Here is a 287,026-nt window from a genome sequence, read left to right as displayed (position 1 = left end):
TGTATTATTAAAACAAAATTGCCCTTCTGAGTAGACATTTAGCAAACTGGCAGATTCATAACTCCGGTGTGCAGAGGGATGAATGCACCAATAGCCACAGCAAAAAGGAGCCTTGAGGACATACCTCCCATTTCCAAACCTTATTTCATTAGTGGAAACTTCTGGAGTGCTGCTTCATGCCCTAGAAGTAGAACTCTGTGCGAGCTTGAGGGTGGAAGCTTAGACACAAAGAAGCGTCTGGAGGAGGACCATACATTCTTCAACGATGCTCTTCGGGAACTTGGTGATAACTGCGTGGTATTTGGTGATGTCACGTGTGTTATCTCATCTCATCCTCACAACACCCCTGAGAGGTAAGTACTCTCATTTTCTTTATTTGATAAAATATGAAACTGAGATTCAGAAAGATGAAGTGGCTTTTCCCAAGGGGCAGAATCAGGACTTGAATTTTGGTCTTTTCACTCCCAATCCTATGTGCATCTTCCCCTACTTGCCATGATGAAATTCTGGAAAGTTCTGGTCTAGAGCAGTGCTTCTCAATTTTGGTTGCATACTGAAAGCCCCTGGGGTTGTCTACAAACCCTGATGTCTGGTTGCCAACACTAGAGATTCGGACTTAATTGGTCTGGGGTACAATCTGGACAATGGGGGTTTTGTTTGTTTGACTGTTTTTTTAAAGTAATCTCCACAAGATCAAGAGTCTTGTGCTCTACACTCTACTGGCTAAACCAACCAGGTCCCCCTGGACAATGTTGTGTTGTTGTTGTTGTTGTTTTAAGATCCCTAATGATTCTAAAGTTTAGTCCAAATTGAGAACAACTATGGGGAAATTATATTAAATTACAGCTTCCCTGAGCTCCAAACTAAGCTTACTGAATTAGAGTTCACAGATGAGTTGGGGTCATTGTGTGATTTTACAATCTTCCCAGGTTGTTCTAGGAAGTAGCCAGATCTTGGGCCTCGTGGGGTGGATAATTCCTGAAGATCCCGGCGCTGGTCCTACCTCTGTCCTTGTTCATGTTCTTATAGGGAACTGATTTATCTTCACAACCTCTCAGTTGTTTCTTTATCCAAAAATGAGGCTGTTGATATTCGTCCCATCAATATCTTTGGAATGTCCAGAGGAAAAGCTATGGATGGCCTAAAAGTGATAACACATCCTACACTTGCCAAGTATTATTATTATTGCTCCTCACTGGTGTGCCTGGCTTTTATCTCTCAGACCAAGTGCCCTCTGGAGCGGCCACTTCCGTAGGAGGAGGAATCTGGTCTTCCCTTCCTTCTTTCTCTTTCGTCCTCTTTGCAAGTCACCAGGAGGCACCGTATGGCTGAGAAAAAGGGTCAGAGCAGATTCTCTTTCCCATCAGAGGAAATGATACAGGGAGGAAGTGTGCTCCCGCAGGGGAGCATAGTCCCAACTGCAGGCCCTTGTCAGAGATACAGATGTAACTAGGGGACTGGGACACCGGCCAATGTGCTCTCCCAGCTCTCCAATTCACAAATGAGACTGCCTGTTACCAGTAACATCCCATTCAGCCCAGAGTGAGCAGCTTCTCCAGCAGGGCTGGGCCCAGGCTTTGTGCGTCTAGCTCTATGTTAGCACTGACTGGGGGGCGGGAGGACACACGGAATGGAGGAGACGCCTTCCCAGTTCAGATCCAACTTCTCGTTCCAATAGCTCACGGCTCTGCAAATTTTCGGGAGGATGGCAGGAGGGGACCAATGGCTGTCCTCAAGGTTTTAACCCTTTCAAGCCTAGGGAAGAGTCTGCCAAGGAACAATGCCTGGGGTCCACCCCCACGGGTTGGGACGTAAGTGTTTGCAGAGGGCACCCTGTCGTGATCTCCAGGGAGGTGGCAGTGGGCAGCTGGTGTTGAGGCTGCCAGGAGGAGAGGGCAGTCTCGGAGGGGCCAGTCTGGGCTGCTGGTCCTTACTCTCCCCTGGGCGCCCTTGGGCAGCCTGACTGCCCACCCACTGCCATCCTGACCTTAGGGGAGCAGCCCTCCTCCCTTAAAGCTCTGTGCCAACTGCCTCAAGTTACAAGACAGATCCAGCCATGAGCTTTAAAAAAATTTTTATTTAAATTGAATTTAGTTAACATATCCTGTATTATTAGTTCAGGGGTAGAATTTAGTGATTCATCAGTTGTATACAACACCCAGTGCTCATTCCATCACGTGCCCTCCCTAACGCCCATCACCCAGGTACCCCATTACCCCCACCCCCTTCCCCTCTAGTGACCCTCAGTGTGTTTTCTAGAGTTAAGAGTCATGGTTTGCTCCCCTCTGCTTTCATCTTATTTTATTTTTCCTTCCCTTCCTCTATGTGTTACTCTGTTTTGTTTCTTAAATTCCACATGAGTGAGATCGTATGGTATTTGTCTTTCTCTGACTGACTGATTTCACTTACTTAGCATGATACCTCTAGTTCCATCCATGTTGTTGCAAATGGTAGGATTTTATTCTTTTACATTGCTGAGTAATATTCCATTTTATATATATATATATATATATATATATATATATATATATATATAAAACATCTCTTTTATCCATTCATCTATTGATGGACATCTGGGCTCTTTCCATAGTTTGGCTATTGTGGGCGTTGCTGCTATGAACACTGGGGGACATGTGCCCCTTCGAATCACTATGTTTGTATCCTTTAGATAAATACCTGGTAGTGCAGGGGTGCCTGTGTGACTCAGTCAGTTAAGCATCTGCCTTTGGCCCAGGTTATGGTCTCAGGGTCCTGGGATCAAGCCCTGAGTCAGGCTTCCTGCTCAGTGGGGAACCTGCTTCTCCCTCTCCCTCTTCCCTTTCCCCTGCTTGTGCTCATTCTCTCAAATAAATAAAATCTTAAAAAAACAAAAACAAAAAACAAAAAACAACCTAGTAGTGTAATTGCTGGGTCATAGGGCAGCTCTATTTCTAACTCTTTGAGGAAGCTCCACACTGTTTCTCAGAGTGGCTGCACAAGCCGGTGCAGCCGTGCACGAGGGCTCCCTTTCTCTGCATCCTCGTCAACGTTTGTTTCCTTCTGACTTGTTGATTTTAGCCATTCTGACTGGTGTGAGGTGGTATCTCATTGCAGTGTTGATTTGTTATTTCCCTGATGACAAGTAATGTTGAGCATTTTTTCATGTGTTTGTTGTTAGCCATGATTTTTTTAAAAATCTTGCCTGAATTTTAAGGGAGAACCAAAAGAAAATGACCAAGAAAATGAAAAGAAATGAAAATGAAAGAGATAAATGAAAGAATGATAAAAAACATAAATGAAAGATAAATGTCTGTCAAAGATAGCACTTGCCAGCAGCCTGCTCTCACCAGAAATCCTCCTGACCACAGCTCCCCACAGTCCATCATTGCCAAGAGAGTGTTTTCCAGAACGTAAATAGGTATTTCAGCATGTGTGCACGGGTGCACACGTGCGCACACACACTCACAGAACAGTAGATTAGACAAATATATATATATGACCATTTTTAAAAAATTATCCCTCAGAAAAGAAAGAATTGTTATATATTCTAGTTCTTACACAGTCATATATATATTACTGGGCTCTCTTATAATTGTTTTATTTTTCTTTAATTTTTAAAAAATTTTTTTATAATTGTTTTGTTTTTAACAACAGTATGCTACTTAGGATAGACCTGTTAACTGAATCAATGCTGGTTTGAGATGTCTAATTGATAGAGGTTACCTGACAAAATCATTGAATAGAAGGCAAGTAAATTTAACAAAACTTAGTAATTATTCCTGGGATTATAATGTTACAATTTTAATTGTTTTAAGAAATATGTTTTAAAGATAATGTAACATAACAATCACAAATATATACCTGCAGGGTGAATATTTTTAAAAAGCAACATCCTGGTGTTACCAGTAACATCCCATTCAGCCCAGAGTACTCATTATACAAATGAGTACTTGAAACTGGCAATAACATTTACTGTTTCAGAGGATATGCATTTAAAAGGTGCTGTGCCTCGGGACGCCTGGGTGGCTCAGTGGTTGACATCTGCCTTTGGCTCCGGGCGTGACCCCGGGGTCCTGGGATCGAGTCCCACATCGGGCTTCCTGCAAGGAGCCTGCTTCTCCCTCTGCCTGAGTCTCTGCCTCTCTCTCTGGATCTCTCATGAATAAATAAATAAAATCTAAAATTAAATAAATAAATAAAAGGTGCTGTGCCTCAAACTAGTGAGAAGATAAGTGCTCTAGAAAACTGTTAGATGACAGTAAAGCAATCCTAGAAATAAGGAAAACATTGGTGCCTTGCTCATAAAGTGTAAGAAAAAAAGTTATGAAATTTGAGATCAAGAAAGCAAACTTCTAACTATATTATTTTCCTACAATGTCATTAAGAATACCGATGGTCATCTACATTTATAAACGAAGTATTGTAGGTAAGCATTTTACTGTTTCACTCATTTCCAAAGCTGACATATGTATGCACCCCCAACTCTTTTTAAAAACTTTTTTTTAATGGGGAAAATTAAGGAATCACCCATGATGAAGCATGAATAGGAGAAGGGTTGATTCTCACAGTATTTGTAGAGCCCTAAATGCCTCATAGGCATTGTGACTTCCTAAAGTGGGAAACAAATACATCGTGGTGCATTTCCCATTCTTATTTGACCCTGGAAACTGTATCCACAGGAGAGAAGAATTCTACAGAACGCGTATTGGGAAACACTGCTCTTGCCCAGAAGGATCCAACCCACCTCAAAACCCCTTTAGCAGCCTCCTTTCCTTTGATCTTGAGCAGAGAGCCTCCAATCTTACCCCCACCACACTGAAGCACTTGCCTGGGAAGTTAGTACCTTTAGCCTAAGAGAAACTTGTCGCTTTGTTCTTCTCTGGGTCCTGCCACTCCCTGGGGTTCCAACTTTACTGAATGATTGACATGACCAATGAGCTCGCGGTCCAGGTGTGATCCTAAGCCCTGAAACAGAGACTACTCTGGTCATTTTCAAAGTCAGCAGTATGATAGTGCCCTACCAGGCACCACCCAAACCATCCACCCCAAATCGGAGCACTTTCCATTATAATGGGTAATAATATAAATTGTGACTACAATGCAGTGAGCATACCTTGGCCTGTGGTCCTGATGCCAAAATGAATATAATGATTACCGGTGATATGAATGACCGGGTACGGAGCATGTGCTGCGTGGCAAGCTCTGTACCAAGTTCCTAACCTTTAATTCTCACACAACGATGCCCACAAGATTGGTACTGTCACCTCCATTTTACAATTAACTAAACTAGGGCTCAAAGTCAAAATAACTTGTCCTAAATCACATAACTAGTAAGGGACCAGTCCAATTACTTAGCCCTCCGTGACACTGAATTTCTCAATCTTCAATTCTTCAGTTTATTCCAAGCTGTTTGCAGTCAAAGGCAGCCCAGCTGCATATTCCAGAGTTACACCTGGAACTCTAAAGGGAATGGTTTTTGTACAGTAGCTCCAGCTGGTGGCAGACCAAAGGAAATAAAATGGATTTGTAAAAGGCTTATCTAATATTTACCCAGAACTTCAAAAAGTCCAACAATTGACTAGAAATGGTTTGTATAAACATCTTTATTGTTATATTACTTTTAAAACTAATCATTCTATTATATTTGATGACTTTTCTATGAAAAAAAAATCCTAGGAATTGTTTCCCCAAAGAGAAGCTATTGCTATGGTAGGAGAAAAACAAGCTGGCCTGGGTCTGAATCTCAGCTTCCCCATGATTTTTGGTAAGATACTTAAGCACTTCTTGTCTAAAAAAAGCGGATAATTATATCCTCCTTTTAGAGCTGTCATGAGATATAGTCAGGTAATGCCATTTGTAAAGACAGGCACATAGTATTTGTCCAGCAAATTATAGTTCTCCTCTCCCCTGGGGGGGGAAAAATTGGAAAGGGTCCATCTATTCTTCTGTCCTTTAGCACTTCAGCGTGGGTACCGTGGGCAAGTTTCCACTAGGAGGTGATCACACGGTGCTCAAAGTCATATTCTATTTTCAAGTGGCTCAGGTTTGGCTGGAAAAGGTAACACTAACTATAAGGGAGTTCTAAATCCTGTCAGGGCCTCACCTTGGGCTACGACGTCACAACTTCCCACCTGTGAAAAGGCAGGTATATGCACCACGGAGCTTCAGTGATGAAAGCTGTAGGCCATAGGATAGTCTATATCTACTTCGTGCGCTTTGGTCAGTGTGCACGCTGGTAGCTCCCCGGCCCCCAGGAAAGCTTCCTAGCCAGAGAACCCTTTAATTCAACGAACGATTGTGGGTACTAATTGCATACTCTATTAAAGCCATATAATACAGATTGAGGATTTGGTATAAGTCATAATTAAAGCTGTTAAATCTTCATACAATGACATATGTGGGAACACTAATATTTTATTTTCTCTTCATATTTTGATCACAAATTATTAATAAAGTGTTTGTATCAGCACTGTTTCAGATTTATGTGTTTTTTTAAAAATATAACTAAATCTTTCCTACTTTACAGATGGAGGGGATTATTAAAAAAAAAAATCAAATGCAGTGGAGTTTGTCAACGTGGGAGACCTGACTATAATTTTGGAAAGTTTAAATGTTTCAAAATGTAAATGCTGTAAACTGGAACAGATAGCACAGGTATGCTTACATCCTGATGGTACGACTCACTAGCTTCAATTACTTGTCAGTAAAATGAGGACCATTTTATATAATTTGTGGAATTGATACAAAGACTAGATAAAACGGCCTGTATAAAGAACCTACCGTGAGACCCAGCATGGCGTAGACCCTCAACAGATATTACTTCTTTTTTGCTTTTTCCTGTGTGAAGATGGGCTTCGCTAGCAGATTCTGATTCCATAGAAGTGGTTTAAATATTCTTTGGGGACAGAGAAAGCAGCTTTTAGCAGGCAGCTTTAAACCCTCAGAAACCTCGAGTGAACACTAACCAAAAATAAAATAAATTAAAAGTCAGTGTGAAAATTATAAACATAGACATATTCAGTTATTTTTTGTAAAGCTTGTAGAAAACATTTAAAATATGTAAATGAAAAAGAAGGAGGTGAGGAGCTGTCATAACTCAGACAACAATTCTGTGGCTTTGAAGAGTTTATGCTCATCTTTATGCCTTGGTTCATCCACCTTCCTCACAGGGATAAAATAGAGAAAACAAAGAATATACCAAAAGGCTCAAGGCTCTTCCCCTCAAAACTCACTTTTATGACATAAAAGCAGCTATTTGTAAGGCAATGCTTAGGATTCCTATTGGTATATAATTAGAATGAATTACATTCTCTTGTCTTCCATTTATTGAAAATCGGGGGAAATCAAATTTTGCATGATGGCCATTTGGATAGAAATGCCTGGTCACTGAAAGACTTATAATGTTACCTTTATTTCAGCCAAATTCAACCTATATCCCAATGGAAATGATATAAATAAGATGCATAATAACTGAATGAACTACCCAAAAGAAAATTCCCTTATATTGATCGATTTCCAGTCATTTTCTTGGGGCTTGGAACTGGGTCTTCAACTCACCGGGACCAGCAGTCTTCCTACCTTTGACACACAAAATAGGCTATACCAGGTAGCTAGCTAATAAAAGCAATAAGGAAATAAGGATAACCATAGCCTGTGTTTGTGAGATAAAGCACTTTCATAGCCATGATCTCATTTGACCATCAGTCATTCTGCGGCATGTGGCAATCCAGGTCTTTCTCACTAGCCCCATTTTACTTACAAGGAAAGGACATCAGCTCTCTACGGGGATGGGGTGGTATGTAAGAAGTTCAAGTTTTTAGCAAAAGTGGGAAGTGGCTAATATATGATAGCAGTTCCATCCACCTGCATGTCATCTTTATAGGTTCCTGGGCTTAACCCCGAGATGCTTTGCAGCTAGTTACTAGAATATAAGTAATGTGATTCATTCTGACACCATTTAAACTTCAAGTTCTACTCAGATGCAACGACAGAGGAGAATGTGCCACCAAGCTGGTTTATTTGGGTGAATATAAGAGCAGATTACCCAAAGCTTAAAAAAAAAAAAAAAAAAACCCGAAATGGGCTGTCTTCCTTACCCCACCCTTAGGGAGTGTTGGCTAGAAGAACTTGCCCATTGTATTAGGTAGCAGGAAAGGGGAAAAACAAAGGAAGGCAACCCTAAGTCAAAATCAACAACCTTTGTAAATTCCAGCCATGGACTCTTTGCCTAAAGGGGATGAGGGAGGAACTGAGTTTCCACCCTTTTAATGCAGAAATGACAATTGTTGATAGAAAAAAGGAAAATATTTTCCTCTCCTCCCTCCCCAGGAACAGCATCATTAAAAAACAACACAATGGTGCCACTCCAAACCCCCATGTCCTAATTAGAAAGCAAAAAATGACATGCTTTAAAAAAAATTACATGTTTCAGATAAAAAATAACAACAAAGTAGAGTGTCTCCAACCTTGGGTGTAATGTGATTACACACGGTAATTAACAATGACTTTGTAACCGGCCCTGTTGGCTCTGTTCAGATGCCAAGGATGGGAGTCCAGTGGATCGCCAGTTATGGGTGTAGATCACTAATCTAAAGGCCTTGAAACTTCTGAGGGATGAGCAATGACTTGAAGGAAAGGAACAAGGCTTTTGAGACTGAAAACCAGCCAGACACCTGGGTTGCTTTCTTGGTGCCAAAAGTCATCCCTCTGGTCCACAGACCTTTGGGACAGAACCAAACTCAAGCCCAGCATATGTAGAGACCCAGCCCAGCACTTAACTCCCTGGCAGCCTGAGATGAGCCCTGAGGACATCTGTCCCAGCCAGGAAAGGAGGAGTGCCAGAAAGTCTGAATTCAGCCTGCCGTCCTGTGTTTGCTAGGACTTGCAGCATCAGTATCGACAGAGAGAATTTTGATGCTGGATGGCAAATTCCTGTAGACTTGGCTTTGTACAAGGCCAAATAGAAAGATCTTCTTAATAAAGGACTTGCATGATGGATTATGGTCCCACGGTGATCAAACCATTTCAGCCATTCCCACACAGAGGGATCACATCACCATCGATGGAAGCGGGCCAGCCCGAGGCCAAATGAAAAAGTAGGGCAAATCTGTCCTTGGCATGCTCAAGGCTGGGTCCCTACCCGCCTTCCTTCTTTCAACATGCTCCACCTTCCCTGCCTTCTCCCTATTTTCCACCCCAGCAAGGCCCAAACGCTCCTTCCTGCCTCTGGCTATCCAAGGATCCCTCTCAGTAAACCAGTTATCTGAAGCAAGGCCTTACCCAACCCCAACATTGTTTGAGTCTTAATTACGGGACAGATAAAATACCATATATAAGAAAGACGAATATATAAAAAATGCTCCTGAGCCTTGATGAGAAGAGCCTTATAATTGACTCAACAACATGTACTGAGTCTCCTCCTGCGAGCAGGAGGTAGTGGTGCATAGCTGGGCAGGCAAGAAAATATGGAGATGAGAATACGCATTCACGTCCTCCAGAAGTCCCTGGGACTCGAGAAGGCTTAAGAAAAAAGAGAGGTAGAACCATGTAATGGAAAGAACCAGAATGTCTTGCCCAGTCACTGCAAAAGCTTCTAATTGCTCTCCCTGCTTCTGCTTCTGTTCCCTGGAATAATAAAAACAACAATAACGATAATACATTATATTATAATAAAAATCTATTCACCACTCAAGAGCCAGAGTTTTCTTTTCTTTTATTTTAATTTTTATTTATTTGTGATAGTCACAGAGAGAGAGAGAGAATGAGGCAGAGACACAGGCAGAGGGAGAAGCAGGCTCCATGCACCGGGAGCCCGATGTGGGATTCGATCCCGGGTCTCCAGGATCGCGCCCTGGGCCAAAGGCGGGCGCCAAACCGCTGCGCCACCCAGGGATCCCCAGAGTTTTCTTTTTAATGCATAAATTAGATCATGCCACTTCTATCTTAAAACTTCCCAAATGCCAGCCAGGGCACAGGCCATAGAACCCAAACTCCTTCATCGTGACGGGCAAGCGCTGGCTGGCTGAACTCTGGACAGACACCTTGGTCCTTCTCTGTTCTTCAGATGCTCCTGCCTCAGGGCTTTTAGCTTTGTAGGGCCCTCTGACCCTAATGCTCTTCTAGAGTTTGTGTGGCTGGCCTCATTTCATCATCCAGGACTTAGTTTAAGTGCCCCTTTCCTGAGGTGCTTCTACTGACAAGTCTGTCTCAGGAGCACTCCCCCAGTCCCTCCACGGCTTCTTTCTTTTCTCCATGACACATGTCACTAGCTAAAACTGTCTTTATCTATTTATTTTTTTTAATTTGTCTAACAGAAAATTCAAACTTAAGAAATCCCAATTGGTCTATGATCTGCCATCTTGAAACCTGCTCCATTGACTGACATCCTTGTCTCTCCAGAAAAGCAGCTCCACTCTTCCAGTTCTTACGGTGGCACCGGATCAAAACCCCGGAGCACCCTGGACTCCTTGTTTTCTTTTTTTTTTTTAATTTATGATAGTCACACAGAGAGAGAGAGAGAGGCAGAGACACAGGCAGAAGGAGAAGCAGGCTCCATGCACCGGGAGCCCGACGTGGGATTCGATCCCGGGTCTCCAGGATTGCGCCCTGGGCCAAAGGCAGGCGCCAAACCGCTGCGCCACTCAGGGATCCCTCCTTGTTTTCTTGATAATCCATCTGGAAATCCTATTCATTCCATCCTCAAAATATAACCACTTGCTATATTTCTTACAGTATAACCGCCCCACTATCTCCTCTCTGTCACCTGCAGCAGCCCTCCCACCCGGGCTCTCTGCTTCCTCTTCTCTCCCACTTAGTCTCTTTTCAACCTAGCAGCCAGAGTAACCTTTTAAAAAATAAGTTCAAGTCAAGGTGTTTCCCACCTCAGAACTTGGCGGTGACTCCTTTCTCGCTCAGTGAAAGCCAATGTCCACCATGTAGAGCCAAGCTGTAGAAAACAGTAGCCACTAACCACGTGTGGCTACTGAGCACTTAAAATGTGGCTACGTCAAACTGAGATGTGCTCTAAGAGTAAAATGCACTCGAGGTTTCAAAGACTTGGTATGAAAAAAGAATGGAAAACATCAATGATTTTATATTGATTATACACTAAAGTGTTACTATTTTGGATATATTGAGAAAACCAAAATGTATTTTTTTTCCAAAATGTATTCTTAAAAATAATCTATTTCTTTTTACTCTTCATAATGTGGCTACTAGAAAATTCAAAATTACCTCTATGACTCATATTTGTGGTTCACATCATATTCCTCTTGGACAGTGCTGTTATTGATACTATGTAGTTTTAACACTGGGCAAGATCATCTGGGGAGGGGTGTAGACAGAGCACAGAAGAGTCTTTAGATAGAATTCTGGGGACCCTGCAGAATTAGGAGGTCAGGCAGGTAAAGAAGAACCATTAAAGAAGACAGGGGCACCTGGGTGGCTCAGTCAGTTGAGTCTTAATTATGCAACCCTTAATTTCGGCTCAGGTCATGATCTCAGGGTCACAGGCTTGAGCCTCACCTTGGGCTCAGTGCTCAGTGCAGAGTCAGCTTGAGATTCTCTCTCCCTCTCCCTCTACTCCTCCCCCTGCTCACACTCTGTCATGAAATAAGTAAATAAATAAAATCTTCAAACAACAACAACAAAGAAGAAGAAGACCACAAATGTCCACTGAGTTCAGAGAAGGCTTGAGAGGTGATACACCAGAAGCCAAATGCAGATGTTTCAATGAGGAAATAATCAATTGTTTCAAGTGAGATAGGGACTGAGAACTGACCATTTGCTTTGACAAAAGGGAAATCATTGGAGACACTGGCCGTTTTGGTGCAACGGTGTAGATAAAACTCCAGTTATAGTGGTTCATGGGAGAGCGTGGGAAGCAGACACGGAGACTACAAATATGAACAAATCTTTTTTTTTTTTAATTTTTATTTATTTATGGTAGTCACAGAGAGAGAGAGGCAGAGACACAGGCAGAGGGAGAAGCAGGCTCCATGCACCGGGAGCCCGATGTGGGATTCGATCCCGGGTCTCCAGGATCGCGCCCTGGGCCAAAGGCAGGCGCCAAACCGCTGCGCCACCCAGGGATCCCTATGAACAAATCTTTAAAGGAGTTTTGCTATAGAGACGATAAGAAAAATGGAAAAGTATTTGGAGGGAAGCTTGGCATCGAGGGGAGTATTTTACTATGAGAAATATAGCATGTTTGTGTGCCGATGGAAATAAATGGACAATGAAGAAGAGAGCCTCTCTAAAATTGCTAGAGTAAAATTGCTTGAGTAATCTCCTTGAGGAGATGTGGGGTGCTGGGACCTACTGCCCAAGAGGAGAGATGTGCCTTCGATGGGAATATGAACAGTTGCTCATGCAAGATGGAACACAGATACAGATACCAGTAGGTTGGTAGGAGTGATGGAAGCAATATGTGGAAGGTCGCTTCTGGTTGCTTCCATTTTCTCGGTGAAAGGGAATTAAGGTCATCAGCTGAAGATGATGAAGGAGGAAAAGGACTAAAAGTTGGAGGACACAGAAGATATGAAATAAGAGTTAACAGATTAGGGAAAGAGAATTGGTGGGTCTGCTCAAGTTTAGTGCTTCATGAGTTTAAAATAAGGCCACGCAGTAAAGTTGGGTATTTTCCTTCGGACAAGTTTAGGAATCAGAAAACAGGCACAGAGCAGGAAGAGAGTTGCCAATTACCAGGACTGGGGTTTTGCCAGAGGAAGACAAAGAAATGAGAGGAGCTCCAGAGAGTAAAGGGTGTGCAAAGCGAGTGACTGTTAGGATCGACTATAAAGTCTAGGATGGATAAAGAGGTAAGTAAGGACGTGTGGGGTATGAAGACGGTGAAAAGATGGTAAGACACAGGCAGTGTCTGGTGGGAGATGTCGCACTGGGACGATATGAGGTGTGGTCCTAGAGTGGAAATGCTTAAGATTATGGAAGGGTAGCCGCCACTGACAAGGACCAGGTCTAGAGTAGGGGGTGAGGGGCCCATTTGTGGGGATGAGTAGCTGAAGTTGAGAAAGAAGGAGATCATTAGAGAAGAAGAGGTCAAGGAAATCGGGAGGCCAGAAGATTGGAATGGTCGTCAATATGCAGATTGAAATCGCCCAGAATTATGACAGGCACATTATCGGAAAGAGTGAGGTTGTGCTCAGAGTTTAAATTTTCAAGAGGTGTGGGGAGTGACCCCATGTCAACAGAGGACGCAGTCCTAAGGGGCTGCTGATAGTAAGGTCGTAAGCTTCATGCCCAAGTGCCCTACGAGAAAACAGAACTTGATCTGGGAGGCGCAACGGAAACCAAAGAGACAGCCCCTCCTCCCAGGCCCAGAATTCTGTTCTAAATCCACATTCCGAATATAGGTTTTTGATGTCACAAAAGTCATACCCTGTCCCCAAAGAAGCTAGTGTGACTAGAGGCTTCATGCTTCAGCTCGAAGGAAATACTAAATGCTGAGACCAGAGGCGTCGCATACCACCAGTGTGGGAAAGAGATTTTGGAAAAGGGTCTTTAAACTGTCCCTGGGCATTGTCCCACATGTGCAGCTGTTCCTGTGTAGAACCTTCTTCACATCAACAGCAACAATAAAAGCACAAAAAAGTCAGCGTATGGACAAACGTTTATTAATGATTAAAAAAATAAAATTTTACCTGATACTCTGAATGAGGAATGTTCAGGTCAAGCTAATTGAAAACTGGTGGATGAGTCAGTGGCTAAAATCCGTAGAAGTGCTCTTAATGATTTTTACAATTGTTTCCTTAATAATGGAATCTTAATAAGCGGGTCGATGTTAAATTAATAACATGCAGGCATTCTGAAAAGCATATTGAAACATGATTTTAGTCCATTCACTCAAGGCTTAAAGCCATACCCTGGGTTTTTTGATTCCTGGTAGGATATCATCTATCAGAAGGAAATTTTTGAGCTAGAAAATGAAGTTTGAGACGTAAAATTAATAAGGAAAAGTGTAGTTTTTACAACATGCGCGCAGAGGCAACGTAGGCCCAGAGTACAATCCTTTGGCCATTCATGGACTTCACTTCATTCAACGAATGATCACGGAGTATAGGAAATATGCCAGATACTTTGCTACCTAATGGAGGGTCAGAGAAGAATAAAATACCATTCTCACCCCTTCCAGTGAGCCTGAGGGTAAGAGGGTTCACCTAAGGGTTCACTACCTGATTGGCGAAAAAGAAACACCTCTGCTAACACAACACACTATTGATACTTGTCTAAAGTGCGGTGCAGAGAATAGGACAATTGAAGTGGATTTGAAGAGTCAGCAGAAATTTGCTCCACCGAGAGGAAGAGCATCCCAACCAGAAAGAAGAGCAGCCAAGTGTGGGATATCTGGGAAGCCTGCGCACTGCTGTGGGGCAGGGCCGTAGGAGCTTGAGAGGAAGCAGTGGGAAGTGAAATGACTAATTACAGAAGCATCTAAATTCTTTCCCCCACTTCCGGCCAGTGTTGCCCCCTTTCTCACCACCCTTCTCCCCCAACGTCCAGTCAACCCAAATACAGTCCTCTTCCACAGGAAACCCCAGTACAAGTTGTGTTGTGACGTCTGAAAACGCTACTGCAGATTTGGAGGCCACAGGGAAGGATCTCCCAGCATAGGATTCAACGATGCACCCGTCTCTCACCCCCGGGCCCTCCTCACTATCCATCCCGCAGCAGTCCACACCGTCACCAGCACACCTAGTCCAGTTGTGTAGAATTTCTCCTCTCTTCTCTGAAGTTCTGGTGCTTTCCAACAATCATAGCTTAATGACAGACAACCCTCAAATATGAGGAATTTTCTTATTATACGCTTATTATACACTTCAATAATTGAAGCTCTTTCCTTGGATTATATTTCTCTCTTTTTTTTAAAAAAAAAGATGTATTTATTTGAGATTGGAGAGGGGCATGCAGGTGAGCTGGGGCAGAGGGAGAGAGAGAGAAATTCAAGTGGACTCTGAGCTTGATCCCATGACCTGAGCTGAAACCAAGAGTCAGATGCTCAGCCGACTGTGCCACCCAGGTGCCCCCTTCCTCAGATTATATTTGTAAAATATAGTTCTAATCCTAGCTCTTCAATTTTTACAGTCCTTCAGGGGCTCACTCTAGCCCAAAGAATAAATCCAAGCATCTGGGAGCCACCACAGTCCACCTCAACCTAAGTGTTAAGCGCCCTTTCCTTCCATGCTTTCCCCATCCCCGGTGTACACTCTGTACCCCACCGAGGCCCTCCTCACTTCCTAGACAGGGCATTCATTTCCTCCTGCATGGCTTTGCTCACCTGGCCCTCTCGCTGGCATTCCCACCCCCACTCACCCACTCGCTAAATCCTGATCATCCCTGTAAAAAATGTTTCCCCCTTGCTAAGGTTTATCAGCCTTGGCGCTCTTGGCCTTTTGTCGGATAATTCTTTGTGGGGGCAGGTGGGGAGCTGTCCTGGGCAAGGTGACATGTTTAGCGGCATCCCTGGCTTCTACTCTCTAGATGCCAGTCGCAACCCTCACCCCCCAACCCACCATTTGACAATTAAGAATGTTTCCAGACGTTGTCAAATGTTGCCTGGACTTCAAAACCGCCCCTGGTTGAGAACCACTGCCTTGTAGAGCTTTCTCTGGTGACCACCAACGAGAACTCTATTCCACAGAGCTTTGCCCTCTGTTAAAATCCTTGCAGCTAAAGAAACAACAAGAGCAGCGACTACAATAACAATCAGCACCATCTCTGCTTTGATTCTGTGACTGCTTATATGTCTGTTCCCTTCGGTGGGTCTGTGAGCTCTTTGAAAGCTGAGTGTCTTCCCGGTACCTCTAGGACCCGCACGTGCCCTGGTACAGGGGGTAAGCAGGACAAATTCGCTGCCCTGAGGCGGTGAGACAGCTGCCAGCGTCTGTCCTCTCGCCAGCCATTTGATGACCACATCACCTGCGAGACTGAGAAGCTCATGATTCTAAGGCTGTTTTGCAAGGTTCCGTTCATACCTGGCAAGTGATAAGAAGCAAAAAGAACAATGGATCCTGGAAGGTTTGTTTTGGGTTTTTTTGTTGTTGTTTTTGTTTTTTATTTTTTATTTTTATTTTTTTTTAAAGATTTTATTTATTTATTCATGAGAGACACACACACACAGAGAGGCAGAGATGCAGGCAGAGGGAGGAGCAGACTTCATGCCGGGAGCCCGACGTGGGACCCGATCCGGGTCTCCAGGATCACGCCCTGGGCCAAAGGCAGGCGCTAAACCACTGAGCCACTGGGGCTGCCCCTTGTTGTTGTTTGTTTTTTAAATATTTACATTTTGGGATGGTTTGGAGTTGAGTAAATTTGAATTTTCAGATTTGGTTTCCGTTAAAGGAATGTGGTTCATTTCAATGAATATTTTAGTTTGAGTCAGTTTGTACACAACATCGTTTTGTTTCTTAAGTCTGAAATGCAACTATGAAGTGGGGAGTCTACACTGTAAACCATAGCCCTTCATAGATGCTGGCAGACAGCATTGTGGATTGATTCATTTATATAGGTCTCATTTGCCCAGATCACGTGAGGGTACTGGAGGGTAGGAGCCCAGCTGGCGTTCCCCGCGTCTCCACAGCACCTGCTGGGTAAGTACTTGTAGGCAACTGGCTGAGACTTTCCAAAGGAGGAACAACCTACTGACCCGGAATGCTGTAAGAACCGAGTTTTGAAGTAGATTCTAGAAGCTGTGGTAAAGTATGGCAAAGATTCCTGGGAGATTATGTCAGCGTGCATGTCCCTCTTCCTCCCCAGGGACAGGGTTGAGATTTTGTAGCTGGGCCCTTTGTCAACCGAAATAAAAGCCTCGATTTCCCAATCCGATTGCCGCAAGCTGGAGCCACGTAAATGAGTTCTGAGCAATGACATACAGCTCAGAATATTATGTGAGACTTCTCTGAAATCTGCTTAGAAGATGCTAACTTGGGGCGCCCGGGTGGCTCAGTCTCTTACGTGTCTGCCTTCGGCTCAGGTCATGATCTCAGGGTCCTGGGATCGAGCCCCACTTCAGGCTCCCTGCTCAGCGGGGAGTCGGGTTCCCCCTCTGCCCCTCCCTCCCTCTTGTGCTTGCTCAGCCTCTCGCTCTCTCACTCTCTCTTTCTCTGAAATTAAAAAAAAAAAAAAAAAAAAAGATACTGACCTGACTAGACAGGCTGATTGTTATGTTTGTGCAAAAATATATTCCTTTTTTCTGGCCTGCAACTCACATGTGATAACTGGAACTCCTGCAGCCGTCTTAAATCATGAGTAAACTTGCTGATCAAAGCCCCGTCCTAGGACACCGGTTCTACATCCCAGAGGCCAGGATCCCGAATGAAACTGTGGAGCCTTCGCACTTGCCCCAAGTTGCCTATCCCTGGCTTTCCTTTACTTTCCTTAAATGCACTATTACTTTGGACGTCCATGCTTTTATGAAGCTGCACGTGATGTTAACTGGTACATAAATATTCCACTGTAATTCAACGATATTTCTGAATGACTAATATGTGCTAGGTCGGTAGTTCTCAACGAAGAGCACATCCCCAAAACCTTCATAATTCCCAGAAAATGAAAATACTCATTTCACACTCAAGGCTTTCTGAATCAAAATTTACATGGTGGGCCTCTGGTATGAAGAATTAATTAAATATATATATATATATATATATATATATATACACACACTATTAAATACATGAACTAATTATATAAATTAGATGTATGAGTATATAGTCCTGTATAATACATAGTTATGTATAATACACAGAGTTAGATTTAATATATATTTTATGTAATGTATATGTAACGTATTTTTATTTCTGTAAGCTTGGTAGTAATTCCTGATTTTAATAATCCGAATTTTCATTATTTCCTGGCCAGTTTAGCTAAAGGTTTGTCCACTTTGTTGGTCTTTTCAAGAAGCCCAGTTTTAGTTTCACTAATTTTCATACTTGTTTTTTATTTCTATTCTTTTTTTCTCTGCTATCCTGGTTTTTGCTCTTCCAATTCTATTTCTCACTCTAAACTTTATTTTGTCCCCTTCTTTCTACTTGCTTTGGGTTTAATTTACTCCTCTTTTTTGAGTGTCTTAAAGTTTAGGTTATTGATTTGAGGTCTTTCTCCTTTTTAGGCACTTACAGCTATAAATTTCCCTCTAAACACTGCTTTAGCCGCATCATGAATGTACTTTTAAAGCCCTGTAGAGTGGAGGATTCTGGTGTAGACTTGGTGGGCAAATGCCGTACTTCTTTGCCATCATAAGATTTTCGGGTTTTACCTGTGTGCACCTGTATACGTGTGTGGTTTTTTCCATTCTCCAATGTAGTTGCTAAACTGTCGAGTAGACAAAGCTTTTCTTCTAAAGCAAAATGCCTCGGCCGGGGTTTGGTTGGATTTGCAGAAAGACTCTTGCTTATAGCTCAAAGATTCCTTTCACAGCCTAATGCAAATAGCAAGGGCATGTTTGTTTTACTTGATTTTCTCTGTAAAGTGGAGATTTCCTAGGCTATATGGGCCCTCCTTAAAGGGCCCTTTCTGTTGGAAGTTTCCTTCTCTGCCTGTATTTCTACTGAGCGTATTTTTGGCAGCCCTGACGCAATGTTTATGTCCTGTAAGTAGAGGTCAGCTGGTAGTGAAAACTTCCTGTGCTACCGCAAGTCCTTTCCCTTGGCCTGGGTGCTTTGTTATTTGCCATGCTTTGTCCACAATTTGGCAGCACCATTACCCACTCTACGTGACAAATGACATCATTGCTATAATGAGAATTCCAAGCAGCACCACTGGATCAAAGCCCATCTGTGTGCCTGCTCCCACACTTGACAAAACAAATTCCAAATTCATTCAGCATGCCGGTGCCATTTAGTCACTGTGACATATCCCAAATTTTGGACTCTGTGCAAAAACCAATCTGTGCCCACAAAATTAATCATGGAACACATTTTATGACGTTTGACAACAACTTAAAAGGTTCTCATCTCTGGCAGGTGGCTCTGCCAATCTGCAAGTATGTGCATGACAAATTCTGAACAATATATTATGTGGCTGAAAATATATCATGCAGGATGCACACCCTGGAGAGAACCAGAATGAGTCCAAACAATCCTGAGGTCTGTCTCAGGGATATATAAGCCAGACTGCTGTCTTGTGAAGGAAGGCTGATGGCCCCAGGTACACACAGAAAGCCAAAGAAAAGGCAACAGCTCGTGTGCCAGTAAATGCTGAGAACATTGGCACAATCGCCTGTGTTGGCAGGACCAAGAGTTTGAGATGGCTAATTTAAGCGACAAGATCCTGGCAAACAGATTTATTTAGGGCAAGGGTGCGTCAGAAAGATGCCAGAAAAATACATCAATCTGTGCCTTTACATGTACTGTAGAGTGATGATGAGACAGTTGACATTAAAAAAGTAAACCCTTACACTTTAATATAATCTGCAGCTCATCCTCACAACAAGCAGGGTTTTACTTTAGATCCCGGGCACTCCAAGATGGGGTTCTGTGTTCTCATCTGAGCTCCTCGATCAAGAACATTTTTCTTCAACAGGTGTTCTTGAAGAGATTTCCCCATATGGCTGTGTTGAATCGATCACACTCGTGTGTTTATATATTGTTTAGTTTATTTAAACATGTAGGCTATTTCGCATTTGACAATATCATTGGCTTCAAGTAAAGGAAGCCACTTGTCTAAAATCTTACTTTACTGAGGAGTATATTACAGGAATTCTGTTTTTTTAAAAAAAAAAAAATAAAGAAAATGGGGACTTTAGTTGTCCCGACTGAACTCTTTACTTAAGAGCAGGATCTCACCCTGTCCTAAGACGCAAGTGTTTTGCATATCTAGCCTGTACGGTGGTGCAGGGTGCAACCCGCAATAAAGCAGTAAAATGTGGGGGGGGGAAAAAACATAGTAAAACATTCCACTTGGTGTGTCTGGCTTCCTCATATTACTTTGCATGTTCCATTTCCCATCTCTAGACATCCTCCTACCACCCATTTTCCCCACACGCTCCCTCCTTCTCTGACTTGATGCTTAGTACCCGGTGTCTGCAGTGTCTTGGGTTAGGAAAGCTTCCATAACCTGGCGGCCTACTTAGGACTTTTATTCCTCATATGATGATAAAACGTGCATAATTTAGCTTTCGCTTGGATTTGTTTCCGCTCCGAGTTGCTGTTCTGATTTGACTCTACCATTCCATGTCTGAGGCAGGAAATGGTATGAGGAAGCAACAGGTAAAGAGGAGTCCTTCTGCAGGAAGAGCAATTCTTGGCTAGGAAGTGAGTCCTAATAACCTGGTGAGCCGGTAACCTGATAGAGGCATAAAACTCAAAAGCAGCTCTGCCTCATCTGTGCTCACAATTGCCTCCTTTGAGACGCAGGGCAGTAATCACTCCTCTTCCTCCGGAAAGTGAAGGAAGGAGCTGGACTTTGGCGTCTCTCACCTCCCAGGATCAGGGATTTGTGAGTTAGGAGTGTCATTTTAGGGACTCTCTCCTTATACAAAAACCGATTCTTTAATTTTGTGCATTGGATACAAATGGATTGTTAATGGACTCATATTTTTCCTGTTCAGTAGCTCCCAAAAGTTTTTTTCTTCCTTTCCTATGCTTAAATAATTAATGATCTGTAACTGTTCTGATTCCCAATTCTTAGATCGTGACTTTTCAGTCTTTTCGTTTTCTCTGAAAATTTTTAGGATTTTCTTTCTTTTTTTTTTTAATTTTTATTTATTTATGATAGTCACACAGAGAGAGAGAGAGAGGCAGAGACCTAGGCAGAGGGAGAAGCAGGCTCCATGCACCGGGAGCCCGACATGGGATTCGATCCCGGGTCTCCAGGATCGCGCCCTGGGCCAAAGGCAGGCGCCAAACTGCTGCACCACCCAGGGATCCCAGGATTTTCTATTTATCCCTGGAATTCTGAAATTTTATGATGATTATTATGTTCGGAAATTACCAAGGATGGGGAGCCTGGGTGGCTCCATCAGTTAAGCATGGACTCTTAGTTTTAGGTCAGGTCATGAGCTCTGGGTCCTGAGATCAAGCCCTTGAGTAGTCATTGTCATTGGGCTGTCCACTCAGCAGGGAGTTCACTTCCCCCATCTACCCCTCCATGCACTCTCTCTCTAATACATATTTTTTTTTTTTTAAAAAGGGAAATTACCAAGGACAAGGAAAGGATCACTCAAAAGGAGCAAACAGTCCACAGTCCCAACTACTGAGAATTGTTCCTGTTCCTACCGGTCAAGCTACAGCCACCTAATTCATGAGACATGGTATAAAGGACTTAGAAGGGCACTGACGCAGTAGTGGGGCGTGATCAGCCGTACAGAAAAGGCTCAGCTGGTTCCACCTAACAAAGCTTAAAAATTAATCCTCAAAGGACAGAATTGTTTTCAAGTTTCCTATCTGTACTTCAAAACAAACCTCAAAAATACTCATAGAGATACAAAAATATCCGGCACCCGAAAAGTAAATTTCACAATGCCTGGCCTATATCTCACTCACATATATGTATATATCTCACTGGTCAGGCCAGAAACAGGAAATTACGGGTCGAAACGAAGAGAAAAATCAATCTATAGAAACAGTGCCGGAAATAGCACAGATGAGAGAATTAGAATAAAACCATTAAGATCGTCATTATAATCGCATTCTGTAGGTTCAAGACGCTGTGGGAAAGATCGAACATGGTAAGAAAGGAACATGCAAAATGTCAAAACGCACGCGCACACACACACACACGTAAATCTAATCATTACGGATAAAAACTATAACTCTGAAATGAAAACTGAACCATTGGGATCAAGAGAATATTAGATGCTGAAAAGAGAAAACTTTGAAAAAACAAAATGAATACAGTGCCAGCGAGCTGTGAGACAGGGTTGGACAGTGGGGTGTACCTGAGAGTCAGGTCACTGAGGGGAGGGCTGGAGGCTGGAGGAAAAGGAAGTATCTGAAGAAAGAAGGGCCATGTCTGCATTTGTCTCGTGCTGAGCGGCCTTCCCAGGAGCAAGGCGCCTGGTGCACACTAGACATAAGGTGTTTGTGGCCGAACAAGGAGTAAAAGACGAGCACGTGCGTGGTGCTGCAGGGCTGGGGGCCAGCAGGGATGGAGGGGAACACGCTGGGGAACTGCCAGCTGGGCCCAGTGGTGCCTCCCGAGCAGCCAGGGAGGGGGAGGCAGGTGCAGCTGGAGGGGTGCAGGGCTGGGGACCAGCAGGGATGGAGGGGAACACGCTGGGGAACCCCCAGCTGGGCCCAGTGGTACTTCCAGAGCAGCCGGGAGGTGGGTTCACTGGGAAGGGGTGCAGGCCTGGGGGACCAGCAGGGCCCGAGGGGAACACGGGGAGAACCCCCAGCTGGGCCCAGTGGTGCCTCCCGAGCAGCCGGGGAGGGGGAGGCAGGTGCAGCTGGAGGGGTGCAGGTCTGGGGACCAGCAGGGATGGAGGAGAACACGCTGGGGAACCCCCAGCTGGGCCCAGTGGTGCCTCCTGAGCAGCCCGGGATGGGGAGGCAGGTGCAGCGGGAGGGGTGCAGGGCCGGGGACCAGCAGGGCCCGAGGGGAACACGCTGGGGAACCCCCAGCTGGACCCAGTGGTGCCTCCCGAGCAGCCAGGGAGGGGGAGGCGGGTGCAGCGGGAGGGGTGCAGGGCTGGGGACCAGCAGGGCCCGAGGGGAACACGCTGGGGAACCCCCAGCTGGACCCAGTGGTGCCTCCCGAGCAGCCGGGGAGGGGGAGGCAGGTGCAGCGGGAGGGGTGCAGGGCTGGGGACCAGCAGGGATGGAGGAGAACACGCTGGGGAACCCCCAGCTGGGCCCAGTGGTGCCTCCTGAGCAGCCAGGGAGGGGGAGGCGGGTGCAGCGGGAGGGGTGCAGGGCCGGGGACCAGCAGGGCCCGAGGGGAACACGCTGGGGAACCCCCAGCTGGGCCCAGTGGTGCCTCCCGAGCAGCCAGGGAGGGGGAGGCGGGTGCAGCGGGAGGGGTGCAGGGCTGGGGACCAGCAGGGCCCGAGGGGAACACGCTGGGGAACCCCCAGCTGGACCCAGTGGTGCCTCCCGAGCAGCCGGGGAGGGGGAGGCAGGTGCAGCGGGAGGGGTGCAGGGCTGGGGACCAGCAGGGCCCGAGGGGAACACGCTGGGGAACCCCCAGCTGGACCCAGTGGTGCCTCCCGAGCAGCCGGGGAGGGGGAGGCAGGTGCAGCTGGAGGGGTGCAGGGCCGGGGACCAGCAGGGATGGAGGAGAACACGCTGGGGAACCCCCAGCTGGGCCCAGTGGTGCCTCCTGAGCAGCCCGGGATGGGGAGGCAGGTGCAGCGGGAGGGGTGCAGGGCCGGGGACCAGCAGGGCCCGAGGGGAACACGCTGGGGAACCCCCAGCTGGACCCAGTGGTGCCTCCCGAGCAGCCAGGGAGGGGGAGGCGGGTGCAGCGGGAGGGGTGCAGGGCTGGGGACCAGCAGGGCCCGAGGGGAACACGCTGGGGAACCCCCAGCTGGACCCAGTGGTGCCTCCCGAGCAGCCGGGGAGGGGGAGGCAGGTGCAGCGGGAGGGGTGCAGGGCTGGGGACCAGCAGGGATGGAGGAGAACACGCTGGGGAACCCCCAGCTGGGCCCAGTGGTGCCTCCTGAGCAGCCAGGGAGGGGGAGGCGGGTGCAGCGGGAGGGGTGCAGGGCCGGGGACCAGCAGGGCCCGAGGGGAACACGCTGGGGAACCCCCAGCTGGGCCCAGTGGTGCCTCCCGAGCAGCCAGGGAGGGGGAGGCGGGTGCAGCGGGAGGGGTGCAGGGCTGGGGACCAGCAGGGCCCGAGGGGAACACGCTGGGGAACCCCCAGCTGGACCCAGTGGTGCCTCCCGAGCAGCCGGGGAGGGGGAGGCAGGTGCAGCGGGAGGGGTGCAGGGCTGGGGACCAGCAGGGCCCGAGGGGAACACGCTGGGGAACCCCCAGCTGGACCCAGTGGTGCCTCCCGAGCAGCCGGGGAGGGGGAGGCAGGTGCAGCTGGAGGGGTGCAGGGCCGGGGACCAGCAGGGATGGAGGAGAACACGCTGGGGAACCCCCAGCTGGGCCCAGTGGTGCCTCCTGAGCAGCCCGGGATGGGGAGGCAGGTGCAGCGGGAGGGGTGCAGGGCCGGGGACCAGCAGGGCCCGAGGGGAACACGCTGGGGAACCCCCAGCTGGACCCAGTGGTGCCTCCCGAGCAGCCAGGGAGGGGGAGGCGGGTGCAGCGGGAGGGGTGCAGGGCTGGGGACCAGCAGGGCCCGAGGGGAACACGCTGGGGAACCCCCAGCTGGACCCAGTGGTGCCTCCCGAGCAGCCGGGGAGGGGGAGGCAGGTGCAGCGGGAGGGGTGCAGGGCTGGGGACCAGCAGGGATGGAGGAGAACACGCTGGGGAACCCCCAGCTGGGCCCAGTGGTGCCTCCTGAGCAGCCAGGGAGGGGGAGGCGGGTGCAGCGGGAGGGGTGCAGGGCCGGGGACCAGCAGGGCCCGAGGGGAACACGCTGGGGAACCCCCAGCTGGGCCCAGTGGTGCCTCCCGAGCAGCCAGGGAGGGGGAGGCGGGTGCAGCGGGAGGGGTGCAGGGCTGGGGACCAGCAGGGCCCGAGGGGAACACGCTGGGGAACCCCCAGCTGGACCCAGTGGTGCCTCCCGAGCAGCCGGGGAGGGGGAGGCAGGTGCAGCGGGAGGGGTGCAGGGCTGGGGACCAGCAGGGCCCGAGGGGAACACGCTGGGGAACCCCCAGCTGGACCCAGTGGTGCCTCCCGAGCAGCCGGGGAGGGGGAGGCAGGTGCAGCTGGAGGGGTGCAGGGCCGGGGACCAGCAGGGATGGAGGAGAACACGCTGGGGAACCCCCAGCTGGGCCCAGTGGTGCCTCCTGAGCAGCCCGGGATGGGGAGGCAGGTGCAGCGGGAGGGGTGCAGGGCCGGGGACCAGCAGGGCCCGAGGGGAACACGCTGGGGAACCCCCAGCTGGACCCAGTGGTGCCTCCCGAGCAGCCAGGGAGGGGGAGGCGGGTGCAGCGGGAGGGGTGCAGGGCTGGGGACCAGCAGGGCCCGAGGGGAACACGCTGGGGAACCCCCAGCTGGACCCAGTGGTGCCTCCCGAGCAGCCGGGGAGGGGGAGGCAGGTGCAGCGGGAGGGGTGCAGGGCTGGGGACCAGCAGGGATGGAGGAGAACACGCTGGGGAACCCCCAGCTGGGCCCAGTGGTGCCTCCTGAGCAGCCAGGGAGGGGGAGGCGGGTGCAGCGGGAGGGGTGCAGGGCCGGGGACCAGCAGGGCCCGAGGGGAACACGCTGGGGAACCCCCAGCTGGGCCCAGTGGTGCCTCCCGAGCAGCCAGGGAGGGGGAGGCGGGTGCAGCGGGAGGGGTGCAGGGCTGGGGACCAGCAGGGCCCGAGGGGAACACGCTGGGGAACCCCCAGCTGGACCCAGTGGTGCCTCCCGAGCAGCCGGGGAGGGGGAGGCAGGTGCAGCGGGAGGGGTGCAGGGCTGGGGACCAGCAGGGCCCGAGGGGAACACGCTGGGGAACCCCCAGCTGGACCCAGTGGTGCCTCCCGAGCAGCCGGGGAGGGGGAGGCAGGTGCAGCTGGAGGGGTGCAGGGCCGGGGACCAGCAGGGATGGAGGAGAACACGCTGGGGAACCCCCAGCTGGGCCCAGTGGTGCCTCCTGAGCAGCCCGGGAGGGGGAGGCAGGTGCAGCGGGAGGGGTGCAGGGCCGGGGACCAGCAGGGCCCGAGGGGAACACGCTGGGGAACCCCCAGCTGGGCCCAGTGGTGCCTCCCGAGCAGCCGGGGAGCGGGAGGCGCGGTGGGTGCAGCGGGAGGGCTGCAGGGCCGGGCGCGGCAGTGGGCGGCGCCCCGCCGCTGGAGGTCGCTCTGGGGGCGGAGGCGGCCGGGCTCCCAGGGCTCGGAGCCTGCGGGTCTCCGGGGGCGGGAAGCGGCGCGGGAGGGGCCGCTGCAGGTTCCCGACGCGGAGCTCCGGGGAGGAGCTGGGGAGGACTTGGGGGCCGGCGCGGGACTCGAACCCGGGGCCCCGGAGTCACGACCGGGAACCACGCAGGTGCCCCGGGCCAGGTCCTTAAGACCGCGTGTGTGCAATCGGCGCCGCGGAGCGGAGGGGACCCAGGGCGGCCCCCAGCGAGCCCCCCGCCCCCGCCGGAGCACCGCGCCGACTCTCGCGATGCGGCCAGGCCCCGCCCCCGGCGGCCGCTAAGCCCCGCCCCCGCCGCGCCCCGTGTCGTCATTTCCTGTGGGTCGCGGGCAAAGGGAGAAGATGGCGGCGCTGGGGGAGCCCGTGCGGCTGGAGCGGGGTGAGTGCGGCCGAGGCCCCGCGCCCCGGATCCCGGCTGCCCGTCGCCGAAGGTCGCCGCGCCCGGCCGCTGGGGGAGGGGGCGCCTGCGGTCCCCCGGGCGGGGCCCCGCGCGCTCCTCGGCGCCCGCCCCGCCGGCAGCGGCCGTGCCCGGGGCGCAGCCCACCCGCCCTCGCCGCCCTCGCCGCCCTCGCCGCCCTCGCCGCCCACGCGCTCCCACGCGCTCCCGGGGCGGCGTCCGGAGCCGGGTCCCCCCGAGGCGAGCGCCGCGCCGGCCCCGCGGGCGGTTACGTAACGCGGCGGACGCGGCAGGTGCGGTCGCGGCCTCGACTCGGGAGCCGGGCGCTGCTGCTCCGCGGTGCGCCTCGCCGCCGGCCTCGCTGCGGGGTGCAGGGGGCTCGGCGGTGGAGCATCTGCCCGCGGCCCAGGGCGTGACCCCGGGTCCCGGGTTCGAGTCCTGCGTGGGGCCTGCTGCTGCCTCTGCCTCCCTCTCTGTGTGTTCTCATGAGTAAATAAATAAAATCTTTAAAAAATACGTATCCATGAGAATACACAGAGAGGGAGGCAGAGACGCAGGCGGAGGGAGCAGCAGGCCTGACGCGGGACTCGACCCCTTGACCCGGGGTCACGCCCTGGGCCGCGGGCAGATGCTCCACCGCCCCCCCGCCCCGGGCGCCCGAGTCACAGCATCCTTTCTGACCCAGGAGGAAGGTCCTCTGGGGAGACTTTCTCGGTCAGCCCCGAGACCGTGACCACCTCCTCCTCCTCCTCCTCCTCCTCCTGAGCGCAGCGGCGCTGTGCTCTGCAGATGGGAGCAGGTGTGTTCTCCGTTAGCAGGAGTAGGTGTTCTCCTTTTTGAGAGCCGGTGGTGGTGGTGGGATTCCGACACGCCGGCTGGCGGTCTTTTGTATTTGCAAGCGCAGCACGGACTGTGAGACGGCACCTCTGGCACTTACCCTATAGGGGGGTGGTCGCGGCTTTGGTTTGTTTTGTTTTGTTTTGTTTTGCTTTTTTGTTTTTTTGCTTTTTTGCTTTTTCAGAGTCCTTGTCGGGTCTATGACAGAAGGCTCAGCAGCTTAGTAGGATGAATTCCTAGTGGCTGCCATGTAGCCGGACAAGAAAGAGGACACCCACTGTCGCTTCCCTAGAGTTCTGGTTAACAAACACTGCCAGCAGCGCTCAGTGTAAAATTAGTGCCTCACGATCAGGGTCCTGAGCGTCTTCTAAAATAGTCAAAACCTGATTCAGTTGGAGGACATGTGAACACGTAACGAGGTACACTTGAGGTTCAGCAAAGAGTTGTTTCGTCTCCATCTCTTGTTGATTGGAAATATTTATATAGCCTACATGTTGTGACTTTGTAGATTAAAGTAATCCATGAGCCAACAGTCGGGTTCACCAGTCATTTGAATTGTGGGAAATCAGAATGGGGAAAGTCTGATTCCGTTGCATGTGATCAACATCAGTTGAAGCTTTTATTAGCTGAAATCGGGAAAGCTACTGCTTGTTTCACTACATTTATTCCTACTTTTGCAGCTGCATACACAAAGAAGGCCGTATTAATTCTATGAAGAAAAAGTTCCAGGCTTGCGGTATTAGTATAAAGTTTAGAGCTTTTTCCTTTTAAAAGGAGGCAAAGGGGATCCCTGGGTGGTGCAGCGGTTTGGCGCCTGCCTTTGGCCCAGGGCACGATCCTGGAGACCCGGGATCGAATCCCACATCGGGCTCCCGGTGCATGGAGCCTGCTTCTCCCTCTGCCTGTGTCTCTGCTTCTCTCTCTCTCTGTGACTATCATAAATAAATAAAAATTAAAAAAAAATAAATTAAAAAAAATAAATAAAAGGAGGCAAAGAATAATAGGTACTCTAGCCTCCTGGGGTACAAAAACACAGTTTAAAAAAAAAATAGAGGCAGTTATAACAGTGTTTTAACATGACTGACTCTTTTTTTTTGTTGTTTTAATAAAAGATGTTATTTACGTACTTGAGAGAGGGGGATGGAGCCAGGAGGGGGGCAGAGAGAAAGGGAGCAGCAGACTTCCCAGTGCCCGAGGCTCGTCCCAGGACCCTGAGATCATGACCTGAGCCAAAGGCAGACGCTCAACCAACTGAGCCACCCAGGCGCCCCAACATGACTCTGAATCTTAAAAAATGTATTGATTTATAAAACACACTTCCCCTGGGAATTTCCGAACGTGTTTTACCATTGTTTTAACTGTGTTCCTGCCACTAACTGCATCTGTTGTTGAATGGTTCATATCCACACGTAAATTGTGGTTTTCTTTCAGAAATGAACAAGGATTTCCCTAGCACACAGTGTTTGTGCTACTCAGTGCTTTGATTACTGATAATGATAGATAAATTTTTAGTGACTAATGAGCTCCAGATAGAACCATCAGCATTTTGAAGCAATCCAATGTTCGTGTGTCTGTCACATTTGAACCCCTGTCCTTTTCTGTAACATTTAGTATTTTATATTCAGTTTTCCTTCATCTCAAAGATAATTTTTTCCAGATCTTATATGTATGCAACATAAGGCTCCTAATTACATAAAATTTAGCATTCTCAGATTTTGCACTCCCTCCCTCGTATGTGTATTCACATACCCCCTCAAACATGCAAGCTCATACTCTTAGGCTTTTTTTCCCTCTGTATTCTACATTTTCCTGGTTAATCCCTGAGTACTGAATCCTGTTACAAGGCATTTAACGAATCTTCAGAGAAAATGATCAGTGTGTGTCTGTTTGACTTTAGATATTTGTAGAGCAATAGAGTTGTTGGAAAAACTGCAAAGAAGTGGAGAGGTGCCACCACAGAAACTGCAGGCCTTACAAAGAGTCCTTCAAAGTGAATTCTGCAATGCTGTGAGAGAGGTGAGTAAATAGGGTTAAATTTACTAAACACTTGAGTTAATTGCATGTAAGATCATACTCTGAAATTTGGTCAGAAGTTTTTAGGAAACAAACTTTAGAAAATTTTAGAACCTCCCCCTCTCATTTTTTGGAAAAAAAATTTATTGAAGTATAATAAACCTACAATGCTGTATGAATTTCAGGCATACAGTATATTCCACGATTCTGTTCGTCATTCAGTGCTCACCACAATAAGTCTAGTCATCCTCTGTCCCCAAACGTGTTATGACAATATGAAAACTGTATACCCTATGCTATACGTTTCATGCCTGTGACTTTTTTTTTTTTGACTTATTTATTTTTTAACTGGAATTTTGTACCTCTTCATTTTTTGGGATTTTTTTTAGAGAGATATTTTACCAAGATGGCATAACTTTGCCTAAAACTTGAACACTGATTAACTTGACTTAGACCTCAAATGTGGTATATTCTGAAATTTTAAAGCATGATGATATCTCTGGGTTTTACAGGTATATGAACACGTCTATGAGACTGTGGACATCAGTAGCAGTCCCGAAGTGAGAGCTAATGCAACTGCAAAGGTAGTTTTTTGTTTTTTGTTTTTTTTCCAGCTAGTAAAAATGAGAAAATGTATCATAAATGAGAGGTTTAAAATATGTAATTCTTAGATATTTGATAGGCTTCTTTTGAAAGCTGATAACATGGATTATCCTTCACATCACACTAGACTATCTCAAGTACAGAGAAGACATTTTTATTGGCTTTACAACAAATATTTTATCATACAGTTTCGATAATGCATTAAACATACACTTGCACACAAATAATACACATGTTAATACATAACTTCTATATATAGTATACATACTGTATCATTAATTATGTAACTTTTCATCAAAATTCTGAAATATATTATTATCCTCATTTTCTTGATGAGGAAGCATTACATTAGGTTATTTTTCTCCACACAGACAGCATATGGTAGACAGCGTACACTCCCGGGCTGCTCTTTGTTTTTCTCCTTTACCTCAACTCTGCAAATACGGGGTAATGTCATAGGTTAGGTTACCTCTTCAGAGCTGCCTGCATATGACAGGTTTCAGTGTGCTTTTCTGTGCCAGTGTTCTAGAACCTCCTATATTTCTAGCATCAATGTGTCTCATGTCTTGTTAGAATAACTTAGTTTCAGCAGTAGGTGACTTAAACTAGAACTAGTCATTAGCAGGTAATTTTGCCTTGATAGTTACTGGTCCATAAAAGGAAGTATTGGATTCTCTGTTGAATATAAACACTTAAACATGTGGATATAGTTTGGAAGAGTATAAAAAGACCTAGAAACTTGGCTTGAAATTCCTTAGTTTTATGACCTTCACAGCTTACTGAATTTCTTGTTCTATAATCTAAAGGCTTCTTTCAGAGCTTGGTACCTAGTAGTATTCAACACATCTTGATTTCCTTCTTGTCCTACTCCCCATTTTTGCTCATGCACCCTGATCTATCGTGAAAAATGGTACCAGATTACTTAATTACCTTTAAAAGCAGAATGAAGCCAAATAACCTAACTTTGTGTTAGGATTAGTGTACATTAGCCTAAATTTCAAGTTTTAAAGACGAGTTAAAGTAGGGTTTTAGTCATAACTGGGTAGTTCACTAAAGCAACAGAAAAATTCACATTGGTCACGTGTACCTGTCTTTTTCTCGATACTGAATTATTTATTTATTTAGCATATAGTACAGATGATACAGCCGCCCAAATGACTGCCTAAGAACACCTATCTCCTTATAGGTTACTGTGTAGGTAGGTTGTGTCTTGTACAGAAGCTCCTTCCTAAAGGAGCCAGGCGCAGGGCTGCTGGCTGCAGGAGGAGTTTTCTCATCTCATCTGCCAAGCGAGCCTGCTTGCCAATTGCTGCACAGCAGTTCTGGACACTGGGTGGGCTGAGTGACCTAACCAATCTTAACACCTCCTACATAGACACCCAGGGTATGCTTTCCAGTCATCGTTTCTAAAATCCCCTGCGCTCGGCTTTACCTTCTCCTCCAGACTGCCAGTCAATTTGTGAGCATGCAGACATCAAAAGTGAGGTAGTTTTTAAAAAGAGACAAAAGAACTGAAACAAAGATCACATTTTAAAAATATGTAAAATTTTCTTTGAGGCTACTGTGGCTGCGTTTGCTGCCAGCGAAGGACATTCTCATCCTCGAGTTGTTGAGCTACCAAAAACAGAAGAAGGCCTTGGATTCAATATTATGGGAGGCAAAGAACAAAACTCTCCAATCTATATATCTCGAATAATTCCGGGTGGAATTGCTGATAGACATGGGGGCCTCAAGCGAGGAGATCAACTCCTTTCTGTTAACGGAGTGGTATGGATGACTTTTATTCCTATTTGTAGTAACTCAGTGTAACCACTTGGGGGTGTATTTGAGTTATGGAAACAGAAGATAATGGGGGTGGGGGGGGACCAAAGAACCCTAGTTTAGAAATCCCTTGGGGAAATCCTGGGCAGTAGTATTTAGTACGGTGATAACTTTTTAAAGCATTTTAAGTGTGTTTTTCTGCTTTTCCAATGTAAATTAGCAATTCTTAGTGTGATTTTTATGAAGTAATTAAGCTCTTTAGTAGTTAATACATTAAATTAGAAGTCTGCCCTGATTTTAGTCTTACAGAATAGCAGTTGGCTAATTTACTTCTGACTTCGTGAAATAATCGGGCAAATAGATTGGTATTCAGAGTAATTATTTGAAACTTAAAAACCAGTTTCTGGGCTATAAACAGAATATGATTTACTTTTATGTTTATTTTTTAAGATTTTATTCATTTATTCATGAGAGACACAGAGAGGCAGAGACACAGGAAGAGGGAGGAGTAGGCTCCACGCAGGGAGCCTGATGCGGGACTAGATCCCAGGACCCCAGGGTCACGCCCTGGGCCAAAGGCAGACGGGCAGATGCTCAACCGCTGAGCCACCCAGGCGTCCCAAACAGAAGATAATTAGCAGAGGATTTCACATCCATTAAAATGATAAAGCCAGATTATGTCATAGGTTTGTAGTGTTTGAGATGATACAGCATTAAAACATTTTTACTTACATGTATTTTAAACATTTCTGTGTTTTGAGTTACTTAACAAAACCTGGGATATTAATTGTGTGTGTGTTCATGTCTATTTTTTTTCCTAGAGCGTTGAAGGAGAACATCATGAAAAAGCTGTAGAACTGCTGAAAGCAGCTCAGGGAAAGGTTAAATTAGTAGTACGATATACACCCAAGGTCCTAGAAGAAATGGAGTCACGCTTTGAAAAAATGAGATCAGCAAAACGCAGGCAACAGACCTAATGCAATTCAAAACTGTATATTCCATTTTGCTTTTAGCTAGAAAAGTTTTACTTGTGACCTACTGATGGCCGCAATGCCAATGATTGTAAAAAAGAAACAGAAACTTCCCGTGAAATCCTCCTTGCCATTTTATAAACACCTCTTTTAACATTGTTTATGGTTCCAGAGATGCATACACTTTTTTCTGACAAAAAGTGAAAGGTGATGAGGGCAATTCTGTCCTGCTGTTTTTACAGGCCTTTTTCAAATGCAGATTTTGTCATAAAGTTGTTATAGATTTTTAAAAATGCTTTTTTAATATTAAAAAGTACTTTTACATTCTTAATCTTTTTTTAGGAAAAAAAGTTTTCTTCATTTGGCTGCTTATTTAAAAGTAACAGTTCTCCAGCTCTTTTTTTGCTTACTCTATTTTTTTTAACGTGTAAAATTTCTTTACGGTTTTCCAAGAAATGAAACATAACAGTCTCAGCTACAGCAGCAGTTCACTACACTATCAGTGTTAACACCACTGCTGCATTTTGTACTTCGAACACTCATAATATATATAATCAGTGGTAAATCATAACACAGAAGAGTGGAAATTTTTTACTTTTATTTAAACATAACGTATAATGAATATTCATTTATACTGATTTATAAAAGTTTTTAAACACTGAAACAATCATTGCTAAAATATATATTCTTTCATAATATTTGAGCAGTGAGGCAAGAGGATGTAATTTGGTTGTTGGCATTACTGATTATATCTCTATTTATGTTCAACAATAGATCATAAATTATAGATGCAAAAACAGGTTCAGGCTTCATCTTTTGCAGATTTTTTTTAATGCTATTCATTTTTATTTAAATATATTTCTTATATTTTGGTTTTTGCATTCCTAGAGATGAGCCAGTTAGTTTGTGCCGGGAAATAGCAGAAGCAAAGACGAAATACTACCTTTAACCTCACTAGCCTCAAGAGTTACACACTCTTAACTAGCTCACTTAGAGAATTGACTTTAAATAGGAAGAAGATAGAAGGATATGCTTAAGATAATATAGAAATTATGAGGTGATATATTCCTAAGAGTCTGCACACTCTTAAGTCCAAATGAGTAGGAACTCATTCATACCGAGATGGTTGAATGTAGAGATGTGATCTTTGATTCAAAGGATGGGAATTCTGAGAGATACTTTGATTTGTCCACTGGATGTCACTCTTTTACTGAAAGGCAGCTACTAGCGTAGGACCGTGACTGAGGTCTTTTTTAAAGGTGGAAATTACGAGTTAGAGGTCACTTTCAGGTCCCAACTTATAGGAACATTTGTATGGTTTATAAGAATTTTAAGTGACAGATGCTAAAAAGAAGATAATGGGTTGAAATGCATAAGGAATTTATCCTAATTACCCTGTAAAAAGTGGGCATTCTGTAACATTCCTTCAGGAAGAATAGCAATGTATACCTTTTTCTGCATGTGTGTGAGCACTGTGAGTCTTACAAGATTATTCCAGTTTTCAATGATTTTCAGAATAAAAGTCAATCAGCATTGTTATTTATCATTTAGGTATTGAACACTGGATTGCATGGTTGAATGTGTCTTTAGTCCACTACAAAACGTGCTTGTATTGATAGGATCATGTTGTTAAATTGTGTATTTTCAAAATTAATTGATGTTTTAAAACGTTGAGACCAAAGTAGTGTAGAAGAATTATGGACTTATTTTAATTTAATTGTAAAGTTATTAGAGGTATTTGTTGTAGAGCTTTACATTATTAAAGAGAGAGATCGGTGCATATAAAAACAGTAATATTAGTATGCTCGTATTCTTGCATTACAGGGTAAGTAAATCCTGAAAAATCTTATTTTAGTATAGCTACAGCTGTAGTAGCTTTTAAGGGCGTGTCAACATTTCATTATAAATTATAGCTTCCTGGTTCAGTATCTCCGCTGTTTCAGAACTTTCAGCCAAGTTCAATCTTTTGGTGTTGAAACTTAGTAAGTTGAGTAAGCTAATTTTTTTTTCTTCTGCAGTAATCCACAATCTGTTCGTTGTGTGGGTTGGCACTTATTTATAATTCTTAAAATAAGGATAGCTTAAAGGAGCCAAATACAGTAGTTTTGCTTGCTACTGTTGAGCATGAGTAGCAGTAGTTTGTTTTTGTTAATGCAGTTTTCACAGTGTATCCCAGAATTTTAAATCTTGACCATAGAAAAATACATTCAGTGGCAAAGATGTACAGTAGTGGTCTTACTTAGCGAGAGAGAGTGAAGGGGATTGTCATCTTAATAAATAAATAGTCTGATTCATGAACGTAACTAGGCACATTATAAGTATAAAATAAGCTTTTGATTTGTAAATTATAAACTACCCAGTTTCCATCTGTTTTCTTGGTATTTCAAAATGGGTGGATTCAGTGGTTTCTCAATCTTCACTGCACATTAGAAAACCCCGCAGAGCTTTAAAAAAACTCTATTACAGGAGTCCCATTCCATAGCAGGTAAGTTCAGAATCTCCCAGGGTGGGACCAGATACTTACTTTTTTAAGCTTTCCAGGTGGTTCTAAAGGACATGTAGGGTAGAGAACCACTTGCTTTCCCCTTTATAAAATGCTCTAATTACACTGGACTCTATCTGGAAGTATCAGAACAGAATAGTTCAATTTATAGCTACTGTTTAGTAGCTGCAGATGCAATAATTGATTATCTTCCTTAGTACTTTCTTGAGGAATAAAAGATACTTGGCATTCCTTATTTGGGAAGTAATTATAGTTTATCTTTTTTTCTTTAATTGGCCAGTAGTTTAATGTCTGTCATCTTTCTGCCCCCTTGGCCTTTAAAATTTAACAAAAATAAATTTATTAATTGAGAAAGCCTATTTAAAAACTGCAGATGAGAAATGCTGTCATTGATAATTATGTACTGTCTTCATAGGGCCACTTTATCCATTAGTATACTAGATTATAATGGCCTAGTTCTTTGGGATTTGGTAATCAGATGTGTTTTTAAAAAATCATTGTCTTCCTCTACTAAATTTTTTAGTTGTTTTGCTCAGTACTTAATACTTAAGTAGTTTGGCTCAAGTACTTTGTTTACAATTTACATGGATATTATAGCATTTAATGGCTGTGGCTTATCTGAAAAGAATGTCAGCATGACTTGGTGTAGACTTAAAAAGAATACATGTTGTGAATATTTTATAATGTGGAATGATCACTGAAATATCAAGGACTCTGGTAATTGTATTTCTTGAATAAATGTATGTTTATGAATTTTCTAACTTTTGTTGTCTCCTAACAATCTGGTTTTACACTTTCTGTTGTCCAGAATTTCACTAATAGCGTTTCTCCAACGTTTGTTGCAGTTCTTTGATGATGAAATAGTGGAGAAAACCAAATTGCTTGCTCATTAACTTTCCAAGAACTTCCAGACTAACTTGTATCTGGACATAGTTTTTAAAAATATCAGCAACAGTATGCTTCTACTTTAATTCTTTGGTTTGAGGCAAAGAAATATACTCCAACTAGATTTAACACTTTTTCGATAGATGACTTCATTTACCAATTTAATTCTGATTCTGAGGTTTATTTAAAATAAACTTGTATTATGTTCTTGTTTGTTGGATTTGGGGAAGAAATGGTATAACTACACAATAAATGTGTTTCTGAAAGCTCTGTATAAAATGACTTCTAAATAAGGTAAAAAGCATAATGTATGATGGTTGCCAGAGTGAAACTTTGAACTCCCGTATTTTGTCTTTCATAAAATATAACTACAGAAAAAAATTCTCGTGTGTTATTTTGAGAGAGGCAGCATGGCATGATCGGCCACACAGCGCTGGGGGCTGGCTGCCCTAGTGGGAATCCTAGACCCACCGTCGCCCTGTAATCTGACGGGAGTTGCTTCTCTGTGCCTCGGTTCCCTCGTCTGTCGCGGGCAGCAGTGCCTGTAGCGGTGAGGTCACGATCTGTGAAGCCCTTAGAACGGCGATCGCTGCGTGTGTTGGCTATTGTTTGCGTGTAAAAGCTTCAGGGAAGTTATTAGCCAAAGGAAGACTGTGGCCACGTAATTAAAACGAGCAAGTTCTTTCTTTTGATGCCTAGGAGTCCGTCCTATCCTTTAAGTAATGCTTAAAAACAAGGAATAGGAATAAAAGTTTTGTAAGGAATAAGATTCCTAAGGAATTGTCACATTTCTGTCCACTCGTATCAAAGAAACTAACGGAATTCTAAGTGCAGTTTTAGGGGTGGAGGACTGGGGCCACACTCTGAATGAAAACCATACCAAGTGCAAGTAGGGGATTTGTTCCATCAGAAAGGAATTGGTAAGGACGATAGGACCTGGCTCGAGAGACCGCGGGGCTGCTGGAAAGGGAGCCCGACGAGCAAATAAATGCATCCTGCAAAAGGCATCATGAATTCTCAAAATGCACGGAGAGGTCCCGAGCCGCAGGGGGGTAGGGTAGTGAGGGGCGCTTGCGGTTCGCTTCCACTTCCTTAGGAGTATTAGCCCCGCACCCGTTCTGGTTCTGCAGTTCAGGGTCATTGTGATTTTAATGAAGTAGCGACCAGTTTTTGTTTGTTTGTTTTGGTGCACTTCTTTATTGCGTGGCAGATAGGCTCCACCTGAGGGAATTTTTAAGATTGTAAGGTAAGCCAAAGGTACATTCCTACAGATTCGTTTAGTGAATATTCTTTGATTTTAGATTTTCTTTAAAAAGGGCAGCATGCTTCTATACGGACTGTGAGAGCTCGCCTGGTTCTCGTCAACTGCAGAAGTGCATTTCCCCCGAGCGCCCTGGGTTCCCTGCCGTCCAGGGGCGTTTGCTCAGCCCGAGCCAGCGGTGCTGCTCCGTCCCGACGGCTGACCCTTGTGCTCGGGAGACGCTCTGCACACCTTGCGATGCCCCTGCTCCCCCGCAGCCGCCCCTCCTCCCGCCCCCCGCTCCCCCTGCAGCCGCCTCCCCCCCCCGGCCGAGGCCGCGCTCTCCGCCCCCCCCACCCCGCCCGGGAGAGCGCGCCGCCGCTGGGCCAGGGAACCTCGAGCCTCAGAGAGTGCTTGGGCGCCCAATAACGTTTGAACCGTCGTTCAAATCATTTTTAAAATGTGCAAACGTTGGGAGAATGGGAGTTGTGTCATAAATGTTTTCGTTTTTAAAAAGATTTTTGAGAGAGACATAATGAGAGCGCCAGTGCCCCACTTGTGCTCTTGCTCAAATAAAATTTATGTTTTTATTTTTTAAAGATTCTATGTATTCATGAGACACCCAGAGAGGGAGGCAGAGACCCAGGCAGAGGGAGAAGCAGGCGCCCTGCGGGGACCCCGATGCGGGACTCGATCCCGGGACCCCGGGGCCGCGGACTGGGGCTCAGCCGCGGAGCGCCCCGGGCGCCCCAGATAAAATATTCTTTAAAAATAAATGTTATAGAGGCCGGAGGGCGGCACTGGCACAACCCCCCACCCCCCACCCCCCACCCCCGCGCGGAGCCGCAGGGGTACATGCCCCGTCGTTTTCCTCGCAGCCTTTCACGTTTGGCCACAAGAGGGCGCCCGCGGGCTGTCTTTCCCGCTTCGCAGCCCCGGCGCTCCACGCCCCGCCCGGCCGAGGCCCCGTGGGACCCGGCGGGCGGGCGGGCGGCTGCACCCCTGCACGCGGTCCCGGGCGCGCCCCCTGCCGGCGGCCCCCGCGGCCTGCAGCCCGGCGGGCCCACCCCGCCCCGCCCCGGCCCGCCCCGGCCGGGTCTGCCGCCGCTGGCCCAGCCCGACGCTGCCACCGGGGCTGGGGCCGGAGCCGCACCGAAAGGCCCTCCGAGCCTGCGCTGCGTCCCGGAGGGTGGCAGCGGGAGGGCCGCGGGGGAGGAGGGCCGCGGGGGAGGAGGGCCGCAGGGGCAGAGGGGGGAGGAGGGCCGCGGGGGGAGAAGGGCCGCGTGGGGAGGGCCGCAGAGGGGAGGAGGGTTGAGGGAGGAGGAGGGCCGCGGGGGGGGGGAGGAGGGCCGCGGGGGGAGGAGGGCCGTGGGAGGAGGGCCGCGGGAGAAGGAAGGCCATTGGAGGAGGAGGGCCGCGGGGGGAGGGCCGCAGGGGGAGGAGGGGGGAGGAGGGCCGCGTGGGGAGGAGGGCTGCGGGGGAGGAGGGCCGCGGGTTGGAGGAGGGCCGCGAGGGGAGGGCCACGAGGGGAGGGAGGAGGGCCCCTGGGAGGAGGGCCGCGGGAGGAGAACCACAGCAGCCGCAAGGGTGCTGCGCACCTTCTGCGATCACATAACAGCTTCTGTACAATCTTTTCTTTAAATGCAAAATCAAATGTATTTTATAAAATTCAAAACTTTGTCACTGAGGAAACTCAAACACTGCCTGGAAGGAAACCAGCCCTCCCTCAGCGTTACCCGCAGCCGAGCCTAGGTGGCCGCGGCTGGGCAGAGCGGGGCAGGGCCTGCGGGGCGCAGGGGCTGGTGTCATCTTAGGCCTCCGACTCCCAACCGCATCAGTCGACTGGGCAGTATCTTTGGCTTTCGGCCTCTTCCTTATCTTCCCCGGAGCCCAGACAGGATGTTTGATGGAGAGAAAAGTCCTTTCAGAGAGGACGGGCACGTTCTGTAAATAAACCAAAGACCTTCTGAGGCCTTGCGATTACCTCGCTTCGTGGGACAGTAAATGTGTGAAGAATTTTGTCTTTTCCCTACAAATTAAAAACACAGAGTAACCCGACTATAGAGCCACTGGCCCAGGGACGCGCCCCGCTCACTGGCTGACTGTCCCCCACGTGCCGGCCTTCTCCCTCCTGCACGTCGGGGTTTTACACACGTGCTGCACGTGTCCTTGTACTTCTGAGCACTTCCCAGCATCCAGGAGGATGTAACCACACGGCCTGGTGCTTTCTGGAGGTCCACGGCCCGTGGATGGCCTGGGCTGCTGGTGGGCATGAATGTGCTGCTCCTCGACGGATCCCAGAGTGACACAGACGCTGTGGCCCATTCTGCAGCCTCAGGCAGGTGGTTGAACAAGCCTTTAGGTCCTTTCTAGCCCTAAGTTTTCTAGATTCCATAAATTAAGGTGGACTAGAAGGCGCCTGAAGGGAGGCAGGCCTCGTCAGAGGCTCTTCGGCCGTGGACACGCACCTCGGACCACAGGGAGGCCAAGTGACCGACAGCCCCGCTGGGCTGGACCCGGACAGTGACCAGCACAGCAGCTGGAGACTCAGGAGACAAGGACTCTACGTGGTGAGTGTCCCCCAGACGGGGATGGAAGCGCCCTTCTGACGGAGACTCACCCACCCTCTCGCCCTTCCTTCTCTCCCGGCCTGGAGTCAAACCTGTGTCTCGACCCTCGTCCCACGGCTCCTCGCGTCTCACTCTGCCGTCCCCTCCCCATTTTCCTCAGAAGCATCGCCCTCCATACCCTCCCAGCTCCCCCAGTAGGCCGAGCCATCCTGCCGTCGGGTTTGCTCCCCAGGGAGCCAGCGGGCACAATCTTCTAGCAGAGCGTCGGACACTGGGGTGGGAGACGACCTCGGCATCGGGGACTTTGAGGTACTGAGAGTCCGGGCCCACCCCAGGCCTAGGACATCAGAACCAGTGCACGGGCCAGTTTTAGACATCTTCCTCCAGTGGTTGACGGTGGACTGCCCTGCATTAACCTAAACTCTTTATTCCCTAGCAGAGCAGTCTCAGGAGTAGGAAGGTGGTAAAAATTGCTTGGACAAAAAAAAAAAAAAAAAAAAAAAAATTCCAGAAAATGTTAGAAATCTTCGCAAGTTTGTGTTATTCTGAAATAAAAGGAGCAAACTGGCCAAGTGACGATAATATGTTTCTCTGTCACCTCAGGGCACCTGGCAGGTTCAGTGGGTAGAACATGTGACTCTTGATCACCGGGGCATGCGTTCGAACCCCGCACTGGCTGTAGAGCTCACTGGAAAGTGTGTGTGTGTGTGTGTGTGTGTGTGTGTGTCCATCACCTCAAGGTCCTCCATTCACTCTTTCATATTGAAATTTTTTAACTTTCCTCATTGTCTTCTATGAACTGAATTAATATATTTTAACACTAACATGAAGCTAAAGAGAGATTAATAAATAGTAGTAAGAGTTTGCCGCCCAGGCTCCCAGAGCAGTATTTTTGGCATCTTCCTAACGCCCAACACCACTGACCCAGTCTCCATTGCTTTCTTTGCTCCTTTCTCAGGTAATCTGGAAAATTACAGACAGTTGGTAGTTTGCCTGGGTTTTAAAAAGCGTGGTCTCTGCACCTAACTCTGGGAAACGAACAAGGGGTGGTGGAAAGGGAGGTGGGCGGAGGGTGGGGGTGACTGGGTGATGGGCACTGAGGGGGGCACTCGGCGGGATGAGCACTGGGAGTTACGCTATATGTTGGCAAATTGAACTCCAATACATAAAAGTTAAAAAAATTTAAAAATAAAAATAAAATTTCAATGAGCTTGCTTAAAAATAAAATAAATTGGGGATATATAAAAAAAAAAGCATGGTCTCTGATTTTTTGGTTTGTTTCAAAAAAGATTTTAAAGGCATTTGGGGGATTTGAGGATTGTTCAAGTTTTCATCGTGCTCGCCCCTCCTTGGTGTGAGGAGGTTGTCGTAACTGTCACCGGACAAAAAGAAAGGCCTTGGAATTACCCACAGAGGGCCTGTCCTCGTGGACACAGTCGTCGGCGTGCAAGGCGGGAGCAGGATGTGCAGCACGTCCTGTCTTCTCTCCCCACCCCCATAGCTTCTCCTGCCGCCTCCTTTTCTCGATTCCTTCCCAAGTCCGTTCCTGCAGACAAAGAAGAGCGTTCCAGGCTATTTCGGGAGCCAGGTACGACCTGGCCCAGGGCTGGTCCTCTGTGTGCGCTTATTTTGTGAGCTGCACACATTTTGCACGTAGTTCTTTGACGTGGCTGTCTCGTGCTATGGTCTTCCTCAGGTGTGCAAAGTTTTATTGGGAATCCTGAGAGAGTAAAAAGGAACCCAAGTCAGTGACAGAACTTTATCAACACTTTGGCCCTAACAAATCCTCAGTGTGACTAGGTTATAATCTTTCTAGACTTCCTTTCTGATTTTTTTTTTTTTTACCTTTACCGTTGCACGGGTCACAGTGCCTGGCTTCTGTAACGCTTTTCCCCTCCGTCTAGGTCGGGCCCAGTACTTTATGCGCTCAGGCCTTGGGAGCCACAGGCGGTTCCGTCATTCAGGAGCTGTTCCCTTGAGTGTCACTCTCCTCTTGGGAGAGATCAGGATGAGAAAATCAGGTTTGCAAGGATTAGGTATGAATAGGCAAATATTTCTGATATTTACCTAAATGTGTGGAAATGTGGGGTCAATATGGGTCTTCAGAACTATTGAAAAGGGTCTCTGACCCCCCGCGATGTCCAACCAGGTCTGGAATCTAAGGACTCTTTGGTGACGTCTTGAAAAGGGCTGGTTTCCAGAAGCCTCGCTGCCTGTCCTCACATCCCAAGGGCTCTCAGTTCTGCACAAATAGCAGTAGACGAAGTGGGCCCAGAAGCCCAAATTTGGCCACAAGTGCAACTGAAGTGATTACTTTTAATATGTCAACAATTTTGGGGCGCCTGGGTGGCTCAGCGGTTAAGCATCTGCCTTGGGCTCAGGTTGTGACCCCGGGGTCAAGTCCCACATCGGGCTCCCCACAGGGAGCCTGCTTCTCCCCCTGCCTGTGTCTCTGCCTCTCTCTGTGTGTCTCTCATGAATGAATAAATAAAATCTTAAAAAAAAAAGTAAAAAATTTCACATTGTTATTTTTTGTGTTTCAAACTGATTGTTGTTGTTTTAAATTATCCCTAAAAAATAGGTCGTATCCACAATAGGACCACTCTAGGGACACTGAGTCATGGAAGAGAAGGACAAGTGGGTGAAAGTGCCTATTTAAGACCAGGATGGAAAGCCCGCAAGCCTCTGAACCAGCGTGGGAGCTCTGCTAGCCCCAAATGCAAATGTGGAGGACTCACAGCATAGAGACAGCAGCCCTTGAGGACTCCAATGTTAGCTATAAACCGGATTGCTGATGGGTGTGATAGTCTTTCTTTATTCCCTGAATCTCTCATGTTTGGAAATGTTTATGTACATGTACACATCGATACCCATTTATACATATATATATGCAAATCAATATGTCTTTAATAAACATGTTCAGCTTATAACTTGGAGTGGCAGGCTTGGCACTCATGCTTTTATAAAGTCAACAGCCATTTTTCATGCGATTGCCTCAGGTCAAAAATTTTGGGGGTGCCTTTTGGATGCAAAATAAGATAAACCTGAGTGCCCAGGACTCTTTGTGGACCATTCATTCCAGAAAGGGGAGCATTTTTTTTTTTTTTTTTTTGCCTTGCAATGGGCTCTTCTGAGCTCATTCTGCAATATAAGCTTCAGTATGAGCTCACCACAGAGCCCAGAAATTTGCAAGTGCTTGATCTTAACTTGGAGGAAAAGATGATCACCTTTGAGGTGTGTCCCTGTGAATTTCACATAATCCTGCAAATAGTTTTCCAAAATAATCAGACTTCGATAGGCACTTAGCACCTATAAAACAGGGCTGGGAAACTATGGCCCATGAGCCAGAACTAGTCCAACATCTATTTTTGCCCAAAAAGTCTTATAGGAACACAGCCAGATCTATTTGTTTATATGTCATTTACGGCTGCTTTTATGCTACACTGGCAGAGTTGAATAGTTGTGACAGAGACCATATGGCTGGCAAAGCCCAAAGTATTAACTATCTGGCCCTAAAAATGAAAACAAATATGAACAACCCAATAGAAAACAAACAGGCAAAGGAAATGAATAGGCAATGCAAATGCACAGGAGAGTGCCCTGGAATGTCCAATAACTAGATGAAAAGATGGAGCTGTAATCAGAGAAATTAAACTTTAAACTACACTGAGATTGCATTTCATATGCACCAGATTTGCGAACATTTAGGTCGTGCAACATCAGCTGTTGGTAGGGCATAGAGAAATGGGAATTTTTATTCTCTGCCGTGGGAAGCACAAGTCAGTGCAATCACTTTTGAAAGCAATTTCACAATATCCAATAATGGTGAGTGCACATAATTCACTCCTAGACACACACGCACGCACGCACACATACATGTGTAGCAAGGAAAGGCACGTTAGAGAAGCTGTCACATGCTTCGTGTACAAGGGGACTTGTACACGAATATTCATGGTAGCATTGTTAGAAAAAGTAGAAATGAGTTTAATATTAATAACAGAATGGATAAATACGGGGTGCATCCTTAAAATAGATGCTATGTAATAACGATGAATTAACGACGATGAGATATTTCATGAACACGTATTTCATAAAGCTACCAGGTTGAGTTGACTTGGGAAGTCAACAAAGATTGGAGAGAGGTACAAAGGGAGCTTCGCGTACGTTTGTGGCATTTTTGTATCTTAAGCTGATGGCTGTGAACTCAGATTTTTGTTTTTCCTATAAGTTGGAAATAAGTCATAAAAATGAAATTCTGTATGTTTGAGGCCTTTAATCATTACGGCATAGAGGAGACCCCCCAAGACCTCCCGGTTTTTATTTCCACAGCAGCCCGTGGCCCAGCAGCCAGAGCCTCTTGCAGACACTTATGCAGCCTGGTGAGGAGGTGAGTGGGACCAAAGTCTGGCTTGTCCACTACTCTGTCACCTTGTTGTGCCCGTTGCCCAAGAGCCCCTAGGTGAGCATCGCTCAAAAAGGGGGCCTTTCCCCTGCCCACGCGTGCCCTGTGGAGTGTGCAGAAGCTCTGCAGCCAGGCCGCACGTGCTCTCGCTTAGCCTGTGGGGCTACGCACGCCCTCACCCACCGCAGGGAGGAAGGGGGAAGGGGAGCCTGTCTGGAAACAGAGACTCTGCTGCCTGTTTGCTTGCTAACACATGTTGGCTCATCCTCGTATCTTTCTAGGTCCTTACGGTTCCAGAGCTGATCATTTTTCTCTAGTTATCTGGGTATAGGCTCTAAAAAATTAATTTGTTTTGCTCTCTTAGGACATCTTATCCAAAAAGTGAAGATTAATTGGCCAATTTATCTTCAGTGTAAAGCACATATAGGAACTGTAAGAGATAGTAACGTGCTAACAGCAAGGCCATTGCTGTGGATATTTTGTCTTCTTGGACAAGCTGCAAATTGGAACCCTCTTTTCTTACCTTCTTCACCTGATAGACAATAGGAACTCATCCTTCAGTACAATCTACATCTCTCTTTTCTCCAAAATCTGAATCTCTCCTTTCACCTAAGTTTCCAGCCCTAATATCTCATTCCTTGGAAGCAAAGGACAAATGTGGTTTATGGACTACCCATATCACTTTCACGCGATGTGCATCAAAATGCTGATTTCTGGGCTCCCCCCAAGCCTATTACATCACTTTGCATTTTTAATCAAGCTTTGCATGTGACTCTCAAGCTTCTGGAAGTCTAAAAACCACTACTTTAGATGAGAGAAAAGTTATTTGGGGCAAAAAAAAAAATCACCCTAATATATAATTCTCATTTTAAAGCAGCATAGGAAAGTGGTATCTTGGCAGGAGAAATTCTGTCCTCTTTCATTGTTGTTATAAAGGAGCGGTCTTAAAAGAATCAAAGAAACCAAATTTACAATGTTTTCTCACTTCACTTTCTCATGGCCGTTGCTAGAAAATAATAGAAACGATTTAGGTGATGGGCGCCAATTTAGGGAAGGCTCCGAGGGCACAAGACAAGGAGCCGGGAGACCGGGAGTCGTCCTGTGATGGTCTTGGGCAGAGCACAGGACTTGAGGGCTTCAGATTTCTCATCTATGAAACCAGGGGCTTGTCCATATATCTTTAAGTTCTCTTTCAGACACACAATCAGAGGAAACATGTCATTCTTAAAAACTGTAAGTCCAAGCACGTTTGTATTTATCCACTCTCTAGCGTATAAATCACTTTATTGTATGTTAGTCATGGACCCAACGGGGCATTGTTTTTTGAAGATAAACTCTCAAATGCAAAGCTGATTGGCAGTGTTCCGTTTCAAACTTCTTAGGTCTGTTTCAACTTATTTCCATTTTCTTTAATTTTACCTAGGTGAGGTGAGTGGTAAACTTCACGGTAGCATCTTCAACCCCACCTGCCTTAAAGCATTCAGGAAAACCATCTTCGACGTAGATAATAAAACAACCCAAAAGGCGCAGTGGAAAGGGAGAGGGGAGGCGCCCATAAGACAGTATTGGGTGCGAATAATGACTTCCACGGGGTTGCGAAGCCACAGAAGTCCACAAGGGGAGGGGATGCTGACCATTACCCGCCCCCAAAGTTGCTGCTGACTTCTCAGTGTTTTCTCCCTTTGCAAAAAGTGTGCAGTGTTTGGAAACATCAGCCCCGTGGCCTCTTAGGAGATTCCTGCGTTTGAGGGTTTTAAGGTCCCTGAGAAGGACTCTGGGTGGAGAGCACCCGAACTCCGTGTCCTGGGTGGTTCACTGCTTGCTAAGACCTAGCTCCCCGGTGCCTCTCCACGGAGGTGCACAGAGCTCAGGTGCAGGGAGGGGCCTGGATGCGCGGGCTGCGCTGCTTTGCTGCGGGGCAGAGCCGGAGCCTCGGAGCAAGCCCGCGTGCGTGTCCCAAGAAGGGAGGCTTGTCCCCTCCTCCTCGAGACCTTCTTCCCCTTTGCACAGCTCGCAGGGTCCGCGCCCTCCGGGCCGCGCAGGTCGCCGCTGTAGGGGCTGCCGCCGTGCCCCGGGGCCGGGCCGGGCCGGAGCCCCCCCATTCCCCCCATCCCCCCCGCCCCGCCCGGGCCGGCCTCGCGGAGGAGCGTCCCGGGGCCCCGCTGTCACTCACGCGCGGGGACCCGCCCCCGCGGCCCTGCCCCGGCCCTGCCCGCCGATGAGCGCGGCGCCCGCCGGCCAATGGCGCTCCGCGGGCCCGGGCGCTCGGCACCGACCTGGGTGATTTGCATAACCCGGCGGCCCGGGGCCCGCGGCGCGCAGCCCTGCACCGAGCGGGACGCCAGGCGGCGGGGGCGGCGGCGGCGGCGGCGGCGGCGGCGGGGAGCGAGCCCGGGGGTCTGCGCGGGAGCCGGGCGGGGGGCGGGGCGGGGCGGGGCGGGATGGCTGCGGGCGGCGCCGCGCGGCGCTGAGGGGCCCGGGGGCCGGGCCGGGGCGGGAGCCATGGCCGAGCGCGGCGCCCGCGGCTGCGCACGGCCGGGCCGGCTGGCCTGAGCCGCGGGAGGAGCGGGGCTGCGTCTGCGCTTCCATGGGGCGGCGGGGGGGGGCCGCACGCCGGAGCGCCGCGTCCCTGCGCTGCTGCCGCGGGCCGCTGAGCCCGCCGACCACACGCCCGCCCCGGCCCGAGCCCGGGCTGCAGCCGCCGCCGGAGCCCCAGTCCCCGCCGAGCCCGGGCTGCACCCGGAGCCGCAGCCGGAGCCGCAGCCAGAGCCGCAGCCCGAGCTGCACCCGGAGCGCGAGCTGCACCCGGAGCCGCAGCCGGAGCCGGAGCCGCAGCCGCAGCCGCAGCCGCAGCCGGAGCGCGAGCTGCACCCGGAGCCGCAGCCAGAGCCGGAGCCGCAGCCCGAGCTGCACCCGGAGCGTGAGCCGCAGCCCGAGCCGGAGCCCGCCCGGCCGCCCCGCCGCCGCGATGCCGGGCCCGCTGGGGCTGCTGTGCCTCCTCGCCCTGGGGCTGCGCGGCGCGGCCGAGCCCAGCGGAGCGGCGCCCCCCCTCTGCGCGGCGCCCTGCAGCTGCGACGGCGACCGTCGGGTGGACTGCTCGGGGAAGGGGCTGACGGCCGTGCCCGAGGGCCTGAGCGCCTTCACCCAAGCGCTGTGAGTGCGGGGACGGGGTGCGGGAGGCCGGGGCTGCAGGGACGGGGCGCTGCGGGCGGGGGCGGGGGCGGGGCCACCCGCGTGGGGGCTGCTGGGCGGCGCCCCCGCCTGCCCGGGAGGAGGAAGCCGGAGCCCCCCGCGAGCCCCCCGCGAGCCCCCCGCCGCGGGCTCACAGACCCGGCCGCGGGGGGACACCTGCCCCCGCCAGGGCGAGCCCCGCCCGGTGGCCCCGGGCCGCCCCCTCGGGCCAGGGCGCAGGGGCCTCCACCGCGGGGGGCGGCCCAGACCCCGCTCCTGCGCCCCCCGCCCCCCCAGGCCCGAGGTCCAGAAGCGGGAGGAGCCCGAGCAGGTGGGGGCGGCCTCGGCGGAGCCACCCAGAGGGAAGCAGCGCTGGGGGCCGCGGGCGGGCAGGTGCGGGCCGGGCGCTGTGGGCCGCGGAGCCCTCGCCGCGGGAGCGGAGGCTTCCGAAGGGTCCTGGGTGCAGGGACCTCCCCACCCCCCCAGCCGAGGCGGGGACCCCCGGAGCAGCCGGCCGCCCGGGTCCTTGCGGTGCCGCCCGGGTCCTTGCGGTGCGGCCCGGGCCTCGCTGCGCCTCCCGGCGGCTGCGCCGAGGCCTCCCTCTGCTGCGCTGCAGCCCGGCCCGCGACTCTGCCTCACCCTCGGCCTCCAGCTCCCCCCCTTCATTTTTCCTGCCTCCCCTGTCACTTAGGGGCTTCAAGTCCTTCTCCTCCCGTAGAGTGAAATTGACTTTTTACCAAAGAAAATCGCTTTTGCGGCAAAGAGCAACTTACCCCCCCCCCCCCCCAGAAGGTACATTGCAAGTGGGCAGGTGGGACTGGGAGTGGGGAAAAGCGAGGCAGGGAGGACGGGGTAGGGGAGACCGGGCTGTTTCTTCCTGTCTCCTGAAGCTTAAGGAATTCATGCAGGAAGAGGTGCCTCTACCTGACGTCCCTCAAGCCTCTCGAGTCCTAGAAAAGCATGTTTTTACTGTCGTGACCAGGAGTAGAGACCTTGTCTAGCCGATTCCTCCGGTTTTGATGAGGAGACTTGTCCAGTGATTAAAAGGGCTCTTTTACACCCATACCTAAAACCACGGTGAAATAACCACACGTCGATGACCGCGCGCTCCTGTCTGCAGAGCATCTTTAGGATGCACTGGGGGTAGTACAGGGCCACGGTGTCCGCTGGGCGCCTAACAGAACTCAGTGTTGGAGGCTTGGGAAACCCGTGGTCGGCGCCCTGCAGGTTAGAGTGCCCGCTGCCGGGAGCAGGTGTGCTCTCTGTGACCTGCAGCTGCAGCGAGCGGACATCCCCATGATCCTTACTGCATCTCAGCACTCTTCATTCTCAAGAGCATATATTATGGGACTGCCCCACCTAAAGGGCGTTTCAAGGGCAGTGGGTTTGCATTTTGAGAAAGCAGCTAGTTTGCTGAATCTTCCAAAGCCGAGATGAGGCCGGGCAGAGGCCGTGGGTGTGCACCCTCCGATTGCTTTGGGATCACCTGGGATCTTGTTCCAAGTACTTCTGACCTGCTGCCCCATTATAGCTTTAGTGAGCCACAGTGACACACCAAGGGGCTAGACCCATGGTCCCGGACTTTTGTTCGCCGATTCCTAATTTCCGGAGCCTGCGCACCCGTGCCTGTTACACGGAAGAAGACTACAGACACAGATACACGTCAAAAAAGATGAGGCTGATGAATCAAAGTTCTTTTATTTGCTTCTCTTGGCTCAGTGGTAGATGGGGTTTCTTCAACTCCCCTGGGGATGTCTGCATCCCACCTTGGAGACCCTGGGACCGAGCAAGAGCACAGATTTGCTTTTGCTCAGCTTGGGGTCCACGGGGCCTGGTACACAGGAGGCCCTTGAAAACGTTGCAGTGAAGAGAGAATAACTGGAGGCCACACCGAAGGCAGACTCGGGGCTTGGAATTCAGACGCCATTCCCACACAGGATTGCCAAATCCAGCATTCTCAGCATTTAGTCTTTTGTCCAGATTTGAGAAAGCCCCAGAGAGAGGATACTGCTGCTCCTCCTGTAGGCTCGTTTAAACTTGTTCAGTCCAACAGTGTCTGTTTCCTGCTGAAAGCTGCTTTATCCGAGTCTGGGGGCAGAGTCAGACGTAATCCCCAGCATTGTTGACGGGATTCCCGTGTTCACACTGGTGGCTGCACCTGTACTGATTATTTATATTTTGCAAGAGCAGTTCTCAGTCCTGTGTCACAATACGCTGGCTTGTCACAGTCCACCCTGGGGTGTTTTAAGGGAAGTAATCTCACTGGTATTAAAATTCCAAAGTTTATTTTATCAGAGAGATTCAAGGTTATTCCTATAGTAATGGTAACAGGTCACTCTTGGTCACCTGCACGCCCAGAGTCTTGAGAGAAAGAGATGAGGCGCGGGGAGAGGATTGTGCACGCGTGGCCCCTGGTGTGTGTGTTGCTGCCTCGCCGTGGGGTGCCGTGGATCCGGAGCACAGGTCTCCACACCCTGGAGTATGTCTCATGACCAGTTTTACAATTATTACAGGCTGTGCCTGTGGCTTCATGGAGACCATGGTGGGTCTGAGCCGTGGTCATGGTCCTTACCAGCCACGAAGTAATTTTGTGGCCTCGGGCAAGTTATTGTCCCTTTTATTGGGGGGGGCGGAGGGGAGCGTTAACGATTTTCTCGTCTGAAAAATGAAGTAGTTGGATTCACAAGATTATATCTAAGGCCGCCTGCCTGTAGCTTCCAGAAGTTCTATGATTTTGATGATTCTTAATAATTTTAGGATGGCAAGGTGACGATCGTGTCACGATCCTCTCGTCAAAGATCCCAGGAGCACAGAATTTCGTTCTGGGTGAGGTTGCACAAGCCTCTTCATTACCACTCACTTGGAGGAGGAGTTCTTTGTGTTTAGAAGTGTGTGTTAGGAAATTTGCCATGGAGACTTGTTGCAGAATGCATGACTAGCTAAGGCGCTTCCTAGGGTAGAAAGCCCCGCTTGTTTCCTGTGGGTATGGCTTAACGCTCGGAAAAGAAAATCATTCTGTTTCAGTAATTTGGACACTGTACAGAAAGTTACTCAACGTCCTCACTTCCATGTAATTAGTCATGATCTCTCCCACCTTCACCGCGCGTGGGTCCCGTGCACTGGGGCGGGTGGCCGAGCCCTCTGTAAAGAACTGAGGGTCGCCCGAGAGGCTCCGAGGTCTTTTTTAAAAAATGATCTCTTCTGTTTTCTTCTTTTGGAAGCAGCATCTCAGATTCTTCCTCAAGATGTATTTTTTTCACTACCCCAGACACGTTTTTCTTCCCTTCATAGTATCATTTGCCAGCATTTTCCTCTGCTTCCTTCACCCTCTGCTGTATTCTCTGGCCGGTCAGTCATCAGTGGCTAAGGGTCTGCACCAGTTTTTGGGGATACGATTTTGACATCTCTTGATTTCTGAATTAGAATCTTCAAGTTTCAATGTCAGTGTGTAGTGTGTCTTTCTAGAGATCATTAATATCACAGACAAGTGCATTTTGTGCTAAGTTAGGCCAATATTTGAATAGCTTTACATTTATTTATTTATTTATTTATTTATTTATTTATTTATTTATTTATTTATTTATTTATAAGGATTTTATTTATTTATTCATGAGAGACCCAAAGAGAGAGAGAGAGAGAGAGAACGAGGCAGAGACACAGGCAGAGGGAGAAGCAGGCTCCATGCAGGGAGCCCGACATGGGACTCGATCCTGGGACTCCAGGATCACGCCCTGGGCCGAAGGCAGGCGCCAAACCGCTGAGCCACCCAGGCATCCCATATCTTTACGTTTAGATCCTTTATTCTGCAAGCCAGCTGAACTACTGGCTGGGTTCTCTTTAAATACAAAGGAAAGAGCGTTCTGCTGGGACTTGGAGAGCTGATTTCCTGACCTGTCAATAAATCACACAAGTGACCTTGAGTGGGTGACATGCTTAACCCCTCGGGGTCTGGGTTTCTTCACCTGTACCACAAGGAAGTAAACAACTCTAACTGCCAAGAGTTTCCTTTCTCTTGAATTAGATTTTTTTTTTCTTCTACATTTCTTGCATCCTCTCGGTTGCTTAAGGGAAGCATAGTCTGAATTATGGAATGTGTCACCCACCCAGGAGACTTCTCCAGCCGTCCAGCTCTACTGGAATATTTCCATTGAATGGGGAGCTCACTGCCTCACAAGGCAGCAGTGTGCCGGGTGTGATCTGAACAAAACCCAGGACTTGAACCCATAAATCTCTTATTCGAGGCTCCTTAAGATTTCGCAATAACCGCTAATGTTTTATGATTTCCAATCGAATTAAATGCTAGTGACAGTTACGGTATCACAAGCATTTAGTGTCCAGGCCCTTGGCTCTTACCTTTAGAATTGTAAGGTAACGTTTGACAGCTTAATCTCTTAGGGAAGATCAAAGTTTTGTACTGGTAGGTGGATCCAGGCAAGTTTAGGCATTTTCTTGGCCTCTTTTAGTCTCTCTCTCTCAAATTCTTATTTTAGTCATCTTTAAAATAGTGAAAGTACCAACAGCTACAAGTTTGGATTTTGCTTTCTGGTCTCCGTGTTTGTGCCTATCCTTTCATTCCCACTTTTTCTTATCAATAAATGATGGATATTGGGTTAGATGATGGCAAATGTCCCTCACTGCTTTGAGTTTCTCTGAACCTGTGTAAACGGTTAAGCAGGTAAGGTTCTAGAATCCTTTGGTGATTTATTGAAATTTTTTCCTAAGACTGGCTGTCACTGTTTCTCTATAAAAAATATACAAATTTCCATAAAAGTGCACTATTTGTTGGTGTACTTGGGTTAAAAGTTAAACCCTGCCAGATGTGCCTTTCACTCTAAAAAATGTGACTATTATAACCCAGTGTTCTTGATAAGACAGCTTTGCTCTTTTAATTTTCTAAGCTAGATCTCAAGGTTTTGGCTTTAGGAAGGTGTTAGCCAGCTCGCCTTAACTGTCTCGGGCAGCTTAGGGTTTTGGCAATGCCAGCAGCTTTTCTTATATATGAAAGACTATGGATGACTTTTTCCTTTCCCTCCCTAGCTTTGTTAAGTGAACTGTAGTTTTCTTTTCAGAGCTTCGTTTTTAAGTTCTGCCGGAGAATAAAAGGAAAATACTAGGGCATTTAGCAAATCAGTACTCTTACAGGAAGAGTGTCCGATTTATCTGCCTTTCTAGGCGTTCCTTTTGTGTTGAATTCTTGATGGTCAAACTGAAGGCCACGTAGCACCTTTATGGTCTGAAATTGGGTGAGTTCCAAAATGAGTTTAGAAATCAGTCTTAGCAAGAGACAGATCATGATTTTATAGTTCATAGACATTTAATAACCTCAATTTCTGAAGACTTTAGCAAGTTAGTACTCAAATACCCCTTTTAAATGGCAAGACGTAATTATGTAGTAGTGTACGCTGGATTCACTCCCTCCACAGATACTTGTTCCTTTTTTTTTTTTTTAATTAATTTATTTATTAGATCGAGAGAGAGCTGGGTGAGGGGTAGAGAGAGACGCAGACTCCCTCCCCGTGCGGGCTCTGTCCCAGGACCCCAGGATCATGACCTGAGCCAAAGGTACCTGCCACCCAGGTGTGTGCCCCCAACCAAGTATTTGTTCTTAAACACTGCATATGGCTGGCATTGTTTTTTTAGCAAGGTTCTTAAAGTGTCGCGAGGTGTGTTGTGTCATGTACAAGCAGTTAAAACTCTGAATGTTTGGCTTGGTTGTTTATACCCTCTAAAGCTTGTTTTGATACCATTATATATTTTAATTGCCGAACACGGTAGGCAAGTCCTCTGGCTCTGCACTAAGCCGGCAGCAAGGTTTGGCATTGGGCATCTCTTTTTTGAGATGCAAGTGGTCGAGGTTCAGGACTGCCCTTCCAACAGTCCAGGTCCAAGAAGCGAACATCTTTAAAAAATGTATTTTTCTGGTTTTCCCAGCTTTTCTGTACCGAAAGGCCATACAGGGAAAGCATTGAATCACCCCCCTCTCCTCCCTGTGGCAACATGTTGGCCCATAAGAATATAAGAATAGCCTTGTATGGAAATATAAACCATAGATATTTTGGGAGGCAGCTGGGCCATTTAGATCCCAGGCTGGTCTGATGTCTGTTCGAGTGAGAAACGTGTGTGTGTGTGGGGGGGTGGGGGGGTGGGGGGAGGCATATCTAATATATTTCAACTTATTTAATGATGCTTTATCCTTTATATTTAATTTGTATTTGAGTATTAGGAATCAAGAGAAATGAAAGGTTATATAAGCCCCTTTAGCTAGTTTTTTCTTTTCCTCTATTTTTACAATGGAATGTAGCCTTTTTTTTTTCTTTTAACAGAGTCTTACATATAAACATAAAGTTGACCATTGAACGAATGGAAATCTTAGTGTACGCTGACAACAAAATATTTTTGATGCTTGAATCAGATTTCAGAACCTCACACAGAAAATTCAGGAATTAAAATTTCCCCAGTCCTGTACATTTTTAAGGTTTTATTTGGGGAAATTTTCCCTCTGAGAAGAGGGACATAAATTTGGCTGGGGGATGGTAACTTTATCTTGGAGCTGTACTAGGCGGGGCCAAGGAATGAGCCCAGTTTACTTGGGTCCCACTTCCCCATTCCCCCTCAGGCTGTGAAGTTCCTACAGGTCGTTCCTAGTGTGAGCTGCAGGCGGTGACTTAGTACATGTGGGTGACATCAAAGCCTCCCTGAACTTGATTACAACTGCTTTCCTAGGGAGATAGGTGGATGTGCCAATTCTCACTTTCATCATGGTTCTTGTTATTTGTAAAGATTTACTTTTTATTTGTGTGTGAGAGAGAGAGAGAGAGCTCAAGCACAGGGTGGGGGCTGGGGGTGTGTGGAGCACAGAGAAGGGAAGAGAGAGAGAGAGAGAGAGAGAGAGAGAGAATGAATGTCAAGGAGAGATTCGCAAGCAGAGTACCCGATGGGGGGCTGGATCTCACAACCCTGTGACCCCAAAATCATGACCGAGATCATGACCGGAGCCAAAATCAAGAGTTTGATGCTTAACCGACTGAGTCACTCAGGTGCCCCATGATTCCCGTTTTAAAGGTGCAGGCTAGGGCGTTTGCTTCCAAGTGGGCTATCTTTACTCAGAAACTCTAGGGATTGGGCTGTGTTGTTGATTGACTTCTGGGTTTTCCCCATTTTCCTAAGAGAAAATGTCAAGAGGGCCTTGGAGAAACCATGTGGGTTATCCAAGAAGGGCTTGGCAGACAGGATTTGCCCAGGAGAGAGGAGCCCGGTGGCCACCGCTCTGTTCCTAGAGCGTCACCCTGCTTGTGTGGGAGCCATCCCGGAGGGCTGCTTCTCTGTGGGGGAATTCTCCGGAAAAGGTCACGTGCTCTTCTTGAGTAATTTATACTGGAGGATCTCTGTTCTGAAGTCGGCCAACTCTTGGGGGACCAGCCTGGCCCAGTTGGCCAACCGTGCGACCCTTGACCTCAGGGTGGGGAGTTTAAGCCCCATGTTGGGCATAGAGTTTGCTTAAAAAAATAAAAAATGAAGCCTGCCAAGCCTTTTTGGAGTTGGAGGGAGAGAGAACTATGTCGACTGACCTTTCAGTTTCTTGATGTTCTTGAGGACTGTTCATACGTTCTGGTGTTTTCGGCACTTGATTCACGTAGTCTTTGCATTTTCCAAAGTGATAATTGCCCTTTGATCCTCTGCAGGTTCTCCTTTCTTCACATAAATGGAAGCATACACAGAATTCTTACAAAATATGATCAAAATGAAGAGAATGGGGCCCCTGGGTGGCTCAGTAGACTGGGCGTCTGCCTTCGGCTCAGGTCACGATCCGGGCCTGGGATCCAGTCCCACGTCAGGCTCCATGCTCAGTGGGGAGCCCGCTTCTCCCTCTGTCCCTCCTCCTTGCTTGTGCTCGCCCGCTCTCTCAAATAAATACAACTTAAAAAAAAAAAATTAAGGGACTATCAAGTAAATTTAATCCACTTCAAATACCTTAGTATCATGTTTTCAGAACTAGACATTGTGTTTTTGCTGATATTTAGCAGTTTCTCACGATCTCAGTTTTTATCCTTTCTGTGCTGCTTCTACTAGTTCATCTCATTTGATTAGTTTTTTTTTTTTTTTAAATCTTAACATTTTTCCTATCTTTGTAACAAAGAAAGATTTTCTTGTTGGCCTTCTGTTCTTTTCAAGGTCACTTTGAGTCCATGGTCACGTAATCCAGCTTTTTCTGTCGCTATTCTCGAGTCTTTTTTTTTATAGGCCTATCTTTAGGAGCAGGCCTTCCAAAATGGTCTTGTTTTTGAGAGTCCGGCCCAAAGACTCAAGACCCCCTGAGTTCCCAAATCAGTGTGGGCACCACACTGTAATGTAAGCACTTTGAACATTGGCTTTTCCATCTGCAAAAAGAGGTGACTTACTTGTCCCTGAGGGTCACACCTAGGAAACCGCAGCATGACCCGTTTGAGTGACAGCAAGGACCCAACTGGTGGTCATTTCTTTCGGGAGTGATTAAGCAGTTGTGTGTGTGTGTGAAGCCTGTTTCTCTGGTTCCTGGAATGTATGCCAGGTCCAAAGCCTGTTGTCGACTTGACAAGTGAGCCCTTGTGCTAATAGCAAACAGTCTACTTAGCTGGCAGATTTTTTTCATTCAGAAACCCATGAAAGAGTAGTATATACACTCTCGCCAAAATACCTTCTCAGAGGAGGGGCTATTCCCCTTTTACCAGGAAAGCCCGGGGGTGGGGGGGCAGTTACAGTTTCTGCGGAGGAGGGAGCTCAGGGGAAATTGTGTTTGCTCTCTGCATCCTGCATCTCTGCGGTTGGCCGTGTCTTCCTGAGGCGGCTGGTCAAGGGCAAGGGTGCTGCCCTGACAGGGCACACGGCGGGTCTGCCCAGAGCAAACAGGCGTGCGACCTTAGGCAGCGGCAGGGTGATCTTTAAGAATGTCTTATTTTGTTTGGGGATGGAGAGGCGCAGAGGGAGACGGGGAGAGAATCCCAAGCAGACTCCGTGCTGAGCCTGAGGAGGGGCTCGATCTCAGGACCCAGAGATCACCGCCTGAGCCAAAGCCAAGGGTCGGGTGCTCGACCGGTGGATCCACCCAGGCTCCCCGTCAGTGTGATCTTAAGGTACGAATTCTCTCCTTCCAGCCTTTGGAACAGTGGGGATTCTCATTAAGCCTCATGCCAACGACTGCCTGCCCTACTTTCTCGGAGCCTTCCCCATTTTGGGGATGTAAGATTGACTCTCGTGATTGACAGTTTAGGCGCGTTCTTGTTTCTCCATATCACTTCATTTCTAGAAATATTCAGATTATGAGACAACTTTTTAAGTACTTTAAAAATGGTGTTTTAGGGCAGCCCGAATGACTCAGTGGTTTAGTGCTGCCTTTAGCCCAGGGCCTGATCCTGGAGACCCAGGATCGAGTCCCACGTTGGGCTCCCGGTGCATGGAGCCTGCTTCTCCCTCTGCCTTGTCTCTGCCTCTCTCTCTCTCTCTCTCTGTGTGTGTGTGTCTCTCACAAATAAATAAATTTAAAAAAGAAGATATTTTATTGGATATTTAGATACCTCTGTCTTTTTTTTTTTTTTTTTGCATTTGAGATTAATGCTCAAGTTTTGTGGATAATTTGGGAACTGAAGTCCATTCTTTAAGATCTTCTGTATTTTTAAGAAGTTACACAGCATTCTTGCTAATAAGCACAGTCAGATCATTCCCAGGAACTTTAAGAACTTTCCTGGGCTTTGACCGAGACCTGATTTGAGAGCGAACGATAAAGCCCCAACGGCGGCTCCAGCGGGTAGCGGTGCTCACGGCCGCTTTAGATGGGCCGAGTGTCTCCAATACAGTTGTGCATTTTCTACCCTGGGTCTCTCTTTCTTTAAACAAAAAAAAAATGTTTGAGATGTTTTTCCCATTACCATCTTGACATCTGCCTGGTTACACATGAATAGCTTGACCCAGGCCCGCCGCGGGGAGACTGCCGTGGCCTTGCTTTCAATAGCCGTGTCACTGACAAAGAAAACATATGGAATATTTCATTCCTGTCCTTCGCGAACAGTCTGGGGCCGTGAGGGCGTGCAGCAGAAGGCTTCGTGCTTCACGGCAGCCTGGCACGTCGTGTGCTCCCCGCGGGATGTGCTGCCAGCCGGCCGACTGTGCTTTCCAAAGCCCTGTTGCATTCTAGAAAGGCGAATCTTGTGTTTCGGATAAATCAGTTTCTAACACCAGCGTGAATGAAGGTTGTGTGAGCTGGTTCCGTGGTGGGTTTCCGACTCGATCACGGATTTCCCCGGGGGAACTTGCGTGGCCGCGGGTGAGTGTGAGTGCAGGACATGTGGATGCTGTGTCCGCGATGGATGCGCGTGCTGGGCACGCGGGCTCGGTTCCCAGTGGAGCGGGCCTCGAGGACCGTCTGCCTCCGCGTGTGCCTTCTTGTCAGCTCCAGCCCAAAGGAGCACTTTCTAGTAACCACGCTCGGCGGCCCCCGGGGCTTCTGCGCCTAGGACCGGCCTTCCACCGGGCACTCTGTTGGGCGTTGGCAGCTCTGCCTTGTGGCATCTGGGTCCAGGGCGCAGAGGCCTGGTGTGGGCCCGCAGGTGTGGCAGGAGAGGCCGAGAACGTGAAAAACAGGGGTGAATCCACTGTTGTCTTTTTCAGGTCTTCTTTGTTAAAGGAGTTTGCCCTTGGCACCACCCTGGCCAAGGTGGCATTCCGGAAGGAGGAAAAACTAAAGCCTGTGACGTCTCAGGATGAGAAGATGCATGACTTTGGTGGAGATAATGCCATATATATCGTCAGGGTCCTTTCCAACCAAGTTACCCCAGCCTGAAATTCTAGTTTCATTGTTTCTCAGACATGTGGGCTGGTTTTGACAGGAGTTGATTTACCGAAAAGGAAATGGGCTCCTGTATTATCCCAGATAGAGCCAAATACTTAAATGTCAACGTGCATCTTATCTAGAAGGTATTTCTGATGGTTCTTGGTGTCATTACTGAACATTAGCTGTAAAAACAATGTGCTAAGAGCAATCATTGCCTTTCACATTTTCTTATTAAGTGTAATTCCTTTAGTTCTTGATCATCGTAGTCTTGATTTATCTTTACATTTTATTTGTCTCTAGGAAGGTTACATTTTCAAAACCTTAGGTTTCATGGCTCTTCACAAGTGAGTCTTTTTGAGGTCCTCCCTTTTAGTGCCTTCCTGTTTTTATCATAAAAAATTAGTTTGATCATCGGTGTTTCATCTTCCTTCTTTGACTATTTAACTCACTTTTCATAACTTTGAATTCATAGGAAAAGTCTCCCAAATCTCTCAATTTTAAAATGCACTCTCTTTTTTTTTTTAAGATTTTATTTATTTATTCATGAGAGACACACAGAGAGAGAGAGGCAGAGACACAGGCAGAGGGAGAAGCAGGCTCCATGCAGGGAGCCTGATACGGGACTCGATCCCAGGACCCCGGGGTCACCCCGTGGGGTGAAGGCAGATGCTCAACCGCTGAGCCACCCAGGGGCCCCAGTATATACCCTTTTTTAGTGTACAGCTCTGCTAATATTGAAGCGCACAAAGTAACGTAAGCACTATCACAGTCAAGATCTGGAACATTTTCATTCCTCCTCTCCATCCATGTCCTTGTCATCCTCCCCTCGCCTAGCCCTTGGCAGCTGGTGAACTGTTTTCTACCTTGGGTCTCTTACATTGTTTTGCATTTATCAGAACGTCCTATAGATTGAGTGAAACAGGATGTAGTCTTGTGTGTCTGGCTTCCTTTCCTTACCATGGTGCTTTTAAGATTGCACCGTGTGGGACATATGCTATTATGTAATAGTCCTTTTCATCGCTGAGCAGCATTCCATGATACAGCCGTGCCACAATTTATTTGCCCATTCCCCATTTGAGAAACACTTGCTTTGTTTTCTAGTTTTTGGCAATTATTATTTTTAAAAATATTTAATTAATTAATTTATTTATTCATGAGAGACACAGGCAGAGGGAGAAGCTCCCCTGCAGGGAGCCCGACGTGGGACTCGATCCCAGGACCCTGGGGTCACACCCTGGGCTGAAGGCAGATGCTCAACCACTGAGCCACCCAGGCGTCCCTAGTTTTGGGCAATTATAAATAAAGCCAATATTAATATTCACATAGAGATTTCGTGTGAACATAGGTTTTTGTTTCACTTTTGTAAATACCTAGGAGTGAGATCCTGGGTCAGAGGGTAAGTGTATGTTAATAAAATGTTGGCCTAGGTGTTGATGACTTAGAGCTGGAGCAAGGTTTGATATTACTAATTACTTACGGTTTCAACCTATTGTTAGTGTGATATGTATGAAATAATAGCAAAAGGTGTTAAAAACCGAATTTGTTTAAATGCCTGTAAGTTTTAAAGGAGTAGAATTATTATTGTAATTTTTTAAAGTAAGCTCTCCTCCCGACGTGGGGCTTGAGCTCAAAACTCCAAGACCAGGCACCGACCTAGCCAGCCAGGTGCCCCGGAGGAGAATCCTTGGCTCCCTTCTTGGTATCCGACAGCTGCTGTGCTTCCCCCGGTGGAGGCCTTGCGGAGAAATGCCCCCGACGTGGAGCGCTGTGCTCATGGTGACGAAAGTTTGCATTTTTTAGCATGTCCATGTTTGGAAAAGTCTGACTCAAAAAATGGGAATTTGGTGAGGAATTGCTGGGCTTCCTTGTGTATCGGGCGTGTTCCACGTGTGAAGTATAATTTCCGGGGTGATCATTCCAGGCCCCTGGCGTGGATCCCGCCTGAGAGCTGCGTATACGGAGATGTGAAAGGGCTCAGTGACGTGCTCCAGCGTCCCACAGCTCGTGGGTGGGAGTTTGTGGAGCTCAGGTGTTGGCTTTTTGTTTGTGCCTCCTGCAGTTTGCTTGGCTAGTTGACAAGTTTACTAGGAGAGGGGAAGGTAAAAAGAGAAGCAAAATGGGGCGAAGCTACAGGTTTTCACAGGGGGGAAGGATCAGATCGGAAGGAAGGGAAAGCATCCAGCAAAAGCATCCACGTGTGTATGGATAGTGGGAGACGGAGTTGATTTAGGAGAAGCTTACAAAAAATACTATTTACTGCATAAAATTACCTTTTACTCAGGGCAGAATTTTTTTTTTTTTTTTTGAAAAGTACATCTCCATCTCTGCTTTTTGTACTTATTCGTTTAAAAGCTTTCGCATTTTCTCTGTTGATGGTGTTTTTCTATGTCAGCAAAATAAATAGCAGTTGTGTGCATTTTGGCTTACCTTTTCTTTCTTCTGTGGCGTCCGCTTACATGGCCTATGAGGATCCATTAGCATGCTCACTTTTCTGCTTCTTAAAGCACAAATTTCTGAATATGCTGCTTTGAACCAAAACCCTGGAGTAAATGAAAAAGTGAAGTGTGCACTATGATGGTTTCCATATAGTGCTCCCCTGCACTCACTGGAATTTCCTGCCTCTCCTGTTGAAGATGTTTTTATAGGGAAGTCAGCATAAAAGTGAATCACCCATGAGCCTTTTTCCCCCCGAGGCATTTCATTTAGTCAACTTGGTATTAATTTAGTTGGTACTCTTTAGTTGACTTGAACACTGTGTTTGTTGATTGTGTGAGCTGATGTTTATTAAGCTGTTAATATTTTACAGACTGGATGGGCTCCTCTTTGGATCTCTGTGCCCTTTTCTTTACCAGCAGGGCTGCTCATGATGGACTCTGTGGCCACAGTTTTGACTTTGAATGGGGTGACGGCCAGCCCCACGCCGGACAGTTATTTGGTGACTCTAAAGGTTTTCTCTTGGAAGCATTTTTTCCCTTTTTCATTCCATTCACAGTGTGGTCTTGGTCTTCCTTGTGGTCTGTCTTTCCGTTCAGATAAACCGTCATTGTCATCTTGTTATTAACTTCGATGCTAATAATAATAAATGCTATTGAGTTACCAGGTATTCTATGGGAAGTGCTTTACATGCTATCTGTTGAATGCTTTTAAGAAATGTTTTTATTTTTGTTTTTATGGATATTCTTAATGGCCCTCTAAAGCACACGCTGTTGCTCGCTCCATTTTAGAGATGAAGAAACTGCAGGAGAGAGGGCACACAGGTCACGAACAGGGTTTTGTAGATGAGGTATTATTGGATCTCAGTTTTTCAGAGCGGGATTATGCGGTCAAGTGGGTTGTATGCTAGTGTTCTTTGGTGTTCCTTCTGGATGTAGGCATCCATCCGTCTTGTGTGTCAAGGATATCATGAACTGCCCATTTTACAGATGACGAATTAGGTCTGGAGAAGTTAGGTGTGGTTTAGTTCTCAGCCTGAAGTGTTCTCAGCCCCTGGGAATATAGACGTGCACCCTTCCAAATCTTACGGGTCATCGCTACAGTGGTGCTAACGCGCTTCTGTGTGTGATGGGCCACTCAGCAAAGAGGCGAGGTCTTTCTTTCGATTTAGGAAACAAAAAGTCCATCTCTTCCCCAATCCCAGGACATACATTTACATGTTTATAGGCTCCATACCTATTTATTACTTGCTAAACCTTTCAGTTACGTAAATCGTCACACCAAATGCTTGCATATGTTTTTCAGACTCTCCCTCCTCAGTCTACTTCTTTTAAGACTAATCGAGAACAGGAGCCCCTGGGTGGCTCAGTTGGTTGAGCGTCTGCCTTTGGCTCAGGTCATGATCCTGGGGTCCTGGGACCAAGAGCCAGGGTGTCAGGCTCCCTGCTCCCCTGGCAGTCTGATTCTCCCTCTGCCCCTCCCCCTGCTTGTGCGTGCTGCTTGCTCTCGCAAGTAAATAAAATCTTTTTTTTTTTTTTTTAAATTTTTATTTATTTATGATAGTCACAGAGAGAGAGAGAGGCAGAGACACAGGCAGAGGGAGAAGCAGGCTCCATGCACCGGGAGCCCGATGTGGGATTCGATCCTGGGTCTCCAGGATCGCGCCCTAGGCCAAAGGCAGGCGCCAAACCGCTGCGCCACCCAGGGATCCCTAAATAAAATCTTTAAAAAAAAAAAAAAGACCAGTTGAAGACAGTTGATCTCATTTAAATTCTTTGTGTAACAGAGCAGAAGTCCACTTATATTTAATTGTATGACTTACCTAGAACTTGGTAACCCTCCGGGGTATGTTAAAACAAAGTACAAAATTAACAAAATAAAGCACATTAACACGAAAGACGGTCTTTTCTTTGAATATATAAACCTTTAGCATTTACTTTTTATTTGTAAAGATTTTATTTATTTATTCATGAGCGACAGAGAGAGAGAGAGAGAGAGAGAGAGGCAGAGACCGAGGCAGAGGGAGAAGCAGGCTCCATGCAGGAAGCCTGATGCGGACTGGATCCCAGGTCCCCGGGGGTCACACCCTGAGCCAAAGGCAGATGCTTAATCACTGAGCCCCTCAGGTGGCCCTAAACATTTAACATTTAAAAAGACTTTTGACTTGAGTTGCTTGTGGCTTGCACTTGGCAAATGTAAAATTTTCTGTGCTCTTTCCTTGTGTTTTTGTACGGTCTTTCATGGGTCCAGTACTTTGTTGAAATTGTAGGAGATGGTTGTTTTGTGGAGGTGAATTAAAAGGTTTCATACAAGTAATTTTACCAGTTCAACACTGTTTTTTGAGACCCACTATTTGTGTAATGGCTCATGAGATCAGTGGTCTTTCAACTTTAAAATGGTAATTATTGAGATAAGTCAATATTCAAAAAATTAATTAATTTAACCTTGACTGAGTGCTTCATGTGTTAGGAACTGTTCTTGGTGCTGGAGACAGTGATGAGACCGCACACCTGCCCTCATGTAATTTACCTAGCTTGGGATGGGATAGTGGTGGTGGACCGTTAAGGGATAAATACGATAAACCTGAGGTCAGGTAGTATTAAGTACTGTGAAAAAAATAACGGGGGGTGAAGGGGACTCGCTATTTAAGTAGGGCCGTCAGAGAAGGCTTGAACGGGATGATTAAGATAATTACTGATTAAGATGCCATTTATTGGAATGTGAACCATCTTAAGCAATGGCAAAACAAGACATAAAAGTTCCTCCTCACCCCATCGTGATGATTAAAACACAAAAAGAATAAAATCGATATGCCATCATCAACTGGTATATCAATGCCATGGAATAGTACACAGCGGTAAAAGATGAGATTATTGCGACATGCCATGGATAGATTGCAAGGATCTTATGGGTAGATTACAAGGCTCTTGGGGGTAGATTGCAAGGATCTTATGGGTAGATTACAAGGCTCTTGGGGGTAGATTGCAAGGATCTTATGGGTAGATTACAAGGCTCTTGGGGGGTAGATTGCAAGGATCTTATGGGTAGATTACAAGGCTTTTGGGGGTAGATTGCAAGGCTCTTGGGGATGGATTGCAAAGATCTTATGGATAGATTACAAGGCTCTTGGGGGGTAGATTGCAAGGATCTTATGGGTAGATTGCAAGGATCTTAGGAGTAGATTGCAAGGATATTGTGGGTAGATTGCAAGGCCCTTGGGGGTAGATTGCAAGGCTCTTGGGGATGGATTGCAAGGATTTTATGGATAGATTACAAGGCTCTTGGGGGTAGATTGCAAGGATCTTATGGGTAGATTGCAAGGATCTTATGGGTAGATTACAAGGCTCTTAGGAGTAGATTGCAAGGATATTGTGGGTAGATTGCAAGGCCCTTGGGGGTAGATTGCAAGGCTCTTGGGGATGGATTGCAAGGATCTTATGGATAGATTACAAGGCTCTTGGGGGTAGATTGCAAGGATTTTATGGGTAGATTACAAGGATTTTATGGGTAGATTACAAGGCTCTTGGGGGTAGATTACAAGGCTCTTGGGGGTAGATTGCAAGGATCTTATGGGTAGATTGCAAGGATCTTATGGGTAGATTACAAGGCTCTTCGGGGTAGATTGCAAGGATTTTATGGGTAGATTACAAGGATTTTATGGGTAGATTACAAGGCTCTTGGGGGTAGATTACAAGGCTCTTGGGGGTAGATTGCAAGGATCTTATGGGTAGATTGCAAGGATCTTATGGGTAGATTACAAGGCTCTTGGGGGTAGATTGCAAGGATCTTATGGGTAGATTGCAAGGCTCTTGGGGGTAGATTACAAGGCTCTTGGGGGTGGATTGCAAAGATCTTACGCTGAGTGGAAAAGTCAATCTCAGTAGGTTGCATATGCTGGATGTTTTCATTTAAAACACTATAGAAATGACAAAATTCTATAAATGGAGAAAGGTCAGGGGTTGCTAGGGTTAGAGGTGGGAGGGCAGCGGTGTGACCTAAAGCGGGAGCAGGAGGGAGTGGTGCAGGAGCAATGGCAAAGGCGTGTCTCTGTTTCATTTTGCTTCATTTTTATGTAGGTACAGTAGATCTGCAGCCTACAGCAAGGAACGGAGGGGGGGACAACATGTTCCCTGAGAGTATTTTTTTTTTTTTTTTTTTGATTTTACGGCAGCACATGATGGGAAGTTCTATTTCCTTTTCCAAGTGGAAGTTTGTGGAATTGAAAGTGTCTGTTTTCTTCGAGGAATCGAAAACATTCTGCCGGGAGGAATTGGAGGCATTCATTCCACCCAGGGCTTCATTTCAGGTAGAGCCATATGCCCGCGTTGCCGTTGTGGCAGTGGAGCGGTTCCTTGTGATTATAGTGGTGACCGCGTGAATCCGTACGTGTGATTAAGAAATGAGTGCACGTAAAAAGTGGTGAAATCTGAGTAGGGTCAGTAGTTAATAGTGAACCAAAGTAAATTTCCTGGTTTAGCTAATGTATTATGCTTATGTAAGATGCTGCCGTTCGGAAAAGCTGGCTCAAAGATGCACAGGAACTCTATACTGGTTTTGTAAATTTTGATGAGTCTGAAGGCGTTTAAAAACAGCAACAGGGTGCCTGGGTGGCTCAGTCGGTTAAGCATCTACCTTTGGCTCAAGTCATGATCTCAGGGCCCTGGGAGCAGCTGAGTCAGGATCTCAGCTCAGTGGGGAGTCCGCTTCTCCCCCCCTCCCCCACTTGTGCACATGTGCTCGCCCTCTCTCTCTCAGATAAAATCTTTAAAAATAACAATAACAACAACAGATACACCAAATCAATTTAGGTCTTGAGAAATCTTTGTCTTGGCCTCACTCATTTTTTTTTTTTAAAGATTTTATTTATTTATTCATGAGAGACACAGAGAGAGGCAGAGGCATAGGCAGAGGGAGAAGCAGGCTCCCTGTGGGGAGCCCGACCTGGGACTCGATCCTGGGACCTGAAGGCAGATGCTCAACCACTGAGCCCCCCAGGGGCCCCCGGCCTCACTCCTTAAATAACAGGGGAAAACGGAGTCTCTGAGGTGAGATGATAAACTGAGGTTGCAGAATAAAAAGTCTGAATCTAGATTTTTTATATGTTTATTTTTAAGTTTTGTCAGTGAACAGACATGCAGTACTGGCTTCAGGGGTGGAACTCAGGGATTCGTCACTAACCTACAGCAGCCAGCGCTCATCACAAGTGCCCTCCTTAACACCCACCCCATCTAGCCCACCCCCACCCACCTCCCGCCGTGAACCCTCAGTTTGTTCTCTATCCTTAAGAGTCTCTTATGGCTTGTTTCCTTCTCTCCTTTTTTTTTTCTTTTCCCCCTTTCCATATGTTCATCTGTTTTCTGAAATTCCACATATGAGTGAAATCATATGGTATTTGTCTTTCTCTGACTGACTTATTTCACTTAGCATAATACCCTCTAGTTCCATCTACGTTGTTGCAAATGGCAAGTGAATCCAGACTTTTTGGCTTTTAGGTCAACATTATTTTGCTCCCTTAGAACACAGCCAGTTTTAATTGCTATTGAGCAGTTGTTGGGACATTATGCATGTGCCATCTTTCTCCCCAGCTTCCTTAAGTCCCCTCCGTGTGTGTGTGTGTGTGTGTGTGTGTGTGTGTGAGAGAATTCTCTTCTATGACCTGCAGCTTAGAAAAGTGTAAGATAAGATAGAAAGTATGCATTGGGTTTATCATTTAAGTGGTTTTAGCCATATATTGGAGTAAAGCCCCGATGCCTGTCCCATTGAGGGATTTGGTTTCGGAGCACTTGGTATAGTCCAAGTAGCATGGGGATGATGTTGGATCTCTGCCTGTGAATTAGTAGCTGAGTGGTGTTTTACTTCTGATGATTCAGTATATTTGCCTTAATTGCTGGATTAACCAATTTCTTGCCTCCCACAAAAAGCACACACATTTGTGTAAAGAGAGGGTACATGAATGAAGTTTTAGGGACTAATTTTTGTGGTATTTAAGCAACAATAGTCTAGATTACCCACAACCTTAATTTCCTTTCATGAGTCCTATAGATGGGCTTTGTCACCATTTACACTTGATTACTTCATTGTTAACCCCAGTGATGTGATTTAGCGTGCAAAGACTTAATTATTCCTTTCTGGCCTAGTGAGAAATTTCCTTCCAATAATTGCCTCCACTGTCCTTTAGCCTCTTAAGCATTTAGTTTGTTTGGAACAACATGGTTGCTCAGAAAGCATTTCCATGCCCAGCAGTGCCTGGAGCTGTCTCTGAGCCATAATTTATACCTTTGACGTAATGGCTTAGGTCTCCGTTCTCGCGCAGTGTGACTGGGGGATGCTCTTCGTTAGAGCAGGGGGGTGATACGTGGGCCTGAGGTTGCAGGAAGCCAACCAAGCTCATGACTGAACGACACTGAAGAGTTCTCTTGCGGTCTCTCTTTCTCAATTTAACATTTCCTTATTTTAACTGAGCACTTATGCCAACTTTGGAAATAACATTAGATTCTAAAAAAAAAAAAACAAAAAAAAGCTTTAGTGTTTGAAAGAAATGTTTTTGCAAGGCAGCCCCACGCAGTCCTGGTGTAGAAGGGATCACTGTCCCTGTCCACGTGAGCATCAGGCCTGCTGGATGAAATGGAAAGGTCTAAGCAGGGTTGGCAAAGACGGGTCTTCGTTTCCCTTTGGTTTTTGCTATAGGCGTTGCATCTGGAGCCCTACAGCAAGGAGTGGAGATGAGAGGACAAGTTTCCGTGAGAGTATTTTTTATTTCACGGCAACAACATTACGGGAAATTCTGTTTCATTTTCCAAGTAGAGGTTTGTGGAATTGAAAGTGTCTATTTTCTGCAAGGAATTGAAAACCCTCTGCCAGGAGAAGTTGAAAGTATTAATTCTGCCCAGGGCCTTATGTCAAGTAGAGTAAAATTCCCATGTCTCTATAGGCAGTTTGAGGCTCCTTTTAAAATCCCTGGGGGTGCGGAGGGGGACAGCATAGTTTCAGCACCTTACTCCTAAAGCCTCTGTCACCCAGCTTTAAAATTCTATCCCTTTGCATTCCTTAAACAATATTAACCGCTCCACGTTTCCCAGAGAAGTTCTAGAACAACAATGGCATCATAGGGTAATTGGATATTCTATAATAAAAATACTTACGTGCCCTTCTGTTGTTGGAGGTACAGCTGATTCATTAGAAAGTAAACTATCAGATTCATCACACTAATTAGAAATGTTTCTACAGGAGGTGTCTTATGTAGTAGCCAGGTTCCACCTTTTCATTTCCATGCTTTATAAGACGTTTTTGGCTTAAATGACCAGTTTTTAGGAAAACAACTCATTGTGTTAACATAAGAAATAAAGGAGCGCTTGAGAGATGTAGGTAACGAAACGGTTGTAATTGTTGAAAAATTGTTCGGGATGCACAACAGAAACCATCGAAGCCCTTCCGTAATGTATTACCTGCCATAGTTTTAGAGTTTAAAATACTCAGCATAATCCAGAGATTTGCCCTTTGATATCTGTAAAGACTATCTCCAGTAATAGCATTTCGCTCATAAATGACACTTTCAAAATTTCACACAATGATGGAAATAGATTTCTGTTAAACTCTATTCTGATACAATAATAAATTCAATATTATCCTTTTTAAAGTCTCAGCGATGGTTTGAAGATTCAGTATATTTAAGTAGGCATTGATTATTTTACAGACAGCTAATTAAATATTTGGACACTGTTAAGAGGATGGATGCCACTTTCTTGGATGAGGATAATCAGACTCTTGACATAGATCGATTTGTTGTTACAGCGTAGTTAACCTACAGTCATTAGATATTGCCACCTAGGTGAGATAGCCTCCCTCCGTTTGTTAAATGGAAATGGAAAAATAAGAAAAATAATAAGAAAAGCAAAAATAAGAAAATAAGAAAAACTAAGAAAATAAGAAAAGCAACCGAAATTTATCATGGTGGGGTTTCTTGGTTTTGTTTGAATTTGAAATATCCATGAGAGACGGCAAAGGATGCTTGTTGGTGATCTAGTCTGGTGAGAGGAGGTAAGAGGCCGTGCGTCCCTGCTTGTCTTCGGGGGGCTTGCTCCAGTTGTTGGCTTAAGGAGACCATTTCTGTTGGTCTGTGGCTACTCGCCCCTAAAGAGAATGGGATGCAGTAAATCTGTCTTGATGTTGGCAAATGCAAGTAGATGTAGATTAAGAATCTCATGAAATAAGTGTTTTATGACAAAAGGATTTGGGTCATGAACAAGTGTGTAGCAAAATCATTTTGGTTCCATGACATTCTTTTTAACTAAAGAATAACTGAAACTCTGGATAATTTATTTTAAATCAGTAAGGGTTTTTAAAATCAGTAGTGATTTCGTTGAAGTCAGTCTTAACTGACTAAACTTGCAACATTAACTAAATTAAATTAACTAAGTTTGCAACATTTTAAACAAGTGATTTCTGTACTTCATGATAAAATCTTTGAAAAGAGCATAATGGAAACAATGATTTTGCTACACATTTGTTCATGACCCAGATTTTAAAATTTCATGCGTAAGTAGTTTAGATTCTTACAGTGCTCCCCAGACAGCAATAACTGTTCTCCCAGAACCAGAGGGCATGGACCTGTAACCATCGCTTGCGCTATATTAACATGGAGCAGTAGTAAGCGTTACAGGGTTCATCGAGGTCTATAAAATATAACATCCTTAAACTCTTACTTCCTTTAGCTAAATGAGCCACATTGGTTGTCATAGTCTTTAAAATATTTGATGGTTTAGGGATCCCTGGGTGGCGCAGCGGTTTAGCGCCTGCCTTTGGCCCAGGGCGCGATCCTGGAGACCCGGGATTGAATCCCATATCGGGCTCCTGGTGCATGGAGCCTGCTTCTCCCTCTGCCTATGTCTCCGCCTCTCTCTCTCTCTCTCTCTCTCTCTGTGTGACTATCATAAATAAATAAAAATTAAAAAAAATAAAATATTTGATGGTTTAATATACTGTTGAGAAAATGCACGTTGTGAAACACAATCAGCCATGGATGTAATGGTCCTATATTTCTAGTGCCGCATGCTCAGAATTGCTGGTAAGCTTTTTGAGGGCGGGAATCAGATCTCATCCAACATGTCTTTAGCTATTCCCTTGCCTATATTTGTGCTTGGCATGAAACATGCCTTTTTTTTTTTTTTTTAAGAGAGCAAGAGAGGGGGGTTGGGAGGGGCAGAGGGAGAGGTAGAAGCAGACTCCCTGCTGAGCCCTGAGTCTGTGAGATCAGGACCTGAGCTGAAAGCAGATGCCTAACCGCCTAACCGGCTGAGCCGCCCAGCACCCAGAAGGAGACAGATTCTGGAGCAGGCTCCCTGCTGAGTGCGGAGACCCAAGCGGGGCTCCGTGTCACGACCCTGAGATCAGGACCTGAGCTGAAATCAAGAGTCAGATGCTTAACTGGGTCACCCAGGCACCCCTCGCATGAAGCATACTCTTCAATGTCACCTAAATTGAAGGATGTGGAAAGATTACCTTTGGGGATTGTATTTTACTCATGACTTTTTATTAAAACTAAACTCGCTTAGCAGAAGTTGTTACCATGAACATGGAGTACCTGTTATCCCTCCAGCTGTGCTCCCTTGTTCACTGGGGGAGAAAAGATACAGATTCTGCTTCCATTTTTTTTTTAAAGATTTTATTTATTTATTCATGATAGACATAGAGAGAGAGAGGTAGAGACACAGGCAGAGGGAGAAGCAGGCTCCATGCAGGGAGCCCGACGTGAGACTCCATCCCAGGACTCCAGGATCACGCCCTGGGCCGAGAGCAGGCGCTAAACCGCTGAGCTCCCCCAGCGATCCCTCTGCTTCCATTTTTAAACATGGGTCATACCGTCCTTTTTTTTTTTTTTTTTTTTTTTTTTAAGATTTATGTATTTGAGAGAGAGTGTGCACGTGCTTGCACAGCTTGGGGGAGGGGCAGGAGGAGAGAAACCCAAGTAGACTCTTTGCTGAGTGTGTGGAGCCGTAGGCCTGGCTCGATCTCAGGACGCTGTGATCGTGACCTCAGCGAAATCAGGAATTAGACGCTTAGCTGACCGAGCCACCCAGGCGCCCCAACACTGGTCACACTCTCGATATGCACCTGGCGTCGGGCAAAGAGCTTTACGATTACATTGTGGCCGGATCGTCACATCAGCTGTACTCTTTATCCTCATTTTAAGCTGACAACTGTACGTGGCAGGCCGCATGTTTTATGGTCTGTAAGCAGGGCGGGAACCCCAGTGGCCTTACTGCAGAGCCCGTGATCCTGCAGTCCACCACGCTGGCTCCCACGGACCGTGCTGATGTGCTGTGCTGGGGAAGACGGCCCTAGACCCACCCACGGGGCGGCCTGCCGGGGGGCGGGGTGAACAAAGCCCGTGGGAGCAAAGAGGAAAGGGACTGCAGTGCTGTGGGGAGCTGGGAGGCTTCGCAGCAGAGGTGACATTTGAGCTGGGTCATTCAGTCTTCTGCGGGGCAGCTGCCCTGGCCGCCTCGTTTGAAATAAGCACATTTACAAGAGAATAGTAGAGCACATTCCACTTGATGGATTGGATTGACAGTTTGGAAGTAACTCCCCAGAATGATGGCTTTGTTAGGTATTTATTCTCCGAGAACCCTACCTGCCACTCCCCTTTGGTGAATTGTGGCAAGAAAGCTGTCACATTAAGCCGTCACTCAGGATATTTGCAAGAGGGGGAGGGAGGAACAAATTATGGGCAGAACTAGATATTTTCAGAACGGCCTAAAACCCGGAAAGATTGTATTTCAGAGCATTTGAAAGCGAACACAACAGCCTTTTTTAAGTCGTGCAAAAAAGAAGATTGAATAATGAAAACTTAATTAGGCTATGGATATTTTTAAAGCTAGACATTCTGATTCTTATCCACCGTAATTATGTGAAGCTTTGGGAAGGGCCAGGATGGGGGGCGGGGGCGGTGGGATCTTGGAGGCAGAAATCAGTTCTAGAACTGTACAAAGTTTTTAGAGATTGTCTAAACGGAAAATGCTTGATCTTTTTCTACGATTTTTAAGGAATGTGTACGAAGTAGGTTCAGTCATGACTCGCGTTACCCCTCGTCCCTGTTGTCTAGTTGTTTGCTCAAAAACTTGTCTCCCGCGTTGTGCGGTTTCTTTGAATGTGTGTGTGTGTGTTAAGCTATTGAGGGGCTTGAGAGACCCGTCGAGGTCTTTCTAAATTATGTCCGCTAACAGTTTTATTTCTGGGGAGATGGTTGTGTGACGCTTCTTGGAGTTGGCACTCCTCTCCTCCCCCACCCCGCTTTCCCCACCTCCCTTCCGCACAAGCCCTTATTCACCCTCCGCTCCCCAAGCCCGAAATGGAAAGAACTTGCTTTGTTACTGATGATAATATTTAAGCTCTAAAATTTTAACAGTATTTCAGTTGCAAATAAATGGAAATTGTGTATTCTGTTTAATGTGTTTCAGAAAATCCCTGCTATTTTTTTTTTCTTTAAATACAAGAAAACAGGCGTGTAATGCCTCATTGAAAAAAGCCTGTAGGGGTGCTTTGTGCAGGTCTTAATTAAGGGCTTTGAAAGACCAAACAAAAGGAAAAAGGAAAATGCTACAGGGTTATTGTTATTCCACCCCATTGGCTCAGCTAGCTGACCATCCATTGGAGCATTTTGTCCATTTTGAAACTGAATGACACTTTTGTTCGTGATTAACAGAGGTGAAAGAAGCCAATTATTGGGCCGTCTTTTTCCATAGAGCAGCTGCTGTTGGATTTAACTGCAGGCAAATATGGCCTTTTACTACCACAAGGATGTTGTGATGACAGTTTATTTTTATAGAACTATGTGGTGGAAAACAAAATCTGTCTGACTCCTGTTATGAATATGCCCTGGAATTTATCATGAAAGGGTGATTTTAATGTTCTCGCTGCGCCACAGTTCTCTTTTCCACGATAACGTCTATGTGTGTGTGTGCGTGTAATACACATCTGCACACATGCTTAGACGGCTTTTTATGTCTGAGATCACAATGTGATGGTCATCGACGTGTTAGTATGCACATCTGTAAGCTGCTTCAGCGTTTCCCCCACTGCTCGTTCAAGTTGCGGCGTAATTAGTAGAAGACAGAGTGCTGTTGCCTGGGTCTCCAGGTTTTGATGCGTGGACTGTTTAGGTGGGACAGATGGGTCTCAGAGACACCTACCCCTTCCTGCAGACTTCTGGCCTCTCCCCCTCTGTGGTAGGAATGTAACGGGAGAGGAACTCTGGCGTTGGATGAATGTGTAGTAACGGGGTGTAGCTGGGGGAGGGCCCCAGGGGCTCTCAGATCCACCCTACTCTGATATGCTCCTAGTGTGGGGCAGGGGGTGGGCTTTTGGGGTCCCAGGGGTCAGCCAGGACTTTCCCTCTGTAAGACTCCACGTTTTGCTTTTTATGCTGGTGCCGTGGACAAAGCACCCTGTCCAGTCTCCTTGGGCAAGTTTCTTCTCCTTCTTCAGCCTATCCCCTTAGTTGGTGTTTAAAATGCCCGTCTTTCCTAGCGATTGTGAGGATTCAATGACTGAGTGTGTGTGTGTGTGTGTGTGTCTAGCACCGTGCCGTGCATGCGGAAAACGTGTGATGTGCGTGAATTCCCTTCCTCTTTTGCAAGGTGGCTCCTAATTCCTACATCTGAAGCCAAGGGGGGCAAGAATCTAAGAACTTGGCTTCTTACCCAATTAGTTTTGTTCTTACCAGATTTCCAAGTAGCAGAGGGCTGAGGTTCCAGGGATAATTTAATGAGATTAAATGGTTTCCCCCTGCAGCCTTCTCTTCCTCTTTGGCCTAGGACGCAACCATCATGACCCCGCCGTGCATCGTGGAGCATCTGCCAACAGCCTGCAATATTGACTTGGTCTTTGAGAGCCGTTGTCACAGGTCACAGTTCAGGTCTTCTCAGGCCTGGCTCTGTCTTGCTCCGTAATCCTGGGAAAGCTCAACTTCTGCGTTTCTTTATGGGCAGCATAGCAGTAATAACACTGAACTCGTTACCTGCTCTCAGGTATGTTTTGAAAGATGATGACGTCATAGGCAGTTTTTAAAGGACTTTATAGAAGCCACTGCATTAAAATGGAGAGGTGAGGTCCGCAAAATACGTGTTTGTGACTCACTACGTAAGTGAGTTGTGTAGCTGCATGGGATTCAGTTTCAGCTGAGCACGGCGTTTACTGAGGTTCAGTTTGTTAGCTCCTGGAGTCTGCAGAAGCATTTTCATCCCCCGGGGAAAGTGAGTCATTTTGCTAGGATTGTAGACTTCCCGGAAGACGTGGTGTTGGAGCTGGTTTGTGCCTCTTATCTCCTGACTTGACTTCTCATTCCTCCTCTCCATGCCAAATCCGTGCCCCATGTTCTCCAAAACTCTCCTTGGGCTGATGCTCTCTCCTACCCCCACAGCCTCTTCACTGGTTCTTCCTTGAGGACACTGCTTCCCTGCAGCCTTTGGGTTATGTGTTGCTCATTTTCTCATGCCATTAAAATCTTAGCATTGGAGTTTTTGCCACTCCTCACCGCTGCCTGTAGGTCCCTAAGCTCCCCTCTTCTCGTACAACCTCTGTCCCTCCTGCGGTGTGCGACCCCTCACTAGTACTGTCATCTACTGGCTTCTCTGTTGGTCCCCGGCAGGAAAGACTTGGGGGCACCTGGGTGGCTCAGTTGGTTACGCGTCCCACTCTTGATTTCAGCCCAGGTCACGATCTTGGAGTCCTGGGATGGAGCCCCGTGTCAGGCTCCTCATTGAGCAGGGAATCTGCTTGGAGACTCTCTCTTACTCTTTCCCCCCTCTCTATTTAATAAGAGAGGTCAATCAGCCAATCAATCTTTAAAAGGAAAAAGAAAAGAATTAGGTCCTAGCTCACGGTCTTCTCATTTCTGCTGCCCCTACAGGACCATGAGTTGTATTATTTACCCCACATGGGTAATCTTCTCGATGCTCTCCCTCTCGGTTCATTTCTCTCTGTTGTGCTGGGGAGCCTGTGTGTCTCCACCGTGCTGGGGGGCTTGTGTGTCTCCATCGTGCTGGGGAGCCTGTGTGTCTCCATCGTGCTGGGGGGCCTGTGTGTCTCCATCCGTGCTGGGGAGCCTGTGTGTCTCCATCGTGCTGGGGAGCCTGTGTGTCTCTGTCGTGCTGGGGAGCCTGTGTCTCTCTGTTGTGCTGGGGAGGCTGTGTGTCTCTATCGTGCTGGGGGGCCTGTGTGTCTCCATCGTGCTGGGGGGCCTGTGTGTCTCCATCGTGCTGGGGGGCCTGTGTGTCTCCATCGTGCTGGGGGGCCTGTGTGTCTCCGTTGTGCTGGGGGGCCTGTGTGTCTCCATCGTGCTGGGGAGCCTGTGTGTCTCCATCATGCTGGGGAGCCTGTTTCTCTCCATTGTGCTGGGGAGCCTGTGTGTCTCCATCATGCTGGGGAGCCTGTTTCTCTCCGTTGTGCTGGGGAGCCCTGCTTAGTCATCTTTGCTACTTTTTTGGTGAAGTACCCAGTTGGTCCCAAGCTGAGTACTTACCACCCACGCCGCAGGGGAATACAAGGCGACTCATCGTTTGAGGAGGTACTTACTGTTAGAGAAGTGCTTTGTTGGGGAATGAGCTTCCCATGATGATGCTGTGTGGTCTTACTCAGATCGTGGAGCCTTCTGGGCTTCTGGCTGCCTCCTCTAGATAATGACACTGCTTGGCTATGTGATACCCATTTTTTTTCTAGCCCTACACATTACATAATACTAAAACTAATTTGTTCTAATTCTCCATTTCCTTAGTTATGTCACTTTAGACAAGTCAGGTGATCTGGGCCTTGGTTTCCTCACTTTTAAAAAGGGACGCTGCCTAGCTCTTCCTGCTTCACAAGGTCGTGGAGAAATACAAGCAATAGCAGGAGGATAAAACTGCTTTTTTGTAAGGTCTATAGGCAGTTGGGTCCCTGTAATGTGTATTTGAATCACCAGGAGAAGGGCTAAGTATAACTCAGATAGCCACCCTCTGCCCAGGTTTTTGATTCAGTAGACCTGGGGTAGGGCCTGATAACATGCACTTCTAATAAATTCCTAGGCAAGGGGATCCCTGGGTGGCCCAGCGGTTTAGTGCCTGCCTTCACCCCAGGGCATGATCCTGGAGTCCTGGGATCGAGTCCCACATCGGGCTCCCTGCATGGAGCCTGCTTCTCCCTCTGCCTCTCTCTCTCTCTCTCTCTGTGTGTGTGTGTGTGTGTCTCTCTCATGAATAAATAAATAAAATCTTTAAAAAAAATAAAATTCATAGGCGATACTATGCTGCCCATCCTGAGAGCCCACTTTGAGAACCACTGCTTTCAGGAGTCCTAGGTTTGTGAAAGATTGCCTCATCACCCTCTCGCACAGCTTTATGTAGTACTTCTTAGTTAAAAATCAGGAGAAGCCTAAAGTTCTTTGTGGGATCAAGGACACATTAATTGGAATTCAGACTCTTTCTGAGTGTCTTGGGCTGCTTGTCCTGTAGGTAAGTATGTCAAGCTACATTTCTCCAAGAATTAACTCCTAGAAATGACTGAGTTTGGGCCAAATATTCACTGTCCCCTGTTAATACCAGAATCTTTTCCATGAATACAGGATTGCAAAAATCCTAAAACTCTTTTTTCTGGAAGAAGGTACCACAGAGAAAACTCCAAATGTTATGTGGGATTATCTCTATCAGGTTTCACAGACTGGAGTCAGGTGGCTTTTAGAGTGGGTTTGGAGTGGTGTGCCTGGCAGGCGTAGTCGGTAGAGCATGTGAGTCTTGGTCTTGGGGTTGTACGTTCAAGCCCCATGTCGGGGGCAGAGAGTACTTTAAAATTTTTAAAAAGATTTATTTATTTGAGAGAGAAAGAACTAGTGAAAACGACAACGAGCAGGAGGAAGCAGAGGGAGAAGCAGGCTCCCTGCTCAGCTCGATGCCAGGCCTGACTGAGCTAAAGGCAGATGCTTAACCAGCTGAACCACCAGGGTACCCCGAGATTGATTTTATTTAATTTTTTTTTTTTTTTTCATTATTTAATTTTTTTAACTTAAAATCTTTATTTATGTATTTAATTTTTTTTAAATATTATTTTTTAAAAGAATGGATTTAGGGAATGGTCATCTGCTGGGCATGCAGATGTATTTCTTTGTACGCTCTTCACACCCCTTCACCCTGGTTAAGATGCATTGTAGAAATTGTTCCTCAAGGAAAATAGGTGACTATTCAGATTTTTAAAAAATTTTTGTTTATCTATTTATATATATTTTTACTATTCAGATTTTTTAAAAAAATCATTCCCTAGGGTTTCTTTAAGAGTACTCTGATTTGGGATCCCTGGGTGGCGCAGCGGTTTGGCGCCTGCCTTTGGCCTGGGGCGCAATCCTGGAGACCCGGGATCGAATCCCACGTCGGGCTCCCTGCATGGAGCCTGCTTCTCCCTCTGCCTGTGTCTCTGCCTCTCTGTCTCTCTCTGTGTGACTATCATGAATAAATAAATGAAATCTTTTTTTTTTAAAAAAAAAAGAGTTCTCTGATTTTAAAAGTATTGGTTCGCTACCTGCTTCATGAAAGGGCCAGGGTATAGGAAAGAAGGAGAGCAGAGAGAGGTAGACAGAGGAAGACTTCAGAAACTGGTGGTCAGAATGCACTTGAAGGAACGTAAAATGGTGCAGCTACTATGCTAGTTCCTCAAAAATTTTAAAACGAACCATATGATCCAGCAGTTCTCCTGCAAATGTACCCCAAAGATTTGAAAGCAGAGCCCTGAAGAGATATTTGCACATGTATTCATGGGAGCCTTATTCACAATAGTCAGAAGCAGAAGCCACCCAAGTGCCCATCGATCCAGATGGATAAACCAAATGTGGCGTGTACGCACAGTGGGATCGCATCCAGCCTCAAATCCTGGCACGTATTCTTGCGTGGATGAACTCTGAGGACTTTCTGTTCAGTGAAGCAAGCCAGTCACAAAAGGACAAATTCTGGATGGTTCCATTCATATGAGGGTGCCTAGAGGAGTCAGATTCCCAGCGCCGGTAGGACGGTGGTTGTCAGGGGCTGGGGGTGGTAGGTAGTAGGGAACGGAGGATTATTATCGAAGGAGTACGGAGTTTCAGTTTGGAAAGGTGAAAAAAAGTTTTGTGGATGGATGGTGGTGGCGGTTGCACGGCAGCGGGAATTTGCTTCGTGCCACTCTACGGCATGCTTAGAAACGGTTAAAATGATGCCATGTATGGTACATACAACATCTTTACCATGAAAACGTCAGGATTTGGCTGCCAGAGCCTTTCAGCCTTAGCCTTGGCATTTTGCACTAGGTGATCTTTATCGTGGGAGTCTGTATTATGGGAGTTCTCCCGAGAAACAGAACCCAGGAGGATATGACTTTATGAGAGACTGACTCTTCTCTAGAGGCTGAGAAGTCCCAAGAGACGCAGTTGCCAAGCTAGAGATGCAGGAGAGCTAACAGCATAGGTCCAGTCTGAGTCTGCATTCCGGGGCAGGAGGAGACCGATGTCCCAGTGTGAAGTTGGGCGGAGGCAACCGTTGACCCTTACTCTACATTCCTGTTCTGTTCAGGCCTTCGACAGCTAAGGTGAGGCCCACCCACTCTGGGCAGAGCAAGCAACTTTATTCAATCCGCAGATTCAAATCCAGAATAATGTGTAACTACCTCTCCGGGCACCCCGGGGCCTAGTCACATCGACACACACAGTTAACCGTCACAGGGCCCGTCCGTGCATTGTACGAGGTTTAGCACCATCCCTCGCCTCCATTCACCAGATGCCAGTAACAACCCCACCTCTCCAGTTGTGGGGATAACTAAAAATATCTCCAGACCCTGCCCCATGTCTCCCCAGGGGACAACATTGCCCTTGGTTGAGAATCATCGCTCTCCATTCTTCAGATCTTAGGTAAGGAAAATCGATGTTCTTTGTAGATTTGCATTTGTTTGGCTGTCTTTCTCGTCGTCTTCTGATTTAGATTTTGTGTGTGATACACATTAGTTACCAGTTTGTTGTGGAAGGAATGTAGGAAATGCTGAGACCTAGATTCTGGTTTCGATTCTGGGGGTGTGGGCTTTGAAAAAAGCAATTGTCTCATTTTGGGGCTTAGATTTATTCATCAGTACAAGCTCTGGGGGCAGGGGTGGGGTTGGATGAGCTAGGTCATCTCTGTGGCTTCATTTAGCATCAACACACACAAAACATCCGACTCAGAGGAGATTTAGGTAAAAATCCATAGACTTGAGCGGTGGGAGCATCTTTTCCCCGTGCCTAGCGTGACGAGGACTGGAAGGACAGACTTCATTGCTCTTCTTTGCAGGAAATACCTGCCCAGGTGACATTCAGTAAAAACAGCCACTCTTTCTCAGTTTTAACTCACTGTTTATTTAAAAGCACTCTGTAGAGAGTGCATTTTTATGGAGACACATTGCTTTTAATGATTGCTCCTAGGTACCATTTTGAAACTTTTTTCAATGCTAGAAAATAGCATGTCATAGCTTGTCATTGGTCTGTGCACCATGCATGGATAATCATGATTTTTTTTCAAAACAGCAATTGATTAAAGAAAAAAAAAAGGCCCAAACAGTAGGGTTCCTTGGCTATTTTTTTAAGGAAGACATTACTAAGATGCAAAATCAGTTTTAAAATAAAGAACGAGTGTGTGTATATTTGGACTAACTTACATGTTTACATTGGTTGTCCTGGCTCAGCCACATAAGTGGCAGTTTGCACTCTGGGCCAAACATTTTAGCCTGGCCATCCCCCAAATTGAAGAGCCATTCCAACTTCTATGGCTCATGTTGCTGCCTAAATATTGGGTGGAAACGAGGGAAGAACCAAAATAAAATGGGGGAGGGGGGCTGGTATTTGAAATTAAAACTAGTTAGTAACCAAATCTGCAGATGTGCCAGGTTTTTTAGTGTCTCCCCCTCAGCCTCCCAAATACCTCCACCCGCCCCCACACCCGCCCCCCTCCTGGTTATAGTGCAAAGACTCGGGTACATCATACAGATACAGGGTTTGCAAACACATGATATTTAGGCCTGGATGTTTATGGTCCTTTCTCAAGTGTGTGACGGTTGCAGGATAGCATTGGGAACAAACAACATCGTTAATACCCGCGACAAGGGTAAGCGGTCTAGTAGTGATTTTTCACTACCGTGTTGTAAACTATAATTATGAAAATTGTAGGGCTCCTAGGAAACATCTTTACTGCTATCAGACATTTTCCTGAGATTTTCTTTTCTCCACCCCCCACCCCTGACCCAGGATGAAAAATTATGGAGGAAAAACTGTGCCATACATATTGTAGTTATGTAAGTGACTTCGCTTTTCACCAAAACGAATGAAACTCCCATTCTTAGAAGATAAATTTCCTGGGTACGTAGATGGTTTTAGAACATTTCTTAGAATAATTTTTTAGTGCTTGACAGTTTTTTTTTTTTTTTAAGTGTTTGTTTATTTATTCATGAGGGGCACAGAGAGAGAGGCAGAGACACAGAGACACAGAGACACAGTCCCCGATGGGGGACTCGATCCCAGGACCCCAGGGTCATGCCCCGGGCCCAAGGCAGGTGCTAAACTGCTGAGCCACCCAGGGATCCCCTGTGCCTCCTTTTAAAATAAGTTGATGGGTGTGTTGCACATGTTTTAGAACATGGTTTCCCCAGGTGTGTGGGATTCGGGGCTGTATTGGCGGGCGGTACCAGGTTCCCCGGGCCGGCGCTGTCTCGTTCCCTAAGAGGCCTCAGCAGCCACAGGGATGACAGGTACACGTCTTGGGGGAAAGTCCACATCGAGGAGAATTAGGTTGGGTTGTGGGGGAAGCAGCAGAGGGGCGTCCCACGTGAGGGGTCGAGGGCGGTGTGCCTCACGGTACCTGGCTGGCGGGCCAGTGCGTTTACCTGGACCCGTGTGGTTTGATGGGTCTGTAAACACGATGCAGATTAACTTTTAGGAAAATAAAGTGGGAAAAAAAGAAAAAAAAATACAATGGAAAAATACCAACCCAAAGTTTTCTTCTTTTTTGGGGGGGGGGCATAAAATGACTTTATGGAGTTGCTCGGATGTGAACTCTTCGGTATCTGCTGGTCTCTCGGGGCACGTGAGCAGTTCATGGACCCGTCCCCGTGTTGAGTGGCACTGGTCTAGGTGCGCAGAAGTGGGGACACCTGGGCTGGGGTGCGGGGACGGGGGGGCCACCCGGGTCTGGGCGCACAGCGGGGTCGAGGGGGTGGTGACTGAGAGGGTGTCTCGACCCTGGGGGGGAAGCTTAGCTTTGGCACCGTGAGCGGTGGGAGCCCTTGCAGGCCTGTGCCGCGCTGTAGGCTGCTCCTGGGGCGTCCACATACTGGCTCCTGTGTGAGCTCTTCTGTATCTAAAACTCCTTTGTGGGGACCCTGGGGGGCCCAGCGGTTTAGGACTGCCTGCGGCCCAGGGCGTGATCCTAGAGTCCTGGGATCGAGTCCCCCATCGGGCTCCCTGCATGGAGCCTGCTTCTCCCTCTGCCTGTGTCTCTGTCCCTCTCTCTCTCTCTGTGTCTCTCATGAATAAATACATAAAATCTTCAAAAATAGAATAGAATAAAATTAATAAAATAAAATAAAATATAAAATAAAATAAAAATAAAATAATGAAATAAACTCCCTTGTTTCCTGTCCACTACTCTTCCGTGGTTTCTGGTTTTCTTCGTTTCCCTCTGTTGGTGTCACTCAGGTAGCAGCAGTGGCCGCCTTGCATTTGCCGGGGCCTTGGCCGGGCCGGACGCTCCTGGGCAGAGCAGGCTGGCCCTTTCCGCACGCCCCCGTCCCGCTGCTTTCCCACCGTCTGTGCAGGTGCATTCCACCGCACGAGGCTTCTGGGAGGCGTGTAACTTTCTAGGCAAAATACGGTTGATCCCTGAACAACACTGGTTGTATTTTCATGAAAAGGCATTTTTTTCTTCCTTACGATTTTCTTAATAATGTTCTCTCTTCAAGGCGCCTGGGTGGCTCAGTTGATTAAGTGGCCGACTCTTGATTTTGGCTCAGGCCATGATCACGGGGTTGTGAGATCGAGCCCCGATTCGGGGTCCGTGCCGGGAGCGGAGCCTGCTTAAGGTTCTCCGTCTCCCTCTGCCTCTCTATCCCCACCCCCCATGATGTTTTCTCTTCTCTGGCTTCCTTTATTGTAAGAATAAAGTATTTACTACATGTAACATAAAAACTGTGTTTTTAAACTTGACTGTTTATGCTACTGGTAAAGCTCTGGTCAACAGGAGGCTATTAGCCGTCAAGTGGGGTGTCCGACGTCGTTCTTGGATCTTTGTGTGGGGAGCAGGGGGGGAGGTTGGTGCCCCTAACTAACCCCTGTGTTGTTTTAGGGTCAACTGTACTTGTTTTGTTGCTGAGCACTTGGAAAGCAAGGTCAAACATGGGGATTGGGAGGAAAAGGCTGTGTGGACGGGGGTAATTAGGGGACTGTAGAGACAGCCCATCTGGGGTAGCATCAGATCTCCTGATGCACGGAGCGCCTTCCTATTTGTGCTCGACGGAGGGACAGAGCTTTGCTATATAGAGTGTTATTTTGGTCTTGAACCACCGTGACCGAGAATTCGCCCAAGACCTGAGGCTAATGAGCCATAGGACACGGGCATGATGTTGACAGCCCACGTGTAGGGAGCAAGTGGAAGGGATAAGGATGGCAGCAGGGAGACCCGCTTGGTGGCCGCTCTGGTGGGGAGAGAGGGTGGGCGTGGATGAGGGATTAGGGTGGGGAGGGAAGGACGGAGCTGTTGTGCTGTTTACCACAGCGTTGGAGCTCCTCGTGGGGGCCCAGCACAGTGAAAAAGAGCTATTGGGGATCCCCGGGGTGGCTCGGCGGTTTAGCGCCTGCCTTCGGCCCAGGGCATCCTGGAGACCTGGGATCAAGTCCTGCGTCGGGCTCCCCGCATGGAGCCTGCTTCTCCCTCTGCCTGGGTCTCTGCCTCTCTGTGTCTCCCATGAATGAATAAATAAATAAATCTTAAAAAAAAAAAAAAAAAGAAAGAAAGAAAACGAGCTGTTATCAAGAGCTGCTCGGATGCCTGGCCCTCTGTCCGGCCGGGGGACCCCTCGCCCGCTGGGGCACTTAGCCACCGGGACAGCTCGTCCTGAGAGCTCTGGTTTAGCTGCATTACCGTGGAGCATAATCTGTGTGTGTGTCATTGCTTAATTGTTGGCATGTAGTGACTCAACTGGTAATTTGAATTAATAGACGGTGCCTATAAGCACACTATTGTTCTTCTTAGATCTCGATGGAGCTTTGATTGGCACTTAAGTGATGGTGTATTTGAATTAATTACTGTAGCTGAGCCGGAGCTGGGAAAACACATTAGGAACAAAATAGATAGTTGTGACGAGGGGTGGAAGGAACACATGCGAGGTGGGAGTGAGCCGGGGTTGGAGGCGGGTGGAGGGACCCGAGGGGTGCCCTGTGCTCGGAGCCCCCCCACCCCCGGGGGCCCCTGCGGGAGGCCCAGGCGCGCCGTCGCCCTCGCGCCGTGTGTCCCTGTGCGTCGGGTCCCAGCCCAGGCGGTTCCACCTCAGGCGGGCTCTTGCTCACATGTTTACACACATCCTCTTTAAACCTCCTGTTCCTTTTCCTTTTCTCTTTTAAATCTTGCCCAGTTACCTAAGGAGATTCTCTCCCTTTGTTCTCTTCCCAGAGCCCGAATAAAAGGGGGGCAGAATTCTAGTTATGGTTAATATTCATGAGATTCACGCCGCGATAAGCCTATTGACAAATGATCTAATTACCAAATCCCGTGGCTAATATAGTTGCTGATGACTTGGCAGCCTGGGACAGGGGAGTGCCCGGCTCGGCGACGCGTCCCCGGACTGCGCCGCCCTCCCTGACCGTCCCTCCCTGCTGGGCCCTCGCGTCCTCTTGGCTGTGCGCCCCCCTCGCTGGGCCGGGCCCGGGCATCCCTGCCCCGCGCTGCGGACCAAGCACCGGCTCCCTGCCACGGTCACCCTTGGTCCCTTGGTTCTCGGGCCCTAGTCGCGAGGCCCCGCTGCCCTGCCTCTCGAGGGCTCTTCCCTTCCTTTCCCCTCTGCCCCCGGGCGACGGCCTTGCCTCCAGGCCTCAGCACCGCTCCTCCGCAGGCCCCCTCGGGCCACCCGTGTCTGTCCCCTGGGAGTGCCAGGCCCCCAGGGGGTGCTCACACAATGCCAGCGTGATCTTACCTTATTCTAAAAAGGAATTTAAGATCGCCTCTAAGGGTGGAGCATAAAATACAGAATCGGTGCCTGAGAAGACCAGGAGCATCGCAGGCTAGGAGCACCTGGGGCCAGGAGCATCCTGGGTTAGGAGCATCCCAGGCCAGGAGCATCGTAGGCTTGGAGCGCCCTGGGCTAGGAGCATCCTGGGCCAGGAGCATCGCAGGCTAGGAGCACCTGGGGCCAGGAGCATCCTGGGTTAGGAGCATCTCAGGCCAGGAGCATCGTAGGCTTGGAGCGCCCTGGGCTAGGAGCAACCCGGGCCAGGAGCATCGCAGGCCAGAAGCTTCAAGGGCCAGGAACATTGTGGGCTAAGAGTGTCCCAGGTAGGAGCGTCCCAGGTAGGAGTGTCCTGAGCTAGGAGCATGGCGGGCCAGGAGCATCGTGGGCTAAGAGTGTCCTGGGCTAAAAGCATCACGGGCTAGGAGCATCCCGGGCCAGGAGCATCCCAGAGTCCCATCCGGATAGGAACTGACCCCGGCACACTGGAGCCCCGGCAGCTGCTCCCGTGATGCTCATGGCGAGAAGGGCCAGGGTACGGGTTGGGGTACCCGGTAGGCAGGGCGTGGGTCCACATGGTCCTCGGGGGGGAAAGGCCACGCCTGCGGGAGGAACACAGCTGTCTCGGACTGGTCGGAGGAGCTGTTCCCCCAAGGGCCCCGGGAAAGGGAGTGTGGCGCGGCCCCGCACGCTGTGACCTTCGCGCCCTCCTACAGTGTCCCTGGCTGGTGTCCCCAGTGCCGCTGCCCCTCCGCCAGCCAGTGGAGGATGCCGCCTGCCATCTCAGTAAGGGGGGGTCCGACTGTAGACAACGTACCCATCCACCAGGGATGGGTAAATCCGCCTTCCTTATGTTCCTTTAAAAAAAGTGTTCCAGAGCCTCTTGTTTCTGCCTCAAACTCGTTCTTACGTGGTCGTGTCCTCGTAGTCTGGGCCTGCGCTGTCATTCTGGGTTTGCCCCCCACCTCAGCTCTGCGTCCCGGCCGGCCCAGGGCACTTGCCGCTTCCTGACTGGTCTGTCCTCTCGAATCCACCTGCATGCAGGCTGTTCCTTTAGCTTTGGAGGCCCTTCTCTACCTTTTTACCTGGTTTGCATTCAGCTCCCCTTCCCCTTTTATTTTTATTATTTTTTTAAGATCACAGGGACAGTTTATCCATCCTGCCAACAAAGATTTGTGCATCAATAAGAGCAATAGGTACAAATTCTTTAAGTTCGACTGATGTATCACCACTGATGCATCCACATCTTGTAGAGGTATCTAGAATTCCACTTTAGCAGTTTGCCTCATTTTAAACTTACAACTTCAAGGACCAATATTCTTAATAAGTAAGAAGAGATTTTTCATCCATGTGCTTGGTTGAGTACAGGTAGTATCGGTTTATTTGTTTCTGTGTTTTGTTTGTGACATTCGTTCATCAGTTGAACTACAGCGAGGGGCTCTGCCGACTGCTTACCCATTAACCTCAGAATCTAAGCACCATTGAACACATTGCTCCTGGGGAAGTTGTTTTCCCAAGATCAAGGGCATATTGCCGAAAGCGTCACTGCCGCATGCTCCAGCTTGGGAGAGTAGAAAGATCCCTGGACTTGGATTTATCCTTCTTATTTTTTTAAAGATTATTTATTTTTGAGAGAGAGCACATAAGCATGAGAGTTGGGGGAAGGGCAGAGGGAGAGGGAGAGAGAGAATCCCCAGCAGAGTCCCTGCTAAGTGTGGAGCCAAACACGGGGCTCGACCCCCCGACCTTGAGATCATGACCTCAGCCAAAATCAAGAGCTGGACGCTCAACGGACTGAGCCACCCAGGCGCCCTTAGAATTTATCTTTTTGATTTTGACCTTGGTTCTTTAATTATTTAACCCTCCTGGGCCTTAGTTGCCTCATTATTAAAATGAGATGGTGAGATTAGATGGTGATCAGGTGATGTAATCACAAAATAATAATTGCAGAGTTTGATTGAGTTTTGGCTGTGGGCTAGTTGTTGCTAGGCTGGGCACTGGCTGAAGTCACATCATCTAACCCTCACAACGATGTTCTGAAATCAGAAGTGTTATCACCATTTCGTTGAGGAAACTGAGGCACGTATAGAGATTAAGGGACTTGCCCAGGGTTATATAGCTGATGAGTGAGCAGAGCTGTGTTCAAACCTAGGGCATTTGGTTTGGCTTCTGGGGAAGCATTTAACCACTATGCTTTCTAGTTCAGTGGTTCCATGAGATGCTATTTTTAGGACACAGCCTGTATTTTAAAATTTTGAGGAAGAAAAATTAGTTTTACTGAAATCCAAATTTACATCATTCCTCCCAAGCTATTTTTAAGTCCCGGAACTTGTATTTAAATGAATGTTTTTCTCTCTTTCTTGCCTTTTCCCAAATGTGTTTGCATGTAGGGTTATTATTTGGTTACAGCAATAGGCTTTGGGAGGAAATCTGTCATTAACACTCTTTGCTCTCCATAAGAAATATTGTGTTCCTGATTGTTCCATAATCGAGTCAATTATAAAATTTGTAAAAAAGAGGGTATGTTCTGTGTTCTTTCTTTCTTCCCTCTCACAACCAGGGCATTGACTTCCTTTAGATTACTGGAAAATTAAGTCTTTTTTAAAATTTATTTTTTTGGAAATGCTAAGTATGTATTTGCTACCATGACCATTAAAGCATTTAACACAGTGTCTGGCATGCCATTCACTCAACTGTGGCCACACAGTATGCCACAGGCTTGGGCACAGTAGTGAGCAAAGCACACACCCTGCCCTAGTAGAGCATATGGTCCAGCTGGAGGAACAGCAAGTTGATCACAGCAATATTTACAAACTCTACAGAAGTTTGATAACTTGTTTTTCATATTATTATCCATATAGTATTATATAGAGGAGGAATTAGCTTTTTATTCAAACCTTCCCCAATCCAAACCAAGATTTCCACTTCTTCCCATCACAAACCATTCGACATCATTCACTCAAACCTACTGCTGTTAGTGGGATGATCATTTCATATATCATCCCAATGACTGTACCTCTGAGAGGGAAAAGGAGTACCATGAATAGTGTGCTGAGACAATGGTTGTAAACTGGGGTTGTCCCAGGCAGGCTGGGGTTTATTGGCATCTTGCTTATTGGTATCTGAATTGACTTTCCAATCTTACAATCTTTATTTAAAAAATATTTTATTTATTTATTCATGAGAGACACAGAGAGAGGCAGAGACAGAGGCAGAGGGAGAAGCAGGCTCCATGCAGGGAGCCCGATATGGGACTCGATCCCAGGCCCTGGGGCCACGCCCTGAGCCGAAGGGAGGCACTCAACCGCTGAGCCACCCAGGGATCCCAACAATCTTTTATTATAGGTCAAGCTCTTTTTGGAGTGTGTGTGTGTGTGTGTGTGTGTGTGTGTGTGAAGTCAGAAGTGTGTATCTGGTTTCACTGGGGGTTAAGGTATTAAGTGTTCTCTTTCTTATAGGAGTTTATTTTCTAAGATATTATTTCTTCTCTCCTTACCAATTAATAACTCTTCCAACAAACATTGTCAACCTTAGAACTGACGGATAATCTTCAACAAACAACCTAAAGCAATTAATCTGAATGTATTTTGGAGTTCCTAGAGTATATCTGTGAGTGTCTCTCTCTCTTTTTTAATAACCAAATTTCAGGGTAGCCCATTGTTCTCTGTCCAAGGTAAAAAATAAAGAACCGTATGATCCATGTTGATTGCAGAAAATAAAAAGAATTTAAGTTTTGTTTCCGAGATTGTTTAGAACTTAAAGACTTGCTACAAATGGAGCTGTCCAGGAGTATTATAAAACCAAATTTGAGGATCTTTGCTCAAAGATTGAGGACTACCTCAGATTGGATGGCATAGCTTCTCCTATAGTGAATAGATCATTAGTGGCTGTAATGACTTGTTAAGTCATTCCCAAGGGAATATCTTGAATAACTTTTTATAAACCATCATTATCAATGTCTGTTGTCTTATAGTCAACAGAAATGATTGAGTCATCTCAGTTACAATTTTGAGTCATTCCTTTAAGGATAGAATATGTTTTATAAGCCTTTTTAAAAATGGCCATCAGAGGGGAGAAAGGAGAGTATGTGGTATGTGTGTTTGTGAGGGGTATTTATTTCATGCCTCATAACCTGAAGGGAAGCACTTGCCCCACAAGGCCTGCATTAAAGGGTTGCTGAAATCTCAGCCTGTCTCTGAGTTTAGGCCTAGACCTCATCTTTTAGAATTTTCTTGTTTCATTATTATGAGGTCAGTGCCTCAGTGTCTTAGAAATTAGAGCTTTTCTTGCTTAGGATGATTGTTGAATGTACAAACACTGATTTATCATGTGCTTGTAGAAATCCCCATAGAGAGAAGAATGGATGAACACAGAGTTTCAAGAAAGCTAGACAATATTTAAGTGCCAATTAGAGCCGAAGAATACAATAACAGAAGTGAGAAATACGCCACGGGGAATAAATAACTGGGTAGATGATACAGAAGCTGGACTAATGATCTGGAAGGCAGGTTAATAGAAATCACCCAAACTGAACTTCAAAAAGAAAAAAGAATTTTTAAAAAGGAAGATAGTTTAAGAGTCTTCCGGGACAACATGAAGCATATTAACATTCATACCACAGGGACCCAGAAGAAGAGTGAGGGAAAGGGGCAGAAAACTTATTTGGAGAAACAGTAGTTCTGAAAACTTCCTTAGTTTGAGGAAGGAAACAGACATTTGCGTCCAGGAATCACAGAGAGCCCCAAACAAGATGAACCCAAAGAGATCTACACCAAAATACATTATAGTCAAAATGTAAAAACAAAAACAAAAACAAAAAAAAACCAACTAAAAATAATTCTGAAAGCATGAAGAGAAAGTAGTTAGTTACGTATAAGGGAACCCCATGATGGGCCATCAGCCAGTTTTTCAGCTCAAATGCAGGCCAGAGGGAGTGGCATGATATATTAAACGTGCTGAAAGGAAAAAACTTAAAGTCAAGAATACTCTACCCAGCAGGTTATCATTCAGAATTGAAGGGAAGATCAAGAGTTTCCCAGACAAGCAAAGGCTGAAGCAGTTCATCACTACTAACCCAGCTTTACAAGAAATATTAGAAGGGACTTCTTTAAGTGGAAACAGAAAGGCCATAAATAGAAAAAAGAGAATATGTGAAAGAAAACAATCTCATCGGTGAAGCAAATATATAGCAAAGATAGTGGATCAGTCACTTAAAAAGCTAGTATGAAGTTCAAACAATGACAAAATTGGCATAATCACCATTATCACAATAAGGGATACACAAAAAGATGTAAAATATACTGCCCCAAATAAAAACATATACATACCTATCAATAATTACTTTAAATGTAAGTGGACTAGCATCCAACTCTCAGTTTCAGTTCAGGTCATGATCTCAGGGTCGTGAGATTGAGCCCCGCGTCAGGTTCCATGCTCAGCCTAAGAGTCTCTCTCTGCCTTTTCCTCACTCGTGCACATATACTCTCTCTCTTAAAAAAAAATAAAAATTAAAAAATTAAAAAGTGGACTAAATGCCTTTTAAAAAAAAGTTTATTTATTTTTAAAGTAACCTCTACACCCAATGTGGGGCTTGAACTCATGACTCTGAGATCAAGAGATCAAGATCTCATATTCTTCCAACTGAGCCAGCCAGGCACCCTATAGTTTATTTATTTATTATAAGTGGACTAATTGCTTTAATCGAAAGACACAGGGAGGCTGAATGGATAAAAAACAAGTCCCATCTGTATGCTCCCTACCAGAGACTCACCTGAGATCTAAAGACACACAAGGCTGGAAGTAAGGGGATGGAAAAAGATATTTCATGTAATCAGAAACAAAAATAAAGCTGGGATAGTAATACGTGTATCAGACAAAATAGCAAGAGACAAGGGAATTACATAATAAAAGGACTAATCTGGGATCCCTGGGTGGCGCAGCGGTTTGGCGCCTGCCTTTGGCCCAGGGCGCGATCCTGGAGACCCGGGATCGAATCCCACGTCGGGCTCCCGGTGCATGGAGCCTGCTTCTCCTTCTGCCTATGTCTCTGCCTCTCTCTCTCTCTCTCTCTCTCTGTGTGACTATCATAAATAAATAAAAAAAATTAAAAAAAAAATAAAAGGACTAATCCAACCAGAGTATGTGACACATGTCAATATAGCATATGAAGCAATATTAGCAGACACAAAGGGAGAGAGTGACAGTAGTACAGTCATAGTAGACACCTCAACAGCCCACTTACATCAATGGAGGATAATATGACAAAATTCATAAGGAAACACTGGCCTTAACCCAGACGGACTGAGTAGCTATGTACAGAGCCTTGTGTTCAAAAACTTCTTAAGTGCACACGAACCATTTCCCAGGATAGACCGCATGTTAGGTCAGAAAACGAGTCCTCAGTAAATCTAAGAAGGTTGAAGACATCTCCAGCATCTTTTCCTACCACAACAGAATGAAACTAGAAATCGATTACAAGGAGAAAACTGGAAGAGACGCAAACATGTAGAGAGTAAACAGCATTGCTGCTGAACCACCAATGGGTCGATGAAGGGATCAAAGAAGAAATTAAAAACAAACAAACAAACAAAAATGCCATGAGACCAGAGAAAATTGAAAACACAATGGTCCAAAATCTATGGAGTATATAGCAAAGCAATTCCAAGAGGGAAGTTTATAGGTGAAGGAAGACTTTCAAGTTTGCTAAATGCATTGAGCCGATCTTGTGCTGGGAAAGCAGCTGTAGTTGTGACTCCATCGAGGGGCGGGTGGAGAATAAAAATTACTTGACGGGATGAGCACTGGGTGTTCTGTATGTTGGCAAATTGAACACCAATAAAAAATAAATTTATTATTAAAAAAAATAAGTATTTGGCTTTAATAGCCAAACCCTTGAATTCGTGGTTCTGACTATATTTCACAGACGATATATGTGAACTTGAGACGTGGCAGTCAGTAAGGCAGAAACACACGCTGAAACCAGAATTTCCCGAAACAGTACTTACTGTTATTACATTTGATGTATTCTGATTTTTTTTTTCTATCCTATTCTAGTCTTTCCTATTTAAATGTGGAAAAAAAAAGTTGGCTATGGTCCATTAAAATGATTTCATAACCCATTAATTGGTTGTGAGTTGAAGTTCAAAAAAAATGCGCGTCTAAACAGAAGTTTTCGTGGGTGTGCGCGTTTGAAGGCAGGGCCATGAAGTAATGTTTTCCTATCAGTGGTGTTAATAAGTGTAGCCATAATAAAACATAAACCGTTTAGTTAATTAGAATATTTACCATAATAAATGCTGTTGGATTGATTTCTTTATGAATAGTGCATTTTGTCTGCTAGGATGAAGTAATTGAGTGTTTCCAATCTGCCCAGCTGACAATCCGTACAATACTTCTTGTTGGAGTTAAATGGACTATTGAAATACCATTCTGTCTGTGTGTCTTGGCTGGTAATGAGCACTGTTTTGTCATCGTTAGGGTTACCAGAACAGCTGTTGACACCCGAAGAATGCCTGAGAACACCCGTTAAGTAGCAAGAAAACAAGGAATATTAGAGGTTAACCCTTGTCTGTTCCATGGGATGCCAGATGCTAGTATACTTGATCAAGCTATAGAAAGAAATGTTCTTTTTCTCTTTGGCATTCATTTTTTTCTTGGCCATTTAGTAAACGTTAACTTCCAGATTTCAAGCGTTTTACATTTTTCTCTTTACACTCGAAAACCAGGCTGCGTTTAAAAAGACAAAAACAAAAACAAACCCTCCAGAAACAAGTGGAACAACTTGTTTCGATATTAGAAAATATTGAATTAGCCTAACTATTTTTTATTTTGTAAAGTTACCCCTTGAAGGATGTATAATTTCAGCCACACCTGCCTTTCGTCGTGGTGTGGTATTTTCACACCAGCGTTTTGTGCTGTCTCTTTACCAACTCGTTGGGTTAGCATCTCCTTGAAGAACACACCCTTAAATGTCTCCTAGGCTGCATTGCTTCATTGAGAGCATAAACAATTACAGCATAAAATATTACCTTTGGAAATGAAGTCATGCGTCTTTCTTAATTGCTGAACCCTTGTAATTCTGAAGGGGGTATGTTTTAAAAGTCTGTGCTCATTCACACACTTGCTAACACAAGCAAATGTGCCTGCGCATATAGGAAAAACATGAATCTAAGAGTTGCTTATTTTCTACTGATTATGCATGGAATGTGCAGAATCAGGAATGCCAAAGTAGGCGTCGTAATGATAGATTCGGAAAGGACCTGAGAACTAGTGAGTGCACGTTATTTTAGAGTCAGGGAAACCACGTTCCAGAAGGGCTGAATTTCTTCTTTCCCTCCTTTCCTTCCACTGTCCTCTACGGCTGCCAGAGTGATCTTTCTGCAGCAGACGTGACCTGCTTAAGCTTCCTCTGGCAGCAACGAGTTCTGGAGGTCACATCCACGAGGCTTTTGGGGTTGGACTTTCTGCTCGTCTTGGTAGCCTCTCTCGCCACCTGCAGCCATGCTTTTAATGTTCAAGTTCCTGGAGAGGGTTCTCTCTTTGACCACTCTGGCTTTGTCTCAGTAGACCGTGCTTTCAGGTGTCATCGTCCCTGAGCCTGGAAGGCACCTCCACCCCAACAGACAATCATCTAGTTCAGAGTCTTAAGGTTTTTTTTTCCTTTTCCCCATGAATCCAGTGAAGACTACATCTTACACCGTGAACCAGTATATGTGCAAAAATCCAAATGATTGTTGTGAAACAATACTGGTTCTTCTGTGTGATGTATTGACTTGATACTCACTCTTCATTATATTTTTTTAGATGCCATATTCCCCTTGCTAAATAGATTCCATCTCCCTCTTTGCGCTACCAGCTTGCTTTGGGAAGGTTAGAAGTGTTTGGGGAATGTTTTTAGTTGCACTAATTAGTGCGCTGGCGTGAACAGGGTTGCCAAGTGCCCTATAGTGAGCAAGGTTGTCTTGAATAATGAAGAATTATCCTGCTCGACATGCCAGTTGCGTCTCTGCTGAGAAGCAGTGCCAACCTAATGAGTGAGAGCACAGATTGAAATAGCAGCCCTCGATAGAGTAATATCTGGCCTTTGCACCTTGGCACAACAGCCTTGCCTTTGGAGCCTTTCTCCAGTTCCAAGTTTGGTTGATCATCTTCCCGTGCTGCGCCACACATACCACAATGTTTACTTGTCGTTTAGTGTTGCCTTTCTACTGTCTCAGAGTGCTCTTCGGGTAAACGCTGTCTTGTCTTCATATACCCGGGACCCAGCACACAGGCACAGACCTACTGGGCGCTTAGTAAAGAGAGAATGAAGAGGTTTGGCCCAATGTCCCGCTGTAAGTGGATAGCAGAGATTGGAAAAACAAAGCGAATGAAAAAGCAACACCACAAAACCGCGTCTTTCCTGACTCTGAAGCCAGCTCTGTGCGTGACATTTTGGATGAAGCTGGCAAAGAGGACCTCTGGCCACAGAATTAGTTCTTTTTCCTGTGGGAGAAATGTAAGGGGGTGATATATTTGCCCTTATTTATCAAAGGCAGGTGTTGAGGTTTAAGCTACATCCAGCAAACTCTCACGTTTTAATAAACAGTTCTAAGAGTTGTGATGCATATGATCATACGACCATCATGGAAACCAAGATGCAGAGCTTTTCCACCACGCCAGAAAGTTCTCCTGTGCCCATTTTCTCCCACTCCATCCTCCCAGCTCTTGGCCACCAGCGACCCGCTTTCTGTCTCTACAAGTTCGCCGTTTCCCGTACGCCGTATGAGTGGAATGCAGTGCGTAGCCTTTGGAGGCAGGCTTTGATTTCACGTAAGGTATTTGAGATGCATCCGTGCTCCTGCTTGTATCAGTAGTCTCCTCGTTGCTCGTGTTATTCCGTCGCGTAGATCCACCAGAGTTTCTTTATCCATTCACCCGTTGAAGGCTCCTTGGGGTGTTTCTAGTTTTGACAGTCATATGTCATACCATCTGACAGCGTTGCTGAGTCAGATGGTCATAAGGACATGTTTAATTTTATAAGAAACTGCCAAACTGTTTTCCAAAGTGGTGGTACCATTTTGCATGCCCACCAGCAGCAGCGTAGGAGAGTTCCCGCTGTTCCATATCCTTGTCACCACTCGGCATTTTCAACTTTCTTTCCTTTTTTTTTTTCCCCTATATTTTAGCCATTCTGATAATTATGTGGTGTGCATCTTGTGATTTATTTTGCATTTCTCTACTGGCTAATGTTGAACATCTTTTTTTTTTTTTAATTTATTTATGATAGTCACACAGAGAGAGAGAGAGAGAGAGGCAGAGACACAAGCAGAGGGAGAAGCAGGCTCCATGCACTGGGATCCCAACGTGGGATTCGATCCCGGGTCTCCAGGATCGCGCCCTGGGCCAAAGGCAGGCGCTAAACCTCTGCGCCACCCAGGGATCCTGAACATCTTTTTTTTTTTTTTTTAATTTTTATTTATTTATGATAGTCACAGAGAGAGAGAGAGAGGGAGGCAGAGAGAGAAGCAGGCTCCATGCACCGGGAGCCCGACGTGGGATTCGATCCCGGGTCTCCAGGATCGCGCCCTGGGCCAAAGGCAGGCGCCAAACCGCTGCGCCACCCAGGGATCCCTGAACATCTTGTTTTTAATGTGCTTTTTGACGTTGGTATCATCATCTCTGACGAAGTGTCAGTTCAAATCCTTTTTTGCCCACCTAAAAATCACGTTTATTTTCTCAATGAGTTTTGAGAGCTCTTTCTGTATTGTAAATCCCTTTTTCGCGAGTGTTTTGCAAGTCTTTTCCTTCAGTCTGTTTCATGTCTTTTTCATTTTCTTAGCAATGGCAGTATAATCATTAATCGAAAAATTCTAAAAGAGCCTGAAGTGGAAGTTGTAATCCACTGGAATAGATGATCATAAAATGAATTACTCATTCTTCTATCTCCTATAGCACAAAGTTTGCATTTTTTTTTAAGATTTGAGGTTGGCATTTTCTCTAGACTTTCTATATTATTAGGAAGGTTATATGCCAGGATATTCAAGTACTTTAAATAGATAAGGACTTTACAAGGTGATAGCTTTTCTCTGCAGTAATTAAAATTTATTTTTCAGTGTCATAGTTTAACCACTATGGTGGATTGTAGCAGATACCTTCTTAAGGACTGCAGGCCTGCAGGGAAGCAAGTTTTGGATTCTTTCTGCTGGAAAGCACTGTGTCTTTGTATTTGCAACACCAAGGAAGGCTCCAGATCACATGGAGCCAATTTCTCTTCCTGCCTAAAACTGTAGTAGAAATGTTCCACATGGCATGAGAAGGGTGTCTATTGTGATATCTACTTGGACTCTAGTAGTGCTAAAACATGTAAGGTCAGGAAAATATCTCTGGAGCAAAATCTGAGTGAAATGGCATAGAAACTGTTTTGGCCTCATTTCTACAGTGCAAACAGCAGCATCTTCACATATCCATAACTGCTCGGATTGCTTTCATGGTGCAATAATGCATATTTTCAAGATGCACACAATCAAGAAAAAGAAAATAACTGTGAACACATCTTTTGATACAAAAACCTCACCACCCTAGCACATTGCCTTGTACATACGTGGCTAATGTTAAATGGGTGGCATGTATCTCCTTTTACAGGAAAATTTCTAATTAACCTTTTTTTTTTTTTTTCCCTTTTGGCATGCTGGCTTTCACTAGCAAAGACTTTCTCATCCCATGTATATGGCGTGCCAAAAACAGCATCAAGATATGTCAAATAATAATGTGTGTACTCTTATTAAAATGTAAAACTTCAGAAAAGTTTTTATTTCATTTTGCACATGAAGAGTCAATCTTAGGTGCCAGTAGGTAAACATGTCCAGAACTATACGATATTTGTAAAAATATGCACCAAACATAGAAAAAACCCTGTGATGATACCGATGAAATATGGCAGCAGTTAGGTCTGGGGAGCTGAGTGGATACTGTGGGTGTCCTTCTCTGTATTTCAGTTTGGAAAAAAAACTAATAACGTAGATCACTTTTGTTATAAGGAGAGGGAGAGCGAGAGCAGGAGATTGCTTGCCTAAGGATATGGAATCGTGTCAGAAAAGGAATGAACCTTCATAGGCTTTGAGTAGAACCTTGGTGTTCTATGTGTGTCGGCACTACTGGTGGACACCAGAGAGACCTTCCCTTCAAATTTGTTCCACCAGAAGCATTTTTCACCTTTAGTTTTTTTGGTTTCTGTCCATACTGGAGACATCCGTGAACCGAAGATGGACCTGAAACGTTTGCTTACCTCCAAAAGACCCTAGAGAAGTCCTTGGGATGGTATTCGCTGTCAATATATGTTTGTCGAGTTTAAAGACACAACCATCTCCTAGAGAACACGTAGGGGAGCCCCGTGTTCTCTGGCACCTGTGTGTCGTTTAGTGACTTTAAACTGCCGGGTAGCGTCTGAGATATGATCAACAGTGTGGTAGTAGCAGTACGGTTTTATCTAGTACAAATAGGAGGGCTTATTCAAATGTAGATAACATTGGGTCAATCACAGTCTATTGAAAATTAAATAATCCTATGGCAGGAGGCCCAGGCCCAGCGAGCATGCAATGGCGGAGTCCCTGGTGGTACACGCTTGGCCGTCAGCAAACAGGTTAGGTGGCTTCTGGAGCATTTTACGGGGATTTTAAAAAGGTACCTTGTTGAAACATGATGTTCCTCTTTACTCTGTAGGTACTTTAGAAGTAGTGAATTTTATGAGGGGAGAAAAGATGAGAGTTTAACCACTAGGGAGATGTAGCAGTTTCAATTAAACAATTGTACCCTTTAAATTTTAACGTTGAAGCCAGTGACTGCTGGCATCGGAGCATTCAGCTTTATTTTTCTAGTGAGGCCATGTGCTTTTGGGTTTCTGATCTCTGTGGTAAGAGCTTGGGAGTGTTGCACGGTGTCGGTGTAACATGCAGACAGATGTCCTGTTCCGGTTGGTGTACTTGGAGAGAGCGACGTATGAAGAAGTCGGTTACGGAACAAGTACGCGTAGAAACATAGAGTCAAGCTCCCCATTGGAGGTTCTGGGTTCTCTTCCCTGGTTATCACTAAACCGTGTGAAGTCATCTTCGGCTTTTTGAACATAGGCTCCTCTTCCCTTGTCCTTCCAAAAATTTCCTGTAAGAATATAATTTCCTTTCCTGCACCCTCCCCCCCACCCCTCCCCTTTCTTTTGGGTGCTTGACCCTGTCAACACCTGGGCCTCAACTCTTTTCTTTTAAAATGAAGTATTTGACTTCAAAGGGCTCTTCTGGCTCAAAAATCCTGGACTCCCGGAGTTCTGGAGTGTAGAGTCTAGTTCTGTAGTTGGAATGACTCCCGGTTCTAGGTCCACCAGGTGGTGTGATGCTTGGCCTGCCAGCCTCCGCTGCTCCCGACTCCGCCAGCCTCCAGGAGCAGCAAACATACGGATGATAGTAGCTGGTACCTCATCACTTACCTCGTTTCTTGCGTGTAGCTTGACATTTTCTGATCTTGAGCGGTCTACAAGGTTTTAGTTATTCCTGCCTCTCTCTCTCTCTCTCTCTCTCTCTTTTCTTTTCCCAAATGAAGAAGCTAGGGCTTAGGAAAGATGAACAGCTTGCCCAAGGTCACCCAGTAGGTAGATCTTGGTCTGTGTGGTGCGTGGCCTGTGCACTTCCAGCTCCATCAGGCTGACTCCAGACAAGGCCATCCGCTCTCTCGGAAGTGCCCTCGGAGGCGTTTGTGAGCTGGTGGTGCTCTGACCTTGCTTGGTTTGTTTTCTAGGTGATATTTATGTTCTTCATGGGGCCCCAGGACGGCACATCAGTGGGTTTGATTTTCAGAGGTTACTGCTAAGATTGCGTTGCTCCTGTGAATGTCAAACCACCGATCTCGAGGCTTATCTTTTAGCCGAACATTTTCTGTACAAAATATTTTTGACTTATGTGTTTTAAAACTTCAAATGGGGCAGCCCCAGTGGCTCAGCAGTTTAGTGCCGGCCTTTGGCCTGGGGTGTGATCCTGGAGACCCGGGATCGAGTCCTGCATCGGGCTCCCTGCGTGGAGCCTGCTTCTCCCTCTGCCTGTGTCTCTGCCTCTCTCTCTCTGTGTCTGTCATGAATAAATAAATAAAATCTTAAAAATAAAAAAAAATAAAAATAAAATAAAAATTCATATGACTTGTGAGGCTGAGATGTTTGTAATGATGGCATAGGGCTTCCATCTGCAAATGGTGACGGTTAACTTATCATCCCAAGCATCCTTTCCAACCATAAGCTCTGTTGTCGGTGTCGGTGATGTCAGGTCTGGAATCTTCTCTAAGGCTTCTCTGTAGGTTGTTTATCACCATTAGCCCTCATTATTTTAAATGAGTACCCACCCACCTTATAATCTGTAACCACATGTTTTCAGAGCTTCTCTGGAGATAACATCTTGTAGGCTCCCCCTTCTTCTTCTTCTTCTTCTTGTTTTCTTCTTCCTTATTCCCAGATGTTTTGTTTAATGCCCAGAAAATATGAGGGGAAACACCTATAAGGATAGAACCTCTCTAGGTGTGTGAAATTCAGAACATTTTGGAAATAAGTGTTAACCCCCGAATTCGAAGCTTTGAAACAAAACCTCACCACATGTTTAAAACATATTAGTGTGTAAATATGGAACCCTACTAATTGCATTTATAGCTCCCAGCAAAACTACCTGTCATGTCTTGTTACTCTGAGGGGTAAAAATGAGAGAATTGCATAGGTGTATATGTTTTAAAAAATTGGAACGCAGAGAATAGTGTGGTGTAATTTCTAATTATGTGCCTTTTTATGGTGACGCGAGTAATCAGTTTTTCTGTTACTACGCTATTCACCTGAATTCAGGTGTGCCAAACTTTGGAAAACTGTATGGACTGCCGCCTTCTGTCAAGTAATAAATTGTGGTTGCCCTCCTTTCTCCATTTATTGAAATGGCTAAAGAGCCTCAAAGTTGTGTGATATTTTACAGAGTCACTGCTTACTCAGATTATTATTTTGCCTTACAGTGTGACTAAACGTTTTGTTGTATTCTTAAGAATGATTTTATTGGCTAAGGGTAAATGGGTTTCCAGCGGGAATGACTCAGTGGTTTTATGATGGCAAACTAATAAGTCTTTAAATTTCGTGTTATGGTAAATTTTTCCGAAACATACCTTTTCCAACAAAAATGAGCCTCATATATTTTCATCAGGGAGGATGGTCCCCTCCGTGAAAACTATGGGAAAATGTGAATCATAGAAGTATACAGTTTGAGGCTGGGAAGCCCCTCAACCCATCAGCTCAGTGCTCTCATTTTACAGATGAGTAAACTGAGGCCCAAGACTACACAGTGGCTAGGTGGCGGTACCAGGAGCTGAGCCTGCTTCCTCAGACTCCCATTTTGGTACTGTTTCATCAGTATCTTGCTTGAGTGCTTATGAAAAACAAAGGGTTTTCCTTCCCCTGCCCAAGGAGATCGATCCCTGATTAAAGTACCATGCAGGGCCTGTGTTCAAAAATAATTTTTTGAGATGTATAGTAATTTTGTTTTTCTTATAAGTTATCTTTATCAGAATTTGAGCTGTGTTCAATGGTAAAATTTTAGAGTGCATGGGAATCTCTGTGGACATTGGATTCACCTCTCGAACAGTTTCATGCTCAAAGACATTTATATGAATTTGGTCCCTCCCTTTCTAAAGCTATTTATAATTCGTTTTTTTTTTTTTTTTTTTTTTTTGAATGAGCAAAAGTGCTCTCACCGAGATTCGCGGATGATCATAGCAAGATCTTGGGGGCAGCATCCCTCTGGCTTTTATCCTTGGTAGGACCGTGGGTTTGCTTTGTATCTTGACTATCACTGGAGAGAAGTAACTGGATCTGCACGATACTTGGGAAGACTCAGTGGACAGTCAAAATCAGGGACTCTGGAGTTCACGTTACCTGTGACACCATCCGTTGGGTGCCTTGGGGAGGTCCCGTAGCCCAGGAAGCCCCAGTTTTCCCATTTGAAAAGGGAGATCCCATATGGGGTCGTCACCACGGTTTCAGTGTTCTTTGCCCCTAGCTGCTACTGCTGGGGCTGGTTTTGTGCCTGCTGTCGCTGTCATTCCCCAGCCAGGCAGGTTTCCAGTCATGCCATGGGAAGGGCTCCGAAAGAGGGGAGCAGATTCCATTTCCAAGGTTTAGTGAGTGGGAAAGATGGGGAGAAGCAGTTCACCTACCTTGGTACTGCAGGTGTCCACTTAAAAAAAAAAAAAAATTCCAGGTGACCAAATTAATCAACATCACAGTGGTTTGTGTGTGGCTGTTAGCTGATTTTCGGTGCTTTATTGTTAGCTGATTTCTCTTCTACCTTCCTACGTCCATGTGTCTAACCTAGTGATGAGGCCATCCCCGTGGTGACTTTTCTTGGTGGTTTTGAGAGAGGAGAGACCCGCCGGCCCAGCTGCAGACAAGGGCCAGAGGCACCCGCGGGGAGGCGGTGGCCCAGGTGGCCCAGGGCTCCCAGGCCTTCCCCGCTGAGGCCGCCTTGATCAGCCTTTTCCCGGGGTCCCCCTACCACGGCGTGTGGGAAGAGAAAACCGGTTGAGAAGGCAGTTGCCAGGGAAGAAGGAAATGGTTAACGAAGTATTTTTTAAGCTGTTTGAACTAGTTAATTGTCAAGTCCTATCATCCAGCGAGTTCTCTCCTTTCTGCTGCTTCTCGAGGGAAAAACTGGAACTGGACAGCATACCTGTCGTGTACGCACATGTCTCTAGGCTGCATCTGTGTGTAGGCCAAAAATGAAATCCCCTTACAGCTATTACCTGGAGGACTTTTATAGGTTTTGCAGAAAATATGACTGGAATACAGCTAGGACCTGTTTTATTGTCCCTGACAGCGCCTTAAGAAGCCACCCTTGCCTGCAAATCTTTGATCATACCCCGGGGTATGCATTTGTTTATTTTTATCAGGTACAGCACTTTGAATCCCAGAGCACTGTGAAGTCAAACTAGCCCACTTGTTGGAGGCAGTTGGAGGCATTTTTCTTTCTTTCTTTCTTTCTTTCTTTCTTTCTTTCTTTCTTTCTTTCTTTCTTTCTTTCTTTCTTTCTTTCTTTCTTTCTTTCTTTCTTTCTTTCTTTCTTTCTTTCTTTCTTTCTTTCTTTCTTTCTTTCTTTCTTTCTTTCTTTCTTTCTTTCTTTCTTTCTTTCTTTCTTTCTTTTTTCTTTCTTTTCTTTTTTCTCCAAGAAAACTTAAGGTGGGAAAGGAAAACCCAGTATCTGGGTACATTTCTATGTTCATTACTAAATTGTGGAACATCATCTATAAGTAAAGGTTTAACTTTGCATTGGGAAGTCACGTTTTGACTATCCCTGTGTCTGACTTGTGTGCTCATGTTTCTCATTTCTTTACAGAATGTCAGCATCTAATTATTTTTCTGTTGAATTAAGTTCCTTAAGTCTAATATCACTGAGTCAAAAATCTTCTTAACTTTGTGTTTTCCAGGGATATCAGTATGAACAACATTACTCAATTACCAGAAGATGCATTTAAGAACTTCCCTTTTCTAGAGGAGCTGTAAGTAATGTTTTGAAAAATGTATTTTATTTATGTGTTTGTTTCTCTCAATCTCTTTGGAAGCTCTTACAAGAGAGAGAGTCTAATGTTTCTTCGGGGGCATTCAGATAGCTTACTTTCAGTGAGCTTTGCGCAGAGGAAATCATGTTTTTCTTTTTTTCTTTTTTCTTTTTTTTTTTTTTCGGGGAAAGAAACTTGATTTTTTTTTTCAAGCGGTGTAATTGCTGAAGTTATTTTTGAAAGCCAGAACTAAAAATATTACTTTCATAGGAATTTTTTGCTACAATTATTATAACCATGAATGCTACAGTGACACAAGTTAATTACAGTGTTATCCTGAGATAACAAGCTGGGGTAATTACCATTGTTGCCAAAGGAGTTGCTGTGTGGGTAACACAACCATAAAAAAAATAATACGTGGAATTTTCGGGTCATGATGCAGGAGATGGTATTGTTGCAAGTGAGCAGAAAACTGAGAGTGTAAGTCCCCTTAGACATTTGCACATGACTTTTGAGGATGGGGAGAAGGCATGGAAAATCATCTCAGTCTCTTAGGACACCTTTAAGAATGTTTCTGGACTTGTCAGGTGCAGCTCACACTTCCAGTTGAACAATTTACATTGTGGAAAAATTCTTCCCATCTGTTTTAACCTCCATTTCATTTTGCTTTCCACACTTTTTTTTTTTTTTGAAGTTTGTGATCAAAATAGTCACAATTACATTTTAAAGTAATTGGAAATGATGCATTATTTTTAATTTCAATGTTTTTGTTTTATTTATTTATTTATTTATTTATTTATTTATTTATTTATTTATTTATTTTTTGGAGATTATGCATTATATTAAGATTCCAGGTGAAAAAAAAATAAAATCAGATTTAAATCAAGTTAAATACAGGTTTTTTTTAGTGGCCAGGCTAATGGATTATATAATATGTGTACGTAAGAAGGTAACAGTTTGATACTAAGAACATCAAAGACATACAGCCCTGAAGGAATCTAAATTCATCTCACAGATTGTATCCTACAGCCCAGCTGTTGAATAGTAGATCTACGTCAGTGAATGCTTCCTACCAAGCTCAGCCTCTCCCCCAACATGGGGAACAGGAATCAAATATAAGCCACACAGGTTAGATGTGCTCCATTGCTTCTGACAAGAGCATTGAAATAGCAGTTAAGGATTTAATAAAGTTTAGGTGAAATTTTTCTTCCCACACTACTTAGCTGAACACCATGTTCCCACAGCAAAAACTGAACAGAGATTATTTGCCACTTTCTAAGCTTGTGAACTGGGTCAAGTTACTTAACCTCCCTCTGCTCAGTTTCTTTGTCTATAAGGTACAGATAGCAACAGTCCCCCTCATAGTATTCTGGTGAAGACAGAATGAATTAATAGATGTTAAATGCTTGGGACAGTGCATGAAACAGAGCAAGTGTTATGTAAATAGCCAGTATTTATTTTACTATTTTAAAAGGGCGCAAGAAAAGAAAGAAAAGCAGTGGAATATATAATACTAAATGTTACCTTTGGGTAAAAAAATTAAGTGTATATTTTATTTTTGCCTCCCTGTTTTTCTTACAGTGAACATTAGTTATTTTGTAGTAAATGGTTATTCATTTTCTTATTGAGATGCAGTTGACTAACTTCAGGTGTTCAACATAATGATTTGTGTATACTATGAAATTATCACCACAATCAGTCTAGTTTATGTCCATCACCATTAGTTACACCTTTATTCTTGTGATGAGAACTTTCAAGATTTACTTTCTTAACCACTTTCAAATATGTAATACAGTATTATTAACTGTAGACAATGTGCTGTACCTTACATCCCCATGACTTATTTATTTTGTAATTGGAAGTTGGCTCCTTTTGACCCTCTTCATCCATTTTGCCCACCACTTCCTAATTATTCATTTTTAATTAAATTTTAAATTTTTTTTTTTTATTTATTCATGATAGTCACAGAGAGAGAGAGAGAGAGAGAGAGGCAGAGACACAGGCAGAGGGAGAAGCAGGCTCCATGCACCGGGAGCCCGACGTGGGATTCGATCCCGGGTCTCCAGGATCACGCCCTGGGCCAAAGGCAGGCGCCAAACCGCTGCGCCACCCAGGGATCCCCATTTTTAATTAAATTTTAAATTAAGAAGGAGTGAACTATGTGTTTGAAGCCCCCACCTCCTCACTCCCACCAGCTGAGCTGTTCAAGATGCTTTACCTATTTATTTTTTCCTTATTATTTATATCTTTATAAGTATTTACTATATAAATATATTTATTTATTTATAGAGTTTTAGACTTCAGGATTAGTCTCCCTTTGCAGAATTATGCAACGAAAGGACATTTACAAGTGGCTGTTCATCTGTTGTGTAACCACTGTGGGATGTGTGATGCACCAGATAGGAGACGGAGAGGCTCTCCTTGCTCTAGGTGCAGTGATTGGGTGCAGACCACCTTCATTGATGCCATGGAGCGCCAGCTCCATTCTGAGGGATTTTGCAGTGAGGGCCTGGATATCGAGTGAAACATGCTTAGTCTCCACTTTGTGAAGTTCACATCTTGGATTTCTTAAAATCTCAAATGTCAAGCTCATGAATTCTGTTAATTGAGACTTTTCATTGGAACCAAATTGCATTTGACTGCGAGTTCTTTGTAGGTAGGTCACATCCTTTCTATATTCTGCTTTGGCAGTGACGGAGCCCATCAAATCTAGCCAGTACATCTTATCCAAATATTGGATGGGATTTCAAAAATGATTTAAGTTAGGAGAGCTAATGGGTGTTTTTGAAGAATACTTCAGAATAGTCTTTAATACTCTGGGAATACTTCAGGCATTTAAAGGAATTTTTTTTCCATGTTAATAAAAGCATGGTAAAGAGCCCATTTTTTCCTTTATAAAACATTGTAGTTGATTTTGACATTCCAAAATGATGCTGCCATGACTATTGTAATATTTCATAAACAGTGTAACCATTTATCCAGAAGTCATCTGGAAGTCATTTAAGAGTGATTGTGAAGCTGAAGTGCCCTGAGTCGAAATGAATGATTTGCTGACGTTTTTAGTTTTTAGTTTAGTTTTTTTTTTTTTTCCCATTATAATTAATGAGGCGCATTTTACAAGATGTGACTGGGTTGGCCGCATTTTATATGTTGATACAGAATGCTTGGACTAGTAGGTGGAATCATTTCCCAATAATACATAAGAAGTGTTTATAGATACTTAAACATCTACTTATTCTTTCAACAAATATTGTATCCTGCTCTGTGCCAGGTTCTGTAGTAGGTACAGGGGTACAGAGATAATTAAGTATGGTCTCTGTCCTTGGAGGTGACAGTAGGTCTGTGGCCTTGCTGCCTAATGCCATAGCCATTAGCCATAAGTAGCTATTTAGTTTTAGATTTAAAATTATTAAAATTAAATAAAAAGTCCAGTTCCTTAGCTAAGCTAGCCATCTTTCGAGTACTCAGCAGCCCCCCGGGGGTAGGGGCTATTGTATTTGACAGTATAGACAATAGAGCATTCAGAGCACTGCAGAAAGTTCAGTTGTACAACATTGGTCTAGAGGAAGATATGGAAGTAACACTTGGTATAGCGTGATGAAGACAGAGAAGTATGTGTAAGGTCAGCGAAAGCCTAAAGTAATATGTTTACTCGAGTTTGTAGGATTTGGGCAAAGCTTCCTCGAATAGCTTCAGCAGAGTCTTGAAAGACTTGAAAGGCTTGAATTCTCAGATGGGAATAAGGATGGATGCCCCAGGAAGAACCGTGTAACGTGTGCAAAGACACAGACCATAGACGTAGACATTTCAGAAGTGTTAAAACATCCGTAGTAACAGTTACTCTTCATGAAATGGACAGAAGTGTGATACATTGAAAGATAGAGAAGTATCAGGATATGTGGCCAGATCATAAAGGGACTTTTTAAGCCAAACAGTTTAGACTTAATCCTGAAGGAACGAAATTGGATATAGGGGCGAGCAGTAGGGAAAAGACTAGATGCCATTCACAGATCCCCCCACCCCTTTCTGGGAATACAAAAATATTCTAATCCAACATCAGAAACTTTGGAACAGTCTCTTGATTTTTGCCTCCTGGTTTCCTACTCTAGCATGGAACTCCTCACAGGAGTGTTTTAAATGGAAAATGGAGTAATTTATGTAAAAGTGCTTTGTGGCCTTACAAAGTACTATATCCACAGGAGGAAGGGCGAGTTCAGTAATCTTCATAAACATTGCAGTCTTTGTTTTTCTTGAAGTATTTCAGGGGGAGGTTATTTTGCTTGGGGATGGACATTGGAATGGGTCAGTATAGGTTTCTGTTAGCAACGTCAAAGGAAAAAGCCAGAGTTCTTAGAAAATATTCACTTAGCATTCACAGAATCTAGTCTGATGTGATTATGAGCACAACTATTTTCAGCTTTCCTTCAGACCTGCAGGGCACTGGTAGGCATTTGGGGAATGGCTGAAATGTGGAGTCGTGAACATGATTTAATTAGAAACAACAGAGGGGGGAATATCCAACCGCTTTTCCATAGGCTGCCACCAAAAAGTCCATGGATGTTACTTTGAGTTTAGATGTTGAAAAAGCAGTTAGAAACCGTTGCCAGCTTTGGCGCTTGCACAGTGTATTGTTTAATACATTCTAGAAGATGAGGATAATTCCATTTGTTTCAAGAAGCGCTTTGACTTTGGAAGGCTCACAATGCTAAAGTAAGACTTAGGTCTCCGAGCACTGTTCAAGCTCACTCATCATCTTTCTCATCGGTAGGACAGTTAATTCTAAATTAGGGCATTACCGTGCAAGAAGAGGACTAGTGAGTAATTTGAACAGGGAGATTTCAAATCCGGTACAAGCAGTGGGTCAAAACCCCATAGTTTCAAATAGTTTAATCTGGCCTATTTACATATCGAACGTGCTTTTATATAGGTGTGTGTGTGTAAATATGTGCATATGCGCGCACACACACGTAACATTTCAGACTTATGAACTGTTGCAAGCGTAAAGAATGTTCGCGTGTACCATTTAGTCAGAGTTCCCAAATTCCCCAAATGTTAACATTCTCTTTCCATATACACGCACACAATAGGAGAGCTAAAATACATATGTACGTTTTTTACCCCTAAACCATTTGAGAGTAAGTTGCGGTCATAATTCCCCTTTACCACTGCATACGGCATTGTTACTCCAAACACAAAGATATTCATTTAAATGACTGCAGTACAGTTGCCAAACTCAGAAAAATAGCGTTGATGTCTATTATTATCTGATCTGTAATTCTCATTCAAGTTTAACAGCTGTTCCATAGATAATTCTCTATAGCAGAAGAGAAATAAAATTCTGGTCCATTATACGATCGAGAGCCACAAGTTATATCTGATTGTTGTGTCTTGATAATTTATTTTAAGTTTCAAAAATCATTTTTTTCCCCCAGAAAATGTGAGTTTCTCAGTGGCTCTGGTGGTATTTGATAGTTAAAAAAATACTCTGTTCTTGGTAGCATTCTCTTGCTCCACCTTATAGTGCTCTGTTGGGATGGTTTGGTAGGAAAGATAATTGCTCTTACTGTTGGGAAGTACGCAGTGAGCTCTCAGAGGGACACTGCTTGTCTGGTTCATGTAAATTCCGAGTGTCACTTGGAAAACTCTCAGATTAGGGAGTAAGGGTGTAAAAAGAAAAATAAGAAGAGAACTTGCACTAATTGGGCCAGCTTCCCCCAGAACAGATGTTGTTTTGTTTTTATTCATAAACTGCTGAGCTGTATTCAGTCCCATTTTGCTGATGAGGAAGCGGAGGTTTTCCTCCGAGAGGTTAAGTAACTTGCCGAGGTTACATAGCACGTTAGTCATGGACCTGGCTCTCCTCCCAGGCTATGCCTCTGTGGATGTGGAGAGCATGGGGAAAGACTTGTAAGGCAATTTGTTAATTCAACAAACTTTTGTTAGGTAGAGCAGGGTGTTCAGTGTTAAATTAAATGGGATCCTTGCCTTCGAGGGAGATGAGTGGTGTATTAGAGTTTGGGGAGTTCAGAGAAGAAACAAAGTCTCTCTTATTAAAAAAGATTAGGGAAGACTTCATCCAAGAGTTGGTATTTCTGGGGAGTCTTGAGGGATGGTAGGAATTAATTCCTAAGGAGATGTGGAAGAGGGAGTGTGAGCAAAGATATAAAGACTGGTACAGGTGTTAGGAATGGCGATTGGCTTGCTTGTAGGGCTGAGTTCCTGAAAGGAAGTTAGGAGAAAGAAACCTAGAAAGGAGTTAGGGGCCAGACTGAAGCTCCAATCCTGTGCCTCTTTCCTGGCAGTCTAATGAGGAGATTCAACTTTTGCATGACTATTGAAGCTTTTTGAGCTAAGAAATGACTTGACCAGATATGACTTTCAGTAAAGGTGATCTCACCACACCCAGTAGGATGTTTGTGATTGAGACAGTGCAGAGAGACAAATGGAGATGCTGATGGCAATGGTCCAGATGAGAATGAGGGGAATCTGAATTAGGGCACCTAGGGAACCTCTGCAAAAGATGCATGGAAATAGAATCAAGAGGACATCTCATCTGGAATGATGGGGTGACATCTGTAACACTTTCACGTAGGATTCCCAGGAGTCTGGTGTGCTTTGATAAAAGATACAACATTCAGATGTTATAGAAAGGGCAATTGTCTTGGAAGAGAAGCTATTATCCTTGAATACACATATGGAATTTAGGTGGGATATGAGTAGGGGGTCTCTGAAGATATAGGCATGGAGTCCAGAATAGAGATTCGTGGGTATAGATTATAGAATTAGAGTACTATGGGTATATATTTGGGAGTCTTTTATTTTAAGGTGATTACTGGAAACATGAGATTGAAAGAGCTTGCCAAGAGAGCGAGGGTAAAAGAAAAGGGAAGGAAGCCAAAGACAACTCCTTGGGAAACACTTGAATCCGGGTGTGGGAAGAAGACCAAGTGCCAGAGGAGCAGGAGAACTAGGGCAGAACTGTGCCCCAGGAGCTGTGGGAGGAGAGATTTTTCACAAGAAAAGAAGGATCAACATTGACAGGCTGGAGAAAGGTGCCTGTGGCCAGATATTGAGAAAAGGCCTTGAATTTAAGTTTTTTAAAGAATCATTTCAGTGGGGTTGTGAGATTGACTTTGGGGTCAGGAAGTGCATGAAGAGGCAGACATTTGGGGCCTGCTGTAGGTGGTTTTGGTTTTGGGAGAATAGCTAAAGCTTGGGATATGTACTGTATTTGACAGGAGTCCCCAGGGGTTAAGAGACAGAAACCCAGCTGAGGCATAATAGAGGATTCATTGTTTCATGTAGAACTAGAAATTCCAGAGGTGGAGTTGGCTACAGATGGTACTGGATCTCAAGGTTTAAAAGTCATGAGAGTCTTCTCATGCTCTCCATTTCTTAACTTTGTCTCTAATTTTGTGTTTTGGCTTCATTCTTTCCTGTTGCAAATAGGCTGTCTCCATATGGAGGGAAACCCAGGTGTAGGAAGAAGACCAAGTGGCAGCCCTAAGCACGTCTTTGCATCTTGAGATCCAAAATGAGTTTTCTAAAGTCTTCCTTGTGCTTTCAGCAGAAAAATCGTAGGAGGACTCTGGTTAGCCAGACTTACCTCATGTGCTTGTCCTTGAACCAGTTACTCTGTTTGGGATGGCAGGGTCCAGTGTGGCTTATGAATTGCTCCCCCCCACCCACTGGGACTACTTGAGGTGGACAGTCCTCCCGGAGGAAGCAGAAGGGAGAAGAAAGACTGGCAGAAAGAAAGCATAGTTATCTCAGCCGATTAGAATCTAGTAACTAGACACATTGTTGGAAATGTTTGTTTAATTGGGTCAATCCGAAATGAACAAAGGATCAGTGAAGAATATAGAAAGGTCTCAGTTAAAGCCTAGGTAATATTATAGTGGAACCAATGGGTTCTGTAGCTTTGTCCTCCAGTGCTTTGCAGTTCAGCAGTAGAGGTGATGAAACGTGGGGTGTACTCAGATTTTGGATTTGATAAGTCAGGACTTCATAGGGGAGTAGGGGAAATCAACCAGGAGAATTCAAGCAGTTCATTGTTAAAAGACTTGACATGGGATTCCGAACGTGTAGAGACGCAACTAGAAACCGGTTTGTTGGTTTACTTATGTATTTTTAAAATTTAAAAAAAATCTAAAAAATATTTTATTTATTTATTCATGAGAGACAGAGAGAGAGAGGCAGAGACACAGGCAGAGGGAGAAGCAGGCTCCATGCAGGGAGCCTGATGTGGGACTCGATCCCGGGACTCCAGGATCGTGCCTTGGGCCGAAGGCAGGTGCTAAACCGCTGAGCCACCCAGGCGTCCCTACTTATGTATTTTAATCAAGGCTATTTTTTTGTCCTTTGATTAAAAATAGTAATGACTTGAAGTAAGTGAACATATATTTGGTTTTCTACTAGCATAATTTAATTTCCCAGTGAGGAAATAGGCTAAGTCATTTCTTCCATGTATTGTCCATTCTTAATCAATCCATGCTTGTTTAACACAGTATTATATGCTTTAGTGGAACCTTTAATTCAGAATTTGTGTATTATTTTCTTCTAATAGGTATTTTCACTTCCTCTTAGTTTGGATTATGTTTATATCATAGATAATGTTGGAGGTGCTAAAAAGTCTGTATTATAGGCACACTGAACTTTTTAATAAAATGTTCATAAAATTAACAGATACTCAATTTTTAAAATCTGGATCCTTATAAAAATAAGGTAGAAAGAGAAGAGAGGAAAAAGTAAGTACCCATTATCTCCAACGTAAATGGCTTACACACCTAAGGTGCACGTGCATGCACGCACACACACACGTATCTATGGAACTATTTTGGTGCATTGCAAAGTCATCAGGGATGGAGGTTCTGATGCTCTGCATTTCTCATTCATTCTATAGCTACCATCTCAAGATCACAAAATGACTGTCTACATACGCTGTAGCCATCATGACCCAGTTCTCAACAATAGGAAAGATGAAGGAGGAAAGAAAGAGGGGAATATTTCCCAGTAGTCAGCTTCAAGAAGCCATCTTAAGCCTCCCATATAAACTTCTGCTCACATCTCATTGGCTAGGACTTAGTTACATGGGCAGACTAACTATGGGATGCGGAGAAGTATGGCTTTTGAACTGGGCATATTGCTGTCTAGACCAAAATCTCAAGGTTCTATTACTAGGTAAGAAGGGAAGAATGGTCATTGGTTGGGCAGTTGGTTAAAGTACGTTTGGCTGCAAGAAACAAATTAAATTTGGAGTAGCTTCAACAGTAAGGAAATGTACTATCTTGCATAATGAGAAGACCTCCCCTAGAGCTGGTTAATGGAGTTAGGTCACATCCTCAGGAACCCAGTTTCTTTGCCTTCCTACTCTGCTCCTCTGGTTCAGGTAGCACCGGGGTTGCAGTCACTTCACAAAGTCTATTTAGACGGGGTAGCATCCAGAAAGAGAAGAGAGTCATCCCTTCTATTGTATCCCCATTTAGGAGGAAAGCTACCTTTCCCAGAAACCCCCAGCTGACTTCCTGTAGCCAGAGCTGGGGTCACAGGTCCAACCCTAAACCAGCCACTGGAATGGGATCAGTATCATTGATTAAAAGCAGTCGAAATTTACTCATTGAGCGGTGTCATGTGAAGGAGGTGATCTTTTCGAATGAACCCAGGCTATGCCAGGAAGGCATGGATATTTGCTAAGCATGATTCCTCTCTCTCCTCTTCACGTCTTACCCATTTCATAGGGTCCATTTTGAGCCCTTTCTGCCATAGGGAGCCTTCCTGGTCTTGCTTTTCCAAGTTCCTCTTGCACTTTTCTTTGCTCCTCTCTACGAAGCGCTGGAGTGCGTGCCCTGTTACTCGGTGCTCAAGGTGCGTCAGTGTGCACGTGTCTCGGCAACTCCTCTGCCTTTCCTCTGAGGGCTCCTATTTGGGGCCTGTTATCACCCACTCCAGTATGACCTGGTGAAGGTAACCGCATTTTTTGAGCTTGAAATTGAGGCAGGAGTTAAGACAGGATTTCTTCTTCATTTTGAATTTATTGATGTTAGAAACTACCAGACTATATAAAAACTAAATTCTCCTGAAGTTTTATGGTTAATGAATTATCCTTATTTAAAAGAAATGAAATGGGACGTTTCCTGGGAAAGCACAGTACTTACTTTGCCAAACCTATGGTGCTTCGCCTAGAGTCAAAGGTCAATATTTGCTGGTAGATGTTAGTTGTAAAACTTCTTTTTTTTTTTTTAGTTGTAAAACTTCTTAAAAGCGGTAACATATTTCCTCATCTGGGTGGATATTGCGTGTGTTTATTGCCAGAGGTTGTCAGGATAACTTTGCCCAGGAAATGTAACCATTGCCAGGGGTTTTATTGATCTACCTGTGATATATGTGGGTATATTCAAATAGATAAATGAAATAATTTCCCCCTTCTCAAGCAAATCTACTTTAAAAACCTTGGGAATTTAAGAAGGGTTCTTAATACCTGTGTGTTCTTAAAACATATTCAGTTTTTACGTGCACTTACATAAAAGTTATATGAAGATATAAAACTCTTCCTGGTTTGTGAAGAAATAGGGTGAGTAAAACACTGTTAGCTGACTCAGGACTCTGATACACGGTATCAGATGAAGTTTATTTAACCTTGATAAGAAGAATGTCCAAGGGGAGCTATTTACTTGTTAGCCCTTCTATTTACTAAGAAAATAACTACATCCTTTGGTTCTCTTAAAGCCATTCATAGAAAATACACAAAGCAACAGTGTTCTGTTTCTGGAATTTGCATTATTTTACCTTATTCACCTTGTTTTATTTCTAGGATTTACATTATTTAGCTGTGGTATAGGACCTTAGGGCAAGGCACGAAGGAAACAGAGACACTTTGTTCTGTTTTAAAAGACAGCAGAGCTGGGGGTCCCTGGGTGGCTCAGCGGTTGACTGCCTGCCTTCAGGATTGCGTCCCACGTCGGGCTCCCTGCATGGAGCCTGCTTCTCCCTCTGCCTGTGTCTCTGCCTCTCTCTCTCTCTCATGAATAAATAAATAAATAAAATATTTAACAAATAAAAAATAAATAAACAGCGGAGGGATGGTGATAACAAGGGTGAGTATATAGGATAATTAAAATGAAAGGGTGCTAAGGTGACGTCACTTTTTGTCTATATATACACACACACACACATATATGTGTGTGTGTGTGTATATATATATTTATATATTTCACATTTACATATTTATTTTAGAGAGAGCACGGTAGGAAGTGCAGAGGGAGAGGGAGAGAATCTGAAGCAGACTCTGCCCTGGGTACAGAGCCAGTTGCAAGGGCTCCATCTCATGACCCTGAGATCATGACCTGAGCCAAAACCAAGAGTCAGACATTCAACCAACTGAGCTGCCCCAACTTTTTGTCAATATATATTGATACTAAATATCTCTAACTGGAAACCAGTGTACCTCTTGGGGTCTTTCACAGGAGGCCGCAGAGTTCCAAGCACATAGCGGGGCCTTAACACATAAATACATGGTTGGGGACTTGGGTGAGGGGTGTGCATGACCATGGTTTTTGCTTGTACTTTAATACGGTTGCCGACATGGTAGGGCCTGCAGGTTTCGGGTTCTCTTTCATGAGGGGGTGCCCCTCGCCTCCGGTTAGACACTCCCTGCGGCCGTGCTCGCCCGGTCAGCCTTGGCCTAGAAATGCCTCCTGTGGAGGCGCAGGCCGCCCGGGGTTGTGTCTGGGGCGCCCACCTGCCTCACAGGGCTCGGCGGCAGGGCAGGCCGGGCGGCCGGACGTATTGGGGCGCAGCCTGCGGTAGTTCCCATGTGCAGGTCCCGTGTGCCGGGTGGGGAAAGGTAGGTGTCGGACGGAGTGCCGAGGGGGGAGAGGAGGCCCCGGAAGGGAAGGGTGGTGCTTACCGCACTTTTCGGTCAGGGCTCGAGGGCAGCGGGGCGCCAGGCCCCTGGTCACCTCCTCTGCCCGAGGAAGGCAGCGGGCGCGGGGGGTGGGGGCTTTGGCACCCTCGACCCTGACGTCTCCCAGTGTGCTAGAGGGATTGCCCTGAGTGAAGCTCTCTGTTGTTGGAACGCGAGCGAGCTCGGGGCCGGGGCCTGGCTGCTGCAGTTGCCTAACTCCCGCCTTCTCCACGCCAGGCTCCTCACAACAGCTGCTGGAAGCTGCTGCGCCCTCATCCGCCCTCCTCCTGGCTCGGTCCATATGTCCAGTCAGTGTGTACATTGTAGTCCTGAGTCACTGGGTCTTGGCCAGAATTCCAGCCAAATGGCTACAGTGAAGTTTCTGTGGCAGGCCAGAAGAAACCCAAATCCAGGCATTTCTTAGAGAAATAACACCAACTGTGTGTTTTTTTTTTTTTTTTTAAATCTGTTTCACACTTGCCTCTCTCGTTCCTTTAAATTGCTTCCCAAGTGAAGAAATGCCAGCCTGATTCCGCACATTTCTCGAAAGTATGAACCGTCTGGTGCAGATGACATAGTAGAATGTGGCCTGCTTGTTCGTACCCACCGTTAATCTGTGCCCACTTAGCCAGCGCTGTCCCTGCTTCCCCCTCCTGGGACCGACGGCAGACAGAAAATATCATGTAGCATATGCATTAAGAAGAGAGGATATAATCGAAGACCCTAGCTTCCCCTGGAAAGAGCCGCTAATGTGAGCCCGTGGACCTTATGAATAATAAATGCGTACGAAACAGATTCATAAAGACATTACACACTGAGCCACTTGTATCCTGCTTCCTGGAATGGCTCCAAATCCAGTGGGAGAGCGGAAGTCTGACGGCTTGCCCTTTCCCCATCCTCCGCCCTTTCTCTGTCTCTCCCCTCCCTGTCGTTGCTCTCTCTGCTTCTGAGACTGTTGCAACAAGCAGAATAAATAGGAGTTGCCTTGAGGTAGACTGTGTCCCCATTTGAAGTCCTGCTAGACTTGTTCCAGCTCTGTGTGATCATGTGCACGGCCCAGAGTGTGTCCAGATGATCCTGTTGACCTGTGGACTGGCGTTCCCGTGTTTCGGGCCCACCCTCCACTTCCCTAAGAAAGTGCACTCCCGGAATATGTTAAGAAGGAAAATTGTTGCCATAGCACTTTAAAATCTAGCCAAGTGGTTCTTTCATGTCGGGAGACTGGGGGGCAGTAGGGGAGCAGAAATGAAACGAGAGGAGAAAACTTGCAGAAAAGAGAAGATAAACAGGAAGCTTTCCCTACCCTTTCAGTAGCAGTCGAGTCCCGAGTCCTGCTGGGGCTTAGTTGCGGCATTACGGCAAATACCAAGTGTCTGCAGCGCGTAGGGCCCCGTGCAAGGGAAGACAAAATGAGTACGACTCGGTCCCTGCCCATAAGGGACATATAGTACGGCTTGAGGGGATGTGGCCAGTTTGTAGTAACGAGAGGCAGAATAAGATGTGTGCCCCGTGAGAGCTTCGTCTAATACCGGTGGAATCAAAGGAAGCTGCTAGCATGATGGTTTCGTATTTGTGGCAGTATCCAACTTGGACAGTACTGATGAGTAATGTTTCACTTGGCAGAGACCGGAGTCAGGGTATTTCAGGCGAAGGAAGTGTCATGAGCAAAGAATCAGAGATGGGAAGGCATGGCGTGCTAAGCCGTAGGACACGGGGCGCGTTGTGGGATCAGGTAAGCAAGGCAGAGACGATCCACGGTGGAATTCCAGCTAAGTCAGCAGGGAAAAAAAAGCCTTTGGGAAAATGCTCAGAGTTGTGTTTTTTTAAGATGTAGCTCCCACAGTGTTATAATTAAGTGGTTGAGGCAGGAGTCTTGCGGAGGTTCATGGCAGTAATCTGGTGGAGGGTGGAGGGGAATTGGGGGCTTAGACTCAGGTGACGGCAGGAAGAGGAAGAGTGAATGGATTGAAACCTTGCAAGGAGGCTCTTGGTCTTTGGAGAGAGGAGCTTCAGGGCGCAGAGGGGAAGGAAGTGATGCCTGGGACCTTGTCCCCTTAGCATGCAGAAAATTGTACCATGTCCACCTTTCTGTTCTTACACTGCTCCCATTGGAACAGTAGTAATAATGTATATCTGTGTATCCTCACTTAGCGAATTAAACGGGTTTTCTGGGGCCAGCCAATACATCCTCTCTTTTTCCATGAGAGTTTGCATTAAAAGAAGCACAACCAAGACTCCTCTACGTCCCAAATAAAGTCCCAGTGAGTTTTAGGGCCCCCCCTCACCCTGGGATCCCATCCTTAGCCCCTTTCCCACTGCTCATCTCTGGCTGTGGAAAGGATGGCACTGGTGGTCTGTTGGAAATTCCTCCGTGGCTGCATTCGGGAGCTCTTAGGTCCACAGGCCCTACTCGGGGCTCCAGGCTACCAGGGGAGAGCGTCGATGCTCAGAGCAAGGCTATTGCCCAAGTCCACTCTGTTCCACCTCTCGGGGAGGTATTTCCCAACTTCTTGGTGACACACCAGGGGCATTGACGTGAATAAGCAGTGGCGCTGGAATGCTGGCTCCTCCGCCTCCCCTCCGTGCGCCGTCCGCCAAGTCACCTAGCCCCCCAGGGACTCGGGGAAACGGGGCCACGGCAATGAGATGATTAAAATGGAAGAATGTCCGTAAGCCGTGGATCTCCGGGCCTGCGACTCCTGTGGGCTCATTCCATAGGCCTCTTTCCTTTCAGAGCTCTTGGGACTTTGTCCCTAACCCTGTTACTTATTCACTTCGCTCTCCCCGGATCTGAGGTTTTGATGCGAGGCGTCCCCAGCGTCTACTGCAAGAAATTCTGGCTCACGAAAGAAGCAAAATGGGATGGGACTTTGGGGCACGCGGCTGCTGGATCTGGAGAACCTTCTCCAAGCTGTCGTGTTTAGGATTCATGAACGCGACAGCTCGGGAAGCGTGTGTTGATGCGGCCCTACAGGCTCCACATGATACGTTTACTGTAGTTAAGAAATGGGACCGCCGCGGCAGTGTGCGGTAGGGTCCCCTCTCGGCTCCGTTGGCACCATCCACTGCATCCTCCAAGGGTTTATCTCCGGAGAGTGGGCCTGTATTTCGGCAAAAACCACACGAAGGGAGCTCATTTGGTCATTTCTGTTAACGATAAGTAGTGGAGGAAGAGAGGCTACTTCTTGAAGCTCAGTTACTCTAGTTTTCCCTTGGCCTATAAAGGGGGCAGGGATTTGGGAAGAGGGAGCAAGGATCTTGGCTGAGGTGGTAAACAGTCTTTTTTGTTGACAAGTAAAGGTAATCAGGTGCTCTGCATTTTGTTATTTTTTAAAACACTCTTTCATGCGGCCCTAGTGTAATAGATTGAGCTCAAGGAAAGCTCATAGATACGGGGACATTAAAAACTAATGTTAGAGAGAAAAATCACGAATCCTGTAACAACGTCAGTCTGTTTATGGTGTTTGTCTTTTACTGGACCTGAGCTTTTCTTTTTTTGATCTTTTAAAAAATTATATTTAAGTAATCTCTGCATGCAGTGTTTGGCGGGGTTCAAACTTACAGCCCTGAGATCAGTAGTCTCCTGTGCTTCCAACTGGGCCCGCCGTGTGCCACCCACTACCCCCCCCCCGCCTTTTTTTTTTTTTTTTTAAGATTTTATTTTTGAGTATAATCTCTACAGCCAACACGGGGCTTGAACTTACAACCCCGAGATCAAGAATAGTATGCTCTACTGACGGAGCCAGCCGGGTGCCCCAGACCCAAGCTGTTTAAGGCAGATCTTTGAGATAACCCGGGCAGCAGCCATAGTCACATGATTACTTGCAGCCCTGCGGGGAAAGAAGGCTATGGCCCCGTACGGTACGATTTGATTTTTTTTTTTTTGAAATGTGATCTTTTTTTTTTTTTTTTTTACTTATTTAAAGATTTTATTTATTTATTTGAGAGAGAGAGAGAGGGAGATCACAAGCAGGGAGGAGGGGCAGAGGGAGAAGCGGGCTCCCAGGACCCCGGGATATGCCTGAACCGAAGGCAGATGCTTAGCCGACTGAGCCACCCAGGCCCCCAGAAATGTGATCTTTTAAATATTCCCTTTACGGCATGAACATTATTAATTGAATCTTAATTAGTAAATCTGAGATATAGAAAGGCCTCTTCTATATCTCAGATATAGAGAGAGCTTGCACCAAGTGTGCATTAGGGTAGACAGTGGGGGCCGGGGGCTGTGGCATCGGAATGGCGAGTATTTTCAATGGGGAAAATTCTCAGAAAACGGTTTCTGACTGATGAGTTGGCGTGTTGGTGGGTAGTAACACAAGTGTGAGATGCATGCCCGATCGGGGCACTGCTTGTGCTTGACCTAAAAGGCCAATGTGCAAGGAACAACCAGTAGGTTGTAGCCTGTGTTTACGAGTTCTAGGCGTGTTCACGAAAACTGAAGTCTTCGCGGGAAGTAACCCTGGAGTCGGGTATTCGAGGAGCGAAGGGGAGGTTGGGGGGTAAAGCACGGGAAGACCAGCGGTGGCGCTGGCTAGGCTAGAACCCAGAGGGTTGCTGAGGACAAATCACTTTAAATATTTTTAACCTTCAGGAGGTATTAAGACTGTCTTTTTCAGTCTCTCACTTTACATATGGTGAACCTTGGGAGGTAAAAGGCCGAGAGCCTGATGGTACAAAGTAAGCAATTTTGAGTCTGGATCTTGGGAAGCCTTGAAAGGTATGAGGGTGCCCGGTGTGTGGTGAGAGGGCTTTTTAGGAGGAATTTAGTTCAGGTCGACCCTGTGCGACACCTGTGGTGTTGCCTGAGAAGCCAGTGTCGTGATCCTTGCTACCGAAGAAGTAATTTTACGTAGTCACTCTTGGTTTCTGAGTCCCCTGGTTCTCCACCCGCACCGGCACCGTCCCGTTGCCCAACACACACCTTCAGGCCACATCCCTACGGTAAGGCTAGGTAAGGACCAAGCGGGGTCCTTTCCAGGGCTATTTGCATTTTAACTGGGACAAAGAGTTCTAGAGAAAATAACGCGTCTACAAAGTAGTTTCAGGCCTCAGTGACTTCAGATGAAGGAGCGTTTCTTGTGTCCCTAAAATCAGGGAGTACTAGAGGGGTGGATTGGAAGGCGAGGGGGACCAGAGGTCTAGGAGGAGCATGTCGTACCCCTGGTGCTTAGTAGACCCTCATGTTTGTTGATGAACGAACGAAACTTTTCAGTGAACGAGTGACTCGATGAAGGTGGCTCTGAGGTGCAGGCTGCTTGCAGGGAGGAGAGGGAGGGATGAAAACGGAACCTTTAAAGGAGGGATTAGAGACTCCTAACTCTGGGACACGAACAAGGGGTGGTGGAAGGGGAGGTGGGCAGGGGTGGGGTGACTGGGTGACGGGCACTGAGGGGGGCACTTGACGGGATGAGCACTGGGTGTTATGCTATATGTTGGCAAATCGAAGTCCAATAAAAAGAAATTAAAAAAAAATAAAGGAGGGATTACTAGGACTTGATGATGCTAGGGCACGTGATGCTAGGGCACAGGGAGGGAGAGCACTTTAAAAAAAAGCAACTTACAGATACGAAACCTGTTGCTGGGGGAAGTGCCCCTGGTGAAACCAGGCCATGTTGAGGGATGGGGCAGGGGGTGTGGTCCTGTGCTTAACGTCCAGGCACACGGCCCTCGTTCCTAAGTCCGGCTTGGAGACCTCCCTCCAGCCCACCTGTGTACAGGTTACTCACTCGAGCTGCTGCCTTACGTCCCGCTCCTTGTCCCTAAAGTCCTGTGCAGCTTCTCCTCCCGTTTCTGTGTGCCTGGGAAGTGGGGCACGGCAGGAACTGTGGGCTCAGACTGTCTTACAAAAGGACCCCAGGAATTCTGGTCTTTTCCTTACTCACCCTTACTCCCTGTTACATTTGTCACTTTAGAATTTCTTTAGGAAAACCTTTCTCAAAAACACCCCATACATACATACACGTCTGTGTGTGCATACACACGGGTGCACACCCCCCCGCCCCCGAATGTGCCTGTTTGAATTATTGTGGTGGGAGTTAAAAGAAAAAATTGCAGACATTTATCTCATTGGGAGAATCTTATACACACACACATATGCCTTTGCTTGGAAAATCCTGCTTATAGTGACTTTCACTTTTCGCTTCCCTTTTGCACAGAGTACGCCGCCCTTGGTAATGGAGAGATAACAGGCTGACTTGCCTCCGGGAGGCATTCCTCCTTAACAGACTGGTTTGCTCTGATCTGTATAAACACTCCTGCCTGCTGACCAGTGGTCTGTATTTATGAGGCACTTGGAAAACACTGCAAGCTGCAGAGAGTGACCATGAATAGCAAACTTAATTTGGTTTAATGTGTTTTGGCTTGCTTGACCTCACCAGAATAAAAATGTGCCTGTTTGAATTATTGTATTGGGAGTCTAAAAAAAAAAAAATTCTAGAGACATTTATCTCATTGGGAGAATCTTGGGATCGCTTTAGCAAAGGTTTAAGTCCATGTTGAATGTCAGACAGACTTGAGAAATGTTTAACATAGAGCTTTAATCACAGATTAGTTTATTGTGAGTTCTGAATTTTAAGAGCCTGAATTACAATTTTTTTTTTCTTGCTACTTTTTTCCCCCTAGACGATTGGCTGGCAACGACCTTTCTTTTATCCACCCAAAGGCCTTGTCTGGGTTGAAAGAACTCAAAGTTCTGTAAGTAATGCAATTTTAGAGTTTCACAGCTGGCTGTGTATTTTCTTTTTGCATAGTCAACATGCTTGGAGCTAGGGTAAGCACAGTTTCTTTTAGTTCAGGATTAAAAGATTTAAGGAGTGGCCAATGGGTAGTGTGGGAGGCGAGGGCTGATTTAGGCAACCTTGGGTCTAGATAACAAAAGTTAAAACTCTAAATAATAGGTGTTCTGACCTTCAGTGCATTACAGTTGAATGTATTAGGCTTTTTGTGGGGCTAATGGATTGAATCAAAATCATATTTAAGCTTTACTGGTAGAGCTGTTTCTACTTACCGGATAGCTGTAAGAACTTTGAATTAGCTGACCCCAAAGGGAAAAAAAGGCTTACAAAAGCTCGAAATGTTAAAATAGTTTTTTAAAGCCAAAAGGAATTAAGACGTCTATAATTCACAGAGTCTGTGAGGGACCAGGAAATAAATTCCTGGCAGTGGGTAGGGGTTTGGACCATGGCAGATGAACAGGTGAACTGACTGCCACTACCTTGCTGGGCAATCCTCTGCAAGTCACTGGACCTCTCTGGTTCGGTGAGTTCTGTGGCTTTTACCCTTCCATTCTGTGGTCGTGATTCCTGTCAAGCAGTCACTGTATTAGTATGACTAGAAGAGGCTTAGACAACAGCAGTGAAGACCTCATTTTCAGTACCAGTAAATGCCTCTCTTCTCTCTAACCGTTACATACAGTTGAAGCCCTTTTTTTCTGCTCCGGGCCCTCCATTCACTAAGGACGTGTCTGCTGCTCCCTAAGAGCTCAGGGTCTGCAGTCTTCTTGGAAAAATTGGCTTTACCTAATGCCCGTGTTTCTGGGCTCTGCTTTATTCCAGCTTGAAAAGGCACTAGGGGCTCCAGCCGGTTTGCTTGTTCTACCTCCCAGTTAACTTGTTACACTTCCTAATTAACCTTAACCGTCCCTAGGGTGATGAATATTAATTAGGGTGTCTTAGTTCCTGAGAGTGAAAGATCCCTGGAAACGTGTATTACCAGTAGGTCTGTGTCCAGAGATGGCTTGGGATAGCGGCTTCGGTTTCATTGCGGGCTTTATAGCAAATGCTTCTTGCTTTTTTTTGCACTTCTCTTTCCTTGGGTGCTTTCCACCTTGACCTCTCCTCCTTTCCTGCCTTTGGAAATATTTTTTTGGATAGAAAGGGCTCTGAATTCTTCTAAGAAAAAAAAATAGTAACAATTGCTTGTTATTCACTAACCAAAAATTTCCTTCCAGAACCCTGCAGAACAATCAGTTGAAAACAGTACCCAGTGAAGCCATTCGAGGACTGAGTGCTTTGCAGTCTTTGTAAGTAAGCTTTTTTGGTTTCCTGCATTCTTAGATCATTAGTAGACCCCTCTGGCTGCTAACGGTGAAAAGACGTGCAGTCCCAGGAAAAGGGGAGATTTATTCTCTCATCTGGGATGAAACTGGGGATGGCCAGGTGCTACTATCAAAATGCCATATGGTGAGGGACAAGGACATGGTTCCGTTGACCCCCCCCCTCGTCTCAGGTGCTGGGAGAGACGTTACCACCATACACCGCCAGGTATGATTCCCAGAGCTTGTGCATGGCCGGGGATGGCCACCCTTCCAGGACCAGAGTTACGTGTGTACAGAAGGTCTAAGCGTCTTGTGCCGTGATGGTCGGGAAACGCCAACAGCCACAGAGACGTTTCTGTTTTGGGCAGCCCCGATAATCAGAACCAACTGATTATAATTCCCCATCCGTGGGCCTTGCACTCACATTGGACGTGGTAACTTAGTCTCTTGCACTGCCTTCTTCCCAAGTTTTTCTTTTTGAAGAGGGTTTGGTTTTAAGTGGAGTGTACAAGATTTTAACTTTTGGTTTTTACCATGTTCAAAAGCTTGGTTTTCGTTCATTTCAAAAGCTCTTTTTTTTTTTTTTTTTCTTTTTAAGATTTTTTTTAGGGAGAGAGCGTGCATGCAAGCAGGTGAGAGTGAGCGGGGTCAGGGGCAGAGGGAGGGAGAGAGAGAGCGAGCGAGCCTAGGGAGACTCTGCTGAGCCCAGAGCCCTACACGGGGCTCGGTTCCATGACCCTGAGATCATGACCTGAGCGGACATCAAGAGTCAGACGCTCAACTGACTGAGCCACACAGGCGCCCTAAACGCTTTTTCTCTTTTATTTATTTATTTATTTATTTATTTTGTTTTTATTTTTTTCGTAAACGCTTTTTCATATAGCACTTCACTTTGTTCTTTTTTGCATCGTTTCCCATATGTATGTACGTACGTACATGATCCGAGAACAGTGATCGCTGCTCCCGCTGTTCTGATGCCCCTACCCCACCCCTCCCTTCCCTCTCCGGTGGGGCGATCCAGTAGGCAGCAGTGGCGTCCCAGCGGCCATGCAACATCCATAGAAGACTTTGAAGAAGCAACTGTTTTTATATTAAACCAACATTTCTTAATGACTAGAATGAATATTATAAGCTAGTGTTGTTAAGGCTACAACTTTATAGTTTTTCTCATGTTTGGGACTAGAAGACCCAACCCCTCTATCTCCAGGGGCATCTTAACAGAAGAGAGTGAGGAGCGCTGAACTGATGCATGTGGGGATTGCGGTTCGTTTCCTGCCAAGATTAAGAAAAGCCATTAGCGTCTTTATCGGGCTCGTCTGGGTTTGGATCTCCACTTTGCCACTTGCTAGCTGTGGGAGGTTGTGCAAGTTACCTAAAGTTCTCCATACAGTAGTGTGTTCGTTACTTGCCATATACTTTCATGCACGAACAGCACTTACAGCAATATCTGACGTGTGGCATCTACTGATGATAATAATGAAATATTTTATTGGTGCTTCCTTTTGGTTATTAGTTTATCCAATTTATATAACCAGGTGACGGGGATGGCTGAAAGTAACGAAAAAGTATTCATTAATTTGTTTTTATTTCTTTGGAAAAGTATTCTTTTAAACGAGGAGCTTGGTTCGTTAGCCTGTCATTGTACCAGAGTAAGGAACGCCCGCGTACACTGCATCGGCGCGTGTCCCGATTCCATGTACAGCGGGAGGAAGGCGTAGTTTCTCAAAGTGTGGCACTTTGTCCACTTGCATCGGAAGTACCAGCTTCTGTTAAAATGCAGACCCCTACGCCATCTCCTCGAAGTAATGGTATTTTCTCTTTAAAGGTAGGACGCTATAGGAAGCTGTATTTAAAAAAATTTCCCCAGGTAATTCTTATGTACATGGAATCACTCTGAATTAAAACAGAATTTAATTCACACGTATATGTTCTGGGTTACACAATTAGATTTTAACTATATCATGTAGTCGTGTATTCTAATCTGCCCCATACGTCTTTTTTTTTTTTTTAAAGGGTATACTGCTGCCCTATGTACTATTCTTTTTTTTTTAAAAGGCTTTATTTATTTATTCATGAGAGACACACAGAGAGAAAGAGCCAGAGACCCAGGCAGAGGGAGAAGCAGGCTCCATGCAGGGAGCCTGACGTGGGACTCGATCCCGGGTCTCCAGGATCATGCCCTGGGCCGAAGGTGGCGCTAAACTGCTGGGCCACCTGGGCTGCCCACGTCTTTCTTTTTATTGCCCTTTGAAATAACTTCGAATGTAGGCTTTTGTAGGAAACGCCTGTAGTAGAAGATTTGATTGAAAATGTTTGAACTGCTTGTCTCATCTGCTTGCTGATATAAAACCATTTTTAACCACCCCCCCCCCAAAACACATCACTGGAAATTAGACGACCTTATCATTTAGATTAGATAATCTCCTGGTTAATGAGAAATGAATGTGAAATTAAAATGTGGACTAATACAGGGGTGACTGAGGGGCTCAGTTGATTGCGCGTCTGACCCTTGATTTTGGCTCCGGTCATGATCTGGGGGTCATGAGCTCCAGTCCTTTGTTGGGTTCCAAGCTCAGGGCAGTGTGCTGGAGAATCTCTCCCTGTCCCTCTCCCCTCCCCTGCTTGCTCTCTCCCTCTCTCTCAAATAAGTAAACCTTTCAAAAATATATGTGCCAATAAAACATATCCTACGCTGTAAAGGTCAAACTTTAAAATGTATCTAATGTCATCAAAAAGGAGTATCCAAGGTATTCACCATTTAATTTCAAGTTTAAATAGAAGTCTAATTGGGATCCCTGGGTGGCGCAGCGGTTTGGCGCCTGCCTTTGGCCCAGGGCTCGATCCTGGAGACCCGGGATCGAATCCCACGTCGGGCTCCCGGTGCATGGAGCCTGCTTCTCCCTCTGCCTGTGTCTCTGCGCCTCTCTCTCTCTCTCTCTGTGACTATCATAAATAAATAAAAATTAAAAAAAAATAAATAAATAGAAGTCTAATTAAAGGCACAAATATATTAAGTCGCTAATTTTGCCACAGTGCCAAGTTACGGAGCGTAGGATTTGTTATTTGCCATAACCATGTGCGTAGACTCTGAGGAGACTCCTTCAGTGAATCCATTGAGACATGTGACTTTGTCACCTCTACACACTTTGTGACCTTGGACACATGTACCCAGAGGGAACCATCCTACCCCCTCAGACCTGAATTCATTAGACGTTTCAAATAGTCATTTTCTTGTGCTTCTTCAGAGTTCATTTCACTTCAAGAACTTCATGCAGAATTGTTCTTATTTCCCAAGACTAAAGGATCAAAATATTCGCTCGTTTGGCCTGGTTTGGAAGGCTGAGAAAGGCAAAGCTAAAATCTTTGAGTTTTATTTTATTTTATTTTATTTTATTTTTTTATTTTTTATTTTTTAAATCTTTGAGTTTTAGAACAGAAAAACTACCAGGAAAACATACAAATAGACTGTGGACGAGAAGCGCGTAAAGCCCACGTGACATTTGTTGATCGTGGAGATGATCTTGAAGTGCTTTTCACGGTAGTTTTCTCCCTGTAATAGTTTTAAAAAGCACGTTGTGCGCATCACTTGTTGAGTGAATTGCGTGGTTTAAATTCTCTCCAAAATTGGGAGAGGGGTAGAGGTGGAGAGGAGTCAAAGCAAACTATTTAAAAAAAGGGGGGGGGGCACGGGGACCTTTATCTGCATCAGAAACACAGGGAGCCGTGTCAGGCCTGTTTCACCCAAGAAGGAAACACACTCGGGTTTGTTAGCTTAGTGGGTGTAGCAGTCAAGTCAGATACAATTGAAATTTTGTCGTGGTGTCAAACAGTCTTATCGGCCCCTCGAGTTCAGTTTGCAAATCTGATCTTCAGACCTGAATTACATGAAAGATTTCCTTGTGGTTCCAAGCAGTGCTTTCAGGGAGCAAAGGTCGCGGGGCTGAAACCAACCTGAGGTGCTTGTGCACGACGAGCACCAGGAACCCTCAAAGGGAGCTGGCGGAGCTCGTGCAAAGGGCCTGTGGAGCACGCTGTGGAAGTGTGTCCGGATTGGCTCCACCGGATTTGTTTTTTTGCCCCTTAAGTTAGGTTACGCGTACATTGAACAGTAAAGGAGGATTTCAAGGACTGAAATTCCTAGGTTTTCCACAATAACGTGTTATCCTGACAATTTGTACTTGAAACCGGTAACAAAATACACCACTCTATAGGGAAAGCTCTTGATGACACAGGATGGATGTTGGTAACAGACATTCGTCCGCAAAATCTGCATATGGACTTGTTGTCACTTCATTTAAGGCACGAAAAAAAAAAAGCGTGTGAGTCTCGGTAGGATAAGAAACAGGCTTTTGAGAATAGGGAATAGAAGCACATTTTAAAGACAGAAATGGTAAGGGAATTCAGTTAGGGCAATGTTAACCCTTTAACACCTGAGGTACACTTCAGTAATCGTTCTCTGCTGCCAGGGGACCGGCCCACGTCACCCCCCGACCGGTGACATACCGGCTGCTGCTGTGCATCTCGTGAATCAGTGGTGGTATTTTCTTGTCTCTTAGGATGAATATTAAATATGCAGGTCATGGGTACAAAGTCCTGATTCTAAGACGGTGTCTCTGTGAAACACTGATCTTGGTGGAGCCGCAGACTACATTTTAAAAAAAAAAATTTATTTATTCACGAGAGACACACAGGGAGAGAGAGAGAGAGAGGCGGAGACACAGGCAGAGGGAGAAGCAGGCTCCAGGCAGGGAGCCCGACGTGGGACTCGATCCTGGGACTCCAGGATCACACCTGGGCTGAAGGCGGCGCTAAACTGCTGAGCCACCCGGGCTGCCCCGACTCTTTACATTTATGAATGTGCCCCCAACATCCGCATGTGGATTTAGGTGTAAGGCTTGACCATGGGATCACCACCCATCCTTTTTACCTCATTTAGCTCCTTATTTACGTGCCTCATTTTCCCAGAATTCTTCCTTAGATGCAACTTTACCATTTGGGGACGTTTTTAGCACAGAGGAAATTGTGCCAGTGCATGGGCTGTTGTATCACTGTCTTGCACAGGAGATAATTTCCTTGCTATCCGAGCTCAGAACCTGCGTGGGTATCTTGCCCTGAGCCAAGGCCATCTCTTTCTACGGCGGCACATGGCACAGTGTCCTGCAGGAGGGTAAATGGTGTACCGAATACTGAAATCAGGCTGGAAGGGTGGGGATGGCCCTCCTTACAAGACTTTGCCACGTCTTAATGAAAGTGTAGTGTTTTGGCACTCCACTGAATTGAAGGCCTTTCTCCCTTTAGGGCTTCGTTCTGGTGGAGAGTTGTATGCGAAAGGCGGTGAGCCTTGCTCATTATCCTGTTGCATAGGAATGCACGTGATCATCAATACCACGGCATAGGCAATTTAAACTTTTAAGCTGCTCCAATGCTGAGAAACTGGAAAGGCACTTCCATTTGTACAATTAAGATACAATCTAAGTCCCTTGCCTGGCCTCATGGGGTCTATATGACTTGGTCCCCCATTTGTACCTCCAGCTAGGTCTGCCCTGGACCCTCCACACCTTCCTTGTGTGTTCGCGTCACGCTGACGTTCTGGGACTTGCTGGGACCACAGCCCACTGGTTTCCACGGAGTCTCCGCCCTCTGGGTTGCAGTTGGAGTAGCTCCTTCGTAGAGATGCTTTTCCTGACCAGTGCATTTGAAGGAGCTACCCTCCCCCCAGTAATAGCCTTATGAGTCTATTTATTTATTTCATAGCGCTCCGTAGGCATTCTGTAGTCACTTTTGTGGGCCATTCTCCATTGGAATGCCCATCTCGTGAGGGACAGGCCTCATGTCTGAATTGACCATTTTTTTTTTATCTTTTGTGCCTGACAAGATGCACAGGTTAGATGCTTTGAATAAAGTGCAGAAGCTTAAATTAACGACAAGTGGAATGTAATTGCATTAACTATGTAGTTACATTATATGGTTGATTATATGATTATATGTCCAGTGTCTCTCTTCCCCTAAGTGGAAACTCCGGAAGGTTGTGGAGTGTGTGTGTGTGTGTGTGTGTGTGTGTGTGTCTGTGTGTGTGAGAGACAGAGACAGAGAGGGAGAGAGAGAATGCTATCTACCTATTACAGCCCATCTCCTAAGCCGCTCCACAGCCAGGACTGTGCGTCTGTATGTCGACGATGCCTGTCTCTTCTCTGGGGTTGGTGCGAGAGAGTCTAAGGAATAAACAGGACGGAAAATGCCTGTTTCTAAAGGGATTCTTACGGCAGCTGCTCAGTTCCTGCCCTGTTACTCTTTAGTGCTTATCTCGACTTTATCAAAAAGCAGCTACCATCAGATCCTCACCAGGACCAAGGGTCCTTAACCCCCGCTAATCCGGGCCGGGAGCAGGTGGTTGGACCCAGGCGCAGCATTTGCCTGCAGGGGAAAGGGGCAATTATATGGCAGGCCTGAGCCCAGGCGGCCGGGAAACGGGAGGCACAGGCACCCCTCTCAAAGTCCGAAATTCCTGAACTCGACAGCTGCCGCAATCCATGTCTTTAAAAGCAGGCTGTCATTTTGACTTTTCACGTTTTTCGTGTTCCCTGTTTTCTCCAAGGGGGTCCACGCCTGGAAGGTAGGAGTCTAAGTGGTGAAGCTGTGTCAGCAAGGGATTCGCGCACACAGCTGGGATTTGCCCGGCGCACACTGTCAGGTTGTCCCCGTGTCAGGAAGCGATCATCCCAACAATTACGCCTCGTGGTGCGGCCAGCAACACTCAGGACAGAATTTTCCCAGATTTTTAGATGGAGACTAATTTTTTTAAGTTTGGGTAATCCTATTGGCAAGGTGTCTTTCATTCTAGAATTTTGGGAGAATTAAAAGAAGCCTTAAGGCCAAAATGACATCGATCGGAGGGAGCTGTTGAGTTTTTCCTGTGGACGGTTTGTTCTTTTCTTAGTAACTGTTAATTTTGAACTTAGTGCTAAGAGAGGAGGAGAAGGTTATTTGACCGGGACATGACACTTACAGTTTTAACTTGGTTGGTGGCAAGAAGGATCGTTAAAAATCTCTTGAAATGATTTATTGCTGTAAACATTTTTTGGGGGTAAATATTTCCTTATTTTCCCCTCCTTTGGTACAAGTCTAAATAGCAATTAATGTCAGATATTGGTTGTGATGTAAAATTTTAAGTATAGTAGCTTATTTACTCAGCTTAGGTTTTTTTCTTTCTTTCTCTTTCTTTTTTTCTTTCTTTCTTTCTTTCTTTCTTTCTTTCTTTCTTTCTTTCTTTCTTTCTTTCTTTCTTTCTTTCTTCTCCTTCCTTCCTACCTTCCTTCTCTTTCTCTTTCTTTCTTTCTTTCTTTCTTTCTTTCTTTCTTTCTTTCTTTCTTTCTCTTTCTCTTTCTTTCTTTCTTTCTTTCTTTCTTTCTTTCTTTCTTTCTTTCTTTCTTTCTTTCTTCTTTTCCTCCTTTCCTTTCTTTTCCTTTCCTTTTTCCTTTTTCCTTTTTCCTTTTTCCTTTCCTTGAAATAGATTCCAAAACATGAAATTCTAGCTTGGCCTTCTTGAGAATTTTCTTCCTTTTTTTTTTTTTTTTTTTTTTTAAGAAACCTCATTTTACTGTAAAGTTAGTTTAGCCAGAGATTCTCGAAAGATTGAGATTTGCATTCATCCCTTTGTTATGTAAGAAGGGAAAGAACAGACTTCCACACTGTGGTCTCGGAAAAGCGGCTCGATTTTATGAGACTTTCTAGAGAAATTGAAGAAAGAAGGAATGCCACGACTCTGGTCATTTTTGCAACTCCCTTCTGTTTTGGAAACTGGGAGGTGTGTGGGACTTGGCTCGTGCTGCTAGAATCCGTTCTCGAACGAGGTTGTTTCTGTCTCTGTCAGGCGTCTAGATGCCAACCATATTACCTCAGTCCCCGAGGACAGTTTTGAGGGGCTCGCTCAGTTACGACACCTGTGGCTGGACGACAACAGCTTGATGGAGGTGCCTGTGCATCCTCTCAGCAACCTGCCCACCCTGCAGGCCCTCACCCTGGCTCTCAACAAAATCTCGAGCATCCCCGACTATGCGTTTACCAACCTCTCGAGCCTGGTGGTTCTGTAAGTATCACCCCCTTAAACACCGTATATTGGGGGGGGGCAGGCACAGATTTCTCGTGACACATTATTATGAAAGCACCTCACCTTTGAGGGTGCTGTTGAAGAGATACTTGGTCTGGGGGAGTTGCTTTTTCTTTTTTACGAAATTAAACATGCTGACTTCTTAAAAACACAAGGTAGGCTAATTAAAAAACCAACGTCTGCTCACTGTTGAATCGTTCTAAACCACGTGGCCTTTTGTAACCATAAGGAGAAATGGGGACGTTTAGCAAATGCTTGGACAGCTTTTACTTAACGTACCAGTGATGTCCTCGGCGTGAGGAGAAGCCGCATTGTTTGAGGCACTCACAGAAGAGAAGCTTCAGTGATATTTCAGGTTTCGACCAACTTGTCTGTTCAAAGAATATATATGATTCTCTGTGTTTTTAATCTTTGAAAACGTGGACATTAAAAAACGGCATTTCTTTTAAAATCTGACACTGGCTGTCAGTGGTGGGAGGCGATGCGCTCCCTCCGGGCTACTTCCCACCTCCTCCCAAGGGGAGCTCGCCAGAATTTCACTTTAGATCATGAAAGGCTCATCAGAGCTTTGGTTCTGATATGGGTAAATATTAAAGAATTTTCAATGTGTGTACCATTTTCCCACCAGAGATGCTTTCCCTCTTCTTTGGCATTCTGTGTTTGGCGAGGCCGAGTCTGTGCAGCAATGTCAAGAGAGGTGCTATTTGCTGTTTCCACCAGTCAAGGGTTGAAATGCTTACCTACATGGTTCCTTTAAGAGGCTATTTAGGCTTAAGAAATATTATCGTAGTTGCTACTGGTTGATGTAAAAGTCACTTCGGTGCTTTTTTTCCATAGGCATCTTCATAACAATAAAATTAAAAACCTGGGTCAGCACTGTTTCGATGGACTAGATAACCTGGAGACCTTGTAAGTTGATTCCTGTTTCAGGTGGTTACATTGCGATATGGATGATGTGCTTTTGTATTTCGTTTCAGAAAAGGGGAAAATGATGGTCTTGAGTTTGGCTCACTATGAATTGGCTTTTTTGTTTTTTTATTAACTGGCTTTAATACGTGATTAAAATCTTGCCATCAAGTAACACGGTTAGGAATACTAATCTCGCGCATGGTTAAAAATGTTGCACCAGTTTGAATTTGGTATTTCTTTCAAAAATACATGTAAAAAGCAGCTCACTCTGCTGGTATGTCTACTTTCTAAAAAAAATGTTAGTTTTGTTAAAATATATGAGAGACAGTTTTGGAACACTGAACCTTATAAAATTAATTCTGGAAAAAAATCTTACCTGGTTATTAACCCTGGGTTTGAATATTTTCTCTGCTTTCTTGTATGCTAAATGAAGTAAAGCTTTCCATTGGGATACTTTTATTGTTGTTCCTGTTAAAGTATTTGAATTGTACGTACATTGCACCACCGTTTGAGCCAAAGGCATCGGACAGCTATGTGTAATTAAGAGGAGGCGTCTTTATTTTTGTTGTTTTAGCTTATTTTAGTTGTCTTCATTAGAAGATTTATAGGATTTGCTATTGTGGTATAGTAAATAAGTCAGAATATGTCCCCGTTAGTTGGGTTAATGACATTTGATTGGAATGCTCAGCGTTTGTAATATTTTGTTTAGGTGAACGTTCTGGTTAGCTGTCAGTTAACGAGAAGACGTAGAATCTTTTAGTTCCTTATTAATCTACTTTCCTGTCTAAACCACGGAAGGATAGTGAGCACCAGTGGATATTTGAAGGTGGAAGTTCTTGAAGAAGATAGTTCCAAGCTCAGTTATCCTTTACTAAGTATGTAAATGTCAGCGTAACAGAAGACCAGATGGATCTTCGGATGCTGGACCGCGTATACTCTTCCAATTATATTGCCATGGAGACTCTTCTTCCCGGCTGAATTTTTTATTTGCCACTTCTCTTCCTATGTAGAAAAGGAAAATAAAATAGGTCCCTCAAGAGCTGGACTTTTGATTTTATGTTACTCTCATTCTGAAATCGACCATGATAATCATAGGCCAACATTCTCTTAAGGTTATAAAAGAAACGAAAACTTAAACCCTCAGAATTAAGACTTTTAAGTACAGATCATTGTAGCTTTTCTCTGCGCTAATTAATGTAACGTTTTCAACATTTTATAACCTACTTCACGGCAATAGTGCTGTGGAGCCATTATCGACCTTCCCCTTGTTCGTACTTCTGTCAGGTCATCCACCCGATAGGAGGGCTGAGGTCCTCTGCCCTCATGCTAGAATTTCAGGAAGCCATTCTAAACCCCAAACAGAAACTTTGGTTTCAGACCAAAGTTCTAAATATTCATTTAGAAATGGATATTCCATAGATTTTGTTTTATGGTAACTTTCCTGAGAAATGTCATTCAGAATTGTTTATTTAATGCACCAGCCATGTGTGATTGGGAATTCCTTGACCTTGTGAAATTAACTCAAAACTATCATGAATGATGAATTATGATTCTTTTTTTCTATTCAGAATTCTAAGAGAAGGTGCAAGTTAAACCACAGAGTTTGAAATGGCACTATGGTTGGGAAGGAGAGACTACCCTGCAGAGGATGTGTTTTTTTAAGGAATACATTCATACCAAATGCCTTAAAAATTATGACTACTCTTCAGTGTTCTTATATGTTTCCCCCATTTTTTTCCTAGGGACTTGAATTATAACAACTTGGGGGAATTTCCTCAGGCTATTAAAGCCCTTCCTAGCCTAAAAGAGCTGTGAGTATTGTTTTGCTCTCTCTGTATTTTCATATCCTTAGAATTCACCACCTGATGTTCCAGCAGTGAGATTTGAAAACCTCTTTGCTCCATATGACACAATACACAAACACACACAAACACACATAGGCTCATACAGACTGGATGACGTTAGCGCAGACGGTTTTGGGCTTGGATCTCTGAAACAAGAGCCATAATGTATGGTCCTTGCCAGCTAGAAGCCTGGCGTCTTGGGGGCACTGGGGAGGCCTACTGTGTAGGACAGAGAACACTTCCTCGGTAGAAATAAGCGCTAAATGAAGAGGGTAAATGAATCATTCCAGAAAAAGGCCTCCCTGAGAACCGGGGTCATCAGAAAAGGTAGCGTTAAAGAGAAAGAATTTGACTAGAGTTAAAAGGGTAGGTGTGTGTGTGTGTATTTATTCGTTTATTTATTGTAAAGATTTTATTTATTTATTTTAGTGAGAGAGGGAGTTCGAGCAGCGGGGAAGGGGCAGAGGGAGAGCGAGACTCTCAAGCAGACTCCACGCCTGGTGCAGAGCCTGGTTACAGGGCTCGACCACATGTCCTGAAATCATGACCTGAGCTGAAGTCGACACTCTGACATTTAACAGACTGAGCCTCCCACGTGCCCCAAAAGGGTGGAAATATTTAAATAAATGAAAGGCTAAGGGGGCATTTTAGACATTGGCTCTGTCAAGGGCAGAGGCAGGAATACCCATGGCCTCACAGGGCTTGTGTGTCGTGCGTTGGTGGCAAGTCCTCTGAAGCTCTTTGCTTAAGGATTAAATGCAGGTGCCAGAGGAATATAGAGGTCAAAACCCCTTAAGATTCTCACTCATGGTCTGAAGTTCTTCGTTGACACAGCAACTGCTCAGCGCGTAAGAGAGCCCTGAGCGATACCGGGGTAAGCCTGGGTTGAAGAAGAATTAGGTATATGGCCCCGGAAAGTATGAGATGGAATTGAAACTTCTGTTTCCTCACGCTTCTGGGACTCTCATGTGTTCCACATCTTGCTGAGCGGGGCTAGACACTCGGGTTTTAGCTCACCTCACAACAGGACATGCATTTCAAGATGTTCTTCTCCTCCCTGTTTAGGTTATTTCATAGTAATTCTATTTCTGTTATCCCCGATGGAGCCTTTGATGGCAATCCACTCTTAAGAACGATGTAAGTAGTTTTGCTTCACTATAAAATCATGTAAAGCATGTCTGTATGATGCCAGACATCTCAGTGAAAAATGAAAATTCAGGCTTTTAGATATATGGACTTTGTGACCATAAAGGTAGTGTTGGATGGCTTGCGAACATAGGAAAACTTTACTTTTTTTGGATATTTTTACAGACATTTGTATGATAATCCTCTGTCTTTTGTGGGGAACTCAGCATTTCACAATTTATCTGATCTGCATTCCTTGTAAGTATTACACAAATTTTATTTTTTTATTTTTATTCTTTTTTTTAGCATTATACAAATTTTAATATTATGCAGTTTCTTAATATTTATGCAGTTTCTTTAATGGAAAACTAGGATGTATCACTATCTCATTGTTGCTCCAGAAGACAAAAATCTTTTATTTATTTTTTTTCCCTTGGATGAAAGTCCAAAGGACAATTCTGAAGATTTGTGAGGCTTATTTATGTGAACACTTAGCCTCATTATCACAGTTTCAGGTACATTCAAGAATTGAAACTGATTTTGTTTTTGGGTATAGTAGTACTATAATATTGAACTGTTTAAAAAACAAAATGAAAACATTATCTATGAAAGTCCTTTATTTTAAATTCCCTTTTCTTTCCTAATTTCTTGAAGAGTCATTCGGGGTGCAAGCATGGTGCAGCAGTTCCCCAACCTGACTGGAACTGTCCATCTGGAGAGTCTGTAAGTGTGGCTGTTTGAAGAGGGGTAGGAAGAAAATAACACGCGGGCCTCCTCGTGGGGTGCCAGTGCTTTTTGATGATGATGATGGGTTTGCGTTGGTTCCTGCACTCTCTGTGAATGGCATGCATAGAGATGGATATATATGGATATTAGATCTGAGGAGTTCACTGAAAATACAAGGCAGTAAGCAAACACCAGATTTGAGGCAGTGCTTTGGGAACTCACAAGTGGCGCAGCTGATGTAGGGTGTCCGAGGAAGCTTTAGGGAGGAAGGGTGACGTTTTATTTTATTTTATTTTATTTTATTTTATTTTATTTTATTTTATTTTATTTTATTTTATTTTAAAGATTTTTATTTATTTATTCATGAGATACAGAGAGAGAGAGAGAGAGAGAGAGAGACAGAGACAGAGAGAGAGGCAAAGACACAGGCAGAGGGAGAAGCAGGCTCCATGCAAGGAGCCTGATGTGGGACTCGATCCCGGACTCCAGGATCACACCCTGGGCTGAAGGCAAGGGCTAAACCACTGAGCCACCCAGGGATCCCCAGGAAGGGTAACATTTTCAAAATTGAATACTCTCAGGTTTCCCAGAGTTGGGTCTTCTATTAGAAAGGCAAAATGGGGAATACTGAGCATTTCCTCAGGGATCGTATAGAGCTAGACTTGCACGTGTTTAATGGAATGCGGTGTGACCTGGAGACGTCGGGGAGATCATTTGGGTCACAGTTAAAATGGCAGCCTTTGAACATTGAACACGTGGTTATGGCAGATCTTCCCAGTGGATGGTCTGTGAATGGGGTACGTATGGGTCCGAGCGTTTGCTGACCTTGCAGGCAGCCAGGAGAAGCACGAGGTGGCTAAGGGTCTCCAGCCACAAGGAGCCTTAGCAGAGGGGGTCACATTAATGTTACAGTTTTCACGTATGCCAAGAGGTAAAGAGAAAGAGGTCAGGAACACAGGGCTCAGGGGTTTAGACTTGATTGTTCAGGATGTGTTGAGTATGTTATAGCAGGTGGCGTGAGGAGGGTAGCAGGGACCTGAGATGGGAAGAACCACAAGGAGGCCCTGGGAATAATCCCCTTGCTAAGCGAACACCTTCACCACCACTGGCGTTCCCCCTGTGTGGCCTGAGACCCCTCCACCCCTCTGTGCATCATTTCACGCGTGATCTGCGCAGCCGCAGTAGCAGTGAAGAGGGGGTCAGATGCTGGAAGCAGCCCCAAGGGGAAAGCACAGGACTCGGTGTTGACCGCAGGTGGGATCATGGAAAGGGAGCGGGGAAGAGAGGACATTTCCGAATGGTGAGTTGGGTTGCCTGAAAACACAGAAACAAAGTCCGGGGCGCAGGATGCTAAGTTGCCTTGGCTGTTTGGGTGTGAGGCCGTGTTGCAGGGGATTGTAGTCAGGCTGTGGCCGTGGATTACCGTTGTCGTTGGTCCCACGTGAGAAGGCAGTCTTGTCTCGTCGTCTGGGCAATATCAACATCTTGTGTCACAAGCTTTTCGGCCTTCCTATGCAAATGAGACCCATAAAGGAGGGCTAATCCCACATGCCTGACCTCAAGGAGTCGGTAGGTGGTGGGATACAGACTCTGGTTCATCTGCAATCATGAGTGTCTTTGTGTACGTGAGAATCGCGTTTTGTTTACCATCTCAACTTGGACCATTTCTTAGATGAACAATGTTTTTCCACAGGACCTTGACAGGCACAAAGATAAGCAGCATATCCAGTAACTTGTGCCAAGAACAAAAGATGCTTAGGACTTTGTAAGTCGGGTCCCTCTTCCCTTCCCATACCTTTTCTTTTTATACCGAGTTTTATTTTTGATAAGCTGTTTTCATTGGCTGATTTTAAGGTGTAGAATTATGTCTTCTTTGTTCCCTTTATGTAAATGAGCAGCTTTTTAGTGACCTTAGGGTCGGTCATGTATATTTCAATTTGGTTTTAAGGTTATATGGATGTCACACATCTTGTGACTTTTACTTTGAACAGAGTAAAACCAGACAGGCTCTTCCTTGGTATTTTTCTTACCTGGACTCCCTGTCCTTCTTCGAGATGCCTCAGGAGAGTCAGCTCTCCACAATTTTCTCTCTCATCCATAGCCTAAGCAGAGCCCAAATCTTTCTTGGGTCAGGAACCAGCTAAGCATGGAGCTTTCCAAAAACTTTAAACTCTCCTGGAAATTAAAAGTAAATAAAGGATGTCAAAATGTCACAAGAACAAACAATGAAGTTACTAAGTTGTTAACAAGCATTCAGCGGAGAGAGTAACGAAATAAGTGACTGATTGATTAGGCAAATCATTAAATGCTCTGGAGCATCGAGCATCGTGATCACTACTGAGGAAACACTGCAGTGGGATTAGCTGAGTTATTGAGTCTTCAAATTTAAGAAAATTTTTCTGAAAATGCGAGCTCTGCATACCACTCTTCACAGCTTTATTATTAAATAACAACAGAGAAATTATTTATCATATAAACAGTACTATAAAGATATAAATTAAAAACCACATAAATTACCACTGAGACATTATTTTTATGGATTTTCCATATTATATGTTTATGTATTTCTTTTCTATGCTTAATGTTTTTTAATTTTATTTAAAAATTTTTAAAAAATTTAAGTGTTTTTAATATATTTTATATTGTCTATACTCAATATTATGTACATGAAGTTTGCAAATCTTAAGCCTGTTCTATCACTAAGGTACTCTAGAAGGTTACAAGAAAAAAAAAATAGTTGCTTTTTTTCAGCGCTCTCTTTATTTTAGATCTTCTTACCTGGACTCTCTGAGTATAGCTCTTTTAATTTAGTATTCTGTTACTAAATACTAAGTATAGTATTTGATACTTTGATACTCCTGAGTATAGCTCTTTTAACTTAGTATTCTGATAACGTAGAAATTAATTTGTTAATTTTCGTTGTTTTAAGGGACTTGTCTTACAACAGTATAAAAGACCTTCCAAGCTTTGATGGTTGCCATGCTCTGGAAGAAATGTAAGTGGGTCTTTGATATATACTCTTTTTGCTGTGGTTTATTGTTGATTCATCGAACGAACATGTTCTATTTTAAGTAATGGCTTTACTATTAAGAATTCAGAAATATTAAGGAAAGACATGCGTATAGTCAAGTGTTCCTGTGAATAAATGTCAAATCGTACTAGGTATGGTCGTGCAGCCAGCGTATATTGGGTACTTATCGGGCATTCTGTGAGATTTCATGGGCGGAGGGCTGTGTACACCAAAAAACACACAAATAAAACCTGTTCTTGGCTATTGAGGGAAACCAAACGTGGACACCTACTGTGTACCTATAAGCTCTGGTGGAAGTTGGTTTGGAGCAGGGAGAGGAGGGGGGTTCATTCTCCCTTTCCTGATCCCTTTCTTCCTACAGCATTTGGTATGGTTGTCTTGTCCTGAGTCCCTTTTTTTTTTTTTTTTTTTTACCATGTGGCCTTCCTGCTCTCCTGAGTGAGGTTGCTAAGGAATTTAGTTAGTACACGTTAATTCCCAGTATCCATTGGGATGGAATACCAATTAGTCCAACCCTTTGGTGTTACAACCGAGGAAATGGCAGTTCTCTTTACTTTCAACGAGATCAATCAGTGTTAATCAGGAATTTAAACTGAGAAAATGTTGAAGAGATGTTCTCTTTCAAATTCAAAAAATATATATATATATATTTTTTTTTAGTTCTCTGCAACGTAATCAGATCCACCAAATAAAAGAAGGTACTTTTCAAGGCCTGGTCTCTCTGCGGATCCTGTAAGTTTCTCTTTGATTATTTAGAAACAAATACAATTTTTGTCCACCTATAAATTAATACATTATAATTCCCATAAGTGATACACTTAAAGATGCAATTTATTATGTATAAGTATTGTTCAAATTATACCACGTGGTGCTTTATCAATAATCTGCTTTCAGTATTTTTTTTTAACCTTTCACTTTTTATTTAGTAATTTTTACCTTAGCTGATTTATGATACCGTACATTGGTAGGTGAAAAAGCGTAATGTGTGTATAACCTGAGAAATGGAGCTTGTTTGTTTTCTCGTGGTACTAATGAGGTTTGCAAGTGCATTAGGGCAGCGAGAGGCAAAGGGTCCAGCCTGCCTCCGATTTTGGCAAGTTAGGTTTTATTGGAACACAGCCTTGCCCTTTCGTGTAAGCGTTGTCCAGGGCTGCTTTTACCATACTGTGGCAGAGTTGACTAGTAAGGGGCCATATGACCTAATGGTGAAAATATTTACCCCCTGGCCCTCCACACAAGAAATTTGCTGACCCTTGCACTGGGGTATGTATCATAACAAATATAGCTAATAATATGCAGCAGAAGCACTCATTGGAAAAAATGTATTTGTATTTGAGTGTGTATTTGTGCCAAATACTCTATTAAGCACTTGGAGATAGAGAGGTGGCTAAGACAGGCCTTGTCCCCGCCTTCACAGAACCTCAGTGCAGGAAACACAACACACTGAAATACAGTGAGCATTTTTAAAATAACAGAGCAAATTTGGAAATGTGAAGATGGAGTGAAATTACATGTATTGAATCCTATCTTCCAGTAGCTCTCCAGTAAGACATTGAAAATGCTTTCTACTAGAAAATATTTTGTTAGAGGTTGGGATCCTTCCTTGTGCCTGACAGGCTTGCCGTGTGTGGGTCTGGGCAGTAGCGAGGAAGGGGGCTGGCTCCTAGCTGCCATCACTTCTGGAGCGCTGATAAGCGACAACAATGAAAAGCTGGCCTTTCCATGATTCGGAACCAAGTTTGTCCGGCTGTCTGTTATCTGGGAGATGCGTAATGGAATGACTTTATCCAGCCTCTGAATTTCCATCAAGGCTCCGTCTAAGTGTGGTTGCAGATTATTTCTCTGTGTTACTAATTTCTCAGGGTGTGTTTTTGAATATAGTACAGCTCTGGTGTTGATATGATTTTTATTTCCTGCTCAGGGGGGAAAAGAATGATATCTGAAGCCCTTCTGGAATGCTCTTGTTTACATATTGATTGTTTGTCTTCCGTGGGGGCCTTATCACTGACCTTTGAGAAGGCAAATAGTATGAAACCTGTTTTTATTTTCAGCTTTGTCAGGAGCTGAGTTTTTCTTCGCCTACTAAATAGTGCCAAAGGTTATATCACATCATTTATATTTTTGAACTGGTACCAGAATGATAAGGTGGAGAAAATTCACAACTGTTTTAAAACAGATGCCAGCTAGAATTACTGAGCCGCGGAACCCATTCCAAGAAATAGATTTTCGTGAAGGGGGGGAGGGATTGAACATAAACACGAAGTTGTTGGACAAGATTAATAAGATTTGTTATCTTATCAGGGATACTGTGACTACTTCAGATTCCAAAGTATAGTCAAACTAACTGCAATTTGAATTTATTTGGAAAGATTAACATGATCCTCTTGCCCTTGCAGAGATCTGAGTAGGAACCAGATCCATGAAATTCACAACAGAGCTTTTGCCAAGCTTGGGTCAATAACTAACCTGTAAGTTGATGATTTTATGCAGTCATACCGTGAAGGTGATGCATAATCTACAGAAACTTGTGTCTTAGCATTGTCCTACGGAAGTATTTTCCTGTTCGGTTGCTCCCTTGCGTAAATGCGAACCTGCATTGATAGGGTAATGCCTTCTTAGATGGCAATATGAATGCCAGGCCTGTTGTTTCAGCACAGCTGAACTTCCTCTTGGGGCTCTAATATTTATGATGTTTACACACGTACAGATGTTCTTGCATCTTAGGAGTTAATGTGAGCTCTCATTCACATTTCAGAGATATAAGTTTCAATGAATTAACTTCATTTCCTACGGAAGGCCTCAGTGGACTAAATCAGCTGAAACTTGTTGGCAACTTGAAGCTAAAAGAAGCCTTGGCAGCAAAAGATTTTGTTAATCTCAGGTGTGTTTTTGCTTATTTTTCTTTTTTGTTGAACCTATGGCGAGCCCCTAAATTATAGAGTATGCTGGTTTTTTGCTGTGGTTCCCAGATTTTCTGGGAGGCTATAATTTAAGAGTATTTTCTACCTCAGTCCTCACAAATTTGGTAAAAAGTAGAACACAAGCATTATTTCCTAGATTTTGAGATCATGAATTGGAGCCCTTGAGACTGTCAGGGAGATAACATAGCCATTCATCAGACTGGCTTTTTTTTTTTTTTTTTTTTAACTTTTTACAGCAGATTTGTCACTAACACTGTAGCAGGAACCACATAAATGTGAACCTACAGAAAACTGACACAATGCTATATTTCACAAAGACATTTTGATATAATAGAGACAGGACTTGCGGATAGTACTGTGGGAGAAGAGAATAAATATTTTTACTATACTTTGTGAACAGAATAAATTCATTTAATGGTAAAAAGTTGTAAATTATCTGAGACATTACTTTTAACTGAAACTACGAGTATCATATGATAAATTAGGCATGGTTTATTCATGGGTTAAAGGAGTCTGATAAGATTTCACTTTAAACTGCTGTATTACTGCTAAATTTTATTTTATTTTTATTTTTTATTTTTTTTACTGCTAAATTTTAAATATGGGTTGTTTTAAAATCAGTTTTTAAAAGCTTATATCAGATGAAGAGAGGAAGTCAGGGTTGTCATCTGACACCAGAGTCTTTTCACAGATGGGGATACTGAGGCCCCAGAGAGGCTAGTGGCCAGCGTTTAAAGCATGTGACAGGTCTTTCTGACTCCCGGGGCTCTTAAAGCTGGAAGTACTTTCTACAAAACAAAAGCATCTGTGTGAGGTTGTTATTCAATGTAGGTCTTACCATTTTTTCCAGGTCTTTATCAGTACCATATGCTTATCAGTGTTGTGCATTTTGGGGTTGTGACTCGTATGCACATTCAAACACGGAAGATACCAGCCTCCAAGACCACAGTGTGGCAAAGGAGAAAGGCAAGTGCATGTACTTTTAAGAACAGAACACTCTCGATGCCGCTGATTAAAGTCTCTCCTATTGTAATCGTTTGTGAAGGACAGATATGAAATACGTGAGAAAATGGCATTTGCTGTGTTACTGGCATCCTTAATATGTTACAAAGCCTCATGGAGGCTGACCTTAGGTCATGGACAAGAGAGAAGACTGCAGAAAAGTGTGGTTCTTTTCGATTGCATAAAGCTTGAATTAAACACAGTTCATGTCATCTATTCAGGTCCCACCGATGTAGCCGGTGTCACGAGCAGTGCAGAAAATGAAGAACATAGTCAAATAATTATCCACTGTACGCCCTCCACAGGTATGCCCTGCACATCTTACCGCAGTTTCTTGCTTTCAGTGAATGTTAGGCAAACATATCTGAAAGTTGTGGGGAGAGATGTGATCTTTGTAACAGGAGTGGGACTGGATGATGTCATAAGGCCTCTGCCTTGAAGCGTGGTCTGTGTACCAGGAGCTCAGGCATCTCTTACAGAAGCTCGGTCCCAGGCTCACTGACTTGGGGTCTCGGTGTTCATAAGCTCTCCAGCAGGTTGTGTGCATTCAAAACGGAGAGGCAGTTTCTGAGCGCTTCTTGAACTCTAGGGCTAGTTCTGAAAGTTACTACCTGCAAGGATTTTTAGTGTTATATATATATCTTTTAATGCAACCTTGCTTTTCCTTTTCTTTCTACTCTATTTCATTGAACTTTAGTAGACTTGGGAAAGTTACGAAAATGAGACCGCATATTTGGTTGTGACGTAACGTTGGATTATGACTCATCTCTCAGGGAAGATGGATTTGGAATTCTACTGTGAAAGAAAAATAATTGGCCACCTTGTGTGCTATGAAGTAGAGTCTTTTTTTTTTTTTTAAGATTTTATTTATTTACTTATTTGAGAGAGAGCGAGTGAGAGAGCACAGGCAGGGGGAGGGGCAGAGGGAGAGGGAGAAGCAGACCCCCTGCTGAGCAGGGAGCCTGATGTGGGGCTGGATCCCAGGACCCTAAGGTCATCACTTGAGCCAAAGGCAGACGCTTAACCAGCTGAGCCCCCTGGCCTCCCTGAATCGTGAGCTTTTTAAGGGGCTGTGTTTGTATTCTTTTTAATACTTAGGACAGTGCCTTGTGGAGAATGAGCTTAAGGTGACCAGATGAGCGAATGGAATTGGCAAGATCATTTCAGTTTAGGCAATGTATTTGGTCTCTGAATGAATTGTTGGAAGTTAAGAGGGTGCAGCTCGCTGCCTCCCTGGCCTTCCTGGGGTCCTTGTGTTGGAGAATGTGCCTAAGGACCCGACATCCCAATGGGAAGGGAAGAGCTTGGTTACAGGGGAGACTAGTCCTGAAGGGGCTGCAGCCGAGAGATCCGCGGCAGGCCTGCCTCCCCACTCGGTTGTAACTACGCACAGACACCCACGGGCTCAGTCAGAAGCAGGAGGTAGTGACGCGTGGGGTCCTCCTGTTAGAACAAGAGGACGCAGCAGCTTTTCAAAGACAGAGACCTGGGTGGAGCCTGCTTTCCAGGCTTGTAGGGGAAAGTACCTCCACCTGCCAAACACTTGCAGAAGGGTGTCCTGTTCTCAAGCCAGAGGAGCCTACTCCCTCCTTCCTCGAAGGAGGATGAATTCAGATACAGAGAGAAAAGCAAAAGCTTCCTCTTAACATTCCCTGAGGGAGGAATAAAAATATTAATTACTTGATCAAAAGAATTTTTTTTAAAGGTTCTTGTGATATTTGGAAATCAGGGATATAGGCGTTACAGAGCTGGCTCGCTAGGTCTGTGAATGTTTCAGTGATCTAAATGGTTTTATGGGACGGCTCCAGGGTCATGACAGTTCCGAAGGATAAATCAGAACATGTGTTTAGGCAACTGTAACACATAGTTTTCTTGTGCTCTGTAAACAACATTTCGTTTTTCTTTACTAATTTTAAAATAAAATAGCTGTCATTTGTGACATAACTAGCCTGCCGGAGTCCGTTACTAGAACATACAATTTAGTTACTAAATTAGTTCCTGCAATCCTAGTGTAAGTTGCACGGGGCCTCAGTGGATATAGCTTCGTATGCATTTAACATCCAGCGTGGTTTTGCCCTCCCTCCACTGTCTTATTGAATAACCTTTATCAGGTCAATCGAACACTTTGACATCTCAGTTTCTCTGGATGAAAAGTGGGTATAATAATGTCTATCTTCACCTACTTCATCAGGTTGCCCTTGAAAGTCATAAGAAATGTGGGAAAAAATAGTCATATACATACATATGTGTAGATTAATAGTTTTTAAAAGCTGTATCAGCACTAGGAAGGAGGAAGAAAAGGACCTCGTATTCATTGAAGGCCAACAATGTACCTAGTGACCTGCTTAGGTACCTCATGTATATAATTTTACTTAAGCTACATGGTGCTGTGAATTAGGCATTATTATCCAGGAGCGAGAAAATGAAATGTAGAGGGTTAAGCTGCTTTCTCAAGAGCAGCAAGTTATGAACCCTAAATTAAAACCCTCGTTTAGGGTCACCTGGGTGGCTCAGCGGTTTGGCACCTGCCTTCAGCCGAGGGCGTGACCCCGGGGTCCTGGGATCGAGTCCCCCCATCGGGTTCCCTGTAGGGAGCCTGCTTCTCCCTCGGCCTGTGTCTCTGCCTCTCTCTGGGTGTCTCTCATGAATAAATGAATAAAATCTTTTTAAAAATTAAAAAAAAAACCCTAGTTTATGTGATTCCACGCCTTCAGTTTACCAAGTACTTTTCACGTATAAGACACTGTACTATATATATATATATATGCATATCCCTGTATGGCTTTACTGAATATTTAATAAATAGCCTAGTCCAATGACTAGAATAGCTAAGAAACAGTAATTTTAAAAATTTGGTTCAATTCAGTTTTGGTAGCAGATTTAATTATCCTAAATGGACTGCCTTTAGTTTTTCTCTGAACCTATAGCATATGGGAATATGGTGTTTTCTAAATTGTCTTTTATTTCTCTCTCTTGTTTTAGGTGCTTTTAAGCCCTGTGAATATTTACTGGGAAGTTGGATGATCCGTCTTACTGTGTGGTTCATTTTCTTGGTCGCATTGTCTTTCAACCTGCTTGTCATTATAACCACATTTGCCTCTTGTTCATCTCTGCCTTCCTCCAAATTGTTCATAGGCCTGATTTCTGTATCCAACTTATTCATGGGAGCTTACACCGGCATCTTAACTTTTCTGGATGCCGTGTCCTGGGGCAGGTTTGCTGAATTTGGCATTTGGTGGGAGATCGGCAGTGGGTGCAGAATAGCGGGGTTCCTTGCTATTTTCTCCTCAGAAAGTGCCATATTTCTATTGATGTTGGCAGCTGTGGAAAGAAGCTTATCTGTCAAAGATATGATGAAAAATGGGAAAAGCAATCATCTGAAACAGTTCCGGATTGCTGCCCTTTTTGCTTTTCTGGGAGCTGCAGCGGCAGGCTGTTTTCCACTTTTCCATAGAGGGGAATACTCTGCATCACCCCTGTGCTTGCCATTCCCCACAGGAGAAACGCCCTCGTTAGGATTTACTGTAACCTTAGTGCTATTAAACTCGTTAGCATTTTTATTAATGGCCATTATCTACACAAAACTTTACTGCAACCTGGAAAAAGAGGACCTTTCAGAGAACTCGCATTCTAGCATGATTAAGCATGTCGCCTGGCTCATCTTCACCAATTGCATCTTTTTCTGCCCCGTTGCGTTTTTCTCATTTGCGCCGTTGATCACTGCAATCTCCATCAGCCCTGAAATAATGAAGTCTGTTACGCTGATATTTTTCCCGTTGCCCGCTTGCCTGAACCCAGTCCTCTATGTTTTCTTCAACCCAAAGTTTAAAGAAGACTGGAAGTTACTGAAGCGACACATCACCAAGAAAAGCGGCTCGGTGTCAGTCTCCATCAGTAGCCAAGCAGGCTGTGTGGACCAGGATTTCTACTATGACTGTGGCATGTACTCGCATTTGCAGGGTAACCTGACTGTGTGTGACTGCTGTGAATCCTTTCTTTTGACAAAGCCAGTGTCCTGCAAACACTTAATAAAATCACACAGCTGTCCTGCGTTGGCCGTGGGTTCTTGCCAAAGACCAGACAGCTATTGGTCTGACTGTGGCACGCAATCGGCCCACTCCGATTATGCGGATGAAGAAGACTCCTTCGTCTCCGACAGTTCTGACCAGGTGCAGGCCTGTGGACGAGCCTGCTTCTATCAGAGTCGAGGATTCCCTTTGGTGCGCTATGCTTACAATCTACCACGAGTTAAAGACTGAACTGATGTGTCTGTAACTGTTTCCCCCCCCATGAACCAAAATCCCAGCATTTATAGACTGAACCCTAGTCTCATCTTTCATCTGGGAAGCACTTCTGTGATCACTGCCTGGTGTGTCACTTAGAAGGAGGAGAGGGTGGCAGTTTATTTCTTAAACCAGACGTTTTCGAAGAACAAGTGCCTAAACTGTCAATCGATGAAAAAAAAAAAATGCAATGTCCAAGCAATGTGTGGTCTCTTTGGAACCAATTTGTAACTTGAAAAGATTTTGTGTGTATCGTAGCAATATAACATTAGGCTTTCCTGATCCATAAGGAGCAAATTGATACCTATCTCTGAATTAAGCACAAGATGAAGAACAGCTGTTAATATTTTTTTAAGAATATTTTAAAATGTGATTTTATGTAACTAAGAAAAAAATCCTGCTCATTTTACCTAATGTTGCATTATTAATCTCAGGACAACTTACTGCAGGGCCAAAAAAAAGGGATTGTCTCCCAGGTAGAGCTGTGAGAGTAGAGGAATAGGCATCGTCACCTTATTGCATTTTCTGGTCCCATCTTTGACATAATAGAATCATAAATTTTGTTTGACTTATAAACCTAAAACCTGGAGATGTTTTTAAAACAATATTAACAACTGTTAGATTCTTAAAGAATAGCTCAACTTTTGTTTTCAGTCATTACACATTTCTTTGGTGAGATCACAGTGATTTTTTTTCCTCTATGTCTTGTGACCACACTAGAAAAAAGTAAAGGACTAATTGTTGTGTGGGTTTGGTAGAGATTTGGATAAGCTACTAACTAATATGGGATTTCAGTAGTATCTGAGGGATTTGATGGCTCCGTGGGATGTTCTCATGAATAAACATTTCTTAATGTCATTGGCTGTAGCAACATCTTCCAATTTTGTTGGTATGTTGTCTACGTAGAGTGTGAACTACACAGAAGGTAAACAGTGGTAAATTATTGTATCAGTTTGGAAGAAATTGGGAGTAATTATGACGCAAAGCACTTATAATTATTTCTTAGTGAGCTGGATTCTCCGGAACCTGTGCTATTACAAGGTAGCTTCCATATAGTTTTTCCTTACTGTGATTTAAATACAGAAGAGCCTATGCAACAGTTCAGATGCTGTGTTCTTGCGAGACAAAACAAATGTTTTATTAAAGAAAAAAATGAATAAGCTTAGGCCTGTGTCTTCAGCAATTAGAATTTTTACTTGATTCTTATCTACGGACTTTTGACATGTCGCTATGTGGAGTCTTAAAGTCATAAATGTTCAGTATGTTTTTTGAACAATATGCTAAATCGATAGCAAACCCACTGCCATATTAGTTATTCAGGATATACTAAAAGACATTAAGCTAGATTGCAGTTTAATAATTAAACTGTATATACTGTGCATATAATGAATTTTTATCTTATGTAAATTATTTTTAGAACACAAGTTGGGAAATGTGGCTTCTGTTCATTTCGTTTAATTAAAGCTACCTCCTAAACTATAGTGGCTGCCAGTAGCAGAATGTTAAATTGTGGTTTATATACTTTTTTGCATTGTAAATAGTCTTGGTTGTACATTGTCCGTGTAATAAAAACAGAATCTTTGTATATCAAAATCATGTAGTTTGTATAAAATGCGGGAGGGATTTATTTACAGTGTGTTGTAATTTTGTAAGGCCAACTATTCACAAGTTTTTAAAGTTGCTATCATGTTTGTATATTTACACATCTGATAAATATTAAATCATAACTTGGTAAAAAAAATGTAACTAAAGGTTTTTCTTTCTCCAAAAGTCAAGTCACATAAAACTTTGCATTCATTTAAAATATAGAATAGCAGATACGTAAACTATGTGGTAAATTGTGCTGTAGACGTAGTGGGAGATACACTATGATACGCAGTGTTTTGAATTACTGAAGTTCTAGAAATCTGGCAATCTGTTTTGCCTTAATGTGTAACGAGGTATGATCATGAATCTGCTTAACGTTAAAGTAAGCAAATTAAAACATTTTTTGAGTGAAGAGTATTAGAAGAAATGTTTGAAGAACACTTTGCTGAAATTTAGAGATAAGTCTGAACCCTACACATGGAAAACAAATTGTGAAATTTAAGAGAACAGATCTTTATTGAAAAGCAAGTGATTGGATGGAGGGAGGAGGGGGCTGACTGGCTCAGTAGGCGGTGCGTGCCACTCTCGATCTCAGGGTCTTGGGTCTGAGCCCCACATTGGGTGTAGAGATTACTTAGAAATAAAATCTTAAAAACAACAACAATAAATGATTGGGGCTCCCGGCTGGCTTAGTGGGTGGAGTGTGCGACTGGCGATCTTGGGTTGTAAGTTCCAGCCCCATGTTGAATGTAGCAATTACCTAAAAATAAATAATAGATAGGGGATCCCTGGGTGGCACAGCGGTTTGGCGCCTGCCTTCGGCCCAGGGCGCGATCCTGGGGACCCAGGATCGAATCCCACGTCGGGCTCCCGGTGCATGGAGCCTGCTTCTCCCTCTGCCTGTGTCTCTGCCTCTCTCTCTCTCTCTCTCTGTGACTATCATAAAATAAAAATAATAATAATAATAAATCTTTAAAAAAATCCTCTTTTAAAAAATAAATAATAGATAAAAGCAAACAATTTAAAATCCCACTTGTTACCAAATGTAGTCAGTTGCCCAAATGCTTAGATCTAAATATTCACAGTCATGAAGCCCTTGTTTTACAGATGAGAAAATAGGCAGCTTGATGAAATTTAAGTGAATACCTAAGTCACACACAACAAATTAGAAACCAAATCAGCACCCAGTGCCTCTTAATTTGAGACCTAGCTTTTTGGTTTCGTTCATTTGTTTTAAACTTAAGTATATGTCTGGAATTCCCATAACAAAAAGGAGAATAGTATAATTACTCCTCCCATCCCTTCGGCCTTCAGCCCAGGTACCCATCACCCAAATGTGGCAATTATCAACAGCACAGGGTAAGTCTTGTTTCAACTCCACCCCATTCACTAGCTCCTTCTAATTCGTATGCCCCCTTGGATTAGTATTATTTTTTAAAGATTTACTTATTTATTTGGGGGGGGGGGCAGTTTTAAGCAGGGTCCCTGCTGAGCACAAAGCCAGACACAGGCCCGGGCCCAGACCTTTGAAACCATGACCTGAGCCGAAACTGAGATTTGACGCCCCACCCACCGCGCTACTCAGGGGGCACATGCCCCTTGAATTATTTTGAAGTGGACCTAAGACATGTTTCATCTGTAAATATTTCAATATGTCCAGGGACAAATTTTTAAGTTGCTTAATATATTGCTACAAGGCTAACGGTGTTATTTTTGTAACAAAGTCAGGGATTTTTAAGCCAAAGTTACTCTATACAAGGTTTTACAAAGCTAGCAAAAATATAAATTCATCTCAAATATATACTGTCAAAGTAAAAAAAAAAAATGAGTAGTGAGAAGTTACTAAATTAATATCCACAAACTTAAGGGGAGAGGCCTCCTTTTAAGCTTATTTATACGTTTATATATAATTCTACCAAACTTGAGGGGCGCCTGGGTGGCTCAGTTGGTAAAGTGTCTGCCTTTAGCTCGGGTCATGATCTCAGGGTCCTGGGATCCAGCCCCCCTACCTCGGCTCAGCGGGGAGTCTGTTGTCCCTCTCCTCAAGCCCCCCACCCTCGTACTGTCTCTCAAATAAACAAAAGAGGAAATTTTTTAAAAAAATTCTACCCAACTTGATTATGGCCTCGGCGTCTCAGCAATGACAAGGCCCTGCAAGAAGGGAGACCGTGGGACTCCATCGTGTTCCAGCAGCAGCACCAGGCCCATGCACTGCTGCGTGGGGAGTCCCAGTGCTGCCACAGCTAGTGCAGGGCTTGGTCATCACGAGGATGCTGAGGCATCAAGGAGAGGACATCCTTTGTTTTGTGAGACATTTTGAGGAGGCAGAGAGGTGCACGACCTCTTAGCTTCCTACACCAAGAGGGTAAGTGCAAGTTTGGGAGTTTAAACGACCCAATTTATCATTTACTGTTTTCTCGGTCACGTCCTGTGCCAGAAACTTTGGCTTTCCTAAGTCCTGACTCACTGCTTTGCAACAGGGGAAGAACCTGCCTCCCAGTCCTATTATCGCATTAATTCTCACAGCTTCTGAACACTTGTTTAAGGAGACCCAGTGAGTAAGAGGAAAATCACTGGTTCGAATCCTGGTCCTTTATTATTATTTATTTTTATTTTTATTTTTATTTTATTGTATTTATTTTTTCCAGGTCCTTTTTTAAACTAGGACTTGTGCTCCTTCCTATTTTGCTTCGGGCCTGTCTTTGGGAAGAGCCCACGTTAAGTTTCCTATGAAGCCCTGGAGGGGCCCTTGGCCTTTCGATGCTGTTACTGATTCCGGGAAGGTTCTCCTAAGCGGTTTTAGCCAGATTTGCCAAAACCGAGTAACTGGGGGAGAGAATGTGACCCACGAAGGCATTTCATTTCTTCATCAATTTTATCACTCGGTGAAACTGGTCCAATTTCCTCCCGTTTTCATTTTGTCGTGATTGCCGATCTTCACCAAATTAAGGGCGCACCGAGACCGTGTCAGCCACGTGCTGCTCCACAGCGCTGCGGGCCGCTGCGCCTCCCGCGCATCTCGTCGTCCTGCGTCCGGTTCTGCGGGTGTAGACGGCAGCCGGGGCTTCGCAAGGCGGGTCAGCCGCGGGGGCTGGGCGCGACCCCCGCCTGCGTCCGCGCCGCTCCGGGCCCCGGGAGCGCGCATTCGGGCTGCGCAGAAGCCGCAGTTCGGGCGCTGGAGGAAGGCACCGGCTTCGTCGTCCGCCGCCTCCTCCCGCCTGCCTGCGTGCCTGGCCCAGGACCTGGGGGCACACGCTCCTCCCGAGGCCCCCCCGGGGGTCACACAGTACTGCGGCTGCGCCCCCGTGCGGGGGGCGGGCAGGTGCGGGAGGCGGGCAGGTGCGGGAGGCGGGCACTGTGCACACGGTGCGGGGGGGCGGGCACGGTGCGGGGGGCGGGGACGTGCGGGGGGGCGGGCAGGTGCGGGGGGCGGGCACTGTGCACACGGTGCGGGGGGCGGGCACGGTGCGGGAGGCGGGCAGGTGCGGGGGGCGGCTGGCACGTGCGGGGGGGGGCGGGCACGTGCGGGAGGCGGGCACGTGCGGGGGGCGGGCACGTGCGGGAGGCGGGCACGTGCGGGGGGCGGGCACGTGCGGGAGGCGGGCAGGTGCGGGGGGGCGGGCAGGTGCGGGAGGCGGGCACAGTGCGGGAGGCGGGCACGTGCGGGAGGCGGGCAGGTGCGGGAGGTGGGCACAGTGCGGGAGGTGGGCACAGTGCGGGGGGCGGGCAGGTGCGGGAGGCGGGCAGGGTCGCCGGCGGGGCGGCCGCTCCCGCAGCTGCAGGGCCCCTTGGCCGCAGAGCCCAGGGCGCACTCGGGCCGTCACCCTGCGGGGCCGCGCAGCAGCGGAAGCCCGTCCCCCACGTGCACCCCGGGTGCCCGGCGCAGCGCGGTGAAAGTCGGGCGGCGCGGTGGAGCGAGGCGCGGGCCGAGGGAGCCGCCGCCCGCCGCCGCCCCACAAAGCCCCGCGGCCCGCACGCGTCGCCATGGCAGCGCGCCCCGCCCCCTGACGCCGGCCGGCGCGCGGAGCCTGCTGGGAGCGCCCGCCCGCCGCCCCGCCGGCCTGGAGGTGGCGGCCCCGATGTGGGCGGCCGGACGCTGGGGGCCTGGCTCGCCGCCTCCGTCCTCTCGCGCCGCGGCCGTGCTGGGGGCGGGCGGCTGGGGGCAGGGCCCGCCGAGCCGCAGCGACTCCACGCTGTCGCTCCTGTCGCCCCTCGGCCACCAGAGCTGCCCGCTGGACTCGGACGACGGCGACGCGGAGGATGGGGCCGGCGCGGAGGCGGAGGCGGGGGTGCAGGTGGAGCTGGAGGTGGAGGTGGCCGCCCTGCGAGGCCTGCGGTTCCGCGGGAGCGCCAGGTAACCGCCCGGCTGCGGCCTCCGCGTGCTCCCACCCCCTACCCCGCCCCGGGCACCTCGGGCACCTGCGAGCATCTGCGGGCACCTGTGGGCCTCCTCGTGCACCCCGACCCGGGCGCCTCGGGCACCTGCGGGCGTCTGCGGGCACCTGCGTGCACCCCGCCCCCCGGGCACCTGCGGGCCACCGCGTGCGCTCGGTCCCCGGGCACCTCGGGCACCTGTGGGCACCTGTGGGCCTCCGCGTGCGCCCCGCCCCCGGGCACCTCGGGCACCTCTGTGCACCCTGCGCCCAGGTACCTGCGGGTGCCTGCTCCTCCTCGCCCCGGGCTGCCCCCAACACGTGGCTGGTTCTAGCAGGGCCGGGCCTAGCAGTGAGGCCTGCTGACCCTGCCCCGTCTCCTCCCCGCGCTCCATGCCCGGGCCTGGGTACAGAGACGTGAGAACCAGGGCTGCCCCTGCGGGAGTGGCTTTCGGAGCGGGGCCTGGTAAGGTAGGTCCCTAGTGCCCGGGACTCCTTCGCCACGTCCGGAAGGCATCCGCGCAGTGCCGGGTTTCTGACTGTCCCGCGGTGCAAGGCACAGGACAGGAGACCACAGACGTACGGAGCGCAGAGCCCGGGCTGCGTGTGCAAGCAGCAACATAGCGCCTCCGGTGCCAAGCGTTCCTACCCGGAGCGAGTGGCCAGAGCCATGTGAAGCGACTCAGCGACAGCAGGGAGCCTCTTAACAGTGAAAAGTAAAAGTAGGTCCCTTGATGGGAATGGAGGTCGGTAGGGGTAACCACGCAAGCCACCGGCCGGACTTGTTGTAGCAACAGCAACAGGCCTCTGATCAGCCTGGTAGGAGAGCTCGATGATGGGGCTGCGGGACTCCATTTTCATGTGGGTCTTCACAGGCATTCTTCAGGATCAAGTTGGTCCCAAAGATTCTTAGAATTATTTTAAGGCTTTGGAACATACCTCCTGAGCCCGACCAACAGGACTGAGCAGCCTGGACCCTGCTGAGCTATCAGTCCCTGGCACGATGGCTGTCAAAACCACAGCTCAGCCGCCGAGACCTTGCATGAGCTTCCAGGAGCCAAAGCCCTAACCAGACAGAGCTCAGGAGAAGAGCCAAACAGATTTCTGGTCTCACTGTCTGTCGCCCAGTAAGCTGGTGGCATCCCAGGGCTCAGGCTGCCTTCCTCACCACTGCCTTATCCCGGGTCATCCGCCGTGAATCCAAGGGAACAGGTAGGATGCAGCCCGGAAGAGTGAAGGAGTGACCGGCCTTCTGTGCAGCGAGTGCAGATGCCTGGGTCCTTCCTGCTCCTGGAGAACAGATACATGCAGCCGTTGTCTCCAGGTGCTTCACGAAACCTAGCATTTCCTTGCAGGGAAGATCCACATTCACAGAATTTCCTCAGTGGCCCTCCCTTCCTCTCACCTTTAGTTGGCGCCCTGGACGGTTGGGGCATGATGAGAGGAGGCGGCCAGCGGCCTCGGCTGCAGTCCTAGTCCCAGTCCCCGGTGGTGAGCGTGCTCTCCGGGGACCGGGAATACATGCAGAGCCGTGTGGGACTTTACGCCTTCTGTGCGCTCTTCATCTGCCACAAAGACAGACGCAGGCAGGCATCAGGGGCTCATGGTGATGTGAGCTCCGGGTGTTTGAGGTGCACATAGAGCCATGCTGAGAGGATGCATGGACCTTCAGGTGTGTCAGAAAGGACGGAGACGAAGCTCACCGTTGACTTCAGAGGGGATGACAAGTATTTTCCTAGAGTCTTTTATAATATGCCTTGGGCCTTCTGTTTATTCAGCTCTCTCTTGGTTTTTATATCACTGTATCCATTAGGAAGACCGTGCTTTAATAGATATCTTAGTCATAAAAAGCTACTTATCAAGCCTCTCTTGATTATGGCTAGAGCTGTAGTGTATATGCTATACGTTTGGTTGTGTATATGTTGTCATTTGTTAAAAATGTTAAGGAGTCTAATATTTAAAATGTCGTTTTTTAGGGATGCCTGGGTGGCTCAGCCGGTTAAGCTTCTGCCTTCGGCTCAGTTCATGATCTCAGGGTCCTGGGATTGAGCCCCGAATCGAGCCACTTTCTCCCTCTTCTTCTGCCAGCTGGTCCCCCTGCTTGCACTCTCTTTAATTCTGTCAAATAAATATATGAAATCTTTTTTTAAATTTTTAAATGTCATTTTCTAAAGATTTTGTTTATTTATTAGAGAGGGAGAGGAGGGGCAGAGAGAGAGGGAGAAACAACTCCCAGCTGAGCAGGGAGCCCAAAGCCGGGCTTGATCCCAGGACCTCGAGATCATGACCTGAGCAGGAGGCAGACACTTAACCAACTGAGCCGCTCAGGTGCCCCTAAAAGGTCATTTGAAAAAAAAAAAAAAAACATAAAACACTTACGTTCTTTCAACAAATATTTTTTAGGAGGTTAATATATTCTAGGCCCTAAGCTAGGCTCTTGAAATAAAAAAATGAGTTAAAACATGCTTTCTGTTTGTACAGATTCAAAGCCTATGGCAGAGATGAACAAACTATGGAAAGACTGAGGCACTTAGTCCAGATTTTTTTTGCAGAGTTTTACTGTGAGGCAATAAAGATTAATGCCTGAGTTGAATCTGGAAGGGAGAATAGCAATTAGCCATCGTCCTCCTCCTCCTACTAAATGACGTGTGTCAGATGCTTACTAAGTGCCCAGAATCCCTCTGCGTACTTTAGCGTAGATTGTCTTGTGCAGTACTGCCTGTGAGGTAGCCTCCGCTGCTACACCATTATTACAGGTGACAACAGAGGCCCAACTAGGTTTAGAAATGGACTTAGCCAGGAGGAAGCATGTAAGGATTTACCCTGAATGTTTTACTCCCAAACCTAAGTTCTCGCACGGATACATAAGGAGGTCGAAGCAGTTCAGTTTTAGACAAAGCTGCGGAGGGCATGGCCCTTCATCAGTCTGCTTAAGTTCAACAAAACTGAAATAGTCCAGATCAGCCAGTGGCATAGGAAGAAGCCGGGAAAATAGGCAGCAGCTAATTCGTGGGTGTCAGGCCGTGGGGTTTAGGCTTCATCTTGTGGGCAGAGGAGCCACAGAAGAACTTTGAGGTAGAGAGTGACATGATAGAAGGATGCATTTAAAAGGTGGATGTGGCAACAGTTGTGGAAAATGGCTTGAAACAGGAAGAAAGGCCAGTTACGTCCAGACAGTGGTTGTAAGGTTGGAGATGAGGAGAATGGCTTGAGAAAATGGAAAGAAGTAGAAGAGACCCGACTAGTAGTCATGTGGCCGTGTGTGGTAGGGGGAGTCAAAGTGGAGAGGGCACCGGAGGAGTCGCAGGGCTGGGTTTCTGGCACGGCTAGCTGGGTGGGTATGGGTACTCTTCACTGATGTAGGGTTATAAGAGGAAGAGTAAAATTTTTCTTGGTGGACAAGGTAGTGGGTAGGGGGTAGAAGATGATTAGGCTCAGTTGTCACTGGTTGATATTTAAGTGGAGCTGTCTATCAAGCAGTTGGAAATAAGTTTAGAGCTCAGGGAGAAAGAGCTGCCCTGGAATGACTGATCATCAGCACCTGGTGATAGTTGTTGAGACAGGGGGAGCAGATAAAGTCTGGGGAAGGGAAGATACCTGCGAGAAACAACACATCGACAGTGTCCCCTTTCCACCGGAATAGAAGTTGCAGAAGGACATGGATGGGTGGAGAAAGAGCAGCAAAAGAAAGTGACTAAGCTGAAGCTACGAGGTAGGAAAAGTCATGCCGAGCAGTGGGAAAGGCTGTTGGTTGCCTGAAGCAGGAATGTTAAAGAGGCAGAGGAGCTGAGTTTATAAACACCTAGTCTTTAGAGCTACCTTGGGCCCTGAACAACCTTTCTTTTCTTGGGTCCTAATGGTTCTGCTTTTGCTCAGTTTTATGAGGCTTGTGTGTCTGGCTGAGGCCCAGTATCTCCCCGCACCCGCCCTTCTCCTGAGCTTGAGTGAGTGGTTATCCGCGTGCCCAGAAGCGACAACTGGCAGGTGCATAGTGGAGATGAGGGAACAGAAACGGGGAGTCGTGGACCCCATGTCTGAAGAATTGGCGAAAGGCAGTCAACTAAAACATTAAAATACAAGAGCCATAAATTTTTTTGTGACTTTATTTCAAGACCATTTAAAACTTACAGAAAAGTTGAGAATTTCTGGGGCACCTGGCTGGCTCAGTCCGCAGAGCATGGCGCTCTTAATCTCGGGGTTTGAGCCCCACGCTGGGTGTAGAGATTACTTAAAAATAAAATCTTAAAAAAAATGGAATTTTTGTTCATCCTTCACCCAGAATCCTTAATTGTTAACATATTTGCTTTATTATTCTGTGTATATATATATTCTTTTTTTCCCCCTGAACTATTTATTTGAGGAAAAGGGAAAAGTCTGCTCCAGGGTATGATTAGGATCATGCGTTGTAATTAGTTGTCCAGACAAGAAATTTTTAAGAATAAAAAATTATTGTCATTGAGGCAAATGGACTGGGTGTGAGTTATCCCAATGACTTTTTAAGTAATGTGATTTTAGAAGATGAAGGAATTCCAAGGCAGTTTGATAGATAAACCAATTCAAATATTGGACTTCCTGTTTATGATTTTCCAAGTGTATGTTTGTGTATAATTCATACATATGCATTTATAAAAATCACAGTATTGTAAATCTGTTATTAAATTTTGCTTTTGCTGCCTGGTTAAGTGATTTTGACTGTGAAGCCAAAGAGTTTTGAGTACAAATGCTTTGTGTCCCCTGTTTTGGAATAGTGTGGTTGAATCAGAAGATAATCAAGAAGAACAGAAACAGGTGCACCTACCAGAGAGCCGCCTGACACCATGGGAAGTGTGGTTTGTTGGCAAAGAAAAAGAAGAACGTGACCGTCTGCAACAGAAGGCACTGGAGGTAAAACTAGGCAGAATCCTTTTTTGCTTAATTTATGAGTTCACATATTAGAGCTGCTGTCAGAATTAAAATGTTAATGTTATTATCCCTCAAAACAAAATTTTTCCATTTGTTTGTATTAGTTTGCTAGATCCATTTTAATAACTCCTCTAGTAGAAATAACATATGTTCACTGTAAGCACATTTGGGAAATACAACTAAGCATAATTAAGAACATTAGAATCTCTGATTTCACCACCTAAAGATAAAAATGGTTACTATTATTGCATATAGGCTTCCTTCCAGATTTTCTTTTGTGTATATTAAAAAACATCTATAAACGTTATACGAAGACACATAAAATGGAGCTTCACCATATGTACATTTAACTAAAGTAAATGCAACTATATTTACTTGGTAAAATTCCTAAGAAAGAGAAACCAAAGTTGAAATAGAGACTGGAATCTACCCCCATATTACTCAGAGGCTGAGCCCTAGAGCGGGTGAGTGTGGGGGGATGGGAATCTGCTGGGCTTTCAGGGTTTTTCAGTTCTCTGTGCCGCTGTGTCTCGCTGATGGACATCTCTGTGTTTGTGATTGTCTCTGAACTCTCACTCTCGAAACTCAAAAAGTAGTGTGAGATACATTATCACATGAATCCTTCATTTTTTTAACTCTTATATTTACTGTTGGGAACCTAGCAACTGAGTAGATTGGGATGATTTGGCGTCCCCTAGTATCCAGACTCACTCTCTGAATTCTTCCTGTCTGATCACAGGAACCAAGTAGATTTGAATGGTGAGGAGTAGGTCTTATTTCTAATGAAACAAGGATCAAACTTTTTGGTAACTTTTTCCTGCCTGTAACACTGTTAATATATTTCTATATCATTAAATATTTTTACAACATTATTTCTGAGTGGCTGGCTAAGACTATTAAAATATATTTTAAATGTATTAGATAGAGGGTGCCTGAGTGGCCTGGTCGGTTAAGTGTCCGACTCTTGATTTCGGCTCAGGTCCTGATCTCAGGGTTGCGGGATGGAGCCTCACATCACGCTTCCTTACTGGGAGTAGAGTAAGCTTGAGACTCTCTTTCCCTCTCCCTCTTTCTCTGCCCCTCCCCCCACACTCCCCCCCCCACCCCGCACTCTCTCTCCTCCCTCTCAATTAAATAAATAGAACCTTTTAAAAATGTATCAGATGTATATTAGAATATAGTTAATTGGTTCCCTATTTTCATATATTTAAGTTAATCTGTTAGTAATTATGTTGCCATAAAAATCCTTAGATCTAAAAGCCTTGCCATTCATGATCTTCCTTGAAATAAATTTTTCATATCAGTTTTGAAACTAGTTATTTCTGGGATGGATTTTGAACCAGATAGGCAGTCACATATTTAGGAGGCTTGGCATGATTCAAATGATTGTAGAAGTCAGTGCATTCTATTTCCCTTATTGCATGATATTTGCATTCTAAAAAAATATGTTCCTGGAAAAGTGCACAGAACTCCTTTCCTTTGGAAGGGCACAGGGCTTGAGAAAGACCTTAAGATTTGATGCCAGGCAGGCTTGTATAAGCTTTTTTGCTTCAATTTCCTTTCTGTATAATAAGAATAAAAATAATACCTATGTCACAGGATTTTTGTGAGGTTTAAATGAGACGAAATATGGTGACTGGTGGTGTTTTATTAGTGTTGTTACTGATATCATTGTTATTCATAGCCTTCTTGAAGGTTTTTTATTTTCAGAATTAGTGTGTATTATTGAGACCCCAGACTCCTATCTTAGCCTCAAGTTTCAACATTACCAATTACATTATTTAGTGTAGTAGCTTTCAAAACATTTTGTTCATGGTGAAAAATCTGCTTTGTTTCATGTCACACACAAATCCATACATGTACGTATCTGAAATGTCTTAATTTTGTGCAAAACCTGGTATGCTATTCTTTCTTTCCTTTTATGTTTTGTTTTTAAAGGCCAATCATAACCCACTAAATTGGTTTTATTTTTTTTTAAAGATTTATTTATTTATTCATGAGAGACACAGAGAAAGAGAGAGAGAGAGAGAGAGGTGGAGACACAGGCAGAGGGAGAAGCAGGCTCCCTGCAGGGAGCACCATGTGGGACTCGATCCCGATCCTGAGACTGCAGGATCACGCCCTGGGCGGAAGGCAGGCGCTTAACTGCTGAGCCCCCCAGGTGTCCCAACTAAATTGGCTTTAGACTTACAGTTTGGAAAACACTGATACAGTGAGCCATGGATAAAGTGGAGTTCAGTTTATTGTAGTTAGCTTTATCTCTAACCTCACTAGAATTCACTTGTTATAATAAGGATAAGAGGACCACTTTAAGTCATTTTTAGAGTCGGCATACAATAAAAAGTTAATTAAATTACAAAAAATTCATAAGGGAGTCTGGGCTTTGGAGTCACACAGAAGAAGGCTGAAATTATCCTTGCCATTCTGTGACCTTGAGAAAGTTACCCAACTTCTCTGAGCCCCAGGCTCTTTATCTATAAACCAGATGTTAGGCAATTGTGAAGTGGCTAAAAGCAGAAATGCTTGAGCTTCCTGGATTCAAAACTTGGATCTTGGGCATATGCTTAACCTAGCTGTGCCTCAACTTCTTTATCAATGAGAGGGAGAAGAATAATATTCACCTCCTAGTGTTGTCATGAGGGCTAAGTGAACGTAAGGATATAGCCTAGTGTATAGGAAACATTCAATGAAAGTTCATTGTTGTCACACGTTAAAGCAGATGGTAATAATAACTACTGAAGCTATGTTTGGAGAACAGATTAGAATAATGAATGTAAAGTCCCTATCACAATGATTAAGCATGTAGCAGAGTATAATTAGTTGAAAGATTAAAATCTCTTCATGTATTTTGCAGTTTGAAATTTCTTATGGCTATCTCATTACTTAACTCTAAAGCAATTAAAAATATTTTAGAATAAATCTTAGTGTATCAGTCACGCCAGGGATATCATAACATATAGGCCAGCTACTTACTTTGTAAGTTTATTTTGTGCTGTTGTGGTAGGCACATTTTTCATGCCTTTTCCTTGTTCTATTTTCTAAGTGATGCTTTTCTTATTTTTCTGTTCTAATTTACTGCATTCTTTAATTTGTTTACAGATCCTATCATTAAAAGCCTAGATTATTAACCACAGAAACAGTTCATCTCAGATTCCTATTGAGGGCCAGAAAGTAACTTTGCCAATGTTTCATTTTATGGCAAAGCTGGGACTGGGTCCTGGTTCTTTCAACTTTTAATGTAATAAGTGCATGTGGGTTTTTTATCCCCCCCCCCCATAATATCAAGATCTATTGTAGAAATAAATGGGTCAGACTTTGTATTCAATTTCAAACTTACCCCGGTGGTCTTATTTTCTTCCTTGAAAACTTAAAGGGAAGTTTAAAGGATAATTGACTCATTAAAAAGATCATCTCTTCTCATAAATTCTATTTCAGCAGCAGACATGTAGACACAAAATTACCTGCTTACGAAATTTTTTACATTTGTAACTGATGTTGAAAAATATAGTAAATGTTGAACATTAGTATCATGAAAAACTAGCATATCGGTTTTATAGATCATTTACATTCTATATTTAAATTTTTATTATAAAAAAATTCTTTAGCAGAATCCTGTAAATTCTCTATAACCTTTGGTTTAATTCTAATTTTTAACATTTGCTTTAACATTTAATAAAGTCTGTTCTAAATTACAAAATATGAGGTAGTTTGTGAATAACCCAGGTGCTTTTGTCTCCCCCCCCCCCCCCCCATGTGCCTATGACCATTTTACTCATCAGCCTTCAACAAAGAAATAGGTCAGGATTTAGAGTTGGTGAAACTCAAAACTGCCACTTTTCCTGATTGTTACCCTTAGTGGTAAAAAGGTCTTTGAAAGTCAGCAAAAGCTATTGAAATAAAAATGTATTGTTTAAAATCCTCTTTGGATTTTGGTTTTCCACAACCAAATGTTCACTGTGTGGGAAAATTGCTATAATCATGTTGAAACTCAGTGGTCTCCCAGAAGACATGGTAGGAGCCCCAGGGGGAGAGGACCCTGTTGTGTCCAGAGGAGGTGTGTGCCCTGGTGGTAAACAGGTGGGGGCATTCTGGCAGGGATTCTGAGAGGGGCAGCCTTGTGTGTGTTTGGGAGCGAGGTTGTGTCTCAGAAAGGGATGTGTGTTCTGGGGTAGCAAGTTCCCTGAACAGACATCATGAGAGTAGAGCACAGTTTGGGTCTGCTTTGCATTTTCCAGGTACTTTTCACCTTTCATCTTTAATTTTTTTCTAAAGATTTTATTTATTTATTCGTGAGAGATAGAGAGAGAGAGAGAGGCAGAGACACAGGCAGAGGGGGAAGCAGGCTCCACGCAGGGAGCCCGACGTGGGACTCGATCCCGGGTCTCCAGGATCACGCCCCGGGCCAATGGCGGTGCTAAACCGCCGAGCCACCCAGGCTGCCCTCATCTTTAATTCTTGTGTCAACTAAAGGTTGGGACACAACGTCTGCTTTTTCTCCCCCTGATTTTTGAATTTAGTTATGTGAGGAATCTTAAAAGGGTACATAGATACAATCAGTCACTGTAAGTTGTATGTTTAAACAATTACTTTCCTTGAAAATAAGACTGGTTTTGAAAACTTTGGGTCTGTAGTTGTCGGATCTGTGTCCGGCCTGTCACACAGTCCTCAGCTCTTCTGCCCCTCGCAGCTCCTCCACCGCGCCAGCCTCCCGGTCCACTCCTTCCGATGCATCTGCAGCCTTTACACGTTCAGAATCCTCCCCTTGGCCCTGTGTCCCAGCCTTATGGTCCTCAGTTTCCTCTGCCTGTCTCGAAGGACCTTTACCAATCTGGTTGGTCCTGCACTCTCGTCTTCTAGCCGTCACCCCGCCGCCCCACCTAGTCCCAGCATCTCCTCGTTGTGTCTCTCTAATGGTACGCATTTCTGACTGCCCTGGTCCACACTGCTTCTCCTCTCATCTTCTCTTCCCTCCCCTCCCTTTCCCTTTCCCTTTCCTGAGGTGGTATGCACAGCCCCTCCCAATGTGGTGCCTTCAGAGTCACAGTAGATCCGTGACACCTGGAATGGCATCTGTATCTGTGCTTGCCATCTTTACAGCAGGAGCTGCATCGAAAAAGCGTGGAGTGAATGAGCAAGGCACGGCCTCTGCAGAGGTCATGAGGAATCCCTTTAAAACCCAGATGGATGTTTTACTCTGTGTGTGTGGGGGGTGAGGAGTATACAGCGTTTAAAAGTTGGAAGACTCTCTGAATGAGTGAGGGCAGCTATTTTCTGTGCAGCAGGATTTTAGGATGAGAGGTCGCGGAGGACAGGTGTCCCACGACCAGTTGTTCTGAAGTCTAAAAGATATGTTCTCGGTGTCAGGTTTTATCTTCATTTCATTTAACAAACTGGAATTGTCTGAGAGTTGAAAAATTGGCCTTCCCACTAGCACCCATGCTCAGGTGGGGAGGTCTTTGGGAAAGGGAGGGATGGGGAGGAGTGAGGTCCACCGAAAGATAAATAAAAGTTTCCGATTATTAGTATCTAAGGAGGGAGAAGAAAAATAACCAGTAATTATGGCAGTGGAGTCCTAGGAGTCTAGTTTGAACAGCATTCTCAACTAATGCAGTAATTTAACTGATGAGTGACAGAGTGGTGGCATTCAGCTCAAAGTTTTATTTGGCTATACCTTCTACATTCTTTCTCCTGAGGAAATGCCCAAACGTGTAGATTCGAGTGACAGCAAGGCAGTTAAATAATCTGGGATATGAATGTGGTTTTGTTTTACACTCCAGCAGCTATAAAATCAGTGAAGAAAAATCTGGATTCTTTTTTTTTTTTTTTTCCTTAAGAAAATGGAATCACTTCTTTACATTTCTTTGGTTAAATCTGAATCAAAATTTTAATTTAGGGATTATTTAATTCCGATCCTTTATCTGCATTAAGATCTAGAAGCTTTTTATAACTAAAAAAGTTGCAGTTCTCTTGAGCTTCTGCCAATAGCGTACAATGATGCCAAAATTTATGTGTGGGAAAGTTGATTTCAATGAGGGTAATTTAGCTGAAGTTTAGTCTAAGAAACTAGTGTTTTGCTGCCAAGCAATTATTTGCATTTCTAAAAAATGACTTATAGTTTTTACCAATGCTTTCTTTTCATCATAGGCTACTTACTTAAGTTATTGTTACTAATGGTGTATTTTCTATAAAGGAAATTATATTCTTGTTTAATTTGGTTAATGTCAGCCTTGTTTTTGATATGTGATTTTAGTACTTCTATTAAATGCTGCCTTTATTTGAATAAAAATCCGTAGGAATTAAATCAACAGCTAGAAAAAAGAAAAGAAATGGAAGAACGTGAAAAAAGAAAGGCAATTGCTGAAGAAAAGCACAAGGAATGGGTTCAGAAAAAGAACAAACAGGTAAGGACCCACATACTGACAGCTCTTTTGCAAAGTCTTTTTTTTTCATTACCTCCTCATAACCTAGGTTTTTGAAGAATCTGTCAGATTCTTTGGCCTGATATTTTTGCCCCCTACCTTCGTGGACATTTATGAGATCTCTGTCTTTACCCTTTGTTCTCTGCTTCTCTCCCTTTCCCCTCATGTGGCTTCCTTGTATCTTGCAGCAGGTAGTCATGAGTCTGTATCTCGAGGCCTGACTTCCTGGAGTCTTAGAGTTCCGCATCTTAGGTTGGCAGACACCTCCGAGCCTGCAAATCTATAACACTTATCCATTTTTATCTATTCTCCTTTGATTTCTGCTATAGTATGACTCATATCAATTAGCCAGGCATCATCAGAGTTATTCTATTGTTTGTGACCTCCCTTCACCCCTCATTTCCTTTATAGTCACCACTCTGCTGTTTCCAATCTCTTCCTGTCTGGTCTGGTTACATCTTTCAACTTATTTACTGTTTATTTCCCCATACTTGATGTAAGCTCCCTAAGACCAGAGATTTTTGTCCCTGTTATTCAGTTCTCCAGCAGCTAGATCAGTGCCCGACATAACAGATGCCCGAAAATACGTGTTGAGTGAACGAAGCCATCCTCTGTGGCTTCGCCAGACTCATCTTGCTGAAAAAGTTGAATATCATTCCCCAATTCAAAATATATTTTTTTATGATTCCCTAAATCCCTCTGAATAATGTTTTAACAATTCTAGCGTGCTGGTTAAAGATCCACCACTCTCTGCTCTCTGAGCCATATCTTCTTCCATCCGTGGTTCCCTTCATTGCTTTGTACCAGAATTCTTTTGAAAGCAAACATAGGATAATCATGGCTCATCTTATTATTAGTTACTGGAAATTTGGGGGAGGAACAATATTATTTTCATGTTAAAGCAGGCATAGATATTTAGTGGAGATAGAATATAAATTTTATATTATTTTTAAGAACACGGTAGATTTCAGAGAAATCTCAAGCAATAGACTGTGCTCCCCACCCCCCAAGGATATGTATTCATGAGAAATCTTGAGAACACTTCTGTTTCTCACCTCCTTATCTTTTTATATTATACTTCATCAGCATGGAATCTCTTCATATCCCCCACCCTACCTTTCCCTTTATTATCCTACTCAAAGTATATCCTACATGAATCATTCACTGATCACATGCTAGAAATAGAAAATCTTTCCTTCTCTGAATCCTTGTTCAATTTATATCACTTTGTATTTTGTATATATTTTGTTGCTATTTTGGGTTATGCATATGTCCTTGCTTCCTTGTAATTTTAAGACTTAAGGGTAGGAATTATTTATTTTTATTTTTTAAAGATTTTTATTTATTCCTGAGAGACAGAGAGAGTCAGAGACATAGGCGGAAGGAGATGCAGGCTCCCTGCAGGGAGCCCGATGCAGGACTCGATCCCAGGACTCCAAGGTTATGACCTGAGCCAAAGGCAACGCTCAACCTCTGAGCCACTCAGGCATCCCAGGAATTATTTTTTATATTACTTTTTATCTATTATAGGATCTAGCATCATGCTTTGTAATACAGTAAGCATTTGTTATTGGAATGAATGAATAAATCTTTTCTCTTTCAGTTTTTTTTTTTTTTTTTTTTAAGATTTTACTTATTTATTCATGAGAGACACAGAAAGAGAGAGGGAGAGAGAGGCAGAGACATAGGCAGAGGGAGAAGCAGGCTCCCTGCAGGATGCCTGACGTGGGACTCAATCCCCAGGTCTCCAGGATCACGCCCTGGGCTGAAGGCAGCGCTAAACCACTGAGCCACCTGGGATGCCTCATCTTTCATTTTTAATACATTCTTTTACTGGATCACAAATTAGAAATTTTGAAAATACCTATTTTTTGTCTGTTTTCTATTATGATTTTCACATATTTAGAATGGTATTGTTTTTATTATTTGATTCAATTTTATATGGATTTTAAATTTTTAATTCTAATTGTCCTTAACTATTGTTGAATGTAATGCTCAGTGGGATTAGTAAGAGTACTCGTCAATAATTTCAGTAGGTTGAAGATGACATAGCTTTTGTCATTCAGCTGTTGTAAGAAGGAAATTGGCTGGATGTCTGTGTGTTATACCATAAATGTTCTTTATTTAAGAAGTAAATTATTATTATTTTTAAGTTTGCTTCATTCCATAATACAACAAGAAAGTCCTTTGTGAATCAGTGCCCAAATCCGATTAAGTCAGTGTGACTATTTGCAAAGTCTGTGTGATATTTTGTGCAGTCTGTAGCCATAAAACTAAACAGTTTTACATGTACAGAGTAGTATCCTCTCTCCTCTAAAAGCTTCTCTTATCTTCTGGCTCCATTAAGCTCATTTTACCATGCCAGTCAAATATAGTTGTTGTTTGTCTAAGAATGTAAGATACTGCTGAGAGATGATATAGTCTCTATTTTAATTAGTGTCAGTAGATCTAATCGAGTTATTTGAGAAAGAATTTTTTTTTCTTTTGGAGGGAAATGGCTTGTCCTGACATAAATCACCAATTATTGAAAGCAAAATTCCATAAGTATGAGAATGGTTCAAAAATAAGCTCTGAGAAATTAAATTTATTTATTCTGTAGAACTCTTGTGCAAGTTAAGGAATAATTGATTACTCTGTCCTTTTTTTTCCTTTTAGGCCTATCAGATTTCCTATGCAGTCTTAGATTTACCTCTCTTTGTAAAGACTGCTCTCCTGGTTCTTCTCTTCCCGTCTGGCATCTCTGTTTACATTTCTTGGTGTGTGGTCCTCCACTGCCTCAAGCTTCATTCACATTTTAGTTATATCTGTGGCATAATTTTCTTGAAGTCATTTTTGCTGTGTTCTATCAAAAAATCAGACAAAAAGAATTTATGTTATCTATTAGCAAAGTTAGTTTCTTCTAATACGACACTAAATTGTTAAATCCTTTTCAAATAAATGGCTCATCTGGTACTCTTACATTTGTGTGGCCATATCACACGTGTTGTAAAAGGGCCTTATTTACCTTCATTGTTTTAAAAAATATTTAGAAATAAAATTACTTTTAATTCTCAAAAGATGGAACTGACTTTTTAGTACAAAAAATTAGTTCAGATCAATAAAGCATATGATAACACTATTATCCAGGCATCATTCATGCATTCAGCACTTTCCAGATAATACTGAAGGAACCAAAGTAGAAGTTAGAAACTTTAAGTAGCCAGTCATTTTGTTTGTTTCCTTTAGTTGCAAGAAACAAAGGTTCTCTGGGGGGCCCATCTTAAAAAAGGGAAGATTTATTGTTGTGCTCTGTGGTCTAGCGCTGGAGTGCCAGAAAATCTGAAGTCACTTAGCAGTGGGCTGCTCTCTCCTCGTGCATCCCTCTGAGTGCCTGCTCTGTTCTCCTTTAGCTAACTAAAGGCATTCCATGTTCTCTTTTCTAGTTTAGATTCTACAGAAAGTCCTTTTGATTGATGTTTAAAAGAAACTTCATTGAGCTGTAATTTACATACAATAAAATAAACCCATCTTAAGTTGGATGAGGTTTGACAAACTTACGTACCTGTATAATAAACAGCACCACACTCAAGATAATAGAATATTCCCGTCTCTCCAAAAAGTTCCCTTGTGCCCCTTTGCATATAACCACCTGCCCCGCACCTCCAACTAGCCCCAGCTACAAGGAAACCATTAGTCTGTTTTCTGTCCCTTAGATTATAGATTTGCCTTTTCCAGAATTTCATATAAATGGAATTGTAGAATATATATCTTCTTCTGCATTGGGCCTCTTTTGTTTTTAAAATGTCCTACTATTAAGATTGTACCTTTTTATTGTTGAGTAGTACTCTATTCTGTGCAGTACCACAAATTATATATCCATTTACCAATTGATGGAAAAATGGGTTGTTTCCAGTTTTGGGTTATTATGAATAAAATTTTCTGACCACTTATGTATAAGCCTTTGTGTGGATATTTGTTTTCATCTCTTGGGTAAATACTTAGGCCCTGAATTGCCAAGTTGTATGGTGAGTATATTCAAAAGAAATTGCCAAACTGTTTTTTAATGTGCTTGTGTCATTTTATATTTTCGGGACTGTGGTAGGAAAGTTGCAGTTGCACCACATCCTTGCCCAACTTGGTGTTGTCTGTCTTTTTCATTTAAGTAATTCTAGTAAACATGTGGTAGTATGTCATTGTTCTAATTGTCGTTTCCCTGAGATCTAAGGATATTTAGCATCTTTCATAAGCTTAACTGTATTAGTCTACCAGGGCTGCCATAACAAAATACCACAGTCTGGGTGACTTAAACAACAGAAATTTATTTTCTTCCAGTTCTGGAGGCCGGAAGTCTAAAATGCAGGTTATCAGTGAAGGTTTCTCCTGAGGCCCCTCTCCTTGACTTGCAAGATTCCTTCTCTCCATACCCTCACATGCCCTTTTCTCAACATGAATATCCCCGATGTCTCTTCTTCTTCTTTTTTTTTTTTTTTAAACTTATTTATGATAGTCACAGAGAGAGAGAGAGAGAGAGAGGCAGAGACACAGGCAGAGGGAGAAGCAGGCTCCACGCACCGGGAGCCCTGACGTGGGATTCGATCCCGGGTCTCCAGGATCGCGCCCTGGGCCAAAGGCAGGCGCTAAACCGCTGCGCCACCCAGGGATCCCTCTTCTTCTTCTTATAAGGACACCAATCCCATGGAATTAGGGCTCTGCCCTTCTGACTTTAATCTCCTTCATTAACTCTTTAAAGGTCTTGTCTCCAAATATAGTCACTTTGAAGGTTAAAACCTCAACATAAAAATCTTGGGGGGACACAATTCAGTCTATAACACTGTCAACCATGTCTACAATCACTTTTCCTGTTTTTGTTTTGTTTTATGCTTAAGTTTTTCCCATTTAGTGGAAAGATTGTATGTCTTTTTTATAAGTTGTATGATTATATATTCTTTTCCTGTCACATGTATGTATTGCAAGTATTTCTTCCCATTTAATTTTCCTTAATGGTATTTTTTTAAGAGAAGTCTTAAATTTTGATAAAGTTCCATATTTAAAAACATTTTATATAGCTTGTGGGTTTTGTGTCCTAGTTAAGAAACATTTGCCTTCATCAAGCATTTATAAATATTCTCCATTGTTTTCTTTGGGGATTTGTGTAACTTTAGTTTTTACCTGTGTGTGTAATTGAGTTCATTTTAATGTGTGGTATGAGTTAAGGGTCAAGGTTCATTCTTTTGTGTATGGAGGTCCAATTGTTCTAACACTATTTGTTGAAAAGATAATCTTTTCCCCATTTAATTACCTTGGCACTTTTGTTTAAAATCAATTGACCATATAAGCATGGGTCTGTTTCTGACTCTATTCTCTCCCTTTGATCTAATCCTGAGCCAGTACCACAGGAGCCTGTTACTATAGCTTTATAATTATTGAATTTATAATTATTCTAATCAGTATAAATCTTCTACCTTTTTTCTTCTTTTTCAAAATTGTTTTTAGTTACTCTGTATCTTTCCCTATACGATTTAGAATCAGCTTATGAGTTTCTCTGATCATGTTTGCTTTAATAGTGCCTGACAGTATTGTGATTTCATTAAAAATATAGATCATTTGGGGGAAAATGGCCATCTTGATAATACCAAATTCTAAATCTATAAACATCATTTTTCTTTCTATTTGTTGAGGTCATCATTAATTTCTCTCAGTAATGTTTTTTAGTTTTCAAGGTACAATGCTATTATACATCTCTTGTTAAATGTATCTGTAAGAATTTCATGTTTTTGATGATGAGAACAGTTATCTTGCCTTATTCCTCATTGTAAATTATGACTTCCATGCCTGGTTTTGATATCAGAGTAATACTAGGCTCTTAAAATGAGTCTGGGTGTGCTCCCTTTTTCTTTATTTTCTGAAATTCTTTGTGTAGTAATTGGTATTATTTCTTCCTTAAGTGTGCAATGGAATCTGGCAGTGAAGGTATTAGAGGCTGGGGTTTTCTGTGTGGGAAAGTTTTAAATTCTGAGTTATTTGTACGTACTCTGTTTTCTTTTTGAATCAGTTTTGGAAAATGATATTTTAAGGAATTTTGACATTTCATTTAAATCAAATTAATTGACGTAAAATTATTTTTAACATTCATTTCAATATCTGCATGTGATCTGCCACTTACCATCTGTATGACTTTAGGCAAATGACTTCATTGTGCCTCATTTCCTCATTTGTAAGTCGAGAATATAACAGTGCCTACCTCATACTGTGGTTGCAAGAATTGACACAGTACATATGTATAAAGTATATGGAAAAGTAACAGGAAGAGTCCGCACTCAATAAATATTAGCTGTTACAATTGAAGACAGCATAGGGATGACTGCTTGTTGGTGAGGTTGTGGAGGAGTCTCGTGAGTCAGAGTGAATGACATATGCTGTGACATCCTTTTTAATCTTGTAACTTTTCTGACAGTATGAAGTACTTAAAATCCAGTATTGTTTCAATGGAAATTAGATTTTCAGCAAGGAAGGATTCCTTTTTGTAGCTGTTGACAGCCCAGCAAGACAGAAGTACACATAGTATCTCGGGGAATGACTCAGGCTTGATTTTCTTTCTTTCTTTTTTTTTTTAAGATTTATATATTTATTTGAGGAGCCCACGTGAGCTCCATGACCCTGAGGGCCCATGATCCTGAGATCGTGATCTGAGCTGAAACCAAGAGTTGGTTGTTCAGCCAACTGAGCCACCCAGGCACTCTGGGCTTTGAATTTTAAGACCTGTCTTTCTTGTACAGGCCCCCCTGACATATATTCTATGTAACTGATGTTTGTTACTTGGGTGTTAATTGAATTGCTCGTATTATTCTATAAGATGCTTTCAAAGGAAGAATTTTTTTCTTTGCTCATGTATCTTTTGCTTGTGAAGGGTAATGAATCTGGCATTTGTATTGCATACAGTTATGCCTTACAGATTATTTTCTAAACCTTTGATAAAGAGAGTAGGCCATGTCATTGGTTTAGAATGTAGGTGGGTCGGTAAGTTATCTTCAGAATGAAAAGGAAAAAAAAAAAATTGAGTCATAGTCAATTTTTTTCTGTAAAGGGCCAGATAAATAGTTGTCTTTCCAGGCCATACAGTCGCTGTTGTAGCTACTCAGTTTTGCTATTGTAGTGCAAAAACAGCCATAGACAACAAATGTATAATAAATGGGTGTGGCCATGTTTCAATAAAACTTTACTTACAAATGCAGGTCTGTGGACCATAGTTTGCCAAGCTCTGGCCTGGGTAAGATGTATAAGAATTATGTAGCTAGAGATTTGACTGTATGTGCCCTTATAACAGTGTTTAATGGTCCAAAATGTTATTTTTTTGTCCTCTGTAGCTTACAGATAGTGAAGATTTTATCTAAGCATTTGTATTGGCAAACTGTCAGGAAATGTACATATATGGCAGCTATTTTAGAGTAAAGGTAAACATTACTAAAAAACACCAGATTCAGAACACTCTAACAGGTTGTGATTTCTGTTCACTAATCAGCAAATCTTTATTGAGCAACTACTGTTTACGTAGCACTGTCACAGGCTCCGAGTATACTTTGGTGAGCAGGGTCTTTGTTACTATCATGAAGAAACTTCTAGCTGAGCTACTAGACTAAAATTGACCAGGGGATTACAGGTATGTTTTATATATTTTCATAAGCCCACATTGTGTCAACCACTGTGTTAACCACCTATTTTAAGAAATAACTGAAACTTAGAAAATTACTGCATATAGCACTCCTTGCTTATATGAGCATTATTACAGACTCCAATTAAAATTTATTCATTTTTATTTAAGCAAAGAAAAGAAAGAGAACAAAAAATTAATAAGGAAATGGAGGAAAAAGCAGCAAAAGAATTGGAGAAAGAACATTTACAAGAAAAGGCAAAAGAAAAATATCAAGAATGGCTAAAGAAGAAAAATGCTCAAGAATGTGAGAAAAAGAAGAAAGAAAAGGTATTTTTACTAAAGTGGACAATGGGAATGTATGGCTCTGGTGTTCATATGTGCCAACTATATTGTATAGAAAGTTTCCAATAGAAAATTTGCACCACCTTAGCACAGAAATAAATATGTGAAGCTATTCCTACTTATTTATACTATGTGTAAGTTTCAGAAATGAATATGCATTTGTGGTTTTCTTAGGTTGAGAAATATTAACAAGCCTGTTGATGTATTTTCAGTCAGGTTCAAACTTTTTTTCATCGTTTATGCTTTTAAATATTTTTTGATGCACTTTTACAAAAGTCTTATTTATTGTAAATTACTGTTCTATTTTAAAATAGCAAATTGCTTTTTTCTTCTTGGGTCTGATGGCTTACTGTTTAGAAATAATCATTTTTAGATCACATCCCTGATCATGTTAAATTTTACTATCAAATTATAGAAATAAGATTTAATATTTATGATCAGTAAGCCATTGGGGTGGGAAGCTCTTGGGGAAAAGAGTCAGTAGAATATGAATAGAATTTTTAGCTACAGAACACCACTAGAAATTCTTTGGTCTTGTCATTTTAAGGAAAAAGAAAAACAACGGCAAGCTGAATTACAGGAAAAAAAGGAAATAGCAGAGAAAAAGTTTAAGGAATGGTTGGAAAATGCAAAAAATAAACCTCGTCCAGCTGCAAAGAGCTATGGTTATGCCAATGGAAAACTTACAGGTTGGTTGTTATGTTATGTGGCTTACATAAATATGGCTTGCAGGAGCAAATATTGTACATTATGTTTCCTTTTGACAGAAATAGAAATGTGTAAAAATCATTTTTCTTTCAAATTACTATTTTCTGGAAGATTATAGCATACTATGTTTCTATAGAAATACTACAAACTTTTTTGTTATTCTCTTATAAATCTGATTTTATAGGCAGTAGTTGCAAAACTGTAAAGTAATGATTTCTAACTTTAAGAAACACATAAAACTTTCTTACATTTTTGGTTTTTGAAGCTTTAATGAGGATATATTTAAGAGGTCATTTTTCTTCCCCTTCTTCTAACTGTCTCTGAGCCAGAGCTTCCAATCAGTGTCTTTGGCACATTCCTTTTGCAGGATGGAATACTAGGCAGCACATGAACCCCACACAGAACTGGTTGGCCTTTAGGCTCGCTCTGATTATAAATGGCAGTGCATGTTTTTCTTTGTACTTCATGTTGGAAGCTCATACCTTGCTGACAGCTGCCTTCACTTGTTTAAGTGATTTATTATTAAAAATACTCCCATTCTGTTCTGTTCACACAATAGAACATATTCCAGACTTTGTTTTGACCGTCTTGGTGAAGTGTGTGTTGACATATCTATGCAGTCAAAGTGGGTTGCCAGTGTCGGAACGACACATTCCTGCTGTCAGGGTTTAGGCCGCTCCTACGTGTCACAAAAGCCATCCATTACAGCTACTAGGCACTAGACATGGTCTGCTTGTTTCTGTCTCTTTTTCTGTTTGAAAAAAGGAGTAAGTAGTGATTTTAACCAACCAATTGGATAGTAAAGTTAGAACTTCAGGTGGGAATATATATAATATATATCGGTTAGAAGTTGTTTGCTACAGTAATGGATTATTTTATTAACTTTTTTCCACTTTAATATTTTGTTCAAGTAAACATTTGTCTGCAAGTGCTTTACGGCTCTTAATAATCAAAATTACAGTGGTACTTTGAAATCTGATTGAGTGATAGTAATATAATATTTCAGTGATTCTGAATAAGAGTTTTGATTCACTTTAGCTATATATACATCATAGCTTTTTTTTCTCTAAAGTTCAGTGTCTGATGAGGGAAAACTAGTATGCAATCTGGTTTCCCAGACTGAGTTAAGAAAATGAAGATTTTGATCAGTTTAAGGGTTCTAAAAGTAATTTCTTAGTAAAATTTTTCTATTTTTTATTTATGTAGATTTTATAGCACTCTTTGGACTTTCTTAGTTATTTATATTTTAATTTTTACTGCAATACTTGCTGTCTTTGAAAAATGTTACTTGTTTGAACCTATTGTAGAGTTCAAATTTTAATTGTATTAAATTGGCTTGTCAGTGATGTTTTTGCTGTTTTGATACTGTAACATTTTTCTAGGAATTTAAAAATAGTTTATTTGATCTCAAGGAGTTATTTCTGGTTTGTTTTGTTCTTTTTAATAATTTTAGATTTTTACAGTGGAAATTCTTATCCAGAACCAGCCTTTTATAATCCAATTCCATGGAAACCCATTCATATGCCTCCTTCCAAAGAAGCTAAGGACCTATCGGGAAAGAAGACTAAAAGGCCTGTGATAAGTCAGCCACACAGGTCATCGTCGTCTCTGGTGGCTCAGAAAGCCAGAAGCAATCTTTGCCTTGGAACTCTATGCAGAATACAGAGATAGTAGGGTGTAGGACATTACATGCTTTTACCTGGAGCTATTTAATTTTAAAAGTAGAATCATTTTTGACTCCTCAGTCAACAGCTCCACATTTGATGTGATTATTGACACTTTCACATTTTGCATTTGTATATGTTGTCCTTAGAGTTAATTGAAGAAGGTGTTTTATACATTTTCATTTTTATAAGTGCTTCAACGTTGATCTTGACATTTTGTTTCACAGGATAAACGACTGAATATCTAACTGTTGTGTTTATATTTCGCTTGTATTAAAACTACACTGTAATACCAATAAAACCAACAGTTTGTGTTGTGTTCTTTCGTATTCTGTGTTTATGTTTACGAGCATAGTAAGATTAAGCTTAAATTGTTCAAACAAGCATTTCCAAACTGTATCACCAAGATAACTCTTAGAAGTATTTAAATGGGTTAGATTCCTAGAGTAATCAATAACAGTCTTTGTAGATAACTTTTGGTGTATTTTTTCCTCTGTAAATATTTTCAAATAACTAGAGGCATGTTTTATAACAAGGAAATAAGGTTGAGTTCTTGAAAGGGAAATTTTATATGCTCTGGATCTTAGATAGCAATCTTGAGACACTACTAATATTTTGCTACACTTTGTACAACACATACATTAATTATAATTAGGTGTTAAATTTTTGAAATTAAGATCAGTACATTATTTTTTATTTTTTAAAAATTTTTAAGAGTTATTTATTTATTTTTATTTATGATAGACAGAGAGAGAGAGAGAGAGGCAGAGACACAGGAGGAGGGAGAAGCAGGCTCCATGCCGGGAGCCTGACGTGGGACTCGATCCCGGGACTCCAGGATTGCGCACTGGGCCAAAGGCAGGCGCCAAACTGCTGAGCCACCCAGGGATCCCCTAGTACATTATTTTTTAATGTTAAAGATTAAGTGAGATTTTATTGAAACAGATCTTATTAGTAAATACATAAGTAAAGTAGTTCAAAACATTAGTAAAATAGCATTCAGCACTTTTTACTAAATTTTACAAGTTTTTATCTTTTTTTAGGAACCGTCAAGAAAAGAAGATTTGTTGTGACAATACAAAGTTCAGTAAGTTCATTTAGAAGTGATTCCTATTTAGAGCATATTCCATGTTTCTGCTAAATTGGTCATCTGTTAGGTTTCTGGTGATGAATGTACAGTGGTGTTGACCAACATAAACAACAGTAGGTTCTTTGAAGGGTATTCATGTCATCAGAGATCTAGGAAAATCCACTTCTAAGCAAAGAACAGTTTAGGAGGAGTCAGTAGGGTTCATTGGGTCAGAATATTGGTGAGATTTAGAGGCCTGACCATCCTCAGAACCTCTCAGACACAGCGATATTTCTAGGTGATCATTCTACTTGAACAAATTTACCTGTGTAGGGAGAATGTACAATTAGCCAGGCTAGTGATAAACTCGTGTATTAAAAACAAAGCATACATAGGCCTGAATTCCTGGGGGTTTTCGATGTGTGTTACATTTAAGAAATCTTTAATTTCACACAGTTGATTAAGTCATTTAGATAACTTGTAACTATAACTCTAATTCTAATAAGACTTTGTTCAATCAGTAGTTTACCCAGTATTACAGTAGTCCCCTCTTATCTGCAGTTTTGATTTCCGTGGTTTTAGTTAAGCTGTGGTCAACCACAGTCTCAAAGAAGGGTAAGTACGGTACAATGAGTATTTTGAGAGAGAGACCACATTCACATAATTTAGTATAGTATATTGTAATTGTTCTGAATTGTCGTTAATCTCTTAGTGTGCTTAATATATGAGTTAAACGTCATCATAGGTATGGATATATAGGTATATATGGGGTTTGGTACTATCTGTGGTTTCAGGAATCCACTAGGGGAGGGGTCTTGGAACATATCCCCACAGATAAGGGAGGGAGTACTCTAATTGAACGTTTACTCTGTGACAGATGTTTTGCGTTTTGATTTAGGAATTTAAATGGCATATTTCTTTAATTCAGTCATCATTTACAGCCTAGTCAGGAAAACCTGTGTCAGACTAAGTGCTGTGATATTATACTCCTTAAAGCCAAGTTCAAAGTTTCATCTGGGAACATAGAGGAGAGATAGTTCAGCCTGTGAAGGGATTAAGAAAGTTTACAAAGAGGAGGTGACATTTGAGCTGGTAAAAGATAAGCAGGGATTTTCCAAATGGTTGTGAGGCTGACCATACTCATGGACACACGGCGAGAAGTAGCTGGGGGAGACGTAGAGGTAAGAGTAAAAAGCATCTGTGTACGCTGCAGAATTTGGACGCTTGCAGAATCTTGATCTTATGGACATGTGATGTCCTGTTTTCTACTCCAAAGATCTGTTGTAAAAAGATTTTGACTACCAAACCCATTTATTATTAAAATCCCATTTTATTAATCAAATACTTCAGTTTACCTGATTACCAGGAGGTTAGTGTTTTTAACCTAAATCCATTTTTTAAAAATTTTTATTTATTTATGATAGTCAAAGAGAGAGAGAGAGAGGCAGAGACATAGGCAGAGGGAGAAGCAGGCTCCATGCATCGGGAGCCCGACGTGGGATTCGATCCCGGGTCTCCAGAATCACGCCCTGGGCCAAAGGCAGGCGCCAAACTGCTGCGCCACCCAGGGATCCCATAAATCCATTTTTCTTGATGTCAGGATACTTGATATTTTAGGCATTAGAAGCGTAACATTTGAAATCTCTGCTGAGGTTTTGAAAATATCTCTGACTTCTTTCGCTTTGATTGGAATTGCTCTGAAATAGCTAGATAATACCCACAAAATCATGTTCCGATAGAAAGAACATAGGTCTTGCAGACCTGGGTCTGTGAGTCCTTTCTTTATGTCTACTTACCTGGAAGATGCCTCAGTTTTTTTTTCAGTTTTCAGTATCTTATCCAATTTAGAAACTTATCACAGGATTACAAAATAATAAGTGGAAGTACCTAAAAATGCAGGTTAGTTTGTTTTTCGTATGATAATTCTGATAAGATGTACCAATATTCTTTTTCTATAGTGATAATTGATTTGCATAATAACTGACTTCGGTTAACATACTGGTCTTGGCTGAGGACATCCCGACAGTAAGTTAACTCGTCAGAGCCTGGGACATGCTTTCATTTACCCGTCTGCTAAAAGTAAAGAGTGAATACTGTTTTCATTTTCTTCAAATTGATTCAATAAATACTTCCATTGAATGAGAATGTGGAGACTATACGTGAAGACAGCTCTTGGGAGAAGTTTTGGTGGAGAGGAGATAAATGGGATGGAACCTGGCCGAGGGCATAGGTCAAGGACATTGTTTGTTTGTTTTGCTTAAGATCGATGATATTAAACATGCTTCTGTGCTGATGTTGATGATCCAGGTAAAAGAGGGGACTTGAAGAGTTAGGAGAGATCAAGGATGGTTTTAGGAATGTAGTTCTTAAATGGAACTTAAGTTCTTAAGTGGAAGGAAGTTTCCTCCATGTTGACAGGAGAAAACACAGTACGTGGGTTCAGGTGTAGCTGGATTCGTAGCATTGGTGGTAGGAGGATGAGAGACGTAGTTCTTGTCGCACTGGGTTCTCAGTGAAGTGTGAAAGGGAGGCAAGTAGAGGGATAGAAGAAGTTACTGCAGGTAGGAGAGAAGAGGGAGAGGTCAAGAGAATGAGCCTCTTGCCAGGAGGAAAGCAAACGTACCAGAGAAAATAATGAGATGATGGGCGATGTTGTTTGGCAAAATGGGACCAATGAGCAGGACTCTGTCATGTTTTACTCTGTTTCTGAGGATAATTTAGCTACTTGGGATTAGGAGCAGAGTGAGGCTTTATTTATTAGGGTTGGACAAGTAGGGCAAGTAGGATGGGAGGGAGAACAGAACAATGCATTTAAAGAATGTTTTCCAAGGAGTGATTATAGCACTGAAACATGGTATTTAACCATGGATTGAGGATAGTGAGGAAGAGGTTTTCGGTTGATGACTGTTCCCAGTGCTCCTGCAGAATGCGGGGTTGGAGGCGCTTGAGGGAAGTTGGAGTGGTAGGCGTTGTGGTCAGATGATGGTGTGACAGGATCCTGGCTATGACCACAGCAGTGGGTGGCCCAGATGAAATATATTGATGGAATTGAGAAGATTAAAAAAAAAAAAAAAAAAAAAAACCAACCTGATAGGCAAGGATTTGGGAAGACTTTTTTATATGGATATTCAAATTGCCAAGAATTATGACGGTAGTAGTAGAAGATGGTGAGCTGGGTGCTAGGATTTCAGTAACTAGGGTGACTTAGCCTTATGACAGTCAGAAAGAGCAGTATTGGGTTGTGTGGTCAGGTGACGGTCAGAAGAACTGGGAGTTTCGAAGTGGTTAGGAGATAAAGTGGTTTGAAAGTGGCAGTGGGGATCCGGGTAGGTAGGGCAAACACCCACCCACTGCCTCCAAGCCTTGAGGTATGCCCTGAACCTGGGGGACTGTAAAGAGAGAGCAATGTCAGGCCCCCACTGCAGGCATGCGAAGCTGCTAAAAGCATGGCAATAGCAGGATGGCTTTGGCAGGGTGGGTGGGGTGGGCAGGGCGTAGAGGGACATTAGTAATGGTATTGTGGAGCCAGTCCCGGGACAGGTGGCAAGATCAGATAAGGACAGTAGGGATAGAGAGGGGGAACGTATGAAAAATCTATCCAAAGTAGAACTGGAAAGGGTTGTTTCAGAGCTAACTGATGTTGATAGTATTAGTGGAGAAAGGGAATACGGAAAAGTAGGACAGATGTAGGGGTAAGAAATGGAGGATTTTTTTTTTTCCTTCTACTAACTTGATAATGAGGGTAATATATACACATGGTGCAAAAATCAAATAGCACTGGGGCGCCCAGGTGGCTCAGTCTGTTAAATGTCCGACTCTTGATTTTGGCTCAGGTCATGATCTCAGGGTGGAGCGCGGGGAATCTCTGTGCTTAGCGGGGAATCTGCTTGAAGGTTCTCTCCCTCTGCCCCTCCACCTCCTCTCTCTCTCTCAAAAAAAAAAAAAAATCAAATAGTACTAAAAATTTTTTGATAGAAAACTCTTTTGCCTCACTTCACACTACCTTCACGATCCTGAGCTCTGGGGGGATATTTACTTGTTTTTTTTCCTCGATAATTTCCTCCCCACAACATTCTCTGTTACTTTTTTCTGCAGTTTGTTTAGGCAGTTATTAGTGTTTTTGAATCGATTCTCTAACCTTTTTTTTTTTTTTTCTGCTTGAATCTCTGTGCCCCCAGGGGAGGGATCGAGATGTCTTTGATGTCATCTTCTAGTTCTTATATAAGTTTTTTATAGCTACCTCATTTTAAATTCCAAGCATGCTTTCTTCCATTTATTCCTTTTTCATAGCATCCTATACTTATTTTATGGATGTAATATCTTTCTCATCTCCAAGGACATTAGTTCCATTTTTTTCCCCTTCTTAATTGGCTGTGTTTCCATCGGGTGCTTTTTTTCCCCCTTCATATTCTCTTTTTTAGTCCTCAGATGTTTGTTAATCCCTGTCTGACATTTATGTTCATACTATCAATCCCTGTCTGTTCAAACTTAAGAATAGGGCATTAAAAAGGCTGAGTGGAAGCTGTGTGGGCACAGGCAGGGCTTGTTGATGGTGGATTTTATTTGTTGTTGAGGAAACCTCCAAATACTTGGAAGTCTTCTCCTCAGGCTATTCAGTTTCTAAGAGAAGAATCTTCTAATCTTCCTGGGGATATAAGCCAGCTGCCAGTTTTCCTGAGTAGAGTTTGGAAGGCAGCTCTGTGTATCATTGTTCATTATGTAAACTATCACTTCAGGGTGTTTCAGCCCAGCTAGGGCATGAGCTCTCCTAGTGCAGCTTCTGGAGGCTGAATCCGTTCTCCCCCCACCCCCCGCCCTCTCCCCCACCCCAGGATCTATTTTAGCTTTTAGAAACCTTTAAACAGTAAAAGAGAACAGGAAAAAAGGCCCCTGGAGGAAACAGAGCCAATTTAAAAAGAAGCAAAAAATGCAACCATTATTAGTATTCTTAGAGGTGATTTTTAAAAAATGCCACATCCATACCGTCCTAACTTGGTTATTTCACCTCCATCCACTTCCTGTCTTCCAACAATGCATTGAAACCTTCAGTTAACTATTGTATTCTCTTCTGTTCGCCTTGCTCTTGTGGATCTGTACCTTTTCTTTTTTCTAAAAGAAACTCCTTTGCTGTCATTTTAGCAGAGGTTGGAGAGGGAACAGGGGTAATTGTATTTTAATTAATCTTTTTAATTGGAAATCCTAAGTTTAGTTGTGAGCATATTGACATAAGGGTTCTTGTGGAGACACAGGTTTGTTGCCCAGGTGAGAAATTTAGTTTGGGGATAGATATTTAGATCTCCTCAGTTTAACATAATTATGGAAGCCATGGAGATGGATAACATTTCCCCACGAGAGTTTGAAGCATGGCATTCATTCATTCATTCATTCCACACAAATTTATTAAGTGCCTATCATGTGCTGGCAGGGAGAAGATGGACTAGGCTGGAATGTAGGGAGCCCACATAAAGGTAAGGCAGTGGGAAAGAAGCCATTGGAAGAGCAATAGGAAAGGTTGGAAGGGGATGAGAGGACCGTACTCCCACCGGGGAGGGAACTTTAGGGAAGGGAGCACAGATGTTTTCCATAATATCAAGTGCTACATAAGGGTTCAGATGGAATGAGGGAAGCCTTCTCTTTGAGTATTCCATTCATATTTATTGAATTTGTAGCGTGGTGCTAGATTCTGGGGATGGAGTGATCAACAAGACTGAGCTGATCTTTGATCCGTTAGAGCTTACATTCTAGTGAGGATAGAGGTAAACCAGGACCTATGGTAAAGCATGAGCTATGGGGCACATGAGGAGGAAGTTAACTTTTTTTTTTATGGGGGGGGGGGGTCAGGAAATGCTTTCAAATAGAATTGATTAAGCTGAGACCCAGTTTTGAGCCCTGAATAAACGACACTTAGCATTTAATCATTTTGGAGGCTGGAGAGGAAAGAATGGGCCTAGAACAGGGAAGACCACTGATAGGTAATATGACGGCTTTTGAACATCAGAGGGCCTTTCAGATGGCTTTTATACATTGACATACTCTATAGAGTTACAAGGGAAATGTCTAGAATCTTAGTCATTTCTATAGACAAATCATAAATATTCCATGGGAAAGTAAACCTTGAAATTTGATGATTAAGAACACACCATCTATGGCTTCAGGGTCTATTTATTTAAATATGGGACTTTATTTAAAAAATAAACTGCTAGTGATCTAATTAGCAATTCACAGGTTGGACTCTCACTGATTTGCTTAGTGTGATACCCAGGACCCAGATGAAGAACAAAGTATAGAGTAGTTTATATTATACTAGCAAATTGCACTTTATGACTTAAACTAAAAACTAATTTTTCTTTACTCAAAAAAAAGAGAAACATACCAAATAATATTCAAGTGTTTACCGTGCCCATTAGTATTCTAAATTAAATTAATATGTTGGCTTGAGAAGAAATAAAACAGACGAAGTTACTTTGCAGTGAATATTTACCTACTGTTGATAATGGCAGTCTGCCTGAGAGAGAAAATTTTTCAGAAAGGGCAGTAGTGTCTTGAATTTTCTCCCTAAAATTGGAAGGGCGTAGGAACACTTGAGAAGGGAAAATACTCAATTATCTGTCAATAGGGAGAAAGTTGTATTTTATGTGCAGGAGAAAAAAGTTGGCAAGGAGCACTGCCCTTTTTTCCCCCCCAGAAACCAGAGCCTCCTGCTTTTCCTTTCTCACTCACCTGCCCTAAGCTGATGGAACTAGCACAGGAACTTGGAAAAAAAGGAGGAGCCTCTCCCTTCCCACCAGCTTCATGGTCCTGGGAACCACCTGAGGGCCAGAGGGAGATGCAAGCAATCTTTGTTTCTCTTTGGTGGTGTGGGAGCGGAATGTTTTCAACTCTAGTTTGAATAAATTTACCAAAACAACTGTCTAGGGGCCTGTCTACGACTCTCAGCCCAGGGCTTTCCTCTACTGGTGTGGGCTGAGATGCACAGTGCCCACAGAGGTAAATCTAAGAGACAAATCTTAAAAGGTGTATGTTTCTTAATAAAATAGAGGAAATTCTCACCAATTTATTTAGCTGACCAGATTAGATTTTTTTTTTTTTCTAAGTAGACTCCATGCCCAGCATGGAGCCCAGTGCAGAGCCTGGTGTGGGGTTGAACTCACAACCCCAAGATCAAGTCCTAAGCTAAGACCAAGAATCGTATGCCTAACCAACGGAGCCACCAGGCACCCCGTTATTTAGCTGTCGAAAGAAGACGAGACTAGATGATCGTGACAGTCCCTTCCTGCACTGTTTCTGTTATTCTATGTAGTTCATGTTTGCATTTGTGAAATGAGGACTTGGTCACTGCTTACACCTAGTGAGGATGATGAGGGCAACATCCTCTCCCTCTTAGAGTGTGACAAAAACGACTGACTTGAGGAAGCCTTCCTCTGGCCCAGGCCAGGAGGCAGCCTTGCTCGGGAGCAGCAGACTCCCGGAGTTTGTGTATGTGCTCTGCTCCCTCTGCTGTGGGAACGAGACAGGTGTCTGAGACCTCCCTAGCCTCAGTTTATTCTTCTAAAAGATGGACCCAATAATACTTTGTCCAGATGATGGTTGCAAAGATTAACATACCATGTAAATAAAGTGCCCGGTACACAATGTGTGACACATAGAAGACGCTTTATATATCATCTTGTGTATTTTTTGATAATGGAAGTAATATTTTACTTCCTGGCAGTAGATGACATGAGGATACATATTTTCCAACCAGTGGTACAATTAAGGAGAATTACTAACTCATGCTACTGTTGTGTTTTCTTCGTTGTGATGCCAGTTTGTAATTTTTTTCTTAAAACATCTGGCCTTTGAAAGTAGCAGTAGCATTTTCAGGTAAGGTGTATGCTTTTGGGGTGCTTTTAATGTAATGGGTCTCTTTGTTAAGATTGTGCAGAAATCTTCCATATGAATTTGATGAGGGAAATTCAGGCATATGTGGGCTTTGAATTTGAAGTTTTGCTAGTATGCTTCTTGGAAGCTCATTTAATTTATCTTTGGCTGAAATTACAGGGAGTTGTTTCCCATATTTCATAAGAATCAAATAGGAAAACTAATTTTTAAAAAAGTTAAAACCTTGTATGTTAGTTTGGATCCCACGAGAAACAGACACCAAGACAGGGTTAGTCATGCAAGAGATTGCTTGAGTGGTAGCCTGAGAGGTGTACGGGGAGGGAGCCAGGAGCGGGGAGAGCGGTCAGACCATGGTGTAGGTCTGACCCACATGTGGGGGACAGAAGGAAGGAAGGCTAGTAGGAAGAGGCTTAGGAGCAGCGAAGTTCTAAGAAGAGTGCAGCGCCAGTGAGGCCCCCAACCCCGCTGCCCCTCAGAGAGCCCACCTCTTGTAGTTGTGACCTGGCCCAGAGCCTCTGCTGCTGTCATTGGCTGGGAAGAGCGGCCTTGGTTAGAACTCGGAGGCAGACGCAGAGCACAGTATCTGGGGCCCTTGGTCACTTGTGCTTCTGATGATAAATCTGACAGGCCCATTTCCGTGGCCTCCACACTTCCCCGCACTTCTATAGCCCGTGTTGTGAAGCTTTATGACCTGCCCGGTTCATGTTTCCCTCAAGTATTTGTCACAAGATGATTGAAGAGGAACACGTAATGCTGCACCGAGATACACCTGACGGTGTTGTCTGGTGCTGGAGACATGGGCTTCATGCATCCTGGACATCCTCCTCCCACATTTTCAACTCCAGCCAATCAGCAACTGAGTTCTGCTGCTTTCATCCCCCACGCCGGTGATTCCCCCTACAGGTCTGCACTTCAGAATCACGTGGGGATCTTTAAAAAATTTCAAAGGCCAGGCCACATCAAGATCAATTAAATCACAAGTTTGTTTGTTTTTTAAGCTTTTCAAATGACTCCAGATAACTTTGGAAACCAGTGTCTCAAATATTTTCAAATCTGACTTCTCTCCATCCCACCTACCACGGCCCTAGTCTTCCTCACTTGGATGAATGACTTGACCAGCTTCCTACTTAGTCTCTGTGCTCATCTCTTCCATCCACAGAACCTATTGACTTCCCAGAAATGCAGCTCTTACTATGTCCCTATTCTGCCTCACGGCCCCTCATATCTGAGGTACTACTCCTGAACCCTTTCTTCCTCCTGCCTCCACAGCATCCACCAGCATAACACACGTCCTCAGAGCGTACTAGACATGGTGGTTTTCAACCTATTCGGATATGTTACGTTCCCCCTGGGGGAGGAGTGTCTGAACATTGGAGAAAGCCTCATAGACTGGGCATCTCGGAAAACACTTTTTCTCCCTCCCCCTTTTTCTCCCCCCTCCCCCATTCCTATGTGTGATCTCCTGCTAAAGGGCTTAACCCCTAATACTGAACACAAGACCACCTTTGGATCTGGTCCTACCTCCCTGATCTCATCTTTCGCCTTGTTACTGAGTATGTATGTTCCCAACTTCTGAAAATTCCTGGTATAAACCATGTTGTTCCCATCTTTTATGCCTTTGCTTTTTTTCTTCCCCCCCATTTCTGGAATGCCTCCCCTTTTACCTTCTCCTGCAGCGCTTTCCCTTTTAAACTAACTTGAAGTTTTTAAAAGCAACCAGTAAGTCTCAACTCTGTGGTTACCTCCGCAAAGCCTTCTCTGACTCACTGCTCCAGCCAGCCTGGGACCCTCCTTTCATTATCAAGGACGCTGTGTACTCGTTTTATTAATTTTGCAGTGTTGTACTGGTGTTAGCTGTTTTAAGGGATCTAGGTTCACTGTTCTCTTTTTCTAGAATTACAGTTTTTCTAATTCTTTGATTTCATTTACTCTGAGATTTTTGAATCCACATAATTTGGAGCAGTGCATTATGATTAACAGAAACTAGAATCATTTGAAGGGACTTTTAAAGGTAATTTTGTTCAATCACAAAGGTTTTGTTTTACATTTAATAAATTGGAAGAGGGTGCTATTTATCCAAATGGAAATATCCCAGCATATTTTGGGAATACAAAATTATAGTACATGCTGGAGAAATTAACAGAAAAGAAGGGAGGAAGCCTCCAAGGGAAAGAGATAGAAGACAAAGGACAGGTGACCCATCATTGGGCAACACCTGCTCAGAAAGCATGAAGCGATTAACAGATGCCAGTTCAGGAGACAGAAGATTTCCAGAAGGAAAAGCAATGTGGTCTTATAAAAAACAGAGAAAGGAGTATTTTAAGAAGCAGGAAGTGGCTGTGGGGCTAGTACTCAGAGAGGCTCAGACAGCAGTGGTTCCATAAAGTTCCTTTCGGATGAGATACCTGCTCTTAGGAAGCAATATCCACTGAGGAAGAATTTGAACCTCCAAGAAATCAGACTGGACAAATTTATCCCTCCAGCCAGAACCTAAAATTAAGTAGCTCTTTCCTGTTTTTTGGGACCCGGAAGACAATTGAATAAAATCTACTCACTCTGTCCTCAGAAAAATGCATATAAGCGCACATACATATACAGTTTTTTTTTCTTAAATATTTATTATTGATTCATGAGAAACACAGAGAGGCAGAGACGCAGGCAGAGGGAGAAGCAGGCTCCACGCAGGGAGCCCGATGTGGGACTCGATCCCGGGTCTCCAGGATCACGCCCTGAGCTGCAGGCACTAAACTGCTGAGCCACCCAGGGCCCCCCCATATACAGTTTTATATACAATTTTTCATAGTTCTATTACCCGACCCAAGCTGTTGCTACTCAAGCTTCTCCAGGGACCCTCACGGTAGCACACATTGTTCTGCTGTAGGTCCCAAGGCTTGCTTGGATGATGAGGATGGGTGATGCTTGAGGATTAAGAACTATTTCCCCCTGCTCAAATCTTAGCTGGACTGAACCTGTAGGGGCCTTAGAAATTCTGTTTTGCTTTACCGTTCTAAGGAGCACTAGACTGAGTAGAGGTATTCTTAGGCGCTCCCCAGACTGCCCAGTATGCAGATTGCCCATTTTCCTGGATTCCTGTCTGTTGACTAACCATGTCACTCACTTAGGCTTGCTAGCTACTGTGCTTTGGCTTTTGAAAAGGCCTCCTTGTGAATTTTAACCAGTGATCATGACTTAGCTCATTTCCACCTGTCTGGCTTCTGACTTCCACTTCTTTTAAATGACTCACCCTCGTTTATTCCCTTTTCAAATTAAAGATCTTAGAGAGGCAATGAAAATATTCTGGCTTGCAGAAATAGAAAAATTGTTTAAATTTTTATGGGAAAGGGAGCAGAGTTACAGCCAACCTTTGCCAATCTCAGTCCAATAGGATTGCAGTGACATGGAAAATTCAAAGCATTGGACAATTTTTAAAAATCCTAAATTTGTGACTTATATTATGGAAGGTTTTTTTGTACCTATTTTTTTCTGCTTTTCTTAGAAATGTCACAATAACGGGGAGTTCCCTCTGTGGCTCAGTCAGTTAAGTGTCTGACTTCAGCTCAGGTCATGATCTCAGGGTCCTGGGACGGAGCCCCACATCGAGCTCCCTGCTCAGGGGGGAGTCTGCTTGTGGCTCTCCCCGCACTTTGTGCTCTCACTCTTACTCTGTCTCTCTCTCAAATAAATAAAATCTTGGAAAAGGAGAGAGAAATGTTTTCACAATAACTAGATGGAGAATGGAAGTGGACACATTGGGAAGTTGCCCTGGGATACAACATGTACTTTGGTTGACTCGTACATGTTGATAATGGGAACTAGATATCTACTCAAGAGAGAATTTTAGAGTTTGATAAATAATAGTGCTTTCTTAAAGTGGAACATGAACTTTGGATAAAAAAAGTAAAAAGAGTGTGAAAAATATTAGTCTAGAAATGATTATTTTAGTCAATTGTATATTGGATTTTTAAAGGGGTATGAGTCTGAATATGTCATTGAAAATGCTGCCCCCACTGCACAATGAGATTTTTAGGATGATGGGCCTGGTCCGTATGGTCCTGTGGTGTTGAATTACATAACCGTATACATTTCTCAAAACTCATAGAATTGTTTACCACAAGAGTAGCTTTTACTGCCTACAGAAAACACACAGGATGCCAGGGAATTCAGGATGAAATGCAGACTGTGACAAATGAACCTAACTATATTACAAACATAGGGCATAGTCTCTCTGAAGGGGATGGGACAGAAAGGAATTGACCCAAATAACTAGGGAAAATAGTGTTTTGGCTAGATTCTGTAAGGATAAAGGCAGAGAGAACTGTACAAAACCACTGGTAAATTTATTTCTCTTAGGGGTACAGTTTAGCAACTCCCAACACCATTTTTCATGTTTTCTAGGGTTGAACAAACATGTAAATATATTGTAGATGGTAAGAATCAGGTGCCAGGTTCTTTATTTATGAGAAAAACAAGTGACAAATACATGGGATGGGGCGGGAGCTAGGGTTACCTATAAGAATAGGAAATAAATAATATGAATAAATCAACATAAGTAGGTTATATCTAAATATTTATGTTTAGATAAAAACATGGATATTTACAGTGGTTATTGTGGTGTACATATTTCCCAGCTCTGTTCCTTGGGAAGGCTGAGAAGCAATGGCACCCAGTAGCAGCAAGCACACCCAAGATCTTGTTTTCTTAATACTAGTCTTCAATAAAAGGAGCCAGGATTCCCTGGAGAAATGGCTGATTGTTTTTAGGACTAGGGCAGGAAGGATACAAGATGAGCCCGGAGTGTCTTTAGAGTATCAGAAAGTAAAGATGGGGGCAGATGGGATGAAGGCATGTCATAAGGACAAAGGGGCCAACCAGAAGAAGCTGCCATTGGCCAAAGCTGGAACAATTTGAGTAACAAAATAAATGGAAGTCATTAGACTGTGATCTAAAAAAATAAAATAAATATCCATAGATTCATGTCCATAACAGGTTTAATAAATAAGTTAATAAATAAAGGTACAGGGTGGAGAGGGACAAATCTTATCTACAAGGAAGGAAGGAAATAGAAATCTGTAGAAATCACCATTAAAACACCACGACGCCTGGGTGGCCCAGCGGTTGAGTGTCTGCCTTCAGCCCAGGGTGTGATCCTGGGGTCCTGGGATCGAGTCCCGTGTCAGGCTCCCTGCAGGGAGCCTGCTTCTCCCTCTGCCTGTGTCTCTGCCTCTCTGTGTGTCTCTCATGAATACATAAATAAAATCTTAAAAAAAAAAAACAAACCCAAAACACCACGGTAGTAACTGCTACAGGCAGGATCCCCCTGACGAATGCCAAAGGCATTTTTCTAACGGAAAACAGAGTATTTGCATAGTTTCAAATTCAAACCGTCTCCCCTCCAAACAGCCATTCACTGCTGTAGTGGTTTTCCCATAGCTGTAAATATTTTGTATTCTCGAATCCCCGAGGTGGGGGTTAATTCCTGTCCCATTAACTGCAGGCCGTCCTTAGTGCCTCACTTGTAGGGAAGAGAATATAGAGAAACCTGGCAGGCAGCCCCTGAACCAAGTCAAGGGTAATACCGTGGGTTGATAGAAGCTTCTGATGTGATGCAACTGAAACGGCAACTTGACCTCTGGAGTCTTCCCTCAAACCCGTAACCTCGGTCTGATCTTGAGAAAACATCAGGCAAACTGGAATGGAGAGACATGGTACAAAAACAGCTAATCACCGCTCTTCAAAACAAGTCGAAGTTACAAAAAGACAAGGAAAGGCCGAGATTGAACCCATGGAAAAAACTAAATGCAACAAAGTACTCTGGATTGGATCCTGGAACAGGAACCCGAAGACCATCTACAGTGTAGTTGATCGTGTTGTAGCAGTGTTAATTTCTTAGTTTTGATATATGTCGTGGCTACACAAATGTTTATAAAGGGTTGTATAAATATTCTACGGTTATAGCTAAGGGAAGGCTGGCGAGACGTATATGGGAAAACTCAGGACTATGGTTTTGCAATTTTTTTGGTAAATCTCAAGTTACTCTGGGGCTTCCGGGCGGCTCAGTCGGGTACGTGTCTGCCTTCAGCTCAGGTCATGATCCAGGGGTCCTGGGATCGAGCCCCACGTCGGGCTCGCTGCCCAGCGAGGAGCCTGCTTCTCCCTCTCTCTCTGTCCCTCCCCCTCTCTGTCTCTCTCTCTTGCTCTCGCTCTGTCAAATATATAAATGAAATCCTAAAATAATAATAATAATAATAAAGTTACCTTAATATAAAAAGTCAAAAAAATATGCTGCTCCTGAAATTCATACTTACAAATTCAGAGCTGCTCAGGTTTTTGGGTTTATTCTTTTTTAAATAAATAATATTGTGTGTTTTGTTATTTTTTTTCTCTTTTAACATGATAACTTGTCATTTGGTAGAAGAGCATTTAAACGTAGTTATTAATACCTGGGATTTATTTAAAGTATAAAGGCTTTTCCCACTTTATTATAGGTCTTAAAAAACAGAACTAAATTCGAGGTGAATAATGATGAAGACTAAATAAAGCAAGTCAGGTTATGAATGTGCACAAATGGCCACATTGCATTCAATATAAGGCTTTCACTGAGCAGAGAAGAACTTGTGTTTGGAATATTTCCAACAGAGTAATGATCACAGAGAAAAGTGCATAATTCCGAGCTAAATACATGAAAGGAAACTAATCTCACGGTGTCATTGGGGGAGAGAAACAGCCTTTCTCTTGTCATAGTGTCTTCTGTTTTTTAGTAATGTGTATATATGTAATATATATGTATTCAAGTAAGCCAAATTCTTCTTTTGATTAATCTCTCTCTAATAGTTTGAAACCATGAAACAATATAGTAAGTTTATAGACTATTGAAAATTGTCTGATTTAAGTTGTAATGCCAGCATTTGCAAATTGATGGTCCATGGGCTACATTTAACTGTGGGTACATTTCATTGGCTGCCACAGTTTGAATTTTTTGAGTTAGCTACCAGTATCTGTCTGTCTGTCTATCTAGATTATTTATTTTAGAGAGAGAGTGAGCTCAAGAGCGTGAGCAGGAGGGGCAGAGAGAAGGGAGAGAGAATCTCAAGCCAACTCCCCGCTGAGCCCCAGTGGGACGCAGGGCTTGAGCTCCCCATCCGAGCCGAGACCAAGAGTCGGGCGCTAAACAGACTATGCCACCAGGCGCCCCTTGCCAGCATTTAACAATAGTGGGTTTTTACATGAAATTCTGAGTTTCATTCTCTCTCAAACAGTAAGACCCAGCAACACTGAGTGTCCATTCTGACACCGCGGCCCTTGGCAAGGACTGGCCGATGGATGCCTGCCATAAAGGTGAACCCTTTCTAGTTTGCCACATTCCTTTTGTTGTTAGTGTACGGATTTTTTTAAACTGAGGTGAAACTCACATAATGCAAAATTAACTGTTTCAAAGTGGACAATTCAGTGGTATTTAGTACCTTCACAATGTGCAACCACTGCCTCTAGTTGCAGAACTTTTCATCACCCCAAAAGAAGCTCCATTCTAGTTAGGCAGTCGCTCCCCAGCCCCCGCTCCCGCAGCCCCTGGCACCCACCTGCCTGCCCTGTCTCTCTGGATTTACCTGTTCTGGATGCCTCATATAAATGGAACCATGTAACGCATGACCTTTTGTGTCTGGCTTCTTTCACTTAGCATAACGTCTTCAAGGTTCGGCGGTGTCATAGCACTTCCCGGTACTGCTTTCCTTTTACGGCCAAAGAGCATGCCGTGGTTATGGACACAGTCCACATTTTGTTTATTCATTCATAGCTTGTGGACACTTGGTCGTTTCTACCCTTTGAGCTTTATGAACAGCGCTGCCATCAACATCTGTGTACAAGGTTTTGTTTGAATCAATGCCGTATTTTTTAATATTTTCTATGGATGTTAACATTTCAGTCACTCTTCTTGGCACTGCCTGTTGCCTGCTGCCTCCCCCTCTGGTCTGCTTTATTTACTTATTTCCATTGGCTTTTGTATTTATGTTTTCTGGTATGTAATGGGGGTGGGCATATGCATTTCCTCCATTTCTGTACTTTCTTCCAGCACAGAACTTGAACTAATTAATGAAAACCTTTCTTTGTTTTTCTTAAAAACGTACCTCTACACTAGATTTGCCTTTTCGTCCTCAATTTTGGCATTGTCTGATAAATATTGGTTGTGGATGAGAATTGTTCTATTTTTTTTTTTTACGTTAAAAGTTGGACAGTTTTAGAAGATCTAAAATTGGGGAAGAGCTTTGCCCCTTTTATAGTGAGCAGTGCCTTTATATATGCATCTGGGTTTAATTATAGTTGGCATCCTTGAACTCTGAGGGAAATTATGCATTGCTGGGATGTCATGTGTTTCTGGCAGTCTAAGAGTGTAATCACTCAAACGTAAAGTCACTCCCCTGGCTTTCTTTAACCTGGCCTCAAGGACTGCCTTACCTCCCTCTCCCTGCCCCTGAACTCCTGGGAGGGCCCCCTTTTTCACTTCAATCCTTATCTGCTACTCCTCTGATTTGCCCTTATTTGCCATTTAATCATTCACTCTAAGTAATATGACTTAACTTCTTTATGGTTGTATCTTGCCTCCCTAACTAGATTATAAAGCTCTGCTGAACACGGTGTAGTTTTGTTTATTTTTTATATGCTTCAGTGCAAAGCATATAGTGTGCAATAAATACCTGCGTTAGTGACTCACCAAACCAAAAAAAAAAAAAAAAAAAAAGCCCTTTTAAATATATCTAACTACTCAGTTATTAAGTTGAACAAGTTTAAAAGTGTTCAAATTCATTTTTCGTGTGTCTTTTTTTTATATTGAAGTATAATCAGCATACAGCGTTATATTAGGTTCAGGTGTACAGCACATCAGCTCGACAGTTCTGTACTCAGTGCTCCCCGTGATAGGTATAGTCACCTGGAGGAAATACCCACGAGTGCATTTGCTGATTTATATGGTCAATTTTTCTTTTTAAGAAACTGCCAAACTATTTTCCAAAGTGGCCATACAACCATACAATGTTATTACTGTATTAGGGCTAATAGCAAGTTGGGGAAAAAAGTTGTGTGTGATAGCTATGGCAACTAAATTCCTTTTCAAATCTAATTAATATGCTAGTAGAAGTTGGGGATACTAAAACATGTGTGTTTCAAACTGCCTGCATCGGAATTCCTGTGGTGTTGGTTAAAAATGCAGATCGTTGAACCCACCCCTGAATTTATACACTAATACCTTCTGATGGTTGAACCCGGGAATCTGCAATTAAAAAAAAAAAGTGTTATGTACTCTGTTAGGAGTGTTATGTACTCTTAAGTTTTGAGAACAATTGGGGTTGTTTGAGAAGAAGTTAATACCTTCATTTGGGGGATCCCTGGGTGGCGCAGCGGTTTGGCACCTGCCTTTGGCCCAGGGCGTGATCCTGGAGACCCGGGATCGAATCCCACATCGGGCTCCCGGTGCTTGGAGCCTGCTTCTCCCTCTGCCTGTGTCTCTGCCTCTCTCTCTCTCTCTCTGACTATCATAAAAAAAAACAAAAAACAAAACAAAAAAAAACCTTCATTTGGGATATTTCAGAAGTTCAACTTAAGTTGAAAACAGGGACAATAAACAATGAAACTGTACATTTAATGAATTATAATTATGCTATTTTTTTTTTTTTTAGTTTTTAAAACACTACGTTGAAACAATTATAGGAAAAATAGCGCTGAGAGGTCCTGTGTGCCCTTCACCCCGTTTCTTCCTATGGGTCCACCTTACATTCTGAAGTATAATGCCAAAAGCAGGGAACTGACGTTGCTCTGATGTGTGCGTATGGTTTCAGGCCACTGTGTCACATATAGGACTCGCAGGACCAGCCCCCACCGCAGCAAGACACAGAATGGCTCCATCACCTCAAAGATCTCTGTCGTGCTACTCCTTTGTAGTCACACCCACCCCCTTGCAACTACATCACAACCACAAATCTGTTCTCCATCACAATAATTTGTCATGTTGACATAAGTGGATTCCATAAGTGGAATCATGCGGTATGTGACCTTACAAGATTGGCTCTTCTCACTCAGCGTAGTGCCTTTGAGATCCATGCAGGATGTTGCTTTTTATTGCTGAGTTGTGTTCCATGGTGTGGATGCGTGGTGTTTTGTCTGACCATTCACCTACTGGAGGACATTTGGATTGTTTCTGATTTGGGGATATTAGAAATAAAGCTGCTATGAACAACTGTGTGCGGGTTTTTGTGTGGACATAAGTTTTCATTTATCTGAAGTAAACGCCCAGGGGTATGTTTGCTGAGTCGTATGGTAGTTGCTTACTGATTTTTTTATTTTTTTAAAAGAAACTGTCAAACTCTTTCCTAAAGTGGCCCTACGGTTTACATTTGTACAGCAATGTAGGAGAGATCCAGTTTCTCCATATCTTTGCCAGCATTTGGTGTCGTCATTATTTTTTTTATTTTAGCTCTTCAAGTAGGTATATAGGGACATCTCCGCATGGTTTTAATTTGCATTTCCCTAATATCTGGGGATGTTGAACATCTTTTCATATGCTCATGTGCCATGTATATGTGCTCTTCATTGAAATACCTATTCATATAGTTTGTCTTTCCTCTAATTGGAATTTTTAGTATTGTTTTGAGAGTTCTTTATATATATGAGATAGTCCTTTGTGGGGCATGTCATTTGCAAATATTTTCCTTGAAGTCTAATTTACCAGTTTTTAATGTTTTGTATCCTGCTTTTGGTATATGTCTCAGAACTCATCACCAAACCCAGTTCCTGAAAGTTTTCTCCTATGTCTTCTAAAGGTTTCATAATCTTGCATTTATATCTATGTCCATTTTGAGTGAATTTTGGTATAGCTATAAGGTTTAGGTCAGGGTTTTTGTTTTTTTTGTTTTTTGTTTTTTTTGGTTTGTTTGTTTTGTTTTTTTGCTTGTGGGTTATCCAGTTGCTCCCGCACCATTTGTTGAGGAGATGATCCTTTCTCTGTTGAATTGCCTTTGCTCCTTTGTCAAAAACCAATTGGCCATGCTTGTGTGAGTCTATTCTGGGTTTTCTGTTCTGTTTCATCGATGTATGTGTGTATCTCTCTGCCAGTACCACCTTTTTTTTTTTTTTTAACATATAGTGCTTTATTAGTTTCAGGTGCACTATATATAGTGATTGAACAATTCTGTATATTACTCAGTGCTCATTATGGTAAGTTTACTCAATTCCCATCACCTATTTAACGAATTTATAATTTTAATTCAATATTTGGGAAGTTAATTTTCTTGACGTTAATTTACAAATGAGTATTATTAATGCTGCATACTTTTAATGGCATGGAACGAAAATCCTAGAAATTTAACAAATCCCAACTAACCTGAGAATTGCTGAGTTGAAACAGAATGAAATCATTTAAAAACACCCTGCATATGATTCACACATAAGTTACTCCTAGGACATAATTATATAACAAAATGCTGCTCTCTCATCCAAAAGCTGCAAATGCAGTTGAAAAAATAATTACATGGCACCCTCCAAATTATGGTTAGTGTTTACTGATATTTTTAAAATCCTGCATCATTTATTGTTATTATGAAGAAGTTCTGGAATATGTTGAGCAGTGGCCTTTCAAGGTACTGCATTCAGATGATACAAAGTTCTGTGTCCCAGGAGTTAAGTAAAGCATTAATAAGTAACCCAGCAGTATAATGAAACGATCACCAAATGAAAGTGGCACAGTACATTGCTTGCTGGTAGCTAGAAAGTTAAATGAAACATTTGTTTATATTTTGGGTAATATAAAGGAATAATGGCAAGCATTTGAATGGAGGCCTTTCTGTTAGAAAAATCAAGAGTTTTGTGGCTGTGTTTTTCATCCACGTTACAATGTTTTTCTCCCTTTTGACCTTTTGACATTTTTGATATCTTGCACTTCTTAGATTTATCACTTTTAGTAGGCCCTGATTGGGTAGTGGAGTAACGGTGTTTTTCATTGATTCTGAAGAGATGTCTACAGTATATTTTCCTTGTGGGATTTATTTAAATCTTTCTATAGATTGATAATTCACTGTATGATTTGGCAGAAGCCGAGGTTTTTTTCAACCTCAAGCTAATAAAATAGAGCTGTCATTTATACAGAACTAAATATGTACCAAGGAGGAGACGGATGCTCCATCACACGTCACATTTAACCTCACTGCAATCAGCTTGTGCAGAAAGGAAAATAAGAGGACAGAGTGTGGGACCCGATTTAAGATCATCTAGTATCTGTTTTCTCTTGTTTCATACACTGTGTGGTCCTGTTGGCACTGGCAAGGCACATTTTCTTCCTCACTTAATGGAAGATATAAGCCACAAGCACCGCTGGCTGAGAAAGGGGATCTACTTAGGTCGGTAGTCTTGCAAAGGAAGTCTTAACTCCTGGCAAAACTGAAAGCAGAAGGAGACAGGGATAAGTTCCAGGTCAAGAATCTGGACTGTTTGACCTAGTTCTTTAAGTCAAACAGTGTGATCTCATTAGGTGGTTTCTGTTTCCAATCCGAAGAACTCCAGTTATACCCAGGACCAAATGCAATTACCAAAACACATTTATTTCAAAATCATGTAAATGGGGCACCTGGATGGCTCATCCAGTTAAGTGTCTGCCTTCAGCTCAGGTCATGATCCCACAGTCCTGGGACTGAGTCCTGCACAGGGCTCCCTGCTTAGTGGGTAGTCTGCTCCTCCCTCTCCCTCTGCTTCTCCCCGCTGCTTGTGCTCTCTTGTTCTCTCTCTTAAATAAATAAATAAAATCTTTTAAAAAATCATATAAATGATTTTTGGATTATCTGGGTCATTGGTCCCCCTCCACTAATGTGTATAACCAAGAGCTGATGATATCATACATGATAAGCAATCCTTTAACGGAGGATTTGATATATAATTCCTTGTAGGAGTTCAGCTTTGTTTTTACAAGTTTTAGTTTTGACACACCTATTATTGAAGAATGCCCTGTTCAGTTGTCTGGATTTTAGAATGTCATTTGAAGTACTTAACTATTTATGAAAAGGGCGGGGGGAGATTCCAACTGGGAGTGAGAATTTAAGTCAGATTGGACAACATAAAGTTTCAATTATGGCTATGACAGAAAAAGTTTGTAATCATAAACTAGACTCCCATCAAAATGGAGAGTCACTCTTTCCCTCCAGTTTATTCCTTTCTCTTACATACAACATTTATAATACACTTGTCAAGCTAGTCGTTACATTCTCATTTGTATGCTGACCATGAGGACTGTTTTGGCTTCTAAGTTGGTCAAGTTGAACTGCTTTGAAGCTAGTAATCTGCTGAATTAGCAGACTTCTTTCATAGTATTCCAGAACAAACAGATCCCCTTTAAAAAAAAATTCCCACTTTTGTTATTTCAGGTGGTTCAAGTCTGTTATTTTTACATAAAGATGTTAAGGTTCTTCCAAGAGAGGTTCAAAGAGAAATTTAGTAATAAAATGTTAAGCAGATTAAAAGGACCTTTAGTATAATAATCATGTCACTGGGTGAAAGATGAGGTTAAAATTGGTCATCACTTTATTGTGTAGCCAGTCATGGTTTTTATTCTAAACTTGCATAGGAGGTCTTACAGTAACTCTAAGTTTTAGGAAGCAATGTCATCGCTAGGACAAACATCAGAATAATAATATTTATTTGAATGCTTACTCTAAGGACCCTGGGAAGGAGGCATTATTATTATTTCCATTTTATAGATGAGGAAACTGAGGCACAAAGGGGGTAAGGCCATTTGCTGAAGATAAGAATGAAAAGCTGGCACATTGAGGAGGCAGTGCAGCATCATGTAGAGCATCACCTTCAAAGACATGCAGAAATGGGTTCAGATTCCAACTGTGATGCTCATTAGCTGGGTAACTTAGAGCACTTTCTTAGCCTCTGAGCCTCAGTGTTCTCATCTGTAAAGTGGGATTATAATATCTGTTCCAAAGGGTGGTTTTGAGTATTAATTTAAATAATAGTAAATAATCTCAGATCTTTATTATTTATTATGTACCAGGCATTATTCTAAGCCCTTTATGTTAATTTTTACAACTCCATTATGTATGTATTTTTATTATCTAGATTTTTATGCTAAGGAAACATTAGTGTAAGTCAAAACAGTATGGTACTGGCACAAAAATAGATCAATAGAACAGAATAGAGAGTCCAGAAACCCACAATTTTATGGTCAATTAATCTACAACAAAGGAAGCAAGAATATGCAATGAGCAAAAGTCTCTTCAACAAGTGGTGCTGGGAAAACTGGACAGCAACATGCAAAAGAATGAAACTGGATCACTTTCTTATACCATACACAAAAATAAATTCAAAATGGGTTTTTTAAAGGTCTTTTTTAAAATATTTTATTTATTTATTCATGAGAGACACAGCGAGAGAGGCAGAGACACAGGCAGAGGGAGAAGCAGGCTCCATGCAGGGAACACAACGTGGGACTCGATCCCAGGTCTCCAGGATCACACCCTGGCCTGAAGGCGGCGCTAAACCACTAAGCCACCCAGGCTGCCCATCAGAATGGATTAAAGAACTAAATGAAACGCCTGAAACCATAAAATTCTTAGAAGAAAATATAGGCAGTGATTTCTTTGATGTTGGCCATAGAAACATTTTTCTAGATGTCTCCTCTGGCAAGGGAAATAAGCAAAATTAAATCACTGGGACTTCACCAAAATAAAAAAACTTCTACATAGTGAAGGAAGCCATCAACAAAAGATAATCTTCTGAATGGGAGGAGATATTTGCAAATAATGTATCCAATAAGGGGTTAATATGCAAAACATATAAAGAATTTATACAACTCAATACCAAAAAAAACCCCAAAATAATTTAATTAAAAATTGGCAGAGGGCCTGAATATTTTTCTAAAGAAGGCATACAGCTAGCCAACAGAAAAATGAAAAAAATATGCTCAACATCACTAATTATCAGGAAGATACAAATTAAAACCACAATGAGATATCACTTCACACCTGTCAGCATGGCTAAAATAAAAAGGACAAGAAATAACAAGTGTTGGCAAGGATACAGAGGAAAATAACCCTTGTGTACTATTGTTAGGAATGCAAATTGGTGCAGGCACTGTGGAAAATGCTATGGAGGTTTCTCAAAAACTTAAAAATAGAATTACCATGTGATCCAGTAATTGCAATACTGGGTATCGGAAGAAAACAAAACACCCAATTTGTAACAATATGTGCACCCCTATGTTTATTTTATTTTTTTTTTTTTAATTTATTTTTTTATTGGTGTTCAATTTACTAACATACAGAATAACACCCAGTGCCCGTCACCCATTCACTCCCACCCCCCGCCCTCCTCCCCTTCTACCACCCCTAGTTCGTTTCCCAGAGTTAGCAGTCTTTATGTTCTGTCTCCCTTTCTGATATTTCCCACACATTTCTTCTCCCTTCCCTTATTTTCCCTTTCACTATTATTTATATTCCCCAAATGAATGAGAACATATAATGTTTGTCCTTCTCTGACTGACTTACTTCACTCAGCATAATACCCTCCAGTTCCATCCACGTCGAAGCAAATGGTGGGTATTTGTCATTTCTAATAGCTGAGTAATATTCCATTGTATACATAAACCACATCTTCTTTATCCATTCATCTTTCGTTGGACACCGAGGCTCCTTCCACAGTTTGGCTATCGTGGCCATTGCTGCTAGAAACATCGGGGTGCAGGTGTCCCGGCGTTTCATTGCATTTGTATCTTTGGGGTAAATCCCCAACAGTGCAATTGCTGGGTCGTAGGGCAGGTATATTTTTAACTGTTTGAGGAACCTCCACACAGTTTTCCAGAGTGGCTGCACCAGTTCACATTCCCACCAACAGTGTAAGAGGGTTCCCTTTTCTCCGCATCCTCTCCAACATTTGTTGTTTCCTGCCTTGTTAATTTTCCCCATTCTCACTGGTGTGAGGTGGTATCTCATTGTAGTTTTCATTTGTATTTCCCTGATGGCAAGTGATGCAGAGCATTTTCTCATATGCATGTTGGCCATGTCTATGTCTTCCTCTGTGAGATTTCTGTTCATGTCTTTTGCCCATTTCATGATTGGATTGTTTGTTTCTTTGGTGTTGAGTTTAATAAGTTCTTTATAGATCTTGGAAACTAGCCCTTTATCTGATATGTCATTTGCAAATATCTTCTCCCATTCTGTAGGTTGTCTTTGAGTTTTGTTGACTGTATCCTTTGCTGTGCAAAAGCTTCTTATCTTGATGAAGTCCCAATAGTTCATTTTTGCCTTTGTTTCTTTTGCCTTCGTGGATGTATCTTGCAAGAAGTTACTATGGCCGAGTTCAAAAAGGGTGTTGCCTGTGTTCTTCTCTAGGATTTTGATGGAATCTTGTCTCACATTTAGATCTTTCATCCATTTTGAGTTTATCTTTGTGTATGGTGAAAGAGAGTGGTCTAGTTTCATTCTTCTGCATGTGGATGTCCAATTTACCCAGCACCATTTATTGAAGAGACTGTCTTTCTTCCAATGGATAGTCTTTCCTCCTTTATCGAATATTAGTTGCCCATAAAGTTCAGGGTCCACTTCTGGATTCTCTATTCTGTTCCACTGATCTATGTGTCTGTTTTTGTGCCAGTACCACACTGTCTTGATGACCACAGCTTTGTAGTACAACCTGAAATCTGGCATTGTGATGCCCCCAGATATGGTTTTCTTTTTTAAAATTCCCCTGGCTATTCGGGGTCTTTTCTGATTCCACACAAATCTTAAAATAATTTGTTCTAACTCTCTGAAGAAAGTCCATGGTATTTTGATAGGGATTGCATTAAACGTGTATATTGCCCTGGGTAACATTGACATTTTCACAATATTAATTCTGCCAATCCATGAGCATGGAATATTTTTCCATCTCTTTGTGTCTTCCTCAATTTCTTTCAGAAGTGTTCTATAGTTTTGAGGGTATAGATCCTTTACATCTTTGGTGAGGTTTATTCCTAGGTATCTTATGCTTTTGGGTGCAATTGTAAATGGGATTGACTCCTTAATTTCTCTTTCTTCAGTCTCATTGTTAGTGTATAGAAATGCCACTGACTTCTGGGCATTGATTTTGTATCCTGCCACGCTACCGAATTGCTGTATGAGTTCTAGCAATCTTGGGGTGGAGACTTTTGGGTTTTCTATGTACAGTATCATGTCATCGGCGAAGAGGGAGAGTTTGACTTCTTCTTTGCCAATTTGAATGCCTTTAATGTCTTTTTGTTGTCTGATTGCTGAGGCTAGGACTTCCAGTACTATGTTGAATAGCAGTGGTGAGAGTGGACATCCCTGTCTTGTTCCTGATCTTAGGGGAAAGGCTCCCAGTGCTTCCCCATTGAGAATGATATTTGCTGTGGGCTTTTCGTAGATGGCTTTTAAGATGTCGAGGAATGTTCCCTCTATCCCTACACTCTGAAGAGTTTTGATCAGGAATGGATGCTGTATTTTGTCAAATGCTTTCTCTGCATCCAATGAGAGGATCATATGGTTCTTGGTTTTTCTCTTGCTGATATGATGAATCACATTGATTGTTTTACGGGTGTTGAACCAGCCTTGTGTCCCAGGGATAAATCCTACTTGGTCATGGTGAATAATTTTCTTAATGTACTGTTGGATCCTATTGGCCAGTATCTTGTTGAGAATTTTTGCATCCATGTTCATCAGGGATATTGGTCTGTAATTCTCCTTTTTGGCGGGGTCTTTGTCTGGCTTTGGAATTAAGGTGATGCTGGCTTCATAGAACGAATTTGGAAGTACTCCATCTCTTTCTATCTTTCCAAACAGCTTTAGGAGAATAGGTATGATTTCTTCTTTAAACGTTTGATAAAATTCTCCTGGGAAGCCATCTGGCCCTGGACTCTTGTGTCTTGGGAGGTTTTTGATGACTGCTTCAATTTCCTCCCTGGTTATTGGCCTGTTCAGGTTTTCTATTTCTTCCTGTTCCAGTTTTGGTAGTTTGTGGCTTTCCAGGAATGCGTCCATTTCTTCTAGATTGCTTAATTTATTGGCGTATAGCTGTTCATAATATGTTTTTAAAATCGTTTGTATTTCCTTGGTGTTGGTAGTGATCTCTCCTTTCTCATTCATGATTTTATTAATTTGAGTCTTCTCTCTCTTCTTTTTAATAAGGCTGGCTAATGGTTTATCTATCTTATTAATTCTTTCAAAGAACCAACTCCTGGTTCTGTTGATCTGTTCCACAGTTCTTCTGGTCTCGATTTCGTTGAGTTCTGCTCGAATCTTTATTAACTCCCTTCTTCTCTTGGGTGTAGGATCTATTTGCTGTTTTTTCTCTAGCTCCTTTATGTGTAAGGTTAGCTTTTGTATTTGAGTTCTTTCCAGTTTTTGAATGGATGCTTGTATTGCGATGTATTTCCCCCTTAGGACTGCTTTTGCTGCATCCCAAAGATTTTGAACGGTTGTATCTTCATTCTCATTAGTTTCCATGAATCTTTTTAATTCTTCCTTAATTTCCTGGTTGACCCTTTTATCTTTTAGCAGGATGGTCCTTAACCTCCATGTGTTTGAGGTCCTTCCAAACTTCTTGTTGTGATTTAGTTCTAATTTCAAGGCATTATGGTCCGAGAATATGCAGGGGACAATCCCAATCTTTTGGTATCGGTTCAGACCCGATTTGTGACCCAATATGTGGTCTATTCTGGAGAAAGTTCCATGTGCGCTTGAGAAGAATGTGTATTCGGTTGAGTTTGGATGTAAAGTTCTGTAGATATCTGTGAAATCCATCTGGTCCAGTGTATCATTTAAAGCTCTCGTTTCTTTGGAGATGTTTTGCTTAGAAGACCTATCGAGTATAGAAAGAGCTAGATTGAAGTCACCAAGTATAAGTGTATTATTATCTAAGTATTTCTTCACTTTGGTTAATAATTGATTTATATATTTGGCAGCTCCCACATTCGGAGCATATATATTGAGGATTGTTAAGTCCTCTTGTTGAATAGATCCTTTAAGTATGATATAGTGTCCCTCTTCATCTCTCACTACAGTCTTTGGGGTAAATTTTAGTTTATCTGATATAAGGATGGCTACCCCTGCTTTCTTTTGAGGACCATTCGAATGGTAAATGGTTCTCCAACCTTTTATTTTCAGGCTGTAGGTGTCCTTCTGTCTAAAATGAGTCTCTTGTAGACAGCAAATAGATGGGTCCTGCTTTTTTATCCAGTCTGAAACCCTGCGCCTTTTGATGGGGTCATTAAGCCCGTTCACATTCAGAGTTACTATTGAGAGATATGAGTTTAGTGTCATCATGATATCTATTCAGTCTTTGTTTTTGTGGACTGTTCCACTGAACTTCTTCTTAAAGGGGAATTTTAAGAGTCCCCCTTAAAATTTCTTGCAGAGCTGGTTTGGAGGTCACATATTCTTTTAGTTGCTGCCTGTCTTGGAAGCTCTTTATCTCTCCTTCCATTTTGAATGAGAGCCTTGCTGGATAAAGTATTCTTGGTTGCATGTTCTTCTCCTTTAGGACCCTGAATATATCCTGCCAGCCCTTTCTGGCCTGCCAGGTCTCTGTGGAGAGGTCTGCTGTTACCCTAATACTCCTCCCCATAAAAGTCAGGGATTTCTTGTCTCTTGCTGCTTTAAGGATCTTCTCCTTATCTTTGGAATTTGCAAGCTTCACAATTAAATGTCGAGGTGTTGAACGGTTTTTATTGATTTTAGGGGGGGATCTCTCTATTTCCTGGATCTGAATGCCTGTTTCCCTTCCCAGATTAGGAAAGTTTTCAGCTAGAATTTGTTCAAATACATATTCTGGCCCTCTGTCCCTTTCGGCGCCCTCGGGAACCCCAATTAAACGTAGGTTTTTCTTCCTCAGGCTGTCGTTTATTTCCCTTAATCTATCTTCATGGTCTTTTAATTGTTGTCTCTTTTTTCCTCAGTTTCCCTCTTTGCTATCAACTTGTCTTCTATGTCACTCACTCGTTCTTCCACCTCGTTAACCCTCGTCGTTAGGACTTCTAGTTTGGATTGCATCTCATTCAATTGATTTTTAATTTCTGCCTGATTAGCTCTAAATTCTGCAGTCATGAAGTCTCTTGAGTCCTTTATACTTTTTTCTAGAGCCACCAGTAGCTGTATAATAGTGCTTCTGAATTGGCTTTCTGACATTGAATTGTAATCCAGATTTTGTAACTCTGTGGGAGAGAGGACTGTTTCTGATTCTTTCTTTTGAGGTGAGGTTTTCCTTCTAGTCATTTTGCTCAGTGCAGAGTGGCCAAAAGCAAATTGTATTGGGAAAAAGAGAAAAAGAGAGGAGAGAAAGAAGGAAAGAAAAGAGAAAGAGAAAAAAAAAGGGAAGAAAAAAAAAAAACGAGAAAAAAAAAAAGAAGAAAAAGAGAAAGAAAAAGAAAGGAGAAAAAAAGGGGGTGGGGGAAGGAAACAAATCAAAAAGCAAAACAAAACAAAAACAAAAACAAAAACAAAACAAAAAAAAAAAAAAAAGAACCACAGGGGAGTATCTTCTGATTCTGTGTACTTTAAGTCCCTTGGCTTCTCCTGGAAGTTGTCAGTCTAGCTGATCTTCTGGGGGAGGGGCCTGTTGTGCTGGTTTTCAGGTGTTAGCAGTTGGGGGAGCCGCTGTGCCCCTGCCTGGTGCAGGGCTCGGTGGGGGTTGTTTACCCCGTGAGGCCGCAGGAGGAACAGCCCCAGTGGCGGGGCAGCTCTGGAGCCCTGGATTCAGCTCCGGCAGGAACTCCGTCTGCAGGGCCTGGAGGCTCCGGGCGGGGCCGCTGATCTGCTCAGCTGGGGCAGGAGCGTCCTCGCTGTCCTGGGCCCTCCCGGCCTCTGCCTGTCCCGGGGGAGGCGGGATCCTGGGCTGTGTCCCGGCGCCCTGTGCTCCGGAGCCTGCGCTGGTGGATTCGCGCTCCCGGGCCGCGCAGCCCCCTCCGCGGAGCCGCCGCCCGAGCCCCTCCGAGCTGCTCCTGGAACCGCGCAGCCCCCTCCGCACGGAGCCTCTTCCTCTGCCCGAGCCCCTCCGAGCTGATCCCGGGGCCGTGCAGCCCCCTCCGCGGAGCCGCCGCCCGAGCCCCTTCAGCTGCTCCTGGTCCCGCCGGGTCCCGCCGTGCGCGCTGCAGCCCTTAGGGAGCTCGGCCACTCTCCTGGGTGCGCAGTTGCTCTGTTACTGTCCCCGGGAGCCCGAGGGCATCCCCGCCCTCCTGGGTCCTGCTCCACCTCCCCGCGAGCCCCTTTCCCCCGGGAAGGTCGGTGCAGCTCCTGCTCCTCCGGGACGGGGCTCTCCTGTCCTGGGGACACTCGCCCCGGCCTCAGCCCGGCTCCTCGCGGGCCCCTCCCCCTTGGAGGCCTTTTGTGTCTTTATTTCTTTTTCCCCGTCTTCCTACCTTGATAGAAGCGCGAACTCTTCTCACTGTTGCATTCCAGCTGGTCTCTCTTTAAATCTCAGGCCGAATTCATAGATTTTCAGGATAATTTGAAGGTTTTCTAGGTAGTTTGGTGGAGACTGGTGATTTGGAGACCCTACTCTTCCGCCATCTTGCTCCTCCTTCGCACCCCTATGTTTAATGCAGCATTATTTACAATAGCCAAAATATGGAAGCAACCCAAGTGTCCATCCATAGTTGAATAAATAAAAGTGTTGTGTGTGTGTGTGTGTGTGTGTTTGTATGGAATACTAGTCAGCCATAAAAAGAATGAGATCATGCGATTCATAACAACATGAGTGGACCTAGAAGGTATAATGGTAAGTGATGTAAGTAACTCAGAGAAAGACAGATATCAAATGATTTCACTCATATATGGAATTTAAGAAACAAATTAACAAAGAAAAAAATAAAAAAAAACCCAGACTCTTAAAGTCAGAGAACAAACTGGTGGTTTCCAGAGGGGAGTTGGGTGGGGAATGGGTGAATGAAATAGATAAAGAGAATTAAGAGTATACTTATCCTGATGACCATTGAGAAACATATAGAATTGTTGAATCATTATATCGTACACATGAAACTAATATGGCACTGTATGTTAATTATACTTAAATAAAAAATAAAAAGAATGCGTTAGTGTAGAGGAGATAACTTGCTAGTTAGTAATACAACTGGGTTTCAAAATACTAGCATAACACCTTACATGTAATAGGCATTGGTAATAGTGACTATGTTATTGGTACCTAAAGAAAGGGAGGGGCCTCTGGGTGGCTCAGGCAGTGAAGCGTCCAACTCTTGATTTCAGTTCAGGCCATGATCTCAGGGTCATGAGATCGAGCCCCACATTGGGCTCCATCCTGGGCTCCAAGCTGGGTGTGGAGCCTGCTTAAGATTCTCTCTCTCCTGCCCCTCCCTTTCTTTCTCTCTCTCTTTTGCTCCCCCTTCTAAAAGAAAAATAAAATAAAAAATTAAAAAGGGAACTATATCAGAATAACAGTAATTCTTCCCTTTTCTCATGATGCCTTTACTAATGAGTATTGGAAAATGACAAAGTAGAAAAAACACCAGATTCATAGGGCCTATTTAGGGTGATCTAAACCTATGCATCAGGATGAAATAAAATAGGAATGAACTAATTTTTAACAAATTCAGTTTCAACTCTGTTGCATGGGATACATTAAAACAATGCTGCTGCTTTTTCATCATGGGGGCCACTCAAGTGGATGTGCTTAGGCAAAGCAGGAAGAATAGTAGACCATTATTTCTAGATACATACCCGATGTTTGTGTGTAACAAGGTTTTGTTGTCACCAAGATTAATTTAATTAGTAAGAACTCTAAACTTCTGTTTTGGGACTGTTTTTCTTTTCTTTTTTTGAAGTGTCTTAAGATAATTTTTTAAAAAATATTTTTATTCATTTATTTGATCAGAAAGAGAGCGAGAGTGAGAGAGAGAGAGAGCATGCAAATAGGCAGAGCAGCAGTCAGAGGGAGAGGGAGAAGCAGGCTCCCCGCTGAGCAGGGAGCCTGATGTGGGGCCTGATGGCTTGGTCGCAGGATCATGACCAGGGCCAGAGGCAGACGCTTAACCCGCTGAGCCACCCAGGTGCCCCAAGGGACTGTCTTTCTTTTGACATTTGTTGTCTGTCTTTTTTGACTGTGAATGTTGCCATGTGAGTTTACTTCTAAAACATAGTCCTCCAAACCCCACTTTCTCTCTTCTTCTCCTGTATCCAGCCCTATCCATGGCCCCAACACACACACACACACACACACACACACACCCCAGAGTTATACAAAGTATAGCTTTTAAAACACTATCATTAAGCATAAAAAGACCAAAGAATGTTTGTAGCCGGTATTCTGGAGCCAAAAAGATTTCTTACATTCTAAAAAAGAATCTTTGGCATTAATGGAGAAACCAGAACCAATTGTAAAGCATAATTACTGCACAAACATGCAGTATGTGTGAAGCTACGATTGTCCCTTTAATCTCTCATACCAGAGAAAACCTAGACAATGTGTCCGTTGTTTCAGTTCCCACGCACACTCCTCCCAGATCCTGCTAAAACATTGCTTTGTTTATACATTTATATGAAATGCAAGCAAATACTGAAGCTCAACTTCTTGGAAATCTGGTTTGAGTTCTTGAAGGAGATTCAAGAGTTTTGGCTCTTCATGCAGGTTAAAAAAAAGGCGGGTCACACAGCTAGCTTTATGGCTCCAATTTCAGTGACTAAATGGTCTCATGCAAATAAATGGCTATTTTCCACTCCCAAGCAATAACTACCACTTCAGGAAGCTATGTACGGAACTCATTCTTAGGAAGGAAACCCCTTATTTTTTTTTACTTTTGTGAAACTAATTTCCCAGCAGAGTCTTTGAAAGCGTTTAGAGGTCTTCCTACCACATGAGGATTTCTGTAACATCATAATTTTTTTTGGGGGGGATGCTTTGTTACACAATTACACATTAATAATAATCATAATCATGATAATTGAGACTAGTGGAGCTTGAACTATGTTCCAAGCACCTTGCCAACTAAGCCCTTTATGAAAACTTGCAGAATTTGTTCAGTAACACCACTGGGTGGATAGTATCATTATACTCATTTTTCTGGTGACTTTTGGTCTGTATCAAGTTTTTAAAAACTCTCTGTTACCCAGCTCTTCAGTTTTTAGAGAGAACACCCTTTCTTGAAAATCATCATGATTTTCTTAACTTCATGATTTTATTAATTTCTGCTTAATCTTTATAAAACATAATTTTATTTATTCAGTACATATATGTAATGAGCTAGGAACTCTGCTACACTATTTGCTGGGCATACAGAGATGGGGGGGATTTCCCATCCTCAGAGCTCATTGTGTAGGAGGGAAGGCAAAAATGTAAACAAAAATTATTGCATAATAAATTCAGCGATGGAAATATGTACAAGATATAGAGATAGCGAAGTGGAGGAAATGTGCAGGGGGGATGAGGGGCATCAAAGAAGACCAGCTGAATGAGCTGATATATGAATAGGAAGTTAAAGGGCAAGAAAGAGATGAACAAAAGGAGAAAGACATCCCGTGGAAAACAGGCAATGTGTGCAAAGGCACAGAAGCATTAAACCACTTGGTATGTTTAATAAATAAAAAAAAATCATATAATATATATTACTGGCAGTAAGGTTTGTAATGGAAGAGAAGAAAAAGAAAGTAGGTATCTGGTAGGGAAGGGCCAAGGAAGCAATGCTAAGGGGTTTAGACTTTATTCCATAGATAATAAGCATGTGTAGGTTTTAAGTGGTTAAGACAAGATAGGCTTATGTTTTAGAAAACCTTCAGGGGCGCCTGGGGGCTCAGTCAGTTAAGTGTCTGCCTTCAGCTCAAATCAGGATCCTGGGATCCTGGAGTAGAGCCCTGACCTAAGCAGAATGCCTGACCTCCCTCTGCCCCTCCCCACTGACTCATGCTCTCACTCTCTCAAATAAATAAATAAAATCTTAAAAAAAAAAATGAAAGAAACTTCCTTCAATAGTCACTGTGTTAGTCTAAGCAAAAAGCATTGAGATCTTGAAGTAAACTTGGGTAGCATGAAATGAGAGGTAAGGAAAGATTTGAGAGGTATTTAGGGGTCAAAGTCAGGATTTATTTGATGAGGGAGGCAAGGAAGAAAAAAAAGAATTTAGTGTGACTAAGTTTCCAGAGTTGGCAGATGTGTTACTTCAGCCTAGACTTGCTGTTTATAACCCTCCCTTGTCCTCCAGAATAACAGAGGCTTAAACACAGACATTCATTTCTCTCCCATAAAAGAAGTCCAGAGATAGATGGTTTAGGCTGATACGTCTCCATGGGGTCGGTAGAGAACCTTGCTCCTATCTTCCTGCTTCATCATCTTGCTACAGAGCTTCCAATCTTGTGCAGGATGGATGCTGGATCTCCACTTATCATTATGTCCATGTTGCAGGACAGAAGATGGAAGAAAGACAGAAGCACTGAGAAGAGCCCTTCTCAGCTGCATCAGCTTCCTTTGAGTAGTCTTCCTCAACGCCCCATATAACATGCTCTACATTGTTGGCCATAACTTAGTCATGTGGCTCTATTTAAATGCTCGGAAGTCTGGGGAATAAGTTGTTCTGGGCAGCATTGTGCCAGATAAAAATGAGGTCTTTACGAGGGAGGGGGGAAGAGAGGATGAATGGTTCTGAGGTTGGCAACTGGTAGTCCATGGGTCATGAGATTCAGTGAAAGATAATGCCACAAAGAGAAAATCAGAGCACTGAGAAGAAATGAACAAAAGAGGATCCAGTGAGAAGAAATTGGAGGCAGAAGTAGAATTAGAAAGAATGATGTAAAAGAAGCCAAAGAGAAAAGAGTGATCGAATGTGACAGATATTACAGATTATTCAAATAAGACAGAGAATGAGACGTGTCTGTTGGATTTGGTAAAAGGAAGTCATCACTGTCGGTTTTCTAAGACCAGTTTTATTGGAGACCTAGAGTAGGATACAGACTACAATAGGTTACAGCATGAATTAAAGATTAGAAAACAGAGGCCACTGTAGACAGCACCTTTAAAAAGCCTGGCAAGTGTGAAAGAAGGCTGCAGTGAAGAGAGAGGATTCACAATCAAGTGAGAATTTAATGGTGATAGACACTGAATGTGTTCTTGGCTGATGAGAGGGAGTTAGTAGAAAAGAAGAGGCACAAACGGAAATCCCGATGCTGTCAGCACCTCAGAATAGCGTGTCTGAACTCTTGAAATCATGTGCTTTTCTTTTATTGGTTGCGTGGAGTGAGGGGGACAAGACAACGTGTAGGTCCTGCTCATGTAGTATTCTGAATAGAGGAAACATGCAAAACGTTGGGACTCCCAAGGCTCTATGTAAAGGTGAACGAGAAATGAACTTGGCCACGCACAAGGAGGTAGTAGCAAAGCTTTCCTTTCTCAACAACGGTGTTGAGTGGAGGCAGGGACTATCGCTTGAGGGTTTCTTATTTGCACACTCAAGTGAAGAATTTAATTTTAAAGTGGTCCTTAGCTGATAGAGTTTTCAAGTCACTGACAAAAGCAAATATAAATCCTTTCTAAAGGAAGTCAACTCTAGATCAAGTTTCAAAGAATTACCCCAAAGTCCTAGGGAAAAACCTGCAGCTCACTGTTAAAAGTCGCAAAATACATAAGGACACTGTTCAGACTTTTGCTGCCGGCTAAGAGGGAGTGGAGTGACAGGGATCCAATGCATCCTACCGCCTGGAATAACTAAAAAAAGAAAGGGGGGGGGTTTGGAATGCATGGAACAGCAATTTTCAGACTTTGGAGATGAGGCAATGAAGGACAGTGATCTCCAAGTTTATTGCCTGGGAGAATTTGCACCTCATGTGCCGTGGGGGTGGAACCCAGGCCTGAGTTCAGGAGATGGAGCTGAAAATCTTGGGAAGCCAAGGTGACAGAGGTCGCAGGGAAGCACACCAGAGAGGCTCGAACTGAACAGAAAGCTGACTCGAGATCAGCAGAGCCCCTCCAGTTTTTAGCCAAGTACTAACCAGTGCACACCCATGAGGAGACTACCTGAGGCTGAGGAAACACCCAAAAGGATTGCAAGATTCAAGTCGCAAGGCCCACGTAGTGACGGTTCCTGCTTTCACCAGCCAGGGTCCAAAACCTCATGATCGTAGTCACCCAGGATATTACTCAGAAGAACTTGGCCTCAGTAGTGGGACAAAATTGGTCTGAGAATAAATGCTTCTGTACTCCCGCATAGCAAAGCTTAAAAAGCAAGACCTCCAGAATCAAGTAGTCTCCAAATACCTTAACTGCATCTTAGAAGATGGTTCAAGGATATTTCACAGACAAAGCCTGGAAATGACTCAATGTCCATCATTGTGTGATATGCAAATAGTTGTATTACACAATGGAATACTACTCAGCAATTAAAAAAATACAATACACTATAGACATACAGTATGGATGAACCTCAATGTAATTTAATAAAGGAGTTAGACTAAAAAGAATATGTACCATACAATTTCATTTAGGTAAATTTCTAGAAAATATCAGCTCATGTATACTCATAAAAAGTGATGGTTGCTTGAGAACAGGGGTGTTGGGATTGGCAGGGAAGTTCTTGAGGGAGGATTTACAAAAAGCTAGGAGAAAATTTCGGGGAGGGGGTAATGCATATGTCCATTATATTGACTGTGGTGATGTTTCACAGATGTATACATATGTCAAAATTTATCAGATTATACATCTTAAATATGTACAGTTTATTGAATCTCAACTATACCTTAATAGTCATTAAAAAAATACAAGGAAAATTCAAAATTAGACCAGAAACTTATGAAGAACAAGGTGTGGAGGGGCTTGCCTTACCAAGATTTAGGACTAATTATAAAGCTATACTGTTTCAGACATTGTATTGACCCAGAGGTAGACAAATAGATCCATGGATCAAAATAGAGAGCACAGAAACACATCCAATTGTGCATGCAAGCTTGATGCATGATGAAGTCATTACGGATCACTGAGGAAGAGATCCTACATGTGGTAATGGTGCTGGGAAGATCCATGGAGATTAGAATAACAAAACTGGATCCCTACCTTGAACCATACATAAACATCAGTTTTTGGCAGATGAAAGACTTAACTGTGAACGCACAAGCATAGAGATTTAGAAGACTCTGTAGCTTAATACAACCTTCCTTTTTTTTTTTTTTTTTTTTTTTTTTTTTTAAATTTTTTTTTTTAATTTTTATTTATTTATGATAGTCACAGAGAGAGAGAGAGAGAGAGGCAGAGACACAGGTAGAGGGAGAAGCAGGCTCCATGCACCGGGAGCCCGACGTGGGATTCGATCCCGGGTCTCCAGGATCGCGCCCTGGGCCAAAGGCAGGCGCCAAACCGCTGCGCCACCCAGGGATCCCCTTAATACAACCTTCTGATACAGAAGTTTTTAAGACATTAAACAACAAATAAAATGCAAACCATAAAAGACTGATCAACTATATTACATAATTTTAGTTCATCGGAAACCACATGGAACAAAGTCAAAAGGCAAGGCACAAAGTGGGAGATGGTATTTGCAACTCATTTCCAATGAAGGTTCAGCACCTCAAAAATGTAAAGGATTTCTATGAATATACAAGATACAGATATCCTAATAGAAAAATGGCCAAAAATATAGACAGGTATTTCAGGGAGGAGGAAACACAAATGGTCCATAAACAGAAAAATATGCTCCACCTCACTAGTAACCATGGAAATGCAACTACAATGAGCTACGATATCAACAAATTAGAAAATTTTTAAACGATTCATTTGTCACCACCTTAGCAAGGTCATGGAACAATGTAACTTCTATGTCCTGGTGGTAGGAGTATAAATTGAGAGAGTGCCATCGGAACACGGCGTGTCAGTAAAACCTGTACATGCTTTGTAACCTAACAGTGTTACTCCGAGGTATTTGTCCTAAAGCTGTTTCAATTTTTCTTGATTACGGTCAGATCACACTGGTGGACGAATCAGTATTAAAAACAAAAACAAAAAATAAAGATCATGATATGCTACGATTCAACACAATAGACTAGAAATAGAAAATACCAGGATGTATTGCTGATGATAAAGTGATGCCTTCTTTTGTTGATTTTCTGGATTGCTAGTAGTAAGATTTTGTATTCTATTAGTAATGGTGGGTTATGTCATAAAACATATTTCTTGTTACGAGTTGTGTTAAAAATTTTTTGAAAGCCATTTCCCTAACAAAATCCTTAAATACACACTAGGACTCAACTACGAGAATGTCTAAATGGTGTCTCTTATGATAACAAGCTGAAAACGGCTCAGATATCCAACAATAGTAACATGATAAATAAATTGTAGGTTAGTCATGTAATAGAAGATTGTATAGAAATAAAAGCGAAGGAACCTTGTGGATTAATCATGGAATGACATACTCAACAGAAGTGAAAATAAAGGACCTGCCACTATCCACACCAAATAGGTAAATCTCAAGAGCATAATATTGGTATGAGTCACAGAATATGATCAGTATAATTTCATTTACGGGAAATCTGCGCTAAGCAAAATGAAACAATATGTTGCTTACGTCTACATCCATAGGTGTTAAAACTATAATGAAAGACCAGAGCTTACTCTTGGGTGGGAGGGAGATACAATGGGGGTGTATATACAGTCTCCCCATTTGGAGGGACTAACCGTGCTCTATTAACCTGGGTGATGGGCACACACGTGCTTGTATTTTTGTTATTATTTAACCCAAACAGATAACGCTTATGCATTCATGTATGCAGGCTGTATTCCACAACTTAAAATAATTAAGGTAGAAACAAGTTGGCGAGAGCTTAATTCATGGAGTAAGATCCTTGAGGCAATGCGTCAGGTGGGCTTTAGGACATGTGGACAGACATTTCTCGAACAGAAAGGAGGGTGACCCCTATCCTGAGAGCAGCGCAGAAAGCAGAAGGCTGAGAGTGGTGGCAGGTGGGCTTTCAGGTAGAAGTACGGAGTGAGACGAGTCCATGAAAAGCTTGATGGCATTAAAGTCTGCTGGGCTCTTTCTAAAAATATCACTAATACTTAATTATTTGAGAACAGTGTTGCCTAATGTAACAATGATGAAAATGTTCCGCATCTGAGTTGTCCCGTACGGCAGCTATAGCCACGTGTGGCTGGTGAGTGTAATGTGCCCGATACCTCTGACGAGCTGCATTTGTCGCTTTGCTTCACTTCGATTAATTTAAACTCAGTGACATGGGCCGAGTAACTACACATGGGAGATCTCCACTCTATTGCTTCAGTGAACTTTGGATAGAAAACTCTAGATCCCCATCCCGGGGCAGAATGGGTGGGGAGAATTTCCTTGTGGGTCAACAAACAGGTGGAACCTTTTCTTCTCCCCCAAACCCAGAGTCGGCCTCCAGGGGCATAGCAAAGCCAGCTAGTTCTCCCAGGAGGGTTGTGGACTGGGGGGTTTGGTGGAGCAGGAAGCGGGGGTCGAGAACAGGGAAGTGGAGTGAGTGCCCACTGGGGACCTGCTGCGAGTGAGCAGGGAGGTTTGGGGAGAGGCGTGGGGAAGGCCGCGAAACGGTAGAAAGGTATTTCACAAAGTGCCACCGGCACAGCCCTGTTGATACCCAGAGGCAATTTTCTGGACACATAGGCAAGGTTGTTTATAAATTTTTACAGTTATGAATTTATTTAAATGTAAAGGTTTTCTCCATTTTATAGTTTCGTTTTAACTTTGATGTATATTAAGAAAAAACAATTAGCACGTCAAACCTAGTATTTGATGGAGATTACTTATAAATCAAAATACTGTCTTAAAATCGAGTAAATATTAGTTCAGGTGCTACTTTGATATAACAGAAATCCCAAAGGTGGTGTTCAAATTTTTGAGAAACTTTGATTTAAGTATGATAACCAACAGGGCAGTTGGGAAAAGCCAGGGTTGTGCTGAGACTCCACCTGCAAGTGAAATCGCAGCTTTGCAGTGGTTTAGACAATGATTCTTTATGGAGAAGCGCCTGTGCTTTCAAGGGGATGTTTCCAATAACTTCTGAAAAAATTGGATTTGCTAGAAGCAAGATAACTGGAGGGTGAGACAGTCCACCTTTTTTTTTTTTTTTTTTTTTTTTTACTTAAAACACCATAAATGCATTATTCTGCAGTTCTGGAGGTCAGAAGTCTTCGACGGATCTCACTGGGCTGGGATCAAGGTGTTGGCTGGGCTGGCTTGTTTTCCGGAAGCGCTAGGGGAGAAATCCATCTCCTGGTCTCCTCAGCATCCAGAGGCCTCCTGCATTCCTTGGCTTCAAGGTCAGCAATGTCAGCTGAGCCCTTCCCCCTGCTTCTCTCCTGCCTCCCTTTCTCTGTCGTCCATTCTTGAATTGAGCAAGGCCCACCTCTCTCGCTGGTCTTGCTGCACATGCAAGAGGAGGGGCAGCAGCATGTAAAGGAACCCAGCATGGTCATAAAGTTCTGAACTCTGCTATAGGGAAGGTGAGAGTTGTTGACCACCAGGGCTGAGGACATCTTTGGGGTGACGTTTCACCAGGTGAGCGGGCTTGGTGAGAAGCTGAGGGAAGTCACACTATGAAAACTCAGGGGGATGGAGGGGCATGCTGAGTAGAGGTTGTGTGAGATGATCCAGAAGGACCTTCCTCACTCCTTCATAATGGCCCCGGCGGCTGGATGGTCTAGTCACTAGAGCGTCACATTTTACTCAAAGGTTGATCTATCCCTTAAAAACAAAAACAAAAACAAACTGTGCTGTCCTTTCTGGGAGGGCTAAGGCAGGAAGCTGTGATCATCCCTTAGGTTTGTTTGTAACCCAGTGTGGACTGTGGGTGTGGGTCATGGAATAGAGAACAGGATTTTTCATGGGAGCAGCCAAGGATCTGGAACCTGAGGTTGCCTATAGAGTGTTCTAGGCCAACGTCCTAGGTTAGTAACCAGAGGCCGCTGACTAACTAGGGGGGGACATGAGCGGTTTCCCGGAGGGGCTCACTCAGAGATGACCATTCACCGGTCATCCGTCGGATTTCTGCGGAGCGCACTGCAGTGCCGGGGCTGTGCTCCTACCCTCACGGAGCTTACGTGGAAGAGGCTTCCGCGAACCAGCAAAGCATCGCTGGTGACTCGGGCTTTTCCAGAGCCTTTGCAGGCGCCAGGATGAAAAGAGCTGAGAATTCGGAGGCAATACTGGTTTTCGCTCACTGAAAAAAGTCCTGTATATATTCACTGTGTTGCTCCTTTAGATCCTCCAGAGCCAGCCGGGGAGACTGTGGTATGCTCTTACATTTGAAAAAATGCTTTCAAATTACTACTTTCCTAGAAACATCTCAGTTTGCCGCTAATCCCAGGCATGCCTGTGGGAAGGCCAGAATGCCTTGACGGCAATATCCACAGGCTTTTCCTTAAATGTTAGCAAATATATACTAATTTGTTCAATCCTTGTAAATACTCCGAACAATAGGGTAAAGAGGTAACTGGATAAGCATGGAAAACATCATAATTAAAGGAAAGAATAAAGAACTTCAGAGTTCCTATTCTTTGAGTTCTTGATATCTCAAGATTAGATCCAGTCGATGTCAATACATTTTTAACGTAGGGTCCTTGGAGATCCGGAGGGTTAGTAGACACCCTTCAGGGTGATCCACGTGCTTCCCGAGGTTGTATGGAAAAATGTATGGGGTTGGGCCACAGCTCTCATCAGATTCTCAAAGGGACGCCCTGAAAGTCAAGAATCGCTTCTGTAGATCCCTTAAAAATGCTTCCATGCACGCCCTGTAGGAGAATAGTCGTGGAGGAGCTGACACAATGGCCACAGAGCATGAGGCGGTGCAGCAGGACACGGGGGACGCGGCTTCCAGTGGCAGCTCTCCTGTTACAGCCGTGTGACTGCGCAGGTCTTGGCCCATTGGAGCCTCAGTTTCTTACCTATTAAATGGGAGAAAGAGTACTTCCATTTTTCAGGTTTCTGTGTTGAGTGATCAGACCTTAGTGAAAATGCTGTAGAAACTTCACGGTGCTTTGGGACAAGAGGCTTTGGAAGAGGTTTCCTATTTGTACCTGCAGCGGCGTTAGGTTCTTGGTCACTAGAGGGAGCCTTAGGACTCAGGGGAGAGAGACACCGTCTCTCCTTGAAAGCTTGAGGTCTCTATGACATTCTTTAAAAAAAAAATGGATTTTATAAATATCCATTTAGGTTTTTCTTTTTTTTTTTTTATTCAGATAAAGATCCATAAGAACAAACACGACCAAAATTCCTTGTGACACAGATATTCCCACCCATTAACCTATGAGATGTTTCCTTCTGAATTTCTCTATGGTTCAAAAAAAAAAAAAAAAAAAAAACAGAAAGAAACCAACCTTCTAGAAGGCTACAGGAAGCAAGGACTTTTCCATCAGCAGAGATGATTCATTATGATTCGGTGACATGCGGCGATGGCTGTTGGAGGATATTTGTTCCGGGCAGGATGGGCGAGTCCCGGCCCACCTCGGCATCAGTTAGAGCTGTCCCTCGGGGCTCCTGCTGGCACGCTCTCTCTGTAACTCTCCTTTTAGAACCTCCTTGTTGAAGAGAGTGTGGCTGTTGCACCAGACGGCCCAGAACAGTTGAAACACGGAGGCATGAGAGAGGGAAAGACTCCAACCTTGCGCATTAGGGACCCCAGAAGCTCACCGACCCACTGTGTGTTTGGGGGAAATCTTCGTTCCCTGTAGCCCGTGCCTAGACACCCGTGGTCAGATGGTGTTTCTTCATGAAAAAGGGAACGTTAGGGGACCAGATGCGGGCCCCACATGACGCCGGGCAAAGGTTTGCAGGAACAGGAAGCTCTTGGATTCGTCTGATTTTCAATCCAAATGCATTTGGAGAAGGTGGCGTCTAGATATTTCTCTTCCCTGCAGCCCTCTAGGCTGTACGTCGGTGCTGCAGTGAAGCGGACGACTGCACCGAGAGGTGACCATCGTTTCCCCCACATGCACTTGCACGTAGACGCTGACCTGTAAAGACTTCATTGCTGCCGCCCGTTAGCAAAACTGGCCGAGGAGACGCGCAGGCACAGAGGTGCCAGCTCTTCTTGATTCTAGGATGTCCCCTCGCAGACGCTGCCCTCCTCAATTTTACTTTTTAAAAACGGGGTCCTGTCTGTGATTTATGTAAAGAACTGTTGGTCACCCCTCCTGAGAAGCTATTTTAAATCGAGGCTGTTTCCTGTGATCAGTGGCCTTTTTGAATTGAGCAAGTATCCTAGGAAATCCTTTATTTTTTGTTTTATGCCTTTCTCACATCTGGATGCCGAAGAAGGCCCCTCCGCTGCCACACTCCTGCTCTCTGGGTGGCTCTCCGTGTCTCAGAAGTCACCGCGGCAGAAAGGATTTCCCTCCGCGGACAGAGGCAGGAGTTTGCAGGTTATAAAGGACAAGGCCTGACGACTGACCCAGGCCCATCCGCTGACTGGGGTCATAACAAGCCCAAGGGGCGGCCGGCCCCCATTTCAAGCACAGCTGTAGCACGTTAGCAGTGGGAAATTTTCTAAAACGGTGCAAACCCTTGATCAATGATTTCATTAATGATCACAGGCCGAGTAACTTTCTCCCTTTTTTATTTTCCAGAAGCTATTACTTCTTCATAAAGCTTTCCAGGGGGTAAAGGTCAGAAGGTGGGCAACAGAATCATTGTTCCCCGGTTTAGGACTTCTCAAATTTCAAGGCACACAACCGTGGGGAAATCTTAGGGTTTTTTAAAGTTTTTATTTAAATTCTAGCTAGTTCACATAAAGTGTATTATTAGTTTCAGGAATAGAACTTAGTGACTCATCACTTCCATATAACACCCAGTCCCCATAATCAGTGTCCTCCTCAATACCCGTCACCCATTTAGCTCTTCCCCTGCCCCCCTCCCTCCAGCAACCCTCGGTTCTCCATGGTTAAGCATCTCACGGTTTGGCTCTCTCTCTTTTCCTTCCCTTCCCCTATGTCCATCTGTTTTTGTTTCTTAAATTCCCACATAGGAGTGAAATCATACAGTACTGGTCTTTCTCTGACTGACATATTTTGCTTAGCATAAGACACTCTAGCTCTAACCATGTTGCTGCAAATGATGAAATTTAATTTTTTTGATGCCTGAATAATAATCCATTGTATACATAAATATATCACATCTTCTTTATCCATTCATCAGCTGATGGACGTTCAGGCTCTTCCCGTAATTGGGCTATTGTTGACAATGCTGCCAAAAACATTGGGTGCATGTTCCCCTTTGCATCAGTGCTTTTCTGTCCTTTGGTTAAATACCTAGTATTGCAATTTTTGGGTCATAGTGTAGTTCCATTTTTTACTTTTTGAGGACCCTCCACACTGTTCTCCACAGTGGCTGCACCAGCTTGCATTCCCACCAATAGGGTAAGAGGCTCCCCTTCTTCACATCCTCCCCAACATCTGTTGTTTCTCTGTTGTTAATTTTAGCCATTCTGACAGATATCTCATTGTGGTTTTGATCTGCATTTCCCTGATGATGAGTGATGTTGGACATCTTTTCATGTGTCAGCCATCTGCATGTCTTCTTTGGAGAAATGTCTATTCATGCCTTCTGCCCATTTCTTAACTGAATTATTTGTTTTTCATTGGGTATTGAGTTTGATAAGTTCTTTATAGATTTTGGATAATGACCCTTTATCTGATTTGTCATTTGCATATACCTTCTTCCATTCCATAGGTTGCCTTTTAGTTTTGTTGTTTCCTTTGCTGTGTAGAAGCTTTTTATTTTTCTTTTCTTTAAAAGATCTATTTATTTATTTTACAGAGAGCCTGGGGAGGAGTGTAAGGGGGGAGGGAAAGAAAGTCTTAAGCAGTCTCTGTGCAGAGTGCAGAGCCTGACCTGGGGCTCAATCCCATGACCCTGAGATCATGACCTGAGCTGAAACCAAAAGAGCAAGACAAGAGTCAGATGCTCAATAGACTGAGCCACCCAGACACCCCCAAAAGCTTTTTATGATGAAATCCCAATAGTTCATTTTTGCTTTTGTTTCTTGGGGTGATCTTGTTAAAATGCAGATTCTGATTCAGCAAATCTAGGAGTAGGGAGGGAAGAGCTGAGGTTCTGTTCTGCTTTGGTGCAGAGCTCCTAGGAGGTAACATTGCAGCTGGTCGCTGGACCTCACTGGGTAGCAAGGCCCTAGTTAATTTTTATCTCTTTCCTGTTTCAAGCTGACTCAGGTTAGTAGGATTAAGAATACCTTTTCTAATCTGATCCACAAGCACTGTCAGAAGTGAAGAATGAATAAGTAATGATAATAAGCCCATAGGAAATCATGAGGTCATGGATTCTACCTTCTAAGTTAACAGTTAAGTTTGGCAAGCCATGACTTCGAATTCTAATGTACTGCAAAGCCAAATAGTGAGACAAGACCCATAGTGTGCACAAATGCAGAGAACAGAATTCAAGCAGATCCGCTTTTTCTCATGAGATGGCAAAGCAGCTGTTTATTTGAGGTCATTATTATTATTTATTGGCAAGCATCATGCTCTGAACTGCATATGAGTAGGAACCTGACGGGAGCTACATGGGAACTGGTGTACCAATCCCTCTGGCTCTGAATCATCTGCGTACTTTTCCTTTATCCTCACTACCAGGAATCCCATCTAATTATTGCTCATGCAAGAGGATGCAATCTTCCTTGATAGGAAGAAATTTGGGGTCTTTCTTGAATGTTCTCAGGACAGCTGGTTTTGGCATTTCTGTATTGAGTTTTTGGACCTTTAATTTGGTTTACTATGTATTGCTTTGAATCTGCTATGATTTCCACAATTTCTCTTTTCTTGGTTAAACTGTAAATTCATTGTAACTGGTGGTCATTTCTTCTGTTTTTTAGAACTGGAAAATTGGAAGTGAATTGTGAACCTGTAATGCCAATCTCCTCCGTGATATCTGAATTTCTACATACCAGCCTCTGCTTGAAACACATTTAGTGGGATCCCTGGGTGGCGCAGCGGTTTGGCGCCTGCCTTTGGCCCAGGGCGCGATCCTGGAGACCCGGGATCGAATCCCACATCGGGCTCCCGGTGCATGGAGCCTGCTTCTCCCTCTGCCTGTGTCTCTGCCTCCGTCTCTCTCTCTGTGTGTATGACTATCATTAAAAAAAAAAAAAAAAAGAAACACATTTAGTGATGGGGATTTTAGTATCTTACATTCTATCCTTGAACAGCCCTGTTAGGAAGTCTTTCCTAATTTTGGATCAACAGTTGTCTCTCTGTGGCTTTTGCCCACTAGCCTGGTTTGGCTCACTGGGAGCAATTCCTTTGCCTCGAATAGAATACGGACATAATACATATTGTTGAGTAACTGACTTGTTCAGACCCAGCCCTTGGGGTTCCCAGCACCCTTGGCAGTTTCTCGTGCAGCAGGGTAGCCTTCAACATCTGACTTGAGGAATAAACCTGGGGCGAGGCGCAGAGCTGCAGTGCCAGCTGTAGCATGAGTCAGGGTAAGGCAGGACAGTCGCTGCCCATAAGCCTTTTATGCTGCTTCATTCCAGGGGCTTAAGATTTCCTGCATTTCTTTCTTACAGTCAGCCTGACTTAAGCCTTCAATGAAATGCAGGATAAGGATTCATGATTACTCATGACTTTTCACACAACCACATCATTTGATAGGAATCTTGGAAATGGCTCCAATTTCCAAAATACTATTTATCTTTCCGTCGGTTCTCACCTAAAGCAAAATTTAAAATTGGCAAATTGGACGCCAGTCTTCCTCTCCTATGCCCCTTCCGATTCGATACTCCACGGGTGACCTGATCTCCAAGGCTTCCCCCGGGGAAGGATCATCCTGTGTCTTAGGGCCATTCATTACCTCTCCCCTCCCCTTTATCCTCACCGAAACCTACCTGTCCTGGGTCCGGTTCTCTCGGCAGCTGGTTTTATCCAACGTGACCTTGGCTTTCGTGCGGTTTGGTCCCTTAACAACACTCGGAAATGTGTAAGAGAGCTCTTGTTTAACTTCCTGTCTCAGCGCCATAATTCCTTAAGCCACTCAAACACATGTCTCCCAGGGGCCTCTACGTAGTAGTTGTTTAGTGGGGAGGGATAGACCTCATGATAAGATCATGCACAAGAAATTGTTTTGGGTCCCTTAGCACAACTATTTTGCTTTCTCAGGAATAGCACTGAGATGCCTCAGTCACCCAACTCCCATTAGATGATGCGATGCTTCTTGTGCCAGAATTGCTGAAACTGTCCCTCTCCTGAACAACACACACACACACACACACACACACACACACACACACACACACTCAGCAACTTTTTAACTAGCCCCAGGTAGGATGTGTTGGTATCCTTCCCTCCATGGTAGATGGAGCGCCCCTTAGCACACTGCACAACTGCGTGTCATGTATCTCCTCGTCATATGGTACTAGTTCTATTCTCCATAAACAGGACTGACAATAGGTCTTACTGCACAGGGTTATTAATTACTAAGTAGAGACTTAGTCCAGGTACTGTGACTAGGGCTTCACAAGCTGTTTCTTTAGTGTTCATAAAAACCCTGAGGTATAGGAAGAGTTATTCACATTTTACTGATGTGAACTGTAGTTCAGAGAGGTTGGGCAATTTGCCTAGCGTCACGCAGCTACTGCATTGCAGGGATAGGGCTCAAACCAACGTCTGCCTGAAGCTTATGCTCTTAACCATGCAGCCTCCTCTTCTCTGGTCAACAGAGCAGAAACTTAAGATCCGTGAGATTCCTCAGACAAGCCCTGCTGTGTCCACCTTAAACAGTCTTCATGCTTAAATCAAAACAAAACAAAACAAAACAAACCTACACCTTGCTCATCCCTATCCTCTCAACTCTCACCTCTATCACTTTTCTGTGCTGTGGGAAACTTCTGACTTCTGCATGCACAAGAATAACAAGTGTTTGTTATTTAATTACAAGGATTTATTATAGAGGGAGGGATACTAACACATTCCATCCAGGGCTAATTAAAAATAACTGTGTCCCTGAGTGTATGTGGGCTTTTTGGTCTGTTTTGTTTTTGCTTTTATTTTGTTTTGTTTTTGAGAAGAACAATTCCAGCAAGAATTTTTTTTGGCACAAGAAGCATGGGATGGTTTAATAGGAGTTGGATGACTGAGGTATCTCTGCTATTTCTAAGAAAGCAAGATGGTTCATCACCTTCAATGAACAGGAGGTGGAGTTGCCTATGTGTCAGCCTTGGGCACAGGTATCTGTGCCTGGATTTGTTACTTTTTTTTTTTTTTTTTTGAAAGGACATCTCTGTGAAAATCTCCTTTTGGATCAAAGAGAATAAAAAGATGTCAAAATACTGCTTCCAGCGTGGGTTTGGAACTTGCATTTATCTTATGTGCCTAGTTCTGGAACTGCCTGCCACACCTCCCCAGCAATCATTATTAAAAAGTTACCTCGAGCCAATGACATGCTAGACAACGATGACTAGAACACCTGGCTGAGGCAAATACATTCTAACAAAAAGATTTTAAGATAAAATACATTATTAGGGATAAAGAAGCTGTTCTACTTGAGGGGTTCATGCCCCCCACCCCCCAGCTGCCAGGAGCTGGCCAAGGGTTAACTGGAGTGGTTGTGAATCTCCAGACACCCTGGTCTTTCTTGGGCAAAGTGGCTCCAGTAGCCTGAGTGATGAAGCAGAGTTTTAGGTGTTGGCCATTGGAAGCAAAAGCACCCCAAACCTAGTGAGGGGTAGAGGAACCCTAGGGAACCTAGGTGGAGCACAGTGTCCCCTCCAATTGATTAAAAGAAAAAACTAATAATACAGTCAAACATTTAGGAAAACTTTTTAAAAAGGCTCGGCATTCACAAACTGTCTTAGAAATGAGGGTTCATCTCTTTGTGTCTTCCTCAGTTTCTTTCAAAAGTGTTCTGTAGTTTTTAGGGTATAGATCCTTTACCTCTTTGGTTAGATTTATTCCTAGGTATCTTATGCTTTTGGTGCAATTGTAAATGGGATTGACTCCTTAATTTCTCTTTCTTCAGTCTCATTGTTAGTGTATAGAAATGCCACTGACTTCTGGGCATTGATTTTGTATCCTGCCACGCTGCCAAATTGCTGTATGAGTTCTAGCAATCTTGGGGTGGAGGCTTTTGGGTTTTCTATGTAGAGTATCATGTCATCAGCGTAGAGGGAGAGTTTGACTTCTTCTTTGCCAATTTGAATCCCTTTTATTTCTTTTTGTTGTCTGATTGCTGAGGCTAGGACTTCCAGTACTATGTTGAATAGCAGTGGTGCGAGTGGACATCCCTGTCTTGTTCCTGATCTTAGGGGAAAGGCTCCCAGTGCTTCCCCAGTGAGAATGATATTTGCTGTGGGCTTTTCGTAGATGGCTTTTAAGATGTTGAGGAATGTTCCCTCTATCCCTACACTCTGAAGAGTTTTGATCAGGAATGGAAAAATATTCCATGGAATATTAATTCCGTGGATTGGCTGAATTAATATTGTGAAAATGTCAATGTTACCCAGGGCAATTTACATGTTTCATGCAATCCGTATCAAAATACAATGGACTTTCTTCAGAGAGTTGGAACAAATTATTTTAAGATTTGTGTGGAATCAGAAAAGACCCCGAATAGCCAGGGGAATTTTAAAAAAGAAAACCATAGCTGGGGGCATCACAATGCCAGATTTCAGGTTGTACTACAAAGCTGTGGTCATCAAGACAGTGTGGTACTGGCACAAAAACAGACACATAGATCAGTGGAACAGAATAGAGAACGCAGAAGTGGACCCTGAACTTTATGGTCAACTAATATTCGATAAAGGAGGAAAGACTATCCGTTGGAAGAAAGACAGTCTCTTCAATAAATGGTGCTGGAAAATTGGACATCCACATGCAGAAGAATGAAACTAGACCACTCTCTTGCACCAGACACAAAGATAAACTCAAAATGGATGAAAGATCTAAATGTGAGACAAGATTCCATCAAAATCCTAGAGGAGAACACAGGCAACACCCTTTTTGAACTTGGCCACAGTAACTTCTTGCAAGATCCATCCATGAAGGCAAGGGAAACAAAAGCAAAAATGAACTATTGGGACTTCGTCAAGATAAAAAGCTTCTGCAGCATAAGAAACCGTCAACAAAACTCAAAGACAACCTACAGAATGGGAGAAGATATTTGCAAATGACGTATCAGATAAAGGGCTAATTTCCAAGATCTATAAAGAACTTATTAAACTCAACACCAAAGAAACAAACAATCCAATCATGAAATGGGCAAAAGACATGAACAGAAATCTCACAGAGGAAGACATAGACATGGCCAACACGCACATGAGAACATGCTCCGCATCCCTGGCCATGAGGGAAATACAAATCAAAACCACAATGAGATCCCACCTCACACCAGTGAGAATGGGGAAAATTAACAAGGCAGGAAACCACAAATGTTGGAGAGGATGCGGAGAAAAAGGAACCCTCTTACACTGTTGGTGGGAATGTGAACTGGTGCAGCCACTCTGGAAAACTGTGTGGAGGTTCCTCAAAGAGTTACAAATAGACCTGCCCTACGACCCAGCAATTACAGTGCTGGGGATTTACCCCAAAGATTCAGATGCAATGAAACGCCGGGACACCTGCACCTGATGTTTCTAGCAGCAATGGCCACAATAGCCAAACTGTGGAAGGAGCCTCGGTGTCCATCGACAGATGATGGATAAAGAAGCTGTGGGCCATGTATACAGTGGGATATTCCTCAGCCATTAGAAACGACAAATACCCACCATTTGCTTCGACGTGGGTGGAACTGGAGGGTCTTATGCTGAGTGAAGTAAGTCAATTGGAGAAGGACAAACATTATATGGTCTCATTCATTTGGGGAATATAAAAAATAGTGACAAGGAATAATGGGGAAAGGAGAAAAAAATGAGGGGGAAATATCAGAAAGGGAGACAGAACATGAAGACTCCTAACTGTGGGAAACAAACTAGGGGTGGTGGAAGGGGAGGAGGGCAGGGGAATGAGGGGTGACTGGGTGATGGGCACTGAGGGGAGCACTTGATGGGATGAGCACTGGGTGTTATTTTATATGTTGGCAAATTGAAGACCAATAAAAAATAAATTTACAAGAAAAAAAAAGAAATGAGGGTTCATAACTACAGATTGTATTAAAGATAAACAAGAAGATAGTATTATACAAATAAATTAAAAAAGACAGAAATGATCAATGTCCTAGAAAAATGTGACTTATCAAAACTATCCCAAGAAGAAATGGAAATAGGAGTATAATCTTTATCATTAAAGAAGTGGAATCAGTTTTTAATAGTGCACCCACTGCACTTCCATAGGACCAGAGGAGTTTGGGTAAACATTTGAGGAATCACATGCTCATGCCAACTTTATCAAGAGTAGAAGATAGGGAACATTATCCAGCTGATACAAGGAGACTACAAGAAGGGGAGATTATGACCAGCCATGTTTATAAATATATGTGTATAAATAAGCAAAATACTAGAAAATTAATAATTGCGTTAAAATAAAATTGGATGCTCAACATTGCTAATCATCTAAGGAAATGTAAATCAAAAACATAATGAGATATCACCTCACAGCTGTCAGAATAGCTAAAATTAAAAAGACAAGAAACAAAGACTGTGGGTGAGGCTGTGGAGAACAAGGAGCCCTCATGTCCTGCTGATGAGAATGCACACTGGTGCAGCCACTGTGGAAAACAACGGAGGCTCCTCAAAAATTGAAGATAGAATTACCATATGATTCAGTAATTCCAACACTGAGTATTTACCCAAAGAAAACAAAACCACGAATCCAAAGAGATACACGTACTCCTTCCTGTGTTTATTGCAGCATTATTTACAACAGCCAAGATACGGAAGCAACCTGAGTGTCCGTTGATAATATTCATATTCAATCAGCCATAAAAAAGAATGAAATCTTGCCATTTGCAACAAGTTAGACGGACCTAGGAAATACAACACTCCATAAAATAAGACAGAGAAAGACAAATACCATCTGATTTCACTCATATGTGGAATTTAAGAAACAAAACAAAGAAAAAAGGGGCAGACTCAAGCACAGGAACAAACTGGTGGCTGCCAGAGGGAAGGTGAGTGTGGATGAGTGTGTGGATGAAAGAGATAAAAGAGGATTAAGGGAAAAAAATGGATTTATCGTAGGAATGCAAAGACGGTTTGACGTTAAAAAGACTAAAGAAAAAAACTATGTAATTGTCTCAATAGCATTTGATAAAATGTAATACCTATACACAGAAACTCTCTTAGCCAACTCTTAGCAGAATAGGAATAGAGGAACCTCGCTTAATTTAATAAAGGACGTCTACTAAAAACCTATGTAAATATTTTGAAGGATAAACTGGTAAAATATTTTTCTTAAAAATCAGAAACAAGACCAAGACTCCTGTCAATGGTGGGGAAAGCTATAGACATAGAGAAACATTGATGTGATGACTCGGTATCAAGCAGGTATCAATTCTCCCAAGTTAACTTGCAAATTGAAACAAAAATCTCAATAGAGTTTTCCTGGAACTTAATCAGGTAATTGTAAACTTGATTCGAAAGGGCAGAGGTCAATATCAAAAAAAAAAAAAAAAAAAAAAAAGAAAAGAAAAAAGAAAAGAAAAGAAAGCAGAAGAAAGAAGAGAGACAAGATGTGTGGGGAAGGGTGCTGGAATTGTTCTACCAGATGTAAACTTATTGAAAAGCTGTAAGCAATTAAGATTGTGTGATGTTGTGATAGGAACAGACAACGGAGCTCATAGCCTAACTCACAAAGTTATGTAAACTCAGAGTATGAGGAAGGTGACGTTATCAGTGTGGAAAAGATGACAGTATTGGGGACAAGTGATTCCAGGAAGATTGGTTGTCCATTTGGAACAAAATATATATATTATATTCCTTACCTCATGTTTCAATCCAAAATTCCGGATAAATTATAAATTCGAATATCAAAGACGTAGAAGAAAATACAGGAGAGATATTTCTATGATTGGGGAATTTTTTTTTCTATTCTTAATATTTTGATTTTTTAAATTTCTAATCGAGAGAGGACAGATGAAAAGACTGATAAATACGACCCATTATAATAAAAATAAAACTTCTGGGCACTAATAGCAATCACTGTGTGGGGGGCCTAACTCTGTTAATACAGGAGGAGCCGGTAAGCTTTACTGTGTGCCCGAACACGTACTAAACACTACAAAGTATTTGCTGTTACTATTTCCTTCGTATTTTCCCCCACACCGACTGCGATTAAGTTAGCTTTACCACGTATTTTTTTCTCTTGAAGACATACATCTTGTAGATATGCAGCAAATAATGTAGCTAAAGGGAGGGAACAGTATCTGAAAAACAATATGGAAAGAAGGATTTCAGTTTTAGATGAGCTTGGCTATTCTTTGGATGCGGGCCTCTCCTCCGGGAGCCCAGCCCTCATCTGCATGACCTCCGCAGCTTGCGCTCCTTTCCTGGTAGTGTCAACGCGGAGCAGAGTCCCCGGTGACTTGCTCTGTGTGCGGGGAATGCGGCTGCCACATCTCATGGGGTCACCGCGCCCCCCCGTGCCCCCCGGCAGGCCTGAGCCCGCCCACCGCGGGTGGAAACCAGGGGACCTCGCTGCATTCACCTCATGAACTTTTGATCCTGGGTCATTTTACTTTATTTTATTTGTATTTTTATTTTTTAAAGATTTTATTTATTTATGCATGAGAGACCTAGACAGAGAGAGAGGCAGAGACACAGGCAGAGGGAGAAGCAGGCTCCATGCAGGGAGCCCGACGTGGGACTCGGGTGACCGCGGGTCTCCAGGATCAGGCCCTGGGCTGAAGGCAGGCGCTAACCCGCTGAGCCACCCGGGCTGCCTGGGGTTCAGTTCCTAATCACCCCAGCGGCCTCGGCCTCCCCCGGAGCTCCAGAGACGAGGTGTCTGGGCGCCCCGCGGGCCTACCGACCCTCCTCGGTCGCCGAGCAAGACCCCGTGTGCCTCGGGGAGTAGTCGGGTATGAGAAGCTCGGCTCTTGCACTGGCCGTCCTAAATCCGACAGCCCTTTGAAAACCTGTCATCGCATGGTCACGGGAGGTGCCGCTGTCCCTTGGAATATTGTTGGGGTGCGGGGAGGGGCTGGCGTGGAGATGTGAGGACCTGGGTGCCTGGATGGGGAGGTGGTGGCTTTCCCTGGGACTCCGGGCACAGCACGTTGAGTCATGGAGGCAAATGTCTGGCTGTCCTGATGAGTATCGGGGTCTCCTGTCCGTCAAGGAATGCTAGATGTCGTGGTGTGTGCAGTTTCAGGCCCTGTTGTGCGTTGTCAGACACCAGCTGGAGGACCCGGTGCTCGGTTTCCGTGGGCGCAGAAAGGGACATCCTCCTTGCTTTCTTTCTCGGGGAGAAAAGAAGTGAGTTGGAGGTTATCCGCTGAGAATGCATCTGTTACGAGGAGGGTGGCACGTCCTGGATTTTCTGGGACCACCCCAGGTTAATACCTGCTTCCCAGAAAAATTACTGGTGTCCGCTTCCACATTTAAAACGTATCTCAATTTGAACAATAAATCGTGGTCACGCTGGTTATCACAGGGTCCAGGGGGAAGTGGACCCGTCTTAAGGACTGGGTGGAAATGAATCTAACAGGCTGAGAAGCACCAGAGAGAAGCACCCTGGGTTCTATCCGTTGCCAAGGCCCACGGCCAGGAAGGTTTCCCCTCACTCCGTGTCCCTGAAACTAGATATTTAAGGGCATTTTGGTCACCTGGACTGTTCTAAGATTATCCTTTGTCAGCTTGGTCTGAACTCTGACTTGTCCGGTCTTGGCTGTCTTTCTGGTTGTGGGAGAAGACCCTGTGGTTTGGACTTCCTTGGACTTCTGTCACCACCCATGACACGGCGAAGAGTGCATTCCTGTGACTCTTCGGTCTTTATGTCTCCTGACTCATATTTAGGGTAGAGGAGATCGTGCTGCAAATAATTGAAGTTCCTTGCACCCTGGACTGGAAATAGAGGGCTAACAAGTTAGCGGCAGCAAGGAGGCAAGACACTTTTAGACCAACCTTATTTCATTGAACTTTTGAGGCTGACACCACATCTCACACCTGATGGTTAAGAGCGGGAAGACGGAGAGTCACCGAGACATGGCTTACGGGGCCGCCCCAACATATCTCAACTCTTCCCGATGCATTTCAAGGGCCGTAAAGTAGGTCACGGAAGGCAGGGCCAAAGCCCTGGGCTCACTACTGTCCTCCGCACGTGGCTCCCCCCACTTACGGTGGGACTCAGAAAATGCTCTCCCGCCCCGTTCCGCACAGAAGCTGCTCGGCAAACATTCTGCTGGTGCTAATGGGATCTCAGAGCAGAGTTTTGTTTGTCCGCCCTGGGGCAGGTCCTAGCAGATCTGGGGGTGACGGAGCATGAGCAGGTGGGCTCTGAGGGGTGTCCACACTGGGCTGGAACGTACCGTGATGCCGTCCCCGGGAGCCGGTATTTGTTTTTCCAGTCATGCTTCGTCCTGGGGGGTGTTGTGTTTCCCTAAGGCCTTCAGGACTCGTGACCCCAGGAGCTCAGGTTCCACTCCCTGCCTCCTCGGCCTTGTTTGCCTTGCTCTTCAGAAGGAACACAGCAAACTCTCAGAGTGGTCACTTGTTGAAAGGACCGCTTGGAGAAAGCGCTTTGTAAGTTCAAAGGCGCCACATGTGGAGGCGGGACTGTCCTGACACAACAGGCTTCTCTTTCAGAAAGGCCCCTTGGGTGCCTGCCTCCCTCTTCATGCTCAGTTACCTTTTGAGCCAGTTTGGGAGACACAGTGGGGATCTGGTCGCTGTGAAGTTTCACCTCCTTTTTGACCTACACACACCCCTGTCCAGCTTGGCCTCTCGGCTGGTCCATCCGACGGGGCTCGGAGTACCCGCTGGCCGGCCCAGCGATCCAAGCCTCCCTCTGCGGGCTGTGGTGTCCCCATTACTGAGGAGACCCAGTAGTGTGCACTAGACTCTTCAGGCGATGTCTTGGGATAAGGGTCCAGCTTCTAAGAGGTGACCTGCAGGGAAGTCAATGCTTATCTGGAATACACCCCGCCCCCCCCCCCCCCCCCCCCCCCCCCGCCAAGTCTGTACCAACGACCTCCGGTCAGCGTTTGCCACTTTCCTAGTGGGTTAATACACAGTCTTTGTTTATTTGTCGTTTTGGTTTGGTAGTTTCGGCAGGAGTAGCCAGTGGGTCGCTTGCTAACTCATTTGTTGATAAATCCATCCTCCCATCCGTTCATTCAGTTAAAATCTGCTTGGCCTTTAACTCTCAGTGGTAAAGACGACGTGGTCATCCACATGGGGGAGATAGTTGGACCTTAACCAGGGAGGCCCCCACACGCGTGTGAGCAAAATGAAACCCACTGCGGTCCGTGCTGAGGAGGAGGGGGACACGGTGGAGCTTGGGGACAGGCTCAAGGACAGCTGTCCCGCCCGGCCGGAGGGTGCGAAGGGGCGTGGACGTGATCCGGTGAAGGGCAGGGGAGTGCAGGGCCTCAGCAGGGCATGCGTGCTCCCCTCGCTTCCAGGCCCGCTGGGGGTTCTGTCTTCATCCTGGAAGCAGCTAAGCCGCACGTGGGGCTGGGATGAGGCGGGGCCGGGACCTCATGCGCATCTCGAGGCCTCCCCGGACGCCCAGGGTCCCGCTGTGACCCGGCCTCACCCCCTTTGTGCTCCAGGCTCCCTGCTCGGCCCTCGCAGTGCCCGGCACGGCTGGCGGCAGTGCGGGGTCCAGGCCGGCCTGTCCCTGCGCGGCGGGCGCTCCGGCAGCGCGCACCTGCTCCCCGCGCACCTGCTCCCCGCGCACCTGCTCCCCGCGCACCTGCTCCCCGCCGCCCAGGCCTCCCGCGCTCCCGGCCTCCCGCTCCCCGGGGGCTCGCCCGGCCTCCGCCAGAGGGGCTGCGCGGGAGGGTCCGCACCCAGGGCCTCGGTCCCCGCGGGCTCCGCTCACGCCGGGGCGCCGGGGCTCGGGTGGGTCCTGCGTGCCCCGGAGCCCGCCCAGGGCCTCCCGACCCCCAGCCTCGCGGCACACCCGGGCCTCAGGGCGCCCCCCAGCCTCTCCGCGCCCCGTGGGCTTTGGGCCGGCCCGGCGTGGGTTCCCGGCGCCCCCTCCGGCCTCCGCACGGCCCGCACGTCCGTTCCTGCGGTTCCCGCTGTTCCCGCCCACGCGGTCTGGTGTCTCGGGAGAGTCCGGCGCGGGAGGCTCTCCTGGGTCCCGCCCGCAGCGTCCCCCCCGCATCCCCCCGCCCCTCCCGCAGCGCCCCCCTCCCGCAGCGCCCCCCTCTCCGCACCCCTCCCGCAGCGCACCCGCTCCGCGCCCCCCACCGCGCTGCCCGCGCACCCTGCGGCCCCGCGTGGGTCGGAGCAGCCCCGGGGACAGGGCCGCGTCGCGGGGGCGCTGGGGCTGCTGCCTGCCCTCGCGGGATGCGCGGGATGCGGGGATGCGCGGGATGCGCGGGCGCAGAGTCCCCGGCGCTGTCCTGGGCGCCCCTCGGCCCCGCTCCCGCCGCAGCGCCCCCGGCCTCCCCCCACCCACCCGCACGGCCGGGGGCGGACCCCTCCCGTCACCCTTGCGGCGCGGCGCGGCGGGTCCTTCTGGGCTCAGCATCCGCCACCTGCGCGCGGTGAGGCCCGCGTGCGCCGCCCGGGCCACGACAGGTGCAGGTGCGGCAGGTGTGCCCGCCACGCCCTAGCCGGCCGGCAGGTGTGCTGGGCGCCGACACAGAGCCCTTGCTCCTGAGCCCGGAGAAGTTAGAAGTTAGGGACCCTTGCACTGCATGGGGAGCCTCAGCCTAGAGCCCCGGCTTTCCGCGGCCTTGCCGGAGGCGCCGCCTGTGTGCGCCCGGCCTGGTTGGAGAGGAGACTGCAGAGGATGCGAAGCTTATTCTTAGAAAAAAATATGAAATGGATAAAGTTGTTTTTTGTTTTTTTGTTTTTTTACAATTCCTCTTTTCCTTTACCTTTTCTCTGTCCTCAGGGATGCCTTCATACCGCCCCATGACAGCCACCCCACAAGGCCAGACCCCGTCTTCCGCTCTCCTGCCCTGCCCTGGAGCTCACCTTCCCTGTCTCGAGCCCCATTTCCTTCTACCTCCTACCGTTCTCCCATTATGGGTAGTTCCTCGACCCCAAAAGTAAAAGCGATGGTCACACTCCTCTAGGAAGGCCGGAAACCTGTAAAGAAGAGCATCACTGGCTGCTCCAATGCCCAGAGAAAGCCCTTCTACTTAAGAAAAGACACGTATCGGAAACCCGTGTGGTTCGAGGGGTTCACGGGTGGCAATGCCTTAGTCCCGTCTTCCCCTGTGGTTACTTTTTGTTCTGAACCAACTAGTCTTCCTCTCTCTGAATTTGCAGCAGTGGCTTATAGGTGGACCTTGTAGTCGCCGTCACCGAGCTGCCGTTTGCTTAGCTTCCCTCCAGCGACACCAGCGAGGCAGCCGCTCACTCCACGTTCCTGGAACCACGTCCCCTCTCCTTAGGAGCCCGTGTGCAGAAGATGCAACTTAATACTCTTCCCCTGTTTCCTCATGCAGTTACTCATCCAGGGCTCCCTCCCCACTCCCAGGCAGCTCTCCAACTCCCAGGGATGTTTATTAGGGACAGGCCACCCAGTGAGTCCCAGGCTTCCCTGAATTGCTATTATATTTTATTGTCTCTTCTACTTGCCTTTTCCAGCCTTGTATTTTTCTTTAGTTGTTTCTTATAAAGAAGGCCTGTCTTTCATCCAGACGTGACTCCAAGGCCCAAATCTGCGCCTTACCCAGGAAAATCTCATTTCATCAGAATGCTTGAGGACCTCGGGGCTGGTGCATTGACTGTAAATGTGTTACTCACCATTAGTCGGAAGCCCCCCCCCGCCCCTCCCCGGTGTGTCCAGAACAACTCGAGTCCTCTTTCAGGCCTCCGTCATAAAGACTAGAGAAGATCTTGTGATGTTCCCATGCGTTTGGAAGCGCTTGCAGTTTCGGCGCTCTGCAAAGGGTTCTTCTTGCCGAAATTGAACTGTTGAAGCAAGAACGTGGGATTCAAGCTTGTGTCATTTCTTCTCACTCTTTATCCGCAAGAATAGCTTGACCTTCAGTCAAGCCCAAGCTCCTGATGAAAGTGATGATGAAAGATGACGTCAGTGAGGCAAGAGCATCTCCAAGTCGTGGCGGGACCCCCTCCTGGGACGGGGGGGATGCTGGGGCGGCAGCTCCAGGTCAAGGCCATGGCACTTCCAAGGAGGAGAGTAAATCAGGTGCCACCTTTCATAGCACATGGCTGGGGGAGGGCGGGGGGGGGGCGCTGTAGAGCTGGGTCCCAGGGACTCCGTTCTTAAGCTAAGGGGAGACTCATCTCACTGAAGTTGTTTCTGCTCTTTTTCTTTCTCAGCATCTATTCATTCCTTCTCTTTTGAACTCCTTCGGGCCTACGATTGAGACGCTGTTGCTGAACAGGTAACGGGCGGAAACGTAAAGCTTCAGAGGCTGGCACGTAGGAAGCGGCCAGTGCATACTTGGGCGCTGGATAAATGGGCACACAGATTGGAGCCCCGCCTTTGCCTCTAATTTCTTGGGTGACCTTGGAAAGTTGCTGGATCTCGCTAAGCCACAGTCTTGTCGTCTCTAAAATGAGGGCGCTAGTAATTTCCTTACAGAATTGCCGTGAGGATCGAATGAACCAGTGCCTGTAAATTGTAAGAGTACAGTGATTTTTTTCGAAGTAAAATAGCGACGGCAGCAGGGCTCCCCACGATCGCCATCGTCCCTGCTGGTGGCGGGCAGGGCCCGCAGAGAGGCCCCCTCGCTCCCGTCCTCGCCGACTCACCGCTCCGCACACGTCCCCACAGCCGGCAAGGCCCCAGTGGACGTTCGTCGTTGTACCAGAGACAAGATTAGAATCTGCTCCTTTCATCCTTCTGCCCCTCAGACCCTCCGGCCTCCTCCCTGCTCACCGGATTGTTGAAGGAGTCTGGTCACGCGGGCAAGTCCCGTGCTTGTGATGCGCCAGGTGACTCCTGCTCCGCCGACGTTGCCGTTGATGTCATGGGGGTATTCCTGGGGGGAAGCTGGTTCACGATTTTTAAGAGGTTGACCTGCCCTGGCCAGAAGCCATGACCTCCAGGGCCTTGGTGGGATGTAGAGAGAAGGGAAACAGGCTTCTTGAGAGGAAGTGAGAGCTCTGCAGAAATATGTTTTTTTTTTTTTTTTTTTTAGATTTTACTTATTTATTCATGAGAGACACAGAGAGAGAGAGAGGCAGGGACACAGGCAGAGGGAGAAGCAGGCTCCATGCGGGGAGCCCGATGCGGGACTCGATCCCAGGACCCCGGGGTCACGACCTGAGCTGAAAGCAGATGCTCAACCGCTGAGCCCCCAGGTGTCCCTCGGCAGAAATATCTTAATCTTCAAAATCCTGGCTCCACATCGCACTTCTTTGTCTTACAAGGGGCCGTACTTCCCGGCACTGGTGCTCTGGTGAGGCCGCCTCCCCCACCTCGGTTCTGGGCTTGGCCCACGGGGAATGCGTGACCATGACGCGAGCAGAGGCCTGGTACGGCCTGCACACGGGAGCACGCCCCGTGGGGAGACCTGTGGGGTCCAGACTCTGGGTGGTGGAGGAGCCTGAGACGGACTGCGGAATGCGGGGGGGCCACTCGGGAAGACGGGGGGGCCACTCGGGAAGACTCCAGGGTGAGAGCCGGCCTGGGCGTCCTGCCTCCGCTGCACGCAGCACTTGAGTGACCTCAGCCACGCTCCAGGGTCCTCTCTAGACCTCCCGCTTCCCACAGCCAACCCACCTGTCAAGGGTAGTAACACACTGTAATTTTAAGCCATTAAATTTGGGGTGGCTCCTTTATGTAGCAGTGGATCATGGATCCGCAGCCTTCTTCCTCCCTTCCTCCTGGACCCCTGGGCAGACCACAGGGAAGCACCCCTTGATATAGCTCCAAAACATGAATTGGTGTGTTCACGGTGATCAGCCCTTGGGTGGCCTGGAAAGAGATGGTTTTTGTTTTTTGCTTTTCCTCCTCAGATGTCTTCATTTTACAAATGCAAGACTGAGGCTCAGAGAGCATAAGGAACTTGTCTAGGCCTCCCGATTCAGCATCTAATATCCCTTCCACGAAGAGCCATCGGAATATCTTTGGTTTCAAAGGGAATTGTATTTTATTTTTTTACATTTAAAAAAAATTTAAATTCGATTTGCCAACATATAGTATATAACACCCAGTGCTCCTCCTGTCAGGTGCCCTCCTCAGTGCCCCGTTCAAAGGGAATTTTAAAAAATCTTAATTCCAACGTAGCTAACACACCGTGTTACATTAGTTTCAGGTGTACAATATAGTGAGTGAAACGATATTGTACGACGATTCCATATGTTACCTGGTGCTCGTCATGGCAAGGGCGCTCCTCAATCCCCATCCCCTATCTACCGCAACCCCACCTCCCCCCTGGTGACCATCAGTTTGTTCTCTATAGTTAAGAGTCTATTTCTTGGTGCCCCTCCCTTTTTCCTTTGCTTATGTGTTTTGTTTCTTAAATTACCCATATGAGTGAGATCACATGGTATTTGTCTTTCTCTGACTGACGCATTGTACTGAGCGTTGTACCCTCTAGCTCCAACCATGTTGTTGCAAATGGCAAGATTTCGTTCTTTTCAATGGCTGAGTGATATTCCACGGGCTGAATATACACCACATCTTCTTTATCCGTTCATCCCTCTCTCTCTTTTTAGAGAGAGTGAGAGTGCACATGTGTGCAAGGGGACAGGGACGGGCAGAGGAAGAGGGAGAGAAAGGATCTTAAGTAGGTTCCACACTCAGCACAGAGCCTGGCACGGGGCTTGATCTCACAACCCTGAGATTATGATCTGAGCCAAAATCAAGAGTGGGACACGTAACTAACTGAGCCCCCCGGGTGCTCCTAACCTAATTCATCTCTTGCTGGACACGTAGGCTTATTCCATACTTCGGCTATTGTAGATGATGCTGCTATAAATATAGGGGTGCGTGTATTCCTCCAAATACATGTTTTTATATTTTGGGGGTAGATTCTCAATAGTGTGATTGCCGGATTGTAGTACAGTTCTATTTTTAATGTTTTGAGGCATCTTCGGATTTGTTTTGCTTTCTTTTCCGGAGTGTCTGCGCCATTTTGCATTCCCACCAGCCTTGCAAGAGGGTTTGTTTTTCCCTACATCCTTGCCAACCCTTGTTTCTTGTGTTTTTTATTTTGGTCAGGCATGAGGTGCGAGGTGATCTCTCAGTGTAGAGAGAGATTTGCATTTCCCTAATGGTGAGTGATGTTGACCCTATTTTCACGTGTCTGCTGGCACATGGAGAAATATCTGTTTGTATCTTCTGCTCAAAGGGAATTTTTAACCAAAATCATGACATATAATCTTTTATATATATATAAAAGATTATATATATATATATATTACTTTATTTATGTATGTATGTATATATATTATATATATATATACATACATACATACATAAAATACTTTTTATCTACTTATGTAATAATCTCTGTTGACTGGACATGATCATTTGATTATTTTCTAATTCGAAAAAATCATACCTGGTGAGAGTCATGGAAATTTGTAGCTAATTTAGCCCAGAGAGTCAAGTGCTGGCAAAAATGCAAATGGGGATCTGCAGAAGGAATAGAGACATAATTCATACTAATTTCCGCGAAAAGTTACATGAGGCCTTTAAGAGTACAAATCATGCCTCCCCTGGTTCTGCAGACTTACTCGTTCAGCTCTTATCTATCGGGCGCTTCCTGTGCGCCAGGTGTGAGGTGGATACCAGGATCGATCGTGAATGATACAGTGTTTGCCCTCGACAGCATTCGACACGAAGGTCGAGTGACCGATTCAGGCTCACACAGCTAGAGAGCATTAAATCCCGGGCTGTCCCCGGGGGCCGGTCCCCCTAGTGCCTGCCAACCAAGTGCCTCATTGACTTCTGGAGTTGTCAGCCGTGCTTACTTTTAGTAATCATGGCTTTAAGAGACAACATTTTCTTTGGGTGCCTATCTCCGTTTAAGTTAGAGTTGTGATTTCTGAGGGATTTGCCGTAGTTTACCCTAAGATTCCCCTTTATGTGTTAAGGAAAGCTTTCTTACAGATTCGATTCAGCTCTTCTCTCTTCATTGGGGCAGATATGATCTGTGCTATTGTGTTGTAGTTGCATTCCTAAGAAGTCACTCTGAATTAAAAAAATCACTTTAAAATAATTATTTCAGAAAGCAAATATGGGATTTGGGTCTGGAGCATTCAGACTCACAATAATAGAGTAATTTTGCCTGGAGGCATTTCAATAATACTGGTGTTTTTATAGCTTTAAGTCTATAGTTATAAAGCTAAACATCCCTAAGAAAAATCCAGCCTCAATGACATCTAGCTTTTGATCAAGAGGAATGGCCTTTGTTTTTCGATCCTCACCAAGACCATCATTGGCGCAAGGCTTCTTAGCCATTTTTATCACATTTTTCACCCATTGTTGGATAAACATATCCCGAAGTTACTCAAACAAAGCAGCTGACACAGCAAGTTTCTTCCTCTTTGTCTGAGATAATGTTAGTTCTTGCATTACAACCATGTGTGTAATGAAAATCATGTGTCTCATTATTTACTCAACAAGTGTTTTCCGAGGCCGACATGGTCAGGCACTGAATAAGGCCTGGGGATGTAGTGGTAAGCAAGACAGACAAGTCCCTGTTGCCATGGAGCTTGCATTCCAATCGAGGAGATGGTCCATGAACAGGTAAATACACAATATGACGTCATTTGGTGTGAATGGTATGGAGAAAAATAAAATAGAGTACGAGAGGGACCAGTGGCTAGATCATGCTGAGCCTTAGGGACATTGAAAGGACTTTGGATTTTTTTTGGAAACCATTAGACGTTTTTGAGCAGAGGGATGATGCAGTAGGCTTGATATTTTAGGAGGCCTGCTCTGGCTGCCGTAGAACAGACTATCGAAGGTTAAAGAGGGATCGTTGGGGAAAATTAGGAGGTTGTTGCCTAGTCCAGTTTCCTCTCTGAACCTGAATCTGAGGCAAGGGCTTGTGTGTTGGTCAGTCTGTCTTGGAAAGTGATCCAAGGGACGTAAGTGGAAGACGAGGAAGTGTTAGGTGAGAAAGAAGGCAAAGTCTACCCAGTTATGTGGCAGGTGCTGGTGACTTCCATAGACAACGGACCCTGTCTGTCACCAGGGACCTGTAAAGGCCAGGTGGGGATACACTGAATTGTTCAGCCCTCAGCCCTTTGGTGGAGGGTCGCCCACTGGCATGTTGACTCCCCTGCACTACGAGGTTCGTGCATGAAGCAGAGTGACGAGCAGCGCCTGCAGTCACCCGCACTCCCAGCAAGAGTTCCTGCGGAAGCAAGAGTTCTGTGGAGCCGTGGGGCCTGAGGAAGGCAGCTCTCCCCAAGAGGCACCCGATGCAGAAGCTCGCGCAGCAGGAAGGACGGGAGCTTGGGTTTGGGGGGCAGTAGCAAGGTGGTGACAGTGGCCACATCCATGGGTTGGACCCAAACTACATAGTGAAAATTTGCATTGGAATAAGAAGCGTCCGTATATCTCCCGGTGCAGCCGGCTGCTGATCTCGCTCCACCCGCGTCCGTGGTCTTTCCACTCCGTGGTCCTGCCCGCAAGCCCGCACACGCAGCTTTCTGTTTGTCCGCCTCAAAGTTTACCATTTAGCACAACCAGACTGATGAGCAAAGATCTAATAACCCGCAGACAAGCCTCTTTCGCCTTATGTGTCTTCTGTGTTTAACACATTTGACAGATTGTGGAGGCAGACAAAGGTGATGGAAGGGGAACTGGCGTGACCTTGCTGCGTCCTTGGGAACTATACCGCAGAAGAATGCCCTCTGCTTTAGACAAGCGTCTAAAAGGGTAGAAGACTTACGGACAAGTTTTCGAAATGTCTGTTTAAAGATTGAAAAACAAAAGAGTACCCCAGCCCTGGTCACGGTTATTTAGGTTTCTTGTGTTGGGCTAGTCCAAGGGCAGGAGTAAAACGTTCATGGCATGAAACTCAACATTTTGAAAAGTAATATGCATTGGAGTGTTTCTCAGGAAAAGAAGAACATCTGTAACTGGTTTCGAGAAATGTCCTTGCGGATGAAGGTGCCTAGGAGAGTGATTCTGGAGAAGGATAGGCCAAAGGATGCTGGCAGAAGCCACAGTGAAAAGTGAGTAGAAATGCATCGCGGTGTGAGAGCACCTCGGGGTGCTCCCAGGAAGCTTTGTCCTCCTTGCCTGCAGCTTGGCTCTGCTGCATTTTATCTTTCTCTACAGTCGCCGGAAGCTTTCTATTTAACCCCATTTAGGCAAAGTGGCAATACTACTACTGCTGCTGCTACTGCTGCTGCTCCTGCTGCTACTACTACTTTCTATGAGTCAAGCCCTGTACATACATATGCAGTGAAAAAGAGCAAATGTTTTGTTAGTAGGTGATGTAGAAATATTTTGTGGAGAGAGACACGTTTTGCAGAAAGATGTCTTCAACCCAGTGAAATGTGGAAGGAAGCCTCTGGGGTTGGGAGCGGTGGTGTCAGGCTATTCCCAAACTTAAAAATAAGGAGAACTCTTGGTGTTAGCAAGTGGGGATAAAAGAGAGAAGGTGGAGGGTTCAAAAACTGCTGTATGTAGAGGGTGAGCGGAGAGGCCCCCGTGGCTAGAACCAGGAGGAGGGATGCTTTCAAGTGAGCCATTTGTACTCTTTGTGCCGAGAGTCCTCCCCTGACAGATCATTGTGAAACTATGAGCCACGCGTGGATGGACCTGGAGGCCATTACGCGGAGTGAAGTAAGTCAGTCGGAGAAGGACAGTCATCATATGGTCTCGCTCCTACGGGGAAGATAAGACATAGTGCAAGGGACCATAGGGAAGGGGGGGAACTGAGTGGGGAAAATCCGAGAGGAAGACAAACCATGGGGACTCCTGACTCTGGGAAACAAACTGTGGGTGCTGGAGGGGAGGTGGGCAGGGGGATGGGGTGACGGGGTGATGGGCACTGAGGGGGGCACTTGACAGGATGAACGCTGGGTGTTAGACTATATGTTGGCAAATCAAATTTAAATTAAAAAAAAAAAAGAAAAAAGAAAAACCAAACACAATTATGAGTCATGATTTCTAGTGAACTAGCTGTTTGGCTTCAAGGTGGGCCTGGAGGTGACTCATGGGGCTTTGCAGGTAGGGAGGAGGAGAGTGAGACACCAAGTGGGTGTAGGCATGGAGGTGAATCCTAGCTCTACCATGTCTTAGCTCCCTTGCTTGGCCCTTCCTGGCTGTTCCTAGCTCTGTGCTGGACCCCTGGCAGCTGACCCCTGTGTCCTAGGTCCCCCGCACTCCCCTGATCTCTCACTCCAGCTGACTGCCCAGTGAGGTGGGATGCTGACAGGAGGAGGGGAGAACGGGAGAGAAGGGAGAGCAGGAGATCCTCGCCCGCCAGGCCGCGGTCTGTGGTCCATGTGCGTGGCTGTCCCCTGGTTTGAGCCTGTCACTTTCTTCTCCTGCCCCTCAGGCCTGGGAGCGATCATGACTTTCCGTCGGGTAGTCCCTGGACCCGTTATCCTTGTTCTACTTGTTCCCTTAGTTCTTTGTTCACCTTTATTAAACATTCTGCTTCCCTTTGAGCCTGCTCACCTCTCTGATTAATTATTACAGTGAGTGACTTTGTGCGAGTTACTTAACTGTTCTCTGCGGCCATTTCCCTGTCAGGTGGAGATGGTATTGGATATGCCACGTGGAGCTGGGTGCTGGAGGGTTAACAAGGGAATACACACAGAGTACTTTGCATGTAATAAGTAATAGTAATAATAACTGTATTACTTATTATAGTAATAAGAAAATAAAATTTCTCATTGAAGCCTCTATATAACTCTATATTGTAGGTATTATTTTCCTTATTTTACACGGGGAGAAATTAAGACCTAGAGAAGTTTAGACAAGAGAGTCATGATTCAAAAACCAAGTCAGATGTGGAAGCTATTTTTCATCTCATTATACAAAATGAGATTTCCCACTTATTTAAAGGGGAGAGACTAAATAGTAAAATCAGCAGTTAGCAAAAGGCATGCTGAAAACTCACATATTTTTAAAAAAGATTTTATTTATTTATTCATTAGAGACACAGAGAGAGAGAGGGAGAGAGAGAGAGAGGCAGAGACACAGGCAGAGGGAGAAGCAGGCTCCACGCAGGGAGCCCGACGTGGGACTCGATCCCGGGTCTCCAGGATCACGCCCTGGGCTGAAGGCGGTGCTAACCACTGAGCCACCTGGGCTGCCCACAGATTTGTTTTTAAAGAAACCCATCCCCTAGAAGTGATTTTGGACAAGAAAAAATAACTTTAATCTGTGTTCTACTAATCATGCCATGACATACGGCTTTTTTAATTTTAATTTTTTGAATATTTATTTTTTGCATCAGAGTTTGTCACTTACATTTTTGGTTTTTTTGAGCCAATTGATCCCCTCCTGCCCTTTTGTTCCCTTTTAGTATAGTTTTGTGTTTCAAGCCTTGACTCTGGTAAAAACAAAACAAAACAAAACAAAACATTTTCATCTTTTTATTGCCCCCACTGAAAAGATCTGAAATGTTATGATTAATGAGATAATTCTCACTCTCATTTCCAAGGTAGGGCTTTTGTACTGAAAGGAGGGTAGAAGAGTGAAACTGGAAAGACCCAGTTTCACATTAAACCTTCCCTTAAAGCCCTGACTGTTGTGTAAGGGGAGACAAGGAGACAATGAATGTAATCAAACTGGATTTGTCTAAGCCACTGAAACAGCATCTCCTAAAACCTGTTTTGGAGGAAATAAATTCCTTTTGGCTTCTAAAGCTTGGGGGAGGTATTATCTTTCAGACTGGAAACAAAATGGTGGGCCCCAGACAAAGATAACCTGGTAAACTGTGTGCCAAGTTCTGTTCAACAGTCTCCTCTGGGGCAGCGGGACCAGAGGAGGAAGTGCCGAGTGTGTGTCAGGAAGGAGGTTGGCCAGAGGTCCAGGATGATGGTTCTATGTGTCAGCAAGATGGCTGAATAAGATGTCTTTCATTCATATCCTCCCTCAACAATCTGGCATCTACCCACAGACAAAGATGCCTTTGTGGGAGCTGTGGGGTCCAGCACCATATGCCAAGAAACCCAGGAAAAATATCACTCACTTGTGCATTGGGTAATATGCATACAGAACTCAGACCCATCTGGAGACCTTGCAGCATCCCATGGATTGACTCCAACTCCTATTGGCCATGGTCTGAAGCCCTGGAAAAAAATTCCTTAGACTCAGGGCCAAGAGAGACTTTGTGGATGCTCAAGAGTCCAGTGGAGAAGTTCCAGCACACCACTGGAGAAAAAAAAATATGAGTTTGGAGGTGTTGGAGAAGGTAAGAGGAACAGTTCCAATTTACTCATGTCACTTCTTCCAAGGCAGCCCAGCTCAGTGCCGAGAAAGACCTTCTCAGCTGTAACTTCTCCTTTGGGAGAAAGTGAGACCATGTAAGTGAGCAACCTGCTTCCCCAACTATGCAGGACTCGATCGAAGAGGCTCATTTCTTTCTCATCCCATACAGGAGGATAAATATCGTTGAAATATCCAGGCTGCCCAAAGCCATCCATAGATTTCATGCAATACCTGTCAAAATTCCGTCATTTTTCACAGAAATAGAAAAAAACAATCTTAAAACTAATAGAGAATCACAAAGGACTCTGGATAGCTAAAGTAATCCCGAGACAGAAGAACAAAGCCGGAGGCATCACACTTCTTGGTTTCAAACTATGTTGCAAAGTTATAGTGATCAAAACAGTATGGTGCTGGCATTCTGGTTCCAACGGAACAGAATTAAGAGCCCAGATATCGTGAACTGATCTTTGACAAGGGAGTCAAGAGTATTCAATGGGGAAGGGAGAGTCTCTTTAATAAATGGTGTTGGGAGAATGATAATCACGTGCAGGCAAATGAAATTGGGACCCTTATCTTACACTATTCCCAAAAATTAACTCAAAATGGATAAAAGACTTCAGTGTAAGACTTCAAGCCATAAAACTCTTAGAAGAAAACAGGGAGAAATCTCACTGACGTTGGTCTTGGTAACAATGTTTTGGATGGGACAACCCAAAGCGCAAGGAACAAAAGCAAAATAAATAAGTGGGACTACCTAAAAATAAAAAACTTCTGCACAGCAAAGTAAATGTTAAACAAGATAAAACTGTAATCAGGTCAATGGGAGAAAATACCTATGAACCATCTACCTGATAAAAGGTTAATAACCAAAACATATAAGGAACACATACGAGTCAATCAGGATCCTGGAGGTATCTCAGAACTCCCATGTCCATTGCAGCATTAGTCGCAGCAGCCAAGATAGGGCAACAACCTCGGTGTCTGTCAGTGAGTAAAGGGATGAAGAAGGTGAAGTGTGTGTGTGTGCAATATTATTTAGCCATAAGAAAGAAGGAAATCCTGCCATTTGTGACAACACGAATGAATCTTGAGAGCGTTACACTAGTGAAATAAGTCCGACAGAGAAGGGCAAATACCGTGTGATGTCATTTATACGTGGCATCTAAAGAAGCTGAACTCCTAGAAACAGTAGAACTGTGGGAGCCAGGGGCTGGAGGGTTGGGGAAATGAGGCGGTGTTGGTCAAAGGATACAAACTTTGAGCTAGAAGGTGAATCGGTTCTGGGGATAGAATGTACTGGACATGGTGGCTTATAGTTAATGACACTCTATTGGATACTCGAAAGTTAGAGAGAGTAGATCTTCTATGTTCTCACCACCAAGAAGAAATGGTAATTACGTGAGGTATGGAGGTGCCAACTCTACTATGCTGGTCAGTTTTCAATCTACAGGTTTCAAGACATCACACTGTATACCTCAAACGTACACGGCGTTATACGTCCATTATATCTCAATAAAGGTTGGAAAAAATATTCGTTCTATCCGAAAAGGTACGTTAAGGGTAGAAAAAAATAGAAATTAGCTAAATGCAAAGCTAGATACTACATATACTATATATGTCTATTTAGTCTGTATCTCCCCAGGAGAAAAATAATCCACTTGGGACCTCGAAGTGATGGAAAATAAGACTTCGGGAAAGAGGTCACCATTCACTTGTCTCTCTGTATGAATCCATAGCCAACTCCCCAGCCTCCTTCCTTTTCTTCTCCCCATCAGCCTTGGCTGGGGTGGGACGGTGCCTGCATTAGCACATACGGACTAAATGTGACCAGAAACAATCTTCCCATCTCAGTGACAAGCATAATAAAGTTCATTTCCTGTTCACGTCATGGTCCAATGACAACCACTAGAGCGTATTTACGAGATTTATTTTCTTTTGTTTAAAACATCTACATAACCAGATGCTTTTTGCCCCTTCCCCTAACTAGCGGAGCTCTCCAAGCAGGAAGAGGCATCGTCAGCGTGGTCTTCATCATCATCGTCCTCATCGCTAGCGCCAGCAGACTGAGGAGACCCACCAGACCACTGAGTGCTCCTGGGCATCACTTACCACGACAAACATTGCACGCGGCTAAGGAACACGTTCTTTACCCCCATTTAATAGATTAGGAAACCGAAGCTTAGAATCCCATGGTTAGTAAGGTGGAGCTGGAATTCAGGTCCGTATCTATTTAAATCTCAAGTTTTATATTTTTTACCACTTCCCTATACTGTCCTAATATGTCTTAATTATAGAGAAGAAGACGGAAAAAGTAGAAGGAGACTCTCAATCCAATTTACTTTCCACTTAGAATGAAGTGGAGAAACTCCTGTAAGATTTAATCAGTTCTTAGGGTTTGAACCTTGGTCCTTAACCCCTGCAACCTGAGTTTGCCAACACACACAAGCTATCGCTTTCCCTCATCGACTAAGCAGCGAAACTCTGGACTTTCCTGCATTTGCATGAAAGCCTCACTTACATAAACGCGTGCATATATTTACTAGATTTTATGAAATTTTTGGGATGTGGTTGGGGGATAGAAGAACAGTTTACATTGTCAGAAAGCAAATAACTTCAATCTGAACGTCAGATACCACTCAGCCCCCGGCCTGTACACGGTCAGGTCATCCTCCGTGTCCTATCCGCAGGTCATCTCCTCTTCTGGCCCCTTTCACAGTCTGTTCTGGATTGTTTCCCAAACTCCACGTTCTTCTTATTCTATTAAGTAGGGCCGTTCAGTTTTCTCCAGCTTCAGACTCTACTTGGTGCTCACCTTTGTGAATCCAAATCCATCAAGATGCTCAATAGAGCCACAGGGCTCTCTATATTACAGACTCCACCTCTCCTAGAAGACAGGTGGTAGAAATGTCCTCTCTAGGGCCACCACCCTTGAGAGACTGGACCCACTCCTGCAAGGACCTAGCAGAGCCTTAAATCACTGCTAAGGGTAATCCAGCATCCCACACCCCTCCTGCTAGCCTGAACCAAGCAGATTCCCCAGAGACTTAATTTTGCTGGGTCTAGGTCTGGGTCTCTGCCTTCTGCTACTTCTGGGCTAGGCTGCAGTTTCTGGAACCCAGGGGACTGCTTGGGCTTCTGGGCTCCTTAAAGGGCATTTGGCACCCTGTAAAAACTGCTTATTAAAGGAAACAGTAGGACTGCTTCCCCTTTTATAGCCTAGCCATGGAAAGTATGACCCACTTGGGGAGGTTGGAGGTGGAAGATCGTAGACTTTGAGACAGTAGGTCGAGCCTGTAGATGGAAAACATGGGCCCTCGAGCTCTGAGGCCAAGTTCCTGGTGGTCAAAAGCCCAGTGAGGGCTCTACAACAAATAATGACAGCAGTTAAGACATTCAACGGTTGAGCTTCGAGCTGAAGTTTCACATTTTGCTTTTTTTCCTTCTTCTTCTTCACTCTTGAGGTTTGGCTCACCACTTTTTCCTCTCTCCTGAGGTCCTGTTCATACAAGAGTGTCATTAAGGCATCTGCAAGGGGGGGCGAACGGTGACCATGTCACACAGGAAGGCTGGCTGGCTGGCTGGAACTCCGCCCTCCTCCTCCTCCTCCTCCTCCTCCTCCTCCTCTAGCTGGCCTGAATCTCTTTGGTTTTTAGTTCTTCCTGAAGGGTCTTGGCATGGATGGCCTGCGTCTCTTTTCAAAAATAATTAGAACCAAAGGAATTCAAATTACATCCTTTCTTGCCGTTAATGCTGTTTTGCCATAGTTTGTGAGGTAGGTAGGTGGAAGCAGGGTACCACTGGGACGTTTGGGTTTCCTTCCTGGACCTGAACCCAGTCAACTTCTCCTGCAGAGTATGCCCAGGCTGCGCTAGCCCCTGAAACATGAATGGCAAGTTATGAGCACACGTGAGGCTCTTCGCACTCCCAAACTTGTGGCAGAAATTACTAATGAACCAAGGCTTCTTTACCCCCCCTCAGCTGAGCCTGGACGATCCTGTGATCCTCCTTAATACAACTCGCCCAGCAGCTACTACTGGTTCTTGAGGTTGGCTTAGTGATTGGAATCCCCTTAGCCTCCTGGTCCTTACCCTACGTTGCTCTGAGGCCCGGGAGGCGCGGCCTTGGCCTTCTCCGCAGGGGCTCGGCCAAAGGCAAGGTTAGTTGCATAAATTGTACGTTTGCTTCTGAATCCAAATGAAGCTCCTTCCCAAGCCTTCAGATATCTCGTACCTTCTTTCTCCCCTCTCCTGTCTACGTCCACTCTTCCTCTGCTCAGAATGCACGCTGGCCTCCCAGGGAAGACTCTCTGCTTTCCAGGATACTTGCTGTCAGTGATGAAAGGGCCCACCTACTTCAGCTGAGACTCCCTTAGCCATAAATTTACACCACTTAACAGCAATTATTTTGGGTTGGGCCTTCAGTTAAAATGAGAAATACATTACCTAGAAGAAACTGAGCTGTCTGGAGTTTCTGGAATGTTGAGTGGGTGGCAGCTGGTTGACAGAATGGTTGACTCAGGGTACTAGGGTGGATAGAGCGGAACTCAAATTGCTATTAGACCACTTACTTGTCGGGTGACCTTTGGATAGTTAATTGAACCTCTTTGAACATCCGTTTCCTCATCAGTAAAACCCTAAGTCCTTATCTGATGTTGCGTTATGAGGAGAAAATAAGTTCATACCTGTAAGGTACCTGGCACGGTTTGGCAAGTTCTGTGTACACGTGAGGCCCCTCCCCCCACCCCACTCTGGTGGCAGATAACACTAATGGACCGACATGCTCCATGAATTTGTGCTGATTTTAATCTCTGCTTATTGGCCACTTGACCAAAAGATGACATTAGTTGTCCAAGGTCGCACAGCTACTAAGGGATAGAACTGGGTTTTGATTCTAGGTCTACAGGAAACTACCTTGTTATTCTTAACTACTGGCTGACATTAGGCAAACTACCCCAATCACTGGTTTCCTAGAGGAAGAAGTCATTTCCTCACCTGGAAAATGGAGGCCGTGTAACCTATCTTACTGAGCTACTACAAGGATGAAATCCATCAGTGTTGCAGCGGAAGGTGTGATATGTTATGACTACGTGCTCTCACCTATTTGCTGTCGTTGTCGTCGTCGTCGTCGTCGTCGTCGTCCTCCTCCTCCTCATTATCACTGTTGTTAGATTTTTTTCTGCATCTGCTCCCCCCTCCCCAGCACCCGGCACTGTAGCTAGCATGTGACAGGTGTTTAGGATGCGTTAGCAGCTCAGTGAGGGCAGCATATGGTATTGTTACTCTAGTCAGGGAGGAGAAACGAATGACTTTTGGGGCTGAGAACTCTGGCTGACCTCCTGGAATCCTCATAAACAATTCCAGGAAACCTCTTTCTAGCTACCTTGGGAAAAGCCCGAAGAAGTAGCTCAGCCAAGCAAGGTTCAGAAGCTCTTCCCAGGCCCCACCGGATCTTGGCTGTTTATGGGTATCCTGCAGGGGTTGACCTCCTAAATGGCCAGTAAGATAAGACTCGTTCTCTCAGGTTCATGAGGGAATAGCTCGTAGGCCTCCCATGAGTGGGAAGAACAGATGATTGGATCATGTGGGAAAGGAGATCTCATTAACTGTTGTGTCCCTATTTTTAACACCAATGCCTGAAATAGACCACTCCTGTTGAGATTGTTTAGAGAGGTGTTTCTGTCACCAAGAGCTCCAAGAAAATCAGGATTCCCTGAGCTATGGCCTGAACTATACCCGGACAAATGCTAACATAAGATTAATTATCTGGATTATTATGCTTCCCCATTCCTGGTAGGGACTCACTGATTTGGGCAGCCTTCCTTTAACCTCTCAGTGGTCATTTCCTTCTTGCAAACATGTGAGTTCCAGTGATGGCAACTTTTATCTCTATTGACCAAATGGAAGTGGTATACTTTGCTTCCAGAATGCATATATCTGTTTTTCCTCACGGTTCACCTGTTTTGTTTTTTTTAAATATTTTTATAAGCTTTTAACTTCCAAATAATTGGAGATTTACAGAAAAGTTGCAAAGATAGTACAGATAGTTCTCATATCCTTCACCCAACTTTCCCTAACATCTTGCACAATCACGGTACATTTGTCAGAACTGGAAATTAACATCAGTACCGTGATAGTAACCAAGGCACAGATTTTTTTTTGTGGATTTTTTTTTTTTTTGATTCCATGATCCCACCCAGGATTTCACAATGTTGTATTTTTTGTTTTTTTTAAAAAGATTTTATTTATTTATTTATTTATTTATTTGAGAAAGAGAAAGAGAGAGAGGTGAGGGGCAGAGGGAGAAGCAGACTCCCTGCTGAGCAGGGAGCCCAGTGTAGGGCTCTATCCCAGGACCCCAGGAGCATGACCTGAGCTGAAGGCAGATGTTTCACCAAGTAAGCCACCCAGGCACCCTGACTTTCCTTGTTTTTTGATGAACTTGATACTTTTGAGGAGTACTCATCAGGCATTTTGTAGACTGTCCCTCAGTTGGAATTTGTCTTGCATTGCTTCCTCATAATTAGACTAGGGTTATGGCTTTTTGGGCAAAGACTATAGATGTAAAGTGCCTTTTTTATTGTATCATATAAAGGGCATGTACTCTCACATAATTTATGATTGTTGATGTTGGCTTTGATATCACGGCTGAGGTAGTGTTAGGTGTTACTCCACAAAGTTACTCCCCCTATCCATACTGTACTCTTCATCAGAAAGTCCCGATGAATAGCCCATCTTTACAGAGATTATTATGCTTCCCCATTCCTGGTAGGGACTCACTGATTTGGGCAGTCTTCCTTTAACCTCTCAGTGATCATTTCCTTCTTGCAAACATGTGAGTTCCAGTGATGGCAACTTTTATCTCTATTGACCAATGGAAGTGGTATACCTTGCTTCCAGAATGCATATATCTGTTTTTCCTCATGGTTCACCTGTTGTTGTTGTTGTTGTTTTTAATATTTTTATAAGCTTTAACTTCCAAATAATTGGAGATTTACAGAAAAGTTGCAAAGATAGTGCAGATAGTTCTCCTGAATAATACCTACCCAACGGCCATAGGACTAAGAATTTCCAAGAAAGACTTGCAGGCAAGCGTCAGGACTCAGAACAGGACAGGTCAAACATGGAGGAATCAGATGGCCGCTCTCAGCCTGATGTTGCTTCTAGATTGTTTTAACATTTTCTTGATTAATCCTCCTATTGGTTTTCTGCATTTTAGGCTGAGTCCTTTGAAAAAGTCCATACTTTTGCTCCTTTGTCTGCATTTAAGCTTCAAGGACAAGGTCACATTGAGTCTCTGTAGGTGGCAATGGAAGTGTAATAAGAGAAATCCTCTAAGGGAAGAAAATATTAGAGGCCAAAAGTTGAGGTTATTTGTGTGGCCGGGTCCTTCCCAACGCTGAATTTCCAAGGAGCACATCTCTGTTCTAGTTTTAGAAGGAAAACTTTCTATTTGGTTCCTTTGAGGGTAAGGGCGATTCTCTTACCGTGTGTTTATGCAGAGCTACAGTTGAGACCTCTTTCGCCTGCATCATCATCTCTCAGTCAAGAAGAGGTACTGTGGGGTGGCTTCCTTACCCAGGATTAACGGAGGAAAATGGCTTCTCTCTTTGAAAGGGTGATGGAAACACAATCCCTTCACTGGTCTCAAATTCAGGCAGATCATTCCAAGATAAGTATTTTTTATTGAACTGTTTTCATTTTCCCAGTGAGGTCACCACTCTGCCTCCCCGGGAGGCCTCCCACACAGAGAACACCACACCATCGCACTCAGCCCTAGAGAGTCTGGCTGGCTGGCCTGGCACGTGTCCCGAGCCTGAGACGTGGTGGGAGCAGATATGGCTCCTCCTTGTCTCAACCACAAAGATGTAAATCTCAGGGCCATGAGTGACAGTTTTGTGGTTTACAGATGGTGAGAAGTACTCATGGAACCGAAGGCGCACTCGTTTAATCTGAGGGTGCTGTTTGGGATGAAGGCTGCAAAAACTTTGGGGAATTTTCCACTTTCATCAGTATTTCTTTGTTACAAGTTTCTATAATTATTAGCTTCTGGAATGTTCTGAAGGCCAAGGTAACCATGTCTTTCACAGGAGAAAAAAAAATTCTAGCATATTGGTTAGTCTCCACATGTGTGTGTTTTTTTCCCAGTTTTTTCCTTGTTATTAATCTCTAGTTTCATACCTTTGTGGTCAGGAAAGTTGCATGATACGTTTTCAATCTTCAATTTATTGAGACTTGTTCTGTGGCCTACCATGTGATCCATCCTGGAGAATGTTCCGTGTGCACTTGAAAAGAATGTGTATTCTGTTGTTTTTGGATGGAATGTTCTGTATGTATCTGTTATGTCCATCTGGCAAAAGAGAGAGAATTCTAAACATCACAAAAGCCCGCTGTCATCTCTAAGCCCAGACACGTATTTTTTCATTGTTTACATCACCACCAACAAAACCAACAAAACGAAACTGCCTGTGGCACCTAAAAATGTCTCCTTTATATTTCCTGGGATTTCACTTTCAAAAGATATTCTAAGTTAAGATGTCTTTTCACTGACATTATACATCATCCTTTGAACTGATGCACACGAGACATCAGTTATTCGTGCTTTGATGTTTAATTCTGTAACTTGCTTTTTTTTCTGATGTCCTTCTGATCAGCACCTAAAGAAATGGACGTCTTGGGTTACCTGTGTGGCTCAGTTGGTTAAGTGTCCAACTCTTGATTTTGGCCCAGGTCGTGATCTCAGGGTTGTGAGATTGAGCCCCATGTTGGGCTCTGCGCTGGGCATGGAGCCTGCTTAAGATGCTCTCTCTCTCCCTCTCCCTCTGCTGCTCCTGAAAAAAAGAAGAAGAAATGGAGATTTTATTGGAAAGGAGTGGAGTAGAGGTGGGAAGGACTTACCCTGGGGATCGCTGGATCACATCGAAGACTCCTATCAACCGTAAGATTTTTCTTTTGTTGGAAATATCTTCCTTAAAAAATTTATGTCCTATATTTGAGCCAATCCAGAGTATAACATGTGGTTATATTAATACACACCTGCAAATAGTCACCTAACAAACACTCAGCTAATTCAATTTAGTGACAAGAGTGCAGTTCCCAGCAAGTGGCTCTTAAGGAGGTCTCAAGCCATTGGTGGCTGTGACTACAGGGTGAGTTAGGAAGGTCAAAAGGAAAGTGGTATCATAGTTTCTGAGGTGGTCATGGGCAACCAGTGTAGAGCACACTTCAAAATACACGCCACAACTCCTTTAGCTCTGTGACAGCCCATCACTTTTCTACGCCTCCTTCATCACTCTCCCCTGGAAGACGTTTGACCCATTATAGCACATGCTCGTTCATTCACTTATTCATTCATTTCCAAGCAGGTATAAGTTGCATTTCTTTTTAAAGCAAAAACAATAGAAGCCGACTTTGACTAACTATATTTAAAAAGGGACGTATTGGAAAATCAACAAGGAGCTGAGTAACAAAGTTGTGGAAGTTTGCAGATAGGACCACATTTTTTATCCACCCCCCATATCCAAACCCTTGCAATGTGCCTTTGCAGCTCCTCCCATCAAGGAGTAGGTGCCAGTTCCCAGCCTCTTGAACCTGGTCCTGTGGCCTGCTTCGGCCTGCCACGTCTGAGCCTAGGCCTCGGCAGTCTCATATGCTTCCACTCCCTCTCCTGGAATTCTGCGCAGCTGCTTGCGAATGCATTCAGTGGAAAATGAGACACGACGCAGGACCGAGATAATTCCACCGAGGGGATGCTAGACCAGCCAGCTTCTAATCCACCGATGGCTGGCTGCAGAAGATGTATGAGCCAATCCTTCCCAGACCAGGAGAGAGGCCCAGCTTAGCCAAGCGCAAGCTGCTGAGCTCCAGAATTTTGAGATGAATAAATGGGTATTATTTTATGCTACTATTTTTTGGGGGGGGGATTATTTGTTATACAGCAAAAGTTCACTGGTACACAAGCCTCGAGAAGGAGAGAAGCCACGAGCTGGGTCTCTTGTGGTTCCTCCACCGAGCCACCACCAGATGACACGGTTCCATTTGCCTTTTATTCTTTTTGAGCCCTGCCCGTTCCTGGGTAAAAGAATTTGATGGGTCCCTCTCAGGTCAGGGGCTCTCCTCCCTAGGACAGTGGTGGAGTCCTCGGGTTTAACAGCCTTGCCCCAACTACAAGGAGTAGCGAACAGGCAGTTCCTTACAAAAGGGAGTGGAGGCTGCTATTTCCAAGAAAAGAGAAGAGGAGAGCCTAGGTAGGTAAAATCCGGGTCTATCATAAGCTTTTACTTTGCGCGCTTTCTCAAGGAACGTAAGACACTCACCTTCCTCGAGGCCGTCTTGGTCTAATGGAGGAGGCTGGCAAGCGGCGGTGACAGTGTGGTTACTCACTGGGGTCACCGAGGGACCAGAGGTGACTGAGAGCCTAGAGGGCGGACGTCTAACCCAGACCCACTACCCGAAAAAAGATTCCTGGTGGAGACAACCTCGGAACTGAGCTCTGTGAGATGCCTACTGAGCCAGGTGAAGAGGCAAGAGTGGCGAGCAGCACTGAGGTCCTGCAAGGCGCTTAGAGTGGCCTGAGTGAGAACCTAGAGTCGGAGTTTTAAACTTGTCACCCTGGCCAAAATTACATAACACTTATGCCTGGTGTGGCTCAACTTCTTTGGAGAGGAAAGAAAAAAAGAATTCTTAAAAAACAACAACAACCCAATTTCCACTAGTTTCTCCATTGTTTTGCCTCCATCCTTCATAGACAGCCTGCGTGCTTGGTAAGGAATGCATGTCTTCTCCTCCAAGCAGTGGGGAGCTATTGTAGGAATGGAGCAAGGAGGGCAGTTAGGCTCATATTTGTATTTCAAAAAAATTGTGCTTACAGCAAAGAGAAGAAAGATGGCAAAGGGCAAGAGAGGAGGCAGGGAGGCCAACGGGGGAGCTGTTGTTTTCTTGACAAGGAGTAATGGCTTCAACTAAAGGGGGTGGAATGAGGACGTGGCGAGGACGGGATGGACCTTTTGGTAATATCCTCAAAGGATATATGAAGACACCAGTTGCTTCTATCTTTAAAACTACTGTTGTTCCCTTAGAGACATAGTGAAAAAGGGCTTTGTGTTTGATAACAGATCTTCCTTTATGTGAGATAAGACACACCTGTTATGAAGAAATTGGTGATAAGCTTACAAGATGCCAAAAAAATCCCTCCTTGTTCTTGTTTAGAAAAACAAACAGCGCTCCTTGGATCCACGCAACCTGCAAGAGAACCAAACAGTCTCCACACCCACTTAGAGCCATGGTGTGAGACAGAGGGCTGTCAAAGGCCAGCCCTGAACTAGAACCAGATGGGAGAAGATTCATGCCAGAGACCATCATCCAAACCTCTTGATTTCCAGTGATCAGCAGTTGAGTGTTCAGAGAAAGTGCATTTGATAGCTTAGTCACAACTGGATCAACTGAAATAACAATGCAAGGAGGTATCTGCCCCTGGGGGGATGAGAGGAACAGCTGCCAAGTGATCCTTGCTAGCCTTCTGCGGAGGGGAGGAGGGGGAAGGGGTGGTATCTTTGCTCAAAAGGGTTGGACAGAAAGCAAAAAAAAAAAAAAAAAAAAAGATTGATTTGAGGTTTTCTCTTTTAATATGATGGAGGAGGCTTGGAGAGTAGATGCAGATGCAGCTCTCCAGGGTGTGTGCAAGTGGAAGATAAAAAATACGCATTTACAGTGGAAAGTATATTTCTGTTATCACTTAAAAGAACTTGATATTTAAAAAGTATCAGTAATTTGTTTAGTAGGTCACATGTTTGTTAGGAGCATGGAAAGTCACAGCAGACTTCCCATGGTTGGGAAGTTCAGACATTTGCATTGAAAAATGCCAACAGCAATACAAGGAATAGAGGCTGATGGCAATCAGGATCTGGTGGTGTTGGTGAAGGGGGGGGGGTGCCTAAGGAGGGCAATTTGATAATGAAACCCAATTTGAGACTTGTTTTTTTTCTCTAAATGATACCATTGCATTGCAGAGCTTCTCTGGCGTGACTGAAAGAAGACTTTGTACGTGTACAGCTTGTTCTCCTCAGGCCACGCTGCCTCCACAATGTGTGCTCCGCGCATTATTTGTTTTTCATAAATCTTGAAATATGTTGTCAATTGCATGATTTTATTGTATTGTGGTTTTGCACATGTGTTTATTTTTTCATTTATTTTTTAGAAAGATTTTATTCATTCATTTATGAAAGACACTCAGAGAGAGGCAGAGACACAGGCGGAGGGAGCAGCAGGCTCCCCATGGAAATCCCAATGTGGGACTCGAATCTGGGAATCACGCTCTGAGCCGAAGGCAGATACTCAACCGCTGAGCCACCCAGGCGTTCTGTGTATGTGTTTAAAACACTGATTTGTTAAATATAACATCTCAAATATTTTATATGTTTTATAATCCCATTTTTCCACTTTTCTATTTTTATTTTACCTTTTTTATTAAATGAGGCAGCTCCAGAAAATGGAAGTCCATCTGTCCTCTCTTGGCAGCGGAGAGCTCCTGGTTTCAATGCAGGAAATGTTAGGGCACTCTCTGATTAATTCCCAAATAATAGTGGCTGCTCCTTATCAAAGACCTATTATAAGCCAGTTACTTTACCCATATCCTTTAAAATTAAAAACAAATTGAAATAAATGCATCAGAGCAGACACTATAGAAAAGTCAAATGAGGAAGAAAATAAGTACTTGCAATGTAAGTACTGCAGGAAATCCCATCCCTGGCGATCCCTGTTAAGGGGTCTTTCTACCATATTGTCTCAGAGTCATGATGTCGCAGAGATGGATGAAGGGTCAGCGCTGCCTTGCTCCAGACAACGGAGCTGAGCGTGGCAGAAAGGTAAGGAAGACACTTTAAGGGACTGAAGTCGGAGACATCTCTAGAGTACTGGGCACAGTTCCCCCTTTTTTTTTTTTCTTTAAGTAGGTGAGGCTTGAACTCATGACCCTGAGATCAAGACCCAAACAGGGATAGAGTTAGATGCTTGACTGAGACACCCAGGTGCCCCTGGACACTGCTCCTTGACAAGGAAATATAACTCTGAGGTGTCAGTGAGGGGGCAAGGGCCTCATGGAACCAAAGTGGGCACCATCATTGGGTGACTTCTTGCTTCGGGCTGGCTACCCTGTAGAAAATGCCCCCAGCCTTTGCTTTCAGACGTCCTCCTTTTCTGGTGAGGGGCCCCAAGGCTCTTGTAAACCATCAGCCCCTCTTGCTCACACCCAACGGCCAAAGTCTGGGTGTGCGGGCGGTGTCAACCCCTGCCCAGGATTCAGAGGCCCCTGTGCCATTGCTCAGACTCCAACAACAGAGCAAGTGGTTTCTCCTTTCCCTGTGATTTTGCTCCTCTGCGGATCGGTTTATTTTATTTTCATTTTGTGTCTCTCCCATTCCTGCCAAAGGTCGGGGGGAGGTATTTCACCTGGTGAAGACATCTCCTTAGCGGCTGATGATGTCGCCTGTCACTCGAGTTTCAAGAAGGCTGTAACCTACAGGCAATGCGATGCTGTGCTTAAAGCAGGACCTTCCCGAGCCCTACATGTTCTGACTTTTGTAGTCGCCACCACACAAAACATCAGGTACATCAGCTGCATCCGTATCTCACATTAAGTATACTTATTTTTTTTTTTGTTTTAAGAATCTTCATAGGGTTTTTAATTTACGATTGGCTATGAGTTCCCAACAATTACTGTGTACGCTATGAATAGGGGAATTTGTGAAGTGGGAGAACTGACCCTGTAAGTTGCATTCAAGGGAATGAAATCCTTATGAATGCTAATGCTAATTTAACAGTGAACGAAGCTGGCATGTTGGTACATTTTGTAGACATTTAGTTAAACATTTATTAATTTTTACATTTATTGTTTTCTTTTGTAGATTTGGAACCAACAACTGTTTTTCTACCTGGGTGTCATGCATTTTTCTAGATTCCCAAGAAGCTCTTACCTCTGGGATTTCATTGTACTGGTAAGATTCTTGTACAATAGTAATTCTCAAATACTCTGGCTTCAGGAATGTTTTTACTTTTAAAAATTATTGAGGACCCCAAAGAACCTTTTTATTTTTTTATTTTTTAGTGTAGGTTGTATCTACTAATATTTATTGTATTAGAAATTACAACTGAGACATTGAAAAATCATTTAACCTACTAATTTATTTTAAAATAACAATAATGAACTGATTAGAAGTTACATAATTAACATTTTTTGTGATAATCGAAAAAATTTCAGTGGGGAAAGTGACATTTTTTGCAAATCTCTTTAATGTGTGACTTAATGGAAGACAGATTCTTATAACCTCTTCTGCATTCAATGTGTTGCCATATGTTGTTTTGCTTGCAGTATAAAAAAAACCATTTAGCCTCTTGTGGATATGTAGTTGTAAAAGGAAAAGGTACTTTAATAGACTTTTTTGATACTAAATCAAAACTTGGCTGCCAGTTTCTTAAAAGAGTTGATTGTAATATGGAATCTGAAAACATATTAATGAAATTTTCATACTATGTTACCCTAAGATCCATTGGCTATTTTGTGCTTAAATCGGTGTTTTGCCTGTGTGTGATTTTGCAACATGGCGTATTGGGCGTTTGGAAAATACTGATTTACTGAATTATGCAGTTCATCCAGGTTTTGACACATTTCTTTATACAACATCAAAATATCACTTTCATTAATGCCACCACAGATCTCATCTGAAAAGCCTTTAGGTATTGAGAAGCTGGGAAGTTATCGATGGCGTATATATTTTCCAAAATTCTAATTTCCATGCAAAAGCTTGAACATTACCACTGGCAATAGATACTGTCAGTTGTTTCCCTTTGCATAACAGGCTCATTTACTTAATTTTTGAGGTCACATCTCCCCATTACTCAGGTCTGAGTGCCCATAGTTTTATAATTCGTTCTTTCAGGCACAAATGGTAATCCGTGAAAAAAATTCAATTCCAACAATGGAGCGGGTGCCTTTCCTTGAAACAACCATGGTACTTGGACATGTGTAGAAGTGCACTATGCGATCTTCCCATTTGCCCATGCAGAGAGAGTCTTTTTTTTTTTTTGAGAGAGAAAGAGAGTGTGTGTGCCTGCGCATGCAGTGTAGGGCGTGGGTAGGGGTGGAGAGAGAATCCCAAGCAGGCTCCACACTCATCCGGGGACCCAATGTGAGGCTCCATCTCACCACCCTGAGATCATGACCTTAGCTGAACTCAAGTCAGATGCTGAACCAAATGAGCCACCCAGGTGCCCCAAGGGCTCTCTTTCCTACTGAGACTTGCATATGAGTACCTCTTCTTCTTTTTCATAGTCACCCTTGGGCCGAGGCTGCTGCTGCTCCTGTGGACTCTGGGAAAGGGCCTCCTCCACGAATTCCCACTTGTTCCATGGCCCACCCCTGACTCCCCAGCTCTCACAGTCTAGCTTAGACACCCTGACGAGGTGGAGGATGTAATTACACCTTGAAACACTCTGTGCACTGGTGACCCAGCTCCTTGCATGTGTGACTCAAGCCCCAAGAGGTCAGTGAAATCTAATCATTCCTGTGTCCAGATAAGCTGGAAGTAGGACCCTCGAGGTCCAGGGTCTAGTTGCTTTTAGCACACAGCATTTTTTTTTTTTTAACTTGAAACCAGTTTCTAGAGTTGAGTTCAGTTTCAAGCAACGAATGGGTCTTGTGCACTGCGCTCTCCCCACCACACTGTGCCCGTCATGGTGCTGCTGGTTCTCTGGGTCTCATGCTCCTTCCTGCTTTCCTCGGCCTTGCTCTGTGCCTGGGGGGGTGACCTTTACTGCCAGTGTCCCCAGCCCCTTGCCCTCTGGCCTCCTGGCTAGGGCAGGCGCAGTGGAGATGAGCCGGTCGAGGAGGAGCAGCCCCCAGCCCCCCGAGCTGGTTCCCTTGGGCCACAGCTTCTGTCTGGTGGCTCCTCTTCCACGCTGCCAGCCAGCGATCACTCTCGCCACACTCACGCCATCTTCTCCCCTGGCCCCTCTAGGGTGGTGATGTGACGCCTGTCGCTGGGCCCAGTCCCTGGCAACCCCCAACCCTGCCACCTTGTGTCCTGCCCCCCACATCTCAGAGCCGTCCTTCCCTGGGCCCTTCTCAGTTCAGCCCGTGGCTGCACCTGTTCTCTGGCCGACCCCGGGCTGGCACGAGCGGGACCCTGCCCCCGAGGGGCTCGCCGTCTCCTAGGCTTATTGCCCCAGACAGTCGCCACTGTGTGCCGGGTCACAGCTCCCCCACCCAAGAGCAGCTCGACCACTAGCGCACAACTAGTACGCCACCTTAATTCAGGTAAAAAAAGAAGCTTTTATCACCAGCTAAATAGAAAATGCATGTCCTTGCCCAAAATAGAAGACAAGGGTAAAAACACAACAATTTTGGTAAACTCTAGCCCAGGGTTGGTGACTGCGGTTAAGGGCATAGTCTGCTTAGGTTGGAATCCTGGTTCTCCCACTTCTCAACTATATGACTATGATGAGGGCTTCTCTGTGCCTCAGTTTCTCCATTTGTGAACTGAAAATCACGATTCTATCTACTTCATAAAGCTACGGGATTCGTGGAGGTAATTCACGCGAGCATCTGTAAAGCTCACAGATGACCCTGGCAGGCTCACACCACGGGAATTTAAGGCCCCAAGGTGTGACGGTGATGAAGATGGGCGGTGGTGGGGTTACCTGACCCGGGCTCTGACTCGGAGGATTCTTAGCGAGGGGGTGAAGTCACGTCGGCCCCAGACTGAGGCTTGCTTCCTGCTGTAAAGGGGGTTGGAAAGAACTGAAAGCGAGGACTGTTTCACCTGTGGTTCGATGCCGATTCTCTGTGCACCATCCGGATTTACTGATGCCTCGGGAACATCTTACACTTTAGGAAACACGGGCAGGGAATCAAATAACTGTTCCGTCACAGCAAACATAAGCAACAGGTCAGAGGCAGCACGGAGACGCGAGGCACAGCCTTGGGGGTGCGGGTCTGCGGGGGAAGCCGTTGACCAGGCCTATGAGAGGCTGAGTCGGGGTTGCAGAGTGCAGGTGAGAGCGTCTCCGGGGAAGGGGGACGAGCCTGCCTGCAGCAGATGCACGACCTCGCAAGGTCTGTTCAGGAAAGGCCGATGCTCACAGAGGACTGGCGACTCCCTAACAAAAAGCGGCAGCAATGGCTTGGGAAGAGCTGCCTAGGGAAGCGGGTCTCAACAGGTGGTTCCCGGAGCTGCAGCATCAACAGGAGTTAGGAACCCGTTAGAAATGCGCATTCCGGGGATCCCTGGATGGCTCGGTGGTTTGGCGTCACCTTTGGCCCAAGGCCTGATCCTGGAGTCCTGGGATTGAGTCTGGCGTCGGGCTCCCTGCATGGAGCCTGCTTCTCCCTCGGCCTGTGTCTCTGCCTCTCTCTCTATATATGTATCATGAATAAATAAATAAAATCTTAAAAAAAATCACATTCCCCAGGGTCCCCAGCCTTTGGGGTCAGGAACTCGGGGGACAGGGCCCTCCCAACCGACCCTGAGCCTTATACACGTAGAGCTTGGCCGCCGCGGGCCCGGAGGAAGGGGGGAGAGTAGAGGCCGTAACGGAGGATGAGGTTTTGCGGTAATGGGGGGCCCTTTCAGGCGGCAGGTGTTGTGCAGGGCACGCGCCGCTCTATGTCCTGCGACCCTCACATCGGCTCCCACAGCTGGATACCCTCTAGTGGGGGTTTGTAAAGCAGCGCACGGGAGCTGGAGCTGGAGCTGGAGCTGGAGCTGGAGCTGGAGCTGGAGCTCGCTAACCGTTCCCTAGTGACATCGGGTGCGACTACTGTCACCAGGGAAAGGAGTGTTGAGCTTTACTTAATTTTAATGACTTTAAGTATAAACAGCCAGATAGGGCCAGTGGTGACGGTCCCAGTGCAGGTCTAACATCAGACCAAGTGAGTTCAGGGCTAGGGCTTGACCTTTGGCCTGCCGGGACCCCCACGCCGGGCGCTCAGCGCAGAGTGTCGCTTGCCCGCTGTCCGAGAAGGCCTGCGGTCTGGTCCTGGTTGAGTCCCTGGGAAAGGACCTCACCACCCTGGGGTGGCTCTTGGAGTCCCCTGCCCGTAGCCGATCGGGGTTTGCGCGGCGGGTGGAAGTGAGGCAGAGGAGCGCGGGCACAGGCTGCGCCCCAGCGCCCCCCACGTTGCAGAGGCCACTGCCCGGAGCCAAGGGGTTGCCCGCCGGCGTCATCCCGCCCGGGCTTTCACCATGCCCCCCGCCTCGGCCCTTAAGTCAGTGTAGACGTGGGTGGCCTGACCAGAGCCTCCAGGAGGTCTCCTAGAAGAGAGATTTCTTAAGCTGAATTCCAGAACCCGAGCCCGTTTCATTTCTTACTCGCTGGATCCTGCACGGGGCGGGTGGAAGCCTGGAAGCCCCCGCTCCCAGCGATCCTTGGCCTGCGCAGCCCCAGAAAGCGTCGGATCCACCCCTGCTGCCACCTCGGCAGCAGCCCGTGACCTCAGCCTCCAGGCCAGGGGTTGGGACGTGGCTGCAGGAGCCGGGCGGGAAGCGCGTGGGCCCTGAGCCACAGCCCGTCTGTCTCGTGCTCTGCTCGGTGCCAGCTGTGCTGGTTTGTTTGGGTTTCTGTCTGTCTGTCTGTCTGTCTGTTTTAAAGGCACCCCTCGAATGCGATGACCATTCGTGAGTGTCAGCGGCCAGTCTCCTCCCGGCACCGGGATGCTCGGGGCCGGTGGTGGGCGCCGCAGGGCCGTGCTCCTCGGTGGCGCTGGGCGGCCGCGTGGGGACCGTGTGGCTGGTCCACCAGCCTCGGCGACAGTTCTGACACACAGGGCCCACGGTCCCCTTTTTGAGAAAATCAGTTGGAGGTGCAAGGGCAGCTTGAGCCCACGAGGGACAGATGGGGATGGAGGCACCAGGCGGGGCGGGCAGGTGCTGGCCCCAGAGCTTCGGGTGGGGGCCCCGGAGAGCACCGGCTGTCCGAGGAAGACGGGGCTGCCCAAGGCAGAGCAAGAGGATGGGGAGAGACTTGGATCTTTGGGGATTTGCTGTAGCTGCTGGGAAAGCCCCTCCCACCCCCACCCCAAAAGTCACCACGCCGTGGTGCTTTCAACAAAATCTCCTTTATTGCCTAGGCCCCTGAGTCGGAGTCCCCGTTGCAAGCACCCTAACGGGTACCGACCCCTCTCGCCACCACTCTTTGATCCGCCTCTTTTGAGAGAGCCGCCTTTGAAGGAATACTCCCAGGGCAGCATCCAAATGTTTAATCCTCTAACTGTCGAGGCCTTTGGAAGAGGCTGGGTAGGTCACCCGGACCTCCCGCACCCGAAGGCGGGGTGCGCTGGGTTGGGTTGAAAGCGGGCCAGCTCTGCAATCCGGAGACTTTGGCTTGGGATCTTGCTTCAGTCATCATGTAACTGTTTGCAGTGGGCACGTTACTGATTTCCCTGGGCTGAGCTTTCTCGTCTGGAAAATGATGGTTGGGGGGCGGGGGTGGAAGAAACTTTTTTAGGCCCCTTTTGTTCTATTACTGTTGCGTTCTAATTGTCAACACTGCTCCCCTTGAGGGTTCTTTCTTTCTTTCTTTTTTTTTTTTTAAGATTTTATGTATTTATTCATGAGAGACAGACAGAGAGAGGCAGAGACACAGGCAGAAGGAGAAGCAGGCTCCACGCAGGGAGCCCAACGCGGGACTCGATCCCAGGACCCGCGGTCACGCCCTGGGCTGAAAGCGGCGCTAAACCGCTGAGCCACCCGGGCTGCCCCGCCTTGAGGTTTCTCTGCCTTTGTCCTCATACATTCTCTCTTTATATTCTCTCTCCCCTTCCCTTCCCCTCTTTTTTTTTTTTCCTTTCCAAAGAAGAAACACACACACACACACACACACACACACACACACACACCCCAGAGCATTGACTTTGGCCCCTTCTGTTCTTCCCTGGCAGAACTTGTGTCCCAGAGGAGCTCGTATACATGTTTGCATTTGAATCAACAACCCTCGAAGGTTTCTCTAGGGAACTTGAACATTTCCTTCCTAGTTTGAAGAATGGAGCTAATTGACACAATATGAATTTTGATCGGATGGAAACACCCCCCCTCCCCCAATTTGGTAAAAAGTAATCAGACGAGTTGATTGAACAGCAGCAATGATTAAAAAAAAAAAAAAAAGAGGTGCTCCCTGGGGCAGGTGGGGTGGTGGCATGAGCTCGTGTGCCCGACCTGGGGCAGCAGCCACCCCTCCTGGAGGCGTTTTGTCTTCGCGGAGAGAGGACTCAGCTCATTCCACCCTCGGCGTGTCGCGACAGGAGCCGGGGAGGCCGAGGTGGCTGGGGCGCACACTCACGCGAGATCACTCCTGTTTGAGAATTCGTGTCGCTTATTCCTTTATTGATTGATTGATTTGAAATCTGAAGGCATCGCACGCTCGAGGCGGGAGAGAAGTAGAGCGGAGAACACACAAAGGAAAGACGCAGAAACACAAATCACCCAGTGACCCCACAGCCCAGAGATGACCCCATGTGGCCTTGGTGGGGTTTTTTAACTGTTTTTATTTCAACAATCTCTCTTCTCATCACCAAAGCAATATACGCCTGATGCTCGAGCAGACACTAACTAGAAAAAGGAATCACGACCCCGCCCCCGCCGGGAGAGGCCGGGGATCCGAGCACCCCGTGCCCCCCAGCCCCGCGCCCCGCACCCCGCCTGCCCCACGGCCCGTCCCCCACCGCGCCGCCCGGGTCACTGGCTCCGGGTGAACACGGGGCTGCGCTCCGGCTGTGACTGAATAAAGGACAGGGACGCTCCCCCAACCGCGGCAGCTTATGTTCCTACGGGGGCGGGGGGCACCTTCTGCAGGTGTCCTCCTCCCCAGGGGCCCAGGAGAGCCAGCAGGCCAGGGACACCGAGGTCACACGCCAGGTCACACGCCAGGTCACACGCCGGTGAGTGACGGTTGCAAGGGAAGGATAGCGGCTGCGCCGCGCAGGCCGGGTGGGCCGAGAACAGCGCTGCTGCTCCCACCCCGAGGCCCCCTCCCCACCAGCCCACGATGAAGACCCGGGCTGGGGAGGCAGAGGGGTCAAGTTTGCATGGTGCTCCGAGCCTCTGCCTCCTGGGGTGGCAGGTGGCAATGCCTGGCGCGGCCTCCTGAGGACCCAGGGAGCTCAGTAGGCCCAGGGAAGGTCGCCCCGGCTGCAGAGAGCTGCACGGCTCCCTGCCTGTGGGGACCGCCCAGCCCGGCCGCACCCGGAGATGCCCCCAAGCCGCCCGGTTTCCCGCTCCTGGAGCGCAGTGTCGGCGGCGAGTTCCCCGGAAGCCCAAGCGATTGCATCTGGGGACCCGAGAGGGACGGTGGCGGCCCCAGGACCCCTCCCGACCGTCTCACGCGTCCTGCCTTCTGCCCCCCTGAAGAACAGCCAGGTGAACACCCGCTTTGCTCCTTTTACAGGTTAGGTTTGTTGTTTCTGCGGCGCTGGTCTGAGGTGTCGCGGCTGCCAGTTGCACCTGGTTTGGGCAACAGTGTCCTGGCGGGAGAACGAGAGACATGAGGCTCGGCAGCTGCAGAAATGGTGTCAATGTCACCTGCACCCCGTCCCGTCTGTGGCGGCCCGGCCACCGAGCTCGCTGAGGCGGGGCAGGCCCCTGCCCTCTGGCCTGTCCGCCTGTCCGCGGATGCTCAGGTGGGTGGGGGTCCCCGGGCGCCTTGCCGTGCGGTGGTGGTTCCCACAGCTCACCCCGAGACGTCTGTGCTTGTGAACAGATGTTTAACTTGGTGCTAAACGGGGGGCGAGACATGGGGATGACTCGCGCTGCCGCAGTCTGATGTCGCGGCCCCTGAGACTCGCCTCCTCCGTCGGACGCTGGAGACGTGAGCTGTGCCTACTTCCCAGGGGACGCGGGGCGCTCGCTCTAAAGCGCTCGGAACAGCGGCGGCCACAGCCCTCAACGGGCGCCGCTGCTATGATCATAATCACAGGTCAGGGTGGGGCGGCTGCGTCCTTGGATGCTCCCCCACGCTGGGCCTCGTGGCTGGGGGGCTGTGCCAGGAGGGGGGCCGCGGGGCTGCTGCTGGCGCTGGGTGACCCAGGACGTGCTGGAACCGACGGCAACCCGGGCTCGAGCGGGGGCGAGGTGGGAAGCCCGGCTCCTCTCCCGCCCGGCGGCCTCAGGGGCCACGCGGTGCGTCATCCTTGGTATTTGTAGTGCCTGGAGCAGGGGGAGGCTCTCTGCCGCAGGGGTCGGGGCAAGGCCGGCCAGGGACAGCCGGGCACCCGGGCACACCTGCAGCAGGTGCAGGACACGAGGCCACCGGGCCCGCCGGCTGCTGGGGAGAAGGACGGCCAGAGCCTGCCCCCACTGCCCTGGCCGACCCGCAGGTCCATCAGCCCGACGGCTCGACCTCGCGACCTCTGGGGCCGGCGGGCCTCCCTGTTCCACGGACGAGGGCGACGAGGGCGTTCTGGAGCTCAGGGCAGGGCAAGGGGCCTTCGGGCCGAGCCCCCACCCCGAGCCCCGGCTCCCCGCACGGCCCCCACGGCAGCACCTGCCTCTTCTTCGGTGGAAGCGCGCCCGGCCCGGGGCCAGGCTGGCAGGGCCTGAAGGACGGGCCCAACCCTACTAATCCGGCCTGCGCCTTCCTGCCCCCCGCGCCCTGGGCAGACCTGTGACCCAGAGCGCACCCTGTCCCAGGGCCAGCCCAGCAGGCCCAGCCCTGGCGACAATAGCCGGAAGGGCCTCTCGGAGCAAGTACTTCCTGAAGTGCCCGGAGCGGCTGCGTCCCCGCAGCTCAGGAACAATCACAGCCCGGCCGCTTCCTCCCCTGCAGGGCGTCCTGCACTCGGGGAGGCCCTGGGCCCTGGGGGGGGCACCCTGGAGTGGGGCACTTGGGTCCCCGACACACCTTGACAGATTCACACTTCCCCCCAGACCCTCAGTCTTCTTTGTCCTTCCCGTAAACCAGCTGCCTCATCCTTGATCTTGGTTCTTGTGTCATCTTTCTTGGGGATTTAAAAAAAAAATTATTTGTTCCTGAGAGACTCACAGAGAGAGGCAGAGACCCAGGCAGAGGGAGAAGCAGGCTCCACGCAGGGAGCCCAACGCGGGACTCGATCCCAGGACCCTGGGGTCATGCCCTGAGCCCAGGGCAGATGCTCAATGGCTGAGCTGCCCGGGCGCCCCTTTCTTTGGGATCTTTAAAAGAGCAAGGAGAGAAGGAGGGGAAACGCCCAAGGGGAAGGTAAATCCTGGGATCCCGCCGTGCACCCAGCTGTCCTTCAGCAGCAGCGGGTGAGGCCTGGGCGTCCAGCACTACCCCCCGACCGACGCACTTACCCGCCCATTTCATGATCCGCTGCAGCTGCTGCGGCGTCCCCCGCGTTGTGGAGGCGGCGTGAGCCCGGCCCCATGCGGGGGTGCACGGGGAGCCGGCAGTTGGCATCCCCAGGTTTACTGGGTGAGCGCGGAGCAGCCGAGGGCGACGGGAGGTGAGCGCAGCAGGTGTGGGGGGGACCTTGAACGCAGTCCTGGGGGATGCAGGGCCAGAGCCCGAGGACTGGGGCGGGAGCACGATGGCACCGGGTGGTGGCCCTGGGTAACTCCAGCCGCCCGTCCCCCTGCGTCCTCCGCCCGAGTGTTCCACCTGTGGGGCTCCGGGTCCCTGTCTGCGGAGTGCAGGGGAGGAGGGCGGCGCACCTACTGCATAGGGGGCGACGCCGATGAACGCGGGCCGGCACACACCCCGGCACCCGCGGCGCAGCGAGCCGGGACCCGGTGGGGACAGGCAGGGACCCGTGCTGCACGCCCGTCGTGAGCTCCGGCCCGGCCGGGCGCTGCCCATCCAAGCAGGCCCGGCAAGGCGCAGCTCGGGCCTGCGGGGACCCGCAGATGCCCTGCTGCTAGGATCCCGCACCCGGCGCCCGAGAGACCCGGATTCCCATGTCACGTCGCCTGCACACGGTGGGCCCTTCTGGGGCCTCAGTGCTCCCGTCTGTGAAACGAGTGTGGCGGTGGTGCATTCCTCCTGGGGTCGCCGTGGGGGCTACCGCGTGCCACGTGCACAGCCCAGAAAGTACACGGGCTACGCGAATGACAGCCTCGGACTCAGCTGGCATCGAATGAAAGAGAAGCAGTACCGGGCGGGGGGGGGGGGGGCGTCTTGCAATAACCTGGGTGCTGGCGCCTTTGGGCCACAGCCTTTCCACGCTCCCCTGGCTCGGTTCGCAGCTTGTCCTGTCTTCACCTTTCCTGCCCGCACGTCCTCTGCCTGCAGGTCCCCGAGCCCTCCATCGGGTCAGGGGAGCTTGTTTACGAGGAGAGACTTCCCTGACCCCAGGGGGCCCGGGGCGTGTGCCCTGCCACACGGTCCCCGAAGCTGCGCTTTGGCCCCTGCCTGTCCCCTGCACCTGCCGGTGGGATCCAGGAACCCAGAGGTCATGGCTGCTCTGGTCCCCACGGCACCTGCGGCGCCCAGGCCGGTTTCCACCATAAAGAGCCCGGCCCCAGGGACTGGATGCACAGACGGGGACCACGCGGGGCTCAACTCCTCAGCAGGGGCAAGCTGGCCCCATCCCCGAGCCCGGCCACGGCCCAGCAACACTGCGCGAGGCCTCTCTGCGTCCTCGGAGCGCCCCCAGCACGGGCACGGGCGGTGCTCCCCCAGACCCGGGGCACATGGGGCCTCCGGAGCATCCCGCGGCCCCGGATCCTGCTGCAGCCCCGCGCACGGGCCGTTTTCAGCGGGGAGAGGACCGTGGGAGGGAGGGCGCGGGGGGCGGGTGGGGGCATCTGGAGACCGGGTGTGAGCCGAGCTGCTCTGCCCCACACACCCCGCAACGCTTGGGACCGGCGACCTCCCTGTGGCTGGGTGACGGGGCCCGCAGGTGCAGGGCCACCTCCTCGGCCCCTGGCTCAGCGAGGCCCCGGCCAGCCGGTGGCACCACCGGCCTCCAGCGCCTCCTCCTATGGGCTCCGCGACCAGGAAGCCACGTCGGGGCGTCACCAGAGCGGCTGGTGGTGACAGCCCCAAGCCCCCGGTGCTGCTCACGTCGCCGCCCGGCCGCCTGGGGGATGCGTGGCCACATGGGGTGCCAGGGCCCGGGGGCGTGCCGGGTCACACGGCGGCAAGTGGCGGCGCCAGCTCTGGGCCCGGTGTCGTGCCTGTGCTCTGTCCTGGCAGGAAAGGACGACCGTGGCTTGCGGGGTGGTCAGGAGGCCGGCAGTGGGGGGGCAACTGCCGGGGGAGACACGGGGTCTCTGGGTAACGGGGCTCCGCGGCGGTGGGTGCCCAGGGTCCTGGCCAGCACGGGCCTGGGAGCGCAGAGATCCCGGCCGCCAGGCACAGCTGGGTCTGCACCCACGTCCCGCAGCTCGCCGCCTGGCTGCCTGGGGCACTCGGTCGACTCTGATGGGGGTTTCAGGGCACCGTCCGGGGTTCGGAGTGTTGTGCGGGTTGCGTGGGGAGATGTCTGGGTCTCTTCCCTCCCCTTTGCATCACGGTCCCAAGAAGGCGAATTTATTTAACCAATAATTTAATCAATTTTAGCCAATGCCCCCCCTTTATGGACTCGGTCGCATCCCAAAGCTGGTTTGGGGTGTGCTTGTCCTCTGGGTTTTCGGACAAGCAGCATCATTTGTTGAAAGTCTTTCTCAGGTCGGGGTAGCTGATGGTCTCAGGGTCACTTCCACGCTCCTGCCTGGTCTGCCGAGCAGCCATCCCCCTGCCCTTCGGTCCCAGCCGGTGGTGCCTCCTCCCCAGGGCGCGGCCCCGTGCGGGTGGAGTCGCGGCCCCATCCAGGGACGAGCTGCGGCGGCCAGGCTTGGGGCTTCCGCACACGCGGCACCCGTTCTCCGCCGGGTCTCTGAGCCCAGGCCTGTGGCCGTTCAATGGAGGGGGGGGGTGGGCAGCTGCCTGGCTGGCTCCGGCCTCGGCTGGGGAACTCGGGGAGCTGCTGGGGCCCGCGTCCTATGAGGGGGCAGAAGCCACGAGTGCCGACGATAGGCCCAAGCCTGAGCCCGTGCTGCCTCCCTGGCCTCGCTCCCCGCAGAGTGAAGCAGAGTCCAGCCAGGTTGGGGGCGGGGGGGGGGGGACAGGGACTGTACAGGAAGGGGCCGCAACGCTGGGTTGAATCTGGAGAAGGTCAACATCCAAGAGAGGAAGGTTCTAGATAAGCCCAGGGAGAGATCTATGCCCGGATTCACAAAAAAGAAGGTACACGGTGGCGCGAGAGTGCCAGGTGTTTGAGACAGAGGGTGAAGGTGGGGCGCAGGCAGTGCGTCCGGCCCCGGAAGGCAGCCCGATAACATCTGGAATTCCCCAGCCACACCAGCTTGGGGGCAAATATCCAAGTGGGGGTGACCGGGGGTCACAGGATAACAGGAGGGAGAGCTGACTTGGGTTCTCAGACCCCATGTCGGTGGTGCTAAGCGCGCGTGCATGCTCCCAAGGCCTGCGTGGGTCGGGAGCTGTGAACCTGTGATCCCCGAGGGCCTGCAGCAGGTCTGTAGGGTTAGGGCGTGTGGTCTCCGTTTTACAGCCGAAGAGCCTGGGCCTCAGGAAAACGGGCGGAACTGACGGGTTGGCCAAATCGCTGAAGACGGGAGGGCTGGAGGAGTGATTTCTGACTCCTCGGCTTTCCCTCTTAGCATGTTTTCTGGGCTCCCGAGCCTTCCCTCCCACACCCGTCCTCCCCGCTGGCGGGGTCCCGGGAGGCTCCTGGTCCGATTGGCAGCCAGAACAGTTTGGTGGCTCCTGTCATTTCTCCCACTTAGGGGTTCCTAACCGAGAGGCCGTGGGCCTTCTCTCCCCCCACTAACGGGCCCCCGGCGCCTGGGAGAGCTCCCCTGACCAGTGCTGGGATGTCAGGGGGGGGCCAGATTCCAGGTCAGGGGACTCCTGAGCAGCACCACGCGGGGTCCCTCACAGGTGGCCCCGTCCCCCGGTCATTAATGGTGCTTCAGGACGGAGCCGTGGGCCTTTCACTTTCTCCTTCCGCTGAATGGTGACCCCCCCACTGAGAAGCCTCCCCACGGATGCTGTGCATCTGCCTTCGGCAGCGGGAGGGAGCCCGTCTGTCCTGGTGTCCCCGCAGCAGCTCACTCAAGGCTCTTATGCAAAAGGAGCACTTCAAGCAATGCTCTGAGAGCCCCTTAGAGGCAGAAGAAGGTCTCGACCGCTCCCCCTTTTTTGGACAGAGCAGTGTGAGGCTTGGTCCATGTTCCCACAGTGGTGGTATGTTCACGAACACGGATGGCCGGGACCTCAGGAATGCCCCCTTGGTCGGTCCTGTTCCTCGTCCTCCTTTCCAAGTTCAGGGACCCGAAAGCCCGTTTTGGTGTCTGCCGGGTTGTGGACGACGGCCCCTTCCCTCCCTCTACCATCTTTGCTCAGTTTATATCACTCGAGGGGCCAAGCCTGTGTCAGGGAATGTTCCGTATGGTGGCGACCTGAGATGGACCCTGCTTTGGCAAGCCTCCCGCTGCCACGGAGGTGACGGACGCGAGGATAGGCAACTGGCAGATGATAAGCGCTCCCCTCAAGGGAGTGGCAGGTGAGGCAGGGACGGGCGCCCCTAAGGAGGTCGGGGGGCGGGGGGCTCCCGAGGCAAGTAAAGGCTCAGCGACACCCACACATAGGAGGGGCCGGGAGAGAGCGAGACACACCACGACTTGTGTCGTGCATTTCCCTACTCCACAGGGGACAGTCCTGGTCACTGTGGGCGTGGGATGAAGGTGGAAACAAAGACCCAGAATTCTTTTTTTTTTTTTTTTAAGATTTTATTCATTTATTCATGTTAGACACACACAGAGAGAGAGAGAGGCAGAGACACAGGCAGAGGGAGAAGCAGGCTCCATGCAGGGATCCCAACGTGGGATTCGATCCCGGGACCCCAGGATCACTCCCCGGGCCAAAGGCAGGCGCCAAACCGCTGAGCCCCCCAGGGATCCCCAAAGACGAAGAATTCTAATTAGAGGCTCACGTCGTCGAAAGTTTGCAAAGGTCGCGGCTCTTCTCTTCCGTCTCCCCCGCACTCAGCCCTGCACAGACCCACCTCCACATGGCTAAATTCATTGAGTCCCGGCTGACACTGCCAGGCAAGAGGATCTATAAAACAGGGGGTCACCAAAAGGTGGGGAGACTTGAGCTCTCGTCCTATAAGGAACGGGGCCTATTTTGAGGAGGCTGTCCTTAGGCAGCGGCCTATCGCCGTAGGAAGGCTCCCGCCTTGCCCGGGGACAGGGTCGACCTCCGTCCCCCTCCTCCTCCTCACACACGCACACACTCCAGGTGGAAGGTTCTATGTCATGACTCCGAGTCAGTAATAACTCGACCACTTGTGCAGCCCGGAGATTAGGGAGCCCAGAGTCTGTTGTGTTGAAGTGGTGCTGGGGGCGGGGTGGGGGGTGGCGCTCTCTCCGGAGCCCGGGCCGGGGACGCCTCGCCAGACCAGGGTTCGTAGAGTGTTTAGACTGTGACTCATGAAGGTCTTAGATGAATAAATACGCTCTTTCTGCTGTGACTGTTGACAGGCCTGGCGACAGCTCACCTTTGCAGTTGCCAAGGAGAATCGGACTCTGATTGTTGCCACGCGCGACTCCGCGAGCGCAGACCGAGCCGGGGGAAGACGGGAAGCAGTGGGGCCGTGGGTAGGGTCTGGAGGCAGGAAAGCAGGAGAGCAACTGTGTCCTCTCGGCCAAGGGAGAGGAAGGCAGGATTGGAGCAAGAAAGCTTTCTGCTCCTAGGGCTGGAGGAACCTGGTCTTAGAGTTTTCACGTGGCTCGTTGGTCACGGGCTGTCGCTTCGGTAACAGGCCCCGAGCTTCCTAATTCTTGTGAGAAGAAAGGTGGCTGTCCTTCTGGAAACAACTACGTGGTTCAGGACATAGTTGGCAACAAGCAAGCAACACATCTGACTGGTGGTGGCCCAAGCCATGAAGATGTGCGATGATCTCAAATTCTGGGAAGTCTGGAGGTGAGGCAAGTGCCTACAACGAGAATAGACGCTCAGTGGGGCCGTCAGGATGCCAGGCGCTTTTCCATCCTCTGCAGGTGTGTGCCTCATTGATTCTCCTGCTGGCTGCCTCATGGCTGCGGGGCGGCTGCCGCGCCTCCGGACCTCACGACTGTATTCAGAGGTAGAAAGGTGGCAGGGGTCGCGGTGTGAGGTGGCAAAGCATCCTTTTCCTGGAACGACTGTGCCACATCAAGTGGGGGAGTGAATGCATTTCGGAAGCTTTCCCAGCGGCCTGACCCTGGTCACCGACCAGAGCCTTCTCCACCAGCGCAGGGTCACGTCAGCCGCGGGGGGCTGCGGGGGCTGCGGCTGGCAGGTGCCTATGGACTATTAACGTCTGGCTTGTAGCCGTTGTGATTCCACCCCTGGGGCCTGGACGCCTTGCTGCCTTGACTACAGCTGGGGTGTGCAGGCCCCGGCGAGGAGTCCTGGGCCCAGGGGGTGCGCGGCGGGGCCTTGGGGGGTCAGCGGGCCCTCTGCCCGGGGTGTCGTCAGCACACGACGAGAATCCCCCAGACACAGCGGGGAGTTTCCCGAATTTTCGAGGCCGGAAGGCCCATCGGCACCTGGTGGGTTCCGCAGCCACCAGGAGCACCTGCTTACCCTTCCAGTCCCCAGTGTGGCCGGCTTGGTGACCCTGGCCCCAGGCCCCCAGGCCTTGCTGGGCACCGCATCCTTGCCACGCCCCCCCCGTGCACCCTGCACCCCCTGGGCTCAGTGATCCCCACCCCCAGGCCCCACTGGGTGCCCCGTCCTCGCCCCCCGCCCCGTGACCCTGCACCCCCGCCCCCCCGGTGGTGGCATCAGCAGCCTGAGGTCAGAGTCGGCAGGTTTCTCCAGGGCCCCTCCCTGTGCCCTGTGCTGCGCTTGCAGGGTCCGCGCCCCAGAGGCCTCCGAGGCTCCCTGGCCCGCAGGGCTGAGTATGCAGGAAGGAGGACCCAGGTGAGGCCTCGGCCCCACTCAGCCCTCCTGCCCACCCTTGGAACCCCAATCCTGCTGTCTCGCATTCCCTCTGGGACCCCTCTTGGCCTCGGGCCCCCAGGGTGGCGTCAGTGGCTGTCCTGACCCTGGGCCACGGCGGTGGCCCTCTCTGCAGGTCCGCAGTCTCGCTGACGGCAGGTGGGAGCCCCGAGTGGCTCCGGGGAGCACCTGGGCCTGCGGGGCTGCTGCTGCCCCGTCCCCGCCCCTGAGCCCGGCCTGGACAGCTGGGCCACACGTCTCCATCCCGCATCCAGTGCCGCATGGGGGCAAGGCCACAGCTGCAGCCCCGGGGCGGGGGCCTGTGAGCGCCTGAAGGGGGTGCACCCGGGTCATCACCCCCGGTGACCCCCCACTGCTGATCCAGGGCGGAGCTGTCCCGGCCCGGCACCAACATTTGTCTTCTGGACCCACACAAGAGGAGGAGGCGGAAGGATTGGTTTTCAACTTGTTTTTCCTTTTAACAGGAAAACTGAAACATCGCGCTGAGTCGGATCACAGATGGGGAACAGGGGAGGGACTGAAGGAGGCCGACACAGTCTAGACTTCTGTTGGGGCCACAACGAATCCCCGCCAAGTTAGCGGCTTACTGCAGCGCGAGTCCACTATGTTCCGTTCCCCTAGTTAGTCGGAGGGTGTCACTGGGAGGAGATCCAATCCCTGGCTGGGAGGCTGCGGCCCTTCCGGAGACCCGAGGCACAGCCTCTGCAGAGTGCTGCGCCCGGTGCCCGGCCGGCGGTCCGCGTTCGGCACACGGTAGCTGTTTTCACTCTGAGGGGCCCACGGTCCCGTCCATTCCACTCCCTGGTCCATCACCTCGGTTCAAAACCCGTCTGCAGCAGATGGGGTGAAAAACTGGTTTCCCGGGTAAGTTGCCACCATACTGCAGTCTGTGTGTGTGTGTGTGTGTGTGTGTGTGTGTGTGTCTTCCCAAGTTCCAGTTGTTCTACCTCAACGATGAAGTATATTTTTGTGCCTCTGGCATCAGAGACATGTTGTTCTCTTGAGCACCTGGAATAAATGGGGGATACGGTGGGCACCATGAGAACGAGGAGGCTGGGAGGACCCTCCCGTACGCTCAAAATGTGGAAAAACCTGGATGCACAAAGACACTAATTGCAGCTTTATCCGTGATAGTCCTAAGCGCACGGCACCTCACACTGTCCGCGTGGGAGAAGCAAGGGCTTAGTGACCGGGGCGCCCCCAGCAGATGCGTGGAGCGCAGCCCGGCTCCCAGCATGCGGATGCGCCTGGCCCGGGAGCTGGACGAGCCGGGGCGCAGGCTACGCCCTGCTGCGGACGTGCAGCCTCAGCTCTGCGCGGGTACGAAGCAGGTTGGAGAAGAAACCATTCCTGCTTGTTCCCAGGCGTCCGGAGAATAGAAAGAAAGGATTCCCGCCCCTCTTATTACCACGATTTCTCTGTTTCCCATCTTTTGCAAACGAACGGCTAGCACGGGGTTTAAGCAGGCTGGCCGCGGAGCCCGGCTGCCTCCTGACCTGTCTCAACCTCTCCAAATCTCAGCGTTCTCATCTGTCGTGCGGGAGCAATAATCATTCCTCGCCTGTAGGATGGCTGCGAGCGCAAAGGGGTAACCCGGGTGAAGGGCTCGGCGTGGCACTTTGTACACAGAGAGGGATCAAGGGATGCCAGCTGGTACCGGGATTTTCTGATTACGAAACTACGTGCAACAGAACTCAAGGCTCTAAGGAAGAGGAATGTGCCGTCCGGTCTCCCACCGTTCGCTCCCAGTCTTCCCCCAAAGGATTATTTAACAAATGCTCTTTTTTTTTCTAGTCCTTAATCACTATGATACGTTGAGAAGTGGCTAAATAGCAGCCTTCTGTAGGAATCAACTCCCGTGTGTCAACACTTAGAGAAGGTGTCCCTCGGTGCCCCTCCGCGTCCCCAGCAGCGGGGTCTGCGTGTAACCAGGAGGCCAGCCAGGGCCGGGTAAACGGGTGTATTAGTGACTTATTGCTGGAAAACAAACTGACACGAATTTATGCATGCATTTTCTTGCAGTTTTTGTGACTCGAGAATCTTGGCATGGCTTGGCTACGTCCTTAGCTCAGGGGTGTCACGAGGTTGCAGCGAAGGGGTTAGCGGGGCTGCCTTCTCATGTGGTGGCTTGGCCGGGGAGGGATGCCCCTCCCGGCTCATCAGGTTGTCGGCACAGTGGATTTCCTTGTCGCCGTGGGACTGCGGGCCTTTGCCGCCCTGGCCCTGGCCGTCAGCTCCTAAGGACCACGGTTGCCGACTGCACTAATCCCACAAGGAGAGTCTCTGCAGCAAGTCTGCCAACAAGGTGAGGCCTTACGTGACCTAACGCGGTCACGGGAGTGACATTCCATCCCCTCTGCCCTATTTTGTGGGCTCAAAGCTAGTCACCCTCATTTTTAAAGGGAGTAGATCACGCGAAGACATGCCCCGCAACGGGTGGGGATCACGGGGACCACTTCTGCGTCTGCCCACCCGCAGCACAAGGGGAGGCCTGTCTTCCCTGGGTGGGAAGAAGCCGGCGCACACCCGGTGGGGGTTGAAGGAGCCTTCCCACGCTGCCGTCCGTGCCCCGGGCTCTTTACTTCTTACCGTTTGATCATCTTTCATCTCTTGGATCGTAAGATTAGGAGCTGCTTCTCTAAGTTTCACCTCCTCATTCAAAGAAGGAAGAATGACAAAGCGCAAAAGCCACAAAGCAGCCAAGTGTGACTCTTTTTTAGCAGCAAGACCATAGCCTTCCAGAAACCCACCCGTATCCTTGTCCCCTGCCTCCCGCTGGCCTTTTCTGAAACACCCGGCTGCTTCCAGTGTGCAGGGCGTTGGAAAATATATGTTTCATTAACCAGTATCCGAGGGACCCCCCCCCCAAATGAGCGGGGTCCGGCACAGATGTTTCCAGTACGTGGGCACGCGGGTGGAGCTGCCGGTGAGGCTCGCCTGGGATGGGCCCCCGCTCGAGCGGGGAGAGCCTTTGCACAGTGCCTGATGCTCGGTCTCTTCTCCCCCCCTCTGCTTCCCCAAGAGCAGCCCCTCCAGAGTTAAGCCCCGTGCCAAGCAGACAAGCCTACATTTGGGGCCTGCAGGAGGACTGCGGAGGGAGGACTGCGGAGGGAGGACTGCGGAGGGAGGACTGCGAGAGCCCGGCCTGGACGAGGAGCAGCGACTGCAACACCCTCCCTTGCCCCAGGGAGGAGCAGCTTGGAAACTTTTTATGAGATTCCAGAAGCAGCAAGGTCAGCAGGTTTATGGCCATTCTGCTTCGTTTGTAAATACAGCCTTTGAATGAGAGTGTTCGGGCTCCTTGACGGGAACAGGGCTGGTGTTGGCTCCTCTGGAAGAGGGGACAATAAGATAGGAGGTATTGGGTCCCACGTGACCGCAAGGCCTTGGGAGTCACCTGGGCCCCAGGACAGCAGCGACGGGCTGTGTCCCTTCAGAGAGCTCATTTCCAGGCGGCCTCACGGCAAAGGCCCCGGGGGGTCGGGGGCAGGTCGTTGGAGTTGTCAGGCGGCTGCAAAGCTCTGGGTTGGCCCATCCGAGGGGACAGCTGTGTCCACGTGGGAGCACATGGGGACCAGCCCCGCGAGGGCCACTGCTCCTTCCCGGACCGCTCGCCCCACCGTGCTTACCGCCGGGAAGCCCCGGGCCCCTGCCAGGGCCGGCTCTGGGGGTGGCTGGCCGTGGGGACCCGGTCACCCGGGTCACACAGAGCCAGAGCCGCCGTGTGTCCCTGGGGGGGGGGGAGAGGATCAGGAGACAGCAAGGGGATGGTTCCCCGAACGATGCAAGTCCCCTCCACGGTGCGGCAGCCACCACGCCTTGATGATGAGCACCTGCTGTGTGAGGACGGGGCGGGGGGTGGTTCTTCGTTTAACCGATATTTACCGGGTGCCAGTTCCGGGCCAGGGCCCTCCACCCGATGACACAATTCAAAATTTAACAGACGAGATCTGTGTTCTGGAAGTTACATTCTGCTGAGGGATGAAGACAGAAGTAGACAGAGAAGCGAGGTGAAGAGAGAGAGTGACGGATGCCGGGGGGACAGGGAGGACGGGGCAGGGGGCCGGACAGGGGCCGGGGGCAGCCTTCCCCCCACGGGGCGAGTGCGCAGCCGAGAGCAGGTGCGGGGCGTGCTGGTCCCGAGCCCTGTGGGCCTGAGCAGTCCCCGCGAGCCGGGCGCATCTCTGGAAGGCAGAAGACAACTGAAGCTACAAAAGAGAGGGAGCTTGTAGTTCAGGGGGCTCAGCTGCGGAGGGGGCTCAGCTTTCTTCTGGAACCTGGGCAAAGAGGAGGAAGTAAATAAAAAATCAAGGAGTAGGAGTAAGCGGTTGTGTTGAAAACGAGACACGCGATGGCAGGTCTAGGCGGCTCTCCATCCCTGACCGGCTCCGGGCGGCTACGGTCCGTCCCAAAGGCAAGCACGGTCAAGTGTTGTTCTCTGGAGACCCTGGGGGGCCTAGACAGAGGACCTTCCCACGGAGGAATTGAGGGGATCCATCAGCGGGACGGTAGCTCCTGCCTGCCCACCACAGACGGAAGCCTGCTGGCTGGCCCGACTCCCCAGGGTACACAGAGCTGCCCAGGCAACTGTTGATCACCTTCTTGGTAAACCTGGGAGTTAATTAAGCTTCACTGGACACACGAACGATGCTTGCGACATAGGCGACGGAATAGTGTTTCTGCCTATTAAATTCCTGGGCTGTGAAAGTTTCGCTTAGAGTTTATCAGACATGGGGGATCCTTAGATGCTGGGGTGGTCATTTAGCTTTGAGCATCACAGAGCCCGAAAGCTGTCAAAATGGGAGTTTTTACATCGTCTAGAAACGCACACATAGGATCGAAAGGGGAAGATGCTCAGTATACACCTTAGACTCGTGTCCCAATCCTGGACCACAGTATCTGAACACCAGGAATCAACACGTGAGGCCTCTAATTAACTTTAGAAGAACATAATGACGTCATATTTTATTTTTATTTAATTTTTAAGTAAGCTCTAGGCCAAACACAGAGCTCGAACTCACGACCCCAAGAGCGAGAGTTGTGCGCTCCACCAACTGAGCATTTAAAGTCTAACTTTGTTAAATATAAACATTTTACGCACAGGAAAACATGTTAAAGGCTGTTTTGGCATTTCTTTTTTAAAGCTTACTATGAGCCTCGAGACATGGAAAGGGCCTGGGTCCCTGAATCATCTGGGTGGGAGTCTGAGCGTTCCCCAAAGCATCGTCACACATTTGCAGCAGTTGCTTGGAGGATTCACACTTAGGACTAGGCTAGTTCTACTTGCGTAGGATTTTCACTCGTTTATCACCCAGAAGAAGTCCTTATACCTGGGGTCACGGGAAGTCCCCACGGTGGACAGAGCTAGCAATTCGGACCTTCTCAGCCTACGCAGGAGAGAGCCCCGGGCTTCCCTCAGCATTCTTTAGGAGCATCTTCGACATGGTAAGAGAAGTTGTAGGTAATGAAGACGTGGAATTAAAACTGCATTAAAGTGTAGAAAATGAGGAGTCCAGGAGGCTCGGAGAGGTGGTAAATGGAAGAATATTGGATGTCAAGAGAATCCTTGACTCTTTCCTGAAACTCTGCCTTTTGTAAAGATTGTCAGGTGGACTTTTGCGGCCTTCCCCTTCATTATACCGGTCAGCTACAATCCTGTCCGTTTGGGGGTGAGGGGGGCGCCTGGGTGGCTCCGTGGGTTAAGCATCTGCCTTCAGCCCAGGCTCCCTGCTCAGTGGGGAGCCTGCTTCTGAACCCTCTCCCCACGCCCCCCTCTGTCTCACATAAATAAATAAAATCTTTTTTTAAAAATTTTGTTTATTTATTCATGAGAGACAGAGAGAGAGATTGAGAGAGAGAGAGAGAGAGGAAGAAGCAGGCTCCATGCAGGGAGCCCAACGTGGGACTCGATCCCGGGTCTCCAGGATCACACCCTGGGCTGAAGGCGGTGCTAAACCACTGAGCCACCGGGGCTGCCCAATAAATAAAATCTTAAAAAAAAAAATCCTATCCATTTGTCAAGGGCCATCTCAATGCTCCACTGAAAGCCACGAAGCTCTTCTTGAATGTGCAGTTGGGAGTCATCACTCCTTCCCCCGTGTTCTCATGTTGTACTTCGATCCTTCTCGCTCTCTCTCATCCTCATCCTCATCCATCCTGTGCTTTGATCTCGGCTGGGCACTAACATTCGTTCAGTGCTTTATGTCTCACAAAGTGACTTTCTTGTACATTTACTCACTTAATTCTTTGTGACTCCACGATGCCAAGAAGGAAACACAGAGGCCAGAGATGCAAGGACGTTAGTAGATTAGCTTCGTAAATTGTGACGACAGGTCAGATAAAATCATGTGAGATCTCTAAAATTCAGCAGCCAGAGAGTGCGGCATTCTGTTAAGAGTTAGAAAGGACATTCACCTAGCTCTGGATCCCATTACATTCAAAAGTCTGTAACATTTGATGGACGGGACACGCTGAGATCTTAAGAGCCAAAGAAAATGCATAGTCTGACCGAGACGCCAGGCTGAGTTGCGTCGCAGACGTTTGTGAGCAGACATTTATGAGGTAGATTCACCACGTGCATGTAACCTGGATCCCAGGATGTGACCAAGCCCCACTTTGAAGTTATGGAATCACCGACGTAACCCTTAAAAATAGAGTTCAGGATGTCACATCAAGGCTACCAAAATCTCTGATCACTGGGAATCCCAAGAATGCTGAGAGAACAACTCCCCCTACTTCTTGGGATGATTTAATAGTTTTCTTAGTTTTTGTGAAGAGCACCACCCGGGAAGCCTGAATTTCGAAATCACGTTTCCAGCCAAATAGCTCTGTGTAAGGTAATCTCAGTTAGCAGGGATGATTGTCTTTCTTACTGGTAAGCATCTTACATTTCCTGGAAGTTTCAGATTACATATACGCATGTCTAGAATCATCAAAACCATAGTATAAATATTTTTGTATTAAGAAAGAGTCAGGCCGTATTTCATATTTCTATATGCTTGCAATGTTTAAGAAAAGTTGGCCTGTTAAAATGATACACATAATTTTTTTTAAGATTTTATTTATTTCTTCATGAGAGACCCAGAGAGAGAGGCAGAGACACAGGCAGGGGGAGATGCAGGCTCCATGTAGGAGCCTGATGCAGGACTCGATCCCAGGACCCCAGGGTCACGACCTGAGCCAAAGGCAGACACTCAACCACTGAGCCAGCCGGGCGTCCCGATACTCATAATTCTAACTTAAAAAATATAACTGACAAAGTATTGAGACTCACAACTTTAAATGGAAATTCACGTCAATCACATCTAGAAGCAGATTTTCGTTAGATTAAATGTTGGGGGACATTCGTTGATTAGGCAATTGATGTGCTTAAAATGAAAACTGAATTTATAAATGCAATTTAAACTATTTGAGAAGATTCAGTGACTTAACGTTTGCAATCTTAACCAAACATCGGTCAAACGTTCTTTAAAAATGAGTAAAAAGGGTGCCCCCGGGTCCTGCACCTGTGCTTTAATAAAACCACTTAAAAAAAAGGCGACCAATAACAAATAGGAGAAAATTTGTGGGATCCCTGGGTGGCGCAGCGGTTTGGTGCCTGCCTTTGGCCCAGGGCGCCATCCTGGAGACCCGGGATCGAATCCCACGTCGGGCTCCCGGTGCATGGAGCCTGCTTCTCCCTCTGCCTGTGTCTCTGCCTCTCTCTCTCTCTCTCTCTCTCTGTGTGACTATCATAAATAAATAAAAAATTAAAAAAATATAAAAAAATAAAAAAAGAAAATTTGCTCCACTTCTACATAGAAAAATAAGATTTGTAAGTGGAATGTAAACCTAAGAAGAAAATACATGTATGACTTCAATAAATTAACATAAAAACCCAAGATGAATTTGTCAATAGCCTTTTCAGAACACAGAACTCACTCTCAGAGCCTCAAAATACCTTCGATTCGTAGAGGTGACCTCATGAACGGCACGCTCACAACTTGGACCGGGGTCCAGATCCTACATCCTTTGGCTCCACTTCTGTAATTCTTTTATAATACCCGAATTACTTTGCCCTGGATTCGGGTTATTTCTCTGTGTCTTAGGCTGACTGCTTGCCTCTCCCCAGCTGCCAGCCCAGGGTCAGGGGGAGGGTGGAGGTCAGGGGAAGTCCAGTGAGTGTGTCGGGTTCCAATGATCATAGGCCACACACGGCCTGTGAGAGACGGTGGCTGGCCTGGGGGACCCACGATGTCATCTCCCCGTCACACCAGTTAGCCTGAAGGGGGTCCGACTCCAGAGATCTAAGCTCCGATGACAATGACGTGGGTGTGATTAGCCACATGCTGTCTGCCTTGTTTTAAGGTCTCCTTCCAGGGAGCTCCTCCAGGGCCTTCCCCGCGCTCCGGACAGAGAGCAGCCCTTCCCCTGCTTGGCGAGGCTGCCAGGCCCCGCTCCCGCCCACCTCCCTAACTCTCGGTCCACCTGCTGTGACTGCGGGGCCAGGGACCAGCGAGTGTCCTGAGCCAACCGCGGTGTTCCCCAGATGCGCGTCCTCGTCACTTGCTGAACCTTTCCGTCACAGCTCTTGCTAGAGGTTGTAATCGTGCATTTTTATTTGTAGTTGTTTGTTTACTATCCTCCTCCCATGGAAGGCCTTTAGCCCCGTGCACCCGGCCCGTGTTTCTCACCATGGTCCTTGCCGCATGATAGGGCGTCACGAGTAGAGGGCGTCATAAATGTCGACTTTTATATGATTGCTGTTGGCGTTTGCCAAATGGCTGCTGTTGGGGGGAGGAGTGAATGAGGCATGTGGGAGGATGGAGTCTATGGTGATCTTTTAGGCTGGCCTGGTCTCCATTCAGCCAGGAAGGACTGGAGATGAAATCTTATCAGACAGATAGGGGACGCGATGTCTGAGATTCCTTCCAGGCCACTGAGCCTTTTGCTCCGGGAAGGCTATTTGTCACTTTGCTTTAGCCATTGCTTTTATCATTCTCACTGAGAACTGTGCGTGTGTGTGTGTGTGTGTGTGTGTGAGAGAGAGAGAGAGAGAGAGAGACAGAGAGAGAGAGAGGAAGAGACAGAGACAAAGACAGGGCGAGAGAAGGAGGCCGAGCTGGCATGCGAGTGACGGGCAGTGACCCCGGGAGGCCCCCGGACACGAACCTGGCCCCTGTCCTTGCCTCATTCAAGCAGGTGAGACCTCATTTGGCGGGGAGCGGGCAAGCTGCAAAACGTCAGGCCCCTGCACATCAATGAGTTTTGCGTTTCCAAGGGATGGGTTTATGATTAAACTCCAATAACTCAAACGCACCATCCGTGAAGAACGCCAGTTGCAACTGGTAGTTCTTGTTCTCTCTAATCCCCCCCCAACCCCGCCCCGTATTTCTTTAAGCCGTGCCTCCAAATCCCTCAGAGCCCAGCCACGGGCGGGGGTTTGATTCAATTTCCTGATGACATGGAGATGCTCCCTGAGGATGGGGAACCCATCCTAAAGATTGCAGGAGAAGACACCCAGGAGCCCGAGGCTGGACGGGCAGACAGGTCTCTATAAACAAGCGGTAGCGGCCTTCCTTCCTTGGTCGGGCGCCCGGAGTCACTCTGACCTCTGGCTGAGTGGAGGGAGCCAGTTCCGCTCTACTCTGGTTGGACCTGGGCTGATCTGAAATCAGAGAGAACATCTGGAAATCTTCTCTTGCCCCCCCCCCCAATGTTTCCTGTATGTCTCCTGACTTCTCGTCCCCTCCTCAGGCACCGTTACCAACCATCTACCCGGTGTTCACCACGCGCCAGGTACTGTGAGCTCCCCCCTAGCGGCCCCCGCCGGGTGGGCCTTATTGCGTCTGGTTTCCTGGCAGGACGACAGGAGGCTCAGAGAGTCCTGTGACTTGCCCAGCACGTACTATTGTGGGGTGGCGGAACCAGGACCCTAAACTGGCTCCGTCAGCCCCAACGCCTATCCTCCTTCCCCTGGCTCCCACCTGGCAGCAACCTCGGGGGAATCCGGGTGTCTGGTCTGCTTCCCTCCTCGCAGGGGCCTGCTCTTTGGAGGAAGTCTCTGGATCACCGGGCTCATTGGTTCTGCTCCTACCTTACTAGTTCCCGTTTATCTTCGGAAGCCGGGCTGAGTCTTGATGCGGTTGTGTGAGTTCCTGTAAAGGCAGCCAGCGGCCCCCCATCGCTTCCCTACATCTCCACTCCTGCAGACCCAGAGCTCTGCCTTCAGCCATCAGGGGGACCGCGTCGGAGGGAATCAGCGCAGCTACTCCCCAGGATGGCCTGGAAGGGGATCGGAAAACCCAGCGGGGGGTGACCTGTCCAAGAGCGTGTGATTCAGTTTTCTGTTGATCTTTCTCTGTGTGTGTTTAGGACGTTCTAGCTGAGATTTTTTTTGTTGTTGTTGTTGATGAATGGGTTTCAGGCTAACCCGATTAAGACGGGGGTGGGGGCAGTGGGGTGTAGGAAAACATTTTCATTCCCGCTTTGATGACATGATTGGGCTGAGCGTGTGGGTGCCAAATGGGTGCAATAATGAAAGGAGGAGTTCTGGGGGGGAAGAGGCAATAAAATTCTTAGTTCTTTTAAAAATACACGAGCCGAAAAAAATAAAAAATAAAAAATAATAAAAAATAAAAAATATATAAAAATACATGAGCCTATAGAAGGACGGTTTTCGCTGGTGTAGCGGGTGTCCCTGCTTCCCCGGCGGGGCGCTTCCAGCAGGCATCCAGCGCGTCTGCTGACGTGGCTCGGCCTTTTCGGGGGCCTGCGGGCTGGGAGACGTCATGCTAACGGCCTTTTTCTATGTTGCTTCCTTTGCACAGAAGCTTGCATCGGGCACTCTGACAAGTTCCTAGTAAGGTGCAGTGTTTACCTGGCGTCCCGGTACCTCTGTTTTCTCATTTAATACACTCATAGCTACCCAACCAGTAAAAAATAATCAGATGCTGCTCTTTCAGACATCTCCTACATAAACTGTATTTCTTTGTTTAAGAAATTTGAGTACAACATTCAGACTCTATTCTTAAATTTCTTAATATGACAGTGCCACCTATTCAAAGCTGCAAATGCTTCCTTTTCCTTCGCCCGGCACTGCCTCACCTTCATTGCATACGCACTTCCCAATGCTGGATTCCATTCTGTGCCACCGTGGATGAGCCACGGTTTAGTTCACGAATCTCTCATTGTTGAGCATTTTGATTTTTTTATGACATTCTGATCGTATGCACATTCCCGTGATGCTTGTAGGCACACAGGATTATTCCGTAGCATACATTTTCAGAAGTGGGGTTGCCAGGCCAAGAGTGACGGTTCCACTTTGGAAACCATGTACTTCAATTCCTCCTCTGAAAAGTTCTCCTAACTTACCTTTTATCCGCGACTGTGCATTTACCCCAAGGCTTCGGCCTATACCAAGTGACTTCCCAACCTACTAAGAAGTAGCATAAAAGAAAAGAAAGAAAACCAAAACACAAAACACTGATAAAGCTGGAGACTTTGATAAAGTCTCGTGGACAATAATATGAGCGAGGCACTCTGCGAGCTGGCAAGAGGACAGATACTGCTGAGACGAGCCATCGTGTATGGGAACCCCACTCTATGGTGCAGGATGGACATGAAAGAACAGAGGGTGTGCGGAGAAATGCTGGCGGCCTGGGGTGGCCGGAGTGAAGCATGTGATGGGAGATGAGACAGAGGACGGAGAGGAGGGGCTCTTGAATTTCCCTCTGAGGGCCTGGGCTCTTCTGTTGGCTGTGGATAGACACGTAGGCTTGTGAGAAGGGGACTGTTATGGGTAGATTTGATTTTTTTTTGGAAAGCATTTTGGTTCTCTCTCCTCTTAGCCTCCCTCCCCTTTACCAGCTGGTGCCCCTGCTTCCTTTAGGAAGCCAGAAGACCGAGTTAAGACGGTACATGGTTGTTTATGTCTGCATGCATTACTCACTTCTTAAAATTAAAAGTTACAGGTACTGAGGGATTTTCTTGTTGTGTTGGTGTTCCTATAGAAACCTGGGGGAGCTTAAGGACAAAACAGAGGGCCAGCCAGAAGTGTTGTTGACCTCATCATGCAAGCTTAATTGCATATTCTTTTTTTTTTTTTCCTGCTCTTCCCCCCCATCCCTCCCAAAATGGAGACTGATTCTGGAAAAAAATTTACTAATTCAGATTTTTAAAAAACCACTCCCATTTTTCTATTTGCATTTTTAATTTATCCATTTAAAATATTAAATGAATAACAATAGTCTGACTTTGTTTTGGGAAATTAAATATTATGCACTGCACTCTGGGTAAAGATGAATCAACACGTCAGTTGAGATAAATCAACACGTCAGTTGAGTTCTGCAAAGGATGTTATATTTGAAAATCTAACAAGTTAAAAAAATAAGGATATTCATGGAGAAAGGGCAAATGAAGGAAGGAAAGAAGGGAAGAGGTGATGGGAGAAAGAAGGGAAATAGAAAGCTTGAGCAAGGTTTTTCAAGTCCTTTTCTGAAGCAAAGCTCCTGAAGCATTTTTTTCCCCACCTTTTTGTGTAAACTGTTAGAAACAAAATGAAAATCACATCCCATAATTATGATAAATTCTGGCATCTGTATCTTTGTATTGCATCCTTTGGCATCATGTAGAAGGCAACTCAAGGAGCCTTAAAACTCTGACCGCCAACACGGCATGTCACCAGAGCAGGTTCCCTCCAAAACCTGGAGCCTCACTCTTATCTTTCAGCTCACAGGACCCTGGAGAGAAGGTTGCAGATGTAGAAGTTTTCCAGAAAGTAAGAAGAAAATTCTTTATAAGCATAAACCTTTTGAAAAATTATTGTTCTCTTTTAGTTTACTTTGCCATAACAAATTGAGACACACACACAAGATCAGGGACCCCATAATCTGTTGTCAGGACAGGATCTCCCAGTGACGTATCCACCTCTGTCTCCTTGTCGTCAATAGAGAATGAATCCCAGAGTATTGCTGTGCAGTTGGCAACTGGTTTCCTTTGAATATCTCTGATTCCAATCCTTCCAGAACAGACTACACTGTTTCTGTTTCACATGTGTGCATTTCCCCCCTTGATAACCAAAACCAAGGTCATATCCATGACCCTTCTGGTACAAATAATTTTTTACTAATTGGTCTTATAATGTCTTAAACATTGACCAGGAGTTTTATTGACTTTTTTTTTTTTTGGTTTTGTTTAAAAATGAATAGTAATAAAAACAGGAGTAACAGTCCTTACATTCCAGAATTTCTGAAGTACTGTGTTTGATGAATGGACTCTAATTTGCTAGCACAAATATCTCCTTTATAGAACTAGAAGAGCCATTTTTACATTTTGTTGTTTTATAACTAATTTGTTTACAAAGACTTGCAGTATAACTTCATTATGGAACTTAAAAGAATAGTCATATGATCATTTTCTCCTGCATTAGACACTTGAAACCCTATACCCTCACTTAAAAGTGTTCAGTGGGGGATCCTGAGTGGCTCAGTCGGTTAAGGGTCCAGCTGTTGATTTTGGCTCAGGTCATGATCTCAGTGTTCTGAGATTGAGCCCTGCATCTGGCTCTGCACCCAGTCAGGAGTCTGCTTGAGAGTCTCTCTCTCTCTCTCCCTCTGCTCCTCCCCTGAGCTCTCTCTCTCTCTCAAATAAATAAATAAATCTTAAAAACATGTTCAGTAATTTTTCCCAAAGAGATCTACCTCTCCCCTGCATCTTTATCTCTCATACTGTAAAGATATTTTCTATGTGTAGCTGGAAATACCCCAACGTTCTTTAAATCTTGCTGGCTTTGGATTGGCCCATGATGTTCTCTTTGGGGCTAATCTAGTAAGGGAAAGAATGTTAGATTATCCAGGGCTATTGGCTCAGCCTCCAATGAAATGATCATAGGTCTCGGTTGAGATGAAGGGAATTGATGAGCCTGTCCTGGCTGGAATTATTGATGGAGGACTTGAGTTGCCCAAGCTGACCCTTTGGCCTTCAAATCTGGTGTGACATAGAAAACCACTCCCACAACTATCATTCTTCATGGCAGTGTCAGGAGCCTTCTGTTTGAACATCTGACTTGTCTGGAGCCCTACACGAGAGACAAGGCATACTCTGAGAGAGTTGATGTTTACCATGAGCAGGAAAGAAGATTGATGGAAAGTCCCAGCTTATCTAAAACACAGGGGCAAGGCCTTGAGATAACAACATACTGTTTCAAAAGCATCTATGTCCAGAAAGAGGAATTTGCAGGGCGCCAAAGTATGACCATTGTGGCATGACTAGGGTCTCCCTAACCACTGCCTTAACCCTGGATTGTCTATTTTGGAAAGCATAAAGATATCGCTGGGAAAGGAAATTATATAGTACTTATAGGCCTAAAATCTTAACAACGGGTAATGGCAAAGTGAGACTGTCTTGGTTTGGGAGAAAATGAGGTAAAATATAAAAAGAGAGACTTACTTATGCATACCCCCTCCACACTTGCTAATAATAACCATCAACTTAAGGGCTTACTGTTCGAAATGCTTTCATAGAGACTTAACAACAACCTTGATTTTATCATCCTCTTTCACAGATACGGAAGCTGAGGGCTAGAAAATTTAAATAACTTTCTTATGACCCAGAGCTGCATGCGCAAGTGCTCGTACATAGACAGATGAAGGTGCTCTTGACTGAGTGGGACTGATGAACGACGCGTGTTAACTGAGGATCTCTCTCTACTGTTAAGAGCAAGAGGCCAGTTAGTAGACTGCTTGACAAATTGCATAATTTCCCTCAAAAAATGCAATGCCAATAATAGCAAACAGCCAATCCTGGTGATTTTGTGAAAACAGTAAAGATTCACTTCTATGTATTTTTCATCTTCACCCACTCCCCTGAATGGTAACTGGTGAAGTTATTACTGGTGAAAAAACAGTGCCAATGCTCCGGTCAGATTTTCAGTTTACAAAGAACATTACTGTCATTTTTGCCAACTTTGACTTCCAGAGCACCACAGTAGATTCATACTTTCTGGAAAAAGACTTTCAAGCAAAAATAGAAGAAACACAAAACTGGTTTTACTTATTCCTCAGTTTACCCAGGGCATTTCAGCTCATTAAAGTTTCTCGGTACTGATTTGATACATTTCAAGGAACAGAAAGGACAGTGTGGCTGGACAAAGTGAATGCCAGGAGACTGGTAGATGAGGGCAGAGAGGTGTCTTGACCAGGTCATAGTGTGCTTTGTGAGCCCTGTAGAGGATCTGGGGTTTTATTACAGTCCAAAGAGATTAGAGCCAGAGAGTGACATGAGTTGGTGTATAATTTTAATGGGTAATCCTGGCTGCTTTTTGTAATTAATACTTGTATAATTAATGCATTGGAAGGGGACAGAAGAGGCCAAGGCATCTTAGACTTGGGTGGGTGACAATGGTGATGGAAAAAAGTGAATGGATTTTAGAAATATTTTGGAAGTAGGAATTATGGGATTTGACAATTGATTGGTGGCAGTGAGGGAAAAAGCCAAGGATGACTCAGGTTTCCTGGCTTGAGCAACTGGATAAGATAATGGTGACATTTGTTAAGATGGAGAAGACTGCCAGAGTGAAAGCCTGAAGGAGATAATCAAGGGTTCACTATGGATACATTTAGCAGATATCCACGCAGGCCTGCAATAAGCAGCTAGAGGAATGGATTAGGAGGTCAAAGCAGCTATCTGACATGGAGAGAGAAATATGAGAATCGTTGACATATGGATGGTCTTTGAAGCCTTGGGAATGAATAAAAACTCCCATTTTTATTTTTTCTTCATTTATTTATTTTTATTTTTTAAAGAGGGAGAGAGTGTTGGAGGGGCAGAAGGAGAGAGAGAATCCTAGGCAGGCTCCCTGCCCCACACAGAGCTCAGTGCTCTGAAGACCCTGAGATCATGACTTGAGCCAAAATCAAGAGCCAGACGCTTAACTGACCAAGCCACCCAAGCACTTCAAATATAAACCCTCACGATTAAAATGTCAAGTGAGAAGAAAAA

The 287,026-nt window shown here is 45.7% G+C and overlaps 3 protein-coding genes, 4 long non-coding RNA genes and 1 other non-coding gene across 17 annotated transcripts; all 8 read left to right on the top strand.

The window, feature by feature from the left end:
• The first annotated feature begins 15,076 nt into the window (after positions 1-15,076).
• On the top strand, positions 15,077-21,599 carry LOC106560180. Of its 2 annotated transcripts, none has more exons than XR_005375388.1 (3): positions 15,077-16,011; positions 16,502-16,583; positions 21,124-21,599. It is a non-coding gene; the product is annotated as an uncharacterized LOC106560180 (long non-coding RNA). The 2 variants fall into 2 exon arrangements; XR_005375387.1 differs by having other exon boundaries at positions 15,080-16,011; positions 16,517-16,583.
• Positions 21,600-26,164: 4,565 nt separating this feature from the next.
• Positions 26,165-36,240, top strand: LIN7C (lin-7 homolog C, crumbs cell polarity complex component). The gene is made up of 5 exons (XM_038569288.1): positions 26,165-26,268; positions 29,021-29,139; positions 29,649-29,720; positions 31,297-31,506; positions 32,322-36,240. Exons 1-5 carry the CDS (start codon positions 26,232-26,234, stop codon positions 32,475-32,477), a joined length of 594 nt encoding a protein of 197 aa, XP_038425216.1. The 5' UTR covers positions 26,165-26,231; the 3' UTR covers positions 32,478-36,240.
• Positions 36,241-47,039: 10,799 nt separating this feature from the next.
• On the top strand, positions 47,040-146,877 carry LGR4 (leucine rich repeat containing G protein-coupled receptor 4). Its single transcript, XM_038569287.1, has 18 exons — positions 47,040-47,224; positions 101,175-101,246; positions 119,770-119,841; positions 121,097-121,168; positions 129,054-129,269; positions 130,128-130,199; positions 131,942-132,010; positions 133,109-133,180; positions 133,355-133,426; positions 133,823-133,891; positions 135,588-135,659; positions 136,824-136,889; positions 137,586-137,657; positions 139,322-139,393; positions 139,681-139,806; positions 140,697-140,812; positions 141,070-141,153; positions 143,831-146,877. Exons 1-18 carry the CDS (start codon positions 47,040-47,042, stop codon positions 145,105-145,107), a joined length of 2,856 nt encoding a protein of 951 aa, XP_038425215.1. The 3' UTR covers positions 145,108-146,877.
• Positions 146,878-150,759: 3,882 nt separating this feature from the next.
• Positions 150,760-156,026, top strand: LOC119877341 (coiled-coil domain-containing protein 34-like). Its single transcript, XM_038568130.1, has 2 exons — positions 150,760-151,072; positions 155,840-156,026. Exons 1-2 carry the CDS (start codon positions 150,798-150,800, stop codon positions 156,024-156,026), a joined length of 462 nt encoding a protein of 153 aa, XP_038424058.1. The 5' UTR covers positions 150,760-150,797.
• A 14,909-nt stretch (positions 156,027-170,935) lies between these two features.
• Positions 170,936-218,756, top strand: LOC106560206. The gene is made up of 3 exons (XR_005375881.1): positions 170,936-171,073; positions 173,800-173,843; positions 218,513-218,756. It is a non-coding gene; the product is annotated as an uncharacterized LOC106560206 (long non-coding RNA).
• A 16,512-nt stretch (positions 218,757-235,268) lies between these two features.
• On the top strand, positions 235,269-253,329 carry LOC111091587. Its single transcript, XR_005375882.1, has 7 exons — positions 235,269-237,862; positions 243,067-243,297; positions 249,918-250,013; positions 250,623-250,963; positions 251,375-251,590; positions 252,284-252,537; positions 253,272-253,329. It is a non-coding gene; the product is annotated as an uncharacterized LOC111091587 (long non-coding RNA).
• Positions 253,330-253,378: 49 nt separating this feature from the next.
• LOC102154504 lies at positions 253,379-274,336 on the top strand. Of its 9 annotated transcripts, none has more exons than XR_005375872.1 (8): positions 253,384-253,437; positions 253,863-253,938; positions 254,502-254,678; positions 254,977-255,066; positions 256,401-256,611; positions 262,508-262,739; positions 273,071-273,353; positions 274,076-274,336. It is a non-coding gene; the product is annotated as an uncharacterized LOC102154504 (transcript). The 9 variants fall into 9 exon arrangements; XR_005375875.1 differs by having other exon boundaries at positions 274,071-274,336; XR_005375873.1 differs by having other exon boundaries at positions 273,671-274,336.
• A 6,004-nt stretch (positions 274,337-280,340) lies between these two features.
• LOC111091586 lies at positions 280,341-283,201 on the top strand. The gene is made up of 2 exons (XR_005375871.1): positions 280,341-280,576; positions 280,784-283,201. It is a non-coding gene; the product is annotated as an uncharacterized LOC111091586 (long non-coding RNA).
• The last annotated feature ends 3,825 nt before the right edge of the window (positions 283,202-287,026 follow it).

Source organism: Canis lupus, chromosome 21, assembly GCF_011100685.1.
Source record: "Canis lupus familiaris isolate Mischka breed German Shepherd chromosome 21, alternate assembly UU_Cfam_GSD_1.0, whole genome shotgun sequence".
NCBI classification, from domain to species: Eukaryota; Metazoa; Chordata; class Mammalia; order Carnivora; family Canidae; genus Canis; species Canis lupus.
Note: the sequence above shows the minus strand (reverse complement) of the source record. Positions and strands in the feature narration are given on the sequence as shown.

Excerpts from the sequence above, each read along its gene's own strand:
- LGR4 (XM_038569287.1), top strand. The coding sequence starts at position 47,040 with ATGCCGGGCCCGCTGGGGCTGCTGTGCCTCCTCGCCCTGGGGCTGCGC. Across the intron at positions 132,011-133,108 it reads CTTCCTAGCCTAAAAGAGCT|GTTATTTCATAGTAATTCTA; the intron begins GTGAGTATTGTT and ends CTCCCTGTTTAG. Across the intron at positions 133,892-135,587 it reads ACTGTCCATCTGGAGAGTCT|GACCTTGACAGGCACAAAGA; the intron begins GTAAGTGTGGCT and ends GTTTTTCCACAG.
- LIN7C (XM_038569288.1), top strand. The coding sequence starts at position 26,232 with ATGGCGGCGCTGGGGGAGCCCGTGCGGCTGGAGCGGG. Across the intron at positions 26,269-29,020 it reads GCCCGTGCGGCTGGAGCGGG|ATATTTGTAGAGCAATAGAG; the intron begins GTGAGTGCGGCC and ends GTTTGACTTTAG. Across the intron at positions 31,507-32,321 it reads TCCTTTCTGTTAACGGAGTG|AGCGTTGAAGGAGAACATCA; the intron begins GTATGGATGACT and ends TTTTTTTCCTAG.
- LOC119877341 (XM_038568130.1), top strand. The coding sequence starts at position 150,798 with ATGTGGGCGGCCGGACGCTGGGGGCCTGGCTCGCCGCCTCCGTCCTCT. Across the intron at positions 151,073-155,839 it reads CGGTTCCGCGGGAGCGCCAG|TGTGGTTGAATCAGAAGATA; the intron begins GTAACCGCCCGG and ends GTTTTGGAATAG.